This window comes from Talpa occidentalis, unplaced genomic scaffold, assembly GCF_014898055.3.
Source record: "Talpa occidentalis isolate TD23 unplaced genomic scaffold, MPIMG_talOcc4v2.1 talOcc4.7, whole genome shotgun sequence".
NCBI lineage: Eukaryota > Metazoa > Chordata > Mammalia > Eulipotyphla > Talpidae > Talpa > Talpa occidentalis.
In genome coordinates, this window is record NW_023605083.1 from 91,203,660 (window position 1) to 91,436,253 (window position 232,594).

Genomic DNA, 232,594 nt, shown 5'->3' on the forward strand with positions numbered 1-232,594 from the left:
ATCGATCATTTATCATTTCATCATTTACTTATTAAGATTTTCCCTGTTGATAAACATTTAAGTTGTTTCCAGCTTTGTCTTGTATTCTTTTTTTTTTAAAGATTTATTTATTTATTTATACAAGCACTGGGTACAGTCAGAAGTGCGGGAGGGTGAGAGAATTCACCAGAGCCACAGCAGGGAACAGAACAGGCAGACTGACAAAGTACACTGCTGAGGGGAGCAGTGAGCGTAGCAGGAGAGGTCTGCGCATCATGTGGGATTCTCGCAGGCAGCCGGGGATGGAACCAGTGCTGCAGAGATTGCATGCAGCTTCGCAGCCCAGCACTCAACCGCTGCGCCACCAGGGAGGCCCTAGATTTTTTTTTTAATTAAAGATTTATTTATTTTTATACAAGAGCTGGAGTACAGGCCAGAGGTGCGGGAGGGTGAGAAGATTCACCGGAGACAGAGCGGGGAGCAGAACAGGCAGTCGACCAAAATACACTGCTGAGAGGAGAAATGGGTGAGACAGGAGAGGTCTACCATGCCATGTGGGAATCTCCCTGACCGGCAGGGAATTGAACCCGTGCTGCAGAAGCTGCGCACAGCTTCACAGCACTGCGCTCAACACGCTGAGCCACCAGTGAGTCCCTTGTTTTACTTTTATTTGTTGTTTTGATTAGTATTTGTTACAGGATCTTGGAAGTCCATGCTGAGACTGAACTTGGGGTGCAGCTATCTATTAGGGATCAATACCTGTGAAAGGAAGGGGAAAGAAGGAGGAGTGGGCACAGAGAGAACCTACACAGCCCTGAAGACCCTACACAGCCCAGCTCATGTAACCTGGGTCAACCTACAGTGCCAGGTGCAGCTGTCCAGCATGGGGCTGAGCCAGGACCTTTACAACCCCTTGTCGCCCTGTCACCAGACACAGACCACCCTGGAGGGGAGTGAACTCAGAGAGGGGAGACAGTAGTCTCCCCAGTCCCATGCCTGAGCAACAACTTCTTCCTGGAAAAGAGTGGGGGTGGTGAGGTCTTTGCTAGCTCCCTCTGCATTGTACTCACACGCTAATCTGGGGATAATCACCACTTCTGCATTGTTGAAGTTCTCCCACAAAGAACTTGGTATATTTTTCCAGTCACCTATGCACACATTTATTCATCCATTCAACAAGTACTTAGTGGATGTCTGCACACTGCCAGGCACGCTCCTTCAAAAGAGGCATACTTCAGCAGTAAAAGGACAAAAAAGCTTGCCCTTATAGTGGGTGAGCACCCTCATTCTAGTGGGAGACAGATAAACAAAATCAATGACAAAAAACATATATCTGTATATCTATAGATAGATATAGATAGATAGATAGATAGATAGATAGATAGATAGATAGATAGATAGATAGATAGAACATCTCATGGTGATAAGTGCTATGGAGGAAAATATAGCCGGGAAGTAAAAAAGGGTTGACTTCTAATGAACTATCTAGAATAGGGTATCAAAAAAGGGCCTTACCAGGAAGGTGACACTTGAGCAGAGTCTGAAGATGGTGAGGGAGCAAGTCATGAGGGGCTCTCGAAGGAAGAGTGTTCCAAGACAGAGGGCACAGCAAGTGCAAAGAAGTTGCTGTTAATGTCTGGGGGTGGAGAATGTCTGGTGTGTACAAGGATCATTCATTTACAGAGATGTCAGAGATTTTATAGAGAAGTGAGCAGAGAGAAGAGGAGTAATGATCACAGAGGGAAACCATGGATTGCCGGTTCTTGAGGGCTTTGTGGGCTATTACTAAGGATTTCTTTTCCTCCAAGTTAGAGAGGTGGACTTTGGGGGGGGGGCGGTCAGAACAGAAGAGTAATGTGTGACCTCACTTATAGGTTAGGTGCAACAATATGACTGTTACACTGACTTTCATGAAAGGGGACAAGGGTGGAAAATGGAGAATCCAGGTAAGGAGCTATTGTCACATCCAGGTGGGAGATGATCGTGATATGTGCATGGAGGTTGGGAGGAAGGTTCAGATTCTGGATATATTGTGATGGTAGATTGACAGGATTTTGCTGATTAATTGCAAGCGGGTTTCACAAGAACAGTTCTCCTTCTAGTCCCCAAAATAAATTAAACTTTCAATGTTTCCCATAATTGCTGACTGCCCAGAAAAAACAACTTTATCTCCCACTGCCACAATGCTGACGCCTAAAGATATGTATGACCTTTTGTGAATATGATAATCTCGTGAAAGAGGTCTGTCCTGCTATCTGTGAACAGAAAAACAAAAACTTCTTAAAAAGGATAACCACACCGAATTTCCTTTGAATGCCTGCTGTGGTTTTGTTTGCTAAGCCTGTTCTCCCAAAGTGTGATTCCCTTGCAACTTCTTTGCAAGTAAACTTCCGTTCTTCCTCACATATTTTCGTCTCTGCAATTTCTTCCTTCCACCACCTTTTCCACGATCCCTTGCCCACTCTCAGCACATCAGATGGTCAGGTCACCTGACAGGGTGACCCAAAACTTCATTTCCATAGCCTCCAAGTCCTTTGTGAACCTGTATTTTTTGGGTCACCACAATCACCACTGACCTTCATAGTAATGTACACGGGGGTGCAGGTGGCATCCCACAGTAGGCTCAGTTCTTTTCCCTCCATTGTGAAGCAACAGACGCATTTCCCTTCTTGATCAGAATAGATCGCCCCCAAGAAGCACAATCATGGGCATCCCCACCCTAGTGGTATTAGGAGGTGCTCAAAGCAACCAGGGCAGTTCACCTTCAAATTTAAACCAAACCAAGGCTCTATTGCCTAGAGGGGAGCTTCTTTCCTTAGGCCCTAGAACATTCAAAATCCATTGATTCAGATTGCACAGATGAAGCATAAATATTCCTTTCATGAACTACTAGGTGTTCGCTGAGAGGAGACACGCTCTCTTCTGTCGCTCTGCTGTGCCCGTGGCTGTGGGGAGACAGCGTCACGTTGACCAGTGACTGAAGGCAACGCCCACTCACAGCTCAGCCTGGGAGGTCAGGGAGAGGTGGTCAAGGGAGAAGATTGCCCCACCTTGGCCCCAAGCCTACGAATATGTCTTTCCAGATGTATTTCTGTGCACATTTCTGTGCCTGTAAGAAGATGTCCACACATGTAGCTTTCTCTGTAAGGTGCTTCTGCTTTTAAATGGGTCTTTAAAAGGGGGTTTCCACCTACCACTACCCTCCTCTCTGTTTAAAGTCTGCATGGCGTTCAGCGCTTAAATAGCCAAACTTTTTTAATGATACTTTTAGTGATGCATTGTTGCAGTGCTTGCCTCTTTGGTTTTATAAATAACGTTGAAGTGAAGAAGTTTACATGTGCTGTTGCGCATGGAAGAAAGTGCTTCTCTTTGTTAGATACCTAGAAGTAGAACTGTTGAGTAGAAATACCTCTCTTAAAGTTTAAAATGGTGTAGGGTTTTCACTTACAGGAGAAATATAGGGGAACCAAATAAGACATCAAGGGGAAAAAGTGATAACAATACAAAGCACAACAAAACAAAAACAACATACAATTATAAACCAGAGACATCCTGCAGGGGAGGAGGAGGGAGAGGGAGCAGAGGGAGGGAGGGAGGAGCACAGGGGGCTGTGGTGATGGTGGACTGGTGCACTGGTGAAGGAAATTCTATGGGGACTACACCTGAGCGGAAAGGAGGGGGAAGCAAACATTTAAAAACTAACAATAATGTAAAAAATAATTAATTAAATGGTATAAGGTCCTCCCTTGGCACAAATGGTTAAGTCTCAGTGCTATGAAGCTATCAGCAGCCGCTGCACCATGAGTTCAATCCCCAGCCAGGGAGCTGAACCACATGGCACAGCAGACCTCTCCTGCCTGGCCCACTGCTCCCTCAGCAGTGTAGCTCTGCCTGTTCTGCTCCCCACTCTGTCTCTGGTGAATACTCTTACCACCACCAGAACCCACACACACACTTCTGGCCTACACCCCAGCTCTTGTATGCATAAATAAATAAAATAAATCTTTAAAAAAATAAAAATAAAAATGGTACAGATAGCTAGATTCAGAGCTAAATTGCCCTGAAAAGATATGACCAATTAATCTTGATATGAGGATACATGATGCCTCTTCCGCTCAGCATCGTGTCTGAAAATCGTCCATGTTGTTTCATGCTGTGACTTACTCATCCTCATTCATGTGGTGTCCTGGTGGTAGCAGGCACAGTTATCCAGCCAACCACAGATGAGCGTTTGGCTTATTTTTAGCTTTTCACTATTTTGAATATCACTACTATAAGCAATTTTCTACATGTCTTTTTATAACTATCTGTACACATTTCTGTATTAATTATATGCAGGAGTGAAACTGCTGAGTCATAGGATATACTGTGTTTAGCCTTAGTACTTATCGCCAAGTGCTTTCTAAAGTGATGGCATCAATTTGCAAACCAACCAAAGGTGGGTGAGGTACCAGAGCAACTCCATCCAGCGAATGGTTGATTTTTTTTTTTCTCTGTCTTTTTCACCTTTGCCACTTTGGAGGATATTGTGATTTTAATCAACTTTTTTGAGATCTAATTCCTACACAAAGTGCACCCATTTTGTGTACACAAGTAAGTTTTATAAATATATGTAACTAAATAACCATCATAATCAAAATAAGGAAAATTGCCATCACCCCAAAAGTTCCCTTGAGCCACTTCCAGTCAACCACCCTTGATGCCTGACATCCGGTAACCAATGACCTACATCTTATCATTGCACAATAGGTTTTCCTTCTCCAGAGTTTCAGATAAATGCAGTGACACCGTATATACATTTGAGGGCTTCTTTCACTCACCATCATGTTTTTGAAATTCATCCATGTTGTTACAAGTAGCAAGAGTCCATTCCTAAATTCTATATTGTTAAGTAATATCCTGTTATATGAATTCAGTCATGTGTGTGGATTACCAATGTTTGGGTCAATGACAGGTTATACATACATATATATTCTGGACACAAGTCTCTTCTCAGATATAAGTATTACCAGACTGTGGTTTGCCTTTTCATTTCTTTAACATTGGTTTGCAAAAAACAGATTGTTTTTTTCTGCTTCAGATTTATTTGTACAAATAGCACAGGAAGACAACAGTGCCTTGTAGACAGCAGTCTAGGGGTGACACCAGTCCTTCTGTCCTCACACGGGCAGACAGCATTTTATTCTTCAGCCTTTCTGGGGGCCTGGGCACCTTGGGCGCCCTGAGCACCTTTGGCAGCCTGTGTTCCTTTGGGGACCTGTGCTGCAGCCACATCCTTGGCCTGGGTTTGAGCCTTGCCCTTTGGCCACGAGAGCCTGAGACCCTTGGCGTTGCGGGCATGTGCATGTGCCCAAGCTTGGGGTGAGCGATGTAGGCAAGTCGGCTGAGTTTGAGGCTCCTGCCCTTTCGGATGTTAGCCCTGACCGTCTTGGTCTTTACAAGGGCCTTGGTAGCCTCAGCATGTGCACTCATGGCCTTGGCATTGTGGGCCTGCATCTTCTTCAGGCCCTTCTTGTTATGTTTCTTGGCAAAGCGCATGTTCCTTAGGAATTTGGGATCCACCCCCTTAAGAGATTCGTATCTTTGGGACCGGGGTTTCTTGATGCCATTTCTGTGCCATTTTCGGGATTGTTTGTGCGTGGTGTGGTCCTTGGACATGGCCATGTCTGCACCCAGGGCCGCAGCTCCCCAGGCGCCTTGAGCTGGAAGAGAGGTAAAAAACAGATTTTTAAAATGAAGTCCAAATGGCAATCTTTTCTTTCATGATTCATGTTTTTTATACTAAGAAAACTGCCTACCCATATTTGCAAAGATTTTCTGTTTTCTTTTATAGTTCTTATAGTTACAGCTTTTGTATGTGTCTACAACCATTCTGAGTTGGATTTTTTTCACACATGTGGTTGTTCTAGCTGGGTAAACTGATCATTGATCCTTTTTACTGCAAATACTTCTTTGTCCATTTATATACTTTGGTCTTCTATAAAAAATATCAGTTATGTGGGTCTCTTCCTATACTTTCTATTCTGTTCCACTGATTGTATGTCTAACTTGATGCATATGCAAATATTAATGGGTTGTTTACTGTAGCTTTATGCTGGCTTGAAGTCAGATAATGTAAGTCTTCCTATCTTATTGGGTTGGTTTGTTTTTCCATAATTATTTGGGCTGTTCTAGATTTGTTATGTTTCCACATACATTTTAGAATCAGTTTGTCAATTTCTACCCCCAAAAACCTGCTAAGGTTTTTCTTGGGTTTGTTTTGAATCTACATATGATGTTTTGGAGAATTGGCATGACAATATTATTGTTTTTCAATCCATGAACATGTTAGATCAATTTGTTTAGATTTTCTTTAGTTGTTTATAAAGTTCAGCATTCATCCCTGAGTCACATATGTGGATCTAATCCTCAGCAGTATACCAAAGACCCTGAGAACTGAAATAATGGATAAACTGATGTCCATGTCCCCCCGATGACCTTAGAACTGAACTGACATTGGAACCATAACCTGCAGAAGTGTGTTAGAACTTGACACCTGAACCTTACCAGGTCAACTGCTCCTAAAACAAAATATCAATATCCTCCATAGATCTTAAAGAAGACCCACAATCACATATCTTAATATTCAAAATGTCCAGATTACAATCCAAAATTATTTGACATATGGAAAACCACAAGAAGTTCAACTCAGATGGTAAAATGTAATAGATACCAATGCCAAGAAGACAAAGATGTAGGAATTCTCTGACAAAGACATTAAAGCAGATATTATAAAAATGATCGCAGTCAATAACACACTTGAAACAAATATTAACATAGAAAGCCTTAGCTTTTGATTCTAAAGAAGAATCAATTACATGGTAGCACTAAGTACGAAATTTAAAATTAAAAACCAGATTAGGTTTACCCCAGGACTACTAGAGTGACTTGATATTCAGAAATTAATTAATATAATCCACTGTATTAGTAAACTAAGAAGAAATCCACAAATTATATCAATTCACTCAGAATAAGCATTAGACAAAACTCACTACCCTTTCGTGATTTAAAAAAACCAACTTGTCAGCAAATTAGCAACAGAAGGAAACTTCCTCAACCTGATAAGGGGTACCATATAACTAATATGTCATTGCACTGTTATTAAATATATTTTCTTGGAATTTTTTATAGCCATACTTCTAACAATATTTCAGCTATAACATCAGTCTTAATTTCAGATCTCAAAAGTCTAGTCCAGATTAAAGCAAAACTTTAATCTCACATCCAATCAAATCTTTATGCAGTAACAACTCAGGCTGGTCAATGACAGCGCTGCAGCAGACACGATAAGGGTTTTGTTCAGATCCTTTCAGATTCCTTCTTCCTTTTCATGCACACTGGCTTCCAGTGTGATTTTTTCTTAACAGGCAGAATTTATGTCCCTTTGTCACAAGACTTCCCTCCAGCTTCCAGACCAAGCTTCACCTGACCAGAGAGCATTCACAGAATACTCAGAATTTACAATCTAACAACCACAGGCAGCACTTAACCAATGACTGCAGGTGCTAAGGTATTGATACTCCAGATCTCTTGTGTCTGACTGAACAACTCTGAGATGAGTCCTGTTGAGCTGTTGCCCCACCACCACAGGACTTGGCTTGGTATTGCCTAAGAATTCTTCCCACTCAACCACTTTCACAAAAGTCCTCATTCATGGCCCACTCCCATCACACTCTCACTTCCTCTGTCCCTCTTCATCTTGCCTCTACTCACTTTTCCTAGGAAGCCTTTCTAACATGACTTCCACAAGAATTCTCATTTCTGACTCTGCTTCTGGAGAACTTTTGGGCTGTTCTGGCTGGCTTCTATGGGGGTCGCCATCAGTTCCTGCCCCAGAGTACAGTTGTGTGCCCACAGCATCTTTCCGTCACACTCTGCCCCCCAGTTCGTCCCCGATGGGCCTTGCTACATTTCTCATGCCTGACATCTATGGAGTCCATTAGAATCACAGGTTTTCTGACAGACGAACAAGTGCAGCTGGGTAAACTGATGCATAAAACAGCTCCAGCCCAGTATTTTGCTTCCAGACTTCTGTCAAGAAGCAGAGATGAGTCTTCATGACTAACCCCAAAACCCCTGAGGAACTATCCACGCCTCCTGCAAAGAACCCCTCTCAGAGACTAGTCCCAATAGAGCGTCAGCTTCACTGCAATCCAGCCCTTCTTACCCCCTTGCACTCAATCCCACTCTCTACAGTGGTTCTCTTTGGATTCTATCATCCGACTAAGGAGTTACAGAGGAGCATTCCCCTCCCCTACATCTAAGAATTCCCTTGACATAATCTACTAACTCCCTTTCCTTCTCTTACAGAGGCTGGTTTTGCTACCTTTTAATAGAGCTTGGTAAGTCCTGACTAGATGTGTCCAGTTTCTCCTCCTTTTCCCCCAATTTAATTGAGATATAATTGACATATGACATGGTGTAAGTATAAGCTCTATAATGTGTTGATCTAATACACTTACATATTGCAGAATGATTACCACCATAACATTGGTTATCACCTGCCTCCTTTCACATCGTTACCATCATTCAGGAATTCACACCATATTATGAGGTGTAGTCACTTTGATGTACATTAGATCCCCAAACTTGTTAATCTTGTAACTGGAAGTTTATATCGTTGATCAGTATCTCCCCATTTCCCTGCCCCTCAGTTCCTCTCTACTTTAAATGTGTGGGCGCTTATCAAGAATCATTCTTAGTTTTAGGACTCTAGCCAAATTTCCATAAAAACAGGAAAAGTGCTCTTTAACCTACTATTTCACGCGATCATGTCACTTTTCTCAGTTCTTTAATTGGACCGGCCAGGATTTTACTGACGACATTAGTCTTCTTGGAAATGGAGCTTGTTAAGAAAAGAGAAAAAGGGCCTCCCCTGGTGGCGCAGCGGTTGAGCACTGGCCTGTGAAGCTGCCCGCAGCCTCTGCAGTGCCGGTTTGATCCCCGGCCACTGGCGAGGGTCCCACATGGTGTGACAGACCTCTCCTGACACGCCGCTGCTCCCCTCAGCAGTGTGTTTCGTCAGTCTGCCTGTTCTGTTCCCCACTCTGGCTCTGGTGAATTCTCTCACCCTCCTGTGCTTCTGACTGTACCCAGTGCTTCTATAAATAAATAAATAAATCTTTAAAAGAGAGAGAGAGAGAGAAACATAATAGCAGCACTATTTACAATAGCTAAGCTATGGAAACTACCCAAATGCCCAAAAATAGATGACTGGATCAAGAAGATGTGGTACATATACACCATGGAATATTACTCAGCAATCAAATAAGATAAACACATGCAGTTTGCAGCAACATGGATGGAGCTAGAAGGGATCATGCTCAGCGAAATAAGCCAGAAAGAAAAAGAAAAATACCGATGGTCTCACTCATAGCAGGAATCCAGAAAACCTAAATAAGGGACCAGGAAAAAAACTAATTAATACAAAGTAAAAATCAAAATCAACAAGCCACTATAAACCAGAGACACACTATGGCGGGGTGAGGAGGTGGAGAGGAAGGACTAGGGTCAAAATAAGGGGGGTGTGCAATTGTACGGGGAATATAACCAAAATGAAAATGCATACATTGTGCAATGAAAACTGATGTAAGAATTATATAAAATAAAATATTAAAAAAAAAAGAAAAGCGATGGAGGGGAAGCCTATACATTGAGTAAGAGTTGAAAGACATCAAACTTTAAAAGGGCACAAACTGAATTGTAGTATCTATAATAGACATTTATGTGATAAAAATTTAAAAAAATAAATGGAAAAGATGAATATATAAATGAACATAACAATTACTTTGGGAGGATAAAAGGAATAATATAATTAAGAATAGTCATGAAGAGGAATTAGGTGACTAAGAGTGTATTTCTAGATCTAGGTGGTGGTTATAACAGAAGGTGTTTTACAATAATTAAGCTTTAAATTTGTTTGTGTAGTTTTCTGTACCTCCTTTATTTTATAATAAAAAATTGATAAAAGTTTTAAAAAAGAAAAGAGAAACATAAGCTACATATTTGGAGAAAATATTTGAAAACCATAAATTCAGCTAAATACTGGTATCTACAGTACATAAAAACAAGTCTCAAAAATTCAATAGTAAGGGGGAAAAAATCCAGTTAGAAAATGGGTAGGGGTCTCCCCGATGGCCTGTGGGTTAAGTGTCAGAGCTTTCACCCAGATGCCCTGAATTTGATCCCTGGCCAGGGAGCTGACCCATATGGCGCAGCAGATTTCTCCTTTCTCACCCTCAGCAGTGTATTTCAGTAGATCCACCTGTTCTGCTCCCCATTCTGTCTCTGGTGAGAGGTCACCCCCTGCACCTCTGGCCTACACCCCAGTTCTTCTTTCTTTTTTTAATTTTATTTTTATATTCTCCATACAATTGCAACGCCCTTATTTTGACCCCAATCCTTCCTTTCCTGTCCCACCCCCCATAGTGTGTCTCTGGTTCATAGTTGTTTGTTGATTTTGATTTTTTCTTTCTTATAGTTATTCTTTTTCCTGGTCCCTTATTTAAGTTTTCTAGATTCCTGCTATGAGTGAGACCATCCGGTATTTTTCTTTTTCTTTCTGGCTTATTTCGCTGAGCATGATCCCTTCTAGCTCCATCCATGTTGCTGCAAACTGCATGTGTTTATCTGAGTAATATTCCATGGTGTATACATACCACATCTTCTTGATCCAGTCATCTATTTTTGGGCATTTGTGTTGTTTCCAAAGCTTAGCTATTGTAAATAGTGCTGCTATAAACATAGCACCCCAGTTCTTCTACACACACACACCAAAAAAAAAAAAAAAAAAAACCCACGGGTAAAAGACAAGAAGTGACACTTCTCCAAAAATAAACATACAGGTGGAAAACTATATAAATGTGAAAAGATGGACAACATCATTATAACATCAGGGAAATGAAAACTAAAATCACAGTAATGTATCATACATACCTGCCAGGTTAACTAAAAGAAATTATTTTAAGTGACAGCAACCAAATACAGGTGAGGGGATGAACAAACTGTTGATGGGGAGATAAAAGATACAACTATTCTGAGAAAAAAATTTGCAGCTTCTCCTAAAATTAAACATCCAATCAATCAGTACATGACCCAGCAATTGTACTCTTAGGTATTTATTACAAAAAAGCAAGTTTATGTTCACAATAAAACTTGTACGCGAATGTCCATAACAGTTTTATTTGTAAGAGCCCAAAGCTAGAAACAACCCAGTTGCTATTTATGGTTCAACGAGCTGTGGTACATCTATCCCATGGAATGCTACGAGGCAAGAAAGAATCAACCACTGACACCAGCCAGAACTTGAACAAATCTCCAGGGAATGATGTTGAGTGGGGGGAATAAAGTCAATTCCAAAGGGTGTGGCTCCATTTATCTGACATTCTTGAGATTACAAAACTGTGGAAATACACAGCCAGTTAGTGGTTGTCCAGGGTTTGGAACTAGATGGGATAGAGGATGGAGGTAGCTGTGGCTCCACAGGGGATTCTTTTTTCGGTGTGTCTAGAAGAGCTGGGGTGTAGGACAGAGGTGGGGGCGGTAAGAGGATTTACCAGAGACAGAGTGGGGAGCAGAACAGGAGGATCAACTGAAATACACTGCTGAGGGGAGCAGTGGGTGAGAAAGGAGAGATCTCTTCACCATGTGGGTCAGCTCCCTGGCCGGGGATAACTCAGGCAGTAGTGGTGATAGCTCTGAGACTTAACCCTAGGCCAGCAGGGAGGCCTCCCCAAGGGATTCTTAAGGGGTTAAATGCTCTGCATCTTGACTGGATCATGCCAATATCCTGAACACCATATTATACAATAGTTTTGCAAGATGTTACCATTGGGGGATATTGGGTAAAGGTTACATGGGATCTCTCTGTATACAACTGCTTATGAGTCCAACTATTTAAAAATAAAAATTTTACTTTAAAAATGGGTTTTAGTTTTCTTCATTCTACTAATTTTTGGAAATTTCTAATATTCTCTTTTTATTTATTCCCTCCTACTACTACATTTTGGAATATTTTATTTATTTTTTTAAAGATTTATTTACTTATGCATACAAGAGCTGGGGTAGAGGCCAGAGATGTGGGGGGTGAGAGGATTCACCAGAGACAGATTGGGACACAGAACAGGCAGACTGAAATACACTGCTGAGGGGAGCAGTGGACGAGACAGGAGAGGTTTGCTTTGCCATGTGGTTTCTCCCTGGCCAGTCAGGGATCGAACTCGTGCTGCAGAGTCTGTGCATTGCTTCATAGGGCAGTCCTTAACCCCTTGCGCCACCAGGGAGGCCCATTTTCAAATATTTTTTATAGCTGACTTTCCTGATTTTTATGTTGAACACCGGCTTATTTATTGTCAATCTTTAACTTTTACTTATATAAACACAATGCTGCACATTTTAGTCTGAGTTTAGCTTTCACTACATTCCATAGGTTTTGATATATTTGATTCGTTTCTAGATTATTTTCACTTGAATCATGGTAGTACGGAAAAGTATGTACTTTCATTTACAAAGATCTAAAATATTCTGGTCCTTCTTTATTATTTACATATCACTTTAATTATAACGTGAGATGAGGCCTTAAAAATCCCTCCTTTTTGGCATTCATTGAGGTTTTTCTTTGATAGATTGCATGGTTAATCATTTCTAAAATATTGTGAAACAATTTTTGCTTTTACTTATTGTTATAGGAAGCTATTGACTCCCACAAATTTTTTCATCTTTCAAAGGCAATTTTATTTTATCCATGTTTTTGTTTCCAAGCATAGGACATGCTTAAGTCTGCTTCTTTTTTAAATTATGAAATTGACAGCTAAATGAGCTACCATCGATTAAAATAACCATTGTCACTTTCCACTCCAATGTTCTCTCCTTCACACTTTATTCCATGTCAGTTGGCTTCTTTTTCATCCAACGGAGAGGTTGAGTTGGAAATACATTTGGCTGGAACTGAGAGGGGCATCAGTTTGCAGTCGTGTTGTGTATGCTCATGGTTTCCCATCTGTACAGGAATGGCTTTCAGGGTGTGTGTATGGGGAGAGGGGGTACTTCTACCACCCACTATGCAGACTTACTTGTGGGGGATGACACAGAGGTGGGACACAAACACACCCTGAAGCACCTGACATCAGTAATAAGGAAACAATTCTCTTTCCCTTCTCTCTCTGGAAAATCACCTTATAACTCCTTGTCACATGTGGAAATAAACAATGAGTATACAACAAAAGTTAATAATCAGGCGGGGAGATGGATTTTAGAGATGTGTGAATATTACTTAAAGTATATCATTTATCTAGATTTTGTGATGTTTACTGTCATTTTCAGATTTTTAAATTTGTCATTTAAACACTAACTTTTATGCTTAATTTTGTATTTTCTTCCTAAGGAGGGCTGCTCACAATCATGTACATTTGTGTGAAGGATTCATAAAATTGGATTCCTGCCAGTGGTTCTCAGGGGGAAAAGTACAACTGAAATACTGATTGTGTGGCCAGTTTGAAAATTATATTGTGAGATTTTTTTACAGTTAAGAAAGCCTTTGCAATAGGTTCAAAGAATTTAAAGCAGGGAGTTGGGGATATGTGGGGAAAAACAAAGAATATAAGGGAAAGTTGTAAATGAAAAAATGATTAACTTCAGAAAAAATAAACATTATGCAAGAAAGTAAATGTAGTAAGATGGCTTGGCAATTAACAATAGATTGCACCTCATTTCAACATAGTGACTAATTTATGTCTATAATTGATAAAAAAGTAGATTTCCATTTGTGTATTCTTTAGAAATATAGGTATTAATACTGGAAAAGACTGATAAAACACAGAAACTTGTTTCTCTGAACAGCAGGAATGGCTGAAGGAAGTAAATTAGGTGACTGCTTCTAGCCCTATAAGACTTTCAATTATGTGTATTATTACTTTAAAATTTTATTTAGGGCCTCCCCTATGGCTCAGGGGGTTGAGCGCTGCGCTGTGAAGCTGTCCTTAGCCTCTGCAGTGCCGGTTCAATTCCAGGCCGGCCAGGGAGAAACCCACATGATGAGGCAGACCTCTCCTGTCTCACCTGCTGCTCCCCTCAGCAGTGTATTTCAGTCAGTCTGCCTGTTCTGTTCCCCACTCTGTCTCTGGTGAATCCTCTACCCCCCACATATCTGGCCTGTACCCCAGTTCTCATATACATAAATAAATTTTTAAAAAATTTATTTAATGCCAACCATGCATATTTTGAAGAAGTCCTAGAAAATTTTGCAGCTGAAAATTAAAAGGTCCGCCTAGCATAAGCTGAGAAATAAAAATTGATTGAAAACAATTAGCATGTGGCAAAATCTAAAGCAACTACTTGTCTACTTCAGAGAACCATTAAATGGCATGTGGCACATCCACATTCTGTAATCTACCCCTGTTAAATTCAGAGAGGTAAAACTGGCCAGGGAATAGCATAGATTGGATTGATGTCCAAAGACAATGTAAAGTGAAAAAAGCAAACAATATAATGATATGCAGTGTCATGAATATGCAAATGCACAGGAAACTCCCTGACAAGGACTTATCATGGTTCATTTTATGTGTCAACTTGACAGGGACAGAAGGACAAAAATATTTGGTAAAACATCATTCTGGGTATGTCTGTGAAGGTGTTTTTGGATGGGATGAATATCTGAATTGGTAGGCTGGGTAAAGCAGATTGCACTCCTCGGTGTGGTGGGCCTCACCCAATCCACTGAAGCCTTGAATAGAACCAAAAAGATAAGCCTCCCGTGAGTAGAACAGTGATTCCTGCCTGGGACATTAGCATTTTTCCTGCCTTCAGACTCATACTGAAATAATGGCTCTTCCTGCATCTAGAGCCTGCCGCCTTCATGCTCAAGCTACCCCATCAGCTCTCATGGGTCTCCAGCTTGTCAACTCAGGACTTGCCACCCTCCACAGTTGCATGAGCCAGTCCCTAATAATAAATCACTCATGTGTATGTGTACATGTATATGCGTGGGTGTATGTATATGTATGTGTGGATAGATACATACATACATCCACATCTTACTGGTTCTTTCTTTGGCAAACCCTGACCAATACAGTATCTGTGAAATATTTAACTGGGGAAAATGGGAGGGGTTGGGAAAGTTACTCATTGCCTGTAGTGTGTGTGTGTATTTGAGACATAATTTACTGATAGTATATGTTACTTTTGTAATAAAAATTAAAGCAAAAATCAAATTGCTTAAAGATCCTTTCAAGGTCACTTTCAGAATGATCTTCAAAGGCCATATTTTCCCACTGTAGAAATTGCTGCTGACAATTTCTGTGCTGGAGATAGGTCCAGATGTGTTTGTGGTCCCAAAAGAGACAGCCATGCTTCCAGTCAGCCATACTGGAAAAGTGTCTTACTACTGGGTATCAAGGAGCAACTGTCTGGGACATAAACTTTTTCTTTTCTAAACCCTATCCTCTCTTTCTTCTTTGCACCCTACATCTCCCAAGCCCAAATAACCAATCCACACAGAGTCTGAAGTATTAGTTTCTTTTGTTCCAACTCCACTGAAGGCTCAAAATTCTAATTCCAATGAATTGCAGTAGGAGATAGGTTCTCAGCCTCTCAGATCTGAGGTTCTTAATCCACGCCCTTCTATCTGTCCTCAACCCTTCCTCATGCCTCTGACTCTTTTCTTCCTTTCTTCAAATTCCCCAATAAAAAGCTGGGACAGGGCTGGGTAGGGTGCAGATCAGAAAGACATGCTGGAGGACGGGCTCCTAGCCCGTGATGTTCAACTTCATCTCACACACCCAGCGGTACATCTGCAGGCAGAAGTCGTCGTTCCAGCGGCCATCCGGCCTCATCTCCGCACAGTCCTCAGTTCCACCCACCTCGTGCCCCGTCCAGTCGTCTGGCTGCAAGGGAGCCCAGTTCCTAAGAAGGCAGGACAAGCTCTGAGCTCCCCTCCATCCCAGCAACCCACACCTCCACCTCACCTTGGGCTCAGGGTGCAGAGTTGTAGCCGTGGAGGTTGGGGGTTTGAGGGGGAGAGGGGAGGGATTTGGTTCCTGAAGGATGAGAGGGAATGGACTGATGTGTTGGGGTGAAAGACCAGGTGGCTGTCCCAAGGCCAAACTAACGGGGTGGGAACTAACGAGGGAACTTGCCTGTAGTTAAGCCTATGGTCTGTGCCATCCACCCATCTCCAGGTGCCATCACTGTCAGTGAGGCCTATCCAGGTATGGAAGGGCTCCGTGTGCTGTGTAATGAATTTCTGGAAAACAGAACAGGGTGGGGTTAGAAGTGCTTCCAGTCCCTGGTACGGCCATATAGGCATCAGCTGGGCTTCCCTCAGCCCTCCCCAGCCTAACCTGCTCCAGGCTGAAGCATCAGCTCCCACTACCACTAGTTCCATGTTTCTCTTCTGTGACCATAGCTGTTGTCAGCTGAATGTACACACACTGGGCTGGACCTCAAGCTAAACGCTTTACAGGGCTTACTTTATTTAATGCTCATGAGACCTTCTAAATTGGGTGGCTTAATGAGGCACACATTACCCATGAGAATAAGTAGAGCCCACGAAGTTGATCTAGTGCCTGAGCTCGCAGCAACTGTACCTGGCCTCCCACTTTACTCCCAACTCACAGCACCACTGGACTCAGGTCTTCTCGCTGTCTCTGCCCACACTTCTAACTCTTGGAATCTCAACTCTGGCCCCTGGCCCTGCAGCCCCCATGCACCCTGGCACTGCTAAGGATCTTGGTCTCACTCTCCTCTCAGATACATCAGATTCTATGTAGCTGACATTTTCAGAGCTTTGCCAGGCCTTGAATTTTCAAGCTTGGACCCAGGGCCCAAGGCCCTGTTAGGACTTGGCTACCTTGGGTCTGGCCAGCTGTCCTGCAAATGGGAGGCTGCCCTGGGTGTGAGGAGCAGCCCGGTCAGCCAGTGGGCAGGGGCTGGTTTGAAAGGGGTTGCTGAAATAGCTCCCTTAGGACAGCAGACCCCCCGAGTGGCCTCCTGTACAGATACTGGTACTTCTGGGAACATAAATCCCCATGGTTTATGAAAGTAGCAGGGAGAGGGTATGATCACCTGGTTTTGTGGAGGAAATAGAGGGATGGGCTCACCAACACACACGCCTTGCAGTTCCCTTTGACAACATGTGAAGAGTCTCCAATGGCATTTGAAGGAAATTTCCTGATTCCTTTCTCACTTCCTAGAGACCCAACTAAGGTTGCAGTTAACTCTCTCATCTATGGGTAGACATATCACACCCCTGAATTCTAGAATCCAGCAAATAGGACAATGTCCTGTGCACGAAGGGGCAACCCTCAGAAGCTGGTGGGGTTGCTGCCTGCATCAGAGGGGCAGCAGAGGTTGAGGGAAAGTGTCTCAGGACAAAATGTTCCATCCGCTACTGCCCATTGCCCTAGACCCCACTTTCTTTCACCAGAAGAAGGTAGACAACAAATATAAATCATCAATAGCCAGTCCTCTGTGATGCAGAAGAAATAGTCAAGTAGCACCAGATGATCAGAGCAGAGTCTAGGTGAGTTCATCTCCCCTACTCACGGATAGATAACAGACAAGAAAGAAAGATTGAGATTATTCACAAAAGTAGCACAGCAAGAATATTATCATGGAAGTGATGCAAAAATAAAGATGAGGGTCCTCCCTGGTGGTGGAAGGGGTTGAGCAAAGACTATGAAGCTCTCCGCAGCCACTACAGGACCAGTTTGATCCCTGGCCATGGAGGTGACCCGCATGGCGCAGCAGACCTCTCCTGTCTTGACCCCTGCTCCGCTCAGCAGTGTATTTCACACAGTCTGCCTATTGTGTTCCCCGCTCTTCCCTGCACTCTGGCCTGTACCCCAGTTCTTGCGTGCATAAATAAATCTTAAAAAATACTTTGGAAAGGAGTGTGTCAGAAAATAAGGAGATATTGGAGAACAGCTCACATCCTCCAAAAAATTAGAGAGATGAATGACATGTGACATTAAAGAAAAATAATTAACACAACAGTAAAAAAAGGGAAGAAGCACAGGAGAGAAATTCAAACTACATAAACAAAAACCAGCCACAGAGCAGAATATGAAAATGGGCTTGAGATATGAAAATGGGCTAAGCACAGGCCCCAGGCTGCAGAGAAAAAGATCCAAGGAATTATGGTGATGGACTGTGGGCACTTTGATGGTGAGAGAGCTACGGAGACCACATCTGAGGGGAGAAATCATATACCATCCCAAAATCAACAACGATGTAAGAAAAAGTTACGTCCTTTAAAAATTAATTAATTTTTTAAAAAATCAAGACCCATTCTATTTATATCACATAAAGATGAAGTCAAGGCAAAAAACATTAAAAGGGTCACTGACCTGCATTTCTCAGGATGAAAATACAACCTAAGTGGCCTCCCTGGTGGCGCAAGGTTGAAGTCTCAGCGCTATAAAGCTGTTATTGCCAGTCACCACATTCTGAGTTCGATCCCTGACCAGGGAGATAACCCACATGGCACAGCAGACCTCTCCTGTCTTTCCCACTGCTCCCCTCAGCAGTGTATTTCAATCAGTCTGCCTGTTCTGCTCCCCACTCTGTCTCTGGTGAATCCTCTCACACCAAATCCAAACCTCTGGCCTACACCCCAGTTCTTATATGCATAAATAAATAAATCTCTAAAAAGTTCTTATATGCATAAATAAATAAATCTCTAAAAAAAGAATAAAATAAAAATTAATTTATTTTTAACCTCCCAGAACCTTTCTAGAGTCTTCCTTAGGTTAAAAAAAAACCTTAATAAAGCGAGCCTGAACCACCCCCCAGAGTGCACACCCCAGGGTTCCTCCTGCCTCCACCCAGGCTCCAGCTTCACCTGCTCCTCCCTGGTGTTGATGACCACCAGGTGGGCGTTCTCCAGCCGGCAGTACTTCTCAGCCTCCGGCCAGGTCTTCCCAGAGCGAGAGAACCAGTAGCAGCTGCCTCCATGCTCCAGCCAGTTAACCGGGCAGCACTCTGTGCCTGTGAGGGGGCAGCGGGAGATGAGATCCTGCTGAGGGGACAGGCACAAAGGGACCAGGGACCGCCCCTCTCCCTACCGTTGCTGCGGAAGAACGCCATCTGACAAGACAGGGTGCGCAGATCCCCTGAGAAGTGCTTCAGATGAAGGAGCAAGGTGGAATGATCTAGAGGGACAGAGGGACGGGCTACGATGTGGGCTGTGTGGGTGCCTCTCTGCCCCTCCACCCTCACGACCCAGCACAGGCCTTGGGCTGTGGACGCACACATGCGCAGCACACTCACGCCACACTCACGCCACGCGGGCGCACACCTCTCACGCACTACCGAGGGGTTTCTCACATGTTTTCAGGTCCAACAGCTGTTTGTTCATTTTGGTTTCTAGAGATGTCACTTTGTTCCCAGAGCTGCCTCCTGAAAACAAGGGACGGGGCGGGGAGAGGAGTTAAACTTTCCTCTCGGTTCTGTCTCCTTAACTCCGGGCGTCCTCACCTCCCTGGGGCGTAGTCCTGGCACCATCACCTTGACCTGGGATGTTGCGGTCCCCACCCCCTGGCGCCCCAACATCTAGGAGGTGCCCTGAGCTGCCACAGAGACTTCTGAAGCACACACCTGCTCAGGTCGCTCCCCTGCTTCAATCCCTTCAATAGGTCCCCATTCCCTCCAAATAAAGCCTCACATCGTTACTCTCATCATTAACCTGCATGGTCTAGCCCCGACCTGCTCTCTGCTCTCTCAACACCTAGTTCTGCCAGGCTGGAGTTGTTTAGTCTCCCTCACGCCTGGTGCCACAGATTCTGTTTTCCCTGCCTGGTTTTAATCCATCCTCTACCTGCCTCACCCCAGTTCATCCCTCAGCTCAGATTCAGTGGCCCTGAACCTTACCCAGTATCTCAGGCTGGGTGATCTGCCCCAGCCCGCAGCCCACAGCACCAAGCATGCCCCCACTGCAGACTCAGCACTGGACACCAGCACCAACCCTCACAACAGGTGCCTTCCCACTCACCATGGAAGCTCAGAGCCTCCATCTCCATCAGGGTGCTAGAGGAGAAGTTGCTGAATTTTTCTTTTAGGGTCCACAACTCCATCTGCAACTGCGTTCCTTGTCAGGAGACAGTGGGGACAGGACAAAGTGAAGGGGGCTGTGTCCCGTATGAGAGCCCCCATTGTCATCTGATCTGTGTGCCTATCCCCCTCCCTACGCACCACTGCCTCCATATTTGCCCCAGCACTGCCCATTTCTCTTTCCCCATCACCTCCCCCACCCCTCCTGGTCCCTGTGACCCTCACTTTGGGACCCGATCACACACGTGGCTACCAGCAGCAGGATGTTGACGCTCAGGGCGAGCAGACTGAGCCTGTGCCTGGAGCAGAAACGCTGCCGCAGGAGGGGCTGAGGCAGGGGAGTCCCTGCAAAAGAAGGGGAGACAGGAAGAGGGGGGTCAGAGCGGGGATCTAGATAATGGAAGGCAGAGGAAGTATAACTGAGAGTGGTGGGGGAACTAGATGCCGGGGCAGCTTTAGGGGAGTCAGGGGCTTTGGCCCCAGCCTCTAGTCTTTGCACACACACACTTGCACACTGGCATCCACCAGGAATGCTGCCGTGGGGATACTCTAGACCCACCTAATCATAAAAGTAGACCCAAATCAATCAAATTGACTCCAAATTACCTAAGTCCATCCCCAAACAAAGCTCAAGAATATTTAGAGCAATACCAATATATCCAGCACCCAACAAGGTAAAATTCACAATGTCTGGAATCCAATCAAAGATTGGAAGAAGCCAGAAACACAACTCATATCAGGAAGCTAATAATCCATCTAAACGGACACAGATGACAGCATTAGCAGACAGGAACCAAAAAAAAAAAAAAAAAAAAAAAGATATTAAGCTTAAAAAAACCCAGATATTATAATTGTATTCATGTGTAGGGCCACTCCTCCCAGCCCAGGCTAGCCAATCCTCCTCCCTGAGCTCTAAGCCCCAACAGCTCCTGTCTCCACTGAGCCAGGCTCCATCCCTGGCACCCACACACCTGACACCCTTCCCCCAGCCCTGATTCCTGCCCTTCATCCTAGAACAGCACAAATCCCTCCCATGTTAAAACTTTACCACAAATACTTGGGGCCTTTAGTCAAAATTTGCTACAGAAGGATTCAGGCATGGAGGCTGGGAGGAGGGGATGGCCATCTTTCAGGATCTCCTGTGCCCCAAGCCAAGCCCCGGCCCAGCCCCCCACACATGCATGCACACTCTCCTGTGTGTTTCTCTTGCACACACATACAGATGTGCGCACACACACACACAGAGCACACTCTGCTCAGGTCAGAAGGAGAAGGGAGGAGTCGTCCCCAGCACCTATTTTTGCCCTGAGCCCTAACACACGCCCTTTTCTGGGGCCCTGCAGGGAGAGAGAAGGCGAGGTCGGGGGCAAGCAGAGGCATCAGGCACCTCCCACCCAGAGGGGCCTCGTCCCTGGTCATGGAGTGAATATGACAGAGACCTCAGAGAGACAGAGAGCCACGGGGAGCTAGACAGCTAGAAACTGAACACTTGCCTTTCCAAAACAGGTCTTCTTTCCTGGGGTTGTCCTCATGAGTTCCTGGCCTCTCGCCTCCACCCAGCTGGTGGTCATCTTCTTCAGGGTCCAGCTGCTGGATGTCTTGAAAGTCCTTCTCCATGTTGGTCCAGGCTGGAGCTGGAGTTGGCAGGTTGGGTCGGTGGTAGGACCGAGTCTGGGGCTGATGCTAGTGCTCAGATGCTAATTCAGGGGGAGGCAGATGATGGACTTGAACATAACATCTGAGTGGGTCAAGGCCATGATCTGAGCTGCGTCTGAGTTGGGAAGTGAGTTTGGGGCTGGGATGTGGCATACACTGGGTTTCCACCCTCTCAGGCCATTACTTGGGACCTGACCCAGCTAGGACCCTTCCCTCCACACTCTCAAGGAACAAACCACCACACACCTCCCCATCTGGCCTCCACTGTGCCTGAACCAGAGTCTCCTTAATTTCAAACTCCCCAATCGCACACGCCTACCAACCTGGGTTACCTGTTCGAGGTGTGGGGGCTGATTCCTAGGTCCCTCAGGCAACCTGGACCCCAGGGCAAAGGAGAGGCTAAGGTTCAGAAGTGGGGCAGGCAGCGCTAGAAGAGGAGAGGAGAGGAGGGGGGTGACCCCAGGAGGGCCTTGAGCCCGTGCGTCTGTCCGAGTGGTTCTAACCTGGCATCTCCTGCCCCTGGGACTTTGGACAGTAAATAGAAGTAGAAATGGAGTTGGAACTCAGGCAAAGTGTAGTGGGGGGCAGGGGACAGAACCGTCTCTGTTTCCCCAGGGAAGGGGAGCTCCTACTCACCCCACACCTCCATAGGCCAGTCACTTCATTCCTCATTGCACAGGTCAGGAGGGGTCCTAGCCAGAAAGGGCCAGGGGTACAGTTTCCTCTTTCCCTTCTGTCCCTCCCCTTCCACATCCTGCCTCTGAGTTTCCCAGAGTTACATGTGTCTCCAAATATCCCTGACCAGGATCAGAGGGGCCCAATCTCAGCTCTTGCCCAATCCAGACCCATGACCCTGGCGGGCCCCAGCTTCCTGCAGGCTCAACCACTGGGCTGCCCAGCTCAGGCCTGACTGGCTTCACTGTCCTGGGGAGGAGAGCCCTCAAAACCAGAGTGGAGGTAGCAGGGGAAGGAGAGAAGAGCTTCACAGAGGCATCATCCCCTGCAGCAGGAGTTCAACCTCAGTAAGCACCTTCCACAGCCCAGGCACCACCCCTGGCCTCACCCACCCCACTGCTGTGAAGATCTGCAAGGTCACTCACGTGAGAGTTGAAGTCATGTCTGGGGATCCCGCTCCCTGCTCTGACAGGTGGGAAGGAAGTTCAAAACCCTGGCCCAGACTCAGTCAGAATTGTCTGGCCCGCTCTGTGAAGACACCAACAGAAAAAAATCCACACACCTGTGAGGAAATGAAATCAGCAACTGCTCTGAGCAGAAGGTCATTAGAGAAACATGAAAACAAGGAGAACCCATCCAAGAATCTGGTCGCAGAGTTAGGATACGGTGTGAGGACAGTGCCTCACCTCCCTCCATGGACAGACAGAACAGTCGGGAAAGTCTGACACTTTAAATCCTGTAAATGAAAACCAAAACCCTTGCCAAAACCTAACCCACTGGACACTGTACCATTTGACCTAAGAAAATAATTACTCCCATCTTTCCTGAGGTGTGTCCCTGCATTAAAACCAGTGAATGGCAGAGACGTTCCCTCAAAGTCTATCAGACTATGCCTGAGTTCAGATCCTCACTTTGATTATCTAGCAAAGTCTTTGTCTAATTATCACTACTACTGGGATCAGCTCAACCCACATGTGTAGCCCCACAACAGAGCACCTCCAGACACAGGTGCTTTTGTTGTTCCCATTTCACAGGAGCCTGGGGGAGGTATGTGACTTCCTTGCATGGGTCCAAAATATGACTGTTGCAATTGCCAAAGTCCTTTTAGCTTTCGTCATCTCCAAAATTGCTTCCATCATTAACAAATCTGTTACAGCCCTCCCCATTGCCACCATATCCACCACCATGGCTACCGCCAAAGCACCTTGACCACTGAAGTTCCTCCATGACTAAAGTTGTCATTCATGGGAGTTTTTCACCAACTTTGTGTTGTGACCCATTAGAAGGTCGGGAAACTCAAACTCTCCCTCAGGGAAGAGGGAGAGAGGGCAGGGAGATTGGGAAGAAACAAGGTCGAGGAGAAAATCATACCTCAGGAGAGGGGGTCTTGAGCCTCCCCAGTGGCACAGCAGTTGAGCGCTGGGTTGCGAAGCTGCCTGCAGCCTCTGCAGCGCCGGCTGCCGGCGAGGTTCCCACATGGTAAGCAGACCTCTCCTGCCGCCCGCTGCTCCCCTCAGCAGTGTACTTTGTCACTCTGCCTGCTCTGCCCTCCCCTCTGGCTCTGGTGAATTCTCTCACCCTCCCGCGCTTCTGACTGTACCCAGTGCTTGTATAAATAAATAAATAAATCTTTAAAAAAAAAAGGGGGGGGTCTTCACAGTCCTCTGAGGAAGATGGGGCTCTATAGACTAAGAAACATGATTAATGATTATTGTCTACACTAGCAATAGCTTGGGAAAGAAAACACAGTTTTCACCCATGATTTTCTGGCCTCACTCAATGGGCTGCAGGTTACAGGCAGAGTTTCTCTTCTAAAGCTGCTCTGTTTCCCCCGATACTGGAAAGGTGTTCAAACAGAGGCCTGTGCTTTTCTTAGGGTGACTTTCTGACATACACAGGAAGTAACCCCTTGCTCATGGTCTCATATTCCTACAGTGACCAAAGCTTTGTGATCTAGAGAACATGTGCAAGCAGACTTTCTGTTCTCCTTCCTTCTGAATCTCCAGGCACATAATAGGTGCTCAACAAATGCTTGTTGTATGAATGAGTGGTTGAATGAATAAATGAGTGAATGATTTTGTAGATATGGTATTGACATGAAAGTTTCACAAAGCAATACCTCCCTTAAGTTGGCATTCATGACCAAATAAATTGAGTTTCCCAACCTTCTAATGGGTCGCAACACAAAGTTGGTGAAAAACTCCCATGAATGACAACTTTAGTCATGGAGGAAACTTCAGTGGTCAAGGTGCTTTGGTGGTAGCCATGGTGGTGGATATGGTGGCAATGGGGAGGGCTGTAACAGATTTGGTAATGATGGAAGCAATTTTGGAGATGACGAAAGCTACAAGGACTTTAGCAATTGCAACAGTCATATTTTGGACCAATGCAAGGAAGAAACTTTGGAGGCCAAAGCTCTGGAGCCTACAGTGGTGGAGGCCAGTACTTAGCCAAACAAGAAACCAGGTTGCGGGGGACTGCAGTAGCTGTGACAATTTCAAACATTTTTATTAAATGCTAAGAAACAAAGCTTAGCAAGAGGAGAGGCAGAGAAGTGACAGGGAAGCTTCGTGTTAGGACAGATTTGTGAACTCAGCCAAGCACAACAGTGTCAGAACATCACACTGACAAAGACGACATGTTTTAGATAATACTCATGCGTATGTGAACTCAAAGAACTCAAGAGCTGTATTTGTGACTAATCGCATAACAGATTATTTCAGTTTCTGTTCTGTGGAAAGTGGAGCACATTCCAACAAAGGGTTTTAATGTAGTTTGTTTTGCACCCATGTTTTTGATTACTAGATGTAATAGTCCAATCACGACATTGAATAAATGTCTTTTTAAAAGGGGGAAATGAAAAACACTCCTAGGAAGTCACAATCTTGGCAGGGATATGGTTTTAGTTCCAAGATACAGGCAAGAACTTAACAAATGCATTGTCTACTGCATGTCAAGATTTACCAACTGCTGTCCAGGAGTGGGGAAGGGGGAAATTCTCACTAGCCAACCGCAGTGACTGAACTGATTCTAAGTTTTAGGGTATAAGCTACCTGCCGCGGACCAGCACAGCAGTGAACGATGAGGCCGTCTCAGGGTTGAGAGACTGCGCAGGGTGGTCAGGGATTCAGCTGAAGAAATGACAAACAGACACACTTCAAGAGAGAGTGTAAATCTGAGTGCGATTTTATTTAAGTTAGTTGCCAGTATATATATGTTTCCAAAAGCACAGAACAGTGAATGGATTTAGCTTATCACTGAGTGATTTACCTCATTCCTAAGTAGATAGACCATTAGTTTTGTTTTTAAACTATATGATCGCATTTTTTGTTTTACTAACTACTTTTTTCACCTAAACTATATTTTAATTATTACAGGGTTTAGTAACATTTCATTTGAGTCAGACTTGTGTTAAGGATTTCATATGATTTTTTAATTAACAACCAATGACCTTTATAGAAGAAAGAAGGAAGTTTAGAAAGACAATAAAGGGATAAAGTTTGTAGTTCTAGAAAGACGAGATAAGGTTTTTTAGCTCCTGGTGGTCTTAATCTTTTGATAAGCTTCTGTCTTATCTATGTCTTCAGGGAACTTTGCTGTACTCCCCTGCGCTTGCCCAGCCGGACCTAGGGACCTTGGCGAAAGCCATTAGCCCTAAAGGTCACTGCAGGGGGAGGTGCAGCAGCTACTCACTTCTGGGGAGATAGAACAGAGAAAATGAGAGAGATACTATGCATCCCTCTCTTTTCCCTAATTGAAAGTCAGCATTTAATTTACCAAAATTGACACATACTTAGCTATTCCAAAATTTCCTTATTACATGGCATTACATTTTTTTTTTATAGAGGCATGCTTTATTAATTTAATTTATTTATTTATTTTGTTTGTTTGTTTGTTTATACATGCACTGGGTACAGTCAGAGGTGCGGGAGGGTGAGAGAATTCACCAGATCCAGAGGGGAGAGCAGAGCAGCAGAGGACCGAAGTACACTGCTGAGGGGAGCAGCGGGTGGCAGGAGAGGTCTGCGCGCCATGTGGGACCCTCCTCCGGTGGCCTGGGAGCAGCCGGGGATCGAACCGGCACCGCGGAGGCTGCGGGCAGCTTCGCAACCCAGCGCTCAACCGCTGAGCCACCGGGGAGGCCCCCCGCATTTACATTTTTTGGGGGGTCTTCTGCTTTGGGTTTTATTTGGTTGACTTTGGTTTGCGGGTTTTTTTTTTTCTAGTACCTCAGGTACAGAAAGGTTGGTTAGTTCTGTTCCTGAGTTTATTGTTGTGCCCAAGATCGGCAGACTCAGTGAGCATAGCCTCCAAGAACCCAGAGACAGCCAATGCAAACACAAAAGGGAGTTTATTACAGACTCAAGTCTGGGCTCACAGCACCTACCGACGCAGTGGCAGATATCGAGAGAGCCCCAAACAAAGGAAGCAGGGGTTTTATATAGGGTTACAAGGAGTTTTAAAAATTAAATCATGCTGGCAGTTTCTCATTGGCTACAAGGATGTGTTCTTCAACTTGTGTGCGGCTATAATTCTAAGCTGATTGCTCTGGCTGAGATGCAGCTACAATTACGGCAAGTTCTCCCTCATTGGAGACCGGAGGGCAAGTGTGGAGTGAGGGTCGGTCGAAACTGTTGATATCTCTGGAATGCAGTCGTCATTCCCAGGACAGCAAAACCTAAAATTCTAAAAATGGCAGTTACACACAAAATGACAAAGCAATGGCTAAGAATACTTATTTCTGGTTCCACATTTATGACACCCAATCTTCCTCAGAAGTCTGAGCAAGACCTTCTCTAGTTTTATTAGTTTCTTTCCTCCATCTTGTTTTCCCACAATTCCCATAGGGAGCTAAAACAGTGTCTTTGCCTTGCTTTGATGGCTTTGGCTTCCAAAGATAGGAGCCATCAACTTCTCTCCTCATTGTACATGCAAATCATACTCCCCCATCTTCCAGAGGAAGAGCCCATTTCTCTTCCCCTTGACTCTGGGTTGACCCTGTGGCTTGCCCTGACCAACAGAAAGTGCCAGAAGGAAGGCTTTACCTTCCTGTTGACTCTGGGTTGACCCTGTCCCTGTGGCTTATCCTGACCAACAGAAAGTGCTAGAAGGAAGGCTTTGCCAGTTCTGGACCTAGCCCTGATGAGAAGTGGGAGTTTCAGTTTTCACTCTTGGAAGTCAGCCACCTTGCTATGAGGAAGTTCAGCTAGAAAGAAAGACTTTGTGGAGTGGCCCTGGGGGGTGAGACACCGTGGAAAGAGGGAAAGAAGCCACACAAAGGAGCACTGTGGCCCCAGCCGTGCAAACAAAGCCTTTGGGGTGCCCCTAGCCAGCCCAGCCAACAACTGAATGCCTCCAAGCATGTACTTTAACCAATACCAGTAGGACCACAGGCCTAAGCCTGCCCAAATTGCTGATCTAGAGAAAAACTGAGAAATAACATATAGTTGTTTCTTTTAAGCCACTGAAATTTTGAGATGCTAGGTTATACTCCCTCATTAAAAATGTGATGTAGCTTGTGTGTCCGTTTTTAGATATACATGCAATGGAACTTTACGCATCTCATTTGTTCCTTACTTTGTAAATGCATGTTGAAGACCTAGCCCTGTTGCCATTTGTGCAGCTGATTTGTTGCTATAAACCAATGCATTGTGGTGTGGAACGGCTGTCATTTACTTCCCATTCTCTAATAATGAAGCTTAGGTTGTTGCCAACACCCAAACAGCAGAATTAACACTACAATTAACATTGTCATCACTGTGGACCTAGGTGAGAATTTCTAAGAATTAAATTGCTAGGTCACAGAATATGCTCATTCTTAATTCCACACACACATACACATCTTTACACTGATGAGATCATCTCCATAACACTCTTTTGGTACCGTTTTTGCTCCCTTTTCTATTCTGCTTGCCTCATCCTCTCCCTCCTCTGCCTACCCTTACCATATCTTTCAGCCCTGCCCCTTCTAGGAGAAAAGGAAAAACCTAGAAATTATCTTACTGTTTACCTCTGTTACTAATGTTTCCTCATATTCTCATGGTGAGAACCTCTCTCTTTAGGTGAGAATTTCCTCGTGAAATATATCCAGAGTGACATAGCAAGGTCGCTAAGTATTCTCAGGCTTCATTTTAGAGTCCTACCAGACTACACACTTTCCAGAATAGCCTGTGCCTACCCGCGCACCCATCAGCAGTGCACAAACACTCCCCCTTTGTATTCATCCCTCCCAGTAGTTGATATTATTCAGCTCCCCAATGGCTGCCAATCTGATACCATCTTACTAGCCTTTTCGTTGCATTTCAGGTTAACAGTGGGTTTGAACATTTCTTATCTGTTCTCTAGTCATTTGGGTTTCCTCTCATGTGGGCAACCTTTTCATATCCTTGAGCCATTTTTCTATTTTCTTTTTTTTTTTTTTTTATTTATTTATTTATTTATTTATTTATTTATACAAGCACTGGGTACAGTCAGAAGCGCGGGAGGATGAGAGGATTCACCAGAGCCAGAGTGGGGAACAGAACAGGCAGACTGACTGAAATACACTGCTGAGGGGAGCAGTGGGTGAGAAAGGAGAGGTCTGCTGAGCCATGTGGGTAGCTCCCAGGCCAGCCAGGATCAAACCCGTGCTGCAGAGTCTGCAGGCAGCTTCACAGCACTATACTCAACCACCTGCACCACCAGGGAGGCCCTCAATATGAACCTTTAAAAATATTAGTAAAATCTTATCCAATTCTTTCTATATTTCTCTGATGTTAACTAGTGAAATCCCAGAGCCTGCCCTAGAAAATGCAAGTTATTGTAATGACTATCAGGTGCCTAAGGAAGAAACAGAGCCTCATTTTGAGAGTCTGTTAAGGCAAAGATGTGCCTAACCCTGTCCATCTTTTTCCCCAATGAACTACAAAGACCTACATGGTAACTAATAATTCTTGTGAACATATTCTGTTCTCTGCAACATTAAATGTCTCTTCAGAAGACTTAAGGCTCCCAGGACTTGAAAAGGAAGTGTTGTCATCACTGGTAAAAATAATTTCCAAGAAATGCCAGTGACTAATTGGTTGTCTTTCTTGATCATTTGTTGCACTTAGAGTCCCTAAGCAAGGATATGATTCTTGTTTCAAATCGGAAGCAACTCACAGGCGCCCTTTCCTCTTCTCCCACAGGCATCATGGAATAAATAAGAGCTATGACTCCGTTAGATTGATGCTCAAAATACATTCTTTGAATTAAGTTAACACTCAAGATGCTCAAACAATGGCTAACAATGCCATAAGGGAAGACCTCCTGAGTAAAGAGAATGTGATTTCATGGAGTTTTTAAGTAATAGAAAATCATTAGAAGGAAAACATCCCAAGATGAAACAAATAACTAATATATCTCCATAAAAGCAAAAGAAACTATACAAGAAAGGAAATGTGGGGGTCTCCCTGGTGGCACAGGGGCTTAAGTCTCAGCACCATCAAGCTATACCCAGCCACTGCAGCATGAGCTAGATCCCCGACCAGGGAGCTAACCCACATGGGCAGCAGACCTCTCCTGTCTCACCCGCTTGCTCCCCTCAGCAGTGTCTTGCAGTAGATCTGGCTATTATGCTCCCCCTTCTGTCTCTGTTGAATCCTCTCATCCCTCCACACTTCTGGCCTACACCCCAGTTCCTGTATGCATAAACAAATAAAAATGAATATTTTATATATATATTTATTACATCATCCCTCATTTTTGTACAATGTATGATTTCCTGTGAAATCCCCACTACCAATTCACCCGTGCACCATCACCATAGTCCCTTGTGCTCTTCGCTGTCCTGATCCTTCTCCCTCCTCCTTTCCTACAGAATGTCTCTGGTCTATGGTTGCCTGTTGATTTTGATTTTTACTTTATTATAGTTATTTTTTTCTGATCCCTTATTTGGTTCTTCTACATTCTCCTGATACCGGAATTGTCAGGCCTATACCAGGAATCTCAGGCTCAGGCAGCACTAGCCTCAGCCACTAGACCCCACGGGTTGGCGTCTCACGAAACCGCAGCAGGAATTTGCAGACGCTCAAGCAAGCAAGCGAGAAGAGGCAGGTTTGTTTAGAGAAAGAAAAAGTTTGTTGAGGAGAAAAAGAACAGAAATAAAGTGGGACTCCCAGGCCAGGGAACCAGGGAACCAGGGCTGGGAAGGGCAAGGAAGCCCAAGTGGAGTCGTGTCTCAGGGAATATAGACCTTCTTTCCCTCATTATTCTAAAGCTCCACCAGCCTCTTTGTGATTGGTTAGTTCTCAGCTGTCTCACTTAATTTGCTACTGAGTGGGGGATCTTCACATTCCTTATCTAACAGCTTTCTCTTTCCCCATTTGTTACTTCTTTATCTTTATGGCCCAGTCCTCTGGGTGGGCATCCCTGCATTGAAGTTAAACAGCTGCCCTTCTAAGTTGTCCATAAATTAAACTACTCTCCATTTCCCAATCTCTGCCTCCCTTTATCACCTGAAGAAAACCAAGGCCAGCATTAACAATGTTGTCCTTGGTCCTGGGATGTTTGTTTCTCCAGGTGGAATTAGTTAGATTCCTCTTGCTGCCCTTATTTCTGAAGCCTTCCTTAGTTCTCCGAGGTCCCCTCCTGCAGTGTCCCTAAAACTGCCTAATTCCTAGCTTGCCCTGTGTCTCACTCCTATAATTATAGTGAAATCATCCAATATTTTTCTTTTTCTTTCCGGCTTATTTCGCTGAGCATAATCCCTTCCAGCTCCATCCATGTTGCCACGAATGGCATGAGTTTATCTTTTTGATTGCTGAGTAATATTCCATTGTGTATACATACCACATCTTCTTGATTCAGTCATCTATTTTTGGCATTTGGGTTGTTTCCATTGCTTACCTATTTAAATAGTCCTGCAATAAGCATGGGAGTGTAGGTGTAGGTGTCCTTTCGAATTAATGTAATAAAAATAAATCTTTAAAAAAAGAAAGAGGGCCTCCCTGGTGGCGCAGCAGTTGAGCGCCGGGTTGCGAAGTTGCCCGCAGCCTCTGCAGCGCCGGTTCAATCCCCTGCAGCTCCCCAACCACCGGAGGAGGGTCCCACATGGCGCGCAGACCTCTCCTGCCGCCCGCTGCTCCCCTCAGCAGTGTACTTCAGTCCTTCTGCCTGCTCTGCTCCCCGCTCTGGCTCTGGTGAATTCTCACCCTCCCGCGCTTCTGACTGTACCCAGTGCGTGTATAAATAAATAAATAAATCTTTTAAAAAAAAAGAAAGAAAGAAAGGAAATGTGATCATAATAGAGACTCAGTTCTATAGGACACAACATTTGCGGAGACATTGTTGATTGCAAACAAAATGATCAGTGATTCCAACAGCAAAATAGATTTTTCAGGAAAGAATAACAGACCAGACAGCAGATTGGAAAGTCTATTTATGGCAAGACCCACGTGCACTTCCCTAAATCCAAGGTTCACAAGCTGTTGAAGAAAATTTGCAGGACCTTTCTCACAGCATCACCTCCCCTGGAGATACAAAGCACACTGGGTCTTCAACTTTGCTTCCTCTACAGATGTGGGCGCTATCTTTTCAGCCTCTGGACCTCAATTCAATAGGGCTCTGAATAAAGGGGTCTCACAACTTATAAATGAATGCCTAATTTTTTTAATTTTTATTTATTTATACGTACAAAAACTGGGGTACAGGCCAGAGATGAGGGGTGAGAGGATTGACAGGGACAGAGTGGGGAGCAGAACAGGTGGATCTACTGCAATACACTGCTGAGGGGAGCAGCTGGTGAGACAGGAGAGGTTGCTGTGTCATGTGGGTTAGCTCCCTGGCCAGGGATCTAGCTCATGCCACAGTGGCTGGCAATAGCTTGATAGCACCAAGACTTTAACCCCCTGCACCACCAGAGAGGCCCCTGAACATCTAATTTTTTAAATGAAAGATACATAGCTATAACTATATTTGAAGATGATAGTTGAAAGTTTCGGAGGTAAAGAAAAGAAGAACCAGGCCAAATTTCTCAAAGGTGGGGAAAATTTATTGCACCCCTGGGCAGGATTCACAGACCCAAGGTGGGGTCTCGCCCAGTGTCAAGGGAAGGCAAGTTTTTATAGGGTGGGGAGAGGGAAACCGGTCTTGCAGTTGGGGGAAATGGTTTGATGAGGAACAGAGTTGTTTTCTGATGGTATCAGCAGGCCCTCATTCTTGCCCCTAGGTGGGCTTCCGCATTCCTGTCCCCTGAGGCCTCCCTCATTGACCTTTCAATAGTGGCATAAGAGAACTGATCCCCAACTCTCATAACAGTTAATAAATGGTCTGACATTAACAAATCCCCTACTCCACCTTGTCATATTGAAGCAGGGCACTATGGGTACTAAATCCCTGCAAGGACAGTGTCCAATAGAGGAAACGGGTCACTGTCTGTGAGTTCTTCACCTGCGTGCACTGAAAGGAACCACTAATCAAATGATATCTTTCCTGTTCCTGGTAAAAGAGTCACAGGTCTGGTGCAGCAAATAATGCAAAGTAAATGTAAACAAGTTTTGCCTCTCTAAAGCCTACCTAGGGCCTCCCCTGGTGGCGCAGCGGTTGAGCGCTGGGCTGCGAAGCTACACACAGCCTCAGCAGCGCCGGTTCGATCCCCAGTCACCGGGTGAGGGTCCCACACGGCCTACAGACCTCTCCCGCCGCCCGCTGCTCCCCTCAGCAGTGTACCTCCGTCCTTCTGCCTGCTCTGCTCCCCGCTCTGGCTCTGGTGAATTCTCTCACCCTCCCGCGCTTCTGACTGTACCCAGTGCTTGTATAAATAAATAAATCTTTAAAAAAATAATAAAATAAAGCCTATCTAGATGAGATTACCTAAACTAGGTTACATTTTAACAAAGCCAGACAGCTGCCAGGCTGATTGATCTCCCAGGGCATCCTTGAATACCTGTCTTTTGTCACAAACTCTTGTGCTTACCAACCAATGTTATCAATGTAAGATGGTTATGCATAAAAGAAACCCTTTTATACATAAAAGCACTAGAGTGCCAGTGCTCACAAGTCCCAAACAAAAGCTGTTCCTCCAAGATGAACTCATCCCACCAACAAGCAGCCGTCAAGTTGCTGGGATCCAACTCACCGCAGCTGCGCTGTCTGGAGTGGCTCAGAGATGGGGCTGGTAAAACGAAGCCTCAGCAGGCCTCCCCAGTGGTGCAGCTGGGTGAATCCTTTCACCCCTCCCGCGCCTCTGGCCTGTACCCCAGCTATTGTATAAATAAAAAATAAACCTTTAAAAAAAAAAAAGAAAAAGAAGCAGCCCACAACAACAGTCCAAAGGTAAGAATGAACATCAGGGACACCTTTCACCTTTGCGGGCTCTTGCTGGCTCTCACGCGAGCGCTCTCTCTCTCTCTCTTTCTCTTTCTCTCTCTTTCTTTCTCTCTCTTTCTCTCTCTCTCTCAACAACAGCAACAAAACTGTAGGCAGATTTAGCTGCCAAGTCACCTGCAAAGCTCCTTAGCTTCTCAGAGGTAAATTGCTAGAAGTTTTGCAACAGGGTGGTCCCCAGGAAAGGGGAGGTTCCCTGCCCCACCCAAGGGAGGGTGGAGCTGAGCAGGAAGAGGAGAAGCTACAGAAGAGACTGAGGAAGGAAGCAGGATGGAGCCAGGAGACCTAGAGGAGGCGCATGGAGCCTAGAGACACGTGAAGAAACTGCGCTTGTCTTTTGGTCGTGGACTAGGTGACACAGATGTCGGTGAGACCCGTGGGGAGGTGACCATGGCAGCTTTTATCTTGATGTTGATTTTGCTCTTTTCCTTCGGGCTTGTCCGGTTGTTTGTGACCCTTTTCTGTGGGTCCCCACTGGAAGATGCTTTAGACTTGTAGCAGGCTTTGGGGCCTTGTTCTGGGCCAATCCCATTTGGATGGACTTTTACCCACGAGGGACGGGGAACTTTGGGTGTTTCATTTAGGAACTAGATTATTTGCTTTTCCTGTATTGTTTCCTAGTTTTATTAAATCCTTCCCATTAAATCTCATATGTTTTGTGTTGATGCGGCGGATGCAAACCCATTTAGAATAGGCAGGTTTTGCGGGGTTTGGGCTGACCCTTTCCCTGTCCTATAACAGATTCTTTCTTCCAAGGCCAAGAACAGTCTGCAGTCTGGGCCTCTCCCGTCTTCAAGACTGGACCATTGCGTGGGGGGTTGGGGATTGCCTGGCAGAGTACATGCCTTGGGCTTTCTCCTGAGCTCTTATCTTTCAGAGTCACTTCCAGTCTCCATTGATATTTTGCCTATTCACCTTGGTCCTTTCAACCTGGCCAGGACCCCAGGTACCCCCAGGGCAGGGAACGCCCTCATGCAGCAGCCTTTGGCACAAGCAAAGGCCACATTTTTCTAAGCTTTGTAAAATGCCAGTCTTGCCCTATAGTGAACTTCAGGGACCTTAACAATATGGTCGCATAGAATTGGGAGAGCAATGGAACTGTTATAGGACAGGGAGAGGGGTAGCCCAAGCCCCGCAAACCTGCCTATTCTAAATGGGTTCTGCATCCGCCGCTCAACACAAAACACATGCACTTTAATGGGAAGGAACTTCATAAAACTAGGAAACAATACAGGTAAGGCAAAGAGTCTAGTTCTAAATGAAGCACCAAGTTACCCGTCCCCTCGTGGGTGAAAGTCCATCCATATGGGATGGCCCAGAGCAAGCCCCAAAGCCTGCCACAAGTCTAAAGCATCTTCCAGTGGGGACCACAGAAAAGGGTCAGAAAAACAGACAAGCCGGAAGCAAAAGAGCAAAATCAACATCAAGATAAAAGCTGCCATTGTCACCTTCCCACGGTCTCACCACATCTGTGTCACCCAGTCCCGACCAAAAGACAAGCGCAGTTCTTCACGTGTCTCTAGCTCCATGTCCTCTAGGTCTCCTGGCTCCATCCTGTTCCTTCCTTCCTCAGTCTCTTCTGTAGCTTCTCCTCTTCCTGCTAGCTCCACCTTCTTGGGTGGGGCAGGGAACTGGAACCTCCCCTCCTGGGGACCACCCTGTTACAATACCAGTCCTTTTGCTCAATGAAAAGTTGACTTGGCATGACTTGTACATTGGTGGAAAGCCATTTGGAGAACAGATATCCTAACATATTGCAGACTCAAGTCTCTTATATTCTTTCTTTAAACCTGATTAGTGGAGGTTTATCTAGCTTCCCCAGCCATAATTAGCATGCTCGCTCCTGTCACGCTGACAATACACCTCTATCTTAGCTCTTCCATCATACCGTACTTACATCCTTAACTTGACCACAGTTTATATGCTTCTTACATGTTATTCATCTTTCCTCTGAAGTGCAACAAATAATAACTTATTGACTTAATAAAAATAAATTATATGAAAGAAACAGAAAAGACTGCCAGCAAAATTAAAAAAATATATAGATTGGCAAGGAAAAAAAAACTCTAGTTATAGACAACATCACTATCAACATCAAAAATTCTAAGAAGTCTACACAAAAGTGATGGAAGCCCACAGAGATTGAGTGCCCCCAATTTATGACAGAATTCCCTGCTCTCTCTGCTGCTGCTGCTTCTCCCAGCTTGTCTTCCTCACTTCTGTCTTGTTCTAAACCATCGCCTCTCACCCCATGGGCTCCCTTTCTCTGTCTCTGGCTTGTCCGCTTGTATATTTTAAAGCAGATATGTGTTTACCATTGTACTGGGGGGAGATCCTGAGTGCTTGTTAGATTCCTATGGGAAGAGTCGGGAGACGTGAGTCACAGAATCATGTAACATCCTAGGCCACCCCAGCCAGCTGCCTCCATCCAAGGAGAAGAACCGCAAGCCCAAGGAGGAGGGGATTGTTCAGGGCCCCACAGACCATCCAGGTGATGAGTCTAGACAAGACAGCGAGGATGAACATGAGCGTTCACTCACTAGATCTGCCCTACTGTTATGGGACAGGGAGAGGGGCAGCCCAAACCCCGCAAACCTGCCTATTCTAAATGGGTTTCTCATCCGCCGCATCAACACAAAACATATGAGACTTTAATGGGAAGGAACTTTCATAAAACTAGGAACAATACAGGTAAGGCAAAGAGTCTAGTTTTAAATGAAGCACCCAAAGTTACCCGTCCCTCGTGGGTGAAAGTCCATCCATATGGGAATGGCCCAGAGCAAGGCCCCAAAGCCTGTCACAAGTCTAAAGCATCTTCCAGTGGGGACCCACAGAAAAGGGTCAGAAACAACCAGACAATCCCGGAAGGAAAAGAGCAAAATCAACATCAAGATAAAAGCTGCCATGGTCACCTCCCCACGGGTCTCACCCACATCTGTGTCACCCAGTCCACGACCAAAAGACAAGCGCAGTTTCTTCACGTGTCCCCTGGCTCCATCCTGCATCCTTCCTCAGTCTCTTCTGCAGCTTCTCCTCTTCCTGCTCAGTTCCACCCTCACTTGGGTGGGGCAGGGAACCTGGAACTTTCCCCTTTCCTGGGGATCACCCTGTTACACTGCCACGCACTAGCTTTAACAACAGAAAAGTATTCTCTCAGTCTGGAGACTAGAAGGTCAAGATCAAGGTGTCAATCTGTTATAGGGCAGGGAGAGGGGCAGCCCAAACCCCGCAAACCTGCCTATTCTAAATGGGTTCTGCCATCCGCCGCATCAACAGAAAACATAGGAGACTTTAAGGGGAAGGAACTTTAACAAAACTAGGAAACAATACAGGTAAGGCAGAGTCTAGTTTCTAAATGAAGCACCCAAAGTTACCCGTCCCCTCGTGGGTGAAAGTCCATCCAAATGGGACTGGCCCAGAGCAAGGCCCCAAAGCCTGCCACAAGTCTAAAGCATCTTCCAGTGGGGACCCACAGAAAAGGGCCAGAAACAACCAGACAAGCCCGGAAGGAAAGGAGCAAAATCAACATCAAGATAAAAGCTGCCATTGTCACCTCCCCATGGGTCTCACCCACATCTGTGTCACCCAGTCCACAACCAAAGACAAGCGCAGTTTCTTCACGTGTCTCTAGGCTCCATGCGCCTCCTCCAGGTCTCCTGGCTCCATCCTGCTTCCTTCCTCAGTCTCTTCTGTAGCTTCTTCTCTCCCTGCTCAGCTCCACCCTCCCTTGGGTGGGGCAGGGAACCTCCCCTTCCTGGGGACCACCCTGTTGCACATTGACTGGTTTCTCCTGGGCTCAGCTGGGCCTCTCTTTCCAGTGAGTGGGAGTGGGGCACATTGACAGTGCAGGCTGTGCTGGGTACACCTTTGTGTTTGAGGCCCCTTGGTGAGGATGAACTGGGGGTGGGAAGGGAAGGGAGGGTGGAACAAGGGACTCCATCTGGATTCTTGCCCTGGGTCTCAAAAATGTTAATATGGACCTGGATTCAAATGCTAAGAATAAGAGGTAACAAAACAAACATGGTTCCTGTCCCCAGGGAAATTTCTCTCTAAAAGGAAGACCAATTATAGACATGCATTAAATGGAAAATAATCTAAGGTCAGGGGCTGATTGAGTGCTTGAAGAAAATAAGAGTGAGGTCAGGGGAAATCTTCCCAGGGGAACAGCCAGGCCATAATCTGGAAGAAACAGTGTGTGCAAAGGCCCCAGGCAAACAAGAGCTGAAGGTGCTTGAGAAAGAGCTAGAAGCTGGTGTGTAAAAAGAGGGTTCAATGATCAGAGGTTAGAGAGGTAGGAATATTGTGGGAACACTGAGGGGATGGAAGGAGTTTGAGTTTTACCCTTCTCCAAGAAATAGGGTGACATTGATGAGTTTAAACAAAGAGTTTAAATTAAATGACATGGTTTAATTTCTTTTTTTTTAAGATTTATTTATTTATACAAGAACTGGGGTACAGGCCAGATGTGTGGGAGGGTAAGAGGATTCACCAGAGGCAGAGTGGGGAACACAACAGGCAGACTGACTGAAATACACTGCTGAGGGGAGCAGCAGGTGAGACAGTGTTATAGGACAGGGAGAGGGAAGTTCCCAGTGTCTTTGGCTTTGGCCTGGGGTGGGGATGGAGTCCACAAAGCCGGTATGGAATTAGCTTTAGGGCATCCTTTTCCCCCTAACAATAGGAGAGGTTTCTGCCCTGCCTAGTGGGTTGCTCCACAGCTGGCAGAGATGGAACCAGCACTGCAGAGGCTACAAACAGCTTCACAGCGCTGTGCTCAACTGCCTGCACCACCAGGGAGGCCCCTAATTTCCATTTTTAAAGGCTCATCAGGGTTCCTCTATATGAGGATGGACCAATAGGGGCAAGAGTGGAATTTGGGGCTTCCCTGGTGGCGCAAGGGGTTAAGCACCACACTGTGAAGCAATCCACAGCCTCTGCAGCACAAGTTCAATCCCAGGCCGGCCAGGGAACAACCCACATGGCGTAGCAGACCTCTCCTGTCTCGACCGCTGCTCCCCTCAGCAGTGTACTTCAGTCAGTCTGCCTGTTCTCTTCCCCACCTGTCTCTGGTGAATCCTCTCACCCCCTGCATCTCTGGCCTACACCCCAGCTCTTGTATGCATAAATAAATAAATCTTAAAAAAAAAAAAGAGTGGAGTTTGGGGTGGGTGGAAGTTGGTCTAGATGTAGCTGGAAAGAGATGGTGACGGTTGGGGCTAGGGGTTAGCAGTGAAGACAGTGAGGTCAGATTAAAAGTAGATTTTGGAGGAGGAACTGTCAGCTCAGCATTGGCTGGGGACTTCAATGGACCTTCAGACATAGCTGAAAAGTGGATAGATTTAAGTGTGTTGGGATGATGAGGGGGAGTGGATTTGCAAGCAGGGTAGGAGGAAGAATGAAAAAGAACTGTATTAGGGACATGGAAGTGTGAAGGTCCTGTTAGACGCTGAGGTGTCAGGAGGCTTAAACATACAATCCAGGCAAGGTCATATACACTCACCCCAATCGTGAGAGCCTTATTCTCCTGAAGAGATACCCCTGCTCCTGCCGGCCAGTCCCTGACCATTAGCTGTGCTGGTCAAGGATCTGGATCACCCTCCAAGCTGTGCTTCCTGGGGAGGCTGACAGGGAAGCCCAAGTCGCTAGATCTCCAGTGCGAACACCGGGAATTGGAGTGTGGGGGACAGGAAGTCCCGTTACAACCACCAAAACAGCAGCTCAAGATCCTCAAAGTCCCCAGTTGTTTGGACTTGTAACAGGGTGGTCCCCAGGAAAAGGAGAGGTTACAGGTTCCCTGCCCCACCCAAAAGGAGGGAGGAGCTGAGCAGGGAGAGAAGAGGCAGCAGAGGAGACTGAGGAAGAAAGGAAGCAGGATGGAGAGACAGAAGGAGACCTGGAGGAGGCGCATGGAGCTGAGAGACACATAAAGAAATTGCACTTGCCTTTTGGTTGTGGACTGGGTGACACAGATTTGGGTGAGAGACCCATAGGGAGGTGACAATGGCGGTTTTTGTCTTGATTTTGATTTTGCTCTTTTCCCTCCAGACTTGTCTAGTTGTTTCTGACCCTTTTCTGTGGGTCCCCACTGGAAGGTGCTTTAGACTTGTGGCAGGCTTTGGGGCCTTGCTCTGGGCCAATCCCATTTGGATGGAGTTTTACCCGCAAGGGGACGGGTAACATTGGGTGCTTGATTTAGAAACTAGATTCTTTGTCTTTTCTGTATTGTTTCCTAATTGTATTAAAGTTCCTTCCCATTAAAGTCTCATATGTTTTGTGTTGATGTGGCAGATGGGAGAACACATTTAGAGTAGGCAGGTTTGCTGGGTCTGGGGTGCCCTTCTCCCCGCCCTGTAACAGACAGATGTTTCGTCTGAGTGAAGACATCCCTGCCTGACCCTCCACCTCCCTTCAAGGGATCTGTGCTGGGAGGTTAGCAGGTTTGTTTTGTTTTGTTTCTTTAACTCTGCTCTTTCTTCTCTTTCTGTAAAGTAGAGTTCCAGTCACTCCCTGAAAGGCCCTTGTGGATCTCATGCCTCCTTTTGTCACCATCAGCGTCAGCACAGGCTGCACTTACCCGCATGCACTAGGTCTGTGGCCCAGTTGACAAAGGCCACGCTCCCCTGGCCCAGTTTACAGAATGCGTGTCACCCGGGACTCTTTGTGGAGTGGATATGCTATGGTGAGAGAACACGCATGCTCCTGAAGCGTCACCCTGGCACTGGGAGACTGAATGGTTGGGCTTGTTAGTCATGTAGGGGGTGTTGGAAATAAAGGCCAGCATGACCACAGGATTCTGTGAGTCTGAGATGAATGGATAAGGATGTGCTATCTACTACCGAGCAATTAAAAAAAAAAAAAAAGATGAAATCCTGTTATTTGCAACATAGATGGACCTAGAAGGTTTTAAACTAAATGAAATAACTCAGAAAAACAAACACTACATGGGTTCACTCACATGAAAAAAAAAAATGAAACAAAACTAATGAACAAACAGAACAAAGATAAACATTTAGACTCTAAAAACAAAATACTGCTTATCAGAAAGGAAGAGGACAGGGGGTGAGTATATCAGGTTAAAGGGGAACAACTGTATGGTGAAGAATGGAAACTAGACTTTTAGCAGGGAATGAAATACAGTATATACAAATGTTGATTTATACTGACGTACACCTGAAGCCTATGTACTGTTATGAATCAATGTGACTTCGATACAAAGAAAAAATTTAAGAAAAAAATAAAATGCTTAGAAAGCAAAAAGAGGGGAGAGAGAGAGAGAGAGAGGTTAAAGACTCTCTGAGGCCAAATACAAGCAGGGGGTCCTGGTGATGGTAGTGGATGCCCACTGCGGGCACCCTGGTCTTGTGCCCGGGGCAGACACCTGCAGGCACCCTGCCCACAGCACCTGCAGAACCCGGACACGTGGCCCAGAACTACGGTCCTGGGTGCATACCTAACAGAAATGCATCTATGTTTTCACCAAAACACCTTTTCAGCGTTTATAGCCACACTCTTCGTAATAACCAGAAATGTGAAATTACCCAATGCCCATCAGTAGCAGAGCAAGTGAACACAGTGGGGCCCGTGCACACAGTGGGACATCACTCAGGACGAGCTGTCTACCACCATGTGAAACCACTGAGGTGAATCTCACAATCAACAATGAGTGAAGAAGCCAGACTCAACAGAGTACACACATCCATGTCATTTACTTAAGTTCAAAAAACAGGCAAAACTAACCTATGCTGTTGGAAATCAGAAATGCAGCAATGACTAGCAGGAGGCCCAGCAGGGCTCTAGAGGGCACATTGAGTTCTTTTTACCATTAGGTTTCTAGTTGAATGTGGCTGTTCAATTTGTGGAAACTGACCTACGCATGTTTCTATCTGTGTGGAATGAGCAATAAAAATTCTCCTGAACATTCGGGATGACAGCGCCACCGTGTGGTCAAAGCTGCATGATGCACCCGTCTGCAAGGACTGAAACGCTGCTGTCCCCCACAAATATTTTTTTTATTATCACGCTTGTCTCCATATAGCTGGAGTGAAACATTAAATAGTAAAGAGATAAATTCTTACAACTTTTCAACAAACCAACTCCTTAGAGCAATTTGGCAACTTTTCCTCTGATCATTTTTCGTTCATTACCTTTTATTAATTTCTACTTCAAATCCTACAGGCTTTCTGGTTACTCTGGCACAGATCTTAGAGTCAAAGTAGGTTTACAAAGACCCTGAATGTGTCAAAGCAGCTTGGCATCGAAATGTGGTATTGTCTCTCAGTTTAATCCCCAGATCTACTGAACTTAAGTTCAGCAACCAAGACGATGAATTGAAGTCCCAGGTTTACAAAACTCCAGTAAAAAGGAGCCTCTTGGGGGCCTCCCCGGTGGCGCAGCGGTTGAGCGCTGGGTTGCGAAGCTGCCCACAGCCTCTGCAAGGCCGGTTCGATCCCCGGTTGCTCCCCGGCCACCGGAGGAGGGTCCCACATGGCGCGCAGACCTCTCCTGCCGCCCGCTGCTCCCCTCAGCAGTGTACTTCGGTCCTTCTGCCTGCTCTGCTCCCTGCTCTGGCTCTGGTGAATTCTCTCACCCTCCCGCACCTCTGACTGTACCCAGTGCTTGTATAAACAAATAAATGAATCTTTTAAAAAAAAAAAAAGGAGCCTCTTGGGCCTCCCTGGTGGCGGAAGGGGTTAAGCACAGCACTTTGAAGCTATCTGCACCCTCTGCAGCACAAGTTCAAACACACAGCAGACCTCTCCTATTTTGCCCACTGCTCTCCTCAGCAGCGTATTTCAGTAAATCCTGCTTGTCCTGCTCCCCAGTCTGTCTCTGGTGAATCCTCTCACATGCACCTCTGGCCTACACCCCATTCTTCTACACAAAAAGAAAAGAAAGAAAGAAACTGGCACAGACACGCCAGCCCTCAGCTACTGGCGCCACCAGCGGCTGTCAGCATCAAGGCAAATCCCTCCACCAGCAAAGGTGGTGACTCAGTGAAGATTAAGAGAACAGTTAACTTTTAGTAATAAAGTATTTTTTTAATTAGGACATGCACTTTGGGGGCACAATGCTATTAAACACTTAATAGAGTACGACATAGTGTAAACATAATTTTTATATGCGTTGGGAAACCAAAAGTGTGTATGACTCACCTTATTGTGATACTCAATTTATCCTGGTAGCCTGGCACCAAACCCAAAATATCTCTGCAGTGTGCCTGTACTTGATTAAAGGAACATAAATTTGTTTCGTTACCCAAGTTGATATGTGTTAAAAGAAAAGAAACAACAGGTCCAAAATGGAGTCACTTGTGCTAAGCCTAGGTCACCAAACTGAGATGTTAAAACCTAGTTGAATGATAGCTTCAGCCTCTTCCAGAAATGGAAACTTAAACCAGTTAATCTGGAATTTCCTGGTCAACACTAGTGGGTTTATCTGCTGTTTCCTAACCAATCCACATTTTTACCGGCATATCTTCCTTGTTCCTGCATCTTCTGCCAGGAAAGGTTTTTCATTTAGTACAGGTCCTCAGGGCTCCTTTAGAAAATCTGCTAAACAGAACACTGCCTGATTCATGAAACACTGAATAAAGTCAACATAATATTGAAATGCCTTCAGTTCTATTTTGTTTCTTAACACATGTAGAAGCTACTGACAAATTCTTTCTACCAATGGCCTCACAGGAGGTCCTTGCTCTATAGGATCTCTCGCCCTGCTGACACCCCTCAGTTGGTTAAGATGGGAGCCTGCTGCTGCCCACCCAGGACGGGCCCAGAGGTTCAGCTGAGACTGTTTCTCTCCTTAGGCCTTAGTGCGGAATGAGCTGCTGAAAGGTCGTGTGTACTTTTCAAAGGGCCAAAGAACTCCTTTAGAATAAAAAGATTGAGTTGTCAAGTATACCTCAATAAAACTGAAAAAATTAAAATTAACTTAAAACATACTTTAAAAAAGGGGGGTGGATCAAAAGCTTAATCTTGGGCCTCCCTGGTGGCACACGGGGTTAAGCGTCAGCATTATGAAGTTATCCACAACTACTACAGCAAGAGTTCAATCCCCGGCCAGGGAGCTAACACACATGGTGTAGCAGATCACTCCTGTCTCACCTGCTGCTCCCCTCAGCAGTGTATTTCAGTCAGTCTGCCTGTTCTGTTCCCTTCTCTGTCTCTGACCTGTACTCCAGGTTCTTATATGCATAAATAAATAAATCTTTAAAAAAAAGCTTAATCTCTTTCTTTTGGAGGCTTGGCATCATCAGAGCCTCCCTTACAGACAGAGCTCTGGCTGTGGTCTGCTGACAAGGAAGGTGCCAAAGGGCGCAAAGTGAAACCTCCACAAGCAAAGGATGAGGCAGGAGAAGCAACCTGTGTCGTGCTACCAGCCACTAAAACAACACCCCACAACCAGGGTGGCTTAAATAGCAGACACTAATTTCTCACAGTTTTGGAAGGTGGGAAGTCCAAGATCAAGTCACCCACAGACTCGGGGTCAGGTGAAGGCCCATTCCCCAGTTTGCAGACAGCTGTCTTCCTGCTGTGTCCTCTCATGGTAGTGAGTGTGTTCTGGTCTCTCTTGCAGCTTATAAGGGGCTCTACCCTTCGGATCTAATTACCTTCCAAAGACCTTACCCCCAAAGACCATCACAATTATGTCCATAAAGTCAGCAAAAGAAAAAAAATTTTGGGAGGGGGCACAAACATTCAGTGCATAACTCCTTGTGTCAATGCTAAGGCCTGGAATGGTTTGTGGGGGAAGCCAGGTTTGGCACAGGTTGAAGGTGTCCCCTAGACAAATAGAAGCCTAGAAGATGTGGATTGGAACCCATAGCTGAGCAGGGATATGAACCAAAGTGTTATGTGTTAGGGACCCAAAGACACAAAAGGAGGGGGGGTACTCTGAGCAAGCTGTGCAATGGCAGTTAAAAGGTTGAAATGCTCAGAGCCCAGGCATCTAGTGGCTTAAGAAGGGCCAGAACTGAATGCAAGAGGGGAGGGGTAGGGCCTCCCTGGTGGCCCAGCGGTTGAGCACTGGTTGCGAAGCTGCCTGAGGCCTCTGCAGTACCGGTTCGATCCCCAGCTGCTCCATGGCACGCAGACCTCTCCTGCCGCCCGCTGCTCCCCTCAGCAGTGTACTTCGGTCCTTCTGCCTGCTCTGCTCCCCGCTCTGGCTCTGGTGAATTCTCTCACCCTCCCGCGCTTCTGACTGTACCCAGTGCTTGCATAAATAAATAAATAAATAAATGTCCCTCTAGCATGTTAAAAAAAAAAAGAGGGGAGGGGTAGACATTCCTCTTCCTTTTAAGCCTTGAGAACTATAGCCAGACCCATAGTGGTAGCAGCACAGCCACAAGCAGGGACCTGTTAGCAGCAGCAGCGGGTGGCATTGGCGGAAGCAATAGGCAGTAGAAAACAGAACCGACTGTGGACAAATGAAATTCTCTGGGTGTCTCCATCAAGGCATACAGAGGCAAGTCAAGCCCTTTCAAGCCTCATAAGATCTCTATGGGTCTTCTGAGAACTTGACAAGAGACTTCCCACTAATCTGGACTTATGAGGCCTTGAACAATAACTTTAAATACAAAACAGAGAGATTACCTTAGTTGTACTCCAAACTGGGGGAGTCAGCCATGTCAATGATTGTCTTCTGTCTCTCATCCTCCATGACACAGAGAAGAACAGCAGCACTGGGAATTAGTGTGGTATCATTTAATAAGGATAAAAACTAAGCCCTACTCAGCAGGAAGGTTTGGGATGCTTAAATAATGGGAATTGGTACGGTTGCTATAGAAACCAGGCCATAGGACTGATCACTTTGACCATCAACGCGGAAGCAGGACAGGACACCTTCTGTCTCAAAGGTCAATGCTCAAGACTAGACAGCCCAGCAAATAACTGGCCCATGAAAAGTCTGCAAAAACAAATTATAAAAGGGAGCCCCAAATCCTCCTTCACACACAGATCTCTCCTATTTCACTCACTGCTCCCTTACAGGGTATTTCAGTAAATCTGACTTTTCTGTTCTCCCATTCTGTCACTGGTAAATTCTTTCACCCCCGTAGATCTGGCCTCACCCCAATATATCTTCCTACTATATGAATGAAGAACTAGACTTCGGTTCTGTCTCTAATAGCTACAGTTGATGACCTTGCTATCATTTAAACTCTTTGAGACTCAGTGTCCTCATATACACCTCCACCTACAAAATCAAAGTCATCTCACCTACCCAATAAGGTCATCCTTAAGACTGAGAGTGTGGGGCCTCCCTGGTGGCACAAGGGGTTGAGCACCGCACTGTGAAGCAGTCTGCAGCCTCTGCAGCACAAGTTCGATCCCCTAATGGCCAGGGAGAAACCCACATGGTGAGGCAGACCTCCTGTCTCGCCCACTGCTCCCCTCAGCAGTGTACTTCGGTCAGTCTGCCTGTTCTGCTCCCCGCTCTGTCTCTGGTGAATCCTCTCACTCCCCACACCCCCACATCTCTGGCCTGTACCCCAGCTCTTGTATGCATAAATAAATAAATCTTTAAAAAAAAAAAAAAAGACCGAGAGTGTGTCTACAAAATAGTAGACACCTAATAAGCCCTCAATAAGAGTTTCTTCCTTCCTTCTTAACAGGCGGCATATAACATTTCCAAGCCTTTATAAATTTAAAGTAAATAAATTTATTTAAATTTAAGATACATGGCTATATTTTAATTGCATCTCTAAATCTCCATAACATTTTCTCTCTTTCCTATAAAGCTTATAACATTCTGCCTTGGATTAGCTATTTGTGCATTTGCCTAACCTTTTTTTTTTTTCAATTAGGGTATAATTGACTATAACATTATATCAGTTCCAGGTGCACAACATAATGATGCATCTATTTGTGTATCTTGAAAAATAATCAAGTCTAGTTAACAACCATCACTATACATGTAGTGGGGGAAATAGCAGGGTGAGGCAGGTGGCATGGGGGTGAAAGGATTCACCAGAGATAGTGAAGAACAGGAAAAGAAGATTTATTGAAACACACTACTAAGAAAAGCAGCAGGCGTAAAGGAGAATTTGAGGTTCTCATTTATACTCTGTTTTAATGGGCTTTCCAAGTTAGGGGTGCCAGTTCGCACCGGTTATCTGCTGGGACTTCTGGTCTCCAGCAATGACTTTTGACATGTGCCAGAAATATGTCCTGGCCTCTGCTTCTACATTCCTGGAGCTGGTCTGGTTTTTCCGGTCATGGTCTTATGGCCTTATGGCCTTATCCCCCTTATCAGTTCCTTTTCAGGTACCTTATCAGTTCCCTTATCTATTCAAGCCTCCCATGCCTCCCTGCTGGGCAAGGAGCAGAGGCTTGGTTTCTAACCTCATTAAATTATACCCCCACAATACATAGTTACAATTTTTTTCTTATAATGAGGACTTTTACTCTCTACCCTCTTAGCAAGCTTCAAGTATGCAATACAGAATTATTAGCTATGCCACACACTGCCTTACAGTGCCATGACTTAATTACCTCAAAAATGGAAGCTTGTAATTTTTGATTCCTTTTGTAACAGGGTGGTCCCCAGGAAAGGGGGAGGTTCCAGGTTCCCTGCCCCACCCAAGGAAGGGTGGAGTTGAGCAGGAAGAGGAGAAGCTGCAGAAGAGACTGAGGAAGGAAGCAGGATGGAGCCAGGAGACCTGGAGGAGGCGCATGGAGCCTAGAGACACGTGAAGAAACTGCGCTTGTCTTTTGGTCGTGGACTGGGTGACACAGATGTGGGTGAGACCCATGGGGAGGTGACAATGGCAGCTTTTATCTTGATGTTGATTTTGCTCTTTTCCTTCCGGGCTTGTTTGGTTGTTTCTGACTCTTTTCTGTGGGTCCCCACTGGAAGATGCTTTAGACTTGTGGCAGGCTTTGGGGCCTTGCTCTGGCCGATCCCATATGGATGGACTTTTACCCACGAGGGGACGGGTAACTCTGGGTGCTTCATTTAGAAACTAGACTCTTTGCCTTACCTGTATTGTTTCCTAGTTTTATTAAAGTTCCTTCCCTTTAAAGTCTCCTATGTTTTGTGTTGATGCGGCGGATGGCAGAACCCATGTAGAATAGGCAGGTTTGTGGGGTTTGGGCTGCCCCTCTCCCTGTCCTATAACACTTTCACCCATTTTCCCCATCCTCCATGGTCCCAGACCCCAAACCTTATCCCCGCCTCTGGCAACCACCAACCTGTGCCTGTATCTATGAGCTCAGGAGTTTTCCGTTTTGTTTTGCTCTTTCATTTGTTTGGGGGTTTATTGTTGGTTTGTTTTGTTTTGTTTTGTTTTGTTTTGTATTCCACAAATGAGTGAGTTCATGTGTTTCTCTTTCTTTGTCTGACTTATTTCACTTACAAAATACCCTCACGGCCCATTCATGTTGTGGCAAATGGCAAGATCAAAAGTCTTAGTTTGAGAAATAACTTTCTTAAACACACAGCTAAATCGCTTAACAAAAATACACAAATTTCCGCCTTGGAAACCATAGTAGATTGTACCTCATGCCTGTCTGTGTAGACTAGAACTCTTGTGTTGTAGAGCAACCCCGATACAAAACGGGGTGCCTGACTGTGGGTCCTCACCCGCGCGCTTAAAAGGACTTATCAATGCTCTACTGCAGGCACACGCGAAAGGTTAATAAAAGGTTTATTTACAAAGGAAGGGGAAATGAGGAAACGTACAGTTCTGGGAGAGAAGTGGGAGACAAAGTTTTAAATGAGTCCTACCCAATCCGACAATCAGGAATCCCAAAATGGCACTCTGAGTTGGCCGCCAGCCAGGAGCCCTGAAGCCGGGAGGCGAGCAATCGCGAGCCAGAGAGAGACCCCAAGGCCCACGTGTTTGGTTTTTATATCCAACCTGGTGCCCAACTCCACCCTCAGGTCCCAGCCACCCTCCCTTTGGTGGTGACGGGATTTGTCTTTCCCAATGTCCTGATGGCTTTAGTCTGGAGTAGGGGTGGGGTCCACAAAGCCTGTATGGGATTAGCTCAGGACATCATTTCCCCCAACAGTTGGAATTCAGGTTTTAAATGTTTGTAACAGTTTGTATCTTTAAATGTTTAAACCATGTAAATATCTCTTAAAGGCTTGTTTTTATTTTTTTTTTTTTTTTTTTTTTTTTTTTATAGAGGCATGCTTTATTTATTTGTTTGCTGGTTTCTTTGTTTGTTTTGTTTATACATGCACTGGGTACAGTCAGAAGCGCGGGAGGGCGAGAGAATTCGCCAGAGCCAGAGCGGGGAGCAGAGCAGGCAGAAGGACCGAAGTACACTGCTGAGGGAGCAGCGGGCGGCAGGAGAGGTCTGCGCGCCATGTGGGACCCTCCTCCGGTGGCCGGGGAGCAGCCGGGGATCGAACCGGCGCCGCAGAGGCCGCGCGCAGCTTCGCAACCCAGCGCTCAACCGCTGCGCCACCGGGGAGGCCCTTAAAGGCTTGTTTTTAAATGTGCACCCCTCATCACAAACACAGAAAGTGCTGATAATGAAGAATTCATTTGTTCCTAAAACAATCTAAGCTTTTATGTCCTCTCTATTTTTTGAAGTACTTAAAAGTGCAATAAAAATACAATTAGTCAGTCTACCTAACGGATGTGTTTAAGGATTTAGTGTCTCACTTGAATAACGAAACATAGAGTTCAATTTTAAAAAGTCCTTTTGTGAAGGAACATTGAAACATCTGCATTGTATTCCTAAACAGTATCCAAGAAAAAGAACTCCAGCTTTTAAATTAAAAAAAAAAAAAAAAAGTCACGGTAAATTGGGTTGAAGCTTGAAGAACTAATTTTGCATCTCAGGTTTGCAAGGGGTTGTCTTTCCCTCCATGAAAAACGCCCCGCTGTGGAGTAGAGGGAAGGCAGACGGTCACCCTGGCGATAAAGCCTTCAACCTCAGCGGGGAACGAGGCCGGCAAAATCCAGACCAAAGTTAAAAGCTGCCCACTGAACTTTCACCTCAGGAATTTTTCTGAGAGAGGGGGAAAAAAAAAAAAAAAAAAAAACACTAAAAATACAACAAAAGCTTGTTTGATAGCGAAGCCCTGCGCGCTTTCTGGCTTGAGGAATGCGGGTTGCTCCGACCTTGGGGCCTTAGGTAGGAGGGGCTTGTGCAGAGGAAAGAAGGAATTTCCTCTGCTCTGGGATTTGGAAACTGCAGGGCTGGGCCAGAGCAGCCCTTTAACCATCGCCCATCTAGAACCACCGGGTCAGAGAGCGAGGTCAGTGTGCCACGTACTAATGTTATTGATATGCGTGTACTCAGAGATTCTGTGATCACCCAGTGAGTCCAAGTATCTTGAGTGGATGAAATCTGATCTCCACCATGGTCATACTCACAGACCATTGAGATGATACCAGAATTTCTCTAGTCTGATGCAGAGATCATGTAGAGGAAGAATATGAACGCTGGACCTTGGGGCTCGTGGGGGTGGGGAGCTGAAGGGAGGACCAGCCGGTCACCCAACGAGTAACAGTTTATCAAATCAATTTATCAAATGTGGTCACTGCTCAGGATCTAGGTTTGCCTTCACTGCCTCAGTCCTTCTGCCAGCACCAGCACGCAGGTTCAGAACCGCCTGTGGCTTAGAGAATGAAAAGACTAGTCACACTGGGAAAAAATATTTGTATAACACAATGATCAAGGACTTCTATCCAAAATATACAAAGAACTCTTAAAATTCAAAAATAAGAAAACAAGGTGATTCAATTGAAAAATGGGTAAAACATCTGAACACCTCACCAAAGAAAATGTACAAATGGAAATACATGTGTATACACACACACATATAGATACACACATGAAAATATGTCATTAAGGAATTCAAAATTAAAACAATGGTGGGGAAAAAAGACACTCACTCTTTGCCGCATCTACTACGAGAATGAAGACCATTTTCAGCCATCAGACTGTTGACATTCCAGAAAATGTCTCCATCTCCCTGAAGGGTCACACTGTTACTGTGAAGGGCCCCAGAGGACCCTTTAGAGGGACTTCAATCCCACCAGTGTTGAACCCAGTCTCTCTGGAAAGGGAAAGAGGCTCTGGGATGACAAATGTTAGAAAAGTAGAAAGGAACTGCCTACTGTGGAAGCTATCTATAGTCACCTTCCGAACGTGATCAGGGTGTTGCAATGGGCTTCCATTACAAGATGAGGTCTGTGTGTGCCCACCTCCCCATCAACACTGTTATTCAGAGAATGAGTCTCTCATTGAAGTCTGAAATTTCTTGGGCCTCCCTGGTGGTGCAGGCGGTTAAGCGCAGTGCTGTGAAGCTGTCTGCAGCGTCTGCAGTGCGGGTTCAATTCCTGGTGGGCCAGGGAGATTCCCACATGTCATGGCAGACCTCTCCTGTCACACCCGCTGCTCCCCTCAGCAGTCAGTCTGCCCGTTCCGTTCCCTGCTCTGTGTGTATTGAATCCTCTCACTCTCCCGTGCCTCTGGCCTGTACCCCAGCTCTTGTATAAAATAAAGAAGGGAGGGAGGGAGGAAGGGAGGAAGGAAGGAAGGAAGGAAGGAAGGAAGGAAGGAGGAAGGAAGGCAGGCAGGCCTCCTCTTACTTCATTTAAAAAAAAAAGAAATTTAAAATTTCTTGGTTGAAAAATACATTGACAGGGTTCAGATGAGGCCAAGTGTTGCTTGTTCAGTATCTCAGTCCCAGAACGATGAGTTAATTCTTGCAGAAAATTACATTAATTTGTATCAAATTCAGGTGCTTTGATTCAGTAAATCACAATAATTAAAAGCAAGGATATTAGGAAACTTTGGATGGTATCTGTGTTTCTGGAAAAGCAACGTGTTCAGCCAGCTGATGAATAAGACTTAAATTGTCCAACTACAGAAACAGCAAGAAGCTGGGCGATTTCTCAGACCTATTTGTGATACATCTTTAAGATACAATAAATTCATTATTGAATAAAGAAATAAGTGAATAAATAAAACAGTGGGATACCAGGATATACCTATTAGAATGGCTAAAATCCAAAATACTAACAACAAATGCTGGTGAGGCTGTGGAACAAAGGAATGTCCATTCACCACTAGTAGGAATGCGAAGTGCCACAGCCACTTTGGAAGACAGTTTGACCTTTGGAAGACAGTTTGGCAGTTTCTTTAATTTTTTTTTTTAAAGATTTATTTAAAAAGGGGCCTCCCCGGTGGCACAGCGGTTGAGCGCTGGGTTGCGAACCTGCCCGCAGCCTCTGCGGCGCCAGTTCAATCCCGGCTGCTCCCCGGCCACAGAGAGGGTCCCATGGCACGCAGACCTCTCCTGCCGCCCGCTGCTCCCCTCAGCAGTGTACTTCGGTCTTCTGCCTGCTCTGCTCCCGCTCTGGCTCTGGTGAATTCTCTCACCTCCCGCGCTTCTGACTGTACCCAGTGCTTGTATAAACAAAACAAACAAATAAATAAATAATAAAACATGCCTCTATAAAAAATTAAAAATAAATAAATAAATAAATAAATAAATAAATAAATAAAGATTTATTTAAAAGCACTGAGTACAGTCAGAAGTGGGGGAGGGTGAGAGCATTCACCAGAGCCAGAGAGGGAAACAGAACAGGAAGACCGACGAAGTACACTGCTGAGGGGAGCAGTGGGCGGCAAGAGAGGTCTGCGCGCCATGTGGGACCCTTGATCGGCAGCCGGGAATTGAACCAGCACTGTAGCGCTGCAGAGGCTGCAGGCAACTTCGCAGCCCAGCACTCAACCGCTGCACCACGGGGAGGCCCCAGTTTGGCAGTTTCTTACAAAGCTAAATATAGGCTCACTATACAATCTGACAGTCACACTCCTAGGTATTTTCCCAAATGAGCTGAAAACTTATGTCCACGCCCAAATCTCTGCACTCTAATGTCTATAGCAGTTTCATTCATAACTGCCAAAAATTGGAAACAGCCAAAATGTCCTTCAGTAGCTGAATGGAAAAACAAACTGTGATATATTCAGTAATAAAAGAAATAAGTTATAAAGTCATGAAGAAACTTGAATGAATATTACCAAGAAGCCAGTCTGAAAAAGCTACACAACTATTAGATATGATTTTCTGAAAGAAAAAAAAATTACTGAGACAGTAAAAATAGCAGTAGTTGCCAGGAGGATTGGGGAAGGAAGAAGGAAAATTTTGGCCTTTTTATAAAATCCTGACGTGTGTTTTTCTTTCTTTACTTCTAATGCCATTTCTTCTGGCATTCAATGTGAGTTTGCAGACATTCAAAGCTAGCTTGATTTTTGTCTCCTATAAGTGACTTGACCCTTTTTCCTGGTTGCTTCAAAATTTCTTTATTTTTAAAACTCAGTAAATTGATCAGTTTTCCCTGGCATGTTACTTCAATGTTTAGGCTTTTATTCAATATTCAATATTTCAGGAAAACTTTCTTAAATTATACATTTAAATGTATGTTCTGCCTGTTGTTTTGATTCCTCAGAGAGCCATTTTGGATTTTGTTTGCATGTCATATATATAGAAAACTAGTATATAACATCAATAACTAATATATAATATGTGTTATATATGTTATATAATAAAACACACAGTTTTTCTCCTATTCTTTTTAGTGCCATCTTTATTCCCACTGCATTTGTTCACCCTTCTCATTTCTATCCTTTATGTCCTTTTGTGACTATTCTCCATTATGCTGCTTCCAATTTCATTTTCTTTTTTTTTTAAGATTTTTTTTTTACTTATACATTCAAGAACTAGGGCACAGGCCAGAGGTGTGGGGGTGAGAGGATTCACCAGAGACAGAGTGGGGACCAGAACAGATAGGTCTACTGAAATACACTGCTGAGGGGAGCAGCAGGCAAGACAGGAGAGGTCTGCTGTCCCATGTGGGTTGCCTCCCTGGCCAGGGATTGAACTCGTGCTGCAGCAGCTGCCAATAGCTTCATAGTGCTGAGCTTAACACCTTGTGCCACCAGGGAGGCCCTCCATTTCCATTTTTTCTAATGTTTGTGTTGTCTTCCATTTCTTTCTGAAATTCAAACAGTTCCCATTTTGTTTACTCCTGTTGTCCCACTATCTCTTTTCTGAACTCTTGCATTTCCGCCTTATTATTCCTTCTTCAGAGTGATTGCTTAGTTAACTTTTTTTAATTCACAGCAAAATGTTTAGTCAGTTTCAACTGGACCACGGCAACAATTTTTCTGGTAAGCATTCTTCACCTGGAGGTGACTTCTACTGCCACGTCCCACATTGTATCCTTTGGGGCATCTTACCAGGACTGTGCAGCTTCACTTATTTAGGACCATCCTGGAATGGGGTTCCAGCCTCCCCTCAGTTTTCTCTAAAGTAAGCCCCACTGTGGGATTCCTTATGGGACCCAACACCTCTGCTCCCAGTCTTGCTCCCACCAATTCCTGCTAAACCCAGCGGTGCCCCAGAGGGATCTTCTCACCTCAGGAAGGTTGTTTTTGCTCAGTTGGGGATCCTTCACTCTCTTTCCATGTTTCCTACTTCTCTTTCTCCTAATCACAGTTTCCGTTTATTCACAGCAAGGATTTTAGAGTTTGTCAATGCGCCTGTTTGTCTAGTTTTGCTGAAAATGCAATTTCCCTTTTTTTTTTAATTCTCCTTATTTTAGCTGATTTTCAGATGAACATTTTAAGCTGACTATGCAGACATGTTTATCCCTTTTGAAGATTTAAGGATGTTAAAACACAATCGCCAGCATCCCTGGCTCTGGCCTTACTAGGTACGAGAATGAGTGAATGACGCCAGCAGGCGGGCAAGGATGGGGGAACCCTGACAACATGCGGGTCCTTCAGGGGCCCCCACGCTCAACTCCATCCGCGTCCTTCACGGAGCTTGATTCTATGGGTTAATAAAGCCTCCCTTTTGTTCCTGTCACTTCCAAACAGGGAGCTCTGACAAAACAGGATGTAGCCACACTCTTAAGTGCTCCTGCCTCATACGCCAGGTTTCTCAGCTGCCAGCCCTGGGCGCTGCCGGCCCTGACTCCTCAGTGTCTGATGCACCACAATAGAAGCAGAAAAGAGGTCACCTCCCGTGGCCAGCACCATGCGCAGGAGCAGGATTCGAGAGATGGTCAAGCATTTGAGTCCTTAAATCCTCCCACCTTTTCCAGCACGTCAACGTGCATCCTCCGGGCACTTTTCACTCACTCCCCTTGTTCTCACTGGCCTGCCTGCCCATTCCACCCTTTCATGTCCACCGCTCCTAGCTGCATCCAAGCTCAGGCTGATATACTAGCCAGGGGTGCTGGAGCCACTGATTAGAAAGACTTATTATAAAATTATAAAAGATCCAATTTCCCTGGAAAATACAGCAATTGTAAAATTATATAAACTGAATGAAATAACCCCATCAAATAGAAAGGAAAAACTTGATAGAACAAGAGATAAAGTGACAAACCCACCAATTTGGTGGAAGATTTCAACATGCCGCATATAACTATTGAGGTCAAGTTTTTTAAATAAGGAAGATTTGGAAAAACCAATTTAAAAACTTGATTTAAGACCTCCCCTGGTGGGCTATGAAGCTGTCCACAGCCTCTGCAGCGCCGTTTTAATCCCAGCCGGCCGGCGAGGGTCCCACATGGCGCGGCAGACCTCTCCTGTCTCGCCCGCTGCTCCCCTCAGCAGTGTATTTCGTCAGTCTGCCTGTTCTGTTCCCCACTCTATCTCTGGTGAATCCTCTCACCCTCCCACGCATCTGGCCTGTACCCTGGTTCTTGTATAAATAAATAAATAAATCTTAAAATAAATAAATAAATAAATAAAAATAAAAACTTGTTTTAATGACATGTATAACCCTGCTCCAAATAATTAAAGATTATAGGGAGGGGCGGGGAGAGGAAGGACTAGAGTCAAAATAAGGGGGGGTGCAATTGTATGGGGAATATAACCATAATGAAAATGCATACATTATGCGAAGATGAAAATGATGTAAGAATTATATAAAAAAATATTAAAAAACAAATAATTAAAGATTATAGTCAATTCAAGCACACTTGTACTCTATGTTAAGCTGACCAAGTAATAGGCTATAAAGCAAGTGTCAACAAATTTCAAATAAGGAAATCATGTAAATCTTTGACTAACGTGCAATTAGTAAGAAGCCACGAACAGAAAAATTCAAACATATCTGTAGAGTTAGAAATTTTTAAATCTACTTCTAATATCATGTAGATCAAAGAAAACCATAACAATAAATCTTAAATACTTAGAATTCAGCAATGTTGCAAAGATTATAGATCAAGACTCGTTGGATACAACAAAAACAGAACAAAGGAGAAAATTTTATTCTGACATCTTTATATTAGAAAAGTATGAAGATTAATATCCTCATTTAAAGTTTAATGAAAGAGCAAAATAACCCAAAGAAAGCCAAAAGGAGATAAGAAAACTGAGAACTAAGACAAATTAAATAGAAAACAAAGACTATCAACAGAGTCAAAGTTATTTCTTTGAAATTGATAATATCTGAAGACACCAACCAAGGGAAAAACTGGAATTAAAAAGGGGTGTAATTCCAGATACAACAGAGATTTAAAAAAAGGTGGGGGGCCTCCCTGATGGCGCAAGGGGTAAAGCACAGCACTGTGAAGCAATCCAAAGCCTCTGCAGCACAAGTTCAATTTCTGACCTGCCAGGGAGCAACCCACATGGTGCAGCAGGCCTCGCCTGACTCACCCGCTGCTCCCCTCAGCAGTGTATTTCATTCAGTCTGCCTGTTCTGTTCCCCAGTCTGTCTCTGGTGAATCCTCTCACCCCCTCCCACCCCTCATCTCTGGCTTGTACTCCAGCTCTTGTATGCATAAATAAATAAATCTTAAAAAATAAAAAATTAACATGCATGTGTCTTTTCTTAAATATGTCATAAATAAAAACCTAAACACAAAGACCTATAAAGCTAGATGTTGGGTACATGGGACTTAAAAAATCTTTTCTTTACATTTTTCTGTAGGTTCATATTTTTAACTTTTGTTAAAAGATTCGTAACATTAATTTTTCATTTAAAAAAAGGATAAGAGGGCCTCCGGTGGCGCAGCGGTTGAGCGCTGGGTTGCGAAGCTGCCGCAGGCTCGGCAGCACCGGTTCGATCCCTGCTCCCAGGCCACTGGAGGAGGGTCCACATGGCGCGCAGACCTCTCTTGCCGCCCGCTGCTCCCTCAGCAGTGTACTTCGGTCCTTCTGCCTGCTCTGCTCCCCGCTCTGGCTCTGGTGAATTCTCTCACCTCCTGCACTTCTGACTGTACCCAGTGCTTGTATAAATAAATAAATAAAAATTTAAATAAATAAATAAATAAATAAATAAAGGATAAGAGGGGAGGAAGCAAAGCCAGTGAAAAGGGGAGCTCTAAAGGGAGGCAAAGAAGCCAGAGTGGCGGAAGTGGTACATGTTCGGCAGTGTGGGTGGCTGAGATGGAAATGAGAGTTTGTTTGTAAGCTCTGGGGAGTGATCCTGTTGGGAGAGAAAATATGTGGACACAGAAGAGAGGTGAGCCCTGGAATAAGTACTTGAGTGTAGGCGCCAAGTCCTTTGAAGGGAGCAGAGAGATTGCTCCCCTTTAACATGAGGGAAGGTGAGGTGTGTGGGTGTCGACACAGCATGGTAGCTTGGTATACTGGGGGTGGGAAAGTGAGTAAGTCAGGTTAGCTGCTGTCACGACAACAAATCTTGGTGGTTTAAGACTATAAAATGTTTCTCACATCACAGTCTAAAGCCAGTCAAATCCCCTCATTGGAGGGACTAAGGAAGGCAGAGTCCTTCATCCATAGAGCCATCGCGGGATCGCACCCATCTGGCCAACCAAGGATCAGAGTTGAATGAGAAGGCCCGGGTGTGGCACAGGGCAGCCAGGCCTGGAGGCCCACAGCTTCAGACATCATGTAGCCAGAATCCAGTCACCCTGCTCCAGCCTGCCCTCCAGGTAGGCTGGGAAAGAAGTCCCCGCCCCAGTGCTCACCAGAGGAGATGGGTTAGGGTGGTCTCCACTACAGACCTTGAGGGGAGCACTACTGCATTGCTTCCATTTTCTCTCTGAAACAAAAAGTAAGGTCATTGACTTGAGTGAGGAGGATCAAGAGCAAAAGAAAGGGACACACAGAGACCTAGTCCCTTGTCTTGCAGGTTTGTTCTGTGCTCCTCGGGCCAAGGTCTCCTCCGCCAGACCTTCAGTCTGGTCAAGAAGCACCCCAGCCTAAGCCCCTTTGCATTTACTGGAGCCAGAAGTGCTGGAGCAGCTCTGCAGGTCATGCGTCTGGCTTTGTTCAATATCAGTCGGGACAGAAAGAATAACACTGAGTCCTGGAACAAACTAAGTCCCTATGATCAATACCAGTTCCATTCAGCGAATGTAGATGACAGCAAAGTGAAGAAGGTCCAGGCTTGTAAATGAAACATTTCACTCTACAGCTGCTTAAAATGAAGGTCTTCCAGAAGCCATCTGCACACTTTTCCACTTAACCAGGAAATACTTCCCCTCCAAATGCACAAAATTACGTTGATGTGTTGTGTTGGGGTTTACACAGATTGATAAATATCTGAAACTTGGGTGAGGGGAGAAAGAGAAAGAGAGGGTGGGAGAGGGAAAGAGAGAGAGAGAGAGAATTTGGGAGAAATGGAGGGTAAATGTATTCACAGAATCTGTAGGATTCTGTGTTGAAAATTCACTTGAAATTGGCCCTAATTTTAGCCAGGCAGCCCATCGTGCTGTGGTGTTTCGGTGGTGCTGGTAGTCCTGACAGCTGCTCAGGTTAGGGACAGAGTAAGAGGAAAGAGCTTAACCAGCACGGGGGTTACTAAGTGAGAAAGACAGGAAAAAAAGGATTCAGGGAATTCAGGGTATGAAAGAAGTACAAGTAAGATGACTTCAAACCCACTGAGAAGGGCGGTGAACACGACAAGGGAAGGGCCGTGTGGAGTCACCGCAATGTCCTCAAGAGCCGAGCTCACCCAAATGGCAGCGCCCTATGAAGGAAAACTTGAGCAAAGTTTTGAAATACTGGACTTTGCAGAATTTTGCTTTAAAAAAAAAAAGTCATGGGGGCCTCCCTGGTGGCACAGGGGTTAATTTCAGTGCGATCAAGCTATCATCAGCCACTGCAGCATGAGTTCGATCTCCGGCCAGGTTGGTGACCCACATGGCACAGCAGACCTCTCCTGTCTCGCCTGCTGCTCCCCTCAGTAGTGTATTTCAGTAGATCCGCCTGTTCTTCTCCCCACTCTGTCTCTGGTGAATCCTCTCACCCCCCACACTTCAGGCCTCCACCCCAGTTCTAGATGTCCCACCATGGAGGTTGAGCGTTTCAGGAAAGTCTATCCCAAACTATTCATTTGGAAAAGAAATAGGAAGCACATCGATGGCTTCTTGTTCTGTGCTGTGTGAAAAGGAACTGAATGCATTTGCTTCTAGGTATGAAATATTTTGGTATCCTGGCATCTACTTTCCTTTTTGGTTGGTTTTAGGATTACAGAAAGAGAGCTATTTGTACCTGTTATTATCCTGACAGAAATGGCAACATAAGCACCTACCATTGAAAAAAATCTGGCTATAGAATGAACTTAGCCTACAGGTATGTGCTGTGCTGAAGGTATTGAATTTGGTGGAAGGTTTTAGAAAACCAACTGATAGCAACACATTGAACAGTCAGACTTAGTGACTCATTTAGGGGCATTAAGGTATTATCCACAGGAGGTTTTCCACCATGCAGGTGGAATGCATTCTGTAGCTATTTCAAAAGTGCTTATTTATGGTAAAACATGTGACGTTAGAAAAGAGAAAAAGTGCTTGGGTTTTCATTTCATAGAAAAGTGTTTAAGCTTTGACACTTGAAGTTTTTACAGTTTATTAAAACATTTTATTGAAAAGCTGCCCGCAGCCTCTGCAGGGGTAGTCATAGCCCAGACCTTCCTGCCGCCCGCTACAGTATTTTGCTATTTCTTACCCCAGTCGTATGAAATAAATAAATTTTTAAATAAACAGAGTTATTCAGAAGTAGCATTCCAGACCTTCAAATTGAGAAAGATAGCACAGAAGAAATAAATTACTTTCATTCTCAAATATTTCTAGAAAGTAATGAAGTCAACGAAAGAGGTAGCAACTGTCCCACCACCATTTACTGCATCTTTTCTCCTCTGAACCCAAACTTCTCCTCTGTTATTAAAGGAAAACTTGTCTCCTCTATTCACCCAATTTCTGAGACCAAATGTGTGGGGCTTTGCCCCACCAACCCATTCTCCAACTCTACAGACACCAACTGGGTATCCAACAATTCCACCGCAACCCTAACCACATGGAGTCAGTACGGGTGAGGGCTCAGCCCCACAAGACTGTCCCCCATTGCAGATGCCATGACACAAGTGCTAGGTTGTTACCCATGACCAACCAAGTAGAGATCAGGGGTTCCCATAACCCCTTCTTCAGATTTTATCATTTACTTTAACTGATCACAGATCTTGAGGAAACACTTACATTGACTGGCTTATTATGAAGGACATAGATGATCAGTCAGATGAAGAGCTACATAAGGTGAGGCCAGACAATTTTTGAGCACAAGGCACTCCTGTCCCTGTGAAATCTAGAGAGCACGCAACTCTCCTGGCACATGGACATGTTTACCAACCCAGAAGCTCTCTCTCTGAACTCTGTAGTTTAGGCATCTTATGGAGGCTTCTTCACATAGGAGTGAATAATTATTAACTAAATTTCTGGATCCTCTCCCCAGAGGATGGAGGTGGAGCTGAAAGTTCCAAGTTTTTAATCATGGCTTCGTCAAATTTTGCTGACCAGCCCCATCCTGAGGCTGTCCTGGAGCCCATTAGAAAACAAGGCTCTCCTATCACCAGAGAGTCCCAAGGGGTTTAGAAGTAAGACACTTCTATCATCCCCATCCCTCAGGAAATTATAAGGGATTTAGGAGCTCTGTTTCAGAAACTGGAAACAGAGACCAAATACATACATACGTACATACATACATACTTACATACATACATACACACACATATATATATAATACATACATATATATTTAAAGATTTTTGTTTATTTATGCATACAAGAACTGGGGTACAGGCCAGAGGTGCATGGGCACCTCTGGGTGAGAGGATTCACCAAAGACAGAGTGGGGAGCAGAACAGGCAGACTGACTAAAATACACTGCTGAGGGGAGCAGCAGGAGAGACAGGAGAGGTCTGCTACGCCACGTGGTTTACTCCCTGCCTGGCCAGGCATCGAACTCTTGCTGCAGTGGCTGCAGATTGCTTTATAGTGCTGTGCTTAACCCCTTGTGCTGCCAGGAAGGCCCCAAATATATATTTCTTATCATGTCACAGCTATCTACTAAATGTCTCTTGTAAAAAGGGATATTCAGACTGAACTGACTCTACTTTGATGAACTTTTAAGTCAAAAAAAAAAAAAACCTATTTATTGACTAGCAACAACCAGTTTCCAGCTAGACATGACCCCTGAGAACTGTGCAAATATAATTTTTTTCTTTTTCTTTTCTTCATAGTAACCAAGACAACCTTGAGTAAAAGCCAATGAACTAAAGGAATGTAATCTATAACCAAACCTAGTTCTTGGTCAATTCTATCTTTCTTCCTCCTATTTTTCCTTTAAAATACCCTGAAACAAAGACCCCAGCTGAACAGAGTTTGTGTTGATTACTGAATTTGTGCTCCCCAATTTGCAAATATAAGAGCATCCCCAATAAATGCCATTATTTTATTTTTGCCTCCTCGTGTTTTTCTTGGAAGACATTGTATGTGCTTGGATGGGACAGAGCTCTATTGTTCCACTTTCCACCCCACTTCTTACCCTCCCCTATCACCACATTTCTGTGAAACTTCCCCCTCCTTCCTACGTGCTGTTAAGCAGCCCATGACATGACCCTGCCCTTGGCTTCCATTCAACTGGCACATTGTTAGTCAGCTGACCCCAGAGAGCCAATCAGTGTCTTCCCTGAGAACCTGGGGTGGAAAAGAGAATTAACATGTAAGCTACAAAACTCAGGAATGTTATAAAGATGTGAAAAATAGAGAAGCTTGTCTGCAAAAAGAGCGAAGAATGAGAGTGTCCTGCACACAGACACACAAGTAAACACAAAGTTCTGAAAGAACTTCCTGGGTGTGCTCCCGAGGCACAGTCCCCACTTTGATTCACCAGGCCCAGTTGCAGTCCAGCCCAGAGATCCCATGAGACACCCCACAAGCCTCTGATAAACTCCCTTCTTTGTTCCAGCTGGTTGTGCTCGGATTCCTGTCACAAACAAGCCAGCCCAGCTCATTTCCTGGATCCCTTTCTGGAGTCTATTGTGTGTCATCAGCTCACCTGCCCATTCCTATGCCAGTGCCAAGCATGTGTTACTTATAATATATTTTAAATATCTGATCGGACAGATCCTCCTGGTTGTTGTTCTTTTTCAATTTTTCTGCATTTATTCTTCCAGATAAATTTAGACTCTAAATTTATTATTATTACAATTATTTATTATTTTTTCAAATCCTTAAAAAAAAATTGGAGAACCTCCCTGGTGTTGCAAGAGGTTAAGCACAGCACTGTGATGCTATCCACAGCCTCTGCAGCACGGGTTCAATCCCCGGCCAGCCAGGGAGAAACCCACATGGTACAGCAGACCTCTCCTGTCATGCCCGCTGCTCCCCTCAGCAGTGTCTTCTGCATGTCTGCCTGTTCTGCTCTCTGCTCTGTCTCTGGTGGATTCTCTCACCCTCCTGTTCCTCTGGCTTGTACCCCAGTGCTTATATAAACAAATCTTAAAAAAAAAAAAAAATTGACATCAAGTTGCTCTATTCTGGTCTTTTTGTGACCTCCATTAGTTTTGGCCCTGTTTTCATGCACATGGCTCATATTTCCTAAGTTCATCCCTAGGCATTTTATGTACAGGATGTCCTCATCCTTCTTTCTTGAGTTTGGGTGTGGAGCTTGTAGCAGACACCTCTATCCACTATATCACATCCCCTTGACTACCTCCAATGAGCGCCCACAGCTTCTCATGCTGATGCCCTCCCCCCTCCTCCAAGCTGAGCACACCTCCCCCAGGGCCTCTCCACCTCACAAGGAGCTGGGCCAGCACAGGAACAGCCCAGAACTGCTGGGCAGTTCCCACCCACTCGGAACCAAGCTGGTGGAGACACACTCCCTTCTTTAGTTCCTGTTTCTGTAAGCTTAGGGGGTGCTGGCAAGACCCCTTCCCAAGGTGTGTAGCAAACTTGGTGATACATCCCCTCTGGTCTTTCCCTTCCCATCTCATCTCCCTCTCCTTCACCCCTGCTCTCTAGAATCAGCTCTGGAGAAAACTCCCTCCCTCAAGCCTTTCAGGCTCTGCTTCTGAGGAACACCCTGAGACACAAATTCTGTTTCAAAGTGAGGCAGTTGTGTTCTATAGGAGAATAGTTTGGGCCAGTTGGTTTCCCCACTCAGAAAAGCACCACCCCAGATGTTGAACAGAGCGGGGACCAGTCTGGCCTGTAGTCGAGAGCTGTCCCTGAGTCACTTGAGATAGATGAGAGCGAGCACTGGGAGAGTCCTCCTCTCAGGGGCCACGGTGAGGGCAGGAATGGCTGACTTGGCCCTCCAGAGAGCCAGGGTGAAGAAACCAAAAACTCCTGATGTATACAATATCCTCCCCTCTGACTCTCCTTCCAGCTCGTTCATGCACACAGACACACAAGTAAACACAAAGATAGGCACAGACACATACACACAAAGGCACACACATGTCAGGCTGTAAACCAAATAGCTCCATCTTCTCTTGTCTCTGGAGTCTTGCTCCTCCTTAACAGTCTGACCAGCTTACAAATCCTCTGCAACACTGCAGCCCTCGTTGGCCTGCCTCCCCCAAATCCAGGAATGACCCCTTCAGTGAAGAGGGAGAATAACCAGTGGTTAGAGAGGGGCCAGGGAGTCAAGTGGGGAGTTTTGGTGAGAAAGTCTTGGAACATGGAAAGAATACAAGAGGGTCAGCTGGGGGTGGGGGATGGAGGACCAGGATGAATATTCAGAGAAAAACAACAATCACTGGTGTGAGTTAAGGAAATATAGAACAATTGTGAGGGTGAGGACTACTTGGATAGGATTATCATGTGTATTATTTTGCAGCCTGAATTTTTTACTTAATTTCTTAAAGATTTTAAATATGACCTCCATCCCCGCTCCAGCTATCACCACAGATTTTTGTCATACATTCAAGAATCAGTGTTCTGGGAGAGGGTCCAGTGAGTCACAACTAAAGTGCATGCCCGCCCCCAGCTCCACCAGGGAGGAGACAGGGAGAATGTGCTTCCTTTGGCTGCTGTGTCCCCCAAATATGCATATCACAAAGGAGCCCTTAAAACAGAGGGGACGAATGTCTACTCTAACACCCTATTTCTTTATTGGGTTGCTTTTTTTATTCTTGTTATTTACATTAGACTTTATATTCTGGATATTAGCTACTTGTTATAAATGTTGCAAATATTTTGTCCAAGTCTGTTGATGGTTTCTAATTTTAGTTGTCAAATCTGACTGTTTTTTCTGTAGAAGCAAAATATTATTGCTCCATACTACACTTGTAAAAGATCTATTATCTATTGCAGTAAGTGCTATCTTTAGGCCCTGCAATTTCTGATTCAGCCCTCCTGAATAAAATAAACACAAAAGTTGAGAGAACAGGGCCTCCCTTGTGGCACAAGGTGTTAAGCACCACACCATGAAGCAATCCACAGCCTCTGCAACACATGTTCAATCCCCGGCCAGCCAGAGAGAAACCCACATGGCGTAGAAGACCTCTCCTGTCTCGCCCGCTGCTCCCTCAGCAGTGTATTTCAGTCAATCTGCCTGTTCTGTTCCCCACTCTGTCTCTGGTGAATCCTCTCACCCACCCACCCCCACATCTCTGGCCTGTACCCCAGCTCTTGTATGCACAAATAAATAAATCTAAAAAAAAAAAAAAAAGCTGAGAGAACAGTATAATGACCACTCACGTACTCACCGCTACTTCAAAAACCATCCCCATGTGACCACCCCCAAATTATTTCAGAGCAAATTCTAAACCTGTAATTGCACCTGTAAATATTCCAGCATGTATCTCTAAAATAGAGAAGCCTTTGGCTTTAACATACCACAATACTGTTATAACTAAAATAATTGATAATAATGTCTTATTCAATTAGTACTCATATTTACCTGCTTTTCCCTGTCTTTTTACAATTGGTTTGTTCAAATAAGTGTGCAAATCCCAGCATCACATGTACCGGATATGTCTCTTAAAGCTCTTTTATTCTAGAACAATCTCCTCCCCCCCTCCTTTTTTTTATTGAAGAAACCGGAAGTCATCTCTGTAAAATCTTCTACCCTCTGGATTTGTAAGATGCATGGCTGTGTGAGTGCTCACCTTTCCCCCTGAATTTCCTACAAACTGATAGAAGCTTAATTAAACTCAGGTTCAGGGTTCTCAGAACAAAATCTTTCACAGGCAGTTCCCATTGCATCACAATAGGAGAGGTCTCGTGTCTGCACATCTTTAAAAAGTGAACCTCCACCCTTCTAATATTTGTATTCTTTTTTTTTAAAGATTTATGTATGCATACAAGAACTGGGGTACAGGCAAGAGGTGCAGGGGGTGAGATGATTCACCAGAGACAGAGCGGGGAGCAAAATAGGCAGATCTACTGAAATACACTGCTGAGGGGAGCCACGGGCGAGACAGGAGAGGTTTGCTGCAACATGTGTGTCAACTCCCTGGACGGGAATCGAACATATGCTGCAGAGGCTGTGGATTGCTTCATAGTGCTACAACTTAATTCCTTATGCCACCAGGGAGACCCCTAATGTTTGTATTCTTATTTCTCAGTCTGCATCCACCTCCAGGGCATGATTCACCTCAATCTGGGCCCTCTCAGGGGACTGTTCCTCATCTCTCCCATTAAAGCCCAGGAAGTGTGGCGGCCGAGGTGCATGTGTAGCCTCCCCCTGAACCAGAAGTCAGCTTTGAGTTTCTCCCACTCCTCAATCCAAGGCACACTCCTGGCTTCAGTCTGCTCAAAGTTCTTTGGTTTTGATGGTCCTCTTTCATCCGGGTGGCACTCTTCTAAGCTCCTCCCTTCCTAGAAGACCCTCTTAAATGGGTTTGACGTGTCCTTGAAAATATATGCATCCTTGAAAATTATTAGAGCTATGGAGAGGAGTGGAGAGGAGATGTTGATTTTATCTCTCTATTGTGTGCTTGAGTATCCTGCTTACTTTTTTTTTAAGCATAGAAGAACTGGGGTGTAGGCCAGAGGTTTGAGGGAGTGAGAGGATTCACCAGAGTGTGAGCAGAGGAGGCGGATTTTGCTAAAATGCACTGCTAAGGGGAGCAGTGGGCGAGACAGGTGAGGTCTGCTGTGCCAAATGGGTTAGCTCCCTGGCCAGGGATTGAACTCAGGCCTTAGCAGTGATAGCACTGAGATTTAACCCCTAAGCCACTAGGGAGGCTTTTCATTCAATGCTGTGTGTATGTGTACTTCTTTTTTTCTGGGCATTCCACTTCAGTTGCTCTTTTTCTCCATCTTTATGAGGCACAACTAACAAAAACCTGTCTATACTTTAGATCTTAAAACATGATTTTTAAGGCATACAACATTGAGGGTATAATATACATATACACTGTGAAGTGATTACCACAATCAATTAATTAGCACTTCCATCACCTCACATAGTTACCATCTGCCTGTGTGGTGAGAACACTTAAGAGCTAATTCTCTTAGCACATTTCAAGTATACTATACAGTGTTATTAACTATAATCACGGTGCTGTACATTCAATCTCCATAACTTACTTGCCTTATAGCTTAAACTTTGTACCTTTTTGAACAACTTCCCCCATTTCTCCCACAGGCCCTAACCCTTGGCAACTGCCATTCTACTCTGATTCTGAGTTTTACTTTTTTAGATTCCTCCTAAGTGAGATACAGTATTTGTTTTTCTGTCTGACTTATTTCATTTCGCATAATGTCCTTCAGATTCATTGATGTAGTCACAAATAGCAAGATTTCCTTTTTTATGACTGAATAATATTCTGTTGGATATATAGATACATAGGACACATTTTCTTTATCCAATCATCCATGAATGGACTCTTAGGTTGTTTCTAGGTCTTAGCTGTGTGAATAATGCTGCAGTGAACATGAGGGTGCAAGTACCTCTTGAAATACTGATTTCATGCCCCCGGATATACCCAGAAGAAGAATTGCTGAATCATATGTAAGTTCTGGTTTAATTTGTCAAGAACACTCCATGCTGGGCCTCCTTGGTGGCACAGGAGTTGAAGTCTCAGTGCTATTAAGCTATCGCCAGACACTGAGGCGTGAGTTTGATCCACATGGCACAGCAGACCTCTCCTGTCTTACCCACTGCTCCCCTAAGCAGTGTATTTCAGTCTGTCTGCCTGTTCTGCTCCCCACTCTGTCTCTGGTGGATCCTCTCAACCCCCACCCCCACATCTCTGGCCTGTACCCCAGCTCTTGTATGCATAACTAAATCAATCTTAAAATTAAAAAAAAAGAATCTATGTGTTGAGAATAGTAGAAGAACAAAATAGAAGCAGCTGAAGTCCTAAGAGACTCTATCATAGATCTTGAACTTTTGCCAACTGTTTATCCTGAATTATGTCATTTTTCTTTTGTACTCCATTAATCCAGTCTTCTTTACTCCCTAAGTATATTTTATTAATACATTTTTCTGATGCTAATCCAGCTTTGAATTCTTGGCATACAGACTACTTGAATGTGTTATCTTTTTTTCACGATTTATTTATTTATGCATAGAAGAGTTGGGGAACAGGCAAGAGGTGCAGGGGTGAGAGGATTCACCAGAGACAGAGTGGGGAGCAGAACAGGCAGATCTACTGAAATACACTGCTGAGGGGAGAAGGGGGCAAGACAGGAATGGTCTGCTGCGCACTGTGTGTCACCTCCCTAGCCTGGGATCGAACTTATGCTGTAGTGGCTTCATAGTGCCAACACTTAACCCCTTGCGCCACCAGGAAGGTCCATTATCTTTTTTAATATACCATTTGATTGGGCTATAACTCCTGTAAGTCCTAATATTTTATATAGGATTTTTACATGTCTGGTCATTATAGTGAATATTCTCTATTTGAAATTTATTTTGAAAAAGAAATTTGTGGAGGGTGCGGAGCTGTGAAGCTGTCCACAGCCTCTGCAGTGTGGCTTTGATTCCTGGCCCACCAGGGAGATACCCACATGGTGAATCCTCTCACCCTCCTGCCCCTCTGGCCTGTACCCCAGCAATTGTATAAATAAAAAATAAATCTTAAAAAAAGAAAAAAAAAAGAAATTTGTGGGGCCAACTGGTGACGCAAGGGGTTAAGTCAACACTATCAAGCTATGGGCAGCTGCTGCAGCAGGAGTTCGATCCCTGGCCAGGGAGATGACCCACATGGCGCAGCAGACCTCTCCTGTCTCACCTGCTGCTCCCCTCAGCAGTGTATTTCAGTAGATCTGCCTGTTCTGCTCCCCACTCTGTCTCTGGTGAATCCTCTCACCCTCTGCACCTCTGGCCTGTTCCCCAGCTCTTGTATGCATAAATAAATAAATATTTGAAAAGAAATAAATAAAAAGAAATTTGTTAAACTTACTTTATACCCAGTATTTGCTCAATTTTTCAAAAAAGTATCCCAATATACTTGAAAGGAACCAATAAGTACAATGTACTAAATACACCTATTAGATGGTAATGGTTCCGTTTGGGCTTCAAAATATGTACCTCTAGTTTGTTTTTGTTTGTTTGTTTTTGTCTGCTCTATCTACAAATTAGTCAGAGAGATGTATTATATTACAATCTTTCACTATGAATATAAATTTGTCTGTTTTTTTCTTTTCACTTTATATATTTTGTGACCTTGTTGGTCAGTGAACATATATTTAACACTAATGTAGCTTCCTGTTGCATTAAACCTTTTACTCATTAGGAAGCTACTCTCTTTATCTCTAGTAATACTTTTTGTTATAAAATATACTTTAGGGCTTCCCTTGTGGCACAAGAGGTTAAGAGGCAGCCTATGAAGCTATCTTCAGCCACTGCAGCACAAGTTCGATCCCCAGCCAGGGAGCTACCCACAAGGTGCAGCAGACCTCTCCTGACTCACCCACTGCTTCCCTCAGCAGTGTGTTTCAGTTGATCCACCTGTTCTGTTCCCCACTCTGTCTCTGGTGAATCCCCACCCCAACACCTCTGGCCTGTACCCTTGTTCTTGTATCCATAAATAAATAAATATTTTAAATATATACATATATATACTTTATATGGTGATTATTTTGGCTAAAATTTGTCTAACATATCTTTTTCATACTTTTATTCTCAACCTCTGTTTTAGATGGATCGCTTGAACATATAGTTGAACTTTATTTTTTATTCTGTCTGGAAGTTTTTTTCTTTTTTTTTAATAGCAAACTTTTTTTTTTTAAAGATTTATTTATTTATTTATTTATTTATACAAGCACTGGGTACAGTCAGAAGCGCGGGAGGGTGAGAGAATTCACCAGAGCCAGAGCGGGGAGTAGAACAGGCAGAATGACGAAGTACACTGCTGAGGGGAGCAGTGCGCCTGGCAGGAGAGGTCTGCGCGCCATGTGGGACCCTCGCCTGGCGGCCTGGGGAGCGAACCGGCGCTGCAGAGGCTGCGGGCAGCCTCGCAGTCCAGCGCTCAACCGCTGCTGCGCCACCAGGAAAGGCACGAAAATTGTTTTAAAACAACCCACAATCTCAGAATAAAGTGCTCTCCTTTCCTAAATCATTTGACTTTTTCAGTTTGATTCTCTATTGAACTCAAAGTTATCTACAAAGATGTTAAGAAATTTATATACTAGTAAATCTTGTGTTCATGCTGCTGCTGCTGCTTTTTTTTTTTCCTGCCCCAGACACAGACCCGGATGAAGCCCCACAGGGTCTCCCACCCACACCCCGAAGCAATTGCTTGGCCTGTCAGATGGAAAAGTGTTCAACTGCGCTTTCAACACAGCAGTGCAGCGATTCCAGAGCCTGTTATTATGTGGATTATTGCTTTTTTTTAAAAGTCTTATTTATGGACTAATAATTTGTCACTTTTTGTGGGTAAGCCCATAAGTGTCTATAAGGCCTGTTTGTCCTATCAACTCCCACCCTGGATTGTGAACTGTTTAATTGGAGCTTCTCTTCCATGGTACTGATTTTCTTTTTTGTTTGGTGATCCTCGCTCCTTGCTTGTGGGCTGATCTTTGCATCTATCTTGGAGCTACCTGTCTGTGGACACTGCTTCTATTCACCAGAAGACATGCAACAGTCACCCACAAGTAGCATTCAAACCCTCGGGGTAGGATGTGTTGCACTCAACACATCAGGGTAGTTCTGTTCCTGGGGAGACTGGTGCAGTTAGAATAGTCCCCAGGGGGGCCTCCCCAGCGGCCCAGTGGTTGAGCACTGGGTTGCAAAGCTGCCCGCAGCCTCTGCAGCGCCGGTTCGATCCCCGGCTGCTCCCGGGCCACTGGAGGAGGGTCCCACATGGCGCGCAGACCTCTCCTGCCGCCCGCTGCTCCCCTCAGCAGTGTACTTCGGTCCTTCTGCCTGCTCTGCTCCCCGCTCTGGCTCTGGTGAATTCTCTTACCCTCCCACGCTTCTGACTATACCCAGTGCTTGCATAAATAAATAAATAAATAAATCTTTAAAAAAAAAAAAAAAAAAAGAATAGTCCCCAGGGACAATACTGTTTTACAGTCAAAACTCAGAGAGCAAAATAACTTGCCCTGACATATCTGTGAGTTACAAAGCCAGATTCCTAACCCAGGCTATCTGGGTTCTGAACATGCCCTGCTGCCTGCCCAAGCCTTCCTAGTGCCAGCCTGTCCACTCCCGATTCATACTCCCCAGTAACCAGACAACTCATAGAATGTTTAGTATTTTTCTCTTCTTTTGACTCTTAAAAAAAAATGACAATAATAACCTGCAAACTGCAGAAAATGGCATGGGTTTCAATCTCCTGGCCCTCCAAACATCATTCTACATTCCTCAGACACCATCCTCTCCTCTGCCCTTAAGATCCTAGAGGAAAATCCCGAGAAAGAAGAGATCCCCCCCAAATAGGAAGATTTCCAAGCTCGGCCCCTTTAGCAGGTGAAGCATTGAGGAAATAAATTAAGGGGAGAAGAGGCTCCTAGCTGGTGCTGTCCAGCCCTGTCTCACAGACCCAGCGGTAGGGCCTCTGGCAGAAGTCATCGTTCCAGCGGCCATCATCTGTGAAATGGGCACAGTCCTCACCTCCTCCTAGTCCATGCCCATGCCAGTCATCAGGCTGGTCTGGTCTCCAGTTCCTACAAAGACCAGATGGACGTGGACCCCAGGAGCCCCCTTGGGCCCTGGAGCCAGTCAGACTGGGACAGCGGGGCCCAGGAGGAGGGGCAGGGCTGCGGGGTGGCACACACTCACTTGAAACCCTTCTCGTAGTCCGACCCATCTACCCATCTCCAAGGCCCATTTTGGTCAGTGAGACCAATCCAAGTGTTCACAGGACCCGTGTGGTGCTGGACAAATTTCTGGTGAGAAAGGGAGGGGATGTTGGTGACCTCTCTTTAGACCAGTCAGCCTCCCAGAGGAGCCCCGGTGCCTTCACCTGCTCCTCCATGGAGCCGATCACCACCAGGTGGGCGTTCTCCAGCCGGCAGTAGTTGTCAGCCTCGGGCCAGGCCTTCCCAGAGCGAGAGAACCAGTAGCAGCTGCCTTCATACTCCACCCAGTTCACTGGGCAGCAGGCCTTTTCAGAGCCTGAGTGGGCAGAGAGAGGGAGTGGGGGCTGAGGCACTGGTGAGAGAGGAAAGGGGGCAGGAAAGCAGGACAGGAACACCCGCCTCTCACCATTGCCCTGGAGGACTGCCATCTGACAGCTCAGGCCTCGCAGGTCAAACAAAAACTGTTTCACGTGGAGCAGCAAGGAAGCGTGATCTGGGGAGACCCAGGCAGGAAGAGGAGAGGAGAAGGAGTCAGTACAAACATGGGGGTTGGGAAGGTCTCTCTCTGCTGATCCCAAGATCAGTCACAGCTGCCCCTCTTTCAACTGAGACCCTTGGTTTGGCCTGAGGGGCCCGATGCCCTGCACAGGCCCTCAATGCTTCTCTGACCTTCTTTCAGGTCGTGCTGCTGTCTCTCCACCTGGGACTCCAGGGATTTCATCTTTCTGCCCACATTTTCTCCTAGGAGAGAAACGTGCTCAGTATCCCCACATCCCTGCCCTCCACAGACTCTCAGCCCCCCAGCCCCAGCCTCCCGCACCCTGAACGTTCAGGTCCTTGACTTTGACCTCCGTGGTCTCTGTGAAGTTGCTGATCGTCTCCCTCAGAACCTCCATCTCCTCCTTCAGCTTGGAGTCTGCATGGGACAGAGTGAACATGGGATAAAATAAGGTGAGGGGGTGTCCACCACCACAGCAGCCAGCACTCCCCAAACCCACTCCTCACCAACCCCCTAACACTACTCCCTTCCCAGCGCACCCCACCCCAGGGCACCCACTTTGGGCTCCAATCACACAGACAACCACCAGCAGCAGGACACTGAGGCCCAGGGAGAGCAGGAGGAGGCGGGGTCCGGAGCAGAGACGCCGAAGCAGCGGCTGGGGAGGAGCCGGCACTGCAAAAGGAGAGGGTGCGGGGCTCAGGGACTCTGGGGTCTGAGGAGGGAAGGATGCTGAGGCTGCACTAGTAACCCAGAAGCATTTAGATTAAGAAATTTGTGTAGTGAGTGACCTTGAGGGTCACTGGAGGGTGAAAGGAGAGAAGGTTAGGAAGGGGTGAGAGGCTTTGACCTGCCCTGGCCCTACCCAAGCCCTAAGCCTTTGTTGACACCTAGTGGCCTGGCCAGGTCACTACAGCTGATGAACTGAGCCTTGGGGATGGAGTTTAAGGCTGTGACTTGGGGAGTGGGCAGCCAGCTAGGGGGTCATGTCCCCACCCCACTCCACGGCAAAGCACTGAGAAGGAGGCTTCTTTCTCTCTCCATGAATCCCACTCTGCTCTGGGTGTAGGGAGAGACGGCAGGGTCCCAGACGTCAGGTCTCTTGGTTACTCCCAGCCTGGGAGTCCTGTCCCCTGTGAACTAGAGTATGGGCCTTCTCCCTTCTCCCCTTTCCTGAGGCGCCTTCCACCATCAAAGCACATGTCCACTGCCATGCCCCAAGAACTTCAGAATTCTTGCTCAACCAACCAACATCTTTGCTCCCGTGGGGGCGGGGCGGTTTGAGATAGTAGAGCGTCCCTCAGATCAGAAGGCCCTTTGCCTCTGCATACAAACCTTACCCCCTTGAGCAAATGGATCACGCACACACACAAACACACACACACACACACACACGCAAAGCCAAAAGTCTTAGCTGGTGTTGGAAGAGGGAAAGAGAGGGAGCCTAATGTCATCCGGTTACTCACACCCCCTCCCCAGGGTCCTGAGAAGCAGGTATCATGGTGAGGGTCACAAGGCACATGGAAGTCATGGGTATCCATCATCAAGAAAAGGAAGCCAGCCCCACACCCTCACCTCTCCTAAGGCTGGCAGCTCAGGCCGCACATTCTGTGAGTGGAACAGACCCAGAGAGCGCACCTGAGTCACAGAAGCAGGAGCTGAGACAAGGAGGCTGTCTCCAAGTGCTCACCTTTCAGAAGTGGGGGGCGGCATCCCCTCACCTTTTCTGAGCTGATGGTCATTGTCCTCGTCCAGATGCTGAAGATCTTGGTACTCCTTTGTCATGGTGGGGCAGCGGGCTGGACCTGTGGCTAAGTCAAGGCTGGGGCTGGATGGAGCTGGATTGTGGGGTCTACTCCCTTTCTAAGCGATTATCAAGGTACATGGAGACCTTTCTTCTTTCCCCCTTTCCCTCCCAGGCCTGGCATCCAAAATTCATCCACTGAAGTTTGCCCACCCAGCCCCCACCACTCCTGACACGAGGTCTCCTCCAGGCCCTCCCTCCCCCCCCACCTCCCCAGTCACTCCCCCTGCCTTTCTTCCCCTTTTACTTGCTGAAACTCTTGAAGTTGACTCCTGGGTCCCTAAATGCTGTGCAGATCTCAGGCTAAGGAGAGGACTGAAGCCTGGAGAATTTAGGGTGTGTGGACAGCCCTAGATAGCTGAGCAGGTCAGACCTGGCATCTCTAGTGCCAGGACTTTGGACGGTAAACAGAGGTGAAAATGGATTTGGACCTCAGAGGGTGTGTGGGGGTGGAACCAGGGGATGGGTTGTCTTTGCTTTCCTCCCTGAGAGGGGAACTCCTTTGGTCTGTCCTCCCACACCCCCCACAGGTTGGTCACCTCACTCACTCCACACTGCCCAGTTTGGGAGGGGGTGCTGAGCCAGGAGGGGCCAGGGGTGTAGTTTGCTGTTCCCCTTCTGTCCCTCCCCCATTTACTTCCGGCCTCTAAATTTCCCAGAATTGTAGGTGTCTCCAATTATCTTGGCCAGGATCAGAGGGACACAATCTCTGTTCTTACCCAATGCAGGCCTGTAACCCTGGCATCTGAGTAAGGCCCCAGTTTCGTACAGTCCCGATTGCCAAGCTGCTTGGTTGAGGCTGACTGGCTTCACTCTCCTGGAGAGTCCAGAGCTCAGGCAGCATGAGAGCAGGGAGGAGGCAGGAGAGCAGCTTTCCCACCTCCACTGGGAATGGTGTCTACAATCCTCCTGACTCCTGCTATGTGCTGGAGCTTTGCCTTCACTAACCCCTCTTATTACCATTACAGGAAACCCAATTTGCAGAGGAGGAAACTGAGGCCTCCACAGAGGTCACCATTCACCCAGTGTCATACCAAAAGGAAGCAGCAGAGAGAGGACTGGAATTTGGGTAGTTCTGACTCCAGGACCTGAGGGCTGGCCCTGAAACCACACCCAGGATGGGGATACCATTTCATGGCTAGGCCAGGACCCCAGTGATGCCCCCCACAGGGGACTCAGAAGGGGTTGTGCTCAGAGAGGAGTAATTACGCTAAGGTAGAAATTGGGCAGTGTTGGATATTAATGTTTCCCTTTTGTTACCAAAGGTGAAGTCCTGCAGTTATTTCCATGAGAAAACTAAAATTGAATTGTGAGAGTTTTATATTGTGAGATATTTAAAAGTATGTTCCTTGCTAAAATTGGAAAGCCCTATGTACCCCCTCATTTGTCTCTTGAAAACACCCCCCCATACTCCCCCTTCCCATTGTTTGCATGCACTGGGACTGTGGCTAGTCGTTTGGTGGCTGCTGCACTGTTAAAGTAGCATTCACTGATATTATCTCTTATAATCTGGCTTACTCAGGCAGGTCGGACTAATGGTTTCACTTGAGAAGTACTGGCTAGAAAGAACCTCAGGAGGGCCGGTGTTGGAAGATGCTGGTTGCATGGGTATGATCAGTGTGAAACTGTGCAAGTTGCACACTTAGGATCTGGACATTCTTCTGTTTGCATGTTATACTGGAATACTGTTCTTGCAAGCTGGTTTCTACCCTATGACCACATTCCCTAAACTCATTGGTTAGGAAGCAGTGCTGGGAACAGCACTGAAAAACACCTCCAAAGCCAAAGGTCCCACTGATAAACACTGGAAAGAAAATCAAACAACATGCTATGTGGGTCACTAACTTACAAGCTAGCCCCCTGCAAAATACTAGTGATAATCCTGAGAATCTAAAAAGTAGCTAAAAACAAAACTATACCACAGCCGTGGTAGATTTATATTCTGTGAACTTGTTCCTTTAAGAATATAGTCATTGAATTACGTAAAGGACCTCCCTGCTCATCTGGGGGTTAAGTGTCAGCACTATAGCCTGAGTTCGGTCCCCAGCCAGGGAGCTGACCCACATATGGCTCAGCAGACCTCTCCTGTCTCACCCGCTGCTCCCCTCAGCAGTGTATTACAGTAAATCTACCTGTTCTTCTCCCCACTCTGGTGAATCCTCTCATACACACACCACACCACACCACCCCCCGCCATGCCTCTGGATTACACCCCGTTCTTCTATGCAAAACCAAAACAAAATAATAATTTCATATATATATATATATATATATATAACGCAGGGTGTTCAGGGACAAAGCATCATGTATTAGTTTTCTATTGCCAAGCAATAATGCACCACAAATGCAGCAGTTTTAAATCAACACTCATTTATTAGCTCACAGTTCGGAGGGCAAAAGTCCAAGCACAAGTCATGGGTTCCATGCCCAGGTGCTGGTAGGGATGTGTTCCTGTCTGGAGGGGAAGGAAAAGAATCTGCTTCCAGTTCCCTGCATAGTGCGGGTATGAGGTCCCCACTTTCTGGCTGGCTAGCTGGCTGTCAGGGGTCACCCTCTGCTCAAGATGCCTCATCATGTGGTCCCCTCTATCTTCAAAGTCAGCAACAGTGCATGGCCCCCTTTTCCTGCCTTCTCTGATTTGCTCTATTTTTAAAGGCTCGTGTAATTAGATTAGGCCCTCCTGTTTGCTGTCACCTGTGTATGCAACATATTTATGTGAGTATAGGTATGAACACATAGAAGATCAACAAGACAGAACATAATTGTGAGAATTTCATCTTATCTATAGTTTCCAAGGATGACAGTGAGGGCTTGGGGACCACATTCAGAATTCTGCCTATTGCACTTCACACAACTGAGTTGTGTACTGAGTACTTCAACTGAGTACTTCCCAGGAGAATGCAGGCGGGGTTCTAAACATGTTAATACATCTCCAGGACGATCCAGAAAGGCTCCCTAGAGGATGTCTATAAGGTTGACCTGGGAAAGCAGTCAGATCTTATCAGTGGTTATAAGCAAGTACTGGGGGAGAGGGAACAGTAGCAGAAGAGAAATGGTCAAGAGAGGTAGCTTCCAGATCCAGGAGGATCTGGAACCTCAGAAGGAGGCATTTTCAATGTCAGTCAGAAAGCAGTGGTCTCCAAAGTGGGGGGACCTGCACCCCTCAAGGATTGCCAGATCATTCATTATGAGTGTGGCAAGAAAATATTAGAACTTCATCTATGTATTTTTTTTTATCCCCTTTCTTTAGATTTCTACTTGGTAATGTTTTGTAACATACAAGAGACTTAGACAGTGGTGCATATTATTAGTGACAGTCGCTAAAAATGATCACCTCACAACTTTGCAACTTAAACAGGGATTATTTCTCATCGCACTCCTGAGGGCCAGCAATCTGGGTACAGCTTAGTAGGTTGATTCTGGCTCTGGGTCTCAGGAGGTTGCAGTCAAGATGTCAGTCAGCACTACATTCCTTTAAAGACTTGATTAAGACTGGAGGACAAACTTTCAAGGTGACTCACACGCCTGGCAAGTTGGTACTGTCTGTATGTGGGAGGCCTCAGGTCCTTACCACCTGGGCCTCTCCACAGGCTGCTTGAGTGTCCTCACAACATGCCGGCTAGTGTCCACCAGGGCAAATGATCCAAGAGCACAGAGGGAAGCCATAATTTCTCTTATGACCTGGCCTCAAATATAATGCTCCATTATCGCCACAGCCTCCTAGTGGTTGCATAGGTCAGCCCTACTAGGTGCAGGTGACTAAACAAGGGCCGAGATACCAGGAGGTGAGAATGAGTGGGGCCACCTTAACGACTAACTACCACATGTACAGAATTATAAAGATGTATATATATTTTGGGGTAGACACTCAGAAACAAAACTGCTGGGGCACCTGAACAACTAAGATGAAAGACAGACTGCAGGGCCCTATGAAGTGTTGCAGGCCAGGCAGTAGTGCAGTCAATGGCCTGACCTGGGAGTGGGTGAAGATTCAGGGATGGATCTTTGAGAGTAAGGAGTTCAGTCAGAAAGCTGCTGTGTTGGTCCCAATGAGAAACTGTGAGGCTTGAGGCCAGAGGAGGATCACTTGGGTAGTTTAGTAAAGGAACGGAATGGACCTGGAGACTACTGTGCAGGGGTGAGGGGGGGGGGGCTCTGAGTACACAGGACCAGGAGACACTTGAGTGTGGCCGGGTGTGATGGACCCACCCAGTGACCAAGCACAGTGGGAAGGAAGCAGCTGTTGCCTGTGGGAGAAGCAGAAGAGTGAGCCCAGGACTGCCCATATACCAGCCAGGTAGTGAGGGTGCCCTTCATTCTGGGGACCAGGTGTGCCCAGTGAAAAACTGCCAAGGAACAAGGGGAAAGGACCTCCTCTAGAGTAAGTCAGAAAGAGGGATGTGCTTTGCAGACTGGAGGGGGCCTGAGCAGTTGGTGAACAGAGAAAGGACTGATAAAAAGACATCACAGACACCAAGGAGGAGGATGAGGGCCAGAGGTGCCAAGAAATGATGTTACGGAGCAAAAGACAAGGCAGCAGAAAGAGCCCACAGACCTCTGGCAGAGGCCTGACTTCACATAGCCCTCATGTGGAAAGTGAGATTCACGGCCATCTCTGAGTTATTGTTAGTTAAATGAGAGGAGTGACAAGCACTTAGCACAGTATTCAGCACTTACCAGTGCCCAGCATCGGCTAGCAGTTTTTATTTTTTTAAAAAAGATTTATTTATTTATGCATATAAGCGCTGGGGTGCAGGCCAGAGATGTGGTGGGGTGGGGGGGATGAGAGGACTCACCAGAGACAGAGTGGGGAACAAAACAGGCAGATCCACCAAAATACACTGCTGAAGGGAGCAGTGGGTGAGACAGGAGAGGTCTGTTGCACCACATGGGTCACCCCCCTGACAGGGGATGGAACTCATGCTGCAGGGGCTGCGGATAGCTTCATAGTGCTGAGTTCAACCCCCTTGTGCCACCAGTGAGGCACCTCTATTCTTATTTTCATTAAAACTAGAACTAGACTTCAGGTGTCTCAATGTCTGGAGCAGAAGTGTCTCTCCCCATAACCCAGAGGGTAATTAGCAACTGGGGCAGAGCTGGGGCCCCAGGGTGTTGTTTAAGACAGCCCTGTCCCCTTCGATGGAGGAGACCTGGGTTGAGCAACCTCAGCTCTTGCCCACCCTCTCAGGGTACTTTCAAATTCACATTTGGAGTGGGCCTCGCCCTTGCCCCATACCCACAGGGCTAGGGCTATACCCCATGGCTCTGGGCCGGAGTTAGGTGCCCAGCATCCTTCAAGAAGCCTAAACAAATGGGCAAAGAGGCACAGTGATAATATTCCAAAGAGGGAAGCAGAGTGGCCTGGGGCTGGAATATGATGGCCACTGAGCACCACTTTAAAATGTAAACTGGGGGTGGGCCTCCCTGGTGGCCCAAGGGGTTAAAACACAACCTATGAAGCTACCCACAGCCACTGCAGCTCGAGTTCGATCCCCGACCAGGGAGACACCCACATGCGTGGCAGACATCTCCTGTCTCGCCCGCTGCTCCCCTCAGCAGTGTGTTTCAGTCAGTCTGCCTGTTCTGTTCCCCACTCTGTCTCTGGTGAATCCTCTCACCACCCACCCTCCAATACCTCTGGCCTGTGCCCTGGTTCTTGTATGTATGAATGGGTGGGTATTTGGGAAAAAAAAGTGTCAACTGGGGGGCCTCCCTGGTGGTGCAAGGGGTTGAGCACAGCACTGTGAATATATCCGCACCCTCTGCAGCATGACTTTGATCCCCAGCTGGCCAGGGAGCTACCCACATGCCGCAGCAGACCTCTCCTGTCTCACCCAGTGCCCCTCGGCAGTGTATTTCAGTCCATCTGCCTGTTCTGCTCCCCGCTTTGTCTCTGGTGAATCCTCTCACCCCCCGCAACTCTGGCCTGTACCCCAGCTCTTGTATGCATAAATAAATCAATCTTAAAAAAATAATGTAAACTGATGAATTGATGTTCCTCAACATTCCCTCCAGTAGCCGGACAGAACTTTCCTGCAGGGTGGGCCTGAGGGCCTTATCTCCATAAGGGTCTTTCTCTATCCAGACTCATCCCTCCCCGACGCCACTTGCATCTACCCCAAGCACACCTCCTCAGCCTTGGGATAATGGAGATTGTGGCCCACGACCCTCTCCCCTCCTCTTTCCTATTTGTTAGAGGGTGAAAAATTAATTCCAAATGTTTCCGAGTTTTATTTAACTTTCAAATTTACCAGAAAATGAGAATAGACCAAGAGGCTAAAAGCAATAATTATCGTGTTCTCACGTGCACTGTCTGCCAAGAGCTTTACATGTCTTACCCCTTTATTCCTCACAAGAGCCCAGGGAGGTATTCCCATTCACAGCTAAGGCAGCAAGGGCTCAGAAGGCACTCTCTTTGCCCAGTCAGTCACACCATGACTCTCATCTAAAGCTCCTCACCACTGCCCAACTGGCTCTTTGAATAAAATTCAGAGTCCAGCAGCAGGCCTTGCTTCCTTCTCTGACTCACCTCCTATTTCTCTCCCACCCCACACCCTGCTCCACCTCAGTGACCTTCTGTCCTCTGACATTCCAAACTTCTTCCTACCTTGCCATTCTTCTGTACCCCCACTCTACCTGAGCCCAGTCTTCACCACAGGCCAAATCTCAACTCCAGTGTTTATCCAAGCAGAGACCTCCTAACTAAACTAGCAAGACACAGACCCAGCAGCCATGCTTAGCTTAAAGCACCATCGTTACTTTAAATGATCTATATTCCTTTACTTCCTCAGTCTGCTGTACCCACTGAAGAGACCCCAAGTTCCCAGAGGGTAAGGATGTTGCATTCCCAGCATTTCAAGCACTACCTGGCCAGAGGAAGAGTCAAAGTATTTGTTGAAAGAAAGAGAGGGTGGAGGAAAGCGATTTAAACCCAAATCTGTCTGGGAATCCAGTGCTCTTATCCACTTAAGCACAGTCTCCTTAAACGGCCAGGGAAGCACTCCTGACAGATTTGGAAGAATCCATCCCACGCTGCTAACAAGCTTCCCTCTGAGGAGTATGTGGAATGAGATGGGGAGGGAACTTTCTTTTTAACCATATGTATTTCTATATTTATTTGAATCTTTGTAAGATACATACATTACTTTTGTAAATTTAAAAATAATGCATGCAGAATTAGGTGATTTATCCCTTCTCCATGAATTCTCCTTAACCCCTTCGGTCCAGACACATTACCTGCACACACCTTCCTCAGCTCACAGATTTCTCCCTTCAGCCAATGGTAGAAAACAGCACAGCCTCAAACCATCTGCTCCTACGCAGAACCAAGCTAAAAGAAGGATTATTTGAAAGACATCCTCTAAAGCAGTACTCCTCCACCCAGCAAGGCCTCAGAATCTTCTGGAAGGTTTCCTGAAATGCAGACCCCTGGGCGCCACTCCCAGGGTTTGATGGGCTGGGTTCTGATGGATAGAGTGCTGCACAGAAATTTCTGCAGGGTTGACCACGGAGAGGACAGCAGGTGTGAGTGACATGCCTCCGGGATTTCTGCCTCTATCCTTGATCGGTTTGGGCTGTAGCAGCCATCCCTCCCCATAACTGCTGTTCCTTAGTCAGTCTTTGGCATCCAACTCTGAATTTCTGCTGCGGTGGCCCTTCTGCATTGTTCAGGATTTAACCACCACCACTTCCAGCACTCTCTACCTCAGTCTTCCCCTGCAGGGCTCCTGACTCAGAGGAAGAAAGGGGTGGTATCACAGCTGGTGCCAGCAATGGCTCATCTAAGCTGCAGCTGAAGCCTTCAGAGTAAGAGCCTATCAAACACATGAACAGTAGTAGAAGGAAACCTGAGTGGGCCTCCCTGGTAGCGCAGGAGTTGAAGTCTCAGTGCCATCGGGCTATCACCAGCCAGCCAACCAGGCCCTGCAGCATGAGTTCAATCCCTGGCCAGGGAGCACCACAGGTGCACCAACCTCTCTGTCTTGCCCGCTACTCCCCTCAGCAGTGTATTTCAGTCGATCTGCCTGTTCTGCTTCCCACTCTGTCTCAGGTGAATCCTCTGGTGAGAGGACTCCTCTCACCAGAGGATTCACCCCCTGCACCTCTATGCACCCCAGTTCTTGTATGGACAGATAAAGGTAAATCTTTCAAAAGAAAAAAAAAGAAGGAAAGCTGAGAGCCAATGTTCTACATAGTGGCATCTGAGAAGCTTCAGTTAGGACATAAGGTCAGGCAAGTCTGACTCCCTGAAGTACCAAATTATTTTTTCCTTCATATCACAGAATCAGGTAGTAGACCATTCCCGTTTTTGCCCTACCAGGAAGCTCAGAAATCCTCACTGCCACTGCAAGTATTTCTCCTATTTTCATCTTTGGTGTCAAGGTTCTATTTTCTATCTTCATCATTTGCAAAGCTGCTTCAAATCTTTCCTTAAGATCAAATATTTCCTATAGAGATGGAGCATAACGAAATCCAATGTCTAAATATTTACACAGCATACTATCAGCAAACCTCTGTAAAAGGTCATCACCAGGGCCTCTCTGGTGGTACAGGAGTTAAAGTGTCAGCACTATCACCCCCCTGCACCTCTGGCCTACACCCCAGTTTTTGAATGCATAAATAAATAAAACCTTTAAAAAAAAAAAAGGCCATTATCAGATCCTCTCTGTCTAAAACCCCACGAACATAAACAAAGGAAAATTCCTCTGCATTTTCCTTTAGAGATTACTCAGCTTCTCGATAGGACCAAGACAGTCCAGGGGAGTGATCAGGATTGGGCTAAATTCCTAAGTACAGTGCAAATTCTGGCCTCCTCTTTCTGTCAGGGACTTGGACAGAGGCCCCACCCTTCCCATGTCCATTCTTCACTATCAGCCCTGGGTCCTTGTTCTCAGATTCCCTCCAAGGCCCTGTCCTCTCCGGGGTGGGGTGAAGAAGGGTCTGACTTTACCAGGCCCAGCCTTATGTTCCCACCCTGTCTCCCTCCTCACCCAGACCCCAAATAACCAGGCCACACACCGGGTTTCAAGTATCTGTCTCTTCCTTTCACTCTCTCAAAAGAAAAAATAAATAATTGCAGAAGGCGGCAGCATTTCCAGTCTTCCCCTGGCTCCCTGACACCCAACCCCCAACCCCTGCCCCCCACCCCCCTCCCATGTTCCCCACTCCCTAGACCCATCCCTCCCCTTTCCCCAAAAAAATCCCAGGAAAAAAAAAAAAGCCACAGTTAGACCTTCCACTCATGCAAACCAGCAAAGAAAAAAGGTGGGGGGCATGTGGAAGGCAGGGGGCCCAGAATGGAGTCCCCCTACTTATCCCCCCAAAAACCACCTTTGAGAAGAAAAAAATGGAAAAAATAAATGAGAAATCAAGGGACATGGGGAATTATGATGGGGCAGGGGTGACCCCAGACCCTGCCTCAGGAGAGAGCGGAGGCCTGTGGCTCTATATCCCTGCAGCAGGGTGCTCCTTGAGGGGGGCCCTGACTTCTGGAATGTATATGGGAGAAATGGGGGAGGGCAGGTGACCCCCAGTGGGTTTGTGTGTGCGTTGGGGGTGGGCAGAGTCTAGGGGTCCTAAGGAGCAAGGACTCGGGACCAGGAGCCCGGCTCCCCCACCCAGACCTCAGATTCCTGGGGTTCAGCAGCCCAGTTCTGGGGTGTGGGTATACATGCAGAGGAGTGTCCCCCCTCCAATGGACTGGATCCAGTTAGAAAGGAAATAAATAAGAAGGGGTGGGAGGGAGGCAGGGGGCGCAAAGGGCTTGGGCAATTGAGTCCAGACCAAGGGGCCCGGGCGATGGAGGCAGGGCGAGTCCAGGCCAAGCCAGGGCAGGAATCAGAGTCTCTCTCGGGCTGGGACCCAGATGTAGGGGCCTGAGAGGTCCTCGATGACACGCTTCACCTTGTGGTAGATCTCCTCAAAGCTGTCTCCCTCCACGATGGCTGGGGGTGAGGTGGAGCAGGGCGTGAGATCAGATGCCCATTCAGGGGAGTGGCACCAGCCCCAAGGAAGGGGCACCTTTTTCTAATTCTGTAAGCCATGAACCACAGGGCTACACCCACCCACCCAAAGATAGGACAGCTCTTTCCAAATCATCCACCCCGTAGAGGTATCTTTTCTCAACATCAGCAAAGGCGCCTCGTGTGCAATAGATGGGCTCGCTGTGCCTCACCTGAGAAGCACTCTGTGAATTCCTGCTCCAGCTTGGTGGCTCTGTCGAAGGCTTTACGGGCTTGCTCCTCTGTGATCCGCTTATTAATCTCTCTGTGAAGAGTGAGAAAGATGCAGATCTGAGGGCCTTGGGTCCCGTCCTGCCTTTTACCTCCTCTTTTTAAGGATGTTATATCACAACCAGAACTTTCTAATTTGGAACACGTAGCAAAAAATACAATCCCAAATATCTTCTGGGGTCAGGTACCCTTAACCCCCACCTCGTGACCCACCCCAGCCAGGTGTAGCAATTCCAAGGGCCTCTCTGGAACCTCATCCTTCCAGCCTTCAGCTCCAAGTGAAGGGATTCAGACTCTAATTCCCAACAGCCCCAAGGCCCTGGCTTGCCCCAGCAGATGTGTATCCCAAGGGCTGCTAGGAATTGTAGTCCTGCCTACAGCAGAGGAAAAGAGGGACAGGAGAGGAGGGGAAAGGCCCAGCATCCTCTGGGATCTAGCTCTCCTGTGCAGAACCCCTTTGGGGGAGTGCTGAGGGGGGCTACTAGAGCAGCTGTCCAGGGTTCTGAGGGAAAGGTCAATGCAGAGGTCTCCTGAGGCCCATGGCCACAGGTGTGGGGAGCAGAGGGGAGAGCCCCTGGGACCATACTCACAGCACATTCTCCAGGGAGCGGGGGCGGATGAAGATGGCGATAGGGTGCAGGTGGGCCGCCTGCAGCCGCCGCACGGCATTGGCCGAGACGTCGAGGATGCAGTGCTTCCCCTGGGGGCAGGCAGGTTGGGTGGAGGGGGACCAGCAGGTGGTGCAAAGGACAGACAGAAGTGCCAGGACAGGACACAGTACACGGAAAGGTGGGGAATGGAAGGTTGGCCAAAAGGGAAGTGACATGGATGTCAAAGGACACATGTGGAGAGTCAAGGTGAGAAGCGGGTATGAACAGAGTGAAAGACAGAGAGAAAAAGGAAAGGGGCAGAGGGAAAGCAAAGCAGAGGCAAGCACAGGCAGGGATGGAGGAGGAATGAGGAGCAGGAAAGGAGGGGACCCAAAAGATGGGGGCAGAGCAAGGCGAGAGGGACAGTGGAGTGCAGGATGGGGGGAGAAGGCAGGAATAGGACAGGTGGAGCAAGAAAGCAAAGGAAAAGGAGAAGGAAGTAGGATAGAGGGAGGAGGGAGGGGAGGACGGACAGAGGACAGACAGATGGAAGGAACAAGGAGAGACAGATGGGAAGGAGGAGAGGCAGATGGGGAAAAAAAGCCATGGAGAGAGAGGGCAGAGTGGGGGGCAGCAGGGAAAAGGAGGCAGCACAGGAGTGGGAGAGGGGAGTAGAGGCCCCAGGAACAGGAGAGGGGAGCGGGCCAAAGGGGAGTCAGGCAGAAGGGAGGGAGCGAGTTGGAGCAGCCAGACCACCAGAGACAAGGCCACAGGAAGAGAGGAGAAATGGGGCAAGGAGGAGGGAAGGAGAGGAACAGGGGGACAGATGGCGGTGTGGAGTTTGGGGTCAGGAAGCAAGGGAGGGAGGAGTGGGGGCGGGGCACAAGAGCAGGCGGTCAGACAGAGTCGCCCAAGAGGAGAAGGAGGTGGAGGAGGAAGTCGAGACCCAGCAGGGAAAGAGACAGAGAGAAAGAGAGTTAGAGAGAACTAGAGGAAGGCCATGGGGTGGGGAGAAGGGAGAAGGAAAAGGACTGGGGTGCCCGCTGGGTCCTACCTGCTCTGCCACCTCTCGTACGGACTGGACGCTGGTTCCATACAGGTGGCTGTTGTACTGGCCGGCCTCAATGAACTTGTGCGCCTGAATGTCCTTCTCCATTTTCTCCCGGGATGACACAAAGTGGTAATCCCGGCCATCTATCTCATACTCCCGCTTGGGCCGTGTCGTATCTGCCAGGAAGTCACCCCACCCCCCAAAGATCTAACCACCATCCCTCTAGCTTAAAGCCTGCCTACAAACCCTACAGTGCCCATCTGGTCCTCTAGCACAAAGGGGCTGGGGCTGCTGGGGAGACCAAGACTAAGGAGGAGCAGAACCACCTTTCCCAGCACCCTCAGGTTCTCTAGGTCTCTGGAAAGGCTACTGTGGAATATGAGGATGCTGAGAAGCATCCCTTCTCTGTGTCCTCCCACACCCCAATGTCCACAGGCAGTCTTCATACTCAGTGAGCAAGCTCCTCAGCCCATCCCAGTCCACCCCTCCTCCACCTCCACCAAGGCCCCAGCACTCACGGGGAACACAGGATCCAAATTTGTCGGGGAACTCGGAGAGAAGATCATCATTGGCGCGGTCCTTGGTGGGCCCAAGGATGATGATGGGGCGAGCATAGTGCACTGAGGAGAGAGCTGGCTTAGATGGAGAACGGAGTCAAGGAGCAGAAGGGATTAGGGTCAAGGCACAAGCCAGGGCTCACCTTCCATTTGTGTCACTGTCTCGTAGCTCAGAACTGAGTCTTCTCGACCTAGAAGGTAAGACATCTATGAGGAGCTCTGAGACAGGGGGCTCAGAGCCCCGTGATACCTTCCTGTGGATATTAAGAAAAGTTCAAGCCCCTCTCCCCCCAGGTTTTCCCAAACTGACCCTACCTACCCTGTGATCCAGAGCTTGAGCCCCAATCCTAGAAAGGAAGAGCAGGCCATATGGTTGGTTGAGTTCTGTCCCAAAAGTCACCTTCTTTCCCACCCACACTCCCCACCCCTTCTACTTACCTTGGCCTTTAACCTTGACCACTCCCGTCGCTCAACCCTGTGGAAAACATGAAGGGATGGGGACTAGGGGAATGCCTAGTGAGGGTCCCAGGGCAGGTGATAACCCCATCTCCCAGCAGCCCCTGCAATGTGTGTCCCAAAAGCTCACAGGAATCATGATGCCTGGGAGGGCCCAGCAGACAGACCCCAAGTAGTCAGAAGACAGACCCATGCCCTGTTGGCTGCCCACCATGAGAACCCTGGGAACTTAGGTGCCTGTGGCAGGAAGGCTGCAATTCCTGGGAGCCTCACCGTCGTTTGCTGGGGATAAAGCCAATGTCATCGGTTTCACTGTCAGAGTGGACTCGCCGCGCCTGCCACCACTCCTCATCACTGGCATCGATTACGTGCAGCACATCCCCAAAGCGGAAGCTCAGGGCCTGGCTCAGGAAGCCGCAATCCTTGGTCTTGTCGTAATCGAACAGGGCCCTGCAGGACAGGTGGTCGTGGGTCAGAGCTTGGCTGAGAACTCCAGAAAGGACACATTGGCCACCCTGAGACCCATTCTGAATGTTCTGGGCAAAGAGTCTACAGCAAAGAACAGGTTGCTGATGGTTCTCCCACAGGTGCTGTGGAGTCTGAGGAACCCAAAAACTAGGAGAATCAAAAGCTCCACTGTCACTCTCAATCATCACAATTAACAGTCATTCAGTCCATGCTATGTCCCTTGACTGGCTGTGGATCTGTGTAATTTCTAAAGTGAAAGCTAGAATTTCCGAGAAAGCTGTCCACAATACACACACACACCAGTCACAGGAGTGACTTAGAATCTACCCAACTTCATGAGGGAAAAACAAAGATGGGGCCTCCCCTGGTGGCGCAGCGGTTGAGCCCTGGGCTGCGAAGCTGCCGCAGCCTCTACAGCACCGGTTCGATCCCTGGCCACCTGCGAGGGTCCCACATGGCGCGCAGACCTCTCCTGCCGCCCGCTGCTCCCCTCAGCAGTGTACTTCGGTCCTTCTGCCTGTTCTGTTTCCCGCTCTGGCTCTGGTGAATTCTCTCACCCTCCCGCACTTCTGACTGTACCCAGTGCTTGTATGAATAAATAAATATATCTTTAAAAAAAAAAAAAAAAAAAGAAAAACAAAGATGACTCTTTGCAAAGTCTGATTACCCTTATCAGGATCAAATTCCTGTCAGTCAACTGCAACCCTTACGATCAGGACAGGGAAGGAAGGAACTGAGACAGCAAAGATGGAGGCAGAGTAACACCAGAAAGAAGGGAGAGACTCCAGGACTGTCCAGTGTCACTGGGAAGTCAGAACTGAACAACTTGGGGGGCACACTGGACCCCAGCAAGGAGGGAAGAGTGAGTACATTTCCCAGTCGAGCTGACTGTCTGGATGGTCAATTCAGCAAGAGAGAAAACACCAGTTCATCAAGACAGAGCACACAAGCACACAGGAAAAAGATGAGCTCAGTTTGGGACATGTTGAATGTGAGATGCCTGTGGGACATCCCAGTGGACATGTCCAGAAAGCAGATGGCCAAACTGCAGGGTTGCACCTCTGGGAGGAGGTCAATCTAGAATTGACAGCTCCATGACATCTGCAGAGCAGAGCAGCAGAGAAAGCCACGTGAGTGGACAGGAGCCCAGAGAAGGTGAAAAGAAAGGGGGCAGCAGAAGCTACAGTGACTACACCTGGGAGAGCGAGAAAGAAGAACTAATGGGAGAAATCTTAAAAACGAAGCAACATCCACAGGAGAAAGACGAAAGAGCTGAGCTCAGTCCCCCTGGACTAAGCTCCACAGAGATGTGCAGGCTGGGGCAATATTCCAGATAGCCTGGAGGACTCTGCTACCCCTGGCACTAACCTCTGAGTTGCTGAATTGTGAGGCAAACTGGAGGTCCTAAGGGAAGTGCCAAGGTGACCAGGGGGCCCTCCCTGGTGGTGCAAGCAGTTAAGATGCAGCACTATGAAGCCACCCGCAGCCACTGCAGTGTGAGTTTGATCCCTGGCCAGGAAGGTGACCCACATGGCACAGCAGACCTCTCCTGTCTCACCTGCTGCTCCCCTCAGCAGTGTATTTCAGTCCATCTGCCTGTTCTGTTCCCCACTCGGTCTCTCGTGAATCCTCTCACCTCCCCCCCTCTCACCTCTGGCCTGTACCTCAGTTTTTGCATGCATAAATATATCTTAGAAAAAAAAGGCAATAGGGTTACTTGAGACAAAGGCTATTTTTCCCTTTGATATGGAATATTGCAAAATACTACAACCTGTGCAGCTGAGTGCACGAACACCAACTCAGCCTCAGACATGGGAGAGGAGCTGGAGACAGGCAGGGTTTAGACGAAGAGCAGGAGCTGGCCTAGGGACATGGGTGGGGAATTCAGAATGAGGAGCCCAGCCCAGGGAGTGTCTGACCTGATGTAGAAACCCCTTTTGGGGTTGCTCCGCAGGGAGGCGGTCCCTGAGCCCAGGCTGCTGTTCATGAGCTGCTCCCGAAGGTCATGGATCTTGGCCTCGAATCGGCTATACTCTGGGGAAGAACAAGAAGGTTCTTGGGCCCTGGCCCATCCTACTGCTGTCCTCCCTCAGTCAGCATTAAAGCCACAGAGACAGAGTTCTAAGGACCATTATAGCCCACAAGTAGGGGGAGCTCAGGCCTGGTACCTTCTGGTTTATACTGAGCAATGATCGTGACCGTCTGACCCGCATTCTTCAGGGCAATGGCAGCCTGTTCATGACTGGCATTGCGGAGGTCAACACCGTTGACCTAGACAGAGGAGAGACTGAGTGGCTGGATATAAGGACCAGGTACCAGCCTACCCAAGAGCTCTGGACTACACCCCAGGAAGGGGGTGATACAGGCAGGGGCTGGCATTCCCTTACCGAGAGGATCTGGTCCCCTTTCCGCAGCTCCCCACTGAGGTCCGCAGGGCCCCCAGCCAGGATAAAGGAGATGAAGATGCCTTCACCATCCTCGCCACCCACGATATTGAAGCCCAGGCCCGTTGAGCCCCGGTGGATGACAATGCGCCTCGGGTCTCGGGGAATGTCTTCCTCCCCCAGCAGGTCCTTGGCCACTGGAGAGTAGCGCCGAGGGGAAGTCGGGGTCATGGCTGTGGGGTAATCAGTGCCCAGGTAGCTGCTGTGACTGATCTCATTGTCCAGGTGTTGGGAATAAGCTGAGGAAAGATATGGGAGAAAGGATGAGATGGACATGCAAGGAAAGAGACAGCACCACTACCCTACCTTCTCCCTAGAGAGAGCCGGACTCAGGTGCAGGGAAAGTTACTCTGCCAGAGATACAAGGGTAGAGTGTTAAGTCAGGTCACATCAATGTTGGGGATCAGGTTCATAGGTGACATCAGGGCTTGACTGTCCTAGGGGATAATGGGTGCGAAGGTTGTTACATGTCCTAGGTGGAACAAAGAACAATCACATTTGGAGGGTTTTCATTTAGTCACTGAGTCTGAAGTCTCTTAATCTGTAAGATTCCTCAACAATTTTTTCCTCTTGACCGTTTGTTGAAAAAATTAGGTCACCTGTGGAATATAATTTTCCACATTCTATTAGGGAAATTCTATCAACAGAGTGTGTGGCAGGGAGAAGGGGGTGCTTCTGGCCCACAACTCTTGGAAATTGGTAATTCATTCTAGAGTTCATCAGATTCAAGTTCAATTTTTTGGTGGGGCCTTCCTGGTGGTACAGGGGTTGAAATCTCAGCGCTATCAAGTTATCGGCAGCCACTGTGGCATGAGTTCGATCCCCAGCCAGGGAGCTAACACACATATGGGGCAGCAGACCTCTCTTGTCTCACCCACTGCTCCCCTCAGCAGTATATTTCAGTCAATCCACCTGTTCTGCTCCCCACTCTGTCTCTGGTGAATCCTCTCACCCAAACACACCCCACACCGCTGGCCTATACCCCAGTATTTGTATGCATAAATGAAAATAAATCTTTAAAAAAAAAAAGAACAGTTGGGCCTCCCTGTTGGCACAAGGGGTTAAGCGCCGCACTGTGAAGCAATTTGCAGCCTCTGCAACACGACTTCAATCCAGAGAGCAACCCAGCAACCCAGGATGGCCAGGGAGCAACCCACATGGCGCAGCAGTCCTCTCCTGACTCGCCCGCTGCTCCCCTCAGCAGTGTACTTCAATCTGCCTGTTCTGTTCCCCACTCTGTCCCTGGTGAATTCTCTCATCCCCCACACCTCTGGCCTGTACCCCAGCTCTTGTATGTATAAATAAATCTTAAAAAAAAAAAAAAAAAAAAAGAACATAGCCTCCCTGGTGGCACCAGGGGTTAAGTTTCAGCACTATCAGGCTATAGGCAGCCACTGCAGCACGAGTTCGATTCCCAGCCAAGGAGCTACCCACACAGCGCAGCAGACCTCTCCTTGTCTCACCCATTGCTCCCCTCAGCAGTGTATTTCAGTACATCTGCCTGTTCTGCTCCCCACTGTGTCTCTGAATCCTCTCACTTGCCCTACACACCTCTGGCCTACACCCCAGCTCTTGTATGCATAAACAAACAAAATAAATCTTTTTTTCTAAATAATGGGTTTTTTTTTTTTTAATTTTTTTAAGTGGGGTACAGGCCAGAGTAGTGGCAGGGTGGGGTGGGGGAGAGATGAGAAGAAACACCAGAGAGAGCAGGGAGCAAAACAGGCAGATGTACCGAAATATACTGCTGAGGGGAGTAGCAGGCGAGACAGGAGAGACCTGCCATGCCATGTGGGTCACTCCCAGGCCACAGACAGCCTCACAGCGCTGTGCTCAACCACCAGTGCCACCAGGGAGGCCCAAACAAAATAAAAAAAAAAAAAAAAAAACCTTCATAGGTGATGCTGCTGGGTACTTTCTACCACATCAAAACAGGATGCAATGTCTGGCTGTCTGTTAGGTAAAATTAATCAGTAGGTTTGGGTATTGACAGCCCAATCTATCCATTATAACATTCCCCATGAGCCTTTCACCTAAGTTTTAGCAACCACTGATTAGCAGCACCTGGCTCTGATATTTCATTGGGGACTACAAAATAATGAGACGTTACTTTTTTTTTTTTTGGAGAGGGAGCACTTTTTAAGGGGAGTTCTTACATAAATTTCCCCTTTTAAGCCATATGGTTAATTTGAAGTGTAGTTTTTACAAGAAAAGGAAGATAATTGCTCAACCCTTTCCCTTTATTTGCCACTTTTCAAAATAAATGGGTTCCCTAGCATCCTCCAAAAGTACCCAATTGTTCTTAAGTATCATGATGATCTCATTGATTTTAACATATTTAATGAGCTTTCACTGAATGGCCAGTAGGAGTCCCTCCTGTGTCTTTAATGTGACCCTAGTAGTTTTGGATATGTTCCAGGCTTTCCAGTATGTTACAAGCTCATCTTGTACATTTTTTGCCCAAGGCTAAGAATCAGCCCTTTCTCCAAGGAGTCAAAGTTCCTTTTGGTAGGTTATGGCATTTAGAAATAATTCCATGTGATTTTATTATGTTTTTAAAGTATGGTTTCATATTTGCTAGGGGTAGTCATGCCTCATTATTCTTTTCCAAAAATTTCTTTGCTATTCTCCCAAATGTATTTTTCCAGTTGAACTTTAAAATCAACCTGCCAAGTTCCGGGAGGGGCAGGGGGAGATTAAAATGCTGATTAGGGCTGCATAAAATATATAGATTAATTTGGAGAGAGTTGAGATGTTTAGCATACTAAGCTTTTCCATCTGGAAACAGGATGTGATTCTCCATTTCTTCCAGTCTTCTTTTGAGTCCTTTAGTATACTTTCATCATTTTCTTCATATATATCTTATACGTTTCTGGTCAAAAAACCAGAAATCTACTTCCAAGAATTCTATAGATTTTTTTTTTTCCTGCCAAAAGAGATCTTTTTACTCTTCTTACACCTATTGCTGAGAAGTTACTAATTCTCGCTATTAATCTTTCATAGCCACATTCTTCACCTTCCAAATTATTTCTAAGTTTTTCAATTGAAATTTCAAGTTCAATTGTCCATCAATTAGATTTTAATCTAGATGGATAAATAAGGATGTTTGTTCTCCTTTCTTATTTATTTTTTAAAAGATTTATTTTATTTACGCATACAAGAACTGGGGTACAGGCCAGAGGTATGGGAGTGAGAGGATTCACCAGCGACAGAGTGGGGAGCAGAACAGGCAGACTGACTGAAATATAGCACTGAGGTGAGCAACGGGCCAGACAGGAGAGGTCTGCTGTGCCATGCAGGTAACTCCCTGGTCAGCTGAGGATCAAACTCCTGCTGCAGAGGCTGCGGATAGCTTCACAGCACTGTGCTCTGCTGTGCTTATTAACTCCTTGCGCCAGCAGGGAGGCCCTCTCCCTTTTTAAATGTAGTATCTATCCATCCTTCTTGCCTTACCACACTGTCTGAAATCTCTAAAGCAGTGACTCCAGAGCCTCCCTGGTGGCACAGGGGTTAAGTCTCAGCGCTATCACGCGATCTCCCATCAACTATCCCTTCAGCCTGAGTTCAAAATCCTGACAGGGAGCCAACAACCCACATGGCACAGCAGACCTCTCCTGTCTCGCCCGCTGCTCCCCTCAGCAGTGTATTTCAGTCAGTCGCCTGTTCTGCTCCCCACTCTGTCTCTGGAAAATCATCTCATTCCCCCCACCACCACTGGCCTACACCCCAGTTCTTGTATGCATAAAAAAATAAAAATAAATCTTAAAAAAAAATAAAGCAGTGACTCTAAATCAAGGTGATTTCGCCTCCGAAGGGACATTTGGCAGTATCTAAAGATATTTTTGGTTGTCATAAGTGGTGCGAAAGGATCTTATTGTCATTTGATAGATAGAGGCCAAGAATGCTGTTAAACATCCTATGCTGCATAGAAATACCCTCTATAAGAAAAAAATCTCAATTCTCGAAATGTCAGTAAGTACAAATGTTCAGAACACCTGCTCTAAAGCAATGTAGAATATCAGCAACCACAGTCATCCTTGCCTACGTCCAAACTTGATGGACATACTGCAAGGACTTTATCATTATGAAATGTTCATTACTGGCTTCTGATAACTAGTCTTCATCATGTTAAGGAAAATTCCTCTGTTGCTAGTTTAGTAAGTTTTAACCCAAAAACAGATGTTGGATTTCTCCAAATGCTTTTCCCAGTCCTATTAGAAATGACCTTAAGGGCCTCCCTGGTGGCACAGGGGGTTAAACACAGCACTGCAAAGCTACTCACAGCTTCTGCAGCACCAGTTCGATTCCCGGGGGGCCAGGGAGCTACCTACATGGCACAGCAGACCTCTCCTGTCTCGCCTGCTGCTCTCCTCAGCAGTGTATTTCAGTCTGCCTGCCTGTTCTGTTCCCCACTCTGTCTCTTGTGAATCCTCTCACTCCCAGCACCTCTGGCCTATACCCCAGTTCTTGTATCATAAATAAATAAATAAATCTTTAAAAAAAAACAAAAACAAAAACCTGTCCTTTTTTAAAAAAAGAAAAAGAAATGATCTTAAGACATCTTTTCTTGGACCTCCCTGGTGGCCTAGGGCTTAAGTCTCAGTGCCATCACCACTATGGCCTGAATTGGATCCCTGATTCCTGGCCAGGGAGTTCACCCACATATGGTGCAGCAGACCTCTCCTGTCTCACCCACTATTCCCCTTAGCCATGTATTGCAGTGAATCAGCCTGTTATGCTCCCCACTGTGTCTCTGGTAAATCCTCTCACCCCCCACCCCACCTCTGGCCTACACTTCAGTTCTTCTACGCAATTCTTTTCTTTTTTATACAGGAATCATATTAAGAGGTTTCCTAGTATCCAGTCACCTTTAGTTTTCTGAAACAAACTCTACTTTGCACCGTTTGCAGCTGCATATGGTTTGCTATTATAGTATAAACTTTTACATCTCTATTCAGAAATAAAAGCAGTCTATACTTTCCCTCTTTCACGTAGTTTTGTGACTATTTGTACTGACCTTATAAAATGAAATATGAAACATCATTTCTTATACTTGGAAAGAACGTAAGATCTGAAAAAATCAGCCATAAAACCATGTGGTCTGGTAAAAACCATACAACCATGCAGGGAAGAGACTATTGACAACCTTTTCTAATTCTTCCATGGTAACTGATTTCCCATCTCTTCTCCAACCACAGAAAATAACAGACATTGTGACTATTTCATGGGGAACAACTGAAGAATGGTCATCAGAGGTGTTACCAGGTTAACTGGGATACATCATGGGGAGCTTTAGGGTTTGGAGGGTTCTCACAGGTTGTGATGTCTGGGGGAGCATAGCTGTCACTCAGGTAGGCATTGCTGGGCTTGGCCACCTTTAGGTAGACAACGTCATATGTGTTCTTCAGGGCTGCCACAGCATCCTCATGCATGACGTCCTCCAGCCCCACACTGTTGACCTAGGGTCAAGGGAAGCAGAGCTCAGACAGAGCCAGAAACAGCCCCACACAGATGCACTGGGGGTGAGGTGAAAGGGAAGTCTGGGCCTGCCCAGGGTCAGTAGGTGAGACTCAAGTGCAAGCTAGAAAACTGATGGAGGTCCTCACCGCCAAGATCTTGTCTCCAATCTGCAACCTCCCATCCTTGTGGGCTGCACCACCTTCAATGATCTTTGTTACATAGATGCTATTATCTCCAGGAATGTGCTGGTTCCCAACACCCCCTGCAATGCTGAAGCCAAGACCTGGAAAGCGATGACAGAGGTGGGTACCTGGGAAATAGGCTTTGGGGCAGAGGACAGTAAGGACAGGAATGTCAACATAAAGGGTTACTACCTTTAGGTCCTTTGATGAGCTTGATTTCCATGAGCTTCTCAGCTGGTGGTTTCCGGCGCATGACATAAAGGCGGACAATGGAGCCTGCTTCCTTGAGGGCTTCCACTGCAGCTGAGTGTGTCACCTCCCGAACGTCCACTTCATTTACAAACAAGATGCTATCGTTGACCCTGGGGGCAGCAAGGTGGGCCTGAGCCAGGAGCTTCCTGCTGCCCTGGCCCTTCTTTTCTAAGGAAACTGAATCCTAACCCCTGTCTCCTCTCCCCACCTGAGACGGCCATCCTGGGCTGCAGCCCCGCCAGGAATGATCTTGGTGATGAAAATGGATGGGTCGTCACCGATGTGTGGGTTGTCAGTGCCACCTGCGATGCTGAAGCCCAGACCTGAGTTACCCTGGGCAGAGAGAAGAGAGGGGCAGCTCCCTCACTGCCCACTCTGGGCAAAGTGAGTAGGAAGGCAAAGGGTTGGGGAGCTGCAGTGAGCAGGAAGGTACAGGGTTAAGGGCTGGCCACCTACAAAACATGGGCACAGAGAGAAGCACAGACAGGGAGCCAAGGAGATACAGGATGGAGAAACCTGCTCACCCTTTCCAAAGTGATCTCCTCGTATTCCATTTCCCCCTCGGTCCCGTTCACCTGCAACTCCAGCACGGACCAGAAACACAGAAACAGTGAGACAGACATTCCGACCAGAGAACCTGCCACATCCTGCTACTAGGACGCAGACCCTCCCTCGCTTCCTCCTTTCTCCAAGGACCCAAAAATCTAAACAACTCACATATCCTGGGGCTTCTAGGGTGTCTGTGTTGACAATCACAGGGGGAGAATTGGCCTGTGAGGGGAAAAAAATGAGAAACTGCCTGAGTCTTGGCTCAAGAGGGACTCTATAAACAAGGGTCCCAATAGCCAGGTTATCCTTCAGTCTCTTAAGCAAGGCTGCTCTACTCCTGGAGCCCCTCAAGGACACAAGCTCAATCATATTACATATATACACATGCACACGTGCACGGACCTAAGTCTGCCCAGCCCAGGCCACCTGCATGTGGTGTATGAGGTGTATGAGAAGCAAGAGAGAGACAGCCAGACGGGGGAGCAGCAGATGGTAAAGAGAGAAGAGGGAGGGGCAGTGGGGGTGGGGACTAGCTTCTCACCGGATGTAACACCACAGGTTGTTATATGCCTCATGTACTACACACATACACCCCAGGGTTTATGCCCACCCGGGTTCTGGGCCCCCTGTGCCTACATACACTCAGATACATTTATAAGTCCCCCCTCAGATTTGCCTCTCACCTTCACACACATTTGCCTTTAATCCTCCCACCACTCCCCGAATCTGGGGTTCCCCCAGAATCAGACCCCTCCTTCCATCTCGCCCACCGACAGCCAATCCGCCCCTTCCTCATGGGACCCTGTTGCCAAGCAACAGTATCTCAGTCCAGCCAAGGCCTGGGGAGACCCACCTCCTGGAGGCCCGGTCGTCAGGACAACGGGGGTGGGGGAAAGGGGAGAGAGGGTAGGCGTGGCCCAAGGGTGACCAGCCTAGTGATCGGCGAGGCCCTCCTCTCGTGCCCTCGGCCCGCCCCCCGTTAGCCTGGCCAAGAGTAGTCCAAGCTGAAGAGGTTTGTGGTAGCAGCGCAAAGCAAAAAAATCTCCCTTCTTCCCTCCCCTGCACCCCTCACACAACGCGGTGCAAAGGACGTCAGGAAAGGGGAGTGGTGAAAGACATCCGGGTTCCATGCCTCTCATTTCCCTGCAGCCCCTTCACTCAGGAAAGGGTTAACGTGGGGCGTGCCCAGGTCCGTGACGTCAGTCGCCTCGTCGCGGCAGGGTCTCTAGACACTGGGGCGGGGCCAGCTTTAGGCCGGTCCTAGGGGCTTCCCCAGTTGCCAAGGCAACCGAAGCCACGTCTCCATGGCAACGAGGGGAGGAAGCCAAGCGCCTCCTTCCGGGGTCCTCAACCTATTACCTCCTTAAATAAATATTTGGAGCCTACGAAGTGCGAGGCACTCATCAAGGATTCCCCAGATTCATTCTCGCTCTCCTATTCCAAAAAGGTCCTCCCCCCAACTGCTCTTTCTCAACACTCGTTACCATTTTCAAGCACTATAACAGACTTCAAGCCCACAAATCTATTAACACCATCCTCCGACCCTTTAAAACTCGGCAAATGCTGTTGTCTCAATAGCCACTGACTGCCAAAACCTCATCCACACCCAGCCTCTCCTCAGTCCCCGCCGGCAGCCGCATCCTGGGCACGCCTTCCCGGGCCCCATCATTCATCCCTCTCTACCCCAGCCCACATCCTCCCTCTACACCTTGTCCAAATTTCCACATCCCACCCTTCAGGTTTCATCTTCCAATGCCAGCCTCTTCTCCACCCACTTCCTTGTGCCTATCCCACCCTCCAGCCCCATTCCTTGGCATTCCTTCCCTTATCCTCCATCCTCTTTTCTGACTCCCCGGGAGATCAACACCACTCTCCCTTACCCCATCTTCAAATCCTCAAGATTCTATCTCCAAATTATAATCCTCCAACTCTCTGCACATCCCCCCGCCCCGCCCATCTCCCCAAAATTGGGACTTCTCCTCTACACCTGCTCAGGTCTCCTCCTGAGCCCTCCCACACCACACCTATAGCCTCCAGCACTCTCTGTCCTCTTCCCTTTGCTTTCTGAAAGTTCAGATTCCAACACTCCCTAACACTGTCCTTACTACCCCTTTTCAAGCTCCCATAGTTGACTGTCCCCCTCCCCAGGTGTTGGAGACCCCTAAGGTATAAAGTGCTAAAGCAAAGAAAGTCTCAAAGACATGACTGGAAGATTGGTCAACATGGGCTGGAAGACTGGCCCATGTCCAGACCGTGATGTCCATCCTGGTATCAGCTAAGTTTAACAGGAAACAGGTATGGTAACAAAGCAACTTGAAAACGCAGAACCTTGGCGGTGAATGTGTGCCAGATTAATGCTGAATACCAAGAGAATAAATCATTGTCTTGTAACTAACCCAAAAGGGAGGGGGGTGCAGCTTGTCTCAATAAAAATGAGTTGCACCCAGCACTCGGGGCGCTTGAGCTTGCAATGAGAACCCTTGTGCCCATGGAGTCCTGCTTCTCTTAAACTCTGTTTTGTATCTGTCATTTCATTGTTTCTAGGTTCTTTCAGATTCCTCTCCTCAACCCTGTACACCGGAGCTGGTTTCTAGCACCCAGGGACTTAAATTAACTCCATCTCTAGTCCTTCTTCCTTCACTCCTTGCAGCCCCCAGAGTATCACAGGAACCCTGCACTATCTCCCCAACTCAAGGGCCTCACCTTCCTTCCTCTCAACCAGCTCAACCTGCTGCCCAGATTTCAGACTCATGGTTGTCTGCCCACTGCCCCAGGACCTCTCACCTTCTGTTCTCTGTTTTGCCAGAGAATAGTTCTGCTATCCCCCTCGCCTCTCCTGCCACCTCCTTCTCACCCCAGAACCTGCTGCTGCCCCTCCCTGCCTCCTCATCCCTAGGCTCAGAAAGCTTCTCCCCATCTCTCTGATGAAATGTCAGCAACCTCCCCCTTCCCAGGGCATACCACAAGATCCTGCAGTCCCACCCGACCCACAATGTAACCACAACAGCTTTCCCGGTGTTCTCTATTCCTCCCCATCTTACAGTCCCAGACAAGACTGAGGGGAAAGAAGATGGAAAGTGGACCGAACACTAAAAGGTCTCAAAAACAAGGCCTCCCTAGTCCCAGCGAAGGGAACACATACTATGAGCAGAGGAAGAGGGAAGGGAAAACAGGTGGTAGTAAATAATAACAGGAGGGCAGAGGGGTACAGAAAGAAAGTCTGGTTGAAGGTGAGGGCACAGGAGGATGAGAGAGGGGGAGGCCTGGGAGGAAAGAAAAGACTTGATGAATAGGGAAGGGGTAACTGGGTGAGGAAGAGCAGGCAGGAGGAGGATGATGAGGGCTGACCAAAGCTGATCAGGCTGAGGGGAAGAACTGATCAGGCTGCAGAGGGCCTGAGCTGAGGATCAGGGAGAGGGAGGAGAGTGCGTGGGAGGGAGAGAGAGACAGCATCAAGAACTAGCGAGCCAGCCAGCAGGGAGAGAAGGGAGGGGGAGGGAGCACAGGAGGTGAGCAAAGGCCGGGGCAGGGGATGAGGCAGAAAGGCCCCATGAAGTCTCAGGCCAGACAGATGGAAAGGGCTGGAGACTCAGGAACAGGGAGAGCCAGGCCCAGAGGCTGGAAGGGGGGCTGGGGGAGGAGGGGAGGCAGGGCAGGCACAGGAGCAAATGAGGGCAGCAAAAGCTCTGAAGAGAGCTCTGGACGCAGAAAACAACCAGAGGTGGAGGCAGTGAAGGAATGAAGAGGGCCGGGGCCTAGAGAGCATGCTGGGGGAAGGCACTCAGAACACACACACAACCTGCCTTTAGGTTCTACACCCACTCCCACTAGCCTGGCCTCTGCTTCTGCCTCTCTGTGGAACAAGGTATTTCCAGGCACCAAATGGCCCCTCTCCCAAGCCCCAGGCCCCCAATCCCAGCCTCCCCCTCCTACAGCTCTGCAAGCCCTACCGGCCCTTTGGGGTGGTTGTAGCTCCGATGCTCCGAGGGCCGCACTGGGGAGGGGGCCGCCTGAGTCTCCTACCTTGAAGGGGGAGAAGTGGGTGTGGCCCACGACCCCGTGGACGGCCTCGAGGTGGGACAAGTTCCTCTCCGCCACGTGCATCAGCTCGGGGGCGTTTACCTGGTTGGGGAGGTGGGCCGGGCTGTGCTCCAGAGGGGGCGTGTCTTCATCTTGGTAGCGGTATTTCTGGGGATGGGGACAGAGGCGTCACTGGGGCCGCCCAGTGCCTCAGGCTCCAGGCTGCCAGGCCTCCCAGCCGCCTCCTCTTCCCCAGTCAGTGCAGTGCGGCTGGCCCTGGGGCCTGACCAACTCCTCCCCCCTCCCTCTCCTCCAGCCCATTGGTTCCCCTCTCTCCACCTTCCCCACAGCCCCCTCTCCCACCGAGGCCTCAGAACCTCTCACCTCTTTCCAAATCCCCAGCCCTCTCCCCCACCCGCTCCTCTTCACACTCAAGGACTCCCACCTTCTACCCAGCACTCCAGTTTCTTCCGCCCCTTTCCCAGGTCTTCATCTTCAAGTCCCTCCATTCTTTCAGAGCCCCAGACCCCATTCTCTACTCCTTTCATCCTCTTTGCTTCCTTCATCATCTTCTCATGCTTCATCCCACTCCCCAAACTGTAACCTCCCTCTTCCATACTCCAGTTGCTGCTCCAGCTCTAGTTCCATCCCACCTTCACCCCATCTTCGCTGCCTCAATCTCCCCACTGTAGCCTCTACCCTTTGAGTGGCTGTGTCTCTAGCAGCTTGCATGCCCCAGGACCCCAGTCAGGTCCTTCAACTAACAAGCACTTGGCATCAGCCCCACAAGCAGAACAAAGTTAAATCCATGCAGTTCTTCCACTGGCCTCCTTGGCATCTAAGTAGTGGTAAAGGGGCCCCAAGAGTCAGCCCCACACCTACAAATATCCTCAGCCCAGCCAAGCCCAGCCAGCTGATAGGATGTGCTAGAAAGGACTGGGGGAGGAGGAGGGAGGAACAGGGGTGGGAGAGCTCAGGAGGGGGGCAGGAATGGGTGCCTGGCTCCTAGACTGGGGAAGGGGGCAGAATGCTGTCCCAGGGTGAGTTCCTAGCCTCCCTCCAGCCTTTTAGAGTGAATGACCAACACAGCCCCTGGCCCTCTTCCCAACTACCTGCCATTTCAAGGGTTCCCAGACTAGCTTAACAGGAATACCAGTAAATGAGAGAAACTGGGGACCAGAGAGAGGAAAAGGGCAACTGGAGAAGAGTAATGACAGACAGCAACCCCGCCTGGGTCCTCCCACATCTGCCTCTGCCTACACAGAAGCAGAGACTCCCAAACTCCATTCTCAGAGAAAGATGAAGAACAGGGTGGTATGTGATGCAGGGCACCCTTAGGGACTAGAGAAGACAACATACACTCACTCGCCATATACACAGGCAGAAAGAGAAGGGAGGACTTCCCTCTCATAAAAAGTATCTCAGAAGCTGAGAGTTAGTACCCCAACATTTGGAGAGCAACAATTTCAAAATCAAACTGGAGGAAGCTTATCAATTGCTGATACTAGAGTATGATTCTAAAAATTCTGAGAATGATGAACCAATGCTGTGGATATAAGGGTATATATTTGGCTGTAGCTAAGGGTATAAAAAGAGAACAGGAGGGAAATGGTAGTGTGACCATAAAGACCCTCAAGCCCAGGCCACAGAGACAAGGAGAACCAAGGAACACCTTGATATACTTGAAGAGTCTGAAAGAAGGAAAATAGTTGTTCATCTGGATACACTCCATTTCCTGGCCTCCTGGATTCAATGCCAAGAGCAAGAAATGTAGAGACGGGGGAAATATGAGCTAAATAGCCCTCCTCAAAGACTCAGCCCTCTTGAACAACAGGGTTCCAAGAACTGAAAGAGGTTGTTGCTCATTACAAGCCCTGAAAAATTGGTCTTCACCCTGGACAGTGCCCTGGAAGCGGAGGGTCCTGGGAGAGGGGCAGAGGCAGCTCTCCTCTCTCACTTCATAACACTTCAAGTTTTGGAGTCTGAAGGAAGGTTTGAGCCTAATGTCCCTCCATTTTCACCCTACCATAGAGAAATTTCTAAATCTGATGAAGAAATGCCAAGGTGTACATAAATAAAATGAAAGAGTGGAAAGGAACATGTCATCATTTATTCTAGAGGAAATGATGGTAAACTCTCAGTAAGACTGCAGACACCTCTCCCTGCCCCACCCCCTGCCTCACAGGGGGTAGGGAAGTAATAGGACTAAGGAAAGGCTTTCTCAGGAATTTGGGGGAAATGTGAAGGAAATGGGGAACAAGGGAAAAGTACCAAAGTTCCCAGAATCTGGCTGAAGGAAGCAAAGGCCTATATTCAATCCCTGGACATTTTCAAAGTAGAAAGAAAGGAATTTACAAAAAAAAAGTCTGCGGATAGGGAAGAGTAATTCCAAAAGCGCAAACTGGAAGTTGGGTGTCTGGGTCAGCACCTCTCAGTCCCAGATTACAGGGGATTAAAGCCGGATAGGCAGCAACCAACGATCTCCTTTACCCTACTGGGACTCAGGGCCTGACCAGCAACAGTCCAAATGCTATTGGGGAACAAGTCTGAGCCCCATATATTAGAATATAATGCCAGTAAAAAAAAAGGCCTAGGGGTAGGTGTTGTTCCTTCCCCCTTAGGCCCCTCAATGCCGGAGCCCCAGTTGCACAGAATGACCTGGAACCGAGTCTTGCACCCCCAAAACAGAGGGGTGTGAATAAAAGTGGATGATGATAAGAGGGGCGACCCACTGCTCCTGTCCGCAAGACACTGCAACCCAGAGACCCCGCGCCAAGCATAAGGAAGAGCTACAGCACTTGAAGCTTGCACCCTGAGATTTGGGGGGTCCGGGAAAAGGGGAGCGGGACCGGAGCCCATACCGCGGCACGTACCACGCAGAGACACATGGAGGCGAATCTGTTCCGAGCCGACATGGAGAAGGGGAGGGGGACTGAGGGGAGGGGATGGGCGGGAGAGCAAGGGTCCCAGGGTTGGGGAGGGGGAGGGGCAGAGGGGCGGGGGCTGCGGCGGCCGCGGCGACTGGAGTCTGCGGCCGGAGGGGGGGGGGAAGGCGCCTGCGCAGTGCGGGTGAGCGTCACTGATGGAGAGAGGGGGTGAGGGGAGACCCTCTTAGCCATCAACTTTCCCGGTTCTAGCTGTTTATGTGGACTTCACCTCCCACATTATACTCCTTTTCCGACTTTATAGAGACACTCCCAAAATTTACCGATTTATAACTCTGATTCTCAGGGACCCCCTTATTTCATCTAATCTCCAATGCCTAAAATCACCAGGTCCCCTAAACCATTCCAAAAAACCTCGGACTCCCGGGGTACAGGGAAGTAAGTAGCGCTTCTCTGTCACTTCAGAAGGACCCCTAAGGGATCTAAACAGCCTCTGACAAGCCCCTCCCCCACCTCCCCAAAGACTGTTAATGTGAACAGCACTCCTCAGATGCCAAGATCTCCTGTTCTGTCAGTTCAGCCCCACCTGAGGGCCGAACATGCTTTTCCACAGATCATTGTTTTTGTTCCCAAATTAATCGAATCCTTAAATCTTTGCTTTTAAAGTCGTACTATCCCCCAAGCCACTAACAGAGACCTTGAAATTCGTGCACTTACCCTTGCTCTAATATAAACATCCAAATAAACTACCCAAATTCATTTTGGGTCCCCTGTCCAAATCCATGTATATAATGAGAAACTCATGACCTTCTAATACCAATTCCCAGTATCACCAGGCCCCAATTTCAGGGAATACTTAATGTACCTTAAAGCTGACCCTCCAAATTCAATCGCAACCTCTTCAATTTACTCCCAGGCCATTAAATTAAGAGATACTCCTCTATTCCTTTGCTTTTGCTCCTCAAAATCATACATTACCCACCCAACAATTTCAATATTCCCTCTACGATCCTGAACTTCAACCTTGTTGGAAAATTGTCCCCAAATAGATCTATCACCCCACATCTGTCTCAAAAAATGTTCATCAAAGTAAAATATGGCGTGCAATATGCAGTGACCCATACATATTCCAAAACACTCCAAACCGACCACCTCAGGTCTCTATAGAGGCTTCCATTTTCTACCAAACAATTGAACCCGAAAGTATCTCTTTCAAATATTCTCCCATTCAACGCCCACCTTTCCAATTCTTAAAGCATAGCGAGCAATCTGAAATCTGCTTTTCTGGTTTCTCTAAAATGCCCACAACGTGTCAAAAAGACGGACTTCCTAGCATCTCGCGCAGGCTCCCTCTCTTCCCGTTGATTAGAGTCTGTTAAATGCGCCCCGAAGATGACCCCCAATGCCCTAGTTTCATATCTGGAGAGAAAGCTTGGATCCTCAGGAGTCAGTGCGGTGGGGGCAGTTTTTGAAATTCCTTCTAGAATAGAAAATGTACAGGCCCTATTTCTCCACCAGTGGGCGCTATGGCCAATTAAGACCCTCTCCCATCCCCCATTTCCTTTTTCCCTCCATTTTCCGTTTCCCTGTTGCCCGGCAACGCAGCAATCAAGGACTTCGCTGTCGCCTAGCAACCGTCTCCCTGGCACTTAGAGCTGAGGTAGGAGGTTGTGCTCTGATGAAATCTGAACAGACCTCCATCTTAGAAAAATTGAGACGTCAGATCGCCCAACCTCCGGATTCTCCTTTCCAAAGACCACCCCCCCGCGCCCCGCAGTTATTTAGACAAGCCCTCAAATCCCGTCTCTTCTCCGCACATGGGACTACGCCACGCCCCTGCCAGTTCAGTCCCGCCCCCATTTCGGTCAGGTAACCTAGCGCCAAGGCCCCGCCCCTTTCCGAGTGTCGCTGCCCGCCTCCTAGATGGAGTATGCCTGACCCCGCCCACCTACCTCCGGGAGACCACGCCTCCGTCCACTTCCCGCCCATTTGCTCCCCGGCCTCGCCCACACTGTCCCTCCGCCACGCCTCTGTCGGCCAATGAATGGGACTGTTGGCCACACTGCCCCGCCCCCAGCATTTCAGCTTTGCCCAATAAGGACCACCCGGAGGGTTTAACCGCTTCGCCTCCGGGGCTCTGGCCAAATGCCCCCGATCTTTCCAACTTTCCCACCCTCCCCCACTTGTTCTGCTCCGCCCTCCGCCACCCTCGCCCAGCCCTCAACTCCACCACGCAACATCAGTCGTCGCCGGTTACCATGGTAACGGAGGCAGCAGCGCGCAGAGAAGGGGGGAGGGACGGGGGCGGAGTGGGAGAAAATGCTCAGAGACAGAGATACCGGCAGCGATACAGGCACGGATTAAGACTAAGTGATAGCTGTAAAGGCAGAGTTGGAACAAAGCACAGGCCTGGCACGTAGCTGATATTCAACAAATATTCCTTAAATTACTGCAACAGGAGTCTAAATATAGGCAATGAAAGATGGACGACTTTCAGAGGGAGCTGGGACGCTCAAAGCGTCCTCAAAGTCTGAGCAGCCCCTACCCTACCCAGCATTGGGGGGAGGGGGCAGGAGCCATGTGACCCCTGCTGGCTCTTCAGGAGCAACCCTCCGCTGCCCTGGATAGAGATGAACCACAACTCCCAACAGCCTCACGGGCAGCAATCCTTTAATATTGAGGGATCTGTGCCTCAAGGCCTTATGGGAGTTGGAGTCCCCACCATCCGGAGACTGACAAGTTTTGCGTCCAAGGAATGTGGCAAGCCTGGGTCTCCACGCCTCAGTAAAATCCAAATGCATGATCCTCTCTGCGCAAGGCTCCTTCCATCGGAGATGCTCAATCCTGGGCTCTATCGAAGAAGCAGGAATCTGGAAGGGAGCTGAATAAGCACCCCCTACCATAACAGCTGCCAATGCAGCCAAGCCCATCACCCTCACTGGTATATTTGTGTTCACCTATTGGAAGCCAGCCCACACACGCATTCCAGTTGGCTTTCTATGTACACCTGTAAAAAGCTAAGGCTAAAAGGCAGGCTAAGGGCAGGAGACAGTAGAAGCAGATCAGACAGACATTAAAGGAGGCCAAGCCAGAGAAACTGAGGCACAAAAATTCACTGAAACTACAGGGGATAGGGGAAGAAGCATCTTGGGAGAAAAGCCCAAGGCCCAGAGACTAGGGAGTGGGGACCCCGAATCTAAAAGTCCTCAACCCCCAATTGCATTCATCCATGCTCACACGTGCACAATGCATGTGTACACACATGTGTGAGTTTGTGGCAAGGAACATGTGTGTCCTTAGCTCCCTCCCCTGAGAAGCTGCAGTTCCCACTAAATATAACCCCCTCCCCAGCCTGTGACTCACCCGGACCCGCCTCCCGGCCCCCACTTCCTGTCCCACCCCCCAACCCCCAGCTGCCTGCCACCCGCCCAAGCCTCCCTCCACACACCAGGCATCCAGCTTTCCAGTCCTAGTCTCACAGCCAAGACCTAGGTATTCTGCATCCCACCAGAAGCTTGCTTGCAGTCCCCATCCATCTCCTGCTCTTTCCAGCAACAACCAACCACAAGGATACCCTTGTACAGAGCCTCACTACCACCAGTCCTGCCCTCCTCCTACTCCTTTTCACCCCAGTAACCTTAAATCCAGGTGTACTCCCCTACCTTGATCCCAAGTATCAGGGGAAATGGGAACATTCCCCTCCATCTGCTCTTCTCCTACTTCTTCAACCAGGGGTACACACAGTGTGGGAGGAGGTTCAGACATTGGGTACCTGCCTGGGTCACCCCCCCCCATTTTGCACCACCCACCTGCCCCCCACTCCTCAAATCCCCTCTCCCAAAACCTATCCTCTACCTCCTCCTCCTCCTTCTCCTCCTCCTCCTTAGAAGCTGACAACCTCAGCTGCTGCAACCTTCTACCTCCCATGGGAGTACCCCAAATCCTAACCTCACCTGATCCAGTCCCTCAGGTGAATCTGTCAGGCCCAGCCCTCTGACAACCCCCAACTATTTCCATTCCATAAGCGCAAAACCTGAATTAACAATTTCCTGGAATTGAGAAAGCACCTCCAAATGTATCTACCACCAGATGCTTGTTCTATAGCCTGAAGGCCCACCCCTTCCCTGCCAGCTGACACCCCCAGACCAGTCAGGGACTCACAACCAATAACCTATCCCCATGCCAGGAGCCCCCTGAAATTGGACAAAGCACCTGGAACACAGCTTATCCCCCAGGATAGAAGAGGACCCCCCCATATACACACGTAGCCCACTGTCTACATACAGGAGCAGGACTCCCGTGTGAACCAGGCTTCTCCTTAAGTAAGTCTCCCTCAAACAAACGCAAACCTACCAGGCCCCCAAAATCATAGAATACCCCAAATTAACCATTTCTCTACAGGTATAAAGGGATCACTCCAGGGGGCACCTGTGGCCAAACCCAGCATTTTTAGATGTAAACCTCCAAACTGAATTATGACCCCCAAATGTATTTTCTCATACTCTCACTCTAGGGCCCCCAGCCCCAAATTAAGGCTGCCTAACCCCTCCCCACAAACTCATACCCTCCTCCCAGTTTATAGCCCCCCTCCATCATGCTTACCTTGGTTGTCACTATACAGAGACAGTCCATGTTGGGGGGCCTGGCCGCGGTGGCGGGTAAGGGGCTCTGACTTCATCGGAGTTTCCTTCCTCCCCTCCGCGGGTCCTCACCCCTCCCCCCTCCGCACCCCACTTTTGCAGGGGGGGCCAGGATGGGGGGAGGGGTGAGAGGGGAAAGAGGGGGTTGGAGAAGAAGAGGATAGGGGAACGTGGGAGGGAGGGGAAGGGGGCCCTAAAAAGGGGTCCCCAATGGAGGGGATGGGGTTTGGGGCACACACCCCGATTCTCAGGAGGGGCGAGGGCACCACCGGGGGCTGGCAGCCCCGGAGTTCGGGGGCTGGGGCATGAGCTAAGGTGGGGGAGGGGAACTGGATTTCGGGGAGCCCCGGGATAGGGGGGGATCTTGCCTAACGGCCAGGGGCTAGGGGCCGTGGTGGGGAGTGGGGTGGGGGGGTTGGAGGCGGCAGCGGCCAAGGGAGCCGTGGAGCCTAGGAGGGAAGGGGAGAGAGGAGGAGAGAGGAAGCAGGGGGAGGGAGGGAGCGAGGAGCGAGAATGGGGGGGTGCCTTGGCAGAGTTAACTCCTTCAATGCTGGCAGGAACCCGGATAATGGGAAAGGACATTAGAAACCAAAGCAGAGAGGCCCTGAGGTGAACAAGGAGACCTGGTCTGCCACCAGCAACGACAGCAGAGGCTGTGCGGGTGGATCTCATTTCTTAGAGGAGAATGCGCCCCATAGATGGGCTGAGAGCACCACGGTTGTTTAAATACAGGCGAGGCCAAGGTAGAGGGTAGGGGGTGAGGGAGGGGCTGCCAAGGGGAATCCCTGGGGGCTTAGCTCTCCTGCCGAATTCTCTTGAGGAAGCCTGAAAAGTAATTATGTCTTGGACTCTTTAGTGCCTGAAATTGGGACAAGCAAAGAAAAGAGGGAAGCAGGAGGAGAAGGGGCTGCAAGATGGAAAGAGGGAATTCTCTGTGCCCCTGACTCAGGATTTTGTTACCATGATCCCTAAGTCTCAGTTTAATATTGGCAACACTTTGCTCTCCTCCATCTCTGCCTGCTCCCTCAGAGTGAGGCCCCCACCCCACGCCCCTACCTGACTCTCAGAGATGGAAGCCTCATAATAGTCCAGGATATCTGTCAAAGGAACAGAACTGAGTTACCCTCCCCCACCCCTGCCTCCCTGCCATTATCTGTTCTGGTCATCTGGCTAGGGAGGAGCGCCTCCAGCCAAGGCTGATAAAATGCTCCATGTAGAACATGGTCCGCATGACCCCTAGTGGGGCCCCTGCTTGAAGCAAATGATCTGCAGGCTCCCAAACAGCCCCCAAGTTCAGTCAGTCCTTTTCCCCATTGCACCTCAGAAAATCAGGGCTACTCACCCAGCAAGGCCTGGAAGAGGTCACTGTGCAGCACTGTGAGGAGAGGGGGTGCCCATCGCAATAGTGGGGGGGCCAGGAGCCAGAGGGCTGACCTGGGAGCTGGCAAATGCAAGTGAGGGAGTATTGGAACAGGGAAGAGACAGACTAATACATTCACACACTCTCTGCCCTTTCACCCCAGACTCTATGAAAGGGTTCAAGGAGAGGAATCCCAGAGGGATTCACAGCTCCCCACTTTAGCCCCAGATCTCAATTCCACAGACTCTTGTTTTTCACCTCTTGTTTTCTCGGACATCTCTCTGTTCTCTTGCTTTAATCTCCCTAATCCGCTGGGATTGACTGGAGCTGCCTTCTCCCCACACAACTCTAACCATTAGGTAAAGTAAATAGTCTCTGGACCAACTGCTGTCCCATTTTCCCCAGGTCCCCAGGGACCACCATCACTTTGCCCTACACACCATGGCCCCTTTCCCAAAGCTAGGCATGTCTTAGCTTCACTTTCATGAGGAACTAGGGAAGAGGATCATTTCAAGGAGGCTCTCTCCCATGGGGCAGCTGAAAAAGAAAGGAAGCTGAGTCCCGTCTTCTCTAGACTGGCCTGTCCTCAAAGGTAATGGCAGAAAGAGGAATATAAATTACCTAGAACTTCTTGACCCAACACTAGAGAAGTGAGGGAGAGGAGTGGGGGCGGGGGTTGGGGTGCAGCATGAGAATTCCTACAGTTCCCCTCAAGCCTGAGAAGAGTCCCTCTGCCAGAGGTCTAATCTGAACGCATGGTTTAGGGAAGGTACAGAGGCCAGAGAGAGAGAGATGTTCAGGAAGGAATCCCAGAAGCCAGGGGGAGGCATGAAAGATGGAGGTGAGGGGTCCTTCCTACAGTGAAAATTGAGGTGTTTCCACAGTGAACAACAGTATCTCCTAGGTCTCAGGAGAATATGCTTGGAACATACATACGCCCCAGCTTGAGTCCCCTACCTCACCATTTTCCCTTTTGTGTTGCTGGAGACGATTTCACAAAGGTTCACAAGGAATCCCAAAGGGTTGTCTTTCCATGCCTCTCCTCTGCCTTAACACCTCTCTTCCCACTTCTCCCTGGAAAGTCCTCCTTTCAATCTATCCTCTATGCCTCGGGCCGCAGTCATCTAAGCTCCGCCCTCTTTCCGACATCCTACCCCGTCACCCCTCCCGACGGCTACACTATAGTTCCGACAGGTGAGATGAAGAAATCTGGGGGAGACAAGGGACGCCTGCAACCACCCTAGGTCACTAGCTTCTGGCGCTGGGGTGAGCTCTGGAACTACGGCTCCCAGCATGCGCCGGCGCCCGGAAGCCCCGCCCGCCGGCCTCCCGGTGCATTGTGGAGCGTGATTCAGGGCTGGGGAGACCCGAGACTTTGGCTGACCGGACCAGTGCGCTAGGTCAGCGCTCGAGGCAACAGTGTCCCGAGCTGCTCGGATATGCAGGCGGCGAGGATGTACCCGCGCGTCGGGCGGCAGCTGTTGAGCTTGGGGGGCGGAAGGTGTGTGTATGACAGGAGGGACCGGGGATAGCGGGCCTGGGCGCGGGGCCAGGACTAAACTCCCACTCCCCACAGCTTGCGGCCCAGTGCGCTTCTGGGGCAGCCCCGGCCCGGCCCGGCCCACCGACCCTATGCCAATGGGGCCGCTGAGGTAAGTGACGGCGGCCTGGGGAGCGGCGTTTGGGAGTGGGAGTCCCCCTCGGCGCCCACCTCCCCAAGCCGGCAGGGGTCTCCCTCCTCGTCCCAGTCACCTGCCTACAGCCCTGGCGCCGAAAGTAGGGGAAAGGGCAGGCCAAGGAGTCCTGGGGACGAAAACTGGAGGAAAGGTCGCCGAGCCCGCCCAGCCTTGGCATCCAGCTGTTCTCTTCTGCATCTTGGCATTTCGGAAGTCTTGCCTCGGTAACTATCCCTTTCCCCAGGCGGTTCTGGACAAGGCTCAACCCCTCGCCGCCGATGCTGCTTCGACCAGGGAAAAACCGGCCAAGGCAGTACGTCACCCCGAGGCTGGGAGTAGTTCAGCTAGGGAAGATCCACCCTAGCCCGCTCATTAAATCTCCTGTGTCCATGTATAGGAATCAAAGTCCTTTGCTGTGGGTATGTTCAAGGGCCAACTCACCACCGATCAGGTGTTTCCATTCCCGGATGGTAAGGGAAGGAGCCCCCGAGGGGTGGGGGGGGGGTAGGAAAAAGGGGTACCACGAAGAGGGTGGTTAGCATTGCTGCCTGGCCTGACCTGCCCTTTCCTACCCTACTGCCCACGCAGTGCTCAACGAGGAGCAGACACAGTTTCTCAAAGAGCTGGTGGGACCTGTATCCCGTTTCTTCGAGGTGGGCTGGGGAACAGAGGCCTTGGTCCCTGGCGGGGGGGGGGGGGGGGGGGGGGGGGGAGAAGTTAAAGAAATTAAAAAAGGGAACCTGGATGTGGGATCCTGTGACTTCCCCAGGAGGTGAACGACCCTGCCAAGAATGACATGATGGAGCAGGTGGAGGAGACCACCATGCAGGGCCTCAAGGAGCTCGGGGCCTTTGGTCTGCAAGTGCCCAGTGAGCTGGGCGGTGTGGGCCTTTGCAACACCCAGGTGAGGGAGCCCCCAGGTAATTGCCAGCCACTGCAGAGCTCAGTCCTTAATCCTGAGATTAAAATCTCTTAAGAAACTGCCCTTGGGGTTTTGTGGGATGAGGACCTTGATGTGTACACTCAAAATGAAATACTGTCATCTTCTAGGGCCATGAACTTCATCCAGGATTCCAAATCCTGATGAATCTCTAAGGTGGGGGCTGCCCGACAATGGGGTAGAACTCCCTCCCACAAAACCTGGTACTGATACCATTATTCTCTGTCTGTGTCTCCTCTCCTTTCCCTTGGCTTACCCGTTCCACTCTGTCAGAATGCCCAGGTCACGTCCTGACCTGCTGCCCACTTGACTGCTAAGGGCAAAGTTACAGCTCTGGATTTTTGCTTCCCTTCCAGTATGCCCGCCTGGTGGAGATTGTGGGCATGCATGACCTTGGTGTAGGCATCACCCTGGGGGCCCATCAGAGCATCGGTTTCAAAGGCATCCTGCTCTTTGGCACAAAGGCCCAAAAGGAAAAATACCTCCCCAAACTGGCATCTGGTGAGGCAGTCCTAGGAGACCCAGGAATTGGGGGTGGCCTGGGTTGGGCACACGAGGCCCGTGGTACAACACAGCTAGGCCTGTCCATTGGTGGGGGGAGATCCTAGAAAAGCATCACAGAATGCTGGTGAGGGAACTGCCCTGTGGGTAGGCGGGTGCCTTTGCCCATCAGCACCTGGTGTAAAGGAGCTCTCTCCCTAACAGGGGAGACTCTGGCTGCTTTCTGTCTCACCGAGCCCTCGAGTGGGTCAGATGCAGCCTCTATCCGGACCTCAGCTGTGCCCAGCCCCTGTGGAAAATATTATACCCTCAATGGAAGCAAGATTTGGATCAGGCAATCTTCCTCCCATTTTTGCCCTGCTCACTACCTCCCTCCAATTCTAAGCCACACTGCTCTGTCCTCTGTGCCCTGACTGCCCCCTCATTTTTCCACAGTAATGGAGGCCTGGCAGATATTTTCACGGTCTTTGCCAAGACACCAGTTACAGATGCAGCCACAGGAGCTGTGAAAGAGAAGATCACCGCTTTTGTGGTGGAGAGGAGCTTTGGTGGTGTTACCCAGTGAGTGGGTGTGGGGAAAAAGGGGTGGGGCCAGGGAAGGGGCAGTACTGAGCTCCCTGGCTTATGCTGTTCTAGGTCACCCTGGGAATGTGTGCAAAAGCCAAAGCAAGTGGACATCATGTTCCCCTTGGGATTACATATAAAAATGATCCAAAGTTTTGGTTTCAGCCAATGAGCCCCACCCATGGCAACAGGATACAGCCAGGCCTCCACAACCCTCAGGTTATGCAGAGTACCGTTGACTGTACCTCCTGAATCTGGGAGTTGTAGCTTGTTCCTGGTTCATAAGGAATGAGGGAGCAAAAGTTTTCCCTGTGGCAACTTGTTGAACATACCTCTTTCTCTACCCTGCCCTGTCACAGCGGGCCCCCCGAGAAGAAGATGGGCATCAAGGCCTCAAACACGGCAGAGGTGTACTTTGATGGAGTTCGGGTGCCGGCAGAGAATGTGCTGGGCGAGGTTGGGGGTGGCTTCAAGGTCGCCATGCACATTCTCAACAATGGAAGGTTTGGCATGGCAGCAGCCCTTGCAGGCACCATGAAAGGCATCATTGCTAAGGCGGTGAGTACCCCGCCTGAGTTCCTAGCTAATCTGAATCTAAGTCACCTTTCCAGGTACCCCTGTCCCCCTGCAGGTACTCCCCCTAGCAGACTGCCATTCTTTGCCATTTGCTCCGGACCTGACAGGTCCAGGGCTCCATCCAGCCTGGACTGATGTTTTGGCTGTGGCCAAAATCCAGCCCACCAAGCCCAATGCAGTCCATCTCCTATGGAGGCTAGCAAACACAGTGTTCTTTTCCAGGTGGATCATGCTGCAAATCGTACCCAGTTTGGAGAGAAAATTCACAACTATGGGCTGATCCAGGAGAAGCTGGCTCGGATGGCTATGTTACAGTATGTGACTGAGGTGAGGATCTCCCCACCCCTTTCTTTCCAGAGCTTATGGTCTTCTCAGTCGGTTAGACTACAACCCCCAGCAGCACCTGGGGCAGTGGGTCTCCAGCTTTACACCAATGCCCTAGGGGATGCGGGGAGGCATAGTCAGCTTCTGCAGAAGGGGCAAAGCCATAATGTTCTGCTGGGGTGCTTCCAGAGGTACCCAAACTTTATTCTACCCCCACCCTCCTCACCCCCTTCAAGAAAGCAAATACCTGGAAGCCCCTCATGAACTGACTCAGGGACCAAATATTCAACATGCTGGACACATGGAGTTAGAAGGTGAATGCAAGAGCCGTGGGGAGCTAGGTCAGACCTGGTCTTGGAGAATTGGGTGATAAGGTGGAATCTGATGCAACCCTTTTTCATTTTCATTTCCTTGTCCTAACCACACAACCTCAGTCCATGGCTTACATGGTGAGTGCCAACATGGACCAGGGATCCAAGGACTTTCAGATAGAGGCCGCCATCAGCAAAATCTTTGGTTCGGTGAGGTCCCAGGCCTGCTGGGAGGGAAAGTCCTGTCCTGGAGCTTGGCTCAAAAACCAATCTTGAGTGTTTTGTTGTTGTTGTTCTTAGGAAGCAGCCTGGAAAGTGACAGATGAATGCATCCAAATCATGGGGGGCATGGGCTTCATGAAGGTATAGGAGGGTTCTCTGTGGGAGTAGGGAGGCTCATCTCAGCAGGGACCAATAATCTGTCTTCCCCTGTGGTAGGAGCCAGGAGTAGAGCGTGTGCTCCGAGATCTTCGAATCTTCCGGATCTTTGAGGGGACAAATGACATTCTGCGACTGTTTGTGGCTCTGCAGGGTTGTATGGTAAGAGGGAGGGGAATGGGGGGCGGGGCGGGATGGGACACCGCCAAATCCTAACTGACAGTCCTGACTGTTAGATTCTCCTTCCCCACAGGACAAAGGAAAGGAACTCTCTGGGCTTGGCAGTGCTCTAAAGAATCCTTTTGGGAATGCAGGCCTTCTGCTAGGAGAAGCAGGCAAACAGCTGAGGCGGTAAGCTTAGGGGCCAGGCCAGGGCAGGGCAGGTGGAGTGTGACAACTCACCAGTTACTCTCCCTTTCCTCTCAGGCGGGCAGGGCTGGGCAGTGGCCTGAGTCTCAGTGGAGTCATCCACAAGGACTTGAGTCGGAGCGGTGAGCTGGTAAGTAGTCATGAGAGACAGCCTGTGTCTAGGGTTGGTGGGGCTAGGTCCCACTCTGAGACCTGGGTGCCTTCCCCATCTCTTTAGGCAGTGAAAGCCCTGGAGCAGTTTGCCACTGTGGTGGAAGCCAAGCTGATAAAACATAAAAAGAATATTGTCAGTGAGTAAGCTCTTCTACGCCATGCCCACCCCCTCCTTTTCTTCCTCCAACTAATGACCCCTCCCTACCCATCCCATCTACCTGATAGATGAACAGTTTCTGCTGCAGCGTCTGGCAGACAGTGCCATTGACCTCTATGCCATGGTGGTGGTTCTCTCCAGGTGAGGAGGCAGTGTGGAACGCCTGAGCCGCAGGGGGTGGGCAGAAGGGTGTCCTGGGCTAGTATCACAGCCCAGATTTGATCTCCTGCTTTCCACCAGGGCCTCAAGATCCCTGAGTGAAGGCTACCCCACAGCCCAGCATGAGAAAATGCTCTGTGACAGCTGGTGCATTGAGGTGAGATTCTGGGTTACCATGTGCAAATGAGAGGTTCAAGGCACAGGCCTAAACTCCCACCCCTCTGTCCTCAGGCTGCAGCCCGGATCCGGGAGAACATGGCTGCTGTGCATTCTGACCCCCAGCAGCAGGAGCTCTTCCGAAACTTCAAAAGCATCTCTAACGCCTTGGTGGAGCAGGGTGGCGTGGTCACCAGCAACCCCCTTGGCTTCTGAGTACCCCCAACCAGGGCCTAGTCCAGAACGTGCCTTCTCTCAAGCCAAAATCCAGGTTCCTTTTCCACAGACCCTGCTTCTGCCTTGAAGGGCTTCACCTCAGGAGTGTGCCTGCTCTCACAAGGAGCACTTACTGCCTCACAAATAAAGGTCCTAACAAGTCATGCTTTGCTGCCACGTCTCAGTCCTTCACCTCGCTGCCTGCCTCCCTCCCAAAGAAAGGAGTCAGAGGCATGGGAAGTTTGCCCCTATTGCTTTATTTTTGGTGTTTTATACATGTGACTAAAATAAATAGGATAACAAAAGCAGCTACACAGCCCCCAAATACCAAACACCCCAGCTTCCTTTCATTTCTGTCTAGTATAACAGAACCCCTTCCTCCCAGGGTACCACTGACCACCGCCCCATTCTGTGCAGGACAGTACTGACTGGGTGAACAGAGTAGGAGGTCACATTTTGGGTCTAGAAGGGGCCCTGGAGACAAGAATTCTTCATATAAAAGAGAAAATGTCTACTACAAATATAGTCTGAAAAATGTACGAAAACCTATTTTAACCCCAAAAAGGCTTATAAAAAACAGTAAAGCTAAAAATAACCAAAGGTCCCTTGTACACCCCCAAAGGAAGGGGAAGGAACCAGGCACTGCTGGTTAAGTCACAGTGGCAACAGCCTCACAGCAGGCAGCAGCCCATAGGACAGGCTGAGCCCAGGCACCAGAGGAATAATGAGCCTGTGATGGACAGAACACCCAGTCACAGACCAGGAGCACCAAGCACTGCTGGACCAACCAAGTGCAGATCCAACTCAGCCCCATTGTGGGCTCTACATGACATCCACAAAGAACTCACTGGGGTTGCCCATGGCCATGTGGAAGCTTTGGCGGCTGGCTGTCAGCTCTGGAGGCACAGAGCCCAGGTCTCTGACAGGAGGGGCCCCTGGGGGCTGCACTGCTGGGGGGACTGGAGGTGGGGGTGGGGGCATCATGACCACCATCATGGGGTTATAGGGGAGGGCCATACCAGGAGGTGGTCCATAGGGATGGAGCCCTGGGTGGGCTCGAAGATTGGGAGCACCCCCTGAAGAGCCCCTGGATGGGGGAGGACCCCCATCACCAGTCCCACCAGGTTCCCCACCCCGACGAACACTGCCCCCCCGGCTGGAAGGCTCCGACTCACTGCCGCTGCCAGACTTGGACTCAGGGGCCCGCTCCTCGGGCCTCCCTGTGCGCCCTGCCCCCCCATCGCTTCGAGTTGACCCACTGCTCCGGCTCCCTGTGGGGGAGAAGGGAATGGGGACAACTGAGCCTTGGGCGAAGAGACCTCGGCCTCCCCAGGCTCATCCAACCTCTCCTCCCTAGTTTCCCTTCAGGCCCCTCCTCAGGATACTGACCCTGACAGTCAGTATCTGGCAAGGACTTAGACTTACCCTCACTGTGCTGGCTGCTGGCACTGCCTCCACCATACGTGTAGGATGAGAGCTCATGGTATGGTGGGGGCTGTGGGCTGTATGGATGTGGGGCTGGGTACTGGTAGGAGAAGGTGGGCAGCAGGGGCCAGGGCGTGGCCCCAGGCAGAGGGGCCAAGGTGTCCTGGTCTGAAGCCCCACTGGAACCATCATTGTCATTCAGAGACAGGTTGACTAGGTCTGGAATAGAGATTCACTGCTTTGAGAGACCAGGACACCAACACATTGAATAAAGAAAAAACAGGAAAATGTTTCTCTAGACCCATCCACGATGGAGGTTAACGGACTCACAAAGGTTTCTGATAGGAAATTCCCCACCTGCCATTACCATCAGGGAAAGAGCACAGCAGAGGGGCCACAAGCCCTGTATTACGTCTATGAAACTCGGGAAAAATCACCTCCCCCCAGCAGACCCAACCCCATCCTGGCACATGACTTATCCAGCAGAATGTGGTGAACTGGAGGCCCACTTGGCCCCCACTTGGTCAGCACAGGGCCAAGTGCAGGACATGGTAACCCTGGCCGGTTTCTAGGTAGGTCTAGAGTTGGGAGAGGCAAGATGAGGCAGCCCTAGTTCTTCTCCCAGGACCAGGACAAAGGGACTCACAGCTTTCACAACCGCCACTGAGGTCTCCAAAGACGTAGTAGCACTGCTCAGAGAAGGTGATCTTGTTCACGGTGTGTCGGATAAGGCCTGCCTTAAGCAGCCCGCTGGCATACTTGCGGGCTTCTCGCCGCTCAGGAAAGCCCTCCACGTGATGGTAGAGCCAGTCAACCACATCAGAGCCTGGGATCACCCAGAGCAGAAAATGGCCTCAGGTTCTCCTCCCTGGCTCCAGTCCTTATCCCTGCCTGGTTCATTCCAGGCTTTGGTTACCTCCCCCCAACCCCATGCCCTCTGCTCAGTACCCAGCCATACCGAGAAAGGCATTAGGAATGGTGATCTTGAGCCACATGCGGTCGCGAACTTCCAGTCCAGACTCTGGAGCTGCCATGGCCTTGGTCACAGATGCCATGTCCGTGTGGATGGAGAGACCTCGGCCCTCACAGCCTGACATGAAACAATGGGTAATCAGAAGTAGGGCACAGGTCACACCACAAGAACAGGTCACACCATTATTGGAAGGCCTTCCAGGGAGGCTGGGATGAGGTGTGTCTGGGGCTCACCATCAGGCAGAGAGGACCCAGATGTAATGGTGCTCATGGACGAAGAACCGGGATAGGCTGGGAAGGTGCCGGTCAGTGCAGCAGAGTGTGAGACCCAGGCAGCAGGGTCAATCGGCTGGATGGGTTCATCTGGGACAGAGAAGGCCACTAAAATAATCACTTCCCAATCCCAGAAAGCCAGCCCTGTCCCTCCTTAACTCCAACACCTGTCCCACCTCTGCCTTGGCCCCTTCTCCAACCAATCCCCATGGCCAAAGGTCTTCCTGACCATGACTCACTTCGGGGGAGGGTAAAATATGCCTGAGGAGAGGGATCCCAACACTTGGCCACAGTCAACACGATGGGGCTGTGAGGAAGAGAAGACCAGTTAAGCAGGGGTTGGGGAAGGCCTCAGGAGGACAGTGGCCTGGAATGAGAATGGGTTGAGGAACAGAAAGAAGAGAAAAAAAAGCACAGACATGGCTGGGCCAGAGACGGTGAGGGTGGATAGCTCCACCATGTGGATAAAGTATCAATGTGGCTACTCTTCAAAAACGTATTACTGACTAGAGAGAACACTGTACAGTTCCATTCAGACAAAGTCCGAAAACAGGTAAAACTAAACGCGCTATTTAATGATACACAAATGGGTCGTACAACTATCAAGTGAAGTGAAGATTATGTTTATTCTTCATTTGACCAAAATGAGAGGAGTGATTATCGCCTCTAAGGAAAATGAGGATGGGAGCAGGAAGGGACATTTGAAGGAGAAATTCTGGGAACAATTTTCTATTTCATGATCTAGGCCACAGTGACACGAACACTAGTCATATCACTCGACTACTCATCACATTCCGAGCTTTTGTCTTCTGTACTTCTTAAGTGAATGCTAAGCTTTACCACTTTTCAAAATTACAAAACAAAGGAGAAAAAACAAAGCCAAGAGAACAGTGGACCCGACAGCAGCAAAGCTCACCCTGGCTTGTGAACAATGTCCCTCAGCACCCTCACTGCATCATCGTTGCTCATGTTCTCAAAGTTCATGTCATTTACCTGCAAGTGAGGGGAATAGGTCAGAGGCAGGGCAGAAGAGGCCAGGAGCCCCTGCCTGGGCCACACTGGTAGCCCTGCCCCAGCACACCTGCAGAAGCATGTCCCCTGGTTCGATGCGCCCGTCAGCGGCCACAGCCCCACCCTTCATGATAGAGCCGATGTAGATGCCACCGTCTCCCCGCTCGTTGCTTTGGCCCACAATGGAGATGCCCAGGAAGTTGTACTTCTCTGTGGAGGGAGTCCATGTGACCAGGGGAGCCCCAGCTGCATGACCCCCTTGAGTCCTGGAAACCAGGTCCTCCCCAGCCCCACAACCCCAGGCTCCCTCCTTACCCATATTTAGGGTGACTGTGATGATGTTGAGAGACATTGTAGAGTCAGTGACACTGCTAAAGGAGGAGGTCTGTAATAAGAAAAAGGTAAGGGAGGTGGCTTGCCTTCAACAACCCAGGGACAAGTTCTGTGATTCTCACTGTAGATGCCCTTGTAGCTCCCAAACCAAGGCCCATAGCCTCAACTTCTCTTAAGGCCCAGCTATCCCCGAAGAATGTCTCACCCTCTCCAAGCGGGGGGGTCGCTGTTTCCTCCGCCTTCGGTGACGCTTAAGGAGGCGGGAAGCACTGCTCTGCTCAGTGGAGCTACTAAACCTGAGGAGAGGTTTAGAGGGAGGGCATGTGGTTATGTGGTCAAGAGAAAGGATAAGAGGACTAGCTGGAAGAGGACAGATCAGGGGAGCCATACCTGCTCATGGTGTCGTCCTCATCCGAGTCCCCCAAGCTGGTGCTCTCCAACTCACTAGTCATAAGGGTAGAGGAGCTCTCATACCCAGCCAGGTGGCGCTCCAGCCTCGAAGGGCCGCTAGGTCGGTGGCCCCCCACTGGATATGAACAGGAACCTCAGGAACCAGGCCTCAGGCTCCTGACCCTCATCAAGGCATGAACTTGGCCCAACCTTTCCCCAGCTCCCAGACTACCCAGCCTCAGGATGGGCCCTCTCACCACCATGCTCACTGCTGTCTCTCCTGCGAGGTCGCTCCCGCCGCAAGGACACCACTGACTCGGTTTCTGTCTCAGGCTCCAGATTTTCACGGCTGCTGGACACATTTGGGCTAGATGGGCAGAGATGGTTTCCAAGCAAGTCAGTGGGATAGGGCTCCAAATCCTTAGCTTCCCCTTCCAGGATATTCAGACTTCTTCACCTCCATCCCCTGGACTCGAATCTTGAGTACTCACTGGAAAGATGGAGGCCTGGAGTCACCAATGCCACTGGTCCTTTCTGGTGGCAAAGGTGGTAGTGGTGGGGGTGGAGGCACCAGTTCCGTCCTAGGCTCATGGACTGTGGAAGCCATCTCAGGCTGGGGGTTATCTGATGACACTAGCTAAAGGGGTACAAGTTATTTAGAGAGAAAAAAAGGGCTCAATTGGGAAATGACACGTATGGGATGGGAGAGTAAGTGAAAGGACTGAAAAAGGGGACAGGGTCTGAGACAAAAAGACAAAAAAAGCAGCAGTAACAGAAGCTCCAGAAGAAGCTGGTGGGGCTCTAGCTGGCCCTCCAAACAGGTAGGGAGGCAAAGAGCCAAGGCCTCTAATAACCAAGCAGAGAGAGAGCTACAAAATAAAGCGATACTGGGAAGAGCTTGGCAATATAGAGGGGACTGGGCCCTCAGACCAGGGCCCCTTACCCAGGACACCACCCTTCCGTTGAAGCAGGGAAGGTGAGCACTGTCATCTGAAATTTCTTCCTTCACCACACTGCCAAGAAACAGGACAAAGGTCAATGAGACTGAACTAGCATCTCCTATTCCCAAACTTCTTCCAGCTGAAAAATGTTGACTTTCTCCCACTCTATCCAAGTCATCTCCTTTTATACCTAAGATACCCTCCAAATTCAATGCCTTTTCCTTTTTCTCCTTCTCTCCCCAGCTCATCCTGAGGCTCAGTGTTACTCCAAAGACTTCTTGAATCAGATTCAAACCTCTCGGCTGAAATTCAAAGGTCATCCCCTAAGGTTACCTCAGGTACCCAAAATATATAACCTTCGGAGCCTTTGTGTTGGCATCCCGACCTCCACCCTGTTCCTCACACATCTTCTCCAAAAAGGCTTGGTCCTCATCTAAGTCTCTACTCTTATGCTTTCCTTAGTTTTCTCTAACTCACTTCCAGATAGTTATCCAAACATGCTGTCTTGCCTATGTGAAAATACTCATTAGACCAAAGAATAACGCTTTCTCGTTTCCATTTGTTCCGGTGTTTCATGTGACACAAAACTGCACCTAAGCAGTCTACTCTACCTAACAGACCCTAAAGTCCAGCTCTGATTCTCATCTCTCCCATGGGTTCCTCACTGTGCCTGGGCTTGCCTTTTTTCAACTACTACATTAAATTATTACTAACTATTCTCTTCAATACCATGTCCAGGTAGCACAGCAGAGACGCTGGCATTTGATAGGTGTTAACAAGTATTTATTGACTCACGGGATAAATATATGTCAGTGTCTGTCTGTCTTTCTCTCTGTCACACACACACGACACACAAACACACACCCCGTTCTCCCAAATTAGAACATCCTGTCTGAATAACCCTTTACCCTAATATGATTCTGGGAGCCTGGATATATGCCAACTTAATCTCACTTGCTATCAATGTGGCAACACAGCCCACACCCTACAAATCTTCCCAATATAATCCAATCTCAGCATATCCGAGTCTGCCAATTTACTCTATTTTGTACCAATATGACCTGGTTTATGGATTAGTCAACCTCAATATGACAATTATATTCACCAAGAATTTACTGTGTGCCATGCAACTGTACCAAGAATTTCACTCTTATTATCTCCATTTCACAGAAGCAATCAAGGAACAAGTTAAATAAATGGCCCAAGATTACAAAGCTTGACAAATAGAATAAATTAAATCCAAGGAACTAAGGTAAATCAGAAAACTACCACTTTTCCTGTGTGCAACAATCTTTCTAGGTAAAGCCCAGACTTTCAGCTCTTCTAGAGCTCAGTCTAATCCAGTTTGTATTCAAGAGTTGAGGTTGAGGACCCAGAGGACTCATTCCCAAAGGCTATCAACAATAATACTCTTCATTATTTACAGACCCAGTCTAGTCCGGAATGTCCCAAATTACCCCAGCAGAGCCCAATCTATTCTAGCACAGCCTAGAATATCCTAACATGCAGCTGTCTGACTAATATAGATTAGAATATCCCAATACAACTGCCTATACTAGCAAAGATCCTAACAACCCTGTTTGCTCCTGCATCAAGTGTCCCAATAAAAACTAAGTCCCAATAAAAAACTAAACAACCGGGCCTCCCTGGTGGCGCAAGGGGATAAGTACTGCACTATGAAGCAATCCACAGCCTCTGCAGCATAAGTTCGATCCCCGGCCCGCCAGGGAGAAACCCTCACGGCGAGGCAGACCTCTCCTGTCTCGCCAGCTTCTCCCCTCAGCAGTGTATTTCAGTCGGTCTACCTTTAATGTTTCCCACTCTGTCTCTGGTGGATCTTCTCACCCTCCCCCCACCCCCATCTCTGTAAGCATAAAAAAAAAACTAAAAAAAAAAAAAAAGTAGAAATCCAACTTTAAAAAACACATACACACACACCCCAAACAACCAATACAATCCAGTAGACCCAAGTTTCTCTAGGACACCCTAATCTACTCCAGGGCACCCTAGAACATCCCAGTAGAGCATTCTGCATTGGGGCAAACTATAATATCCCTAAACAATCCTGACAGTCTCAGTACATGCCAGAATGTTCCAAGTTGCCCAATATAACCCAATCCACATCAAGAAATTACAGAATAGTCCTACTTTGTCTGTGTGCTCCAGGATTGCTAAGAATGCACTAAACTACCAGAGAACAGCTCAATCTACCTTAGCACCGTCCAGAATATACCGAAATAAGTCAGTGTGCACCGCTCTGTTCCCACATAGCCTAATCCTCTCTAATCTGGTTTAGGCGAGTCAAGTCTGTCCCCTACCGCTCCGTCAGCCTCAATCTGTCCAAGCATAAGCTTGTTCGTCCCGGGATATCCAATCAACAGTAGAATCTGCTCCACTAAAGGCCAAAAAATCCCAGTATGGCCCAAAGAAGGCCTGTGCTCCACAATATTGGCCAATCTACTGCAGTAAAGCCCCCATCGTTCCCGGTTTAGGCCTCGCGCTCACCCGAAATCCTGATCCATAGACTTGAAAAAGTACTTAGCGCCCGCGGGCCGCTGCAGGACACTCTTGAAATCACCAAGGGTGATGCGCTCGGCCGGCACGGGGATTTTCACCAGGTAAGGAGTCTCTTCTTCATCCAGGTGATAAATCACCTTCGTCTCCCCGACACCACCGCCCCCCGCGCCGCTGCCCGCCATGGTTTCGCCCGCGCGCTCCCGGGCCCCGCCGCCCACCCAGCCGGGCTAATCGCCCCCACGCGCCTGCGCACACCCGCAAACCAACGCGCTAGGGCCGACAGGACCGACCCAATGCCAAGAAAAGTGCGACGGGAAAGAATGCAGGGGTCAGCGGGGTGGCGGCGGCGGGGGGGCGGGCCGTGCAAAGGACCCGAAGCCGCGGACTCGGCCCGCCGCGCGCCACCGCCGCCGACGTCGCTAGCGCCCTCAGCGCCCCGCCCACCTCTCCCCATACCACGTGACCTAAGCCAGCCCCTCTGGCTCTTCTCGTAACGCCCCTAAATCACGTGGCCGTCCCTCGATCACGTGACACCCCAACTCCGCCCAACACCCACCACGTGACCTGTGCTTTCAGCAACCGTCTCCCTACCCTCAACGGGCCCGCCCCCAAATGTGTCCCCACCCGCGTCCTCCCGAGTACCCGGGCTATGCTGGCCTCATCTCCCAAGGGGCAACCTATTCACTTACCCCCCCCACCCCATCTCGGAGCACCAGGCAACTCCGATCCGTTGGAGCGTGCGTGGAGGGACCGGGGTGGAGGAGGTTCTGGACTGGGTGCAAGGTGGGTGGCAAAGCCGCTTAGGGCCACGGGGTTGGCGCGAGCAGAGCAAAGCTGGTTACTTCCAGCTCCGACTTTGAGAAGTGGGTTTCAGTCCGATCGCACCCCAGTCTTCTGCCAGCTTTTCCCAAGCAGGACAGTCAGTGAGGGTTATAAACACAAAAAAGCCCACTCTGATTTATTTACAACACGCAGGCTGTCTGTACAAACAGCTGGCCAATGTTATTAAAAACAAGAGGTGAGAGAATCATCACCTTTCTATTTTCCTTCCTCTCTCGGCCAGGCTCTGGTTGGTACTCCACCTCTGGGCTACCATGCCCAAAAGGGGAAGTCCAAAATTAAAAATACAACCGGTGTAGAATAAATGGGGAGTGAGAAAAAAGATGAGGGAGGGGAGTGCTATATTTACACTAGAGTTTTATAGACAACTGTCCCATTCCATCCCAATTCCAACCCTGGCCCAGAAAATGAGAGGTGGCAGATCAAGAGACAGAGATTAACTGTTTCAGACCCAGACAGCCTCGCACTCCCAATTGTAATGGGTCCAACTTCAAGTCCACAAGTTGGGAAGGTAGGTTAGGGTAGGAACACGACACTCATTTCCAAACAAGTTTCCCTTGGGATTTCCTGCCTCGAAGTGGGACAATATCCAAGCTCCAGGGGATAGGCTGAGGACCCTGAGGCTCAATTCCCAAACCATATTGTCATTTGAAGTTCCAGCCTAGAGATGGCATTGTCAGGGTTCTCCAGATTTGGGAGGCCCCCCTAACCGCCGTGCTTCTGGTCGCAGTTCCTTGCATTTCTGGCAGTAAAAGAAGTCAGGGACATTGGTCTTCTTAATCTTAGCACAGGAAAGGTGGATCCACGTCCCACACAGGCTGCACTCAATCATGGGCCGCCCTGCAAAGGGCTTTCGGCAGTAACACGTGATCAGATCCCATGAGTCATCACCTAGGAGAAAAAAGATCTGTTCGGTATTCTGCCTAAGCTCTTGGATCTCCCATACCCTCAAATCCATTGTCCCAGCAGCCCCTGGGTGAGCCCAAACTTCTCACCTGATTCTACCATGATGTCCTCATCCATGACCCGCATCTCGCCTTCACTGGAGCTGGCATCTCCATCTTGGCTTGTTTCAGTGCTGCCCACCTCCTTACTTTCACTGTCAGTGGGAGGGGCTCCTTCAGGGTGCACTGTGGCAGGGGGCCTAGGAGCCTCAGGGGGAGTCGGCAACACAGGGGCTGGGGCTTCACCCCCTACCACTGCTACCATCTCTTCCTCCTCTTCCTCCTCTTCTTCCTCCTCCTCCTCCTCAGAGTCTGTATCACTGGGGGGTGCCCGGGGAGGCCCAGGAGGTGGGAGTCTATCCCCCCGATCTGCCTTTTTCAACTTCCGCTTCTTGCTCTTCTTGATTCGAGACCTCTTTTCCCCATCCCCAGGGGTTGGCCGAGGCCTCCGAAGCACCCCAAAGCCAGCCCCCCCTCCTGGCCCCAACTTTCGGTTCTTTCGGTCCTTCTTTCGAGGTGGCTGGGAGAGGTCCCCTTGAGAAAGGGGCACTGGGGTGAGAGCAGCAGGAGGCCGCGAGGCATGTGTCAGGGAAGTGGGGGAAAGTGGAGATGCCATTTTAGGCCCATCTAAATCAAAGAGAGAGTCCTTGAGCTTCATCTTCTCAAGTAGGGTGGCACTATCAGGGGCCTGCAGACGTGAGAAAGTGGATCTTGGGGGTCCTGGCTGGGTGGGACCTGCTTGAGCTGCCCTTCTCTTGGATGACTTTGCTTTCTTAACAAAGGTCTGGATAGTTCGGAGATCTGAGGGGGCTGAGTCCCAGCCATCACTGTCTGCCGCACTCTCACCTCGCAATGGAGAGCTGGAGCCAGAGGCTGGCCAGTCACTTTCCTTAAAGAGGGGAAGAGACCAGGGTCAGCAAGGGGCCCTTTGTCACCTTAGCCTCTCTACTAACACAGCTAGAAAACCAGAGACTAAACCTACTCCTAAATATCTTGCGAAAACCACCAATTCTCACTCAGAAAATTGATCCCCACTCCAATTCCCATCATTTCCTCTGGAGAGGTTTCCTCTGCCTTTAAGTTCTAGCTATCTTCCCCCACCTCCCCTGCCCATAGTCTTTGCAACACTGTATCTCCCAGATCAGTCATTTTTCTTGAGCTATTTCTGCGCAACTCATTTGTTACCATTTTTAGCTTCCTAAAATTTATCCAAAAGCACCTCCCCATAACAACACCCCAATGAAGACCATTCATGGCTGCTCAAGCCATTTATCTCTATTATCCCCAACCCCTACCCCATACACTAATTTTCCCATCAGAGCCCACAGGTTTCCAATTCCCCTCTTCATATAGGTTTCCATCTGGTGGGCTTTTCCCACAAATACAGATTGATATAACTCAACAGCCCCTCTATAGTCCTGGGACACTGCCCTCAAATCAGCTGCCCTCATGTCCCTACCTCTTTGCTGGGGGGGATATAACCAGCATATGCCAAGACAAAACTGCAGAATTTGTTGAAATCCTCAATCGTTCTCCGTCTTTTCTCTGGTGGCTGAAAGGAAGGAAACCGACATTACATGGAGTTTAAGAATGATATTTCCAAAAGCACAGTCACGGGAGTTAAAAATCTGGAAAGGGTAGGAGGGCGAGAGAGGATGAAAGGGGGTCCTGCAAATAACACTAGGCTGAAAAGGTAAGGAAAACCTCACCTGAGTTTCTGGCTTAAGGGTCGGAGGTGGATCTGTGAAAGCAATAAAAGCTGAGTCAAGGCACGGGGAAACTGTGAGTGCAAAAACCCCACCTCTGACCCTTGGAGGTCCCAAGTGAAACCTTTTTCTCTGGTCCAAACCAGCAGGCCCCCAGCTGTGCCGAACCCGCCCCTGCACCCCCTTCCGCCCCGCGTGGGGCGGAGTCTGGGCGCGGCGCCCTCTCAGGTCTCGCTATAGCGCACCCCTTCCCCCCACTGGAGGCCTGGCGCCCCGCCCCCCCCAACTCACGGTTTCTCTAGACTCCAGTCTACTCGAATCTCTCAGCGCCCCACCCCGCCATACCGCTCCCAGGACAGAGCTCAGGCTGCCGCCTGCCGTTCCTTACCACGCGCCTAGCACCCCGAGTTCCTACCGAACGCGCTCTACCGCCTCGGGCCCTCGGAGTCCGCACATGCCGCCGGCCGGCCCCCAGGGTCCAGAATGACCACGCCGAACCGCTCCCCGCCCTCCGGCCCCTTCTCCTCGAGCACGAGGCCCGACGCGCCCCTCACCCCAACCCTGAACACAAGCAGGCACACACATCCAACGCCACTTCGCGTCCGGAACAGACCAGAGAGCTCTAACCCGGACACGGCCCCACCTGCCCCCCCCCACACCGCGCTCCCCACAATTTCGCCGTCCCTCCGCCCCCATCCGGGGCTTTGGCCCCTCCCCGTCTCGAGCTTCTCGGGCTCCCCGCCGGGCCCCCGGCCCAGTTCCGAGCTCTCCGGCCGCCGCTCCCCCCTCTACTCACCACCAAGTCACTAGGCTACGGACCCCTAAACTCTACCCCCCCCCAGTCAGCTACTCTCACCTTTCACAGAAACCCCGCTGCTGCCGCCGCTACCCCCCTCACCCCCGGCAACTCCCAGGTTCTAACCCTCGCCGACCAACCTGACTGGCCCCCCCCCACCACCCGGCGCCCCCGCTCCCAGCAACTCGCCGGTCTTAAGCCCCCACCCCACCCCGCCCCTACAACTACCCGGCTCTCCGCGCTTCCCGGCTCTGTCCCCACAACTACCCGGTACAAGTCCCTCTACTGCAGACAATACCCAGATCCCCTCTTTTCCTCACAACTATCTGCCCACCCCTCCAACAATCACCAGGCTATCTCCAGCGACAACTACCGGGAGCTCCGGCACCACCGCCACAAACTCCCCCACCTCGGCGAACTACCGGACTCTTCACTCAGTCCTTCCATGCCCTCTCTCCAACAACTCTCCGGTCCCCAGATCCCCCCAACCTCCCAGTTCCAGGGCCCCAACCTGCCGAAGGCCCTTTCGGCTCCTAACCTCCGAAGCTCCGGGTTCCCAGCTTCCACTCCCTCGCCCTCCCCCCTCCACACACACAGTGTCTGATCTCCAACTACCCCAGCCCCGATTCCCACTCCTCTTTCTCCAAGGTCTCTCAACTCGCGGCGTTCCCACCTCCAGGGGCAGGCCCCCGGCCCCCTCCCCGCGCTCCCCTGCTGAGCGCTGGGGCTCGACCTCCAAGTTTGCCAATTGATTCCTCGCCCGCCCCCCGCCGGCTCAGCGCTCCGCGCCGGTCGAGAGCTCACCTTCGGGACTGGGCTCCGCCATGGCTTCCAGCATCGCCCCTTCCCCTCCTCCCGGTCCGGCGCCCCCCTCCCCTGAGTCGGGGATCCCGGTGCCGCCTCCGGTGCTCAGGGCACCTACTGCCTCGCTCCACAGAGATGCCTGCCTCGACCCGGTGGGGACTCGAGTCCGCTAGCCGCTGCCGCCACCTCCCTTTACCACAGCCTCCCGCACTCCCGGACCGGGCCCCCTCCCCCCGCGTCGCCGGCCGCCTGCTCCCTCCTCCTCCTCTTCTCTCTTCCCTCCCTCCTCCTCTCTCCCCCCACCCTTCGCGGGCGCTAGCGCGCAATGCATCAAGGGGCTTGTAGTCTGTTGGGAGGCAGCGGAAAGGGGCCTGCATAAGGCCCTGGAACTTCATTTCCCAGCAGGCCACGGATTGGCGCAGGCGCACTAAGCCACTCCCCTCCCCCGGGGAGTGGCGGGGAGATTGGGAGTAAAATCATGGAGCGGAAGAGCGCGCGCAGGCCCCTGGGAAATGTAGGCTGGGCGGGACTAAGAAAGAAGGAAAAGAAGGGATTAGAACTCTCGGCCACCATACTGCCTCCTTCGGCAGCTTCTTTCTCCCCCAAAGGACCGCCTCACTTCCGGCCAGACGGAAAAGTGGTTGCTGGGAGATGAAGTTCCCTTGGTAATAATGGCTCTCTCCTCCCGGTCTTGTCCCTCCCTTGAATTCCACTTCACTAGATCCCACAGCACAGCACAAAACCTAACCAAGTTACGTGCCACCGAGGACGGATCCTTTTACCAGCTCCTAAACAAGAAAGTCTCATCCATAATAACCCAGGAGGTAATAACAAACTTGGACGTGTTTATCTAAAGCAGGTACTTTTAAACTTTCCTCATAGGAAACCAAAGTTAAAAAAAAAAAAAAGTATTTTTTACATAACTCAGTAAACACATATAAAGCTGAGTTGTCATGAAACGATATACTGAAAATAGTCCATCTCAAAAAAAGTACCCTTTTTATGCACAGGGGATACAGCCCAAAATGAAGAGAATTAACCAAAATACTATCCCTCCAACCTCCTCTTTCCCCACCACTTAACACAAAAAATGGTGAGGGAAGCAACACAAAGCAAAATCCAGTTCAGCTTGGTGGTTTCCTCTTTATTGATGTGCCTTCTACCATTTCCCCCCCCACAATTTCAGTCCCTTCCATCTACCCCCAAAAGAGAAGGTAGTGAAAGGAAAGGCTTGTTGGGGTTCTGAGCCCCTTGGGCAGTTAGAAAGGGAACAGAAACCAAAACAATCACTGGATGTGACAGAGACTGACAATCAAGAAGTCTAAAGCAAAAGTGGTAGAGAAAGGGAAAGAAAGGAGAAAGGAGAGGTACTATATGCCATCTCCCTCATTAACCCTCCTGTGGAGAGGGCCTGAAGAGAGAGTCTCAAACATTAGGAAGTGCAGGTCCTGAAGAAGGGAGGTGGTGTTTGAGCCTGAAGAGGAGTACGTCAAGGAAAGGGGGCCACCTCTCTCTCTGTAGAATGAGACCCCCACCTCAGGGGTAGCAGCTTCACAGACCGTAGACACTTTCATCACTGTAGGCAATGTATAGAAAGAAGTCTTCTTCATGGTGTTCCTGGGGTGAAAGCAGAAAATGATGCTAGATGCACCTGGCTTTAGATACATGAAACACCCACTGTCCAGACACATTCTTCAAAAAACAATCTTTTTGAAGACCCCAAAACTAGTGCCTCGATTCTCTCCCTCACTTGATCCAAACCTTAGCAACCAAGCAATATTATTCCTAGCAGTAGTCCTGAGCAAAAAGATCTCAAACTGTTCTCTGCTTCCTTCAAATAGGGAAGGAAGGAAGGGTCGTGACTGAAACAGCCTTTCCAGCTTTACTGCTCCAGCTTACTGTTGTCCCCTTCTCTCTACTTCCACAGCTCCATCTAAACTCCAACTCAGGACTACCCTAAAATTTCAAGACCAAAGATAAAATTGAGAGCTAAGCAACTCAGTTTACTCAAAGAACTGCTTATTTAAAACTTTCTTCCCCTCATTCTCTTCCAACTCATCTCCAAAGCCTCCACCACTTCCGAGTCACCATACCTGGTATAATTGACCCATCGTGGCACTGGTGGGTGGAATGACATTGTTGACAAAGAAAAACAAGGCATCCTCAGCTCGTAGATGAATTCGCTTCCGGATCAAGAAGTAGAACTGACCAACTGCCAAAGATGCAAGATGCAATAAAGTCACAGAGGTCATAAATGCCTTAAAAAGAACAGCTGCTATCGAAACCTCTTCCCACAGATTGCACTCCCACCCACTGGAAGCAATCCTGGGTCTTAGGTCAGATTCCTACCTGTGAGATCAGAAGGCACCAGGTATTTCTTTTTGTCCAGGTCTCCTATACGAGCTTTGGGGGCCTTTTCTACTATCACCTGATGAAGGGAAAATGAAAATTAAGAGACATTAAGTATACAGTGCGAAAGCTCTACCTGTCAAAAATTCAAAATAGCAGTCTCACTAGCACCCAAACCTACCCCAGACTCATTTCTCTTTGTCTCTGCACACGCGGTGTATCCCTGAGTCCAGAATTCCTGACCCCACTGACTCAAACTCTCCTAAACACACAGTATTCCTACAAAGGACGTCATAATAAACAACTATCTTAATTAGAGGGCGATGACTTCCCTGGGCAGATCAGAGCTTTAATCTCGAAAACCTACCTAGCTGGAGGATTAACCATGTGAAGACCAGACTGTCAAACTCCCTACAGCCTCCCACAAGAAAGCCAATGTCTATTTCTCTCATCCACATCCCCTCACCCTTCCCTCTACTGTAACCCCACTCCTTTCACCTTTTTCCCAGAGACAGCAAATTCAGACTCATTCTCAACCCCGCCATAATCGGCAGCCTGCCCGTCCCGCACCCAAATCAGGCTGTGGCGTCAAGTGCCAGCGCCCTCGGCCCTAGCTGCTGTCCTCACCGGGACCCGGTCCGGGTATTTCTTTCGGATCTTCTCGCCCTCAGAGCGGCGCTTCTCGAACGGATGCTCCTCTTTATACACGAACTTCATTCTCCCGGGAACCGGGCTGGACCGGGCTGGGCTGAGGGAACCCGGGGGGGCCGGGACAGGGGGCGGCGGCGACGGCAGCGACGCGCGGGCGAATTCAGCGGAGCGATCCCAGGACTTGCGCCACTTCCCTATTCACAGCCCCGATGCAGCACAACAAGGGCCGCCCCACCAGCTATGTTACGCCTCTAGCGCAGTGACCCTAACGCCACTAGCGTGGCACCACCTACTAAAGGCCCCCCCACCCACGCCATCAGCGTAATTGCTTTGGATTCAACTTGTGGGCTACGCAGTTGACGTAACCAAGGTGATTGGTTTTTGCTATCGTTGAAAATAACTGATAACCTATTTCCCAACCTTCCCCCACATGGAGCTAGGGATGAAAAGGGGTAGGGGACTAGGAGATGACAATCATAATTTGAAACTGGGTTCTCCAAAAGTTCTTTTTGGAAATAACGTAGAGGAAAAACAGACGAGATAATTACAAGGCTAGCTATTCACGAACGTGTTGGTACGCTGGAAGCGGCCGTTGACACCAAAACAAAATAGTACCTAGGTGGAGATGGTCCCCAGAAATAAAGGAGGACAGCAACAAAATATACATTCGGAGATGCACAGAACACTTAAGTTCAAGGAATGAGTAGCCCAACAGGGACAGGAAAGGAGGTCCGAAAGGTAGGGACTACGTCAGCGCGGAAGAACACTTTCAGCATTTGCAAAGCTAAATCATGTGATCTCAGAAAAGGGCGGAGCGTCACGTGGCGGTGCGAGGAAGTAGAGCCGGCTCGGGGAGGAGGGTGCTATGGAGGTGGAGCCCGTAGGGCGGGAGGTGGAGCCCGTAGGGCGGGAGGTGGAGCCCGTAGGGCGGGAGGTGGAGCCCGTAGGGCGGGAGGTGGAGCCCGTAGGGCGGGAGGTGGAGCCCGTAGGGCGGGAGGTGGAGCCCGTAGGGCGGGAGGTGGAGCCCGTAGGGCGGGAGGTGGAGCCCGTAGGGCGGGAGGTGGAGCCCGTAGGGCGGGAGGTGGAGCCCGTAGGGCGGGAGGTGGAGCCCGTAGGGCGGGAGGTGGAGCCCGTAGGGCGGGTGTCCAGTCTTGCCCAGGAGAGTAAAGGCCAGTGGAAGACCTGGGACACCGGCCGCCTGAGAGCAGTACCCACTTAGCTAATCCTTGTGAAGCCCAGCTTTTCTCCTGCAGTATGTCTTCTGGCATCCGGGTTTCCTTGCCGTCCAGACTTGTGTGTCCTGCAGCTCTGCCACTCAATTTCCCTCAGGACACACAGCTGTCCTTTTGTAACCCATCAGGGAGCCCATCCTATCACAAGACCCTTCTCACCAAAGCATTTGATGTCGATATTCACTGCCCCATCCCCACAAAGTCAATACCACCACTCCCCCTACCTCTCTTGTCCAACAGCAGTCTGCCTACTCTCAGGCTAGGGGACGTGAACAAAGACCCCCTCCCTTCATTTCCCAGACACCCAGAGAAGGACCTAGGGCAGCTTTGGTTTCAAAGTTATAATGCATGGTTAAAAGAGGAAAGAAAATAAGAGAAAGCTGGTTACAGGTCTGAGGGAATCTAGGAAGAAGGGGAAAGTGGGAAAAGTAAAGTTTAGGGAAATCCAGTGGCCCAAAACCCCATTTTCCCACCCACAGCCCAGCCCTTGGAGTGAAGAATTAGATCAGTTTTTTACAAGAGTTTTTAAAAAATCAAATCACAACAAAGCTGGCTTGGCTTCACTTTGAGTCTCCTGGATTACCGAATGTCTGTTTTTCACTCTGGCCAGTCCTGTCTCCACCACAGACACTGTTTCAGCTCTCCTAAGCCTCCGCTTATGTCCCAGTCTGGGGTTTCCAGGGAGTGCGAACACGAAGTTAGAGTGAGGCTGCTTCAGCATCTGACCCATGTGTCCATCCAGACTCCAAGTGGAGTGCAGGGCTCCCAGGGCAGAGAGGGGTGGGAGGGGCAGACCCTGCCCAGGCAGTCCTCACCATCAGACAGGGCATCAGACGGCATCCTGAGGGCTCACCCCTCCTTTCCCCCCCACCCCAACTCAGGTGGAGGGGGAGCAGCTGTCACCAGAGCCTATGTTGGTGAAGATTTCGGCTCAGCACAGAACGAACATCAGCGGTGAACCTGGGATGACAATAATTGCATTGGTAGAGTCCTTATAGTTGATATCCTCACAACGCTAGTGTAAGGCAGTCTCAATGGAGATGTGGGGCAGAAATGACTGCCATTTTCACGTGGTGAGACAGAGGTTATTTGCCCAATCCCAATGGCTAAAAGTGATGAACTTAATGTAAGACTTGAGTTCAAATGCTATGTTCTTAAAGGAAGAGAAATTAGTTAAGTAAAACAGGACAAACTTTTATTCCCTCCTGGGATCTCCCACCACCTCCTTTCCTCAGAAATCTAAGTGTCTTGCTTCCCTTACCTGAGGGCATCCAGCATCGGAAGCAGGTTAAGAAGGGCGGTATCACTGGGGTCACTGAACCAGGATTTGATGGGGATGGCATTGTCTAGGGTGGGTAAAAATGCACATGAGAAAAACAAAAGATTCAAGAGAGACAGAGTTTTTTTCTTTTATTTGAGGGTGGGGATCATTACTTCAAAATATATATCCCCCCCCCACTGCCCCCCAACTCAATGACCTAAGTAAGACCTTCCTGATTTATCCTCCAAAATAAAATTTAATTTTAATCATCACACATTATACTAGAATGAGGTTTCTAACTGAAAATACTGTCTTTGTGTCTGACCTAAAACAAGCCTGACATGAAATACCTGATAAATGAAACAGACAAGGGGGGATGGGTGGGGACATCTCATTTAAGAGAAATAACTTGCATCTGAACCTATAATAACCCAGGGAATCCCAGTTCCATGCATTTAAAAGACATCCTCAGAACCACTTTCTGGTCATGCCAGTCTCACCACCTTCCCCCATACCTGGATGGCTCCTATAGGCCCCTGGGGAGTTATCCAGGATCACAATGCTAGAGAGGTCACTGTGGACCACAGAGAGGTCCTTGATGTAGCTGCCCAATTCCAAAGTGCAGTGCTGGAAGGCAGGGTGAGCTCAGCATCAAAAGGAGACTCACCCTCTGTGATTGCTTTCCCAATCCCAACAACACCCATGGAAAGCCAACTCACACCAAGGGGACTGTGCAGAACACCTCCCCACACGCCCAGAAGCTATCATTTCAGGACAGTTGCCTGAAATGCAGATCCCTCCCTGATGGCCTGACTCCTGAGCCTCACTCTTAGACCTGGATTCTCGCCCCTTACCTGTCTGTAGTATCTCCTCTTGAGAATGCTTCTGCTATTGTCCAGTTTATCTGCCACAGCAGAGCCATAAATCTCCATGCTTGCTGTGAACACCACTAGTTCATACCACTGGCTCACCTGAAATAGATCAGGGAAGAGAGAGTTGTCAGACAAGGTGCTCAAGCATTTAGACATACAGTTCTCATTCACTAGGAATTCAGTCTCATCCTTCAGGCCTTTTAGCAACATGGAGTATCTCTGGGGACACAAAATTCTGAATGAGTCTCAGACACCATACAACCCTAAGGGTCAGAGATGTAAGAACAAAAGGGCAAAAATTATACCAACACAACAATGAACCCAAACTACTGAAAGCCATTCTCTAACCATGCTACAACATCCCCCCCTCCAATACTGCCCGTACCCATTTCTCCTTACTATTTACCTCCTCCAAAACCTCTACATTTAAAAGCTGTAAAGCTACTTCTTTATCAGAGCTCCTTTTAGCTTCCACAAACTCACCACTTCTAAGAAGAAATCCACATGAGGCCTCTTATGTACAAAAAACCGGACAGGATGTTTGTCTATTACCACCTATAGAAGAACAGGGAAGGGCTGTCCACAACACAAACCTAAAGGACACCCCACCCTCCCACTGCCTGATGCTAGTGGAGGGGACATGGAAGGGGACAAGACATGCTGGGATTGGGAACGGGGATCCAGGTATAAGCAGAATAACAGCTGGAACTATTTCATCTCTTCTTATCCCCACACACCTTGAGAATGAAGTCCGGAGGCGTTCCAGGCCGAACTGTGGGCCTCAGGACCCCATCATGATGGGAGTGAATAAGTGTTTCATCCAGATCCAGCACCAGGATCTTCTTCTTCACCTGGCCTGAACCACAATGGGAGGGATAATACCAACCAACCTCAACCCAGCCCTTGAACCCTACTTCACATTAAAGGAGTCTTCCCAGTCAGCACACTCACCCAGCCGATTCCGGGACACAGGAGACAAGGGAAGAATATCATATCGAACAGTTTGGTACTGAATTACCTAAAAATGGCAGGAAAGCATACAGGATTAAAACCCTGGACAAGGATGGGGCCTACCTGGTGGCACAAGGGGTTAAGACGCAACCTATGAAGCTTGCCACAGCCGCAGCCGCTGCAGCACAAGTTCAATCCCCGGCCAGGGAGCTACCCCCATGGCTCAGCAGACCTCTTCAGTCTCACCCACTGGTCCCCTCAGCAGTGTACTTCAGTCAATCTGCCTGTTCTGTTCCTCACTCTCTCTGGTGAATCCTCTCAACCCTGGTTCTTGTACGTATAAATAAATCAATCTTTAAAAAAAAAAAAAAAAAAAACCTTCACAAGGAAATCTTCCTCTTCCCCAGCGACAATAATAGGTGGTACGTGTCAAACATTTACCATATGCTGGGCACTATGTAAATTACTTAATTCTCAAAACCACCCTAACAATAATGTAACATCTGTTTCAGTGATGAAGAAACAACATCATCTCTGCTTTAAAGATGAAGAAATCCAGGGTTGGAGAGAATAAATACACAGCTAGGAATTTAATTGTTTGCCCCCCCCCCCCAAGTTAGAATGCAAACTCTATGAGAATATGGTTTGTTTCAATCATGGCTGTGTTCCCAGAACATTTTAGCAGGGTGATCAGCTAATAGAATCAATGAAGAGGTGGAGATTGTACTCAAGCAATCCAACCCAAGAACTTGCCCTCTTTCCCATGATATTATACTGCTTTGCTAAACAAAGAAACACAAGACCCTCCCCACCTCCACCCCAAGGACTCTTTGTGATCATTCCCATCACCTCCAGTTGGGAACTAAGAGCCTCAGATTCCTGAGAATGGAATTCCTTGGGAGAGTTAAAAGTCAGGAGAGAAGTTCCTTGGGTCCTTAAAGAAATGGAGGATGAGGGAATCCAGGGGTTGTCAGGTCAGCTAAGTTCCTCTGGCCAGGGGCCACTAGGCCTATTTTAACCAGCCACCTGTCCATTTCTATCTCTACTAGCCAAGTCACAAGTTGCAGAGGACCTCAGTCCACTGAACAGCCTCCTTATCTTGGTACCCAGCACAAGGCAGAGAAACTGGGAAGCCCCACCTGCCAGGCTGACAGGATATGCAGAAGACCAGAGTGAAGGGTTGTGAGTGAAAGATGAGGAAGAAACAAGGACCTCACCACCTCAGCCTTCCAGCTTCTCCAAGCTTTCTTTAGAAGCTCCAATTTCTACCCTTGGGTCTCCTCTATGCAAAGCCTGGTCAATCTCTCCTCTGCTCTCTTCTAAGCACAAATGCTTTCAGCCCATCCCTAGGCCTGAGCCCCCACCTATCAAACCAAAGTGCCTTCTTCCCCTAATCCCAAAGCATCTGCCCTTCTTTTCTCCCTGGGCCATGATGAGGGCTGCAACAGCTCGGGTGTCCTGACCTGCTATCTCGGGTTGCACATGCTGGGCATGTAGGGAATGCTCCAAGCATCTGCCAGAAAGGGGGTGGAGGGGAGAAACCAGATTGGAAGGAAAGACAAAAGGCTGTGGGGTCAGCGCAGCCTGAAGGAGAGCAGTTTTGCAAGTAACTAAGCATTGATTGTGTTATAGCACTAATCCTTGCACCCAGAGCAAAAAACTGATGTATTAGGGGAGACCGGGGGATGTTTGGAACAGGGTCAGGCAGAGAGAATGTCAACTAGCACATAAAGAAAACCCCAGGAGCTAACCCCACATACATCTCAGCATCTCTGACCCCAAATTCTTTTTGGTTCCTAACTTTTGTCTTAGGGTAACAGTCCTACCTACAACTATGACCACCCAGAACAATCTTCATCCTAAATCAGGAAGTAGAAGCAGACCGCTAAGAGACTGACTCCAAAGAAATGACCATTGCCCCAAATCAGTAAGTCAAGCACCACAACCACCAGGACTTTCTGGAAATTCTTTGACCTAGGCAGCCCCTTCAAGTTTTACAGAAATATAATAAAGAGTACAGATCAGAGACACTCACCCCAGTTCACTGTATTCTCCCCAGACTCCTTTAGTGATTTCTCCCGGGTGGTGATGAGAGCACAACAGCACATTCATTAATTGTTAGTCTATGAAGCTTTGACCTTGAAGAACTATGGGGGAGGGAGCCCAGAGATACTTGGGTTTGTCCACAGTCTCCACTCCTCAGAGTACCTCTCACAATATTAAGGCCTCTTGGAGAAACATGCAAGTCCTCAGATTCAAGCCCTACAAATGACAAGTTAAGTCTCCTGATAGGGACACCCTCAAACTTTAATGGTTCCTTTCCACAACTAAAGCAGTCTCTTTTTTTAGTCCCAAGATCTCATTAAATCCAGATACCACATGCACACTATGAAATAAGTATTCCTGACCGTGGAGGAGGTGGGGGGCTCACATTCAGAGTTTTTCCCAAGTCTCCATCTTTGCCTGCCCTCCCACCATCACCTTTGACACATAAGCCTTTCCCTTGTTATAAGATCAAACACACACGGAGATTCCTAAAAATAGGAGGCCTTCCACAAATCCACATCAACACACAGGCTGCCATCAAACAGGTGTTCCCCGCTTCTCGTTTTCTTCAGCAACAACTCCAGCTTTCTAAAAGTGCGCTCCACCCACACCCTAGCCCCCAAGAACTGCCAAATCCGTTTCCCGTCTAAGTCCCCCCAAATCTCAGTTCTGTGATAGTTTCCCTCCTCCCCATCCCACCTCAAGCCCAATTAAAGATGCCTTAATTCTCTAGCGGAGAAGGCACTGCCAGGACACCGTTCTTAGGCCCAGCCACAGGCCCGACACTTTCCGAAAACCCTTGAGCACCGCTGACTGAAGTCCCCACCACCACGACCACCCATCCAGGCTCACCGTGCGGATCTGCCTCCGCAAAAGGTAAATGAAGAAGCTCCACAGCTTGGCAGCGAAGGCCACGAACGTGCGCAGCCCCAGCAGACACTGCGTCCGCATCATCCCGATGACCCCGGCACCGCCGGCCCCGGGGCCCCCGCGGCCCAGCTCCGCCAGCCCCCCGGGGCAGCCCCCCGCCGCCGGGAGGGGGTACGGGGGCCCCGAGTGGCAGGAAAAGCGATAGAGAGGAGCAAGGAGCGGAAGGCTCAGAAAGCCACCCCCGACGAGGGGAAAGCCCAGCGGAACCGGGAGCTGGGGGACAGGCGTGGGCAGCCCGCGGGGGCCCACATGGGCGGGGAATGGTACAGACCGCTTCGCGGGGGTTGCGGGATGAGACAGGTCGGGCTAGGACGGGGTCCTTCGAGACCGGGAGGGAAGGGGATGGAGAATTGGGGGAGGGGGTAGTGGGGGAGGGGCTAGGGAGAAAGGAGGGAGGGAGAAGGAAGGGGGAGGGGAAGGGGGAGCGAAGGGTGGCCCGCTGCGCAGGCGCACTAGGGGGCTGCCCGCGGGAAAGGGGCGGGCGGGGGCAGCGGCGCTCAAAGGGCTGCGTCCGCAGAGAACTGGACAGCTGAGCGAAGGAGCAAGAAAAGAGGGGGAGGGGGAGCCGAAGGACGAGGACGGCTGGACCGGAGCGGCCTCCCCCTCCCCGAGGTCGGTGGTGCCTTAGCCGCTGGGAAGCGGGGCTACAGCCTCTGCAGCTGGATTTCCCACTCTGACAGGCGCCATTTTACCGCCCAAAGGGCTCCCTCCTCTCTTCCCCCCTCCTCTTCCCCTCTGACACTACTTCCGGTGGTGACGTGTATTCGCTTCACCGGGACTTCAGTTCCCCTAGCTCGGTCTATGGGGGTGGGGACAGGAAAATGGAGTGCGTTCCCAACAAGGCCGCAATATTGCGCACGCGCGGAAGATGGCGGTGGGCGGGGCCTGAGATGAAGCCGGCCTCGCCTCCAGGGGCGTGGGCGGGGCCGAGTGGAGGCTCTTGCCGGAGAGGTTCCGACAGTCTGCGACCCTCCCCCCCTCACGTTGACAACTGCCCCAACGGCCCTTCCCTTCCTCCTTCCTACTCATGGTAAAAATTTAGAGTGGGCGTCGTCCCTACATCAGCGACCAGGCTCAGGAAGAACCCCTCCGCATGAGCCCCCTGGCATCACTGAGTATGATCACCGCACTTCGGCCTGTGCCAGGTTTTAGCGGGAGGAAACATGCGTGCCCCGCCCCTTTCTCTTGGAGGGGGCAGTGCAGCGGCTCATGACGCCATCAGAGGGCGTCGGAGGAGGGAGCGCGACGCCCGCTGAAGATGTTGGAATCGCTTTTGGGTTTTGGTGGTCTGGTGCTGCTTCGGGGTAAAGACCTTGGGTACAGGACGTTAGGAACCCGGCTGAAGTGGTGCAAGTGGAGAAGCGTCACAATTCAGGGCTAGAGGTCGCAACGGGTTCGGGAAGGTGGAGACCCCAGTGTTCTGACAAAGTTTCTCCATCTCTCCCCAGACTCGGTGGAGTGGGAGGGGCGCCGTTTGCTGAAGGCACTTATCAAGAAATCTGCACTGTGGTGAGTTCCACAGTATCTCCCCCTCGTCGCTGGGAAGGGAGCCTGGGCTCCACTTTTTGACAATCCCCCTTATTCTGCCTCAGTGGGGAGCAAGTCCACATCCTGGGCTGTGAAGTGAGTGAGGAAGAGTTCCGTGAAGGGTTTGACTCCAACATCAACAGCCGGTAAGAACAAACAGATTTAATTGGATGTGGGATTTCTGTTACTAAGGAATTTCCCATACAGCAGCATGCGCAGTATCTGGTGTCTAATAGCAGTTAGCTAAATATTTAGTGATTGAATATGAGTCTCTCAGAGAATTAGAAAAAGCGGCAGGCAGGTGGGGTGAGTATCTGGAAAATCTAAAGCAGAGACCATAGAAGTTGGTGTTTTTTGTAAGATTTATTTATTTATGCAAGAACTGGGGTACAGGCCAGAGGCACTGGAGGGTGAGAGAATTCACCAGAGACAAAGCGGGGAGCAGAACAGGCGAAGACACTGCTGAGGGGAGCAGTAGTCGAGGCAGGAGAGGTCTGCCGCGCTATGTGGGCATCTGCCTAGACGGTCGGGAATTGAACCCGCTCTGCAGAGGCTGCAGACAGCTTCACAGCGTGGTGCTCAACCCTCTGTGCCACCAGGGAGGCCCTAGAAGTTTTTTGGTTGTTCTTTTTTTTTTTATAGAGGCATGTTTATTTATTTATTTATTTGTTTGTTCGTTTTTGTTTATACATGCACTGGGTACAGTCAGAAGCGCGGGAGGGTGAGAGAATTCACCAGAGCCAGAGCGGGGAGCAGAACAGCAGCCGAAGTACACTGCTGAGGGGAGCAGCGGGCGGCAGGAGAGGTCTGCGCGCCATGTGGAACCCTCCTTCGGTGGCCGGGGAGCAGCTCTGGCACCGCTGAGGCGCGGGCAGCTTCGCAACCCAGCGCTCAACCTGCGCCACAGGGGAGGCAGTGTTCTTTCGATTTATTTATGCAGTCTGCCCAAGCGGTTAAGCGCTGTGCTGTGGGGCCCTCTGCAGCCTCTGCAGTGCCGGCAATGGTTGCACATGGCGTGGCGGACCTCTCCTGTCGCGCCTGCTGCTCCCCTCAGCAGTGTATTTCGTCAGTCTGCCTATTCTGTTCCCTGCTCTGTCTCTGGTGAATCCTTTCACCCTCCCGCACATCTGGACTGTACCTCAGTTCTTGTATAAATAAATAAATAAATAAATCTTTTTAAAAAAGATTTGTTTATGCATACAAGAACTGGGGTGTAGGCCAGAGGTGATGGGGGTGAGAGGATTCACCAGAGACAGAGTGGTGAGCAGAACAGACAGTTCCACTGAAATACACTGCTGAGGGGCGCAGCACTCAAGACAGGAGAGGTCAGCTGCCTGGCCGCAGATGGAACTCATGCTTCAGTGGCTGGCGATAGCTTGATAGCTCTGTCTTTAATCCCTGCGCCACCAGGGAGGCCCAGAAGTTTAAAAAGAAATAGTAATAAAATACCAACTACAGTTCAGCACTACAGGCTTTACTGGAGGATAATAAAAATGCATTCTGCCTTTTTAGTTATTCAGAAACTGGTAATATTTAAACCGTACATGGATTCCAAACTTCCATCAACACTCTGGGACATAGCATAGAGATGGAAGTAACGGCATGTGCCAAGTTAGGGAGATACGGTAAGGCATATCTGTTCATGGAAGAACTTCCTGAGGTCAGAAAGATAAAAATGTATATGATAGTAAAAAGCATTACAGAGCATGAAAAGGAATGTATTATTCTTAGGGTAATGGAGAATCATTTGAAAATTTGGAATAAAGCGGTAACATCATCCTGTTAGACAAACCCAGTGACCAGTGTGGAGAATTGGTTGGAAGGGGGCAATTTGGAGACAGGGACTGAGATGTCTATGTAATGAGCATCAGTTATGAACCAGAACTGCTAGGCACAGGAGATATAATAGTGAATGAGGAAAATACAGTTCCTGCCCTAATGAATCTTAGAGAATAATGACAGATGACAGGGATATGGCTTAAAGCAACAGCAGTAGGAACAGAGTTTAGGACAGCTGTAAACAGACTTAGCAGGTAGAATTCCCAAGACTTACAGAGTCTGTCTCTGTGAGACAGAGAAAAGCATCCAGATCACAAGGTCACTGAACTAATTTACGTTGCTTGATTAAGAAAGATCACTTCCTGGGCCTCCCCTGGTGACGCAGCAGTTGAGCGCTGGGCTGCGAAGCTGCCCACAGCCTCTGCAGCGCCAATTCGATCCCCGGCCACAGGCAATGGTCCCACATGGCACGACAGACCTTTCCTGCCGTGCCTGCTGCTCCCCTCAGCAGTGTATTTCGTCAACCTGCCTGTTCTGTTCCCCGCTCTGGTGAATCCTCTCACCCTCCTGCGCTTCTGACTGTACCCAGTGCTTGTATAAATAAATAAATAAATCTTTAAAAAAAAAGAAAGAACGCTTCCTGGTCTGGACAGCCCATTAAATGATAATAGTATTTTATATTTTTCTGTTAAGACCTAACTTTTTATCAGCCATTGTTTTGAGAGAGGTGGTTCTATATGTTAAGATGATATTCACGTGGGAAGCAGAACAGAGAAAGGGATTATCTAGTAACATGTTCTACTACAATGATTTCAAGCCCATGCCATTCTGCCTTTCTGGATTGCTATTTTATCTGTAGTTAGTACCACATGACTTAATTCTTTTTTATTATTCTTTTTTAAAGATTTATTTATTTTTATACAAGAACCGGGGTACAGGCCAGATGCACGGGAGGGTGAAAGGATTCACCAGAGACAGACCGGGAACAGAACAGGCAGACTGATGAAATACACTGCTGAGGGGAGCAGCGGGCTAGACAGGAGAGGTCTGCTACGCCATGTGGGATTCTCGCCAGCCGGCTGGGATTGAACCCGTGCTGCAGAGGCTGTGGACAGCTTCACAGTGCAGCACTCAACCGCCTGCACCATCAAGGAAGCCCCATGACTTAATTCTTAACCTTTCATAAACTTTACTATGGATAGGAACCATGTCTCTCATTCTTTCCTTTCCCTTCAACCATCCAGAAAGTGATTCACTTTAGGTACCACTCATAATATAATTGATAATAATGATAAGTAGCACTAATCAAGCATTTAGTTTATGTCAAGCACTGTACTACATGTTAAGAGGTTGGTATCCCTATTTTATAAATGAAGAAACTGAATCTTAAATAAAGTAATATATCCGGTCATCTTAGTCAAGTAACAAAGCCAAACTTGGAGTTCAGGGCTGTCTGACATCAAAATCTCTTTCCAGTTAACATATTCTACCTGTAAGTAATAATTTTCATCAATATTTAGGATAGTAGCAAAAATTGTGAAAAAAGCCACAAAGATCAGAAGATGACGTTTGAAATGGGGGGCATGGGTTAATATTATGTTGTCTCCCGTTCTCCCTTTGCAGGTTGGTTTACCATGACTTCTTTAAAGACCCTCTCAACTGGTTGAAAACGGGGGAAGATGTTGCCAGGGGGCCCCTGGGAGCATTGAGAGCCATATGCAAGAGGGCAGATCCTGGTCCTGTCACCATTGCTCTTGATTCACTTAGCTGGCTGCTGCTTCACCTCCCCTGTGCTTCACTCTGCCAGACCCTGAATACTCTAGGCCATTGGGACTCCTGCCCTGGTGAGACCCCTGCTTCCCCTCATTCATCTCTCCCTGCTAAGGAATGTGCCCCTTTCTACCCTAAGGAAAAACATATCTGAGACCGCGTTCATCTTTTTAGCCTTTATTCTAGTTCTTGACTTCTTCATAATGATATCTGTCAGTCACATTTTCTCTTTTCCAAGTTCTTTTTTTCCTTAAGATTTATTTATGCATACAAGAACTGGAGTACAGGCCAGAGGTGCAGGGGTGGGGTGAGAAGATTCACCAGAGACCAGAGTAAGAACAAGAACAGGCAGATGTACTGAAATATTCTGCTGAGGGGAGCAGCAGGGAGACAGGAGAGGTCTGCTGCTCCATGTGGATTAGCTCCCTGCCCAGGGATCGAACTCATACTGCATGGCTGAGGATAGCTTCATAGTGCTGAGACTTAGCCCCTTGCACTACCAGGGAGGCACTTCAAGTTCTTTTTTACTCATTCATTTCATTCATTCAGTAAACATTAAATATGTATGATGCGTTAGATACAATTCTAGATAATGGGAAAGTAAAAGCTAACCATAGTCAGATACTTGTCTTCTAGAAGTTCAAAGTTCCGTAAAGGATACAGGCAGGTAAACAAGCAGCTATGAGATAGTCTGATAAGGGCCATCTATCATAAAGGAATATGCACAGAGTACAAGACAGTAAGGAAGGAACTGTCTTGAAGAGCAATTGGTCAGCTAGGTAAATTTGATCAGGCAAGGGGCAGTGGTACTCTGAAGTACAATGAGGGTACTACAGTGGACTTTGGAGTTAAAACACTCAGCTTTGTATCAAGGAATCAAATACCCAGCTTACTTTCAATGCTTTCATTTGCTCTGTAAAAATGGGGGAAAGGAGGGTAGAGTTTATAGTATTAGAACGAACCATTTGGAAATGTCTTTTTTTAAAGATTTATTTATTTAAGCACTGGGGTACAGGCCAGAGGTGTGGGGGGTGAGAGGATTCACCTGAGACAGAGTGGGGAACAAAACAGGCAGATTGACTGAAATACACTGCTGAGGGGAGCAGCGAGCAAGTCAGGAGAGGTTTGTTGCACCATGTGGGTCACCTCCCTGTCCAGGGATTGAACTCATTCTGCAGTGGCTGCGGATAGCTTCATAGGTTGCCTCTTAACCTCTTGCGCCACCAGGGAGGCCCAGGAATTCTTTTTTTTTAATATAGATTATTATGCATACAAGAACTGGGTTACAGACCAGAGGTGCGGGGGCAGCGTAAGAAGATTCACCAGAGACAAGAGTGGGGAGCAGACCAAGCAGGTGACTGAAATACACTGCTGAGGAGAACAGCGGGGAGACAGGAGAGGTCTGCTGCACTATGTGGGTTAGCTCCCTGCCCGGGGATTGAACTCATACTGCACCTCTGAGGATAGCTTCATAGTGTTGAAACTCAGCCCTTTGCGCCACCAGGGAGGCCCTAGAATTGTCTTTTAAAAAAAAAAAAAAAAGATGATTTATGCATGTAAGAGCCGGGGTGTAGGCCAGAGGTGCAGGGGTGAGAGGATTCACCAAAGACAGAGTGGGAAGCCGAACAGGCTGATTGACTGAAATACACGGCTGAGGGGACCAGCAGGCAAACAGAAGAGGTCTGCTGCGCCATGTGGGTCAGCTCCCTGGCCAGGGATCGAACTTATGTTGCAGTGACTACTGATAGCTTCATAGTGCTGAGACTTAACCCTTTGAGCCACTAGGGAGGTCCTCTGGAATTGTCCTTTTTTAAGGTAAGATTTGGTCAAATATTAGTTGTTTTACACATTTCAACCTAAAGATGCTGACCTTTGTAAGGTTGAAATGTTAAAATGTTTAGTTCAGTGCTTGACACTAAGTGTTCCTCAGCAGTGTATTTCAGTAGATCTGCCTGTTCTGCTCCCCACTTTCTCTGTGATGAATCCTCTCACCCCACCCCCACACCTCTGGCCTGTACCCCAGTTCTTGTATGCATAAATAAACAAATCTTTAAAAATAAAAAAATAAAGTTGAGGGCTGAAAGGATCAGAGCAGGGCAGTGAAACTGGCCAAGATAAATTAGGATTGTGACTGAACTATGTTTAATATGGACATCCTTTCTTTTTTCCTCTCCACTATTTTATCTCAGGACTACCCTGAATGCTCCTGACTGGCCTTCATGGCTTATATTTCTTGTCCCTCTCCAGGTGGCGGCTCCCCATTGAAACAGGTGCGTGTGCTAGGCCTGTTACATGAAGAGCTTCATGGCCCAGGCCCTGTGGGAGCATTGAGCAGCCTTGCTCAAACTGAGGTGACCCTGAGAGGGACAGCAGGCCAGACCTCAGCCCACATCCTCTATCGGAGGCACCAACAGCGCCCAACCCATCAGGTCAGAGCACCAGGTGTACTGGAGATTGGATCAGGCAGGGGAAGTCTTGATGGGAATAGCCCTGAAAATGCTGTGATTAAGCACTTCCCTGTGCTTTCATCATTTCATCCATTCCCTTATTTAATCCTCACAACTACCATGAGGTAGATTGTTTTATTGTCCCCATTTTGCAGCCTGAGCAGCAAAAATCCAGGAAGAATGAAGTTTTAAGTTACTTAACCAAGGTTATAGAGAGAGTAAGTTGTAGAGCTAGCATTTGAACTCACATTTTGTCTGAATCAGACCCTGTGAGTTTATTTATTTATTTTTTTTATAGAGGCGTGTTTATTTATTTGTTTGTTTAAGGGTTTGTTTATACATGCACTGGGTACAGTCAGAAGCACGGGAGGGTGAGAGAACCCGCCAGAGCAGGGAACAGAACAGGCAGAAAGACCGAAGCACACTGCTGAGGGGAGCAGTGGGCGGCAGGAGAGGTCTGCGCGCCATGTGGGACCCTCCTCCGGTGGCCGGGGAGCAGCCGGGGATCGAACCAGCGCTGCAGAGGCCGCGGGCAGCTTCGCAACCCAGAGCTCAACCGCTGCGCCACCGGGGAGGCCCCCTGTGAGTTTATTAAACCATAAAAGATACTGCTTTCCAGGAAATGGAAAAGAAGAGCCAGGAGTAGTTACTAGTGGGGAAAAGGAAGAAGTCTTATCTGGGGAGCCTTGTTGGAGGGATTAGAAGTAGAAAGCAAGAGCTAAAAGGACCCAGTTACAGAAATGCCTGGGAGCTCGTTAGTTTCTAAGTGCTCTGGTTTATTCAGTAAGATGGAAAAAGTCTGTTAAATGCTCTTCTTTCTTCTCAGATTCATTGGTTCTCCATCTTGTCTGACTTTAGTTTGGATCTCCAAGGAGGACCACCCCTAGAGTCCCAGGACCACCTAGATCTTCACAAACTCCAGGTATCTAAGAGTGCCAGGGCCAGGACAGGGAACTGAGTTTGGAGTCTGGCAAAAGGAGAGACTAAAAATTGCAGACTTTGGGGTGTGGTCAGGGATTCTAGCAATGGGTCATTGGCAGCATCCTTTGTACCTACAGGTGGACCCCACGACTCATTTGACCTTTAACCTTCACCTGTCCAAGGAAGAGAAAGAAGCCAAAGATAACTTGACCCTCCCCTTCCAGTTCAGCTCTGAAAAGTAAGGTTGGGGCAGATACCCAGCACCTGGGCCTAAAGGGTGGGGCAGCAGGTTATTGATTAACCTTCCAGACTTTATAGGGGTTGAAGTCCACCTCCAGAGACAGTCTAGGGAGTGGTTCTTTACCCACCCATACTCTAACAATAGCAAAGGGCTTTTATGTCTCTTTCCCATATAGCCTTGGGTCCCACTTCCACCATTGTCTCCAAATAATTAATCTGGGCTTGCGCAGAGCCAGGTATTACTAGTAGAGCAGTATAGGAGTATATCCCAGTACCAGACCCTGGGAAGAGACCCTGTCTCTCGGCAACAGTACTAGACTAGGAAGCTAGATGGGTACTACAAAGAGATTTATCGGGCTTAGTAGGTACGTTTTTCTGTGTGTGGGTGGGTGAAGCAAGACTACTATAGAATCCTTGCCCTCAAGCTGCTGAGAACTTGGGTTATTATTAGTAGAGGAGTATAGTAGTATATCCCAGTACCAGATGGTGCTTGAGTACTAACTAAACAAGGAAATCAGAGAAAGGGACTTGAACCAAGACAGAATAGAGGCCAAAGAGGGAATCACATTCATTGGGAAGAGGGTATCCAGACATTACCCATCCTAACCAGCACCAATTCCTCCCTTCTCAGGCAGCGGGCTCTTCTGCACCCTACGCCAGGCCGGGCTGTCAGCCATATCTTCTATGAACCAGATGCTTATGATGACCTGGACCAAGAAGACCCAGATGATGACCTAGATGTTTGACTGGCCAGGAAATTTGACTAGATTATAAGTAGACAGGAAGGAGGAAGACCTTGGGCCCATGACCATCCTTCCATTGTTTGGTTGGCCTTACTTTGTCCCTGTCACAACTTTGTTCCATGTCTGTGGAGGCCCTGCGCTATGACCATGAGCCCAGAATCATTGTGCAATAGGACAAAAAGTGGGATGGAGTTCTCATAGAAGGTGAAAGAAAAAGAAACCTCCCCATGCCTAATAAAAATCTTAATTTTTTATTAAAGAAATTTTGGTAGCTATTTAAGTAAAAGTTGAGAGAGGACTGATGGATGGGAATTGATGAGGGACTCTAAGCAGCTGAAACTTTGAGTCAGTAAGTGTTGGGGTCTGAATAACAATGAAGGGTTGGAACACACGGATGGTCAAGCATACCCCTGGTGCTCCATCAGTGTTTTTTTTTTAACTGACTAGGTATACTTCAGGGCCCAGGCAAGGATCTGAGAAGAAAGCAAAAACCCTGAAGGGGGAAAATCCAACTTTCTAAAACACACTTTTTATTATTGTACAAAAAGCACACCCTCCCCTCCTTTTGTCTTCCCACCCATTGTACATGATGTGCAAGGTTAGAGTGACTGGGAGGCTGCCAATCACTCCACATCCTGCCCACTCACTGCCATCTCTATCCCAGGTCCTGAGATTTCAGTTATCTGGACACACATAACCTTCAGTCTGCCACAAAGGGGTCCCAGATCACACATACTCCTTGTTAGAACTGGGCTTAGGGTAGGAGTGGGGTGCCCGGTATCCAGTCTTGTTCTCATTCCGAGGACAGGAACATGAGAGCAGCGAACCTCCCAGGATGACCAGAGCTGACCCTGCCCAGCCAATAAAGATTGCAGGACCAAACTCAAACCTGTGGAAAGAGGATTGGGGTCAGAGATCCTGCCCTCCCTTTGCCCACCCCAAACCTGTCCCCTTAGGAGGCAAGACTGCCGAACTTACTTAGTATTCATGATGCCCAAAGGGTTATAAAAGTCTCTGACAATCTGGTTGCCATACCAGGAGCAAACTGTCAAAGCAACGAGACCTGGAAAGAGGAAGAATTCCAATACATTAAGCCCCAAGTCACCTTGCCCACTCTTCGTCCAAAATGGGGAGAAGGGAGAAGAGCCCTTGGGCCCACCTTAGTTCTGTGACTCACCAGCCACGATGAAAATGATACCTCCGGCCATGGCTATACGGGCCTTTTTCGTTTTGTCATCTCCCCCACAGTTTGTGCACTTCATGCCCATCGTGGCCACGATCATGGCTATGAAGCCCAGCACCAGGGATACCACCATTAGGGCTCGAGTGGCCTGCACAGACGCTGCGGGGTAGGGAGAACGACACCGTCATTGCTGGAAAAGGCAGGCCTCGGAAGATTTGGAGTCGCCGGCTGCGCCCACCGACCAGCAGGATTCTGCGCTACCCCCGCACCCCACCCCCTGGGCCCCGCTCCGCGTCCAAGTCGCGGGCTCAAGCTGGTTAGGTCCTGCCCCCTCCTAACTGCGAGGCCTTTCAGCTCCGCCCCGCCCACTCTAACCTAGTACCCGCCCGGGGCAACAAGGTTTCGATGAAACTGTCCGAGTGGGGGGAAGGGTGAGAGAGGCCGCGACAAAGGGGAGGTAGCACCCGGATCCCCCGCACGGGCCGCACATGCCGTCCCGCGTCCCAGATCTGACCCCACTATCTGGGCCACAGGGTTTGTGGCTTCGACTAATCTGCCGATAAGATTAGAGGCCGCAGGCAGCGGCCCATGTCTGACCGCGCGCACGCTCCGCCGCCCTCTGTCGACCCCGCAGCTTCCGCCAGGCGCGGCCTTTTTTGTAGGAGAGAAAAGGGTGGGAGATGGCGGAGGCCGATTCCTGGTCAGGGCGGTGGAGCAAGGGACCACCCGGGTCTGGGACCCCGCTTTTCGAGTGGGTTGGGCCGCCGGGAGCCGAGGCCGAGCAGGGACGGAAGAGGGGGTGCAGCTGGCCCTTGCGTACTGGCCCACGTGCCGCCCAGAATCCTGACCCGCTCCCGCCCAGCCCCTCTGCTCCCGCAGCTTCCTCTTCTCCCCGCCTGCTCCCGAGCAACCCAAGGCGTCCAGCCCTGGTGACTCCGGCCCTGCCCGGCACCCCACCCCGCGACCTCGGCCCTGGGCGCGTCCGCCCCGTCGATTTCTCTGACTTACCCGGCAGGGCGAGCACCGAGTCGTATATTTTGCAGCTTATCAAACCCGTGCTCTGTGTGACGCAGTCCATCCACAGCCCCTGGTATACGGCTTGGGACGTGATGATGTTGTCGCCCGCGTACGAGCTCATCTTCCACTTCGGGATGGCGGTGGCCGCCAACAGGCCCACCCAGCCAATCAGGGCCATGGAAAAGCCCAGCAACTGCAGGCCCGAATTGGCCATTTCCGCCCTCAGAAACTGGGGACGCCGGGCAGGCGACCCTGCAATAAAACAAACTTTAGGGGACTACCCCACAAAAGACCACTTGGTGGTCTTAGGTCGCTCCCAAAAAAAGCAAGAAGTTTTAGTTGAGTGACCGCAGATCTTCTCACTACCCGAAGTAAACACAAATCGACCCCCTCCGGTGGGGCGAGGGTCGCAACAGCAGAAGGAACAGGCTGCGCCTAGAGGACAGGTAGCAGACAAACGCGATCCGCGAAGGTCCGGCGGTTCCCTCCCCAGCTCCCGGCGACCCTGCTGGAACAAAAGGTGGAGGGCCCTATTGGGCGCGGTCCTGGGCGCTGGAAGTCCCCAAAGTACCCTGGGCTGTCAGCCCCAGGCCGCTGCACCACGGAGAGGCTCCTCAGCGGGTGAGCGGGCAGGTGCGCGAGGACAGGTGCGGCGCACCTGAGTATATATATGTAGGGCGTCGGGGGCGCGCCCCCGCGGGCATCGCAGCGCCGCGGGCGGGGGGGGGCGGGGGCGGGACCGGTGCGGAGGCCGAGGTTGACCTGACGTCACCGAAGGGACACTTACCTGAACCGGAAGTCCTGGCCCCTACCCCTCCTTGTTCAGGTAAAGAGGAAGAAACCTGAGCCCCGGTGTCACGCCCCTTCACTTGCTGGGTTTTGACCGTTGGAGGTGGGGAAAACCGAGGCTTGTCGGGAGTCCTAAGATCAGGGGCAGCCCCTCTAGACTACATTTCCCTTGGACACCAAGAAGCCCCGTTTCCTCTCTCCACCTGATGTACCTGGAACGCTGCGCAGCCGGGTGGGGAGGAGGGGATCGTCCCGGTCAGCCTTGACTGCGCCTGTTCCCTGCCGCGGAGACTTTTGGTTTCCACTCTAGGTGCTCTTGTCCGTCTCTACTCCCCTACCCCCCACTCTTAATTTACCTTTTTTCTTTTTACGCCCCATCCCCTCCCCCCCCTTATCCTAGCTGGTCCTACTGTCAAGAGCCCTAGTGTCAAGGGCTTACTGTACTCCCCACCCTCGGTAGGCTTCTGCCTCAGTGGTTTCTTCCTTCAGCTAAATAGACCCTGGATGTCGGAGGGAACAGTGACCACCCTAGAGGTGGGTGCGAAGGGCCCAGGCCCCCAGAACTCCCCGCGTCAGCATCCCTCCCCTTCCACAGCGCCTCCCCCTCTGCCATCCTCGTGCCTCTGTCGCATCTGTCGGTGGCCCTCCTGCTGTGTCCTCCACCAGAACTCGGCTCCGGCTCCAACACCTCCCACTTTCTTGGCCCCCATCCCCATCCCTGACATGACTTAAAGCTTGGGCCCTTCGCACCCACCTCTAGGGTGGTCACTATCCCCTCCGACATCCAGGGTCCATTTAGCTGAAGGAAGAAACCACTGAGGCAGAAGCCTACCGAGGGTGGGGAGTACAGTAAGGCCTACACCCAACATTCCCCTCTCTGGGGGTCTTTCCAAACCTGTCCACCTTTACCTCCCCCCTTTTCCCCCAGGGACCCCCCAGCCATATGCCATATCCTTGATTCCCAGCCTGGACCTGCCTAATTTGCATGGACTCTCCCATGCTCCCACCATTCTATCCTCCACAACTTCTGGGATTCAGCCCTGACCACTCCACTCCCACTCCCTCCTGTCCTACTGTCAACCCTCAAGGGCTCACTCTCGGTAGGGTGACTCCACTCTCCTGACTGATGTCCCCTTCCTCAGGACATGTCTTCTAAGCATCCCCCATTTGCTCATTCCTGACTCATCTTTTATTATTTCCTTCTTCCTGCCTTTTCTGCTACCTGTTTCTCTCCCCTCTTTAATCTACTTTTTTAAAAAGATTTATTTATTTATGCATACAATAGCTGGGGTACAGGCCAGAGATGTGGGGGGTGAGAGGATTCACCAGAGACAGAGTGGGGAGCAGAACAGCAGATTGACCGAAGTACACTGCTGAGGGGAGCAGTGGGCGAGACAGGAGAGGTCTGCTGTGCCATGTGGGTCACCTCCCTGGCTGGGGATCAAACTCGTGCTGCAGAGGCTGCAGACAGCTTCATAGGTTGCATCATAACCCCTTGCACCACCAGGGAGGCCCTCGTTAATCTACTTTGTACCCTATCTCCAGCTCCCCTGGAGTCAGCATCCCCAGGTAGTCCTTCTTTCTCTTACGTGTACTCTTCTTCCTGTGTGCACATTACTCCCCCTATTCTTGCCCAGTCTCCTTCCAATCCACCTCTTTTCAACCTTCTCAAACCTCTGACTTACCCACTTTTTTTAAGTTCTCATTTCATTTTTCTCCCTTTTTTTAACCTCTCCTGTCACATTTTTTTCATTGTTCCTCTTGAACAGTCTCTGTAAGTCTTCTTTTATTCAATAAACTTATTAAAGGGCTCCTCACACTAAGCTAACCAGCCTGGTTTTTTTCTCCAAAAAGCAGACTGTAATGAACTCATTTTTATCATTCTACTTTTTAATTAATGGTGAGTTTTTTTAAGGTGATTTCCAGCTATAAAGTCCCATGTTTCTCATTACCTGAGTACAGTTGATCCTTGAGCAACACAGATTCCAACTGCATTGGTCCACTTATATAGATTATTTTCAATAATCTATAAATGTACTTTCTCTTCCTTATGATTTTCTTTTTTTTTTTTTAAGATTTTATTTATTTATTTATACAAGCACTGGGTACAGTCAGAAGCGCGGGAGGGTGAGAGAATTCACCAGAGCCAGAATGGGGAGCAGAGCAGGCAGAAGGACCGAAGTACACTGCTGAGGGGAGCAGCGGGGCGGCAGGAGAGGTCTGTGCGCCATGTGGGACCCTCTCTGGCAGCCGGGGATCGAACTGGCGCTGCAGAGGCAGCGGGCAGCCTCACAGCCCAGCGCTCAACCACTGCGCCACCAGGGGAGACCCCCTTATGATTTTCTTAATAACGTTTTCTTTTTCTCTTTCTCTTTCTAACATTTTCTCTAAATAACATTTACTTTATTATAAGTATACAGAATATAATACATATAACTGTAAACATGTTAATTGACTATGTCCTTAATAAGGCTTTCTAAGCTATTAAATTTTAGGGGAGTCAAAAGTTATATACATGGAAAAGATAGATTTAAAAAGTTATATATGAATGTTCGACTGTGGGGGAATGTCACTACCCCTAGCCTCCACTTTTTTCAAGGGTCAACTGTATATCCAACTGCTCTCCAAACTCACTTGCCCCACCTCAGACCAAGTCACCATCTTGCCAGATGACTCACTTTAGTTATGTTCAAAGCAAAGTCCTTGATTCCCCACTTGTCCTTTGTTGTTGTTGTTTTAGAAAGTTGGATCTTGTCACTATCTGTTTGAAATCTTCCAGCCACACTTCTTAGCTCCTACTGCTCCACTGGATTTAGCAAATAAGTACCATACCATAGTATGGCTATGGTATCGGCTCTGTTCTTCAGCCACACTGGCTTCTGTCTTCCTGAAATGTACCATGTTCCTTGCCATCAAAATGCCTACGAACACTCTGTTCTCTATGCCTGGATGCTCTTCTCTCTACTCCCACCCCTTCTTCTATCCCACTAACCAACTCATTCTTCAGCTATCAGCTCAAATGTCGCCTCTCCTCTGGAGCCTGATCTGACTACTCCACCCTCAAACTAAATCAGATCACCTCCTCAATGCTGTCACCACTACTTCTGCTTTTCTTTCAAAGATTTTGTCAGAGTTTGAAATTATTTACTTTGTGTGATCATTTTTTTAGTGTCTGTCTCTCCACTGTATTATATATCCCAAGAGGGCAGAGATGTATGTGTTTTATCACCAATAAATACTTGATGAATGAATGAATGAAAGGCAAATAGTAATGTTTCCATCTACTTGTTCAACAGATAGTTTCTGAGTCCCTGTATAATGTACCAGACACTGTGCTTAACACTTGGATACAGTTATAAACAAGATACATAAGGACATTGTACTCATGTAATTAGATCGAGAGGGAGGAAGCAAGCAATAAAAACATAAACAAAAGAGTACATGTTTCATAGGCAATAAAACAGGATAATGTGATGAGGTTGGATCCACTTTAGAGTGAAGTCAGGGAGACCTTTCTGAGGGAGTAACTGAAGGAAGTACTTCTGAGGAAGTAATAGTAAGCCAGTCATGAGAGAATCATATTTCAGGCAAAGGGAACAGCAAATGCAAAGACCCTATGTCGTCGGTTGCTCCTTGGAGACTTGGAATAGTTAAAGCAGCATCTCTCAACCTCAGCAGTGTCACCATTTGGGGTCAGATAATTCTGTTGTAGTTCCTGTGCATTGTGGGATATTTAGTAGCATCCTTTCTTTCTTTTTTTTTTTTTTTTAAAGATTTATTTATTTATACAAGCACTGGGCACAGTCAAAAGTGCTGGAGGGTGAGAGAATTCACCAGAGCGGAGAACAGAACAGGCAGACTGACGAAGTACACTGCTGAGGGGAGCAGCAGGCAGCAGGAGAGGTCTGCGCCCCATGTGGGACCCTCCCCTGGCGGCCTGGGATCAAACCAGCGCTGCAGAGGCTGCGGGCAGCTTCACAACCCAGCGCTCAACCGCTGCGCACTGGGGAGGCCCTATTTCTTTTTTTTAAAGATTTATTTATTTATGCGTACAAGAACTGGGGTATATGCCAGCGGCGGTGGAGGGGTGGGGGGCAAGGGCGAGAGAATTCACCAGAGACAGAGTGGGAAGCAGAACAGGTAGATCTACTGAAATACACTGCTGAGGGTGCAGCAGGCGAGACAGGAGAGGTCTGCTGCGCCATATGTGGGTCAGCTCCCTGGTCAGGATAGAACTCATGCTGCAGAGGCTGGCATGGCTTGATAGCCCTGTGTCTTTAACCCCTGCACCACCAGGGAGGCCCAGCATCTTTATTTCTATTGTTTAGATGCCAATAGAACTCTCCCCTGAACTCCAGTGTGACAATCAAAAATGTCTTCAGACATTGCCAAATATCCCAGAGAGGGGGAGGGGTAAAGCTGGTACCAGTTAAAGAATCACTGGTATAAAGTATGACTAGTCAACATCATTGTGAATTTTTCCCTCTAGAAGCCTTCAAGTAGTTGGGTGCAAGGAGTGAAAAATGGATGGTTGGAAATAACCAGGGGTGGGTCTTGCTAAAAAAGAAAAGTAAGGGGGCCTTCCTGGTGGCGCAAGGGATTAAGTCTCAGCACTATGAAGAAATCCACAGCCCCTGCAGCACAAGTTCAATCACCCCACCGGGAGCTAACCCACATGGCACAGCAGATCCCTCCAGTTTCATCGCTGCTCCCCTCAGCAGTGTACTTCAGTCAATCTGCCTGTTCTGTTCCCCACTCTGTCTCTGGTGAATCCTCTTACCCCCCACACCTCTGGCCTGTACCCCAGTTCTTGTAAACATAAATAAATAAATCTTTAAAAAAAAAGGAAGACCATGAATCAGGTGCAAAAGCTGTTTGTGAATGTGAGTAAATGACCAGGCTGGAAAACACTAGCAACCATTAGAATTGGTGGGTAATACACTTCCCGACTCCTTGTCTGGAGTTCCAGAACTCCAAGGAGCAGAGGATTTTGTTTATTTTTTTAAAAAAGATTTATTTATTTATGCATACAAGAACTGGGGTGTAAGCCAGAGGTGCATGTGTGTGTGTGTGTGTGTCTGTGTGCATGCATGCGTGTGTGTGTGTGTGTGTGAGAGAGAGAGAGAGAGAGAAAGAGAGAGAGAGAGGATTCACCAGAGATCATTGGGGAGCAGAAAAGTCAGATGAATTGAAACACACTGCTGAGGTGAACAGCAGGCGAGACAGGAGAGGTCTGCTGCCTGTGCCATGTAGGTCAGCTCCCCAGTAGCTGAGGATCTGGGGATCAAAATGGTGCTGTAGTGGCTGGCAGTAGCTGGATATCACTGTCTTTAACCCCTGCACCACCATGGAGGCCCAAGCAGAGGATTTTGAAGGAAAAGGAAGATTAATGTTCTAGATGCAGCATTGGGGAGCAACTCGAGACCCTGAAGTATAGGGAGTAAAGTCAGAACATAAGCTTTATTAAGAAGGTTGCCAGGGAAGTGTGTCCTCCAAGACAGCCAAGTATAGGAAGGGAACAGTCAAAGAGGCTGGGCATATAAAGATGATGGCAGTCATTGAGTCCAGAGATCACAGTAGAAAAGTTCAAAAGATCAAGTCTGCTTGGGAGATTGGGTCAGATGAGCATATACACCACAACATGGGGATGATGAGTAATATTAAGAGATAAGCAACCTGATCTAGGAATCCAGCTGACATGTTTATTTCGATGGGAAAATGTGTTATGAGTTCTGAAAAATAAATGGACTTGAAAACTTGCAGTATTATTTTAATAATACGTAGTATTATTCAAAAACTAATAACTGTACTGGTCACTGGTTATTACTTTACTGATCAGACCAAGAAGTGTTATAGACCCACATAAACCATTCCAGGTTTTAATTACACCTCACATAATTATTCCTGAGCCTCAATTGACTCATCTATAAAATAGGCATCATAATATTTTCCCTGCTTAGGAAATGGGAGACTCAGTCCAATAATCTCCCCTGGTTCAGCCTAGAGTGCATTTTGAGATACAGATTTGGAGAATGTGTAAAAAAGTGACTTGCTCTTTAAAGAGGCTAGGGTATTCCTGCCTCTGAAATCAGGATATTGTATTAGGATAATACAAGAAAGGTATTAATATTATAGAATCATTTCATCTTTAAATACGAGTGCAAAAATCAAATAGTAATAAAATATTACTTAACTGGATGAAATTAAAGAGTAAAATATCAAAACTGGAAAGTTTACCGTAGGAATACAAGGGTTTCAATACTAGAAAATCCATCAATGTAATTCACCACATTACCAGACTAAAGAAAAAAATTAATATATCTTAAAGCATTTGATAAGGCTCAACATCTACTTATGATAAGAACTCTTAAAGATTAGAAAGGAAATTTTCATACTTAACGAAGAAATGTTTTGATTCATCTGTTTTATGATTAGGAAAAGGACAAAGATGTCCACTATTATCCCTTTTGTTTGATAGTCCCTTGAGAAATACTACAAGGAAGTAAAAGGAGTAGTGCAGAGGACAAAATAAAACTAATTTGCAGATGACATAGTCATTTGCTTAGAAAAGCAAATAGATCAACAGAGACTATTAGAACTAGCAAAGATATTCAACAAGGTTGAGATCAACTTACATACACACACCAAAAAGTCACTAATATTTTACTGTACTAGCACTAACCAATTCGAGATGTAATAAAAAATAAAATTGAATTTGCATCAGTGGCAAAAATTATAAAACATCTCAGAAGGTAACCTAGACCTTAGAAAATCTCAGTGGGAAGTTTTTTTGAAGATTTATTTTATTTATGCATGCAAGAACTCTGGTACAGGCCAGAGGTATGGGGAGTAAGACGATTCACTAGAGAGAGTGGGGAGTGAAACACACAGATCTACTGAAATACACTGCTGAGGGGAGCAGCAGACTAGACAGGTAGCTCCCTGGCCAGGCAGGATCAAACTTGGGCTGCAGAGGCTGCCAACAGCTTGATAGTGCTGTGTCTTTAACCCCTGCGCCACCAGGGAGGCCCTCGAAAATTTTATTTTAATTCTAATAAAAGAACACATAGAGAAATAATTCATGCTTTTAGTGTGATGATTTAACTAATAAAGATATCTGTTTTCTCCAGAACAACTTACAATTTAATATATTACCAGTAAAAAAAAGAAAAAGCCCAGCTATTTTTTTTTTTAAGATTTATTTATTTATTTATACAAGCACTGGGTACAGTCAGAAGCACGGGAGGGTGAGAGAATTCACCAGAACCAGAGCAGGGAACAAAACAGGCAGACTGATGATATACAGTGCTGCGGGGAGCAGCAGGCACAGCAGGAGATGTCTGCGTGCCATGTGGGACCCTCGCCAGTGGCCAGGGATGGAACCGATGTTGCAGAGGCTGCCAGCAGCTTCGCAACCCAGTGCTCAAACGCTGCACCACCAGGGGAGGCCCCAAGCCCAGCTATTTTTTTTTTTTTAAAGATTTATTTTTATTTATTTATACATGCACTGGGTACAGTCAGAAGCGCGGGAGGGTGAGAGAATTCACCAGAGCCAGAGCGGGGAGCAGAGCAGGCAGAAGGACCAAAGTACACTGCTGAGGGGAGCAGCAGGCGGCAGGAGAGGTCTGCGCGCCATGTGGGACCCTCCTCCGGTGGCCGGGGAGCAGCCGGGGATCGAACCAGCGCTGCAGAGGCCGCGGGCAGCTTCGCAACCCAGTGCTCAACCGCTGCGCCACTGGGGAGGCCCAAGCCCAGCTATTTTTTAAAGAACTTGATAAGTACACCCCAAATTTGTATGGGACAAGAAAAAAACACAGATGGTTTAGTCTGTGGAAGAGTAATAAAAAGAATCTTGCCCTTCCAGAAATTTAAACTTGCTACAATTCATTATGAAGTACAGCAACATTGACCTTGGAGCACTAATGCTAGAACAGATACATCAATGGAACAGAATAGAGCTCAGAGACAGACACAAATATATATCAGAATTTGATATGTGAAAAATGTAGTTCATTAGGGAGAAAAATTAACTGTATCCCTAACACCCAAAACAGGGATGAACTACAAAAAAAATTTTTTTACAAAGACCTAAATGAAGAGACTATAAATATAACGTTATTGGAAGAAAAGGTAAGAGAATATATTTGTGTGCAGAGATGGAAAAGAACATATGCAAATTTTCAAAATCACAAACCATCGGGGAAAAAAATGGTTAGTTCAATTACTCCAAAATTAAGGATTTCTAGTCAATGAAGTTCACTAAGGAAAAATTAATAGGAAACGACAGGGTCTCCCTGGTGGCGCAAGGGATTAAGCACCGCACCATGAAGCTATCTACAATCTCTGCAGCATAAGTTCAATCCCAACCGCCAGGGAGCTACCCACATGGTGCAGCAGACCTCTCCTGTCTCACCCGCTGCTCCCCTCAGCAGTGTATTTCAGTCAACCTGCCTGTTCTGTTCTGCACTCTGTCCCTGGAGGATCCTCTCAACTCCCACCCCTGCATCTCTGGCCTGTACCCCAGCTCTTGTAGGCATAAATAAATAAATCTTTAAAAAAAAAAAAAAGAAATGACAAAGTGAGAGAAAATATTTGTAAAGTCCAACTATGACAAAGAACTAAGGTGTTTTTTTTAAACACTTGCCAATCAAAGAGAAAAATACTTCAAGAGAAAAATAGAGAATATAAGGAGGGAACGTATAAAAGAAGAAAACCAAAGTGCTAACCAATGTTCCAAACTATATCACGTTTCCTATTGAATTACAAATATTAGAATCCAAGCAACTTCTCATTTATGTCATTAAAATCTCATGTAGTCACATTGTAGATTTAAAAAGACTGTCTTAGGTTCACGAAAATGTGAAAGAACTGGAATTTTCATACATTGCTGAAAATGTAAAATGGTACAACCACTTTGGAAAACAGGCAGTTTCATAAACAGTTACACAAACACCTATTATACAGTCCAGCCACTCCACTACCAGGTGATTTCCCAAGTAACAACATATAGCTATACTGAAGCAGGAAGTTTCCGATGCCTGCTTCTTGAGGGTATCTGATGTTTAGTTTCTGCTGCTTTCCCAAGCCTGCTGCTTGTGGGAGTCTACGGCTTTGATTCTGCTGCTTGCTGGAGCGGAGAAGTTGCTGGGTGTACTGCACTGCTTGTTCACAGCGGTAGCCATGACTACCTTGAACCCCCTTCTGGAACAATAAAGAATGCTTATGCTATGATGGATGGGATAGCAAGTTTCCTTACACAAACTGTATGAAACCTTGCCATTTTTACTCTTGGGTGCTCAACGCTTTGGGGAGCGATCCCACTGAGCCCCCCCCCCGCCCCCCCTCCCCCGTGGGATCAACCAGGACAATGAAATCTCTCTCTCTCTCCACCTCTCTGAGTGCTGTGTGATATCTCTGGGAAATTGCCCTAACAATACAAAGACTTGTGCCTGACCTTTCCTAGCAATTTTATTTACAATAGTCCCAAATTAAAAGTAACCCAGGGACCTTCCTGGTGGCGCAAGGGTTAAGACGCAGCACAAAGAAACTATAAGCAGCCTTGGAGCTGACCCACGTGGTGCAGCAGACCTCTCCTGTCTCTCCCACTGCTCCCCTCAGCAGTGTATTTCAGTCAGTCTGCCTGTTCTGCTCCCCACTCAAATCTCTGGTGAATCCTCTCACCCCAGCCCATCTCTGGCCTGCACCCCAGCTCTTGTAGGCATAAATAAATAAATCTTAAAAAAAAAAAAAGACTTGCATATGAGAACTTTAAATAAAAAAAAACCCCAAATCTTCATCAACAGGTGAATGCATAATCAAACTAATTACTATTGATAATCAAATCAATGACATTCACTAATAAGAAGGAATTTTTAATTTATGCAACCACATAGACAAACCTCAAAATAATTGTTATGTGAAAGAAGCCAGACAAAAGAAATACATAAAATTCTAGAAAAAGCAAAATTGTCTTTAATGACAAAGAGATTTGCCCAGGGATGGAAGAAGGGATTGAAGGGAAGGATTATAAAAAGGTACACAAGAAACTTTGGGGATCATGGGTATATTCATTGTGTTGATTGTGGGGACACTCATGGGTACATACATATGTCAAAGAAAACAATTTAAATATATACAGTTTATTGTTTGTCAAGTATACCTCCATAAAACTGCTTTATGAATATTATTCAATTTATTCTAAGCACTAGATGAATATTATACTCTTCACCTTCATTAAAACCCTAAGATGTCGATTCTACTATTATCTCCCATCTCCCTATAGAGAGGTAAATAAGGCACAAGGGACTTAGGTGACATCCTTAGGGACACAAAGTGAATATGAGAGCTGGGGCTCAATCTCAGGCAGTTTGAGCTGAGTCCATATCCTTTGCTAACTGGGAGGGTGTAATGGTAACAACATTCTAGCACTGCAGTTGGTAGTGACAGTCATTCTGAAGAACAAGTTGGCAGTACTTAGTCAAATTAGGTCTACATATACACTATGACTCAGCAATTCTGCTGGTGGAGATAGATATAAAGACAGATAATTTTCATGGTGAATTTTCAAAACACACACAGAGTCAATTTCTTTCCCTACCTTCCATGCCATTTTTGTTTCTTCCTCCCAATTCTCTTATTCCTGCTGTCTCCTCTCCTACTTTCCCATCACTTCCACACTCTTCAAATTACTCTACCTCCTATATCTGCTACTGACTCACTTTCCTTGATTTTGCTTCCTCTGGGGTTTAAACTTGGATGGGTTCCTGAGAAACATCAGAACCAAAACCTCTCAAAGAGGAGGAATGTACACTGCCCTAAGAGGCAGGACATACCCTCAGCCAGCTCTCTACCCACTAAGCTTACTTTTCATCTGCCCCCCAAAGGGTGCTGTTCTACTCCTTTCCCTCTCCCTGCCTGCCTCTTTATGGTATTTTAGCATCCCTGCTTCTCCTTTTACCTTGCTGGTAATCACTTCTGCTTCTTTCTGTTCACACCTATTTCATTCTCCTCAGTGTTCAGACCTTGGTTCTTCATCTACACTGCTTTAGTCAGATAGTTGGAACCAGTCACCAAATGGCTACCTTTTTTTTTTTTTTTTTTTTTGCTCCCCACCCTGCATTCTTGGCTATAGGCACTAACCTTCATTTCATTTATTCAGCAAACATGTACTGAATGCCCACCCTAGTCTAGGTGCTCCCATTCTGGGGACATAGTGGTAAACAAGATGATCTATTGTTAAGATGAAGTATGGAAAAGAAACAATAACAATAAACTATTCTGGGAACACACGACTTTCTGGAGCAAAGTCAAGGGAGGTTTCACAGAGGGGTAAACTTGTTTTGAAGGGTGAATAGGAACCCCTGGTATTTCAGACTGAGAGATCAGTATAGCAAAGACACTGTGGAGTGAAACATGAAACCCTAAAACTTATATTCAAGGTTCAAGAGGTATCAATAGTTAGTTATCAACTTAAAAAGATATGTCATGTGAGGCAGAGATAGGAGGGGAAAGGCAGGATGGTTTGTTCTCTCTGAAGATGAGTTTGAATTTGACAGTAGGAGCAACAAAGAGCCAGTGACTTTGGGGGCAGGAATGATGTGGTTGAATTTCATATTTATTATCTACCCTCCATGTAAGCAAAGACTTGTCAGGGTGATGGTTGTGTCCATCAAAGTGGCAGCAGGATATGTGGAGATGAACTGGACAGTTTAGGCCGTCAAAGCACCAAAGTTGGTAACTAACTGGATAAGGTGGGTGCAGGACAGAAGGAATAAAGCATGACTTCCAGGAGGGATAGGAGGGGCCAGAGAATGCCCGGCCAGGCCTCCGCTCTCCCACCAGGGGGCGCTACAGCTCCACGCTTCCGAGGCTGCTTTTCCCAGCCGCGCGCTCCCAGTTCTTCCTTCGAGGGTTCGGCTTCTCCGGACGCGCCGACTCTGGTTTGTACCCTCTCTGCTGGGCTGGATTTAGCTGGAGAGTCAAACCCGGAGCGGCCTCCAGAGAGCGTATCTAAGAGGTTTCTCGCCGCCAGCACACTCGTCGTGACTCAGGGACATCTGGGCGGTTGGGGGAGTCGATGTGACCACCAGTGCCCTCGGGTCGCCTCCAGAAACCAACGAACCTGGGAACAGGTGTGGGGATCAGCCAAATAAGCGGCGCCCAGAGCAGGGATGCATGGGAAGACCATCGAGCCCAGACATCGCCCTGCTAGGAAAGGAAATCCTAGCGGGTGGGTACCCCGGGGTTACCCCCGCGTGGGGAACGCGTCGCGGACCCTTTAAGGCTCCATCATCCCTCCCCTCCTCCGCGCCGGACGGGCCAGGTCACTCGGGACCTGACATTTGGCGTCTCCCAACGTGGGAACTAAAAATAACCTCCCCGGGTTACTTCAGGCCACTCCTCCTCACCCACCCGGCGCCTCGGCTCCCGCGCAGTCCCAGGTCGCCCCACTTCTTCCCCGGGACACTCCTTTCCCTCGGAACCCTCAGTCCCGACCCGCGGCGCTGGGCTTCAAACCGCTTCTCCGGCCCCAAACTTTGGGGTGGGCGGAGCATCCACGCGAGGCGGGCCGGGCTCGGGGCGCGGCTCCCGGGCACGCGGGCGGGTGTGGCCCCGAGCAGCCCGGCGCCCGCGCCAGCCGCCCGGGGGGCGTGGCCTCCCGGGGTGTGCGGGCTCCTGGCCAATGGGTGTTGTGAAGGGCGTGGCCCGTGGGGGGCGGGGGTTCCGTGGGGGCTCTTCGGGTCTTTTCCCCCTAGCCGGGCTCTGCCAGATTCCCGGGATCCCTGCTGCTCTCTGGCTCTTTGGCTTGTGGCTGTGGATCCCGCCAGGACCGCCCTCCGCACGTCGCTCCGGGACCCCAAGAGCCCCGCGCCCTCTGCCCTTCAGCCCAGGCCGCAGACCCCTATCGCCGCCTCTGGTCGACTGCAGCTCCTGCGGCCCCAGCTGCCAGGACAAGATGCCGTCGGGCTTCCAACAGATCGGCTCAGAAGTAGGGTTCAGCTTGTTGGGGCAAAACGGGGGTGCGCATCCTGCTTTGGTCGGGCCGGGGTCGCGGCTGGGGTCAGCTAGGGGGCGGTCCCTGCGCAGGCGCAGGGGGAGGCGGCAGGAGTCGCTATTTATATACCTGGACCGTACACCCCGTGACCGTCGGATTCCAATCCCTCCAAGGCAGAGAGGGTCTGGGGGGCGCTTCGGGGGCACGGGCCACCGTGGTATTCCGCGAGTTCAGGGTTAGCCCCCTTCTCTAACGCGCGGCGCGTTCCTCGGGGGTCGGGGACACCCTGCCCTCTATCCAAGTTGAGAAAGCAGATTCAGGCGGGTCTTGTCCTCCAGGACCTGTCCGTCTGGCCAGGACCTGGGGCAGTTTTTCGAGGACGGGAGGCTCTCCGTGGGCCCCCACCCCCATTCCTGGCCACCCTCCAGGACGCTGAACTTTCCTTTGGCCCCATGGTTGGTGGAGGGGCGGAGGGGAGTGTCAGGCCCCCCCTCCCCCAGCTCAGGTTTCCGCTTGGAGACAGACTGTGCCGCCAGGGAGCGGCCACCAGTGCCACCGCCCCTCACACCACCTTCCCGCCCCCAACCCCTGGGCATGATTCTTCCAGGCAAAAGCCTGTACGGCCCCCTCAGCCTTCCTCCTAGTTTGGAGGGGGAGGGGAGGGGAGGCCAGGGCGGAGACAGAGAAGGCCACCCCAAGGGCCACAGGCCAAGAGGAATGACCGAGATGTCCTTTTTGGAATTGCCCTTCTTGAGCCTGTTGGGGGCCTCCAGGAGCCGCCGGCTGAAAGAACCCCTCGTGGGGAGGGAAGAGGACACAGACTGACGATGATAATGCACTTGTTAGTTTATAAAACCGGCATTGTCAGAGAGACTGTTAACATCTGGTTAACATTTGGTTTTCACACTTTCACTGTCGGGCAAAACAGGTAACATTGCCCCTATCTCACAGAAGAGGAAATCTAAATTCAGAGTAGGGAAGTGACTTGCCCAAGGTCACACAAATCCTGTCCCAAGGTCACAGAGGAATTGTGAGACCTAGGTCAGCCTGTGCGACTCAAACATGCCGTTTCTCCTCCATGCTGGGGTTACTGTTGGATTCTTCCTGCTCCTGTTTATATTGAGATCCCTAAGCTATTCCTAATATGGCCCAGTTTTCCTCACCCAACATGTTGGATGGAACCCAGCATCTTAAAACTCCAGCTGGGCCTGGGTGCTTGACGGAGGAAAGAAACCACATCATTCGCATGTGACATGCCTCTTCTCTGCTTCTGCCTGCCCAGGATGGGGAACCCCCTCAGCAGCGCGTCACAGGGACCCTGGTTCTCGCTGTATTCTCTGCTGTGCTTGGCTCCCTGCAGTTTGGCTACAACATCGGGGTTATTAATGCCCCGCAGAAGGTGAGGGGCCTGCAGCTGGCAGAGTGGGGGTACCCAAACAAGGAGGGCAGGGGGCATTTGGATAAACAGAGAGGGACGATCTGCAGGAAATCAATTTATGCCGTCCTCCAGGTGATTGAACAGAGCTACAATGAGACGTGGCTGGGGAGGCAGGGGCCTGAGGGACCTGGCTCTATCCCACCCAGTACCCTCACCACCCTCTGGGCTCTCTCTGTGGCCATCTTTTCTGTGGGTGGCATGATCTCCTCGTTCCTCATCGGCATCATCTCTCAGTGGCTGGGAAGGTATGGGACTGGAGGGCAAGGGTGGGAGAATAGGAAGGGAGCCACATCAGGGTAAGACTCTAACTCTCAGTCTTATTCTTTGCCTTCCAGGAAGAGGGCTATGATGGTCAACAACATCCTGGCAGTGCTGGGGGGTACCCTCATGGGCTTAGCCAATGCCGCTGCTTCCTATGAGATGCTCATTCTTGGACGGTTCCTCATTGGAGCCTACTCAGGTACCTGCCAGCACTATGGCTTTGCACAGTGTCCTATTCTCCTTCACCATCGCTGGGCTTGGGGGCAGGAGTGGGCAGCTGCCCTCAGCCCTCTTCTCTTCCCTCTGCCCAGGGCTGACATCAGGGCTGGTGCCCATGTACGTGGGGGAGATCGCCCCCACTCACCTGCGGGGTGCCTTGGGGACACTCAACCAACTGGCCATCGTCATAGGCATTCTGATTGCCCAGGTGACTGGGCCTGGCCTCAAGGGGTCTCTGTAGGGGGTTGGGGTGGGTCTCTGGGGAACAGGCTGAATGGCCTGCCCTCCTTCCTACCCTGCTCCCACAGGTGCTGGGCTTGGAGTCCTTGCTGGGCACTGCCACCCTATGGCCACTACTCCTGGGCATCACAGTGCTGCCTGCCCTTCTGCAGCTGGTCCTGCTGCCCTTCTGTCCAGAAAGCCCCCGCTACCTCTACATTATCCGGAACCTGGAGGGGCCTGCCAGAAAAAGTGAGCCTCCCCCCATCTTGCTAGTACCGGCCTTTCCAGACCCCTCCCTGCCCTCTCAAGTCTGACCCTCTTTGCCTCCAGGTCTGAAGCGCCTGACAGGCTGGGCTGACGTATCTGGAGCACTGGCTGAGCTGAAGGAGGAGAAGCGGAAGCTGGAGCGCGAGCGTCCCTTGTCTCTTCTCCAACTGCTGGGCAGCCGTACCCATCGGCAGCCCCTAATCATTGCAATCGTGCTGCAGTTGAGTCAGCAGCTCTCGGGCATCAATGCTGTACGTATGCAGCAACCTCTGGGCAGGGCAGGGGTAAGGAACAGCTTAAGAGGAGGAGAGAAGGGAGTAAGCCCCTCTCATAACCCCAGGGTGAGTTCAGCTTGGTGTGGCTGCAGGGGAGGGAGGAACATCCCTGCCATCCCCTTTTCTTCTCTTTCACCTGTAGGTTTTCTATTATTCAACCAGCATCTTTGAGACAGCGGGGGTAGGGCAGCCAGCCTATGCCACCATAGGAGCCGGTGTGGTCAACACAGTCTTCACCTTGGCCTCGGTAACTGCTAGCTTCTGGAATGGCCCCCACCATTTGACTTCACATCCCAGGGAGTCTTGGAGGTTCTACTTTTGGTTGCCTCCCCACCTGCCCAATCTCTCCCACTATCTGTGCCCTGGTCCTAAGTCCTCAACTCTCCACAGGTGTTCTTGGTAGAACGGGCCGGGCGCCGGACACTTCATCTGCTAGGCCTGGCAGGAATGTGTGGCTGTGCCATCTTGATGACTGTGGCTCTGCTTCTGCTGGTGAGGCCTGGGAAGTAGGACAGGGACTAATGGCCCAATCCATGGGAACTGCCCCAAGAGGCTGTGTGGCCAGCCAGGGCCATTCCTTACTGTACATGCCTTGGGTTCTGGGTGTGCCAGGACCATGATCTGTGCTCCTGAGGGAGCCAGACTGTACCAGGGTCTGCTCTGGAAGAAAGCTGGGGCTCAACTTCAGCAGCCAGAAAGGAGATCTGTTACTAAAACCTCAGGAACAATGAACCTCAGGAACTCAGGAGGAAAATGACTTAATAGTTTAAGAGCTGAGAGGCTATAATTTTCCCTCTACCCAGAAATGGCATGGGGCAGACAGCTGGATGTCAGTGCTCAGAAATGCTCAAGAGCTTTGAGCATTGTGAGCTCCCACTGTGAGCTGCTGAGAGGGGTAGATTTCAGTTCTTTGGGTTGAGAGCAAAGGAAGTTTCAGGAAGCCCTGACCAGAATTCCCTCCCTGCCTGTCCCCCAGGAGCGGGTTCCAGCCATGAGCTACGTCTCCATTGTGGCCATCTTTGGCTTTGTGGCATTCTTTGAGATTGGTCCTGGGCCCATCCCCTGGTTCATCGTGGCTGAGCTTTTCAGCCAGGGACCCCGTCCGGCAGCCATGGCCCTGGCTGGTTTCTCCAACTGGACCTGCAACTTCATCATTGGCATGGGTTTCCAGTACGTTGCGGTAGGTCCTCTGTCCCCATTCCAATTTTCCATACCATAGAGCAGAGGAGGACAATTCACAACGAGTCCACTAGCTTTACAGTCAGGGACCCCCCACCCCAGCCCACAGAATACTCACCTGGGGATCACTTTGGTAGACCACATGGGCCCCCAAGACTACCTACTCCACCAAAATCAAAGGAAAGAAGGGAGCTGAACTAGACTGGATAGTAACAGAGGTGACGTCCAAACAAACTAGTGGCCTAACTTTAGACCAGTGATAAACTGCAATGTTAAACTGCATATGAATACTGTGAATGGCAGGGAGTCCACACTCACGGTGGAGTAACAGGATGGAAAGAAGGTGAAAACTAACCAGAGAAGAGTTGGGGCTCAGGGAATCCCTTTTTTCATGAATTCTCACTGCTGGTCATTTCTACTGCCCTGCCAAAGAGCCACCTGCTTTCTGCAGTGCTCCCACCCCTCTCCCCTTTGCCAACACCTTTTTCTCCACCTGTCCCAGGATGCTATGGGTCCCTACGTCTTCCTTCTTTTTGCGGTCCTCCTGCTTGGCTTCTTCATCTTCACCTTCTTAAAAGTGCCTGAGACCCGAGGCCGGACATTTGACCAGATCTCAGCTGCCTTCCGCCGGACACCCTCTCTTTTAGAGCAGGAGGTGAAACCCAGCACGGAACTTGAGTACTTAGGGCCAGATGAAAATGACTGAGGGGCCAGGCCTGGGTGGGAGACCGTGTTCTCTACCTCCCAAAGACCCCCTCCTTTCCTCCGCAGCACTTTAACCTTCTCTTCCCCATTACTTCCAGGCCAGAGAAAACCCCTGCAGCCTGATAGAATTGGGAAGTTAGAAGGATGGGTGGTCTGAGCACCCCCTCATTCCCCGTGTGTGACTCTCTTGGATTATTTATGTGTTGTGGTTAGGCTGTGGCCATAAGGGTGGGTCATTCTCCCCTTTCCTGTCTTTCTTCCATAGTCTACCCCTACTCGCCTCAGTTCCAGAATGCTCCCCTCCCCCCAAAGTAGAGAAGGGGGATTAGAAGGGGAGGTTCAAAGACTGACTTTTTAGTGGGCTGAACTGAAGCCAAGAGCAGGACAGAAGTGGTTTACTGCCACCTTGGACTCCTCTCACGATCTGGCACTTTCGCTGAATTCTTGATACACAGACTCTGGGTGAAGGGGGCTCTGACTTGACCCCTCCAGGGCAAAGGACATGCCCTCCTAAGGTCTAACCTCTCCTCTCTCTGGACCTTCCGGGGCAAGGGGAAACACATGCCCATAGGTGACAAGAGAAAGGGATAGCAGGATCCCACCTCTAGACTTAGGCCTCTGGGCTCTACCCTGACTGCTTCCCAAGGCTGCTAAGGGGGCCCTAGCTCTTTCTGCTTCCTCTCCCATCCTAAAAGGGTGTTGTATCCACAGGCTTTTGCCCAACTAAGGGAAAGAGGGAAATTTGCCTGTAAACCCTAGGGTGGAAGAAGCCGTCAGATATTTTTGTATATGTTTGAAAAGAAGGGACAGGGAGAAGTCAAAGGTTTGTTTTACTAAATGTGTATGTGTGTATATATATATAAATATATATGTGTGTATGTATATATAAATATATATCTATATATATATAAAAATACGTCTATAAAGTCACTGTATGAGACCGGTGTCCTATTGTGAAGGCACTCATGGATGGGCTGAGATAGGGACTGTTACTCTACCCTCCTCCCAACTTTAGCTGGAGGCCGGAGAAGCTGGGTGCTGGTGTTCCATGTTCCCACTTAGTTTTAGCCATTGCTTTTATTAAAAGTAAATGCTCAATAAATTTCAGCTACAAGTGCCAGACACTGCTCTTGGCACTTTACAAAACACTCATTTTGCAAGGGAGGTTCTCCCCGTTTTACAGCCAGGCAAGTGAAGCTCACAGTGACAGTGACGAAAGCACTTGTTGGGAGCTGTACAACCAAAACCCTGGGACAGGCCCTGCCACTGACCCCTCCTCCTCCCCAGTGCCAGCCAGTTGCCAGCAGTTCTCTGAACAGAAAAGAGGCAGAAACCAAGACAACAAGAAAGCCTGTTTTTGTTTTTACTGGAGGCTCAGGTGGCACATGACAGTTCATAAAATGGCTTCAGAGGTAGGGGTAGAGGGGAAACAAAAAATAAACTGGGGTGGGAAAGAAAAACCACCAGGAGGAGGTAAGAGCTGGCTGTTTCTTTCTCAGCCTGATTTAGGGGCAGGAGTTGGTGCCTCTGAACAATAAGGGTGGATCCCTTCCTTCAACCCTTGGTAGGGGAGAGAAGGAAAAAAGCAAAAGGCTGTTGCTTTGGCCCTCCTGAGTCTCTAGGAAAAGGGAGGAAAGCTGGTGTTTTGATGTCATGAATTATGGGTAAGTGGGGAGGGAGTGCTGGGTAGGGTACAGGTCAGTTGGAAAAACTGGCAGATACCTGACAGAGGAAAAGAAACAAGCAAATCACGACTAGCAATTTATCACAACCCAGCCCTAGCAAGTTATCACAACCCAGCCCCCTACCCGTTTGGCTCTGGCCCTGGGCCTGCCCCCTGCTAGCCACTCACCAGATGGTGGCTCTGGGTGTCCTTTGAGTTGGAATCACTCCAGTATGGTGGGGGGTGGGTCCCCACTGTTGATAGGGGCTGAGGTCTAGAGAGAACAGGGATGCTCCATTGAGACCCTCTTGATCTTTAGAAGCCCCAACTTCAACTTTCTCCTACCTGTTATCTCTCCATTCCTTCCCCAACCAGTTCCCCCAATTCACATCATAAGCTGCTGTGTCCCCAAGCAGAGATGAGGGGAGTGCTGCAGGGGGTCATATGGTTTGATGGCCTCTGCTGGGGTTTCCTGGTAGGTGGGTTATCTGCCAGGGGTGGACCCAGCAGCACTGGCTCTTTGGTGTCAGGCTGCATGAAGGGGATAGGGTGGGGGCAGAGCCAGGAGAACGAGGAGAAAAGAAACAGAGTGAGAAGGAAGGGAAAAGGTTGAAAAGGGAGAGAAAGAATTTGACCTTAGCCTTTTCATCCCCTCCCCATGGTGGACATTCCAAGGTTCTCACCTCCGGGGCTGTGGGCTGCCTAGGTCCAGGGGGCTGCTGCCTTCGCCGCTGGAAATAGGGGCGGTTTCGTGGGCGCTGGGGCTCAGGCCGGGAACCGTCAGTGGGGCCTTGGCTGGGCTTGGTCTCACCATCCCCTCCTTCAGTGGTAGGCTGCTGGGGTGGCCTGGGGCGGAAAGGCCTAGGGAGAGAAGGAGGACCCTAAAAGGAGCAAGGAGCCCAGTGCAGACTGCCTCCCTTGCAATGCTTGTTTCTTTTCCTCTGTCAGGTATCTGCCAGTTTTTCCAGCTGACCTGTACCCCACCCAGCACTCCCTCCCCACTTTCCCATAATTCATGACATCAAAACACCAGCTTTCCTCCCTTTTCCTAGAGACTCAGGAGGGCCAAAGCAACAGCCTTTTGCTTTTTTCCTTCTCTCCCCTACCAAGGGTTGAAGGAAGGGATCCATCCTTATTGTGCAGAGGCACCAACGCCTACCCCTAAATCAGGCTGAGAAGGAAACAGCCAGCTCTTACCTGCTCCCAATGCAGTCACCCCAGGAGTGACTGCTGCCCCCAGGGCACTTAAGCAGTAAACACACTATACCCACAGCATGACTCTGAATGCTTCCCCTTCCCACCCTCCAGTCTCCTTCCCTTAGGGATGAATATATGAATACTGAAGATGAAGAGGGAGTCTTACCTTCGGTACCTGGGCCTGAATCTGGGTGGGGGGACCCGCTCATCTCCCTGCTGTTGGTCCCCCTCCAATGGGGTGGTCTCTTTGGGTTCTACCCCATCAGTGCCCTGGGAACGTACAAAGGCCTGGGTAGAGTGAGGGATGTCTGCTGCCCAAGCCTCTTCCCAGCCCTCAGTCCCAATTCCCCCCAGGGAATGCCTCTGTCTCCCCCCACTCACTAACTCCCACTCTCTTTCCTAGACTCGGGGAGCTGGTTCCCACCTTCCCAGTCCCCCTCACCTCTATAGGTTGCTGCTGGTTGGGTGGCCGTGGGCCTCGCACAAAGCGCCGTCGGTAGAAGAAGGGTGGTGGGCGCCGTCTTCTGGGCCGCTGCCCAGAGTCTTCAGCTCGCTCCCCTTCACTGCCTGGTTCTGTCCCGCCTGAGGGGGCCTCTGCCACCATAGGTGGTGGGGCAGCTGGGCGAGGCCGGGGGATGAATCGGCGGAACCTACGTCTATTGGGGGCATAGCGGCTGCCCTTCACTGGCACCCCTCCAGGCCCAGTGACATTAGCAGCTTCTGCACCCTAGGGTGGAGGTGGGGAGGAAATAATGAGAACTCACCCCCAATAACTGAGGCACATTTCCTAACTGACTGGGATCATTAGTGTGCCAGCTAAAATCCCTTCTCAATTTCCCTTCCACTCCCCACAGGGAGGGTGGGGAACAATGGCTCCAGTTTGGATGCTTCTAAGAGGGGCCACCTCTGTAACCAGTCCTTTTAAATAGCTGTTACTGATCCCCCACTGGCGGTGGGGGTGGGAATGAAGAGGTCTGGCAGCAACTGTCCCTCTTACTACAGAGGGCTGACTCAGTGCCTAGGGACTAGGTCCCATGTGGAGAAACAGACATATGAAAGTGCGTGGTGAACTAGAGATACCCAGATATTACAGACTGGTGACAGGGACAGCTTTAAGACAGTGCTTGAGCAGCCTGGTTGTTAAAGCAGACAATGTCCAGGTGAGAACTCAGTCCCACCCCCACAGCCTGGGCTACCTAGCCAGAGGAAGAGTTAGCCTCAGGAGGGTGACAGCCTGGGATGGCCTCCAGGCCCCCTCCCACAGCCAGGTTAACGCTATATCCCTTCCATAGTCCCCAAACCTTCTCTCCTTCCACGACATCAAACTCCACAGTCTCCCCATCTCCAACGCTGCGCAGAAACTTCCTGGGGTTGTTTCTTTTAATAGCTGTCTGGTTAGGGGAAAGGCCAGAAGGGTCAGGATGGCTAAATGGGAGTCTCTCACCCCCACTGGGTCCACCACCCAATTTCATTTTTTCCAACATCTTTTACTTGTGGGCTGTGGCTCGAGAGTGGAGCAAAGAGAAGGTAGTCAAAAGTGTAGTAGGGGAAAAGCCATACGCTAGGGGCCTCAGAACCGACTGTGTAGTTACCACTGTCCCCATATGCCCTCCTCCCCTACCCCTCAGGGATTTTTAAAAGAGACGCAAGCATCATGAACTCAAACGCAAAACAGAAAGAGACAGACTTAAGTTGCAGAGTGGGTAAAATGTCCTGTGCTTCTTACCTCAATCCCACTGAGAGCATTCCACCAAAGCAGTGGTTCTCAAACTGCATTGAGCATCAGAATCACCTGGCAAGCTTGTTGGATTGCTGGGCCCTTCCCCAAGTCTGACTGACCTAGGTGGTCTTGGGGCGGGGCTGAGAATTTGGATGTCAGGTGATGCTGCTGGTACAGGGACCACACTTTGAGAACCACCACACCTAAGTATCTCTAGCCTGTATCCTTATCTCTGAACTTTGCCGATGACTCATTCCTGCAGTGTTAACAGGTCCCAGTAGGTAGTGAGCCTGCCTTGCCCAGTGGGCAACACATACTTTTCTCAGAGAGATAACCCAAGTGGGGCCAATGGCAGTTAATACTGCACTCAGTACCCGAGGCAGCTGGGGAAGAGAACGATTTCCTGGTGGGCATGCTGTTGTGAGATAAAAGCTGCAGAAACATTATCTGTGCTAAGGTTATGGCAGAGGCCTTCAAAGAGAGGGCTGGTTCCTCCCCTCAGACAGTCAACCTAGCTCTTACCTGGTGAACAAAGACATCCTCCTTGGTGTCATTCCTGCAGAACAGGATGGGTTGTTGTTAGGGGGTGACTTTGGTCAGGTGCTCACCTCCTCTGAGGACTCCCTAGCTGCCCAATGCTAAGATCACTGGGCCTTCCAGGGCTGCTTCCAGGGGGTAGACAGGACCCAGAGTGAGACAAGAGCCAGCATGTGATCTCCAGAAGGTGGCATGAAGAGAAGTATACCTAAAATCTCAATGAAAAACCTGGGCTTTGTGAGGAAGGGCAGAGGAGGAAGGCAAAGGCACCTTGAAGGTGCTAGGCAAGCTCTTTATGTGCTGAGCACTCCACCCTCTATGCCACGGGCACCTTAGAACCTGGTGGTGCTGGGTGCAACTATCTCTGGCCAACACCTCTTCTCCAACCCCCATCATGGTTGGAAAATTCCACTCAGTTTCTTTCCTTTACAGTCAAGGAGAAAGTGGGGGTGGGATAGAGGTGCACAGTAAATCTTCAAGGGGGACAAGTCAAGAACTTGCTCCAAAGAGCCATAAAACTTTATTCTAGAGGTGAACACCAGATTCAGGCCTGTCTCCCAAAAAACCGAGGGGCCAAGGGTGAGAAATCATTCTTTATCACTACCTTATCTATTACCCATAGTGTCCTAGCATCCCATAGTGTAAGAGTGTGTGCGTGTGTGTGTGTGTGTGTGTATATGAGAGGCTAGGGGCTGGTAGGCTTTCCTTTGGAACCTCCCAGGAGTCCTCAGTTTCCAGATTTAGAGACCTACCCTAAAACAAGTGTTCTAGCTTTAAAGCACTTGGATCTGCACAAAGGTCAGCCTGCTAAGAGGGAACTAGGGCCTCCCAAGAGGGCAGGGCCAGGCAGGGTTCCCAGGCTGGGGAAGGGCCCACTAGGGGAGACCTGGCTCTGCTCAGAATCTACCAGTACAGCCCCTCCCAATGCTGGGAGGGGTGGAGCTGTCTCCATTGTGCTGGCTCCTTTTTCCCCCAACCCCCATCAGCAGTTGGGCCCATCAGGTGGGGGACTCAAATGAGCCAACAGCTCACTAAGGGGGATGAGTTATGAGAGTGCAATGTGTACTGCCTGAAATAGGAAATGAGTGAAGAATCCAGCCCCGAGCCCTGAGGCAGAGAGCACAGGTACATTCTGCCCCAAAGGTGTGGCAAACTAAACCAGAAAGTGAGACAGACAAGCCCTGAGGGGAGAGTCAGAGGCAGGTTTGCCAAGTTCCTAGATCATTAACCCACTGCTGCCCTTGAAGATGTGGAGGTTTCATCTTGCCCACATTTGTGCTGCCATTAAAGACTTTCAATCAGCATCAGCTGGACATTGCAACCATGTGCCTCGGCAGGGGTAGAGAGGAGGTGGGGAGGGTGTCCAGTCCCACATGCCAGTTTGGAAGACACCCATTCCACCCGATCCCTGGGCTCCTCGGATACCTGTTGATGAATCCGTAACCATTCCGGACGTTGAACCATTTGACAGTGCCCAGGACTTGAATTGCTGCCAGGCAGAGATGCAGTGGGGGCAGTAAGATGGGAGAGGGGGAGAGATGGAGCTGGCCTCAGTTTTGAGACACTCTAAAATCTAACCTACACCCCTATTACCTATTAAGCTTAACTTCAGGTCAACCAGGTTTCACCCTGTAGCTTCAAGGTACTCTTAACCCACTTCCACCGCAGGAACACAGGCAGTGAGGCTCAGGTTTTCAAAACCCTTCCCACTCTTACCGCGTGTTCCTCACATCCCCCAAATCCTGGCTCTTTACCTAGAACCGGGTACTCACCTGGCTTCCGAAGCCTACCCTCCCCTCGGGTCATAACCGAGGGCTTCTCTAGCTCTCCCACTGGAAGGGTCCCCAGTACACCTGCCTCCCGGACGCCGATTGGCCTAGTACTAACCAGAGTCTGCAGGGTCTCGTGTCCAGCCCGCGGGGTGGCCAAGCCCACTCACCCTCGGGCCCTGGCGGGGCCGGCCCCTCCCCCCGCCCAGGGAGGTACAGCAGGATCCCGCGGGGCACCCTCCCCGGCCGGCAGCCCCCAGCCCGGCTAGTCCCGTGAGCCCCCGGGCCAGGCCCACCTTCAGCGTCCCAGCCCCCGCCGGGCTCCACGACGCCCCTCCCCCAGCCCCCGCCCCAGCGCCGCCCTGGCACGAGCCGCCCTCACCCAGCACCGGCTTGTCCGCCTGACTCCGGACCGGGGGCGCGGGGGTCCCCGAGGCCGCCGTCGCCGGGTTGCCCGGGGTGCGGGGGCCGGGAACCGGGGGCGTCCCGGCAGCGGGGCCCGAGGTGGCTCCGACCCCGCCGACGCCCGCCCCGCTGCCTGCTTTTTGTGGCTCCCCGGCGGGGACCGGCACCACCACCGCCACCACCCCTGCCGCCGTCGCGGGCGCCGTCGCCGCGGGGGCCGCTGTCGCCACCGCTGCCGCCTCCGCCTCGCTCATCCCGCCGGGTCCAGTACCGGCGCCCGCCGCCACCTCCTCCACCTCCGCCGCCACCGCCCCGGCCCGTCCCCCCGGCTCGCGAACCCGCCGCCCGGCTCGGTCCTCGAGCCCCGAGCCTCGCCCTCACGCCTGCAGCCCGCCCAGAGCCGAGGCCAATCGCGGCCGGCAGCCGCGGCGCGCGCAGGCTCCGCCTCCCGGCCCCAGGCCAATCCTAGCGGAGCAGGCCCCGCCGGCACGCCGGCCCCGCCTCCCGGACTTCGCGCGGAGGCCGAGGGCCCGGCCCACTGCGCCTAAGTACACCTGGGCCCCGCCCCGGCGCGGTCACGTGACAGCCCCCGCTCAGCCTATTGGCCGACGGCCCCTGCCCTCCCCCCTCGCTCCTTTCCACCGGCCGCGGGAAATCAAACGGGCTGGTCGCGCCCCAACCGCCACCTGGCCTGCGCGCTGAGGGCGGGGCCGGGGGGCGCACCTCCGGGGTTGCCCCTGACGACCGGAGTTGGGGGCCGGAGCTGTCTGGGTTCCAGCTGTGACCCGCACCGCCCTGCTCCATCCTCGAGACCGCCCTTTCCTCCCCCCCCCCCGCCCGGCCTGCCGGGACCCCCTCCCGCCGAGGCCGCGCCCCCGCCGGCGGGGCAGGCTGGAAGGCGCCGCAGAGCCGTTTTCCCAGCACACTATTGCTTCCGCACGTGGGTACCTCTCGCTTTTTGTGTGTGAGGTAAAGCAATATAGAGAGCAAAAAGTTGACCGAGTTTTGATGCTTGTCTTCGTCCTGAACGCCTCTTTCGCCCTAGGCGTTGCCTCGGGCGCCCCGGGCCGTGCCAGCCTCCCTCGGACGCCGCGGCTCGGGTCCACCACCCGGGAGTCCCCCGGGCTGTGCGGGCCGGCGCCGCGGTCTCGACCAGGGAGGGGGTGCTCGGGCCGGGTGCCCTGCCGCCCCCGCCATCCCTCCGCCTGCTGCCTCCACCTGGCCGGGCCCTCGGACTCCAGGCCCTTGCGCGGGCCATTTGTGTCTGCCAGGAACATGTCATCCGTGACTCTCAGGGTGACCTGCAGTACCAGTTTACTCATCACTTCTTTTGATCGCACCATCCTTTATTTTTCTCATGGCATTTTTGAAAATAAGCACCCTGTTCATTGGCTTCTTTAGTCTATCACCCACCCCAAGCCTGGACTGTAAACTCCACGGCAAGAAGAAATGTGTGGTTGATGCCTGCAGCCTGCAACAGTGCCTGGCACAACGTAGACGCTCAGAGTTTCCTGAATAAGTGAACGGTCCCTGTTTCACAGAAGACGGAGGCCCTGTGGGAGGCTAGTCCTCGGTTCTCCGGAGCGCGGGGGTCCAGCCCGAGAAACGCAATCTCCCTCCCAGAAAAAGGCGGCTACAGAACTTGCTCCTCAGGAGGGCCGCCTCTCTGACCCGGTGAGGACGCGCGCGGCGCTGAACATCGCTTCTTTTTAAAAGCCCGGACGGCACGCCCGGGGCAGCACGCGTGCCTACACGCGCCGCTCGGCCCTCCAGAGCAGCCCGTCTGCTGTGCAGCGGGCGGCTCAGGCGCCGCCAATCATGGTCCCAGCGCGCCCTCTGCCGGCCGCTCTGGAGGCTGCCCCCACCGGCGTCCCCGCGGTCCCTCCCTCCGCTCCCTCCCAGCCCACCCCACCAGCCCTTTCCAGTTGAGCACGCTGTTCCCAGAGCACCAGACACTGGACAGAAAAGGAGGAGAAAGACGAGGAAACAGCTAAATCACAACAAGGTGAGGCCATGAAAGGGATGGAAATGACCGCCTTCCCCTTAGACTGTTAAGGACCGACTCACCGGCAGTCCTGAGCACAAGGGATTCAAGAAGCTTGAGACCAAGACTGGGATACTTCACAGGGTCGCCCTGGCACCAGAAGGATCATATGGAAGGTGCAGAGGGAGCTTGGATGTGAACTGGTTAACTCTAAGGTAGAGGGTGAGACGAGAGGAAGCTCCTAGGGAGGGAAGGGTGGGCCCTGTCTGTATTAACAATGTGTTAATATTGTTAATATTGTTAACACACACACTCGCACACACACAGGCATGAAACAACACCAGGGCATGCAGCAGTTACATAATCTAGTAGTTCCTTGGATAAGAATCAGTGGATGCTACACAGAGAAATGTAATTAAGTCCTCTGTTCAGTTGTAGGGTTTGTGTTTGACATTTTCTGGTTAATTACTTTTTTCTTATTTAAATATTTTAAGTGCTGTAGATAATAATGGCTCCAGTCATTCTATAAAATGAGCTTCCTCCTTTTTCTGTCACTCTTTTGCCGTCTGCTTCTGCTCACCTGAACATGTCTCTTGTCTCATGTGTAGCCTGTTAGTCTTTTTTTTCCCCCAAAGATTTATTTATTCATGCATACAAGAACCCAGGTACAGACCAGATGTGCAGGAGGGTGAGAGGATTCACCAGAGAGAAAGCTGGGAACAAAGCAGGCAGACTGACTGAAATACACTGCTGAGGGGAGCAGCGGGGGAAACAGGAGAGGTCTGCCGTGACTTGTGGGTATTTCCCCAGCCGGCCGGGATCGAACCTGCACTGCAGAGGCTGCGGACAGCTTCACAGCACTGCGCTCTATCACCTGCGCCACCAGGGAGGCCCTAGCCTTTAAGTCTTTAATAAATAAAAATAACCCCCCTGTCTCCTTGCATCTATACATCTCCATCAATTCAACACCAAACTTCCTGAAAGTAGTCTTTCCTGTGTCTCTGCTTCCTCATCTTTTTTCACACCTACCAAGCCAACACTGAGTCCACTTCAGCAAGTCAGTCTATAGTCCCTTCTTAACTGAGATATTTCATGGATTGTTTGGGTTCTCTTTCTTCTCATTCAAGGAAGTCTTCTCATTCACCATTCAGTGAAATGTTCCTGCCATAGTTTCCACAAGTCAATCTTCCCCTTTCTCTCAAACCTTTCCTTTCTGGAGGTCTCCCTGGTGGCGCAGGGGTTAAAGACACAGCACTGTCAAGCTATTGCCCACCACTGCAGCATGAGTTTGATCCCTGGCAGGCCAAGGAGCTGACTCACATGGTGCAGCAGACCTCTCCTGTCTCGCCCACTGCACCCCTCAGCAGTGTATTTCAGTAGATCTACCTGTTCTGCTCCCCACTCTGTCTCTGGTGAATCCTCTCACAACCTCCCTGTCCTGCACCTCAGGTCTACACCCCAGCTCTTGTATGCATAAATAAATAAATCTTTTTTTTAAAAAAAAATACAACCTTTTCTTTCTGGCTTATTCTCCACCATCCCTGGTCTTTCTTATACTATCTTTTGCCACTTGCCTTCTACTGGTTGCTTTATGCACGCCTAGTTTTTGATGAGTCTTATATCTGTGTCTCCACCAGCGAGTTTTTCTCACCTCCCATTAGACCTCTGAGCCAGGCATTCTGTAGCCAATTGCTCCTCAGACTTCTGAAACTTGTTAAGCCCACATCTAAGCTCCTCTTTTTCCTCCCTGCCATCCCCATCATTGCTGAGTTTTGTCATCACCTCTTCCTTACAGTCACCCCTTAGTGCTTATTCCTCATTTGTAGAACAGTTTCCCCAGCATGCCCAGGCTTAGCACTGCAAAGGAGAAGACTTGTATCAGGTTAAGATAATATTGGAAGGATTGAAAAGATGGGTGTCACCTCTGTCCTTTAGTACCAAATACCTCCAGCAACTTTCCCTTCCAACTTTCAAATTGCAACCCAAATCAGAGTTTACTTCCTCTTTTCTGATTCCTGCTCTTATTTCTCAAGTACTACAGAGAGAGTGTTCTGTATCTGCAGCCTCCATCTCCTATTCACTCTTTAGTTGCTGTTACCACTGTCCTAATCTCTTCGCAAGCTCTGCTAGCACTCTGCCAAATCCTTGATCCTTTCTCCATCTTCTACCTCCTGGCCCCATCCACCATATCTGATGTTACTCTCTACCTCCTTCTTGATACCTCTTTTTTAGCTAACAGTAAGAGTTAATATTTATTGAGTACTTGCCGTATGCCACACACTGTGCTAAGCACTTTAGATACCTTCATTTAGTCCCTATAACAACATTATAAAGTATATATTATGATAATTATCCTCATTTTTCAGATAAGTAAATTGAGGTATAGTGAAGCTAAACAACCAGCCTAAAGTCATATGGCTGTGGGACAAGCCAAGCTGGGATCCAATGCAGATCAGCCTAACTCCAGAACCCATCTTCAAAGCCACTAGCTGCCTTCTCCTTTGTTGGGACTACATTTTTCCATCTTCCTCAACGATCTCTTGGCCCCACATACCCTCCAGATCATTCCATAGGTAAGACTTTTTCTTCCAAATTACAGCTCTTGATATACTGACTGCGTTACCTATGTTCTACTTCCTCCCTTGATGGGACACTTAGGAAAGATATTGATATCTGCCATCTGGACTCTTTTTTGCCCCATTTCTCCACTTCTGTCTATGTAGCAGATGTAACTGCAGACTGTTTTCTTCTCAGACTTCTTCATGGGCTCCTTAGTCTTTTACTTTGCCCTTTCTAAAAGTCAGAATCCCAATTTCTCTGTTCTTTTGACTCTATAGCCTCTCCTTTAGAGAACTCATCCACTCCCACCTTCAGATATGACTGGTCATGTGTCCCCCAAAATATATGTTGAACTCCTAATCCCTGGTATCTGTAAATGTGACCTTATTTGGAAATACGGTCATTACAGATGTAATCATTAATCTCAGTGAAGATGAGGTCATTAGGATGGGCCCTGCTCCAGTATGACTGGTGGCCTTACAAGTGGAAACTGCCATATAAAGACAGACAAACAGGGAGATGCCATGTGATGACTAAGGCAAAGACTGAAGTGCTACAGCTGTAAGCCAAGGAGCACCTGCTGCTTTCAGAAGCTGGAAGAGGCAAGGAAGGATCTTCTAAGAGAGGGAAACCCTGCCAACATGTCAATTTATCTTCTATGCTAGAGAGTTATAAGAACAAATTCCTGTTTGTTTGTTTTTTTAAGATTTATTTATTTATGCATACAATAACTGGGGTATAGGCTATAGGTGCAGGAGGTGAGAGGATTCACCAGAGACAGCATGGAGAACAGAACAGGCAGATGACTGAAGTACACTGCTGAGGGGAGCAGCGGGCGAGTTAGGAGAGGTCTGCTGCGCCTTGTGGGTTGCTCCCTGGCCGGCTGGGGATCAAACTCGTGCTGCAGAGGCTGCAGACAGCTTCATAGGTTGCATCTTAACCCCTTGTGCCACCAGGGAGGCTCTCCCCTGCTTGATTTAAGTTTTTGCCTCATCACTTGACTGCTTTGTGGAAAATAAATTGGAGTAAGGCAGAGGTGATGGGGCATAGGCTAGTGTGGGGGCCATGAGCAGGAATGCAAGTGAGCCGTTTGAAGTACATTTTGGAAATAGTGTCTGTAGGACTCAGTGATTGACTGTTTTACAGTTCTCCTTCTTGATTCCCTCTGAGTATCTGGCAGTTTCTTTGCTTGGATTGTATTTCATTCATTCTATAAAGACTCAGAACTTGGGACCTCCCTGGTGGCACGGGGGTTAAAGAGAACGCTATAAAGCTTTCGCCAGCCACTGCAGCATGAGTTTGATCTCCTGCCTGGCCAGGGAGCAACCCACATAGTGCAGCAGACCCCTCCTGCCTAGCCTACTGTTCCCCTCAGCTTACACCCCAGTTCTTGTATGCATAGATCAGTAAATCTTTTTTTTTTTTTTTTTTTAAAAACACGTTCATATCCAATTTTTAATTCATATTTTGGCTCTGTGGTAGATGCTGGGAATGCAAAGATCCTATTCTCACAGAGCCCACAGTTGTGTGGACGAGTGCTGCAGGACGAGTGCTGCAGGACGAGTGCTGGGGCGGGGTGAGCACAGAGGCAGTGAGGCAGAGCAGGTGCCACCTATCCAAGTCAGCCTGGGAGTGTCAGGAATGGTGTCATTGGGAGGTAAAGCCAGTTCCAAGTTGGCCAGATGGAGGAAGGGCAGGCAGGAATGGTAACAGGAGTGACCAAATGAGTGTGACACATGCATGGGCCCAGAACCCAGGATGCAGAATTGGGGTTGAGGCCCCACCTGTCCTTTGGATCTTTCTTTCTTTTTAAAGATTTATTTATTTATTTATACAAGCACTGGGTAGTCAGAAGCGCGGGAGGGTGAGAGAATTCACCAGAGCCAGAGTGGGGAGCAGAACAGGCAGACTGAAGTACACTGCTGAGGGGAGTAGCGGGGCGGCAGGAGAGGTCTGAGCGCCATGTGGGACCCTTCTCCGGTGGCCGGGGAGCAGCTGGGAATTGAACTGGCGCTGCAGAGGCTGCGGGCAGCTTCACAACCCAGCGCTCAACTGCTGCGCCACCGGGGAGGCCCTGGATCTTTCTTTCTTTCTTTTTCTTTTTTTTTAAAGATTTATTTAATTATTTATGCATAGAAGAACTGGGATGTAGGCCAGAGGTGCCCAGGGTGAGAGGATTCACCAGAGACAGAGTGGGGAACAGAACAGGCAGACTGACTGAAATACACTGCTGAGGGGATCAGCGGGCTAGATAGGAGGGGTCTACTGCACCATGTGGGTTAGCTCCCTGGGAGGGGATAGAACTCAGGCCATGGTGGTGATAGCTCTGAGACTTAACCCCTATGCACCGGGAAGCCCTGGATCTTTCTTATTCCTTGAGGTATTCTTTTTTTTTTTTTAAGATTTATTTTATTTATGCATACGAGCACTGGGGTACAGGCCAGAGGTGCAGGGGGTGAGAGGATTCACTAGAGACAGAGTGGGGAACAAAACAGGCAGATCAACTGAAATACACTGCTGAGGCGAGCAGCGGGCGAGACAGGAAAAGTCTGCTGTGCCACATGGGTCACCTTCCTGGCCAGGGATCAAACTCACACTGCAGTGGCTGCGGGTAGCTTCATAGTGCTGAATCTTAACCCCTTGCACCACCAGGGAGACCCCAGGTTATTGTTTTTCTTATAATTTTCTATATACTCCAAAATTTTCTATAATGGACTTATATTTTTATAGTAAAGAAAATTTGACAGAATCGTTTTAATAACATAAAACCAGCCGCCGGTCTTAGCTGGGTTGCGATCTGCCCGTAGCCTCTGCGGGGCCGGTTCGATCCCACATGGCGCGCAGACCTGGCGCGCAGCCTTTGGTGCCCTCTGCTCCCCGCTCTGCTCTGGTGAATTCTCTCACCCTCCCGCGCTTCTGATGTAAGTGCAATAAACATAACACAGCTGTGTTATCCTTAACTCCAATCCTACCCACATTCCCCAAACCTGTTTTGCTTTGAGTCTAATGTACATACCCCATCTAACTATGAGCAGGCTCCCCAAAAGTCTTGACTCCCAGAACCTTAAGATTTCCCAGTTCCTGTATTATTGCATTTACCTTCAGGAGTGACTTGGTCATGCAGACTGAAGGCACCCTTGATCTTCCCTTTGACCTCATCTCATTGAATTAACCACTAAGTTCCATCAATTAAAGCTCCAGATGTCTCTGGTTTTAATCTTTTCTTCCTCACTCCACACCACTACTTTGTAGCAGGCTTCTTTCTTGCTCACATGGGCTGCTGTCAGAGGCTCCCCCATTATCAACACCGCCTTCTAGAGTGGGACTTTTGTTACAAATGGTGAACCTACATTAGAACTCATCCTAAGTTAACTTAGGGTTCACTCTTCATCCATTTTCTGAGTTTGAATAAATTTAGGATATATCCACACCATTGCAGTGCTGTCCAGAATAGTTTCATTGTCTCCAAAATTCTGTCACTTCACCTTCACTTTGATCCTGTGACCCACAACTGGTATGAATTTCCAAGAATACAGCCACAGGGGCTCCCTGGGGTGGCTCAAGGGATTAAGATGCAGCAATCCCCAGCCACTGAAATGCAAGTTCAATCCCTGGCCAGGGAGGTGACCCACATGGCGCAGCAGACCTCTCCTGTCTCGCCTGCTACTGCCCCCAACAGTGTATTTCAGTCAATCTGCCTGTTCTGTTCCCCACTCTGTCTCTGGTGAATCCTCTCCCCCGCCTCACCTCTTGCCTTTACCCCAGTTCTTGTATGCATAAATAAATAAATCTTTAAAAAAAACAAAACAATACAGCCACATCAGTGACTGCCTCTCTGTTACCTACAGAAAGAAGACCCTCTTTTGCATAAATTCAAGACTCCATGATCTGGCCTGGGTCTGTCTTCCCTGCCTTACCTTTCATTTACAATCTCTGCCCACTACCCCCAACCACTGACGTGGCTCTTTTTCTCTGTTCACTCTGCACATCTTCCTCCATACATTTACTCTCATTGTTCCAACTGTCTGGAATGGCCTTTACTCTTATTTCTACCTTTCCCCCTACATTCTACCCGTTTTTCAAGATCTGTTTATTTTTTTTTAATTTTTTAATTTTTTTTTAATTTTTTATAGAGGCATGTTTTTATTTATTTATTTGTTTGTTTGTTTTGTTTATACATGCACTGGGTACAGTCAGAAGCACGGGAGGGTGAGAGAATTCACTAGAGCCAGAGCTGGGAGCAGAGCAGGCAGAAGGACCCAAGCACACTGCTGAGGGGAGCAGTGGGCGGCAGGAGAGGTCTGCGCGCCATGTGGGACCCTCCTCCAGTGGCCAGGGAGCAGCCGGGGATCGAACCAACGCTGTAGAGGCTGCGGACAGCTTCGCAATCCAGCGCTCAACTGCTGCGCCACCGGGGAGGCCCAAGATCTGTTTATTAATGTTGCTTCCTCAGGAACTCTTAGTCCAAATCTGAATCACGTGACAGATTTTTAAGGACCACCTTACCTCCAATCTCTCCTTCAGCCCTTCTCTTACACTGCTTCTGGACTATCCTGATCTAACACTGTTTTGTTTATATCAGAACCACCTTCCCTATCAGTCCTTATGAGTAGCATGCTGCTTAATGTTTAACAACCAACACTAAATTGAGGGTACTGATTTGCCGCTGGTGGAAACTGATTTCCATGGTGGAAACATTTACACCATGACCACTTTTCAAGATATCTAAGACATTATTGTAGGTGGATGTGGCAAGAGATGGGCACAATTGGTTCTCATAAGCCTATGTAGCAGCCTCCATGCTTCCCAGTCAAAACATTTCATCGGTGTTCTTTTTTTTTTTTAAGATTTATTTATTTATTTATTTATTTATACAAGCACTGGGTATAGTCAAAAGTGCGGGAGGGTGAGAGAAATCACCAGAGCCAGAGCGGAGAGCAGAACAGGCAGAGTGCCCAAGTACACTGCTGAGGGGAGCAGCGGGCGGCAGGAGAGGTCTGCGCGCCATGTGGGACTTTCACCTGGTGGCCGGGGATCGAACCGGCACTACAGAGGCTGCAGGCAGTTTCGCAGCCCAGCGCTCAACCGCTGTGCCACCGGGGAGGCCCCAGTGTTCTTTATAGAGTACTTTTTGTACTATTTGCAGCTCTTCTAAAAACCAAAACTGTTTCTAAATAAAATGTTTAAAAGGTCTACCAGAACAGATATAGACTCATTTTGAATTCTTTCCCCAGAGGGCAAAGAACCCACTCTTTTGGGGTTGAGGCCCTATAAGTTCAAAAGTTCAACTTTGTAGTTGAACAGGCATTTGTATTTGTAGTTGAACAGGCAAGGCTTTATTAGAGAGACTCATGCCTGAGGGAGCCAGGCTATATTCTCCTTTCCCAATCTGGCTTCCTCAGGCATGAGTTGCTCTAGTAAAGCCTTGCCTGGTTCAACTACAACTAATGCTCTCTTTTGAATTCTTTTCCTAGAGGGCAAAGGACCCACTCTTAGGGATTTGAGGCCCTATAACAATTTGGCAAACTTCTTTCTCGGCAAAATGTGGGTGCCCTCTAAAATGTTACTCTCTGAGACAAATATGAGAAAATAATGATGTTATTTATCAGGACATAATCCAAAGCCACTGAAAAACCTATGGAAGGGTGTGGGCCTCCTGGTGGCACAACTTATGAAGCTAGCCACAGCCACTGCAGCAGGAGGAGTTCAATGCCCCGGCCGGCCAGGGAGCAACCCACATAGTGTAGCAAACCTCTCCTGTCTCACCTGCTGCTCCCCTCAGCAGTGTATTTCAATCTGCCTGTTCTGTTCCCCACTCTGTCTCTGGTGAATACTCTCACCCCCCACACACACCTTTGCCCTGTACCCCAGCTCTTGTATGCATAAATAAATAAATCTTCAAAAAAAAAAAAAAAAACTATGGAAGGGTAAATGGAGGGTTTTTCAAGAATATCTAAATTCTAATCTTGGTGAATGGACACAACCACAAGAAGATGGGAAATGAGTCTGAATGTCATTGAGACAAGATAGAATCTGATCAATTGCATTTGAATTCTCAAGAAAGAAACCTGTAGCTCTCTCAGTGAATACCACCAAGATGGTGTTCAGGCTCTTTGTGGAGGGTGGCTGAGTGGCCTACATCTCCTTTGGACTTCATGAGGAGAAGCTGGTCATGAATATAGAAGTTATTGATTAGCAAAGGGGTTTGGTTGATGGGCCTTGCACTCAGGTAAGGTAACAGGCTATGACTTTCAAATGCATGCAGCTTACTGACTTCATATTCAAATTCCCACGCAGTGCCTGCCAGAAGTACGTCTGACAAGTCTGGCAGAAGGCAGATATCAATACAAAATGGAAAGTCACAAGATGGGCCAAGAAGATTGAAACCAGAGAAAGGAAAGTCAACATATTAGATCAACATATTAGATCATAATGAAGTCATAAAGGCAAGGAAAATAAATAGAAAAATCAAGTCAAAGTTTGAAGCTTCAAAAGGCAGCTCTCCTGGAAGCTTCTCCCAAATAAGCACCTGCTGCTAAGGGTGCATCGCTAAAAACTGCTACAAAGGTTCCAGCAAAAAGATGGGGGACCTCCCTGGGGGTGCAAGGGGTTAAGTTGCAGCACTGTGAAGCTATCTGAAGCCACTGCAGCATGGCACGAGTTCCATCCCCGGTGGCCGGCCAGGGGATGGAAGTAGATCCACTGTATTTTTCAGTAGATCTGCCCGTTTTGCTTCCCACTCTGTCTCTGGTGAATCCTCTCACCGTCACCCCCACCTCCAAAAAAAAAGATGGAGGCTGCAGGCAAGAAGTCTCCAGCCCAGAAAACTGCAGGCCAGAAGGTGGCACCTCCAAAAGTTCAGAAGGGTTAGGAAGTTCCATCCCAGAAAACACCTGCTCCAAAGGTATCTAGAAAGAAAGCATGGGAGCATACCAGGCTATTATTTATGTCATAAATGTTCTTTCTAATATGCTGGCAGAGCAAAAAAAAAAAGGTTTCCTTATAAAAGTGACTTGATTGGCAAAATAAAATGTTGGGGCTGAGGGACTGACTAACCTGGATAGCAGTCATACTATAGATACAATGCTACCATGAGGCCCCTCTAGGCACTCTCTCACCACTCTATAATACTATAACATAGTTTTCCCTTTCTTTCTATGGTTGTCTTTTTTTTTTTTAATCTATTTTTCTTTTTTTTTTTAAATTGAAGTTTTTTTTTTTTTAATAGAGGCATGTTTTTATTTATTTGTTTGTTTGTTTGTTTATACATGCACTGGGTACAGTCAGAAGCGTGGGAGGGTGAGAGAATTCACCAGAGCCAGAGCGGGGAGCAGAGCAGGCAGAAGGAAGTACACTGCTGAGGGGAGCAGTGGGCGGCAGGAGAGGTCTGCGCGCCATGTGGGACCCTCCTCCGGTGGCCGGGGAGCAGCCGGGGATCGAACCAGCGCCGCAGAGGCCGCGGGCAGCTTTGCAAGCCAGCGCTCAACCGCTGCGCCACCAGGGAGGCCCTATTTTTCTTTTTTTTTTTTTAAAAAAAAAAAAAAGATTTATTTATGCATACAAGAATGGGTTACAGGCCAGAGGTGTGGGAGGGTGAGAGAACTCACCAGAAAGAGTGGGAACAGAACAGGCAGATTGACTGAAATACACTGCTGAGGGAGCAGCAGGAGAGTCAGGAGAGGTCTGCTGCGCTATGTGGGTATCTCCCTGGTCGGGGATCAAGCTTGTGCTGCAGTGGCTGTGGATAGCTTCATAGGTTGTGACTTAAGCCCTTGCTCCACCAGGGAGGCGCCTTCTCTGGTTGTCTTTATGCCAAGTTATCTGTGCCTCTTGAGGCCTGTCATCTCTCAACCCCCTTTTATTTAGTATTTGTTATTTTTTTCTTTTAAAGATTTATTTATTTATACAAGAACTGGGGTACAGTCAGAGGCACGGGAGGGTGAGGGAATTCACCTGAGACAGAGCGGGGAGCAGAACAGGAAGATGGACTGAAGACACTGCTGAGGGGAGCAGTGGGCGAGGTGGGAGTGGTCTGCGCAGCATGTGGTTTTCCCCTGGCAGGCGCAAATCAAACTAGTGCTGCAGAGGCTGCGGACAGCTTCACAGAGCGGCACTCAACCTGCTGCGCCACTGGGAGGCCTATTTAGTGTTGTTTTTCCAACCCCTTTTAATATCTTAGCTAGGAAACCTACTACTGTGTCAGAGAAAGAACTGTCACAATCTGCACAGTATGTATTGTCAGTGAAGATGGCATATTTAAAGTAACAGGTTTATCAGAGCAAAAAAAAAAAGGTTTCCTTATAAAAGTGACTTGATTGGCAAAATAAAATGTTGGGGTGAGGGACTGACTAACTGGATAGCAGTCATACTATAGATACAATGCTACCATGAGGCCCCTCTAGGCACTCTCTCACCACTCTATAATACTATAACATAGTTTTCCCTTTCTTTCTATGGTTGTCTTTTTTTTTTTTAATCTATTTTTCTTTTTTTTTTTAAATTGAAGTTTTTTTTTTTTTTAATAGAGGCATGTTTTTATTTATTTATTTGTTTGTTTGTTTGTTTGTTTGTTTGTTATACATGCACTGGTACAGTCAGAAGCGTGGGAGGGTGAGAGAATTCACCAGAGCCAGAGCGGGGAGCAGAGCAGGCAGAAGGAAGTACACTGCTGAGGGGAGCAGTGGGCGGCAGGAGAGGTCTGCGCGCCATGTGGGACCCTCCTCCGGTGGCCGGGGAGCAGCCGGGGATCGAACCAGCGCCGCAGAGGCCGCGGGCAGCTTTGCAAGCCAGCGCTCAACCGCTGCGCCACCAGGGAGGCCCTATTTTTCTTTTTTTTTTTTTAAAAAAAAAAAAAAGATTTTTTATGCATACAAGAATGGGTTACAGGCCAGAGGTGTGGGAGGGTGAGAGAACTCACCAGAAAGAGTGGGGAACAGAACAGGCAGATTGACTGAAATACACTGCTGAGGGAGCAGCAGGAGAGTCAGGAGAGGTCTGCTGCGCTATGTGGGTATCTCCCTGGTCGGGGATCAAGCTTGTGCTGCAGTGGCTGTGGATAGCTTCATAGGTTGTGACTTAAGCCCTTGCTCCACCAGGGAGGCCCCTTCTCTGGTTGTCTTTATGCCAAGTTATCTGTGCCTCTTGAGGCCTGTCATCTCTCAACCCCCTTTTATTTAGTATTTGTTATTTTTTTCTTTTAAAGATTTATTTATTTATACAAGAACTGGGGTACAGTCAGAGGCACGGGAGGGTGAGGGAATTCACCTGAGACAGAGCGGGGAGCAGAACAGGAAGATGGACTGAAGACACTGCTGAGGGGAGCAGTGGGCGAGGTGGGAGTGGTCTGCGCAGCATGTGGTTTTCCCCTGGCAGGCGCAAATCAAACTAGTGCTGCAGAGGCTGCGGACAGCTTCACAGAGCGGCACTCAACCTGCTGCGCCACTGGGGAGGCCTATTTATGTTTGTTTTTCCAACCCCCTTTTAATATCTTAGCTAGGAAACCTTACTACTGTGTCAGAGAAAGAAACTGTCACAATCTGCACAGTATGTATTGTCAGTGAAGATGGCATATTTAAAGTAACAGGTTTATCAGATATAATTCACATACACACAAATATTTAAAGTGTACAATGTTGTTTTAATTTGTGCAGTTATACAACTGTCATTCAATCAGTTTTAAAACATTTTTGTCTAAAATTCCTCTGCTGTTTTCCCTACACATATCAGCTCTCCACCTCACTTCCCCCTAGTCCCTCAGCACTACGGAACTACTAATCTTTGTGTCTCTATGAATTAACTATTCTGGACATTTCATGTAAATGCAATCATGTGCTATATAGTCTTTTGATAATGTTTCATATTCCATGCAGCATGTTCCCAGTCCATCATTCCTTTTTATTGTTGAATAATCTCATTATATGGATGTACTACATTTTATCCCTTCAGGAGCTGATGGACATGTGAGTAGCTTCCTTTATGGTTAAGTCTTCTTCCAATATTCCTGTAAGTTTTTAAAGTTCAGGGCCTTCCTGGTGACCCAAGGGGTTAAGATGCAACCTATGAAGCTATCCGCAGTCACTGCAGCATGAGTTCAATCACAGGTTGAACTCTCCTGACTCTCCTGCTGCTCCCCTCAGCGGTATATTTCAGTCAATCTGCCTGTTCTGTTCCCCACTCTGTCTCTGGTAAGTCCTCTCACCCCCTACACCTCTGGCCTGTACCCCGTTCTTGTATGCATAAGTAAGTCTTAAAAAAAAAAAAAATACAATGGCCTTGCCATGGTTAAAAAAAAAAGTTTTTAAAATTCAGGCGAAATTCTCATAAACTACTTTTAAACAAATAATTTAGTAGCATTTAGTGTATTCACAATGTTATGCAACTACCACCTATCTCTATCTAGTTAAAAACATTTCATCACTCTAAAAATAAAACCTCGGGGGCCTCCCTGGTGGTGTAGGCGGTTGAGCTCCACACTGTGAAGCTGTCCCCAGCCTCTGCAGTGTGGGTTCCATCCCTGCCAGCTGGCGAGAATACCACACGGCAAAACAGACCTCACCTGTCTTCCCTGCTGCTCCCCTCAGCAGTGTATTTCTTCAGTTAGCCTGTTCTGTCCCCACCTCTGTCTCCGGTGAATCCTCTTACCCTCCCGTGCATTTGGCCTATATCCCAGTTCTTGTATAAAAATAAATAAATCTTTAAAAAAAATAAATAAAAATAAAACCTCGGGCTTCCCTGGTGGTGCAGGGGTTAAAGTCAGCGCTGACAAGCTATCTCCAGCCACTGCAGCATGAGTTCAATCCCTGGCTGGCCAGGGAGCAACCCACATGGCGCAGCAGACCTCTCCTGCCTCGCCCACTGCTCCCCTCAGCAATTTCAGTAGATCTGCCTGTTCTGCTCCCCACTCTGGTAAATCCTCTCACACACACACCCTCTGGCTTACACCCCAGTTCTTATATTCATAAATAAATCTTAAAATAAAACCTCATGCCAATTAAGCAGTTATTCCCCATTCTTCCATATTTCGCAGAACCTAGTAACCTATTGTTTCGATGGATTTACCTATTCTGAATATTTGATATCAATGGAATCATAGAATATGTGGTCTTTTCTGTCTGCCTTTTTTCATTTAGTACAGTGTTTTTGAAGTTCATTTAATTGTAGCAAGTATTACGAATTTCTTTTCATGGTTCAGTAATATTCCATGACATGTATATATTACAATTTGTTTATCCATTCATCTATTGATGGGTATTTCAGTTGTTCCCAACTTTTGGCTACTGCGAATTGTGATGATAAAAATATTTAGGTGCATGGGCCTCCCTGGTGGCGCAGCGGTTGAGCGCTCGGTTGAGAAGCTGCCCGCAACCTCTGCAGCTCTGGTTCGATCCCCGCCTACTCCCCGGCCACCGGAGGAAGGTCCCACATGGCCAGCAGACCTCTCCTGCTGCCCGCTGCTCCCCTCAGCATTGTACTTAGGTCCTTCTGCCTGCTCTGCTCCCCGCTCTGGCTCTGGTGAATTCTCTCACCCTCCCGCGCTTCTGACTGTACCCAGACTTGTATAAATAAATAAATAAATCTTTTAAAAAAATAAAGCACATACAAAAAAATTTAGGTGCAAAGATTTGAGTTCCTATTTTTAATTTTTTAACATCAGTGTTCATTTTTAAACAATGTTTGCTTCCCCCCACCCCCTCAGGTGTAGTCCCCATGGAATTTCTTTCCCCAATGCACCTGTGCACTATCACCTCAGTCCCTGTGCTCCTCCCTCCCTCGGATCCCTCTCCCTCCTCCTCCCCTGCAGTATGTCTCTGATTTATAATTGTCTGTTTTTGCTTTGTTGTGTTTTGTGAGTACCTATTTTTTAAATTCTTTAGGGTATCCTCCTAGGAGTGAAACTGTTGAAACCTACTGACAGTACATTTTCGAGAACATAAATTCAATTTTTAAAAGTTCATCTAAGGGGCCTCCCTGGTGGCGCAGCGGTTGAGCGCTGGGTTGAGAAGCTGCCCGCAGCCTCTGCAGCGCCGGTTCGATCCCCGGCTGCTCCCGGGCCACCGGAGGAGGGTCCCACATGGCGCGCAGACCTCTCCTGCCGCCCGCTGCTCCCCCCAGCAGCGTACCTCGGTCCCTCTGCCTGCTCTGCTCCCGCTCTGGCTCTGGTGAATTCTCTCACCCTCCCACGCTTCTCACTGTACCCAGTGCTTGTATAAATAAATAAAAAAATAAATCTTTAAAAAAAAAAAAGTTCACCTAGGAAACTTTCCCCACAACGGACAAAATTTTTAGAACATGGAGTGGAAGGGGCTGAGGGTACTAGCTGTAACATGCTACATAGATTTATTAATTCAAGCGAATGTCTGCAGATCACAGGATTTTTTTTTTTAAAGATTTCTTTCTTTATGCATACAAGGGCTGGGTTGTAGGCAAGAGGTGCGGGAAGGTGAGGATTCACCAGCGATATAATGGGGACCAGAACAGGAAGATATACTGAAAATACACTGCTGAGGGGAGCAGCGGGCGAGACAGGAGAGGTCGGCTGCGCCATGTGGGTAGCTCCCTGGCCAGGGATCGAGCTGTTACAGGGCAACCCCGCTCTAAAACGGGTTGCCTGAACTGTCTAGTGCTGAAGTGGCTGCCGATAACTTCCTAGTGCTGAGACTTACCCCCTTGTGCCACCAGAGAGGCCCCCATGTTACAGGATTCTTTAAAAACAAAATAAAAAAACAAGAACCAAATTCAGGGGTTTGGGTTCCAAGCAGTTATTTAGCTGCTTGTCTTGTTCCAACAACTTACTAAAACATACAGGGTAACTAGGAAAGTTGTGCTGGAACTAGAGAGGCGTACAAAATTTCATGAAAAGCAGCTTTCTTCCAATGACCAGGGCTAAGAAAATACATTCCGATAACTAGCTTGTTTCCAGCTCATGGTCATCTATAATCTAGAGAACGTCAACGAAATTTAACATACCACGCTTCTGCACATTCCCCCCTCAGTCGCCCCCCTCCAGAATGCTCACAAACAATTGTTCTGGAGACCGCAGACAACAGCTGGGAAAAGAAACGTGCCATGTAAGTTTCTTTATTTAGCATTCAGCGACAGCATGGCCTCCGTGGAATCCGCCGGGAACAAAACTGACCGAGGGTCTAAACAAGATGGTGGCTGGGACAGGACCGCTCTATCTGTCCAGGTGAAACTCTATGGCAGAGCAGAAGCCGACAGCCTGGAGAAGTGAAGCTGAAATGGGCGGTAACCCGACCACACTAGCGCACTAGGAAGAGTGGAGCGGAAAGAGAGCTTTAGCGCATGTGTGGAGCCGGTAGGGGACGGGGATGATGGGTTTGAGATTAAAGGCCCACCCCACAGCGCAAATTTTCCGAAACGTGTGAGTCGTTTAAGTCCGGTTAAAGCCGCGGTGGGGCGTTTCCTAGGACGCATGCGTTCTAGACCAGACAAGCGATACAGTGGCGTGGTCTTTTCAACGCCCGGCGTACAGGCGACGTCTGAGGTGGAAGGGGCGTTCAGGATTCCCAGTACGCATGCGCTTTGAGACCGAGGCGTTACCTTCAGAGGGTGTGGAGAGCAGGAATCCTTATTGCGCAGGCGCAAGGACTGTCCGGTACGTCTAGTGGTCTGTCACGGGGAGGGAAGGGGAGGTTGAAGGGATTAAAAAACCGGGTGCGCCTGCGCGTTTCCTAATGGTGGGAAGAGCTCAGTATTTGTGAGGGGCGGGGTTACGTATACGCGTCATTAGATGGGTAGGTGGGAGGGAGGGTGGAGCTCGGGAATGGAGTGTGCGCTTGCGCAGTGCGGGGGTGGAGGGCGGAGGAGATAGATAGCACGCTTGCGCGGCTGTCACAGGGCTGCTTGGTTGGTCAGTGGGGAGTCGGCGCCTGCGTACTAAGACCCGTGTGCAGCAGCGGCGGCGGCGGTAGAGGCGGCGGCGGCGGCGGCAGCGGGCTCGGAGGCAGCGGTTGGGCTCGCGGCGAGCGGACGGGGTCGGGTCAGTGCGTTCGCGCGAGGTGAGAACGGGCAGGGCGCGCGTGCGCGGAACCTTGGCCTAAGCCTTGGAGTAGAGATGGAACTGCGCGGGGGTCGGGGAGGGGGCTTAGGGGAGCGGTGGCTGCCGCCGCACGGGATTCGGTCGGCGAGCGGCGCGAGGTGCGGAGAGGCGCCAACGCGAGCCCCGGTTGGCGCGCGGGGTGACGGTTGGGGCCGGCCGGTGACGTTGGAGCGACGCAGGGCGGGGACGGCGAGCCGCGAGGCCGCCACGCGGGAGAGGCCGCCGGGCGGCCACGCCGGGGCGAGGGCCGGGGGCCACATTGGCCCGCCCGGGCAAGGGGTACCTGAGCCGTTGAGGACCGGGCGCCGCGCGGCCACGTGAGGTGGGGGAGGGGGCTATTCGGTGAGAGGGCATGTGGAGGGGGGGGTTGGCGGCCGGCGGGGGGAGGGGAGGCGGCGTGGCTCCGGCCTGGCGCGGCCTTTGAGGAGGGGGCGACCGCGGCACCGGAAGTGCCCCCACGGGAGGCTGCCCTCGGGGTCGGAGGCCGCATGGCCGAATGTGGACGGGGGCCGCATGGCATTACGGGGACCCCTCCCCCCAGGTCCCGGCCACCGGAAGCCCCGGGCGGCCACATGGTGGGCGGGAGCGGGCAACCCCCGCCGCGGGGAGAGCTGGTCCTCGCGGGCGCCTAAGGGAGCTTGGAATTTTTAGTGAGAGAAGCCGGAGGCGCGGATCCTGCGAGCCCGGTGCGGGCATATGTTAGCGATCCCTCACCTCATGGGCCCCTAGAGCTTTCTCCCTAAATCTCGTATGAAGTGAGACGGCCACCAGGTGTAAGTGGCATTCTGCTGGGAGTACAGAGAAATGGGGAAACCGAGGGCTTTTGGACAGGAGTCCAACTCTTCTTGATTGTGTGGACATCGCATTAAAGTCCTGGGCAGATGAGTTCCCGCTGTGATAGTTGCTCTTCACCTTGTCATGGTCTTCCGTGTTGAATCTTTTAAGGAGTCCCTGGTTTTAGAATCCTTAACCCCACTAGACTAGTATAATTTGTACTATTCACTACTACCAGCCTTTTGCTTTCATTTTATTGTCATTCACCACTCCCCACTCCCCCACTTTCTACTGACTGTACAGGCCCTGCCTGAAAAGCCGACAGGACCGATGCATCCTGGGAAAAGTGGGAGGGCCCTCCAGAAGAGGCTGAGTTCCTGGGTTCCCTTTGGGAAACGAGATCGAGGTGTTTGGCAAGGGGATCAGTTAGAAAACAACTTTACTCTCTCCCCCTCGGCTGCATCTGCAAATGCTTGTTGGAGAGATGGGAATCCCCCAAAGAGGCCTTGTGGTTTCCTGTACCAGTGACTGGCTCATGTGTGGATAGGGTGGGGGGGCTGTGCAAAAGAGACGGGTGGGGCCCGGTCCTCTGGTCTCCACCCTCCCTTCCCCCCCTCCATTGGCCCCGCCCTTTTGCTGGCTCATAGCTGCTCACCTAATTATAGCCCTGGTTTTGTGGGAAAGAGGGGTGGTTAGTTTCAGTGGCAAGTAACACCTGAGTCTTCCCCCTCTCAGGAATTAGGTCTTTGCCCATTTCAGAGATTTGACATCTTAACTCCCTGCATCCTTTCCCAAGCTATCCCTTTAGTTTTGGATGTGGGAGGGGGGAGTTCTATCTCACGCACATACACCTATGCACACAACACTGATCTCTGTCAATATATAATCCAGGAACTTTATTTTAGGTGGATAATGGAGGGGTGAGGTGAAGCAATGTTGCCAGTGAAAAGTGGGATAGTTTAGCGGCTCTATTAACCTCCAGCCTTGACACCAGTTCTCTTCTTAATCCTAGTTGGAATCGAAGCCTCTTAAAATGGCAGATGATTTGGACTTCGAGACAGGAGATGCAGGGGCCTCAGCCACCTTCCCAATGCAGTGCTCAGCATTACGTAAGAATGGCTTTGTGGTGCTTAAAGGACGACCATGTAAGATCGTGGAGATGTCTACCTCCAAGACTGGCAAGCACGGCCACGCCAAGGTTAGAATTTCATCTCTACATCTTGCCTTCCCCACCTTTGTGTCCTTGCAGCTCCTGGCAGCAGGCTGTCATGAGGTTTAGCCATCTACCTTTTAGCGCTTTTCTTACCTTCTAATGCCTTATGTTTAGCACCTTAGCCCTGGATACCTTTCTCTTACTACACCTGTTGCCCTTAGCCTCTCCCTTAACCCTCTGTGCTCCATCCTTTGGTAATCCCTCCCTTTGTCCATCTTTGAGTTTAATTTACTTCTCTTAGGTGTCCATTATGCTCTTACAGTTCAGCAGTTCGTTCTGTATTACTTTTCCTGTTTTCTCATCCTTACAGTATTTGTAGATGTACTTTGTTCCCTTCATTTTTGCCGTGGGTTTCTCCAGTTCTAACACAGAATGCAGTCTTCCCCTGAAGGGACTCCAGTGTATCTCTGAGCTTCTAAATCACCTTGTTGACCAACTCTCCAGTGCCAGCTTTCCCTTCAGATCTCTGCTGCGTTATCAAACTGTCTTCTTGGGTTCCTGGAGCCACCATTTCCCCCCGCCCCCTTTGCTTTCTTGCTCCTAACATTCATGCTAGTCCTTTTATGACACTTCAGACTAATCTTTTTTTTTTCTCAGAAGTTCAATCTGGTTCGTCCTTGTTTGATTTCTTGTGGTTTTATTCCCCTGGTCCATTTTCCGTCTTCTGTTGACTTGGCATTAACCTGGGTTACCCTCTTAGTATCTAGATCCTTTATTCTTTATAGTTTCCTGATTTCCTGACTGCATAGTTCTTACTGATCATCCCAAGTCCTTTCTTTTTCAACTCTTCCCTTCTCCATCCTGTCTCTTCTCAGCTCTTTCACTTCTACCTTATTTCGTGTGTCTTTGGCCTTTTTTGCTAATGTGTAGAAAACTGTACATACTTTGTTTAGATTCCTCTCATTTTCTTAGGGCTCTTGTCTGTTATTGCTTTGATAGCTCAAGGAAACAGACTACCCCAGACCTGCTGTTTCCTGTGTCCTCTCAGCCCCAACCTCAGTGATCTTTCCATCTCAGCTTCTTTTTTAGAGGCTTTTGTTTCTTTCTCGAGTTGATTGGTTCAGTTCCAAGTCCTTGAATCTTTGCCCTAACAACCTAGTCTGACTTCCCTCACCAGTCAGGGACAACTCGAGCCTTTATCGCCTCCATCCTAGAGTTTGGTTTGGCTTCTCTTTGATGTGATGCATACATACAGGTCCACCTGGTTGGTATTGACATCTTTACTGGGAAGAAATATGAAGATATCTGCCCGTCAACTCATAATATGGATGTCCCCAACATCAAAAGGAATGATTTTCAGGTATGTAGATGTTCTTGGGTGTAGATGGGTTAGTGGTTTATATAGGGAGAAAATACAGACTGGCTAGAAAGAGCTTGTGCTGGGATAGAGGAGGGAAATGGCAAGAAAGGGTATTTGGCATTAACACTTTGCCACCTGGTTTGTCCATTAAACTCTATCCTCAGCCTACCTGGGCCCACCTTCAACTTCTTTCCCTATCTGCCCCCAGCTGATTGGAATCCAGGATGGGTATCTATCACTGCTCCAGGACAGTGGGGAGGTGCGAGAGGACCTTCGTCTGCCTGAGGGAGACCTCGGCAAAGAGATTGAGCAGAAGTACGACTGTGGAGAAGAGATCCTGGTATGGTGTCGTGTGTCCATCCTGTCTCCCACTTATCTCCCCTCCCCCCATGTCCCGCTTTGTTCTGTTTCTTCCTTTGAACTCAGACTTATGACTCCCCCCAGATCACGGTGCTGTCTGCCATGACAGAGGAAGCAGCTGTTGCAATCAAGGCCATGGCAAAATAACTGGCTCCCAGGTAAGCCCCCTTTACATACTCTTGTGCCCATCAAAGAGGTGCTTTAGTTTTAATGGTTCCAGGTTTGTTTTCTGTCTACCTCACCCCTCTTTTGAAAGTATTGTCCTGTCTTACTTGGTTTCTCTTTCTTACCCAGGGCGGCGGCAGTGGCGGTGGTGGCAGCAGTGATCCTCGAGCCTGCAGAGGCCCCCTCCCCCAGCCTGGCCCAGCTCTGGCCTGGCCGTTGGCTGGACTCCTACAATTTATTTGACGTTTTATTTTGGTTTTCCCCACCCCCTCAATCTGTCGGGGAGCCCCTGCCCCTCACCCTGCTCCCTTGGCCAGGAGTGAGTGAACTATGAAGCTGCCCTTGGTGAAGCTGCCCTTCTCTTCTCCCCTCGCACTACAGCCCTGGTGGGGGAGAGGGGATGGGTGCTGCTTGTGGTTTAGTTGGGTTTTGTTTTGTTTTGTTTTTTTTTTAATTCAACCTGGAATCAGACCATGGTGGTTTCTGGCAAATGCTCCAAATGCCCTTCTCCCACTCGTCCCTGGTATTATCCCTTGTCCATAGTCCTTTACCCAAGCACCACCCACAGACTGGGGACCAGCCCCCTCCCCTGCCTGTCTCCCCAGATCCCTTTAGATGGGGAGGAAAAAGGAGGGGAGTAGAGGGGACCTGCCCCCTCCTCAGGCATCTGGGAGGGCCGTGCCCCCATGGGCTTCACCCTTTCCTGCGGGCTCTCTCCCTGACACATTTGTTAAAATCAAACCTGAATAAAACTACAAGTTTAATATGAAGCCCCAACTCGACTGCTGCTTTGAATTGAATGGGTATTTGATTTGGTAATGGGAAACAGTTACAGGTTTAACTCCGCCCTTTAGCTCCTTATGACCAACCCACTGCCCAATGTGATTTAGCATGTACCTGCCAGCCACCCCCAACCCTCCATGTAGTCCTGGCCCAGTCCAGGTGGGAGGCAACACAAACAGTAGCAGCCAGGGGCAGTGGCAGGTAGATTTTTATTGGTCTGGGACACACAGGGAGCCCTCACCATAGGGGGGAGGGGGAAGGCTGAAGATAAAATCTGATCACTTGTGATAGAATCTTGGGTTCTGGCTGTGCTGGATGAAGGGGAGCCTCGGGCCAGGTTGGCTGGTAGCTGCAAAGCCCGACTGGTGGTGGTGATGCAAGGATGGCTTTGTCAGTAAGCACCCTATACCTTCTACTCCACACCCTTAACCACCCCCACCAAGGAGAACAGGAAAAACCAAGGGGGTATAAACCACATGTCCTACCCATTTCTTTACCTTGTAGTTTAAGGGTTTTAATGGTTTGGTAATCATTACCTTTCCTGCTGGTTGCATCTGCACAGGAAGCTGGGGGGAGGCAAGGAGTCCAGGGGCTGGATGTAGAGCTTGAGGATGCATAGGACGCAAGGAGGACTGCAGAAAAGAGTCAGAATCAGAGCTTGGGGCTCCCCTTAGCATAGCCCAGCTCCTGACTTCCCAAAGCTCCACACTCACCGAGTCAGAGAAGCCAGTCTGTTGGTTAGCATGTTCCATTTGCTTTTGCAAGGAGAGGGCACCACCAGGCTGGAGGAACCCTAGGTGGGGGAAAGGGATGTGTGCAGTGAATAGAAAATGGGATAGAAAGGGCCCACAGAGCCAGGGTGCCTGCATGGGGTCTTACCTGTTTGGGTGGGCTGAAAGTGGCCGTGTACAGCATAGGGCTGTGGCTGTGGCTGAGACAAGTATTGCACTGCAGGAAATGCTGAAGGGGCTGAGAAGAGGAGACATAACTCTTAGAAACTCCTTTTAGCTTGGTATTGACACTTTTCTGGGGACCTGGACTAAAGCTCCCCTCTCTTTTCCCACTACTCACCTCTGAGCTGCTGACTAGGACTATAGGCTGGCTGTGTGGGTCCATAGTGAGGTGGGGGCTGAGCAGTCCCATAGGCGCCACCTGGGCTGCCTTGAAACTGCCCATGCTCTGGGGTCCCTGCAAAGGCAGCTGCTGAGCCAACGTAGTGCCGGGTCTAAGGAGGGGAGGGTGAGAACCCTGTCCTTAATCTTCCAAGTAGAAATTCAGTAACTTGTGTACTTCCCATTACCCTCCCTCTCCCCTGCACATTTAAGTGTTTGATACACTCAAATACTGGTTTGGGGAGGATGCCTGGATCAGGTGAAAATGGGTTAGACACCCAATTCTACAACTTACTGTAAGTACTTGGGGTCCAAACATCTGTTTGGCTCTGTCAGCTGCCATGAGGGTGCCTGGGCGACTGTGTCCTCCAGGGCTCCCTAGAAAGGGAGAAGGGGCTTCATGTTGCTGAAATGGAAGGTTGCAACCACCAGAAGAGCTCATTCTGACAAGTGGGTTCTTTAGTCCTTACCCTGCATGCTGAGGAGGTGAGTTCCTGTGTGAACTGTCAGGCTCTGCTGATAAGCAGCTGATGTCAGCGTGGTGAGGTCGCTGGAATGAAAAGAATGCAATCAAAATCAAGGACAAGTGCCCTGGACATTAAACACTGATCTTCTGTTACCTGGCCCCCCTTTATTTTTAGTTCTCTAATCCTACCTCTGCTCCTTTCGTCTCCGTTTTTCTTCCTCATGTAAAACTTTCTTGAGCTGCAGGAAAAGCTGGTGCTTCTCTTCCTGTAGAGCCAAAAGCTTCTCCTGCAACTTCAAGATCTGGGAGGGGAGGGGAGAGAAGATGAAGGCAGGAGAGCCAAGAGAAGAAAGGGCTGGGAGCGATCAAGGGAATGCTTACTTGTTCCTTGGTCTCCTCTAGTGACATCCTCTCTTCCATCTCTTTTTTCTTCCTTCTCTCCTGCTCTTCCTTCATTTTCTGTTCCATCATCTTGTCCACCTCTTCTTCCTCTGGAGGAAGAGTTAGGTAGAATAGCAAAGTGACAGAATGATTAAAATAGAAAGTGGGAAAATGTAGACCAGCAAAAAGGACTATTCCAGTACACTCATATGTTCTTCCTTCCTGAGGAGGGTACAGGTTTCCCCACCACAGCGAACAGGATACAAGGACAGGGAAGGTTTATTAGGTGCTCTCCAAGGTCCTTCCCAGCTCAAGGGTTTTTGACTTTTGAACGGCCTCTGACTCCCACCAGAATGGGGCTGTCTCATCCCTCCTCTAGTTCCCGCTGCCTGCGCACCGATCGGCCCGGGAATAGCAGTGCGCTCCGAGCGGTGTGTCCAGCCGCTCGGGCCTCGGCTCACCCTGCCGCTTGCGCTCCCGCTCCATCATGATGTGCCGGTGCAACGCCCTGGCCATGGCGTTGGAAAGTTTGGGGCGCTCCAGGAGCGCAGGCATGGTGCTGCCGCGGGCGCTCGGGCCGTGGGCGCCCGGCTCTGTCACAGACTGCCAGACCTCGAACCGGGCCTGCGAGGAGGCGGACGCTCTAGGGGGACCGCGTCCGACCGAGGCGGAAGCCCGCCCGCCGCCCGATCACGTGCCCGCCGCCCGCTCGGCCCTGCCAACAGCGGAGGCTCCGTCGCGTGCTCGGGCGGCTCCCGGGTCGGGAGCATCGGTGCTCCCCGCCCCCTTCCCCGCCAGCCCCAGGAGCCCAGACCCGATACCCGCTTTCTCTTTGCTTTCCCTGCGGCCTCCTGCGCGCCTCAGCTGCTACGTCACATCCGGCAGCGCGCAGACTTCTTCCGGAGTCAAAGCCGCAGCCGGCCTCACAGGTTGAGCGGAGAGGAAAAGGCGGAAGCGCCCGCGACGGGTGCCGGTGGCATCCAAACCCCTTCACCGCGACCCACCCCAGAGCCGACCAGCCCCCGGGCGGAGTTCCTGGCGGTGCGTCCCAGCTGCCAGGCGCCGGGAGCGGACTGTCCTCTGAGAGGGAACGCACGAGAAAGGCTGAGGCGGGTGCTCTGAGACGGTGTTTATTGGCTCCTTATAAATCAGAGTCATAACAACTGTACAGAGGGGCCCTGTCTTCCCCTTGCTCCCGCCCTTCCCCACTCCCGCCTGGTGGCCCCTGGAAAAAGCAGCTTCATGTGGGGCACAGGGAGACTCCTCTGGGATTCACAGTAACCAAGAACAAAAACGGAAATAAATTAAGTGATACGGGGGAGGGAGGAATAGGGAGTCGTGTTCCCCATATCAGTGCATGAAGAGGGGCTACCCAGGGCCTGGAGCTAGGCTTCCCACAAGCTCCCTCCCCTCACGGGGAGTGTCCTGGGGCCCTGGTCATGGAGATGTGCTCCACTTGCTGTCTAGTCTGAGAGCCTGCCTACATGCTCCTATGCATCTGCCGGCCTGAGCATCCTTACATGCCATGGGTCATTGGAATGAGGTGCAGGCAGTCGTCGCTCAGAGTCCGCAGCCCCAAGGGCCAACTGTGCTTGTAGTAGTGAGGTCTCACCCCTCATTCCACCCGTACCAGCAGGGCATAGAGGAGTGTGGCCCCCTTCTCCTTGGTTACCCACTCAAGTTCAGCTGGGCTGAAGTGAGGGTCAGGAGGTTCTCTGAGGTCAGCGGAAGGGGGGCCAGGGGTGTAGGAGCCAGGGCGCACACACACCTGGAACGCCACCTGGGCCTGGTGCGTCCGCTGGGATTTGGGGTCCCGGAATCTGTCAGGCAAGAAACAGAAATAGGATGGTAAGACCTTTGGCCCCTACAACCATTCCTCTTGCTCACTCTCCCACTGCCGAGATCTTGTTCCTAGGAATCACTCCCACCTTGTACAGACTTGGCTCCAGTTCTCTCCACTTCAAATAATCTTCCTCCCAGCACCTACATGGCAATACCTCTTATTTTCTTCTCCAAGGCTTTGTTCAAATCTCACCTACTTAATGATGTCTACCCTGAACACTATTTAACATGCCTACTCCAAACACACTTTTATCCGTCTCATCCCATACTACACTTTTTGTTTCCATAGTACAGTCATCTTGCAAAATACTGAATACTTATTTAAATATAAGTAAGTATTTAAATACTTATTTAAACGGTCTAGAGTGAGAAAACATAAGTTCTACAAGAGCAAGGTTCCTTTTTTTTCTGTTCACTGAGGTAGCATAAAATCAATTCAAGGAGGGCCTCCCTGGTGGCGCAGCGGTTGAGCGCTGGGTTGCGAAGCTGCCCGCAGCCTCTGCAGCGCCGGTTTGATCCCCAGCTGCTCCCCGGCCACCAGAGGAGGGTCCCACATGGCGCGCAGACCTTTCCTGCCACCCGCTGCTCCCCTCAACAGTGTACTTCGGCCCTTCTGCCTGCTCTGCTCCCCGCTCTGGCTCTGGTGAATTCTCTCACCCTCCTGCGCTTCTGACTATACCCACTGCTTGTATAAATAAATAAAAATAAATCTAATAAATAAATAATGTTTAAAAAAAAAAATCAATTCAAGGAATGTGAGAAGAAAGTGCTAGGTTGGCAACTGAAGAATTGGTGGAACCAGGTGGGACAGGGCACAGGGGAAGGCAAATCATGTGATCCAGGTGGCCTTGAGCCCCTCCCATGTACTCACTGCACTTTGGATGCCAGGATCTCTGCCCCAGCATATTGGAGGGAGGGGGAAAGCAGCACTGGAGGAGGCTGCTCTTCCCGTGGAGGTGCACAGTTCTCGCCAGGCTCCTCAAATCCTACTCCAGGTTCTCCCTTCAGGGGCCGGCAACTCAGGATGGAGGCAGTGCCTATGAGGAAAGTTGAGTCAGGGTAGCCCTCCCAATACCCACAGGTCCAGCATGCCCTGCCTCTGCGGAAGCCACAGTACCTGCTCCCAGCTCTCCTCGGTCCAGCACCCTCCGGACAGCTGCCACATTGCTCCCATGGTATGCCATGTGCCACTTTTTGGTTAGCGTCCCAGTCTCCAGGCGCGGATTCACCCTAGGAGGTGAACAGGCAGGGCAATGGTCACTGGTTCCCGAAAGTCATCAGCTAGACAAAAAGTTATGTCACTTCTTCCATGCATCATCTTTCGACCCCCCTTTCTCAAAAGGGTAAAAAAAGGTAAGGGAGAGGCATGATCTTACCCTAACCCTTCCTGTACCTGAGGTTGAATCTGCACCAGCCGAAGGGCAGGGCATATTCCCGGGGAGGCTCCCCACGGCGCCTGTGGGCCTCATCTCCACGCAGCTTCCGGCAAGACTCACAGTAGCACAGGCTACGCTTCGGTGGAGGCATGAAATAATCCTCTGCGGGAGAGTGAGTAGCATGCTTGGTGCTGTGGCTCCTGCCCTGGATATCTCTTGCCCTCAGCCTCCTTCCAACTGGTCTCCAGGGCTCTCTGGACCTGGCCCTGGCCGAGTCCAGGAAATAAGGTGGTTCTGGGGACTGGGAACTCACCAGGAAGCAGGAGTAGTTCTTGGAAGCGGGAGCAAAGGGCATGGTACTCGCAGGTCTTGAGGGGGCTAGCCGTGGGTGGTGGGCCCCAGCAAACACTCTCCTTGATACCTGTGGGCACAGAGGGGCGGAGGTCACAGGAGCTAAAGCCAAAAGCCTGGGTGGGGGTGGGGGTAAGATCTTCATCCCTTCAGGCTGGCTCACCATCCACCATGTCAGCTTTCTCCATGTCACCTTGAGTTCCAACACACTTCCCACTGGCAGCCCCAGGTTCAGGACTCACAATTGTCACCTGCAGGGGAAAGGGGTGGTCAGCCACAGGGGTGTGTGTATATATATATATATATATATATTTTTTTTTTTTTTTTGAAAGATTTATTTATGTATGCATACAAGAACTGGGGTATGGGCCAGGGGTGTGGGAGGTGAGAGGATTCACCAGAATCAGAGTGGGGAGCAGAACAGGCAGACAGACCGAAGTACACTGCTGAGGGGAGCAACGGGCGAGTCAGGAGAGGTCTGCTGCGCCACATGGGTAGCTCCCTGGCTGGCCGGGGGATTGAACTCGCACTGCAGAGGCTATGGATAGCTTCACAGCGCTGTGCTCAACCCCTTGGCAGCCACCACCCCTTGGCTGCCACAGGGGTATATTGACCCTTCCTTGGAACACAGAATGCCCCTTTGCTAGGTCAGTGCTATCTCCCAGGTACTCACTCCTCCCTACCTCCATTGCCACTAACCTGTTCACACTGTCCATAGAGGTCCACGAGCGCATGGCAGGGCTGGGGGACATCAGGCACAGCCACCCCCTGGTCCATCCCATTGACGTGGAGATGCAGCCCCCCAGAGCTGTCCAGCCGAAGTCCCAGGATGGTGCCTTCAGGGCATGTGTCCAGATTTGGCCCAAACTTCTCACAGATCTGGGAGGAGAGACCTACTGTCTTCCCAGAGGTCAGACTCCCACCAGCAGCAGCCACACCTAATCTTCACTCTGCTTCAGGTCACCAGTCCCTGGATTCTGCCGCCACATCTGCCCACTGCCCAGGCTCCAGCCCCTGCTTCAGTTACCTGAAGTAACTGAAGGGGAGTCCACCACCCTATCCCCTTATTCTCAACGGCAGGGAAGCAGGAGGCAAGCCTGAGACTGTCCAGGTAATGACACTTATGCCCTCGCCCATCTACTTCTGGGCCCCTGACTCTTGTGGCCCACCTCCAGAGCTAGAGGGGGCCCTCCTCGCCCTTGGCCAGCCCCTCCTACACAGAGACCTGGCTCTTTCACTTCTCTCTGCTCCCTACCCACCTTGAGACCATTGTGGAAGACACCACGGCCCCGAAGGAGCCAGGCTGCCCGTTTGAGGGCACAGGCAGAAGCAGGGAAGTTGAGCCTCTCTGGCGGGCAGGTGATGACGCCCAGGACAAGGGAAGAAGTCCACTGGCGGTTCAGGAAATCTATCCGCACCTGGGGGAGAAGGCAACTCCTCCCCAGTCACGGAGTCCAGAGAAGAGGCCACCCACCCAGCAGCACCAGGCTTCTCACCCCAGCCAGGGAGAGAAGCTGGCACTTTTCAGAGTGTGAATGGGATACTGCCCCTTCTGATGCGTAGAGGGCCCAGGAATTGCAAATTCCATTATTTCCTTAACTCTTTTAGCACTGGCCTTGCTGTGGCCACTAAGGGCTTCCTTTACCTGGATAACTTGGATATATTTTACTTTGTAACAGAAAGGTCCCTTCTCTGGAAAGCCCTTCCTGCTCCCACATACAGAATCAAGCATCTCCCCTGACCTACCACAGCCCCTCCCTACTACTTCCCTGACCAGTCACCAGTAACCAACCTACAATCCCCATCACAGGGTAAGAATCAAAGTCCAGGAAGCTCATCTAAGGGGCTTGTCTTATACTATGTCCTGAACCTGGTAAGGTCTCTCTTCAGGAAGACTGGCCCTGGGTCACCCTGAACAAAAGGAACTGGGGATAGGAGGTGAAGCCCACCTGGACGAGCTGCTGGGGTACCAGGGGCTGGTTGATGACAACAATGCCTTGATTGTAGCTGGCCACCCGAGTAGCCGTGCGGTTCCCATTGGACAAGAGGATGTTCTTCCCATGGTTCTCCAGGAACTCAAGGGCTGTGGGCATAATGGCCACTTGATTCTGGCCCTGGAGTGGAAGAGAGACTGAGCTGCTGGGGTTGTCAATGTGAGCCTAAGCCACCCCACTGGAATCTACACAGAGCTTGAGTATAATGCCTGTGCCTTTCCTGGACTAGAAGAGAGAACCCCAAAAGGACCTGGTGTCCACAACCCAACTGTCCACCCATGTGCACACTTACTCCAAGGCCATGCTCCTCGCCCTCGTCATCCTCCTCGCCCTCACTGCCAGTGTCCGAGCTGGGGGATGGAGGCTGGGTGCCTTCTGTCTCCTCTAGCCTCGTGGAGCTGACAATAGATACACTCCGTACTGGCCCATATAGATCCAACACAGCCCACACACTCTGGGGTACAAAAGAGGCAAGAAGTCAGAGATAAGGAGATTTCAACCCCACTTCCAGAAGCCAACTAAGATCTCTGGTCTACCTTGGCAATGCCAGTAGCTGCGGGACCCATATCCTCTCCATCTACCAGGATGTGCATCGTGTCGTCTGCCCCCCGCCGAATGCCCACACGGCTCCCGACCTAGGACCAAAGTGGGACAAAACCAGACACTCAGCCCACCTCTCCCTGCTACCCCCACTCTCCACCCCATCCTGTCCCTGGAGTCAGCTGCCTCACCCCCAGCCGCTCTAGGTTCCGGCCATAGTTCATCCTCTGGAGCTGCCCATCACGCCTCACTTCACAGCTGGACACCATCCAAGTGGTCTTAGTCCGGAGTTCAGGCAGGGAGGGAGGCAGCCCAGGGCCACTGCCTGCTCCTGACCCCATCTCCCCTGGTGCCAGTGTGGTAAGCCCTAGCCGGAGGGAACCTGCCCACTTCTCGTCCAGCTCTTCCACTTTCACCTGGGAGAGAGACAAAATATCAGTGGGTACCAGCTGGGGGTACGGGTGAGGAAACAACCTAGCTCTGTTCTAAAAGCCTGACAGTTTCCTTTGCTGTGTCTTCACAGCCCACCTCAAAGACTTCCTCAATCTTGAGCTCCTTGGTACTGAAGACAAGGCCATGAGCATAGCCAGATGCACGCACTGCCCTTGTGCCGTCCTCCTCCAGAGTGACGTTCTTGCCGCAAGTACTGTGGAATCGGTGAGCCACACCAGCCACTGTGGAAAGATGGCACCGGAGGGAGGGGTAGGATTGGGGCAGCAGGCTTCAGACAGGACACAGGGCAAAGCTTTTAGATGAAACAGGAAGTTGACACAAAGGTCCCATCTGCCATTACTCCTTTAAGACCTCTGGCACCTATCACCACAGTAAGACTCATTCCCAAACCTGCTAGACCCAGTTGTTGGTGTCCTAGCCCCTAGGTAGCAGGGAAGCATCCAGACTCTGTACCAGATGAAACATCCTCCCTCTTCTTGGCTGCTTCCCACCATGGGTTGTTCCTTCCCCTTCATCTGTAGCTACTGCTGCAGCCAGGCTTCCTTGGAACAGCTTCCCTAACCTGAAAGCTGTATCCTGAAGGACCATAGCAAGCAAGCAAGACCCTCCCTCCCACCCTCCCTCCCTGCCGGCTGAACCTGGCGAGTGCAGGGGGAATGACTTCTCGGTGGCAGTGTTGCTGGTTGCTAGGCTGTTGTCCATGGGGCCGGTGGCATTGGTGATGGACACTTGGACACACTGGCCATATAGATCCACTACTGCATATACCTCTGGGTGGGAAAAGAAGGCGTCAGAGGCCTGGCAGCCCAAGGCCAGCCAGGCTGAGGGTGGCAGGTCGAAAGCCACAGAATAGTCACCTTTACCCGGAGGCAAGCCTGAGCAGGCAGCGCCTTGGTCCTGGCCATTGATGAAGTAGTGCAGATCGCCCTTTGCGGTTCGCATCATGCCAATGCGTGCCCCTGTGCCCAGCGCATCAAGGTCACACCCATAGTTGTTGCGCATCGTGTTACCATCCTGCATGATGGCTGTGCCACTGGGAGGAGGGCAAAAGGAATAAGCTGACCACCCAAGTTCCCCCCCATACAGTTCCCTTCCCAGTCTCTGCCTGTCAGAACCTTCCAATGCCTTGGGTTTGGGTCTTGACCTGGGTTCAGAGGCCATGACCCTAGGGTCCTCCCAGGGACAAGCAGGAACTATGGTAAGGAGGGGTTTGAGTCTAGAGGTGTGGGGTTGGGGGGGCTTCCCAGAATTGAGGGGAGAGGGTCAAGCAGCCAAATCTCCTGGGTTTGTCATTGCCTATGACCACCACAGGTCCCAAACCCTGCTTCCGCCATCCCAGCTGGTCCCCCCAGCAGGCAGTCTAACCTCAGCATCCATGTATCGTAATCAATGTCCGTCATAGTGTTGGGGAATTCAAGGTCCTCTGGCCGAATAGCAGTGACTCCTGGAAGAAGGCAGGAGTAGGTCAGATCTGAACCTCTAGCCACAGGCAGCCAGCACATCCCCCCAGCACACACATGGATGCCACCCACCAGCCTCAATGGAGCCTGACCAGCGGTCCACCATCTTCTGAATGACAATTTCAAACAGCTCTCCATCCCGCAGGGCCCTACCAGGGAAAGTGATGATCAGACAGGCCCTACTCGGGCAGCAACAAGGTGGGACATGAAAGTACAGACACTGACCGGTTGGAGATGACGATGGCATCATTGAACTCGCTGCGGCAGTTGTGGCGGAGTGCGGTGCGGCCCCCGTTAGTGATGACTGCATTACTGCCATGCAGTTGGTGAAAGCGCAGATCGGAGCCCCCAGCCCCTGAAGATGGGGAGCTAGGAGACACCTGGTTGTTCCCTTCAGGAAGTGGCTCAGGGACCGGGGGCACCTCTGCAAGGGTGGACATCACCTGTGAGGCCTACAGTCATCTCTGAGGCTTCCCGAGTTCGCCCCAACCTCCCGCACCTGCCCAGCTCGGCCCTCACCCACGTCGTCCACAATGGTGGCTTGGGCTGCCTGGCCATAGAGATCAACAACAGCATAGACACCCGGGGGCACATTCCAGGCAGCAGGGCCCTGAGTCATCCCGTTGACAAAGAAGTGGAGCGTTCCGTCCTCCCTCCGCACCACGCCTACCGTGTCCCCTGCCTTGGAAGAAGGGGGGCTGGAGTGAGGAGTCAGGCAGAGTTCCTGCCTGGGTTGGTCCTGCAGCAGCCCCACTTTGCCTACCTTCCCCCTACTGACACCAGGGGGTATACCCAATCTCCCACCTTGAGGCGGTCCAAGTTGTGTCCATATTCATCCAAGATAGTTGTCCCATTGTGCATCACCCCATTCCCAGTCATCATCCAGGTCCCTGAGAGGACAAGGAGTAGCAGAGAACATAAGGCAGAAAGCAAGGTGCATCTCCTTTATACAGTCATCCCTACATTATTCCCTGAAGCCATATATGCCCAACCTGCCTTCTTTTAAAAGTCAGCTTTCATCCCAGAACAGAGCATGAAAACTGCAGTTCCCAAGTCAGACACAGTCCCGTCTGCATGGCACTCCTCAGCCAGTGAATGAGGGTCAAGTGTGACCAAGTGAAAAGGGGACTGGAGAACAAGTGTTGGGCTTCTGAGACAGCTTCTTCCCGGGAACTCTATCCTGTCTCTGCCCTTTCTGGGAGCTCACCAGAGCGCAAGTTGGTCATGGTGGAGGGCAACTGGAGGTAGGCAGGGTTGTGGGTGGTGACACCAATCTCAATGGAGCCAGCCCATTTGTCCACCATCTTGTCGATGCGCACCTGGAACACCTCCCCATCCCGTAGGGCTCTGCTACTTAGCACCACGCCATGATTGAAGTCATCGGTGGCACTGAGGGCACAGTAAGGAGAGACTTAGACACCTACATACACCCTGAGTATGCCAAAGTTAAACCCAGCAACGCCTGCCCAACACCCACTGCCCCAAGTCAACCAGCAACATTTCACATGCCACAAGGTTCCCCTCTTTTCTGTCTAGTATCCTCCTGACCAGATCCTTCTGCCTCCCACTTCCCCTCCCCCCATCCCTATAGAAGAGCCCCTTCTATAGGCTTCTCCCCACCCCATGGCCATACTGGGGCCTCAGGGCAGTGCGTCCCTCGTGGGTGATGGCAGCCTTCTGCCCACAGTTGGGGTGGAAGAGCAGACGTTCAGGTTCTGCTTGGGCAGCGGGAGCAGCACGGCGGAGAGCACCCTCAGGGGATAATGCCCGCAGGATGGCATTGTTCCGGCGTAGACGGTCACTGTGGTTGTTATTGTGGACTATGGTCACCTTCACTGCCATCCCATACAAGTCCACCACACCATACACCACTGGGGGTGTTAAGGGGGTTGCTACGCCTGTGGAGGTAAATGATACAGGGATGAGAGTGAGGGAAAAAGAGTCAAATATAGGGAGGCTGAGCTTCAAAGAGAGGCAGATGACCAGGTATAGACCCCCACCAAAAGCCCTGGCCCACCCTCCGAGTTACCCCTTACCTTGATCGATGCCATTAATGAAGAAGTGTAGGGCAGAGTTGGACTTCCTCGTGAGACCAATGTGGTCGCCCTCCTATTCAAAACAGAAAAATAACAGTCTGGACTCCATTTACCAGCAGGCTCCAGATTGCGGACCATGGTAGCAGAGTGAAACTCCAGGCTTTCTATCAGCCCAGTTCCAAAAAGTTCCTGTATCAGACCATCCTGAATACTCAAAGCAAGTCAGACACTGAGTTAAACTTGCGAATATCAATTTGTTTAACTCACACAATTCATAAAATATTGATACATGTTACTAATAGGCTTAGTTTAGACATTACGAAAAAAGAAAACCTACCAAAGAAGATAGGTTTCTTGCCTCAAGCCACTACCACAAATGGCCAAACAGTAAGAGGAACTGAACCCATCTGACTCCAATCTGAGTGCCTAAAATGTTGGGTGACTTGCCCTCTCAGAAGGGAACTTTAGACAAAAGATCCAGGGCCGTGCCCTAGGTCCTCATCACCTGCAGTTCATCCAGACTGAATTCACAGTACTCTCGGCGGGTGCCCTTGCCGTTGGTCAGGATCCCACAGCCACTCATCATAATGGTGCCTGGGGGGAGACCGACACCTGGTTAGGGTATGAGCTTCCTTGGCCTCAGGAACCTCCAGCCTTTGCCCCCACCCTGCTAGGAGCTGGTACCTGACTGGAGGTTGGTCATGGTGGCTGGGTATTCCAAATTATTGGGGTTGTGGGTGGTGACGCCAATTTCAATGGAGCCCGACCACTTATCTACCAGCTTGTCGATGCGGATCTTGGGTAGGTAACAGCACAAGGAAAAGAAAGGGAATTAAACACAGAAAGAGGACCCTCAGCCCTCTGCTTTACCCCAGGCTCCCCCTTTCCAGTGTCAAGTTTCCAGCCCCATCTTTAACTCCTAGAGTGGGAGATGCCAGCCACATCAACCGCAGGATCTTACACACCTCAAACATCTCATTGTCCCGAAGAGGGCGATTGGTCATGACAACCCCATTGTTGAATTCATCCAGGGGTCGGCGGCGCTCGGCCGTCTTATTGTTGTTGCTGAGTTTGATGAGAGTTCCACATTTCTCGTGAAAGAGGAGGGCGTCGTTGGAAGTGAGGATGGGCGAAGTGGCAGCACCACTGGGCCCCAGCCCTTCCCCTGCTGGTGGGGAGCTCAGGTTCACATTTAGGAGCCCCCCATTGTAGGCAGATAAGATGGCATTGCTCACCACCTCAGACAGCTCCATGCTGGCAAAATCTACAGCAGCAAGATGGAAGAGGCTGACATGAGGCTCGATACCCTCAGGCCTGCCATGATATCTCCCTACCCTCACCTGAGGTCCCTCCCTTGTCCACCTCATTTCCCACTCCCCTTCCCAGGACCTCCCCAAAGCCCTCACCATTATGCGACTCAAGGCTGTTAGGAAACGTCTCCGGCCGGGCCTGCGCTGGGGACACCATGAAGGCTGGGGACCAGGTGGGATGGGAGGGGAATAAGGGTTCAGCCCCTGCTGCAGGGCCCACAGCCAGGAGACACCCCTCTCTATCCCCTACTCTCCCCTACAACAGACTCAGGGGTCTGAGTGGCCCTACCCACACCCAGTCTCACTTGTCATTGCATCATCCCCATTCTCAGTCATTCCCTCCGCTTCCCCACCACTGCCCTAGCTGTGTTCTCACCTTCATCCCCAGAGGTCCCCTGTTCAGCCAAGGCAGAATCTTCAGGGGGGGCAGAAGGCTCGAGGGGAGGTGTAGGGATGGGAGTAGGGGGGCTGAAGCCTGGCTCAGGGGGTAGCACGGTGATCTGGGTGCACTTGCCATAAAGGTCCACGACGGCCCAGACACGAGGGGGCAGACCGGTGGCGGCTACACCGCAATCCCGCCCATTTACCCAGAGCCGCAGCTCCCCAGCAACTGTACGCTCCACACCCACACGGTCCCCTTCGCCAAGCTGGTCCAGGTCCTGACCATACTCCTCCAGCACAGAACGTCCATCCCTCAGCACTGAGCAGCCCGACACTACCCATGAGCCCCCCTTCAGCCCTGTAGCGCTGCTTGGGAAGTCCAGCACGCTGGGGTCCAGTGCCGTCACCCCAATCTCAATGGAGCCACTCCAGGAGTTGACCTGTGATAGGGGGTGGTGGACAGAGGCTCAGGATGGGTCACGAGTAGGTCTCCCACCAGCAGTAAACCACATTTCACCAGCCATTGCATCCCCCTTTTCTACCTCTCAGCTAACTGGCTATTCTCTCAAGAAATGAGATACTAATCCCACAGGTAATTTTCTGGACTCAGGATTGTTTGAGCCCACCCTTGCCTGGCAACTGGGCTCTGGGTTCTGAACAATCTGTGGCTGCTCCACTGTTCCCTTCTCCATGGTGCAGCCCATGACTGCACCATGACTTCTGCCCCTGCCTCCTCTGACTTCCCTGATCTCTGTGGCTCCTCAACCCATTGTCTTGTATGTCACTCTACCTACCCCCACCCCCACCATTTTCTCCTAGGCTCTGGTCCCACTCATCTTTATCCTCCTCCCGAATTCTATCCATGTGCCTGGCCTCCTCACTAAATCTCACACACACACCCCTCTCCCTGAGTATCTCTGCTCACCCATCTTCCAACTCAATCTCTAAATGTGTCCTTCAATGGTTTGTTCTTTCCTTGGTTATCTCTCTTTCCCACCACATTTCTGTCATCGCTAACCTCCAAATCCCAGAAATTGTTCCAGAAGGCCCAGTCCCTAGTCATTCTTCAGAGACCCCGGGGTCTTGAAGAAACTCAAAACTCTCCTTGTCTCCTCCTTCAGACTGATCATTTCGGCTTCATGCTCCCTTTCTGCCCACCACCCTGTGCCCTAAGGTCTGTTGGTTCCCTCTCAGTCCCCGCGATGAAGACTACCCTGGCTGTGCTACCCCGTCTGGTGCCCTCCCACCGCCCTCCACATGTCGGTTCCGAGTCCCCAGCTCCGCACCTTGCGGTCGATGCGGACTGTGAAGACGCGTCCATCGCGCAAGGGTTCCCGGCTTAACACCAGCCCGTGGTTAAACTCCTGGCCCGGCTGCTGCCGCCGCGCCGTTCGCCCACAGGCCGACAGGCTCACCAAGCGCCCAGTGCGCGGATGCAGCTCCCCGCCGCCGCCCAGACCCCCGCTGGACCCGGGTCCTGGGCCGCTCCCGTTAGGGCCCCCACCCCCGCCTGGCCCCGGCCCCGGGCCTCCCCCGGAGCCCCCACTCCCACCCGACCCCGCCGCCATCGCCGCTGACACCGGGGCCGCGCGACAGCCGCGCTTGGCGGCACCGTGGCAACCGCGGTGCACCGACACCCTGAGGGAATAGGACCCGGGGCTGGGGCCAGAAATGCTTTACGGCACTGCCGGGCAATGAAGCATCGTGGACTAGGGTACTAATAACTATACCACAGTGGGAAAAGAAGGACGACGGGGTCGGGAAGGTTTGCTTTACGGCACGGCGAGGTGAAGGAGTGGCTCCGAGAGGGATGAAAACCGGGGCAGGGAGTTTTTGCGACAGTAGGAGAAACGACTGCTGCAGGCGTCTTTACGACACTCTCTGCTTTGCGACAGCGGCACCGACGACCCCGCCCTCGTCAAGACTGGCGACACCTCGAAGGATTCGCTTTACGGCAAGAGGTGGTGTCTCCCCTTCGCGCTACACGCTTTAGAGCGGTGTACCCGGACCCTGAGAAAAGAATTGGTAGTTTTATAAATAAAAGTCTGCTTTTAACGCCAGTGAGACTGGATGTTTTTGCGATAGTGACGCAGTCCCTACACTTTGTTTCACATCTTTGAGAAGCAAAGCAGGTCAACTTTTGGGGTGGAAAGGTCTGCGGATGTGCCTAGGCAAGCCCACCTTGAACTCCAACCAAACTCTTAGATTTTAATGCTATGGATAAAGAATCCAAATAAATCTGGGCAGGCAGTTTCAAGCGGACAGCCCCCCACCCCCACCGCATAGCCTCCACTGCAATTAACAAGCCCCGGCCCTACTCTCCGTTGCTCCCTCTAAGGTTGGAGGGGTGTGACGTCACAATTAAGGCTTCTCGCCCCTGAACCAGGACTCCTGACTATGATTGGTTAATTCGGGTAAGGATGGTGATGGGGAGAAGGGCGGGAACAAATCTCAGACAAAGAAAGAAGTCTTGGGGTGGGACAAAAGGGAGGGGCAAGCGAAGGGACTGCTAGGCCGAGGTTCCTCTATTTAAAGTGTCGATTCCGCCCACCAGCGTTCCAGTGAGCCCTGGGAGGGGACCCGCGCCTCCACCGAGCTTCCCCCCGCCCCCGCGGTGGGGGCGGGTCTCGGGGGCGGGGCTATGAACAGGGAGGCGGGGGCGGGTAGCTAAGAGAGGCCCCCTGCTGGGGCCATGGAAAAGCAGAATGACTTCGGGGCCGCAGGCGGCGTTAAAGAGGATTCCCAGGCTACCAGGGGAGTGCCAAGAGACAGCAGAGGAGTTGCGGCAGGGCCCGGGATGTCCTCTGGAACAGTCTTGTTTCACGATCCCGTGCCTTCCCTGCACTCCGCGGGAAGCAGTGCTAGTCCCAGCCAGTCTTCCGGGGTCCTGAGTTCCGGGCCCAACCAGCACTCTGGGGAGGTTACAGGTCAAAAATTCTTTAGGGGCATCCTAAAAGGCAACGGCCCCATCCTTAGGCAAAAATCCCCCACTACGGAGCGGTAAGGAACCAGCTCTTCAGGAACGCTGTGCAGAGCCGGGAGGGAGGGTTCTGGATCTTGGAGGGGCGGAGCCAAGAGAGAAGGGGCAGAACCTGAGAACTAGCAGTGGAAGAAAGTGAGGGCAATTGGGTGAGAAATCTGAGATTCAGGCCTGTGGTAGAGCTTCAGTGTGACCCTAACCCCGGCCTCCCAAGCCACTGGAACTACCAGAGTAGAAGAAAAAGGCTTTGAATGACTGAGATAAAGGAGGGGGCTGAAAGTAGGGTGTTTTCTCGCTATTGTGTATCTTTCCACCACCCCAGAAAGTCTCAGCACTGGGATGAAATGAACATTCTGGCCACCTACCATCCTGCTGACAAGGAATATGGATATATGAAGGTGGATGAGCCTAGCACTCCTTACCACAGGTACTGAATCCTCAGTCCTAGCCCTTCAACCCACTCTTACCTATTCAAAGGAGAGAACAGGAAGGAGGCAGAGGGACTGGATGCTGCCTGATGCCCTCTTCTCAGCACTGCTTTCTCCTTCCTCTTCAGACTGCAGGATGGTGATGAGGACCTATCTGCGGGGTCCTCCCACACAATGACTCCTGAGATGCTAACAGAAAAGTGAGAGTCCCTGTTAGATATCAGTTGGGATGTGGGACCTCTTTCTCCCTTCACTTCTAAACTTGAGGGTCTGAGGCAGCTATGCTTTTTGATCTCCCAAATAGGAAGTTTTGCAATTGCCATCAATACCAAGTTGAGGGCCTCCCCGGTGGCGCAGTGGTTGAGCGCTGGGTTGCGAAGCTGCCCGCGGCCTCTGCGGCGCCGGTTCGATCCCCGGCTGCTCCCCGGCCACCAGAGGAGGGTCCCACATGGCGTGCAGACCTCTCCTGCCGCCCGCTGCTCCCCTCAGCAGTGTACTTCGGTCCCTCTGCCTGATCTGCTCCCCGCTCTGGCTCTGGTGAATTCTCTCACCCTCCCGCGCTTCTGACTGTACCCAGTGCATGTATAAACAAAACAAACAAACAAACCAGCAAACAAATAAATAAAGCATGCCTCTATAAAAACAAAAAAACAAAAACAAAACAATACCAAGTTGAAGGGATCAGCTAACTTGGCCCTGTCCACCACTGCCCCCATTGTTGTTCTCCCTCTTCAGTGTCCCAACTAGTCTCCTCCCCTTCAGGTTTGCTACAATGGACAATTTCTACCCCAAGGGTTTCCGGCATGGTGATAACACAGCTTCAGAGTCTCCAGACAACTTTTCCAAGACACGTGAGATGAGGGTGGGGATTTAAATGGAAAGGGGAGGCAGAGTGAACCTTCATCGAGAGTCTGGTGGGAACCAAGTTCTTAAACTGGCCCACAGACTCCAGTGATTTTGACAAGCACCGCAAGACACACTACAATGAAGGAAAGTACCTCAAGACTCAGAAAAACCTACGCCTGGACAATAACAAGAACAGCAATAGGGGTAGTGTCAGTATGGACAGTAGAAGTCGAGGTGTGATGCTGAACACAGAGCCCAGGCCTGTGGAGAGAGGCTGGGCAGGAAGACTGACCACAGGAATCAAAGATGACATCCCAGCGACCAGGAACTACATCCTAGAAGCCAAGGGTTAGCGATGGTGGGCCCCATGGATTCAAGGGAACTATAGTCTAGCACCTTCTCCATCATTGTCGCCTTTCCTTAGTGGGCATGGACCTGGATCCCTGCTGTCTGAGAGGGAGATAGTGTTGGGAGATGATCCTGGAAAAGATAGGGCAGCTGGGCTGGGATCCCTAAGAGCATAGTCCCCAGGGAAGGCTGATTGGTGAAGAGGAACAGAAAACCCAAGAGAACCATGGGTCACCAAAGATTTTTTAAAGTGGGGGGAGGTAATAGAAATGAAATGAGAACCTGGAGTTTGAACTTCTCTCCTGTGGTGGGGGACCACAAAGGACACTTGGGGAACCTGGATCCCTTAGGTGGCCATAAGATTCAGATTGACTTGGGTGACTCCTCAGATTCCCCTACCTTCAGAAATCAGTCCCCAGCTTCAGCTGCCACCAAATCAGAGAAGGTTGATCTGAAACGCAAGGAGTATTATAGCAAAGGAAGATACCTGAGGTGTTCTGCCCACCCAGAGGAGGACATAGAGGAGGACACCCAAGATGAGCAGCAGGATGGTGAGAGATGGGCCAGGTCAGCCTGGGGATAGGAGGGCTAAGCATTTGATGGGTGTCCCGACTCTGATCCAGTGACACTTCCAGGCTCCTCAAGCTTGCCCTTGGTGATTGAAAATTCCATATGCACTGAGGTCCGTCTGCTAGACCACACAGGAAATCCTTTTCAGAATCACAAGACCACCAAGAAATCCCTATAGGAGACAATGACCATCACAGCCTGGTGAGGGTACCAGACCACTATTTCACTGGGCCTGGCCCTAGGCAAGCTCCCTTCCACTCCTTTTACACTACTAGATGGGCAACGGGTAGTAACAGGGCCCCCAAACATCCTATAGTACAAGGCCTACATTAACTTTTTGTTTTTAAGATTTTTTATTTTTGCATAGAAGAACTGGGGTGTAGGCCAGAGGCGCGGGGCGAGGGGGCTGTGTGTGTGAGAGGATTCACTGGAGACAGAGTAGGGAACAGAACTGGAACTCAGACAATGATGGTGCTAGCGCTGAGACATAATCCTAGGGAGCCCCCACAAGGCCAACATTGTACAGAGAGGAACTAGGGAGGGGCCACTGACCAGGGAGGGAGAGGGGCTAAGTGGACAGATTGTACAGAGTCTGGGCCCCCAGAAAACCTCTCACCTGCCCCTTCACTCTCCAGATGAAACCTGCAGCTTCATTGGACTCAGGAGGAGGAAAGCAGACAATGGAAAATGTAGCCGTATGAGGATGGCATGGAGTTCAACCTTCTCTTGCCCTCACCACGCTAGGGGCGGACAATAAAGAAAACAAGAGCAGGAGTCTGTGTGCTGTGAATTGGGGCCTGCTCAGTCACCGAGGAGAAGGGGAGGAGGGAGGGAAGTTGACATACAGGAAACCGCAAGCTGGCAGAACAGAAAAGAAAGCTTGGGGTAGTCCGCGGAGCTGGACTCAACAAGAGCATGGGAGTTTAAGAGACCCACCTGTAGCAGGATGACAATGATGGATGGGATTCAGTCCACCATCTTTAATTCTTTACAGTATTGGCTTTAATTCTTACAATCCGGAGGCAGGTGTGATCACACCCAGCTTCAAGATAAACTCAGAAATCAAAGAGCTTGCCCGGGATCATACATCCTCTAAGTGGCAGAATGAGGATTTGAACCTATCGCCACCAAAGTCAACCCCTAAAAGGAGGCAGAAGCAGAAACTAGGGCCCTCTATAGGAAGGTGACTCCAGACAGGCTCTGAGGGCGGGCTGTGGTTTCTTTGATCACAGGCCCTTCTGTACCTAGCCACGCCTCTGTTCCTGCCTGCAGAGTCTGGAAGTGAGGGGTGCGCGCTCTCACTAGGAGCCCCCTTCCCCTTGGGGAAAGTGTTACATTTCCTGAGGCTCTACCCAGGAGAGGCTCCTCTCCTCTTTTCTGCATCTTTGCGCCTCCTGGGGCAAGGAGCCTTCCATCTACATCCCCACTGCCTGGCCCCAGGGCCCACTGGCCCCCCAGTGATCAAGTGAAATGACCATCAAGCTGGATTTCGAGGAGTGTCTGAAGGACTCACCCCGCTTCCGGTAAGTGTGTGCAGGTTTCAGGGCAGAGGGAGGTGGGTCTGATACCCTATAGCACACAACCTTCCCAGACCAGATGCCCTTGCAGGGAGTAGGTTTCAGAAGGACAAGATGGAGTTTGTGGGCCCAAACAACTCCACTACCAGCAAACTGGGTACTCGGATACTCTCTACCTCCTCCTGCACATGGGGGGGGGGGGCCTCTTCTAGTCTCTCTCGCCCCCAGAGCTGGCATTCCCTCCTCTCTTTCACTTGGACCCCTGCCCTTCCCCCAGCACCTGCTCTTGGCTTGGGCGGTTAGCAACTTCCTGCCCTCCCCACATCTACCTCATACCCTTCCTGCTGTGACTTGGGCCTAAAAACTCCCACACTGCAGAGAGAGCAGTGGGCAGTTCTTAACCCATCAGCTTTTTCCGTCTACCCTGTGCTTCATAACCCCAACACCCTGTCCACCCCCATGTCACCCCACCCCCCCAGAGGAAAGCAAACTAGAATGGACCCAGGCTCTATCCCTGTGACCCCAGCCCTCCCTTTCCTAGGGCTTCGATTGAACTGGTGGAAGCTGAAGTATCAGAATTGGAGACCCGGCTGGAAAAGGTGATCCTGACTCAGAGGTGGCACAGGATGGGACTAAGATAAGAGGAGCCAGCCAGGGAGAACGTTGGAGTCTGAGAATGAATTCCAGGGGTTACTGAAAACTAACCATGTGGGGTAGATTTTGGAGTGGGGGACGGGAATACAAAGAAGTTAAAAACTGGTTCTGTTCCCTCTAGGAGCTTGAGAGCTTGAAAAATAAGACCCACTTGTGGACTTCACCTGCTCAGCTCTTGAGTCCTGCTTTATTCTGGGTCCTGGGCTTTGAGAGCAGCAAGACACTTTCTTTTTTTTTTTTAAAGGTTTATTTATTTATGCATACAAGAACTGGGGTATAGGCCAGAGATGTGAGGGGTGAGAGGATTCACCAGAGACAGAGTGGGGAACAGGCAGACTGACTGAAATACACTGCTGAGGGGAGCAGTGGGCGAGTCAGGAGAGGTCTGTGCAGCAATACTCTTTCTGCCCCCAGGGAGCTTGTAGTAAAACCAGAGGACAAACCACTGACACACTTAAAACACAAGACAGGAAGGCCTTCCCTAGCCACCCTATAAAACAGTACATGTGCACACACACACGGACATACACACACTCCCATCCCCCTTACCTACTTTATTTTCCTTTACAGTGTTTACCTCAATTTGACAAATTACATATTTACTTGCTGTGTTAGCTTGCTATTGCTGTGTAACAAATGATTATATATTTAGTGACTTCAAACAACATACACTTGTTATCGTTTCTGTGGGTCAGGACTCCAGCGTAGCTTAGGTAGTCCTTTGCTCAGGGCCTCATAGACTGCAGTCTCTTGTGAGGCTCAGGGCTTCCTTCCAAACGCATGTGATTGTTGGCAGAATTCAATGTCTTGCTGTTGTAGGACAGAGACCCTAATCTCCTAGAGGTTACCCTCTCTTCTTTGCCATGTGGCCCTGTCCCTGGACAGTTGACATCAAGGCGACTTGCTGCTCCGAGCCAGCAAGAGTGTCTCCATGTGCACCCTGGCAAGATGGCATCACTTCAGATCACTGTAACTGCAGGAGCACCTTCCACCACCTCTGCTGTGTGGCATAACGTCATCCTGAAAATACCATTCCAGCTCCTTTGCCATATTCTATCAGTTAGAAACAAGTCACAGGTCTTGCTCACACTCAAGGGACAGGATTATACAAGGGTGGGAATCATCAGGGGTCACCTTAGCATGTGTCTGTCACTTGCTGATTTTTTTTCTTGTCCATTTTTCCCTATTAGAATTAAATGCCCAGATGGACTTTTATGTTTTATTTTTACTCAACCCCCAGTGCCTGAAGTTAGTAGATGAACAATTAATGCAGACATGTACTTCTTAATTAAACTTATAATTTTGAGTTCATTCTAGACTCAAAAGAAGTTGCAAAAAGTAATGAAGAGGCCCCAAGTTACAGTCACTCAGCTTCTCTCAATAGCAGCATCTAACAGGACTATCCAGTCCTTTACTAAAGCCTGGAAAGCAGGCCTCCCTGGTGGTGCAAGGGATTAATACACAGCACAATGAAGTTGTCTACAACCACTGCAGCATGAGTTCGATCCCCAGCCAGGGAGCTACCCATGTGGCACAGCAGACCTCTCCTGATTTGTTCACTGGTCCCCTCAGCAGTGTATTTCAGTCAATCTGACTGTTCTGTTCCCCACTCTGTCTCTGGTGAGTCCTCTGGCCTGTACCCCAGTTCTTGTATGCATAAATAAAAACAAATCTTTTAAAAAATAAAAATAAAATCTGGGAAGTGATATGGACCCAAAGAACTATTTTATCTATTTTACATGTGCTTTTTAAAAGCATTGTATATAATTCAACTACACTTTATCACGTGATTAGATTCTTATAACCAGCATTACATTCGAGATACAAGACTTCTGTCACCACAGAGGAACTCTTGTGCTGTCCATTGCAGTGATACCTTCCTCACCACCTTCTCTAATCTCTGATGGCCACTCATCTGTGCTCCACCTCTAGACTTTTGTCATCTCTAGTGTGTTAAATAAATGAAATTATACAATATGTGACTATTCAATATTGACTTACCCCCACACTCAGTATAATGTTTATATAAGCTTGAAATTTATGTATCAATACTATAAATAATTAATTATCAAGAATGATTTGTTCATTTCTCTGCATTGCTGAATAATATTCCTTTATATGGCTTTTGCCAGTTTGTCACTAGTTCAATCTACGAGAAATCTTTTATTTATTTATGCATACAAGAACTGGGGCACAGGCCAGAGGTGTGGGGGTGAGAGGATTCACCAGAAACAGAGTGGGTAACAGAACAGGAGGATTCTGCTGAGGGGAGCAGCAGGCGAGACAGGAGAGGTCTGCTGTGCCATGTGGGCAGCTCCCTAGCTGGGGATCGAACTCATGCTGCAGTGGCTACGGACGGCTTCACAGGTTGTGTCTTAACCCCTTGCGCCACCAGGGAGGCCCTGGTCTTATGAAAATTTTTCACTCAGACATACGGTGGACACTCCGTACCCCAGCTCTACACAATGAGCTATGAACATATGGATTATTGTTCCTTGTCACAGATGCCCGTGGTGACATCTGATAAGGTTTGATTGTGGCCAGTTTCCTGATCGTTACTGACCACTTTCAAGTCAAGTTGTATTTCCCTAAAGTCTTTACTAGTCCTCCAGAATGTTTGTCAGGTCAACAAAGCTCACTGAGTACCTATGAAGCCTATGCTTCTGAGCTCCTGCTGCTGCCCAGGATTTACTCACAGAAACTCCCAGGTGATGGTCTGTCCCTGGACTGAGCTGAGCTGATGCACACCATGACACTTGCTCAGTCCCAGAGCTGGTGACTCAGGCCAGAGCCATGTGATGTCACCTCAGAGGCAGTACAGTTCCTAGCAGTATAAGGGCCAACGGTCAAGATCTCACTTTGGCTTCTGGTTCAGCCCCCTGGCTCTCTTAGAGAGCCCTGGCTTGGGCCAGTCACTATCGCCTTATTTATCAAGCCTCCTATTTGTCAGTTGAGGGGGCCGGATAGAATAGCCCCTAGGAGTGCTCTAGCATGCTGTTTTTGCCCTGTGGCCTAATAATATTAAAGAGGGAATATTTAATGAGCACAGGATGGGATAACTCTAGTGGAATTTCATACCTACCAAATAGAACACTTATTCCTGTAAGCCAGCCAGTGTGTGAGGATGGAGATTCTAGAGTGTTCTGGATCCAAGCAGTTGAGGCAGGGTAGGCAGAGACACATGGGAATGGACAGAGAAAGATGTTTTGGAAGTGAAGCTCACAGGCTTTAAAGACAGGCTGGGGGCCTCCCCGGTGGCGCAGTGGTTGAGCGCTGGGTTGCGAAGCTGCCCGCGGCCTCCGCGGCGCCGGTTCGATCCCCAGCTGCTCCCGGCCACTGGAGGAGGGTCCCACATGGCGCGCAGACCTCTCCTGCCGCCCGCTGCTCCCCTCAGCAGTGTACTTCGCTTCTTCTGCCTGCTCTGCTCCCCGCTCTGGCTCTGGTGAATTCTCTCGCCTTCCCGCGCTTCTGACTATACCCAGTGCATGTATAAACAAAAAAAAAAAAAAAAAAAACGAACAAACAAATATATAAATAAAGCATGCCTCTATTAAAAAAATAAATAAATAAATAAAGACAGGCTGGGAGGAAAGTTGTTCCATGCACAGAAGAGTGGGAGCAAAGCAGCAGAGATGAGAAGGCCCCTATTGTATGTTAGAAATGTGGGGAGCTGAACTGGGCTGCAGAGGGGTATAGGTGTAGTTGGGAAGGAGGGGTGCAGCCCTGGGGAAGAGACAAGAAGGGGGGATGAACCCGGTTATTGTGGCACACAGCATGACTCTCTCTTGCCCTTGTTGCTTTATAGCTCCTCAAGCTGGGCACTGGACTCCTGGAAAGTGGACGTCATTATGTGGCTGCTGGCCGTGCCTTCATTTTTGGCATTTGTGATCTGGCCCGCCTGGGTCCACCTGAGCCCATGATGGCGGTATGTGGAGGGTTGGAGCTGGGAGGATAGAGTCTGGGATTTGGAGAGATCCTATGGAAAGGAAGGGTGAGCCTGGGGTCCACAGGTGCTAGGCCAGGGCAGGACTGGGACTGTCATCTGCATAGTCGTAACACACTGGGTCTAGAGATGGGAGGGCCCCACCTCCCCATGCCTGGTACTCTTTCTCTGCCTTTTCTTGTCTAGGAGTGTCTGGAAAAATTCACTAGCAGCCTAAATCAAAAGCTGGACAGCCACGCAGTAAGTAGGGAGAGGTAGGGCTCATGGGCAGGGGGAAAGTTGTCCATGGTCTTAACCCTCACCTGCCAATTTATGCTTCCTCTCAGGAGCTTCTAGATGCCACCCAGCATACTCTGCAGCAGCAAATCCAAACCCTGGTCAAGGAGTGAGTTGGGAGGGAAAGGGACCTTCTTTTCCAGAAACCAGCCCTCTTCCTGTTACCACAGGGTCCTCCTTGAACATAGGACTTGTAAGGTTGGGGTTTTCTGGTGGCCTAAGTACTGTCCCCCCATCCCAAGGATCCCCCTGGAGTTCCTACTCTACCTAGTCTGTCTGAAAGGCTTTGATTGGGCCTGCTCCTGGGTCTTCTCTGATGGGAGCAGGTGAGTGTATTTTTGATTCTCTGTTATTTCTTCACCCTCAGAGGTCTCCGGGGTTTCCGAGATGCTCGCCGGGATTTCTGGCGGGGGGCTGAGAGTCTGGAGACCGCTCTTACCCACAATGCAGAGGTCCCCAGGCGCCGGGCCCAGGAGGCAGAAGAGGCAGTAGCAGCTTTGAAGACTGCTCGAGCTAGTTACCGGGGACGAGCACTAGACTATGCCCTGCAGGTGCCAGCCCAGGCCTGTCCCCTGGGGTAGCGGGGCTTCGGTCACTTCAATACTAGCAAATCCCTCTGTGTGCAGTGGAGGGGAAGCTATGCACTCACGACTGACCTGAGGTCCTTTTGTTCCTTCAGATCAATGTGATTGAGGACAAGAGGAAATTTGACATCATGGAATTTGTAAGTTGTACTGGCGGCAAGAGTAAGGTGGGGAGGAGCCTGTTGATGTAGAACAGGAGGGAAGAAGTAAAAAGAGAGGGGGTCCTTCCTCAACTCTGTCCCCTGCCCACCTTGTCCCCCAGGTCCTGCGTTTAGTGGAGGCCCAGGCAACCCATTTCCAACAGGGGCACGAGGAGCTGAGTCGGCTGGCTCAGTACCGGAAGGAGCTGGGCGGCCAGGTAGGGCCCCAGGGAACAGGCAGGTGGTAGAGGGAGGGTGGGCTCTGAAATGACTCACCTGGTCTAGACGGGGGAGGGTGAGCCATCTAATAGGCCTTTCCGATGCCCAGTTGCACCAGCTGGTCTTGAATTCAGCTCGAGAGAAGAGGGACATGGAACAGAGACACGTGCTGCTGAAACAGAAGGTGAGCACTGTGACTTCAGGCAGGGGCAACCTGGGGACGTGGTCCTGGAGCACTTCAGTTGCACTTTGACCCTCTTGTGCCCCCAGGAGCTGGGCGGGGAGGAACCAGAACCAAGCCTACGGGAGGGGCCTGGTGGCCTGGTCATGGAAGGACATCTTTTCAAAAGGGCCAGCAATGCATTTAAGACCTGGAGCAGGTGAGGAAAGGACACCCTTTTCCCTCAGCCAAATCCATCCAATGAAATATTTTTTGAGTGAGCCAAGCACGCAGAAAAGACAAAAAAATCCACCTTCATAGAGTGTACATTCCATCAGGAAGACATAATGAACATCACAATTAAGTAAATTACATATTCTGTTAAGAAGATAGAAATAGGAGAAACATAATAAATAGGAGGGAAAAAATGGGCAAGATATGTGGAGAACTGGAAGTGTTATAGAGCAGCCCCGATATAAAACGGGTTCCTGGCTGTGGGTCCTCACCCACGCGCTTAAAAGGGACTTAATAATACTCCACTACAGACACACACAAAAGGTTAATAAAAGGTTTATTTACAAGGGAAAAGGAAATGAGGAAACGTACAACTCAGGGAGAAAATAGGGAAATAAAGTCTTTAATGCGTCCTACCTGATCCATCGACCTGGAAACCCAAAGGCACTCTCCGAGCTGGCCTGACGCTGAGAGCTGGCAGAGAGCCAAAATGGGGGACCCCCTCCAAAGCCCACGTGTCTGCCTTTATACCAACTTAGCTGCTTAACCCCACCCTCAGGTCCCAGCCACCTTCCCTTTGGTGGTGATGGGATTTGGAGTTCCCAGTGTCTTTGGCTTTGGCCTGGGGTGGGGGTGGAGTCCACAAAGCCTGTATGGAATTAGCTTTAGGACATCCTTTTCCCCCTAACAGAAGGGGTTGCAGTTCTTTTTAAATGGGGTGGTCAGGGTAGACCTTAGAAGAAGGTGACTTCTCAATAAAGACTTGGAGGGTACCCGGGGGAAGAATGTTCTAGACTGAAGGAAGATCCAGTACCAAGGTCCTGAGAAACCTGGAGTGTTGGGGGCACAGGAGACCATGGGTATGAGCAGAGGGAGGGAGGAGGAAGTTGGAAGAGATGAAATTGGAGCTAATGGGGGTGTGAATCATGATAGGGCCTTGTTGGCTCTTGTAGGGACTTAGGCTTTACACTGAAGGAAATGGGGAACCACTGCAGGGTGTGGAGCAGGGTGGTAATCTGCTCTGACTCAGCTCTTTCCCCTTCTGGGGCCACTGCCAGGCTAAATAGGATGTGTGCAAATTAGAAAACAGAACCCCTTCCCCAAGATAGTTCCATCTGTAAAAAAAAAAAAGTATAGCAATAGACTTAATTCATTAGAAAAAGTATTTTACTGCCATCTGTTAGAAAATTGTCTTTCCATCTGCTGGGTTGTCCAAGATATAGCAGCACCCCTTAAATGTCCCACCTGCAAAATGCCCTCCCTCCTCTGGGGCATCTCATGAGATAGTCAGCCCAGGTCTTTCTCCTCTCAGCAAAACCTTCACGGGGCACGGGATACAACCTCTTTGCTGTCCCTATCCCCAACCTCATCCTGATGCTGTTCGCATCCATGATTCTGTTTCCACCTCCCCCTAGACGCTGGTTCACAATTCAGAGCAACCAACTGGTTTATCAGAAGAAGTACAAGGTGGGTAGGCCTGGGTCCTGGATGCCTGGGTCCTTGCTGCTGCTGGCTGAATTCTGTGTCCTCATCCCTTTCCCCACAGGACCCTGTGACTGTGGTGGTAGACGACCTTCGTCTCTGCACAGTGAAGCTCTGCCCTGACTCAGAAAGGCGATTTTGCTTTGAGGTGGTGTCCCCCAGCAAGTGAGTGCAATCTCCAGGAGTGATGCTTTGAATATTTCTAAATATTTTATCAACTGGAAAGGCAAGACATCCTTCCAGCATGGGTCTTAGAACCCCACCCCCCAAGTAGCCCCATACCTTAACCCTTTGGTGACTGGATTGTGGAACAGTTTCTGGGAAAGATATCAGGTGATGGAGATGATACATAGAAGGATATTACCAATATCCTTCTGGTACAGAAGTATTTCAATATGACCAGAGGCAGTTGAATACCAGCTGAATGTCAGTCTGCCAATCCTGCTGCTCCCCAGATTTCAGCCTTCTCCCTGCTCTCTGTCCCACTCCTGTCCAGGTCCTGCCTCCTGCAGGCTGACTCTGAGCGCCTCCTGCAGTTGTGGATCAATGCTGTGCAGAGCGGCATAGCCACAGCCTTCAGCCAAGCTCGCCTTGATGACAGCCCTAGGGGTCCAGGCCAGGTACCTTAAGGGATGCCCAGGGACATGGGGCACCCCTTCCCTAGACTACTGTTTCTTTCCCTTTCTCCACCAGGGCTCAGGACAACTGGCCATGGGCTCTGCTGCCACCTTGGCTTGTGGTGGTTCCACCAGGGGAAGGGAACCTGGGGGAAGCAGGCATGTGGTAGCCCAGGTGCAGAGTGTGGATGGCAATGCCCAGTGCTGCGACTGTCGGGAGCCAGCGCCTGAGTGGGCCAGCATCAACCTTGGTGTCACCCTCTGCATCCAGTGCTCTGGCATTCACAGGTCACTCCCCAGGGCCGCAAGCCAGCCCCATTCCTTTTGGCTACAGTGTGGGGGGAGTGGCACCTCAGATAGAACCCATAGCTTCCTCTCTTAGATCTTAACTGTCACCAGGCATGGTCTGTGCCAAGCCTGTGGTGCACAGATGTATTCGGGTAGGCCCAGCTACTAAGTGTCCTGGTGTGGCCAGGGTTGAGGGACACCCAGATGTGGCTTGACTGGAGGTTGTGTGGGATCAGAGCTTCTGAGGGTGGGTGGGGAAACTAATGGCACGAGGAGGTCATGAGGCCTTAACAAATCTGTAGTCTGTCTGCCCCCAAGTCACACTAGTGGAAGGAGGGAAGGGGAATGGCATGGAAAGTATTGTCTAAGCCAAAATACTATGAGAGAAGGGAGGTGACTGGAGAGGAGAATGGTTTTCAAAGGAAACGTAGGGAAAGAAGGGAGAAGAGGGTAAGCGAACAGGCAGAATCCTGCCTAAACCAGGTCAAGGCTACCTGGTTCCAGCCACCCTCCTGCCTGGTGGCCCAGTGCTGCCTACTGCTGCCTATGCAGCCCCTTGCCACCAAGCCTTGACAGGAGCAGCAGTAGCGCCCCTGGCTGCTGCCCACAGAGAACCTGACACTCCCACTCTGGCCCTTCAGGAGCCTTGGAGTTCATTTCTCCAAAGTACGGTCTCTGACCCTCGACTCATGGGAGCCAGAACTAGTGAAGGTGATTTGGGGTCTCATGAAGATCATGGGGTGGGAGGGTGAGGCGAAGACAGGCCTTTAGAATCGAAGGGCTCAAACACTCACCTCCTCCCCACCTGTTTATTTCTGCCTCTGCCTTGCCATCGAAGCTTATGTGTGAGCTGGGAAATGTTGTCATCAACCAGATCTACGAGGCCCGTGTGGAGGCCATGGCAGTGAAGAAGCCAGGACCCAGCTGCTCCCGGTGAGTTTGGGTTGAAGTCACTGGGACTATTCTCCTTGGGCAGAGGGAAGAGGATCTGAATGGGAAGAGAGAAAACTATCCCCTTTTCCCTTACCCTCCACTCAAGACAGGAGAAGGAGGCCTGGATTCACGCCAAATATGTAGAGAAGAAGTTCCTGACCAAGCTTCCTGAGATTCGAGGGCGAAGAGAGGGTCGGGGGACCCCTAGAGGACACCCTCCTGTGGCCCCAAAGCCAAGGCCAAGGCCAGGGAGCTTGAGATCCAAGCCAGGTACAGATTGTCCCATTCAGTGAGCACCTGCTGTGCTCTCACCACTGTGGTTGGTCATGTGTAGGCACAGAGTGTGAGACCTGGGCATTGTTCCCCTTGAGAATGTTGCAGGAACCAGGACATACCAGCCCTGGTTTTATAAGGCAAGATTCCTGGGGGATTATGTGAAGAATGGGGAGGAGTGTGTAGCTGGAGTAGAGGGGGAGGGTTAGGTAAGGGTTCAATAACATGAGAAAAGTCAAGAATGAGATTAAGCTATGGTCTGTAGCTTAAGACCTGAGAAAAGGTATGTGTTTGGGTGGAGCAGAAGGAGCTTCCCAGGCAACTAAGGCTGATCAGGGGTCAGCTCACCTGTGACATCCAGACAGTCAGAGTGGTTTTACAGGAAGAGGTGACACATGGTATGGGCCATGTCCATACCTTAGAGGCACAGCACACACACACACACACACACACACACAGTTCCACCTCCCACCACATTTCCCTGAGTCTGAAAGTCCTTCCCACAATTGAGAAGTGCCCATTCCCCTTACAGTATCAGGAAACTGTGCTAAGGGGTTCCTTCCCAGACTCATAATTGATCCTCTTACCAGAGTCTTCCTCTGATGACCTGGGCAGCCTGCACCCTGGGGCCCTGCTGTTTCGAGCGGCTGGGCACCCTCCATCCCTTCCCACCATGGCCGATGCCCTTGCCCATGGAGCTGATGTCAACTGGGTCAACGGGGGCCGGGAGAACTCCACACCGCTGATCCAGGCCACTGCAGCTGTGAGTATCCTGCTGATCTCCCCACCCCATCCTAAGGCTCCTTCTCTTTTACCCATTCTTTGACCTTGGGCTCAGCTTTTAGTCCTGCTTCATCCTCCCTGCTCCCTGGGATGCCCCTCACCCCAACCTTACGGGAATTGATTAAGGGATCGAGACTTGTTGCTGGGGGTGTGTGATTTGAAGGTAGATCACATGAGTTTGGATCCAGGCTCTCACCACTTACATTTAAGAACTTATCTGTCCCTTAGTTTCCTTACCTACAAAATAGGGGTAACATACCTCATAAGGATGTGTTGTGGAGTTAGCATATGAATATGTGTAAAGAGCTAGAGCAGAACCCCTACACTCCCAATTCTCAGACCTCACCCTCTGAACTGACCCCCACTCTGAAACATATTTAAAACTCCTCTAAAGATGCCACTCTCCCCTCAGCAGTGTATTTCAGTCAATTTGCCTGTTCTGCTCCCTACTCTATCTCTGGTGAATGTTCCCTCCCCCTACCCCCACACCTCTGGCCACACCCCTGCTCTTGTATGTATAAATAAATCGTAAAGATGCCACACTCTCACTCCATTCTCCACTTCTTAATGCAGAATTCCCTTCTGGCCTGTGAGTTTCTCCTTCAGAACGGGGCAAGTGTGAACCAAGCAGACAACCAGGGCCGTGGCCCACTTCACCATGCAACCATTCTTGGACACACTGGGTAGGGGCATCAGGGCTAATGGCCTTGGGAGGGAGGCCCTGACTGGTGAGCAGCAGGCTGAACCTGGCTATCTCCTTCAGGCTGGCCTGCTTGTTCCTGAAACGGGGGGCTGACCTGGGAGCTCAGGACTCTGAAGGCAGGGACCCTCTCACCATCGCCATGGAAACAACCAACGCAGACATTGTCACCCTGTGAGGATGCCTGAGGGGGCCCAGTTAAAGGGAAGACCTAAGCTTCTTAGACCGGGTCTGGAGAGGGAGGCCTCTGCAACCAGATCAAGTGAAAGGATGCTCCAAATCTTGCTTGGGATATGGGCGGAGTGGTGGGGGGTGTGCCTAGCCAGAGGATGGTGAGTTCATTCTGAGGCATCATTCATGCATCAGTATTGTTGTCAAGCATCTTTTAAGCATTACACCTGGAGGAAACAGATGAATAAAACAATGAAGCTCCAAGGATGGGAAGAAGGGTGGTATAGGGTGGGGGGTCATTAAGGAGAATGTCATTGATTTCTTAATTCCATCCCCGTTAGGCTAAGATTGGCCAAGATGAGAGAGGCTGAAGTGGCCCAGGGCCAGGCAGGTAAAGTACCCTCTCCAGGTCTAGTGTCCTGCCTAACTCTCCGTTTCTTGACCCTGATGACCTGTTTCCCTCATGTCCAGCTTCATAGATAACTCCATATTTATTCAGCAAATATGTATTGGGCACATGGTACAGGTCAAGCCTTATGAACAGAGCAAAGAATAGGGGAGGGGCTTTAGGCCTCGCCTGTCCCGACTCTGCTCTTCTGTGCTAGGGCCCAGGCATCCCGCCTCCACAGCCCTTTCTCCCTCTCCCTCAGGAGATGAGACCTATCTGGACATCTTCCGGGACTTCTCCCTCATGGCGTCTGATGACCCGGAGAAGCTGAGCCGGCGTAGTCAGGACCTCCACACGCTTTGATTCCTGACTGTAGCAGCTGCATCCCCAGCCCCTCCACTCCCTACAGCCTGCCCCTTTGCCATTAAATTCTCTGTATTTCTGTCTTTCCTTCAAAATTCATGTATTAGGCACCACTTGAGCACCAGGCAAGGCTTTGGGCACTCGGGTTTCCAGGGTGTGAGAGCACTTTGAAAGTTTGCTAGTAGAGTCAACCCAGGGGCGACGCAGGAGGGCTAAGGGGAGCTTCTGCCTCAGCCCTAGCACCGGGTGGCCCCGGGGCGGGACTCGGGCTCAGGCGACGTGGCCAGACCGGTCGGGCCTGGGTGAGGCTGCTCGCGTGGGTTGGGGGCCAGCCTCCCCTTAGGGTGCGCTGGTTCCGGCCAGGATGGCGGCCACCCCGGCTCAGAGGCATCCTTGGAATGCGGCAGCTCAGCACCCGCCCCCACGGGAATTCCCTGCGGGAGAGACTGGGAGGGAACTGGTCCCCTCGCCAGGCTCGTCGGGCCTCGGCTCTCGCAGAAGTGGGGAGCCTGGGAGACTCAGGCCCCCCGCCGAGTTGCAGACGTGAGGTCGGACACACCTGGGGGCTGGCTGCCACATCCGGGGCGACGCGCCTGAGTCACCTTCCGGACCCCACCCCCGCTAGCGTCCGCTGGTCCAGCCTGTCCGCCCCGTCTCTCGGGTTCGGGACTCGAAGCACCCATCCCCACTCGGCCGCAGGAGCCCCGCGGGGGCGGGGGGCGGGGCGCCAAGGGGGCGGGGCTGCCTCTTAAAGGGCCCCGGGCCGCTGCCCTTAGGCCACTTCCTGGGGGCGGAGAGGACTTCTGAGGCTGCGACGACACCCGAGGAAGGCGGTGGCTCTTGGGTCCCGAGACTCTCGGCTGTTTCCACCAGAGTTCCCGGACCTTCCCAGTTCGGGCTGAGTGTGCATCGTCGCTCCCCAAGCCGATTGAAGGTGTCGCCGCCATCAGTTCCCGCCAGCCCCGCCTCCATCTCCTGGGACCCGAGCCGGGCCGGGCCGGGCCTCCGAGTGGCCCCCGGAGCTCTGCGTGGCCTCGCCCAAGGCAGTAGCGATCTGCCGAGACCTCGGAAGCCGGGCCTGCCTTCTGCTCGCCACCGGCACCTGCTGGTTGGATTCCGGAAACCCACTGTCCGAAGACCACGGAAAGGAACCCCTGGTCATCCAGCACTGAACACGTCTGGACCGAA

The 232,594-nt window shown here is 49.6% G+C and overlaps 17 protein-coding genes, 1 long non-coding RNA gene, 1 other non-coding gene and 1 pseudogene across 46 annotated transcripts; 7 read left to right on the forward strand and 13 right to left on the reverse strand.

The window, feature by feature from the left end:
* Nucleotides 1–5,158: 5,158 nt before the first annotated feature.
* On the reverse strand, nt 5,159–5,643 carry LOC119231502 (60S ribosomal protein L29-like; annotated as a pseudogene).
* Nucleotides 5,644–15,403: 9,760 nt separating this feature from the next.
* Nucleotides 15,404–22,897, reverse strand: ASGR2 (asialoglycoprotein receptor 2). The gene is made up of 10 exons (XM_054689619.1): nt 22,818–22,897; nt 22,354–22,409; nt 21,555–21,758; nt 20,287–20,406; nt 20,003–20,098; nt 19,339–19,410; nt 19,077–19,163; nt 18,854–18,999; nt 16,149–16,255; nt 15,404–15,915 (listed from the first exon to the last, which is right to left on the reverse strand). Exons 3-10 carry the CDS (start codon nt 21,676–21,678, stop codon nt 15,759–15,761), a joined length of 909 nt encoding a protein of 302 aa, XP_054545594.1. The 5' UTR covers nt 21,679–21,758; nt 22,354–22,409; nt 22,818–22,897; the 3' UTR covers nt 15,404–15,758.
* Nucleotides 22,898–69,656: 46,759 nt separating this feature from the next.
* LOC119233159 (small nucleolar RNA MBII-202) lies at nt 69,657–69,740 on the reverse strand. Its single transcript, XR_005122310.1, has one exon. It is a non-coding gene; the product is annotated as a small nucleolar RNA MBII-202 (small nucleolar RNA).
* Nucleotides 69,741–70,825: 1,085 nt separating this feature from the next.
* On the reverse strand, nt 70,826–73,473 carry LOC119231720 (asialoglycoprotein receptor 1-like). Its single transcript, XM_037493444.1, has 8 exons — nt 73,391–73,473; nt 72,228–72,344; nt 71,991–72,086; nt 71,840–71,911; nt 71,577–71,663; nt 71,335–71,486; nt 71,151–71,257; nt 70,826–71,035 (listed from the first exon to the last, which is right to left on the reverse strand). The coding sequence occupies exons 1-8, from the start codon at nt 73,452–73,454 to the stop codon at nt 70,879–70,881; spliced, it is 852 nt and encodes a 283-aa protein (XP_037349341.1). The 5' UTR covers nt 73,455–73,473; the 3' UTR covers nt 70,826–70,878.
* Nucleotides 73,474–82,501: 9,028 nt separating this feature from the next.
* Nucleotides 82,502–107,733, reverse strand: DLG4 (discs large MAGUK scaffold protein 4). 12 transcript variants are annotated; one of them, XM_037494824.1, is made up of 20 exons: nt 107,222–107,733; nt 99,837–99,902; nt 95,883–95,936; nt 95,690–95,740; nt 95,374–95,498; nt 95,106–95,275; nt 94,878–95,014; nt 94,586–94,730; nt 89,215–89,510; nt 88,996–89,098; nt 88,747–88,861; nt 86,633–86,809; nt 86,342–86,378; nt 86,223–86,250; nt 86,047–86,094; nt 85,865–85,966; nt 85,350–85,522; nt 84,296–84,405; nt 83,648–83,739; nt 82,502–83,417 (listed from the first exon to the last, which is right to left on the reverse strand). In XM_037494824.1, exons 1-20 carry the CDS (start codon nt 107,249–107,251, stop codon nt 83,311–83,313), a joined length of 2,166 nt encoding a protein of 721 aa, XP_037350721.1. In that variant the 5' UTR covers nt 107,252–107,733; the 3' UTR covers nt 82,502–83,310. The 12 variants fall into 12 exon arrangements, with proteins under 12 accessions (XP_037350721.1, XP_037350715.1, XP_037350720.1 ...); XM_037494818.2 differs by having other exon boundaries at nt 99,738–99,902; nt 107,222–107,725; XM_037494823.2 differs by having other exon boundaries at nt 95,690–95,746; nt 107,222–107,724.
* A 2,232-nt stretch (nt 107,734–109,965) lies between these two features.
* Nucleotides 109,966–115,247, forward strand: ACADVL (acyl-CoA dehydrogenase very long chain). Of its 2 annotated transcripts, XM_037494830.2 has the most exons (20): nt 109,966–110,120; nt 110,196–110,271; nt 110,540–110,608; nt 110,693–110,765; nt 110,884–110,948; nt 111,065–111,199; nt 111,592–111,736; nt 111,941–112,070; nt 112,172–112,297; nt 112,660–112,858; nt 113,099–113,203; nt 113,635–113,721; nt 113,812–113,874; nt 113,950–114,051; nt 114,143–114,240; nt 114,316–114,388; nt 114,476–114,548; nt 114,637–114,709; nt 114,809–114,884; nt 114,959–115,247. In XM_037494830.2, exons 1-20 carry the CDS (start codon nt 110,059–110,061, stop codon nt 115,097–115,099), a joined length of 1,971 nt encoding a protein of 656 aa, XP_037350727.1. In that variant the 5' UTR covers nt 109,966–110,058; the 3' UTR covers nt 115,100–115,247. The 2 variants fall into 2 exon arrangements, with proteins under 2 accessions (XP_037350727.1, XP_037350728.1); XM_037494831.2 differs by lacking the exon at nt 110,540–110,608.
* Nucleotides 115,248–115,338: 91 nt separating this feature from the next.
* Nucleotides 115,339–123,425, reverse strand: DVL2 (dishevelled segment polarity protein 2). Of its 2 annotated transcripts, none has more exons than XM_037494833.1 (15): nt 122,950–123,425; nt 120,447–120,516; nt 119,995–120,140; nt 119,761–119,870; nt 119,504–119,639; nt 119,319–119,409; nt 119,096–119,165; nt 118,851–118,990; nt 118,686–118,762; nt 118,009–118,076; nt 117,731–117,859; nt 117,483–117,614; nt 117,171–117,350; nt 116,525–116,743; nt 115,339–116,370 (listed from the first exon to the last, which is right to left on the reverse strand). In XM_037494833.1, the coding sequence occupies exons 1-15, from the start codon at nt 123,141–123,143 to the stop codon at nt 115,922–115,924; spliced, it is 2,211 nt and encodes a 736-aa protein (XP_037350730.1). In that variant the 5' UTR covers nt 123,144–123,425; the 3' UTR covers nt 115,339–115,921. The 2 variants fall into 2 exon arrangements, with proteins under 2 accessions (XP_037350730.1, XP_054545593.1); XM_054689618.1 differs by lacking the exon at nt 122,950–123,425 and adding an exon at nt 122,763–122,932.
* A 700-nt stretch (nt 123,426–124,125) lies between these two features.
* On the reverse strand, nt 124,126–128,269 carry PHF23 (PHD finger protein 23). Its single transcript, XM_037494189.1, has 5 exons — nt 128,052–128,269; nt 126,455–126,486; nt 126,205–126,297; nt 124,797–125,634; nt 124,126–124,692 (listed from the first exon to the last, which is right to left on the reverse strand). The coding sequence occupies exons 1-5, from the start codon at nt 128,083–128,085 to the stop codon at nt 124,478–124,480; spliced, it is 1,212 nt and encodes a 403-aa protein (XP_037350086.1). The 5' UTR covers nt 128,086–128,269; the 3' UTR covers nt 124,126–124,477.
* Nucleotides 128,270–129,174: 905 nt separating this feature from the next.
* GABARAP (GABA type A receptor-associated protein) lies at nt 129,175–131,220 on the reverse strand. Its single transcript, XM_037494249.2, has 4 exons — nt 131,028–131,220; nt 130,401–130,479; nt 130,145–130,263; nt 129,175–129,668 (listed from the first exon to the last, which is right to left on the reverse strand). The coding sequence occupies exons 1-4, from the start codon at nt 131,115–131,117 to the stop codon at nt 129,603–129,605; spliced, it is 354 nt and encodes a 117-aa protein (XP_037350146.1). The 5' UTR covers nt 131,118–131,220; the 3' UTR covers nt 129,175–129,602.
* A 977-nt stretch (nt 131,221–132,197) lies between these two features.
* On the reverse strand, nt 132,198–139,208 carry CTDNEP1 (CTD nuclear envelope phosphatase 1). Of its 2 annotated transcripts, XM_037492446.2 has the most exons (8): nt 138,266–139,208; nt 135,368–135,434; nt 135,154–135,272; nt 134,900–134,971; nt 134,399–134,515; nt 134,060–134,171; nt 133,545–133,629; nt 132,201–133,243 (listed from the first exon to the last, which is right to left on the reverse strand). In XM_037492446.2, exons 1-8 carry the CDS (start codon nt 138,365–138,367, stop codon nt 133,183–133,185), a joined length of 735 nt encoding a protein of 244 aa, XP_037348343.1. In that variant the 5' UTR covers nt 138,368–139,208; the 3' UTR covers nt 132,201–133,182. The 2 variants fall into 2 exon arrangements, with proteins under 2 accessions (XP_054544823.1, XP_037348343.1); XM_054688848.1 differs by lacking the exon at nt 134,060–134,171 and having other exon boundaries at nt 132,198–133,243; nt 138,266–138,713.
* Nucleotides 139,209–139,331: 123 nt separating this feature from the next.
* On the forward strand, nt 139,332–148,037 carry ELP5 (elongator acetyltransferase complex subunit 5). Of its 2 annotated transcripts, none has more exons than XM_037492445.2 (8): nt 139,332–139,458; nt 139,792–139,852; nt 139,936–140,016; nt 143,273–143,493; nt 145,667–145,848; nt 146,693–146,788; nt 146,925–147,025; nt 147,659–148,036. In XM_037492445.2, exons 1-8 carry the CDS (start codon nt 139,437–139,439, stop codon nt 147,771–147,773), a joined length of 879 nt encoding a protein of 292 aa, XP_037348342.1. In that variant the 5' UTR covers nt 139,332–139,436; the 3' UTR covers nt 147,774–148,036. The 2 variants fall into 2 exon arrangements, with proteins under 2 accessions (XP_037348342.1, XP_037348341.1); XM_037492444.2 differs by lacking the exon at nt 139,332–139,458 and adding an exon at nt 139,486–139,647 and having other exon boundaries at nt 147,659–148,037.
* On the reverse strand, nt 148,007–150,600 carry CLDN7 (claudin 7). The gene is made up of 4 exons (XM_037492448.2): nt 149,962–150,600; nt 148,948–149,112; nt 148,749–148,833; nt 148,007–148,659 (listed from the first exon to the last, which is right to left on the reverse strand). The coding sequence occupies exons 1-4, from the start codon at nt 150,182–150,184 to the stop codon at nt 148,497–148,499; spliced, it is 636 nt and encodes a 211-aa protein (XP_037348345.1). The 5' UTR covers nt 150,185–150,600; the 3' UTR covers nt 148,007–148,496.
* Nucleotides 150,601–163,529: 12,929 nt separating this feature from the next.
* SLC2A4 (solute carrier family 2 member 4) lies at nt 163,530–169,167 on the forward strand. Its single transcript, XM_037493931.2, has 11 exons — nt 163,530–163,747; nt 165,036–165,152; nt 165,264–165,436; nt 165,527–165,651; nt 165,764–165,879; nt 165,980–166,142; nt 166,224–166,411; nt 166,578–166,682; nt 166,826–166,927; nt 167,412–167,615; nt 168,117–169,167. Exons 1-11 carry the CDS (start codon nt 163,715–163,717, stop codon nt 168,318–168,320), a joined length of 1,530 nt encoding a protein of 509 aa, XP_037349828.1. The 5' UTR covers nt 163,530–163,714; the 3' UTR covers nt 168,321–169,167.
* A 501-nt stretch (nt 169,168–169,668) lies between these two features.
* On the reverse strand, nt 169,669–176,024 carry YBX2 (Y-box binding protein 2). Its single transcript, XM_037494040.1, has 9 exons — nt 175,588–176,024; nt 174,862–174,925; nt 173,422–173,455; nt 172,481–172,570; nt 171,622–171,906; nt 171,346–171,449; nt 170,666–170,843; nt 170,172–170,256; nt 169,669–170,041 (listed from the first exon to the last, which is right to left on the reverse strand). Exons 1-8 carry the CDS (start codon nt 175,862–175,864, stop codon nt 170,206–170,208), a joined length of 1,083 nt encoding a protein of 360 aa, XP_037349937.1. The 5' UTR covers nt 175,865–176,024; the 3' UTR covers nt 169,669–170,041; nt 170,172–170,205.
* Nucleotides 176,025–177,489: 1,465 nt separating this feature from the next.
* LOC119232802 (uncharacterized) lies at nt 177,490–186,688 on the forward strand. The gene is made up of 3 exons (XR_005122200.2): nt 177,490–177,615; nt 179,961–180,167; nt 186,451–186,688. It is a non-coding gene; the product is annotated as an uncharacterized LOC119232802 (long non-coding RNA).
* A 7,030-nt stretch (nt 186,689–193,718) lies between these two features.
* Nucleotides 193,719–198,818, forward strand: EIF5A (eukaryotic translation initiation factor 5A). 4 transcript variants are annotated; one of them, XM_037495063.2, is made up of 6 exons: nt 193,719–193,768; nt 195,999–196,184; nt 197,395–197,499; nt 197,708–197,839; nt 197,944–198,017; nt 198,154–198,818. In XM_037495063.2, exons 2-5 carry the CDS (start codon nt 196,020–196,022, stop codon nt 198,004–198,006), a joined length of 465 nt encoding a protein of 154 aa, XP_037350960.1. In that variant the 5' UTR covers nt 193,719–193,768; nt 195,999–196,019; the 3' UTR covers nt 198,007–198,017; nt 198,154–198,818. The 4 variants fall into 4 exon arrangements, with proteins under 4 accessions (XP_037350960.1, XP_037350957.1, XP_037350958.1 ...); XM_037495060.2 differs by lacking the exon at nt 193,719–193,768 and adding an exon at nt 194,087–194,171; XM_037495061.2 differs by lacking the exon at nt 193,719–193,768 and adding an exon at nt 194,455–194,534.
* Nucleotides 198,819–198,998: 180 nt separating this feature from the next.
* Nucleotides 198,999–201,640, reverse strand: GPS2 (G protein pathway suppressor 2). Of its 2 annotated transcripts, XM_037495078.2 has the most exons (11): nt 201,588–201,640; nt 201,228–201,390; nt 200,767–200,876; nt 200,575–200,687; nt 200,390–200,469; nt 200,215–200,297; nt 199,879–200,032; nt 199,687–199,776; nt 199,521–199,600; nt 199,344–199,439; nt 198,999–199,169 (listed from the first exon to the last, which is right to left on the reverse strand). In XM_037495078.2, the coding sequence occupies exons 2-11, from the start codon at nt 201,319–201,321 to the stop codon at nt 199,086–199,088; spliced, it is 984 nt and encodes a 327-aa protein (XP_037350975.1). In that variant the 5' UTR covers nt 201,322–201,390; nt 201,588–201,640; the 3' UTR covers nt 198,999–199,085. The 2 variants fall into 2 exon arrangements, with proteins under 2 accessions (XP_037350975.1, XP_037350976.1); XM_037495079.2 differs by lacking the exon at nt 201,588–201,640 and having other exon boundaries at nt 201,228–201,422.
* Nucleotides 201,641–201,882: 242 nt separating this feature from the next.
* On the reverse strand, nt 201,883–214,660 carry NEURL4 (neuralized E3 ubiquitin protein ligase 4). Of its 4 annotated transcripts, none has more exons than XM_037495065.2 (29): nt 213,796–214,660; nt 212,505–212,949; nt 212,225–212,290; nt 211,784–212,082; nt 211,503–211,614; nt 211,324–211,412; nt 210,819–210,891; nt 210,416–210,680; nt 209,990–210,171; nt 209,587–209,672; nt 209,302–209,464; nt 209,008–209,206; nt 208,855–208,931; nt 208,688–208,766; nt 208,186–208,355; nt 207,961–208,092; nt 207,398–207,543; nt 207,061–207,285; nt 206,866–206,964; nt 206,622–206,783; nt 206,285–206,449; nt 205,595–205,753; nt 205,035–205,214; nt 204,499–204,586; nt 204,298–204,405; nt 204,002–204,146; nt 203,726–203,838; nt 203,480–203,645; nt 201,883–202,586 (listed from the first exon to the last, which is right to left on the reverse strand). In XM_037495065.2, the coding sequence occupies exons 1-29, from the start codon at nt 214,075–214,077 to the stop codon at nt 202,382–202,384; spliced, it is 4,680 nt and encodes a 1,559-aa protein (XP_037350962.1). In that variant the 5' UTR covers nt 214,078–214,660; the 3' UTR covers nt 201,883–202,381. The 4 variants fall into 4 exon arrangements, with proteins under 4 accessions (XP_037350962.1, XP_037350961.1, XP_037350963.1 ...); XM_037495064.2 differs by having other exon boundaries at nt 208,180–208,355; nt 213,796–214,659; XM_037495066.2 differs by lacking the exon at nt 212,225–212,290 and having other exon boundaries at nt 213,796–214,077.
* Nucleotides 214,661–214,674: 14 nt separating this feature from the next.
* LOC119232805 (protein phosphatase inhibitor 2-like) lies at nt 214,675–218,473 on the forward strand. 6 transcript variants are annotated; one of them, XM_037495071.2, is made up of 8 exons: nt 215,167–215,509; nt 215,812–215,916; nt 216,046–216,117; nt 216,680–216,768; nt 216,863–217,111; nt 217,501–217,662; nt 217,747–217,882; nt 218,317–218,355. In XM_037495071.2, exons 1-7 carry the CDS (start codon nt 215,202–215,204, stop codon nt 217,857–217,859), a joined length of 1,098 nt encoding a protein of 365 aa, XP_037350968.2. In that variant the 5' UTR covers nt 215,167–215,201; the 3' UTR covers nt 217,860–217,882; nt 218,317–218,355. The 6 variants fall into 6 exon arrangements, with proteins under 6 accessions (XP_037350974.1, XP_037350973.1, XP_037350972.2 ...); XM_037495077.2 differs by lacking the exons at nt 215,167–215,509; nt 217,747–217,882 and adding an exon at nt 214,675–214,923 and having other exon boundaries at nt 218,317–218,473; XM_037495076.1 differs by lacking the exons at nt 215,167–215,509; nt 217,747–217,882 and adding an exon at nt 214,965–215,070 and having other exon boundaries at nt 218,317–218,473.
* A 44-nt stretch (nt 218,474–218,517) lies between these two features.
* ACAP1 (ArfGAP with coiled-coil, ankyrin repeat and PH domains 1) lies at nt 218,518–231,508 on the forward strand. The gene is made up of 22 exons (XM_037495069.1): nt 218,518–219,204; nt 219,740–219,797; nt 223,658–223,777; nt 223,982–224,035; nt 224,122–224,180; nt 224,439–224,622; nt 224,751–224,795; nt 224,918–225,013; nt 225,124–225,198; nt 225,285–225,394; nt 226,824–226,875; nt 226,955–227,055; nt 227,387–227,510; nt 227,584–227,795; nt 228,437–228,506; nt 228,634–228,728; nt 228,835–228,998; nt 229,592–229,764; nt 230,358–230,467; nt 230,548–230,658; nt 230,997–231,046; nt 231,306–231,508. Exons 1-22 carry the CDS (start codon nt 219,152–219,154, stop codon nt 231,404–231,406), a joined length of 2,217 nt encoding a protein of 738 aa, XP_037350966.1. The 5' UTR covers nt 218,518–219,151; the 3' UTR covers nt 231,407–231,508.
* The last annotated feature ends 1,086 nt before the right edge of the window (nt 231,509–232,594 follow it).

Bases quoted from the DNA above. Each gene is read 5' to 3' on its own strand.
- GABARAP (XM_037494249.2), bottom strand. From the start codon at position 131,117: ATGAAGTTCGTGTATAAAGAGGAGCATCCGTTCGAGAAGCGCCGCTCT. The intron at 130,480-131,027 runs GTGAGGACAGCA...TCCCTTCATCAG, and splicing joins AATACCCGGACCGGGTCCCG to GTGATAGTAGAAAAGGCCCC. The intron at 129,669-130,144 runs GTATGGTGACTC...CTTTCACCCCAG, and splicing joins CGATGGGTCAATTATACCAG to GAACACCATGAAGAAGACTT.
- GPS2 (XM_037495078.2), bottom strand. From the start codon at position 201,321: ATGCCTGCGCTCCTGGAGCGCCCCAAACTTTCCAACGCCATGGCCAGG. The intron at 200,033-200,214 runs GTAAGTTGTAGA...TCCCCTCCTTAG, and splicing joins TTGGACCCCAAGTACTTACA to ACCCGGCACTACGTTGGCTC. The intron at 199,440-199,520 runs GTGAGTGTGGAG...TCTTTTCTGCAG, and splicing joins AGACTGGCTTCTCTGACTCG to TCCTCCTTGCGTCCTATGCA.
- ASGR2 (XM_054689619.1), bottom strand. From the start codon at position 21,678: ATGGAGAAGGACTTTCAAGACATCCAGCAGCTGGACCCTGAAGAAGAT. The intron at 20,407-21,554 runs GCAAGTGTTCAG...CTTCTTTTGCAG, and splicing joins AGAAGACCTGTTTTGGAAAG to GGACTCCCCTGCCTCAGCCC. The intron at 19,000-19,076 runs GTAGGGAGAGGG...GCCCCCTCACAG, and splicing joins GGCGTTCTTCCGCAGCAACG to GCACAGAGTGCTGCCCGGTT.
- CLDN7 (XM_037492448.2), bottom strand. From the start codon at position 150,184: ATGGCCAATTCGGGCCTGCAGTTGCTGGGCTTTTCCATGGCCCTGATT. The intron at 149,113-149,961 runs GTAAGTCAGAGA...CCTACCCCGCAG, and splicing joins CTCGGTGCTCGCCCTGCCGG to CGTCTGTGCAGGCCACTCGA. The intron at 148,660-148,748 runs GTAAGTTCGGCA...CTCTTTCCACAG, and splicing joins TTGGGCATCATGAATACTAA to GTTTGAGTTTGGTCCTGCAA.
- SLC2A4 (XM_037493931.2), top strand. From the start codon at position 163,715: ATGCCGTCGGGCTTCCAACAGATCGGCTCAGAA. The intron at 166,928-167,411 runs GTGAGGCCTGGG...CCTGTCCCCCAG, and splicing joins CTGTGGCTCTGCTTCTGCTG to GAGCGGGTTCCAGCCATGAG. The intron at 167,616-168,116 runs GTAGGTCCTCTG...CACCTGTCCCAG, and splicing joins TGGGTTTCCAGTACGTTGCG to GATGCTATGGGTCCCTACGT.
- ACAP1 (XM_037495069.1), top strand. From the start codon at position 219,152: ATGACCATCAAGCTGGATTTCGAGGAGTGTCTGAAGGACTCACCCCGC. The intron at 219,798-223,657 runs GTGATCCTGACT...GTTGCTTTATAG, and splicing joins TGGAGACCCGGCTGGAAAAG to CTCCTCAAGCTGGGCACTGG. The intron at 228,729-228,834 runs GTGAGTTTGGGT...CCTCCACTCAAG, and splicing joins CCAGGACCCAGCTGCTCCCG to ACAGGAGAAGGAGGCCTGGA.
- LOC119232805 (XM_037495070.2), top strand. From the start codon at position 215,202: ATGGAAAAGCAGAATGACTTCGGGGCCGCAGGCGGCGTTAAAGAGGAT. The intron at 215,510-215,811 runs GTAAGGAACCAG...CCACCACCCCAG, and splicing joins AAATCCCCCACTACGGAGCG to AAAGTCTCAGCACTGGGATG. The intron at 217,112-217,500 runs GTTAGCGATGGT...GTGACTCCTCAG, and splicing joins CTACATCCTAGAAGCCAAGG to ATTCCCCTACCTTCAGAAAT.
- CTDNEP1 (XM_037492446.2), bottom strand. From the start codon at position 138,367: ATGATGCGGACGCAGTGTCTGCTGGGGCTGCGCACGTTCGTGGCCTTC. The intron at 135,273-135,367 runs GTGAGTGTGCTG...ATTGTGGTTCAG, and splicing joins TGTGTCCCGGAATCGGCTGG to GCCAGGTGAAGAAGAAGATC. The intron at 133,244-133,544 runs GTAAGGGAAGCA...TTGTCATCCCAG, and splicing joins CCGATGCTGGATGCCCTCAG to GTTCACCGCTGATGTTCGTT.
- DLG4 (XM_037494817.2), bottom strand. From the start codon at position 102,649: ATGTCGGCTCGGAACAGATTCGCCTCCATGTGTCTCTGCGTG. The intron at 95,741-95,882 runs GTGAGTTGTTTA...CTGGAGTTGCAG, and splicing joins CCCTAGAAGCCCCAGGATAT to GTGAACGGGACCGAGGGGGA. The intron at 89,511-94,585 runs GTGAGAACCCTC...ATCTTTCCTCAG, and splicing joins TCCCCCAGACATCACAACCT to CTTATTCCCAACACCTGGAC.
- DVL2 (XM_037494833.1), bottom strand. From the start codon at position 123,143: ATGGCGGGCAGCGGCGCGGGGGGCGGTGGTGTCGGGGAGACGAAGGTG. The intron at 120,141-120,446 runs GTAAGGGGCCCT...GTACCCCTTTAG, and splicing joins ACGGAAGGGTGGTGTCCTGG to CTAGTGTCATCAGATAACCC. The intron at 117,351-117,482 runs GTATGGCTGGGT...GGGTGATCCCAG, and splicing joins CATTCCTAATGCCTTTCTCG to GCTCTGATGTGGTTGACTGG.
- YBX2 (XM_037494040.1), bottom strand. From the start codon at position 175,864: ATGAGCGAGGCGGAGGCGGCAGCGGTGGCGACAGCGGCCCCCGCGGCG. The intron at 173,456-174,861 runs GTATCCGAGGAG...CCTGTTCTGCAG, and splicing joins GGTTACGGATTCATCAACAG to GAATGACACCAAGGAGGATG. The intron at 171,907-172,480 runs GTTTGGGGACTA...CCTCCACCCTAG, and splicing joins ATGTCGTGGAAGGAGAGAAG to GGTGCAGAAGCTGCTAATGT.
- EIF5A (XM_037495063.2), top strand. From the start codon at position 196,020: ATGGCAGATGATTTGGACTTCGAGACAGGAGATGCAGGGGCCTCAGCC. The intron at 196,185-197,394 runs GTTAGAATTTCA...GCATACATACAG, and splicing joins GCAAGCACGGCCACGCCAAG to GTCCACCTGGTTGGTATTGA. The intron at 197,840-197,943 runs GTATGGTGTCGT...GACTCCCCCCAG, and splicing joins ACTGTGGAGAAGAGATCCTG to ATCACGGTGCTGTCTGCCAT.
- PHF23 (XM_037494189.1), bottom strand. From the start codon at position 128,085: ATGCTGGAAGCCATGGCGGAGCCCAGTCCCGAAG. The intron at 126,298-126,454 runs GTGAGGTTTTCC...CCTTCCTTTCAG, and splicing joins CCCTTAAGCCAGAAACTCAG to CCACCAGAGAAAAGACGGAG. The intron at 124,693-124,796 runs GTGAGAAGTTTG...TTTTTCTCCTAG, and splicing joins GGACATCATGGTAGAATCAG to GTGATGACTCATGGGATCTG.
- ACADVL (XM_037494830.2), top strand. From the start codon at position 110,059: ATGCAGGCGGCGAGGATGTACCCGCGCGTCGGGCGGCAGCTGTTGAGC. The intron at 110,609-110,692 runs GTACGTCACCCC...GTCCATGTATAG, and splicing joins GGGAAAAACCGGCCAAGGCA to GAATCAAAGTCCTTTGCTGT. The intron at 111,737-111,940 runs GTGAGGCAGTCC...TCTCCCTAACAG, and splicing joins CCTCCCCAAACTGGCATCTG to GGGAGACTCTGGCTGCTTTC.
- NEURL4 (XM_037495064.2), bottom strand. From the start codon at position 214,077: ATGGCGGCGGGGTCGGGTGGGAGTGGGGGCTCCGGGGGAGGCCCGGGG. The intron at 206,450-206,621 runs GTAAGTGTGCAC...CTTCCACTCCAG, and splicing joins GCGAGGAGCATGGCCTTGGA to GGCCAGAATCAAGTGGCCAT. The intron at 204,147-204,297 runs GTGAGTTCCCAG...ACTCTCCCGCAG, and splicing joins AGAACTACTCCTGCTTCCTG to AGGATTATTTCATGCCTCCA.
- LOC119231720 (XM_037493444.1), bottom strand. From the start codon at position 73,454: ATGACAAAGGAGTACCAAGATCTTCAGCATCTGGACGAGGACAATGAC. The intron at 72,345-73,390 runs GTGAGGGGATGC...CTCCTTTTGCAG, and splicing joins TGACCATCAGCTCAGAAAAG to TGCCGGCTCCTCCCCAGCCG. The intron at 71,912-71,990 runs GTGCGGGAGGCT...TTTCTCTCCTAG, and splicing joins CAAGGACCTGAACGTTCAGG to GAGAAAATGTGGGCAGAAAG.
- ELP5 (XM_037492444.2), top strand. From the start codon at position 139,602: ATGTTGGAATCGCTTTTGGGTTTTGGTGGTCTGGTGCTGCTTCGGG. The intron at 139,648-139,791 runs GTAAAGACCTTG...ATCTCTCCCCAG, and splicing joins TGGTCTGGTGCTGCTTCGGG to ACTCGGTGGAGTGGGAGGGG. The intron at 143,494-145,666 runs GTGAGACCCCTG...GTCCCTCTCCAG, and splicing joins CCATTGGGACTCCTGCCCTG to GTGGCGGCTCCCCATTGAAA.